Source organism: Malaclemys terrapin, chromosome 4, assembly GCF_027887155.1.
Source record: "Malaclemys terrapin pileata isolate rMalTer1 chromosome 4, rMalTer1.hap1, whole genome shotgun sequence".
Lineage (NCBI taxonomy): Eukaryota > Metazoa > Chordata > Testudines > Emydidae > Malaclemys > Malaclemys terrapin.
In genome coordinates, this window is record NC_071508.1 from 59,396,362 (window position 1) to 59,684,719 (window position 288,358).

Consider the following 288,358-nt stretch of genomic DNA (forward strand, 5'->3'; position numbering starts at 1 on the left):
TCTTGCTCTTTAACTAGTCCTATTGAATAAGGGCCACCCCTTACTCATTCTGAATAGCACTTAAGTGAAAACAGCCAGACTTTAAGCTCTTTTGAAAGAGGCATGTCTGGCATTGACATACCCTTGAGAAATATTTCCGAACATGGTCTAGCATCATAACACACAAAATAAAACCTCATTGCAACCACAAGGGATGAGATATAACCAGTAACCCACCCTCAGACAGTGTTTAATTCAAGCCTATTATATATATTCCAAAATAAAATCTCTGTTTCAACACCTAGTCAAGATTGTTTTTGGAATTGCCCAGTACAAAATATCCTGCTGGTACTGTGGTAGTGAATGTGTATGTGGGGAGTCAACACTGTAGCCCCACTCCTAGGGGACCCCTGTTGAGGCCCATACAGCCCTGTCAGTCTATCTGGCTGACAGCTGAAGAGAAACCTTAAGGTAGAAGGGTTGTTAGGCAGCATTACATGGAAGGAGGCCTTGCAGTCATAACATCTAGCTTTTACTTGCAGCAAGCAGGACTGCCAGGTACCTCCAGCTCCAGGGGCAGCCCTCACTGGTTTGGTATGTCTGCACCGGAGCTGGTAGGTATAACTTCCAGTTTGAGGAGACAATACCAAGATGGGAGGGGTTGAGGTTTGGAGGACAGGATTAGAATTCAAAATGATACTGACAACCTGAAGAAATGGTTTGAAATAGGATGAAATGTAATAAGTGCAAAGTACTACTCTTAGGCAGGAATAATCAGTTGCACAAAAACAAAATGGAAAAGGACTTGCTACGAAGGACTACTGCAGAAAAGGATCTGGGGGTTTATAGTGGATCACTAGCTGTGGGTCAACAATATAATACTGTTTCAAAAAAAGCAAACAATTCTGGGATGTATTAGCTGGAGTCTCATAAGCAAGACAGGAGAAGTAATTCCTTCTTATCTACTTAGCACTGGAGTATTGTGTCCAGTTCTGGGTACAGGGTACTGCACTCCAGGAAAGATTGGAGAAAGTCCAGAGGAGAGCAACAAAAGCAATTAAAGGTCTAGGAAACATGACCTAAGAGGAAAGATTGAAAAAAAACAGGAGAAGACTGAGGAACATAAGTCTTCAAATACATAAAAAGTTGTTAAATTGTTCTCCTTAACCACTAAGGACACGTCGAGAAGCAATGGGCTTAACTGAAACAAAGGAGATTTAGGTTAGACATGAGAAACTTCCTAACTGTAAGGTTGTGTAAGAATAGGAACAAAGTATCTGGGGAAGTTGTGGAATCTGTCTAAGCTGTTCTTAAAAACCTCCAATGACAAACACCTGTGAGGGATGGTATTTAGTCCTGCCCCAGTACAGTGGACTGGACTAGATGACCTCTCAAGTTTCTTTCCAGTCCTATATTTTTGTGATTCTATACCTAGATGATAATCAGGTCTCCAGAAAAGAACTGCACCACTACGTTTATGTCCTATTGGAGATGATAAAACATTCATCATTTGCCCTTCCTTAGATGCATATGCAAGGGAGAGTCAATCTCGCGTTATATTTCATCATTTAATTTCCTTTGGAGCAGAACATTTCTGGATTCATTGCAACACATCCTGAGATATGTAGCTCAAGTTTCTCTCTCAGCTATGCTAGCACGATGCCACTAAAATCTGTGGAGCTGCAGAGCTGATGTGGCCAATCTATACTCAGCAATAAGCTATACTAACACCAGTTAATGGCAGCAGCACTACCTAGCATTTCCTAACGAGCGACCCTTTGAATGTCACACTGGCTAGAGTTGTTTGCTACAGTTACATTAGGATAGTGCTCTACATAAGCACATATAGGAGGCTGGAATGAAGAGCGAACAGTTAAGGGAAAAGTGTAACTGCAGTAACTGTCTTTTTAAAAAAAAAAAAAAGAAAATTTTCACATGCAAATATTACAACTTGTTTCTAACCACATCTCAGTCATGCCAGTATGTGGAATCTATATATATTTACATTGCTTATAGTATGCTGAATGCAATTCAGGAAGCAAAGAGTCTTAGAGCAAAGGAGTTGGAGTTTATTACTTCCTCATGGTTTTCTAACCATCTGTGCTAAGTTTCACACTACATGTTAAACTGTGCTTTGTAGCTCTAGTCATTTTGACTCAAAATTCAGCGGCGCTTACTGAAATGTTCCAGTTGTACAAGGAACTTTCATCAGTCATAAGGCAAACCATGTACTGGGCTAAAAGTTCTATTGCACTCACCTTGAAGTATCTGTAGCGAGGGTGGTATGCACCATTTTGGTATTTTAAATGTGCATTTTAAGTTAAATGAATTTTCTGCCTGTTCCACAACCACTAACACACAAAGTGCTTGTTTGAAGTCATGTGTTAGTCATTTTCTAAGAAAAGTCAACTTTTAGGTCTCTGTTTCCTTTGCAGTCTCAAACTGAAGATGGGATTGTGGGATTTCCTGCTGTGAGCAAATTTCTCATTGCAGAGAGAGCAGAGTAAGGATCCGCATGCTCTCTGCTGGCCTGACTAAGAACACACCCACCTGCTAGGGCTTCAAGAAGGGGGAAAGGTGATCTGTCCTTTCTCTTCCTCCCAATGATATAATCAGGATAGAGAAAGCAGAGACAAGGAGAGGTGCAGAGGAAGGAAGAAAGAATGAGGGATGAAGTCTCTTCCTCTTTTTAGGGAGTTTCAAAATCCTAAAGCTAATTCTATCTCTAAATCAGACCAGCTTTTTCAGCAATGGTTCACTGAACAACTGTCTGCACCAGTGTCTGTCAGATCCCAAGATAGCATCTGCTGCACCATGAATCATATGGCATGATAGAAAGTGACTGGAATTGTCAAAGTATCATCCTCGCCACTATCATTTAATATGAAGAGGACCCTTATTCTGTGACAGAGGCCTATTCTACTTATGTTATCGCTACATTGCAAGTTAATTATAAAAGTACAAAATTATAAAACAGACAATTTAGCAGGTAACAGTGCACAAATCCACTGTACAAAGTCATCCTAAATCTGTAAAGAAATCTTTTACTAGTCTTAATCATTTTCCAATTTTACCCTCTCTGGATGATGAGGAATAATTTTGCATAGCTTTTCTTAATGCCCATGTAAAAATACCTAACACAGAGCACAGGGGTATTTTTACGTGTAAGGTGTTGCTGCATAAACCTCATATATATTTTACACTTCTCAGTGGCAGAAAACGCCTAAGCTATTTTCTGCATATAGCACCCAGCTTTCATCAGCCAGCTCTCTGGATACATGTGAGGTATAACAATGTTCTTGGTCATGTTCATCATCTCCAGTCTTCAAAGGTAGGTGTTAAAAATCTGCTGTCATTCAGCATTTCATCTTGGCTTAGCATATCCTGAAAGTAAACCGTATGAAGACAAGTCAGAAGTATGTTCAGTTAGATGTGTATAGCAATGGCAAAGCAATCCAACTGTAATTAGATCTGATTCATTACAGCAGGAATTTACCATCTTGATGTAGCTGATTTGATGATATAAATATTTAAGGAATTACAGGTCACCTGATTATATGTAACACAGTGGGATGATCAGCATCAATGAATCTCACAGATGGGTGACATAGTGAATAAATACTTTCACATTACATGACCATAAATCAGCTGCACCAATGCAGCCATTAATTGTACACATTATGTGATCTATGTATTGGATACAGAATCAAATCCATACTGCTTCAGTCAAGTGAACTCTAAGGGAGCAGGGACAGCAATTACTTGCAAAATGTTGGAGTTACTTACTTTCAATTGGTTTTTATCAGATATAGACACTAATTTACTGTGGGCAAAGGTCACCCCTTTTCAGAGGGTGAGCAGAATCAGTGGAGACTATGCACCACTTAAGTTCAATTTAGGCCATCCACTATGAATAGAGGATTGACAACTTATTTCAAAATAAAGATTTTTGAAGTATGGAAATAAGAAGGCTGTAAATAAGGAGTCTATAACGTGAACACTTACTCTAGAGCATTGCAGGTCCTTTAACTTTCACTGCATTCTAGCAGGATAAGTTTGACTTTACAGCAAGTATAAATTGGTACATACCGTGAGGTTGCTTATGCCTTGAGAGAGCACCCCTATTTGCATTACTGTTCCTTCTGAATGTTCCATCTGTAAAATCAGTCAGTAACTATATCAAATCAGACAGCAACTACAATTTTATTCAGAGCATGCATGTATGTAGTGCATGCATCTTTTGGAGGTGATTCTGTCTTGAGAAAAACAAAATCTCAACATAATGAATTACTAATCTTGGAAATGTGCTAACAATTCGTTCTCAAAGTTATATGGAAATAAATATACATATTGTACATAACACCACAGAAAACAAGAGGAAAAATACTCATATGCCAGCATAATGCAGCGAAAATGAGGTTATGATAGGAAGATCAATTTCTGATGAGAAAAGGCATTCCTTAATCCTTTAGTAAAAATATTACACGCACTAGCAAATTTAAGAATTTATCAGTTTGCTCTCATGAATTTTAGTGCTGTGTGTTACAGTAATATTTTTCAGAAGTCAAAAGCATTCAAGATGCATTCAATAACGCATGTGATACATTCCTACTAGACAGGCAATACAAGTACTCTTCATGCTCTTACTGATTTTAAAAAGAGAGATAATTTGTTTCAGCACATCCGGTGGCCTAAAATGTAAAGGGGGTTCTGTAGTAGTTCATTAAGAGTATTAATTTTTCACTGTACAAAGATGTGAATGTACTGTGTTCACTTCCAGGTCATTTTTTCAGCTGGAATGTCATCAATTTTTTTAATATACAAAATATTTTGTATAACAGTTGCACAGTTATATTTAGTAATTTAAAATGGGGTCAGGAATGGTGGAATATTAACGTTAAATCAAATCCATACTGCTTCAGTAAAGTGAACTCTACGGGAGCAGGGGCAGCAGTTGCTTACAAAATATTGGAGTTACTTATTTTCAATTTTTCAATTGGTTCTTATCAGATATAGACACTAATTTACTGTGGGTGAAAGTCACCCCTGTTCAGAGCAGAATCAGTGGAGACTATGCACTACTTAGATGCTGCTTTTACCTTGTAACTGGACACTTCCTTTCAGTAAACATGTCAAAGCATCAAACTACAGTACATTCACTACAGGTACTGACAGCGTTCAACTCTATTAGGATTTGGTCCTCTCTTATTTCCTTAACATAAATAAGATTAACAATACTATTTTACTTTGTAAACACTAACACAGGAGCCACTATATATGAAATATATCACCCTTTTATCGCTAAAACACATGCTAAAACATTTTTGTTAACGGGGTCCTCTAAATAACACAGTGCAAACTTGCACAAGAAAAGACAGTGGTTAGGTAATGAGTTACTTTACAGATGAGCACAAATGATGCGTTAGGTGTAGTAAACCATGCAAATGAAAAATGAATTGTCATCAATTTTGTGATCATTCTCTTATCTGGTTTCTCACTTAAAATTATTTAATCTGGCTTCTCTCTGGAACAGTCTGAGCTAGTGTAAATTGTCATAGTTCTACGGAAGTCACTGGAGCTATGATAATTTACACCAGCAGAGGATATGCCCATGTCTGGCTCTTGTACACTACAGAAGCTCACACAAGCTCCAACAGCTCCCTTTTTCAGGGTTTGCAGTACTTTACAGACTTTGGCAGGAAGGAGGCTGGATAGAGGTTTTTATGGAAACCTCCTGTTTTTGTGTGTGTAAACTAAATTCCATTACAGAGAGAAAGTGATCACTACATATGTAAAAACAATGGAATTATTCAAAGTATTCTTTTATTGTCTAATTGATAATGTTCATGTGTTTATATGCTTAAGCATAATTATTTCATAGAGTATGTAATACATTTACGTGGTGCAAACGATGCACTCTTCAGTTAACGTCTTAAAATATACAATCCAGTTGTACTTTTATGAGAATAAAATATAAATTGATACCTCTGTACAAATTGATCTGAATAAGATTTTATTACATTACAAACCACTTATAAAGATAAAATTTCTCTGTGCAGTACTCATGGATTATGTAATTAAAAGTACAAAAAATATTTTTCTACTATAATCCCAAATTTAACAGTCCAATATGTTAACTTTCATAGTGTAAAGGTTTGATGTACCTGAAAAAGGGCTTGAAGATGGATGGGTTTACGCTTACAAAGATAAAAATATTATTCATCTGACATTCTCAGTATAAAAGTGTCCACAGCCCAAATGTACGTTTTCAATGAGTTCATGCTGATGTAGCAGAGATTTTGTTATATGGTAACAAAAGGTTATTGGCAAGCTTTGGAATGCATGTAGAGGATGAGAGATGAGAATGACATCAATCTATTTGTCCCACCTGATCCAGTTTGTCCAATTCCCTATCAGTGAGTTGATTAAGTCCTTTGTATCCACCATAGCTCTTCTGAGTACCATTAGTTGCACCTGGACTTGTGTCCATAGGACAAATGTAATCTGTAGATTCATCAAATTTCTTTTTTCGTAGGTTTCCAAAATGTGAAAATCCAAGTTTCTTTGGCTAAAATAATGAAATATAAAGTTTTACACAAGAGAACCAATTTGTCTAACATGTACAAAATTGTAACTTCAAACTAGATTTTACATGCCAACAATGCGCTAATCTTGACTGAAGTCTACAAACTAGAAAAATACAGTTTTAATCATCTGTTGTATATTTCTTACTAAAGGATATAATACAGAATACTGCTGAGATTAACAACACTTAATTATCTTTGCTAGCTATACTACAGTACATTTACTAGGATAATTATGGATTCTCACAGTTAAACTTGTCAAAATAAATCAACAAGTGTGTGTGTTGTGATAGTGTTTTTTTTTTTTTTAAATCATGGTTTTCTGTATATTTGCTAATTCACAAAAGGTCTCCCCCGTCATTGGTGTGATTAAGTAGGGTTTGACCATAGCTCAGATTAACATGATATTTTCAATTGGCACCTGGGTGACTAGTTAAGTCAATTGTACTAGTTATGTAATTTTAAGCAATAGTTCAACTATTTCATTTGGACAATTCATGTGTCTAAAGTTATGCAGGTGCTTAAGTACTTCGCTGAGTCAAGGCCACAGGTGTGGGCTTCAGTAATCTGAACAAGGATGGTCTTAAGCGCTTTCTTAAACTGAGGTCACAGGTAGCAAGCATAGCACTTACCTGTCTGAGAGAGACCCCATTGAAATCAATAGACTGTTTACAAAAATGAAGTCACTTGTGCATAGGTATCCACAAGATCAGGTCTACAAACAGCCCTTGCTCTATTTTTGGCTACAGTTAGAGCTGATGTATATGTTCTGCAAATCCTAACACTGTATTAGGCCATTGGGAAAAGCGCAGATTTAACAGACGTATACTTGGCATCAAACATACTGTAGGAACTCAAAAGAAGAGGATTTTTAATTTTCAACGCTATTCAATTCAGAATAATTTTTATGAAACTTGGTTAAATATTTGTTAAAACTGGGAACAGTTAATGATAAAAATGAACAATATTTTGTTTTGGATTGTGTTTCCTTTGAATAAAAGGTTATAATATTGCATGTTTATTTCTTTAGTAAATCATGATGAATTTGTGCTGAATGCTATGTATTAAGAATAACTAAAATGTAACCATAGTGGGAACTGGCCTCCCCCACTTCCCAGAGTTGGCCCCTTAGTCTGTAAGAAAAGCAAACTGAATTCACACAGTGGCATACCCGAACTTTAGCAGTGGTGGTCAGAGGTGTGTAAGCTGTAGATTCCATTATTTCTCTTTTTTCTTGTTGTGCTTCTGGCCCAATTAACACATTAAAGTTAGTGGTCAGGTGGCGTCTCAGGAGGGTCTTTTGAGGTGGAATGTTAAGAAGCATTGCCAGTGTGTCACCATTAAAGCGAGGTTCAAGAATCTATTACGAACAACACAAAAATTATGCTTTATGTAGACAAACCTCTACAACATACATATATACAAACATATTTAAAAAAGTAGGTCATCCTATAATGCTGATTAAAATAATCTCTATGTTCTTAATTACGTTTCTGTCAGACACTATCAGACAAATAAATAAAAGCCTCACTCATTCTCGAGTAACTACTGTAAGTGACAGGAGTCAACTGAAAAAACTTTCCAAATGCCTTTAACTAAACAATATTATGTCAGTATTTGCAGTGGTCCTTACATATAGAGAAGATAGGAAGTACTTGCACAGAAAGCAAAACAAAAACTAAAACATTTGTAAAGGCAACCCACTGCACTCAAAGTGCCCTTAGTGTAGATGTACCCTTAAGTAAAATGTATTTTAGAAACCCACAGCCGTGGTGTGGACATTCAGGATCAGCCTAGAGCGCAGGCTGGGTTGGGTTTACGAGCCTGAGGTACGCTGCTGGTTCTAACACCGTAGCACAAGCCCAAGCCCAAGCCCAAGCCTGGAGACCCAGGCTCTGAGATTTGCTGCTGTGAGTTTTAAAACAGTGTAGATGTACCCTAGCTGCTTGTCATCTTAACTCCCAAGTCTAAACAATTCCTGGTTATTGGCAAAGGTGCCACAGCTCAGTGACCCAGGGCACTTCTTTTTCTGTGACCAGCCTCTGGCTCACAAGTTAATTTTATTTCTTTGAACAGTTCTGGTGATGTTTTATCAATAAAGTAATTTCCACTGTATAATTTCTTTTCTGTAGCCAGCACCTTCCACAGTTCTGGACATCTGGGCTGCTCCCTCCTCTGAAACTCAGAGATGCATAAAAGACTTGGCACTACCCCTTCTGGCTACACCCCCTTTGCGGCAACATGTGAATGCTGGTTCTGGTGCTGCCACCTATTTTCCTCTTTTCAAGATTTTTCCCTCCCTAGCCTCTCATATCCCTGGGTTGGTTTACAGTCAGGTGACTTAACTCACCCTGAGCTCCGCTACCATGCCTCTCTGCTGGCTCCTCTGCACTGCTCCGATGTGGCAGAGCAGCCCAAAAAGCAGAGGGCAAAATCTAACTGACGCCCCATCTGTGAGAGAGCCTTCCTGGGCTTGGAAGACAGTGAACTGTACCCAGCCTTCTGCCCTGAACTCTGTTAGGTCCTGGGGCTATGAGTCGAAGAGGGATGTGCGAGTGACTTCAACATGGAAAAAACAGACCAGGAGTCTCTGAACAGAGCAGGGAGAGGCTCTAATGATGACGACAATGCCAGTCAGTCAACTCAGGATGCAAGTCCCAATGGGCGACTTGTGGGGGCCACAAATCTCTTCTCCTTCTTCCTTCTCTTCTCTCCCTCCCCCGCCCCCGCAAGTCTTAAAGTGGGTCCTGAGTGCCCTGGGAAAAGAAATCAGGCTCAAACTATACCCTCCTTCCTAATTTGACCAGGAGGCCTCTAGTGTTATAGTCCCCTCCCCCTGCCCTGGAGGAATGGACTCAGCCAGGGAGGGCTCTAGGGGTACATCTATGCAGTGAAACTCCCCCCAAAGCAGCAAATCTCAGAGTCTGGTTCAACTAACTTGGGCTTGAGGAGCTCACACTGGGCTAAAAATAGCTGTATACTTGCTCTGGCACCCAGTGTAGGGGGGAGGGTGTTAGAGCCTGGACTCCAGCCCAAGCCCGAACACCTAGATGGTTGTTGTGAACCCCAATCAGTTGACATGGTCTCTGAGACTCACTGCCACAGGGTTTTGAACTCAGAGTTCTCTAGGTCCTAGGGACAGCTGACTGCCAAAGGTCTCACCCAATAGAGCATCTGTGCTCTCAACGCATACAAATACATAAAGGGGAAAAAAGCACACAAGATTCATCAGGTCCTCTGACCTTTTCTCTCTCCTGTGCCTCCAACAACCCTGTAACAAAATCTGCTCCAGAACGAGATCTCTCATCTTTTAGATATGGGAGGAAGAGAACACTTCTTCAGAAGAAAGATTCTTAGGGTTCTACTCCATCTTCTTCAAAAATGCAAGGGGGAATCCAAACCATATTGACCTCAAAAGGCTCAAGTGGATGGAGAGCCTGGCCTCTACTGTGTTATCCCTGTCCCAGGGGATATTCTGACTTCAGGGGATCTGGCAGGTGCATACCTCCGAAGTTCCTATCAGACCTTGTCCCCACAGATGTCTAAGGTTCTCTTACAGCAGGAAGCATTATCAGTACTGGATGCTTCCATTTGGCCTGTCCTCTGACACCAGGGTCTTTACAAAGCTGTTCGTGGTAATGCTAGCCAGGCTCAGGTTAAAGGGTATACACCTGTGTCCCCTTCCTGGACAGCTTGATCGGAGCTCCATCCCAGGTGCATAGGTTTGTTATCAAGATCAAGAAAAGCTCCTTGACCTAGTCTACCAAAGCAGCTCATCTAGAAGTAGCTACAGAGCCCTCAATAACAAAGATTTACCCACCTCTAAAAAAATTCCAAATATTCAGGACCTTCTCACATTGTTCCAGAGCTGCAAGAGGCCTACCATAGCACTGGACCTTCAACAACTAGGCCTCCTAGGGCTGTGCACAGGGAATCACTCCATGGGCATAATCACACATCAGGCATCTTCAAGGCTTCATCTTAAAGGTGTGGGCCACTCCCCAGAACACATGAAGGATTGCTGCTGGTGCTCAGCTCCTTAAAGTAGTGGTTAGCCCAGGGCAATATCTGCAATGCTATGGCCATGTGTCTTCCAGATCCTATGGTTCTCATAACTGAGGAGCACACTTAAAGCAGCTGGAGCTCGGAGGAAAGGGCTCACAGCATAAACCACCTAAGGCTAAGAGCAGTCAAGCTGTAGCTCAGATGGTTCCAATCCAGTGTAGAGGAGAAACATGTTCTGATTCAGTCAGACAACACAACTATAGTCGTGTATGTGAACAACCAAAGTGAAACAAGGAGCCCTGACAAGTCATCTCTTCAAACCACTGATGTCAATACCAGCATTCTATTTCTCAATCAAAACTTGCTTTCTGCTAGCCATCACATCTGCCAGATGAGCATCTGAGCTGGCAGCCTTATCTATGTAGGAGCTTTACTGTGTGTTACACAAGGATAAGTCAGTGTGACTCCTGACTCTTTTATTCCTAAACTGAACCCTTCCTTTCACACTTCCCAAGAGCTGGTCCATCCTTCACTGTCCACAGAGAAGAGGTGTGACACCTTAGATGTCAGAAAAGCTCTGAAAATCTACCCCAAACATAAAGAATCCATGAGAAGATGGGCCAGCCTATTTTTTAAGTGGAAAAGGGGCCTGGAGCTTTCAAGTCCTCCATTGCATTGTGGAGGCACACAAGGCATTCAAAATTCTGTTCCTGAAAGGGGTCAGGGCACACTCCATGAGATCCTTGGCAACCTCAGGAGCAAAAAGAAATGCAGCCATCCTGGAACTTTGCAAGGAAGCCACCTGGCTCAACAGCTACTACCTTTATTATCAAGCACTGTAATGTGTCCTTCCTGTCATCTGCAGAGGCTTCCTTTGGCAGAAAGGTGCTGCAGGAAGTGGCCCAGAAATAATATTGCCCTTTGAGCAAATCTTGTAAATGGAGAGGGATTCCTTTCTCCTCCCCACCCACTCTTCTTTTTGACCTTTTCTATAATTCTCCCTGTTCACTGCTCACTACTTTCCAAATGTCCAGAACTGTGGAGGATGCTGGGCTGCAGAATGGGAAAAACATTTCTTATTGGTGATTTCCCTTTTGCTAGTAGCATCTCCCATAATTCTACCCACCTTGAATGGCTTATGAGCGAAAAGGTCAGATGTTGAGCGGAACCTTTACTATGTGACTGTTTTTTGGTCCACTGTACATAGCTGGTCTGCTTACTCTGGAGTTACTCATATTGTTATACAAGTATTTCTAGTGTTGGAATAACTCCTTTGGTGGCAAGCAGCAGCAGAGGGTGGCAAGCAGCAGCAGAGGGTGGCATGGCCAGAGCATGCAGCACCATCAAGATTAATTCCCCTGTGAGAGCTGCAGAGAGGAGGGGAGCAGCCCAGACATTCAGAATTGTGGGAGATGCTGCTAGTAGAAAGGAAATTATTAAGAAATTTTCTGTTTCATGCACTCCCCATTAGTTCGGAAGACAACGTGACATCATTTTGCTTTTTAGATTTCTAATATTTCTTTTTTCTTTACATTTCTTATGCTGTAAAAATTAATTTACATAAAACAGACTCAGTAGTTTTAAGAAGGTTGATCAGTGAGCATACAACAACAGATTACTAGAATTAAGATATAGCCTCTTTCTGTTTTATACTTGGAAATTAAACAGAAAATGCATTTCCAAATTACCTTACCTACTTAACTACTGTAGCTAAGTTAATATACAAAAAAAAAAAAAAAGGAATAAAACTATGAACCCGTTCTCACAATGAGGCCACCATGAACTCCACTTCCTCGAAGGTTTGGTGCATATTCTGCCAGATCTACTGATCTAAGCCATTCCATCACTCTGTGATTGGACCACTGCACTACTTCAGAAGGTGAAATATTATTCTGTAAATAACCACAAAAAGACAATATACTACTCTTTACACAGATAAGTTTAGTTTATATACATATATGCACACACAATTCAGATAAGAAAATACAGTTCAATACTTGAAAAAGGCTGAGCCTCAGCTAATGAGTTTACCTTTCATGCCTGCCTAGTTATCAGTTACTATTAAGGCATTCCTCCTCCCTAACAATCAGTATTTCCTAAATTCTGAGGTAATCTGTTTTGCTCTGAGCATCTTGTGCAGCTCTCAGAAGACTTGGAGAATCTGGACCGGCTGGTGAAATGGAAAGTACATTCTATTACAGATGGAACCCTAAGAACTACTGCTTCATATAAAAGACAATATGCAGAGAATATTTATGCTGCAAAAAATATTGAAATAATAATAATAATTATTAAGGTTTCCATCACTGTATTATCTAGGTACTTAATACAGAGACTAAGAGAAGAACTGACGCTTGCTGGAGAAAGGCTAATTTAGCTTATGTGCTGTTGGGAGTACTGCTTGAGAAATCAGAGTTGAGTAAATAATAAAAAAAATTCCAGTGACTTCACTCAAAAATGTTATTAAATTCTAACATAGTTGTGAATGATTTGCCAAACTTTACAGACTGGGAGAACAATGGGAAAAAAGTGGTTGAATAATTAAAAATAAATGTAAGATTCACTGAATATTTTATTTAACCAGCTCTGGGACTTACAGATGGCATATACTTATTGCCATCGTAGTCCATTTCACTTTCAGTGCAGAGTTGGTCCCAATGTGTGACCAAACAATGGGACTTCCACCTTATCCCACGGGAAACTGTTCTACAGCCAGTGTTGAGAGATCTCACACTTCAGAACTTCTTCTGGATATTTAGCCAAAATTGTCCCTTTCTCAATACATCCATTTCTTCCAGTTACACCACCTGTGCCAACCTACTTAATGCCACCTGGCTCCCTTCCACATGGGAACACAGAGGGGAACCTGCTTCCTTGGGTTTGGGCTGGTGACATGGGAGAGGATAAGCAGTAACTTTCACCATTTTCTTCCTCTGGGATGTGGAACTTCCCTGAGGAGACTCCAGAGGCAGGTATATTATACTGTTAATTTTCTTTCACGTTCACCTTTGACTAGCGTGGGATAAACAAGCACTAGTTCAGTGACACTAGACTCATAACACACAAATTTCTTCTTTACCTCATCAACTGGCCTCCTACGTAGACAATGGGGGTTGAATTGGTTGACACGCAGCACGTGAATGGCACATTTAATACTGAGATGATGCAGCTGGCTGGTGACTTTCAGAAAGAGAAGGTCATTCTGAAAGAGGAAAAGCCTGGGTAAAAGTAGAGTAGAATACCACAGCACAATGAGATTCCCCTCCCCCCCCCCCCAACAATAAATGTTGTGACATTTTATGTATCAAAGAAATCCAGGTTAGATTAATAGTATGCATTCCTGTTAGAAAAAACAATTGAATCTTAATAAAATTAATGTAGAATCTAGAAGACTATTGGTCTATTAAGTAGAAACATGAGATGGAATGGTTTCAGAGTAGCAGCCGTGTTAGTCTGTATCCGCAAAAAGAACAGGAGTACTTGTGGCACCTTAGAGACTAACAAATTTATTTGAGCATAAGCTTTCGTGGGCTACAGACCACTTCTTCGGATGCATAGAATGGAACATACAGCAAGAAGATATTTCTACATCCAGAGAACATGAAAAGGTGGAAGTAGCCATACCAACTGTAAGAGGCCAATCAATTGAGGTGAGCTATCATCAGGAGGAAAAAAAAGCTTTTGAAGTGATAATCGAGATGACCCATAGTAGGTGTGAGGTCATCTCGATTATCACTTCAAAAGTTTTTTTTTCTCCTGCTGATGATAGCTCATCTCAATTGAATCCTTTAGATTCTTTTGAATGTGAGCAAAGTCTCAAGACTAAAAGGAATATTGCTGGAAAGTTACCAGTAAAATAGTAGCTAATTCCCCCCTCTTTCCTGAATACAGTAGACTCTGCTTATTAGCAACCCTTGGGTTGATAGCAGAAAGTTGCTATTATGTGGCAGTTGCTAATAAGTGGAAGGCAGGTTTATCAGGCAACAGCTGGGAAAGAAAGCACTGGGCAGGCCTTCCCTGTTTGAAACCCTGCAAACATGCCAGCAGGGAGGGAAGCTGCAGCCCAGATGCAGGGCCCATGGAGCTACTCGGTACCTCTCCCTGCACTCTCCTGGTATCAGGGTTCAACATGTCGAGTGCTTCCTTCCCTGCATGCAGTCCCCTGGCAAGGTGCAGCATGGAGAATGCAGGGAGAGGTACTGTGCAGCTCCAACATCTGGGCTATAGCCCTCTCCCTGCTACTGCTCTGCCCAAGGCCCCTTGCTTCCTGTTTGGGCCCTGTCCACAGGAACGTTTGCTGGGCTGCAGCCCCAGAAGGAAGTACTGGGATGTGCTAAGCATGGCCACAGGCAGGTTTGTGAGGCTGCAACCAGAGACGATATATCCCAGCGCTTCCTTCCCTAGCTGCAGACTCACAAACCTGTGTGCAGGGGGCTCTTTTCTTCCAAAAAAAAGTTGCTAATAAGGAGCATGCTGTTGCTAATATCTGAATCCCATTATCACTGTTGGGATGGGACTGGTTCCTGGCAGTATGTTGCCATTAATCAGAAGTTGCTAATATCAGAATTGTTTTTAAGCAGAATCTACTGTATCTACAAGATGGAGGGTTCAGTAGGGTTACCATACATCCTCTTTTTCCCGGACATGTCCGGCTTTTCGGCACTCAAACCCCTGTCCGGGGGGAATTGCCAAAAAGCTGAACATGTCCGGGAAAATGGCGGCTCTGCTCCTCCCCTGACTCTTCGGCTCTGTTTAAGAGCCGAGCTGCCCGAGCGCTATGGGCTTCAGGCAGCCCACTTGCCTCCGGACCTCAGCCGCTGGCCGGGCACTTTCCCTCCCAGGCTCCGGCGGCGCAGGGTCCGGAGGCATGGGGGCTGCCTCGGCAGCTCTGCTCCTCCCCTGACTTTTCGGCTCTGTTTAAGAGCTGGGCTGCCCGAGCGCTATTGGTTTCGGGCAGCCCCCATGCCTCCGGACCCTGCACCGCCGGAGCCCGGGAGGGGAAGTGCCCGGCTGGGGGCGCAGGGTCTAGAGGCAAGGGGGCTGCCCGAAGCCCAAGCGCTACCGGCTTCACGGTTTGCCGGGCAGCCTCCAGACCCTGCACCCCCGGCTGGGCACTTCCCCTCCCGGGCTCCAGCTGTGCTGGGGAAGCGCCGACCGGGGGCGCAGGGTCTGGGGGCTGCCCGGCAAACCGTGAAGCCGGTAGCGCTCGGGCAGCCCTTTCCGCATGGCTGGGAGTGGGAGGGGCCAGAGTTAGGGCGGGGAAGGGGTGGAGTTGGGGCGGGGGGGGGTGGGGAAATGGGCAGGGCCAGGGCCCGTGGAGGGTCCTCTTTTTTTATTTGCTAGATATGGTAACCCTAGGTTCAGAGTCAGTCTGAATGGAGGGAAAGTGGTTTTATGGTAAGCCATCTTACCACAGTTAAGTACTGCAACATTCTCCCATCAACTCTGGATTCATGAAACTGATCTTTGTACTGAGGTAAGCCAATATCATCAAGCCATCCTGAAAATATAAAAATAGTGGAGAAAACAAATCCAGATTTAGGAAGTCTTTTCAGATCAAGAAACAATCCCTGAAGATGAAATTCCACATCCTCTGCACCTTCATTCATACTCAGGGTCCTCTGACCCTCTTTAGAAACTCATGTGCCACCTATTCTCTTTTTCACTGCCCTTTCAAGGCCTTCTACCCAAAATGGCCCTCCCTTTGTCTGAGAACGGCAGGCAACTCCCACCCAAAACCCACAAATGACATTCCCGAAATGCTTTAGAGGACAGAATATATGACTGAGCATGTGACTTCTACAGGAGCGTTTAGCGACTCCCATACTAGGAATAAAAAATCTAGTTACTCCCACTCAGTCCCCCTCAAGGCGGTTACATTGGAGGGGTTGCTTGATTCCTGGCCTGAGGTATTTTAAGCTGAATTCCAGTTGCCTTTTTCTGAGTCCTAAATTCAGTTATGATTTCCACAGAAATCAAAAAGCAAGCAAGCTGTTAAAAAATAAGGCATATTCATTAGAACTGGCATTCAAGAAAGCCAAAATTTTAAAATATAAATCTCTAAAATATTCTTCCAATGAAATCTTCCAACTGCCATTATGGTACAGTACAATTAGACAATCAATCAATCTTATAATCAGCTGACTTTAACATACATTTCTATGAGAAACTCTCATGCACTGTGTACAAGAAATACTTGAAACATTTTAATTACTTCTCAGTTGAGGTTAAAAAAAACCCAGCCTCTGGTCCCGCAGTTCAACAAGCACTTACGTGTCACCCAGATATGATCTAGTTGTGCAGACTTATCATCCTGTTTTGTATTTATTGATTTAACGGCCAAGACTAATTTCTTCCTGTGCAGAGGATGTTTTATTCCTAGTTCCTGTAATAAAAAAAATAATTATAATAAATAGCTTGTCCTTATGTGGTGTGGTGCCTGTTATCTCAGAACTCATTCATGTGAGAGAGACTGATTTTAGTTTTTGCTACATGCACCTTTTTGAATTAGCTGCTATATTTTGATGCTTGGATCTAAAGGTGACTAATGGACTGATACAATGAAGGACCAGCCATTTACACCTACCTAATAGACAGCAATAATTCCAGATTTCTTACCTTTTCCATGTCCTGAGGTGTTGCTGTTAATAACGTGTGGCCAGAAGTCACCCACTGCCGTGCAAAAATGACGTACTGACCAAGACCAAAGTCCTCAAGCCAGTTACAAACTCTTTCAGTGCTCCACTGAGCAAAGGGGGCATTGTAGTCACTGAAAAGCACAAGTACTGTATGAGGATCACACTAAAGAGAATTAACTGACACTTTAGAAAAGCCTTCTAACCTGGTATGGAGAGGTTAGTGATGCTTTAACAATAGTTTTACTTTAACTAAAGTCACTTTTAAATATATTTTTCCAACTTCTGTTCAAAAAAACAACCCCATACCAGGTAGTAACTTAGGGCCTGATCCTGCAAGGTTCATTAACTTCAGCTGACAACACTGAGAAATGTTAAAAAGATTATAAACAAATTAACTCAATTCATGGACCAACTGCTTATACATGGTTTTAATCTTGTTCATAGAACAGCTAAAAGGTGCATTTCTATCAGGGTCTCTGCCCTGTGGGTAATTACTAATACCTACTGATGTACTACTCTGTTCTCTGGATTGCAGTAAAAAGAATTGACATCTAGTCTTGCAGAACATAAAAAGGTAAATAAATAGACATTGCAATATATAGTATGTTAATTTGAATGTTCTTACATAGATTCAGCTCAACCTACTCTTCAAAAACTCAGAGGAGAGTGGAGAAAGGAGAGAAGTTTCCATCATCCATGTGGACAGAGTTAAGGTGAAATCCTTCACTCCCAGTCAGCCTACAGCTATTCCCAAAGCAGGGAATGAAGAGGAGGACGTCTTGCTACACTTGCTCTTTGTTACAAGAGCAATTATGGCTTCTCAGACTTTCCAACCAGCAGCTGTCATTACCGCCTGTAACTGCAACAGTGCAGACAGGCTCAGCCAGAAAAACCCTTTCTAGTTACAGTGAGATTCATCTGTAGTGAAGTATGATGGGCAATACTTCACCACAGGAGATATGCTCTGTTCACAATACTACCTTTCATGCACTGAAAGTAAGAGAGAGTGATTACCTCTTCTGCCCCTTAGTTTCCTTTGATCTAGATAATCGAGGTCCAGCTGTTGCACGGAGACCACCTCTTCGAAATTCAGCTAAACCTAGATCATCTGCATGGAAATTACCTGACTGAGTTCTTCTTATTCTTTACAGAGAGCAGAACACCAAGTATTAGAGCATGACATACAGCATTTCAATTTCATTCATAAAATGTAAATTAGCCCTCCAGTAATCCCAAAACATTTATACTAAAGCTAGAGAGAAGATATGGAACTCACTGATAATTTCAGCTTTTGTAAGTTCCAAGGAAACTTTAAGATCTGGCTATTACGTTTTTTTTCTGGGACCATTTAATAATCTTTTCTTGAGCAAACTATGAAAGTTACATAGATGGTTAGATAAGGCAGCAAGACCAAATCTTGTGGAAAGCAATGTGCTCTGCAAGTAACACTGCACTCCAGTCCAAACACTGGGACTCAGACTGTCAAATGACTGGTGACCTGAAATAGGCAAGTGTCTGACGGGACAGGGTAAGACTAAACCTGCATTTGCAACTTATGCCTTCAGAAATGGAAGGCTAGTGAAAAAAAATGGTAATTAAAGTTTTTGGCTTCCAACTAATGTATTACATTAAGAAATCAGAGGACTTCTCCTTTGTATTGAATTTCTTCCTATAGCATGTCTGCTCCTTTATAAGTACTGGAATCCATTTTCTCTCAATCTGATGTGTACACATATACCTGCCCATATGGACACTGCAGAGTTGCTGGTTTTCCTTATTGCATTTGACATTTTGTTTTATTACACGTACAGATCTTCTAGGTCTTCTAGAACATGCTGTAAACTGAAAATGTTCTCATCTGAAACATTTTGACAGGACATGGATAAAGAATGAGAAGGTCTTACTTTCCCCAGATTTTCCTGATGCCTTTTGGGCTCTTTTTATTTTCTGGAGACTGTGGACCCGATTCTGTTCCAGAAGAAAGGGGTGAAAGTTCATCTGAAGTTATTGTACCATCCATATTCTCGGTCTCTCCTGAGATTAGAAACAGTAGACAGGTTATTTTTTAAGCTACTTGTTCACAACGTACAAGATATTAATTCAGAAACTATCTGGAAGGCAATGTTTCACAGAAATTAAGCCATAACGGCTTTAAAAATTAATTCATTCACTAACAAATTCCACTATGCAGAAAGTCACAATACACATCAGTCAGACAATTTAGAACAAGTGTGAAGTCTGTGAATCACTGAGCAAAAACATGTATCCCCACTCAGCTTCATCTCTGAAAATCATTTGGATTGATACCATTTATTACAACTCGTTCAAGGAATCCTACTTTGAAAAAGGTCAAATTCTGCTCTCAAGTACACCAGTGCGTTCCCATTAACTTCAGCGGAGCAGAATTTAGCCCTTGTCTGTGGGAAGAACTGAACTTGTGTCACAGTGTTACCACTGATTTAGAAAGTTCCTTAAATAGTAATGACATCAGTCATACAGTAAATAGCATTTAGAATAATGCATGGCTGTCACCATGTGGGGGTCAGCTGTTTAGAGACTTAGGGAAGGGAGTGAGGGGCCCAACAGACCTGTCACAGTGGCTCTGTGTTGCTTTAGCACAGTCAGTCTCATTAATGAACAGCAGCAGCTGGTCTGGTCAATGCCTTTTATATCCCGTCTGTAGCTAACAAAATAGTTTGTCCGCATTGGTAGCACTGCCCTCTGGTGGATGGATTATCAGAGCTGGCCAAGTGTGTGTTATAACAACTTCTAATTCCCTCTTCTTACAATCATGAAGTCTGAGGTGATCCCAGTTTATGGATACAGGGCCAAATAATGGAGTTATGCTTGCCAAAAATTTGGGCCAGTATGACAACTGTGAAGTCCTGATTGGTCAAGAAGTGCCATAAGAAACTAAAGAAAAGTACTCTGCAGCTTCTCTCTAGTGGGATAGAATCTTCACAGATTTGTGAAATCATGAGGAACAGTATTGTACGGAAACTCACCTTCTACTACACTTGTCTAATTCTAGAGTTATTTTAATTTTCCTGGCCCTCCATCTTAGAAATACCATAAGAAAGAAATAGAAACCGGGCTCAGGTTTGTTACAATTGTTCCTTTGGGTAGGTCTCCACTTACCTCCGGGTCCGGCGGTAAGCAATCTATCTTCTGGGATCGATCCCGGAAGTGCTCGCCGTCGACGCCGGTACTCCAGCTCAGCGAGAGAAGTACGCGGCATCGACGGGGGAGCCTGCCTGCCGCGTCTGGACCTGCGGTAAGTTCGAACTAAGGTACTTCGAATTCAACTACGTTAATAACGTAGCTGAATTTGCGTACCTTAGTTCGAAGTGGGGGGTTAGTGTGGACCAGGCCTTTTATTCTTCCCTACATCCTTCCTAGATATTGGGGTGACTGAGCAACTTGGTTAAATATTGGTTCCAATCCCTACTGTAGGGGGTGCTTCCATGGAAAAAGGTCCCACATAGACCCAGGGATGTCTCAAATCACTTGGGTAAGACATTCAACTTGCACTACACAGTCTTTCTGAACTAAGGTCACAATTCTCTCAGATTTACATAGTAGATCTTGAGTACTAGATTCCAGTCTCCCTATAGTATGCAAGGAGAAACCACATTGGCTTCAATGGGAGTTTCGGCCCAGGAAAACAATCAGACTGTAAGTTCCTTGGAGCAGGGACTGTCCTTTTTTACTGTGTTGTACAGCACCTAGCACAATGGGGTCCTGCTCAAAGAATAGTTATCAGTGGTTTGCTGTCAAAAGGGAGAGTGTATCTAGTGGTGTCTTGCAGAGGTCAGTCCTGGGTCCTGTACTATTTAATATTTTCATTAATGACTAGAATGGATAATAGTGCGTATGCTGATCAAATTTACAGATGATACCACATTGGGAGGGATTACAAACACTTGGAAAGACACTCAGAATTCAAAACAGGTTTACATAAAAGCAATTGTATTGGTGATGTTTATCAGTTTATAATTAATATTTAGTATCTTAACACTAATTTCTTAAGAGAACAGTGACAAATTGGACAATTGGTCTGAATTCAACAAGATGGAATTCAATAAAGACAAGTGCAAAGTACTTCACTTAAGAAGGAAAAATCAAATGCAAGGGGAATAATTAGGTTGGTGATAATATTGGAGGGATTTATAGTTGATCACAAATTGAATATGAGCCAACAATGTGATGAAGCTGCAGAAAAATGATAATATTCTGGAGTATAGTCACAGGAGTGTCATATGTAAGACATAGGAGGCAACTGTTCCACTCTACTTGGTACTGGTAAGGCCTTAGCTGGAGTACTGTGTCCAATTCTGGGCATCACATTTTAAGAAAGATGTAGACAAATTTGAGAGAGTCCAGAAGAAACAACAAACATGATAAAAGATTTAGAAAACTTAAGGAAAGGTTAAAAACTGGGCATGTTTAGTCTTGAGAAAAGAGGACTGAGGAGGGACCTGATAGTCTTCAAATATGTTAAGGGCTGTTATAAAGAGGATGGTGATCAATTGTTCTCCATGTCCACTGAAGATAGGACAAGAAATAAGGGTTTAATTTGCAGCAAGGGAGGTTTAAATGAGATATTAGGAAAAACTTTCTGATTATAAGGGTGGCTAAGGTCTGGAACAAGCTTCCAAGGGAGATTGTGGAATCCCCATCATTGGAGGTTTTTAAAAACAGGTCAGAGAAACACTTATCACGGATGGTTTAGGGATACTTGGTCCTGCCACAGCACAGGGGGCTTGACTTGATGACCTCTCAAGGGCCCTTCCAGTCCTACATTTCTATGATTCTATAAGATTGGGGCTTGTAGGCACAATCTCAACACAAATAATAAATAATAATAGAAGGTGATTAAGTTTTTTGCGTAAAGGGCAAGTTTACATAAAATCAATTGTATTGGTGATGTTTATCAGTTTATAATTAATATTTAGTATCTTAATACTAATTTCTTGAGAGACTTTGATTTAATAAGAATAGAATTTTTCTAAAGCTCTTATCATTGGCCTCTCTCCTCCCCTCCAAGTTAATGGGAGTTTTACCAGATTTCAGTGGAAGCAGAGTAAGTCCATTGTTGTGTGCTTCTGAAAATCCCACACTAAAGGTATGTCTATACTTAAAACGCTACAGTGCACAGCTGCAGCACTAGAACACTTCGCTGCTAACACTGCCTACATCGATGGGAGGGGTTCTCCTGTCGCTGTAGTTAACCCACCTCCCCAAGAGACAGTCAAAGGAAGAATTCTGCCAATGACCTAGTGCTGTCTATACCGGGGGTTAGGTTGGCATAGCTATGTCTCAGGAGTGAATTTGTCACACCCCTGAATGATGTTGCTCTGCCGAAATAAGTTCCCAGTGCAGGCCAGACCTAATACTTCCTTTTGTTTCAGGATTATACTCGCCTAATTTAATTAGGACTCCCAACACGCACCTGCAAGGAGCATTTTTAAATGAGAAAAACAGAAAAGAAAGCAAGTAGGAAAATTCACAGTAGGTTACAATTGCATCTTGATTGGATACAGTACCTAATATTGGTGCACTAATACTCCTGATGCGATCTTCAGTCATTCCAAGAAGCAGAAAGCCAGATGAAGAAGCAAAGATGATGGAAAATCCAGCAAAATGAAGTTACAGAAAGCAAAGAAATAAATAACCAAGCATCCAAGGCAGGGGGGAAAAAATGACAGAAAGCAAAATTACACTGTAAATGAAGGTGGATTTGCAATGGCATGTATGAAACTTAAAAAGTTTTGCACAAATTGTCAGTTAAAACAGATGGGGATGACTTTTTTGTTTATTACTAATACTTTTTTTTTTTTACCTCTTTCCAGTCAATTGTAATGTGTTGCAAACCTACTGTACAGCTCAAAAAAAAAAAAAAAAAAATCTCAAAAGGAGCATTGCTAAAGCTACATGGAATTCATTAGAAATGGGGAAACTGAGTTCAATAGGAAGAGAGGGGTACTCAGCACATTTGATAATCAGACCTGTTCTAGTTAAGCACTTAAGTATGTATGTAGCTTAAGCACATGCTTAAGTGATTTGATGAAACGAAGTCTTAGTTGCTTAAATATGGATTTAACAGTGAGATTTTCATAGGCACAAAGGGCATTTAGGCACCTAACCCCCTTAGAAAATCCCATGTTATATATCTAACTTTAGGCCTTAATAAACAAAATACATGCTTAAGACAGGGAGCAGTTTGAAAAGAAGCTAAATGTCTTCCTCCAAGTTCTAAATCTGATGGGTCTCTTCTCTCTCTACTAAATGCATCTTTCTCTCTTTAGTGTCAATGAGTTATATGCAGTATATACTGATAACAAAATAGACCACCAGGACTTTCTCCTGAAGCAAGTGTTTACATTCATGCTAGACAGACTGTAAACAAAGAATAAAATACAGATTTTTTTTTTTAGTTAGATGGCAAATAACTTGGGGCAAAGTCATCCGTTAAAATAACTTTGTTAACCAGCTGCTTTATAACTTGTCTTTATCTTGGCCTGGCTAGATGTTTTGTTTAGCAAAAGAGGTGAGAGAGCTCAGCAGTTCCCAGGAAGGTTTTGCATTGAACAATGATCACTAGAGTCACGTGTGCGAGGGGCTTGATTAAAGTCCTGATTTTAAACAGCAGAGGTTTGTCACCCACTATAATAATCGCCCTCCTCGCCCCAATTTCTAGCCTTTTTCATTGCTTAACAAAATGATTTAGCTAACATCCAAGAAGCAAGTGACATGTGATGCCAGCACAGTTTTATCATTCAATGTAACAGAAATCAGTACACTGACCTTAGAGACATCCTTTACTTTGAATCTCGCAACTTAATGCATCATTTTGATTTTAAGTACCCTCTTAAAAAGGAACAGAAATTTCTTTCCTGAATCCTTTGAATGAAACAGCCCACTATTCTAGCTTAAAGGATTATAAAACATTTGCTATGTCAGCTGGATCTCACAAAGGAATTTGTTTATATTTATGCACAATTATTAAAACACTTGCAGGGAAGTAGAAATACATACTCAGGCTCAGTACACTGTTGTCCTCATTGTCATTCATTCCAAATACATTTAGGGAAGTGGGAGTATTGTATGTTCCGTGATCTCCGTTGTGTGTGGGTCGAAGAAGCTTCCCTGGCAAGGTCTGATATTTGTTACTCTTCACATATGGTTTATTCTGTATTTTTTTTTAAAAATACAAATTATTTGTATGATATTTATAAAAAAAAAGGCACTGTATTCATTCAAGTGACAAGCAAAGCTATGTGAAGGTTGCAAATATTTTTTAAAACCATGGTTTTCTCCTAAGGGTGATTTAATTTAAACACAACAACAACAACATGTTTTTCTAGCTAAAAGGAAATTTGTGATTTTTATAAAGGATATAACACCCCCCCACCCACCCTCCAAAGCTATGGTAACACAGTGGGTACCTATCTACTATGTTAAAGTGTATTGTTAAATACATTGTATTTATTCTGTCATTAGAATTTCTTTCTTTGCCCTTCTTTTCCTCCTTTCCCACTCCACAGTTTCAGTGCATACTTTCTGGTCCATATTTCACTATGTTTTTCCAGTGTTATTTCCCCCCTCTTTTTTTCTATATGCTCCCTCCGACCTGCACCCTTACTACCACACAGAGTTGTACCTTAGTGAATGTGAACCCAGAAGCATTTGAGGTTCAATCAAACTTAGGCCAAATGTAATCACCCATCTCTAGTTGCAAGGTATAAATACTGATGCAAAACAAGAAGAATATTAAATAGAAGACACATTTTTACGAAAACCAAAGTTAGGCTAAAAAATGTTACTAAATAACTAAATATAGTTAAGATAATTTTCATATATTTAATGTAGTTTGCACTAACATTTTTTTTAAATTACTAATAGTTTTAACATAACTTTTAGAGGGAAAAGCATGGACTAACTTATATTTTAAGAGTCATTTCTGTTTAGAGTGGTCACATGAACTCCACTAACTATTCCATACAGTTTTTGCCTGTCTCATACTATAGCAGGTCCCAGTCTACACTCACACCCAGCCACAGTGCTTAGCACTCTACATAATGTCATTGAAGTCAATAGTACTATTCACTGTGGTAGTGTCTGTGCCTGGTAGTAAGTGTTCACAGCATGAAGCCCTCAAAACATCAACATTCAATATATTGTACTGAAAGTGAGCGGTACAAAGCAACCATTCACCTTTCTGTTGTATAGGCTAAGCTAAGTATAGGAAAACACTGAATTTTGTTACAGTAAACCTTGGTAAGGTCACCTATTCTGGTGGGCCAAGTTCTCTAAATAGGCATGATGGATGCATTAAAAAAACTGCATATGTGCCTGCAAAAACCGGTATTTGCGCATACATATCTCACTGTTAAGAGTCTAGTGAGACTATTTTTAAGCTGAAGTGTGGGTTTCACAGGTGTACTTGCTGTTCCCAGCTTTGAAAAGTTGTCCAGATAAAAGTGTTATTTCTCAGTAGAATATTGGTATCCCTATTTGTTCAGGGTTTCTTCCAAATGAAAGAATGAGAGGCCATCATTTAGGACTTGGTGCACATTCCAGAAGTGGGAGAAATTTAGAAATACCAAGTCCTCACTGGAGAAGTGCTGAGCACCCTTTGACTTTTACTGAAGACAATGGGAGCTGTGGGTGTTCTTTGGATCAGGGCCTTATTGCTAAATGTTTATTTTGGCATTATCTGAGAGTACATGAAAGGAATGGAATGCATGAGGATAAAGAATGCAAAACATATTTAGCCCACAGAAATATATCATGTAACCTCATGTACTAGCCCTACGTTTACTATGCATGCTCCAGGAGAAATACAATAGAAACCATGGCTTCTAAAATATACATGGGAAATGCACAATTGTTACCCAAGAGTAATGTGTAATTTACTTTACACAGCTATTATATTTCTTATGCAATAATTTTATGTAACTTTGTACATAAGTATTATTTTCATGTTTTGCTGCTAAGTTTTTTTTTTTAAATCCTTCCCCATCCCTCAAACTAGTGAGGATAAAAGGATAAAAGTGAGGATCCCAACTATTGCTGTGTGTCATATTTTTTACTCAGAGGGTCTTATTCAAGTCACATTGAAATCAATGCAATTTTTACCATAGATTTCAACAAGAGTTGGATCTGGTTTGTCTAGAATAGAACATTAGATGATGACAATCTGACCTCCATCATAACACAGGACAAATAACCTCATCAACAATTTCTGGATCAAAATGAAAACTCCTGTTCAAGCTGGCTATAGCAGCTCTTTTAGACAGACATCCAGTCTTGACTTAAAGACAGCAAGCAATGGAGAATCCATCACATGTCTAGGTAAATTGTTCCAATGATAAATTACCCTAGGTGTTATAAAACTGCACTGTAATTCTTTTCTGAATTTGTCTAGCTTCAGCTTTAAACCACTAGATCTCGTTATGCCTTTTCTGATGGACTAAAGAGTGATTAAAGAACTGATTTTATTTTCCTTATTAGACTGTAGAGTTTTTCCTCCCAAGTCCTACCCACACATTTTTAAAATGTCGGTACTTTAACAATACAAAAACAATTTAAGAGACACTGAATGAGAAGTGAAAAAGTAGCCACTCCATCAATGCACAATCACAGAAGGCAAATGTTAAAGGAGTTAAGATACAGTCAATATACCTCTTGTTCTACAACAGGTTCTACTGGTTTCCCGTCTACATGCTACGGAGTTGCAGGGAGGGTAATTTCAAAATTTGTTGGAAAAAAGTAACAGACAAATGTTAGTATAAACATACATACAACACAAAAGAACAGTTTTAGTTTGATTTCTAGACAGCGATTCTATTTGAAGATATTAAGAGGTCTATTCTCTCCTCATTCAATAATGAATAGCTCATCTGTCTTTCCCCAACCACTTTACCAAAATGACCTCCATCTAGAGTCTGTTGCCATCAATGGGATTTTTTGCTTTCAACTTCCACAGGAGCAGGATTCGACCTAAAGATTAAGAATTACTTCATCCAACACTTATTTATTGCTTCCTCTGGTGTTAGATATGTCAGCTGTTTAACAGACCACAACAATATAATATTATATAATGATCTAGGATAGGAAATGAAGAATATCTTATTTAATTGAAGCTGTTTGAAGAATTTAGGTAGGAACGTAATTATGCAAACAGTACTTTGGCAGGGTCAACAAGGCTAACTTCTACTTTAAAAAAGAAATGTTTTGGGATCTTTAATTGTTGCAAGTAAAAAGGACCTAAGTCTTAGACCCCATGTAAAATATTATACCTTCAGCAATACAATACCTCTACATTGGTCTATTACAGCCTCAATGGTAGAGTACCAACTATTAAAGCCTTGATTCAGCAAAGCAAGTAACATGTACTTAATTTTAAACACATGAAGAATCCCATCTATATTCAGCATAGCACTTAAACACATAGGTCCCACTGATTTCCTCTGAACTAGTCATATGCTTAAATTTAAGCATATGTTTCCATGCTTTGTTGATCTCGGGCCTAAACTCACTAATGCTATTTTCTGTGTCATCTTGTTGGTTTCTCCTCCAAATACTGACCAAGCCCTACAGTGCTTAGGTTGTCAGATCTGAGTAGCTCAGAGCCCAAATTAGAATACCTGCACACCTACCTTTGCATAGGCATCCTGTATAGCCTTTTAAAATTAATAGCATATTCATGAGCACATCAAGGAGAAAACAGACCTTTAAATTCTACAAGGAACTAAAAACATTAGTCCTTGATTCATTTACCATATGTATTACTACAATAAAATGAGTGCAAAATAAGTTTAAAACAAGTTTTGTTAGGTTACAGTTATATTAACAAATCAAAAGATCACAGAAAAGGTTTTAGGAAAATCTAGAAGAAATTAACCATATTTTTACTGGATATGGTTACATTAATTCCATTTTAAAATGATGTATCAATGTGCATGGATAAGTACTATTACACAAACCTAGTAAGTGTGTCATACAAAAAAAAGCAACAAAACTCAGGCAAAATTAAAGTGGCAGTGGGAGAAAACCTAAATTTAGCGAGTAAAAATATGATCCATTTGATCGTGTTGAAATAGTGAAAAATAAGACAACCTGAAATGCATTTAGCCTTGACATTAACAACACTGCTCCCCCTGTTTAAATAATGTAACAGCAACACCAGCTTCAATAATGCCACTTGTATCAGAAGTCTAGCTTGGGAAGAAACAAATATATTTACAAGCAAAGAATCAAACCACAATCCTGGGCAGAAATAATACCACAGCCGCAATATTTAGCAATTTGTTTTTAAATTGTGATCTAATTAATAGTTTAAAAGGTTTGTTACCATTAAAGTCCTTGCAACTCATAGGACTTAAAGTTATTTTAAAATACATAAAACAAGTGTATGTTAATTGTGTTCATGATTAAATCCATTTTAGCCTGAGCAAAAGCATTACAATTTGCTGATAAGGTGAAATTACACAGTGAATAATACTGTATAATATCATAAAACAGAATTGGCTAATGGTTGTCAATCAGGACCTGCTAAAAGCTTCCTGCTGTACATTTAATAGGAAAGAAGAATCAATATGCTCACGGTGTCAGATGCTGAATCTGAAGAATATACTACAAAAATCGAGCTATTTTATGAATTCAGTTAATGGTGAGGCCTGAAAAGGTCCGACTCTGAATAAAAACATCTACCTTTAAAAAGAAAAATATGAAAAAAAAAGTATATTGTTTATTTGTAGAGTAGCCCACTGCACAACTCTTGTGATCATGTGTCCTGAAACTTAAAGGCATATTGAGATGTGCAATTCAAAAGGATATTAATTCCCATTACCATTTATACACTGGAGATACTTCACGTCAATGCATTTTCCCTTGTTTAGCTGAAAAGCTGAATATTAGGATGTGTTTGTGTGGACAAGGCAAATACTTGGTTCATACTAAGCTCAGACATGGGGGTGGGAGAGAGAGGGTTTGAACTACAGTATCATAAGCCTTTTTTACATACAGTATTGTTGTTGATTATGTTTAGCATATGTAAACAGACAGGATATATATTATATAAATTGGCATTAATGTCTTCAGATTTCAAATTAAATGCTAAAAGTTGTAAATACTTAGGAACCAACCTTTTCCAGGGATTCACTCTGCAAGTCCTCTAGACTACTTGACATTTTTTTCTGTGGAACCCTAGAAAGTATAAAATAATGATATTGGAAAATTAAAACAACAACAACAATTAAAGCAAAATAATGTCTGTGGAATCATATACATTCTCAAGATGATACAGAAATGGTGTGATACCACTCTGGGAATAATCTGCAATTGATAGAAATCTTTAAAACCACCAAAACTGCAAAAACTGGCAAAGTCACCTGTAGATTACTGATGAACTAAGTGTTCTGTAGATTTCAGTTAATCTTGGTGATAAGTGTCGCAAGTAATATTGTTCTTACCTACTTTTAGTTTCCAAAGATTCCTCATGTGGAGAAATAAAGTTATTTGAAGGAACTGGACTGCTTCCACTGTTAATCAGAATAATATAGCTTGTTATAAGTGTTATGTGCTAAGTACACATTTTAATCAATTACATTGCTAAGTCAGCACTATAAGCATATACAACAAGCAGTGCATCCTCATCTGACCACATATTGTTAGCTTTGTACGAATAGGCAAGATTAAATGTAAATATCTGAATACGTTATTTAGACCTGGGAAAATTTACAAAACTAGGGTCTTACCTGATTTCCAGAGTTTTTTGTGGCAGTAAAGACTCCATAATTGGTGACAATTCTCCTGGAAGTACCTGTGTAAAATATGAGTCCCAGTTTGTGATTTTAGTCCATGTGTGTTTGAATCTCAAAACTAACCCACCAAACACACACACACATGTACAAATAAATTCACCTAGAGCCAAATTCTGCCCTGAGTTATTCTCTTGGAACCATAGTGAGATCAATCGTGTAGACCATCTCTGATATGGTGGAGCTAAAAGAAGAATTTACTCCTAAACAATATATTTGTTAAATACCTCGGGTTTGAGTAATTCTGCTTGGGGCTTATTCATGAGATTCCACTTCTTCAAACTTGCCTCAAATTCCTCTTCACTGCTACCAGACAGAATTCTCTCTGAAGAGCCTGGAAGAGTTAAAGAATAGAAGTACTTTAATAGACTAACTGGCTAAATGAACATTTGATGGTTCCTATATATTCTTTCTGCTTAAAAAAGCAACTGTCCTATACAGTATTTTTAAGTGAGATTTTAAAATGGAGCACTATATCTATATGTAAATAAAACAAACTGAATATTATTTTTTTTGTCACTGCACATGCTACATTTCTCTTACTAAAAGGCACATGCGTTAGAATAAGCATTCTCTATCACAATCCAGTTTCTCATGCTTCATTCCAAAGTGAAGTTATAAGCTGGCATTTATTCATAGAGTCATAGATTCTAGGGTTGGAAGAGACCTCGAGGGGTCATCGAGTCCAGTCCCCTGCCCTCATGGCAGGACCAAATACTGTCCACACCATCCCCGATAGACATTTATCTAACCTACTCTTAAATATCTCCAGAGATGGAGATTCCACAACCTCCCTACGCAGTTTATTCCAGTGTTTAACCACCCTGACACTTAGGAACTTTTTCCTAATGTCCAACCTAAACCTCCCTTGCTGCAGTTTAAGCCCATTGCTCCTTGTTCTATCCTTACAGGCTAAGATGAACAAGTTTTCTTACTCCTCCTTATGACACTCTTTTAGATACCTGAAAACTGCTATCATGTCCCCTCTCAGTCTTCTCTTTTCCAAGCAAAACAAACCCAATTCTTTCAGCCTTCCTTCATAGGTCATGTTCTCTAGACCTTTAATCATTCTTGTTGCTCTTCTCTGTACCCTCTCCAATTTCTCCACATCTTTCTTGAAATGTGGTACCCAGAACTGGACACAATATTCCAGTTGAAGCCTAACCAGCACAGAGTAGAGCGGAAGAATGACTTCTTGTGTCTTGCTCACAACACACCTGTTAATACATCCCAGAATCACCTTTGCTTTTTTTGCAACAGCATCACACTGTTGACTCATATTTAGCTTCTGGTCCACTACCACCCCTAGATCCCTTTCTGCCGTACTCCTTCCTAGACAGTCTCTTCCCATTCTGTATGTGTGAAACTGATTGTTCCTTCCTAAGGCCTAGTCTTCACTTACCGGCTGGTCCGGAGGCACGCCATCGATGTTCTGGGATCGATTTATCGCGTCTGGTTAAGACGCGATAAATCGATCCCGGATCGATCCCGGAAGTGCTCACAATCGACGCCGGTACTCCAGCTCGCCGAGAGGAGTACGCGGCGTCGACGGGGGGAGACTTCCGGCCGCGTCTGGACCGCGGTAAGTCCGGAGTAAGGTACTTCGAATTCAGCTACGTTATTAACGTAGCTGAATTTGCGTACCTTAGTCCGAAGTCCGGACTAAGTGTAGACCAGCCCTAAGTGGAGCACTGTGCATTTGTCTTTATTAAACTTCATCCTGTTTACCTCAGACTATTTCTCCAATTTGTCCAGATCATTTTGAATTATGACCCTATCCTCCAAAGCAGTTGCAATCCCTCCCAGTATGGTATCAACTGCAAACTTAATAAGCATACTTTCTATACCAATATCTAAGTCGTTGATGAAGATATTGATCAGAGTCGGTCCCAAAACAGACCCCTGCGGAACTCCACTTGTTATACCTTTCCAGCAGGATTGGGAACCATTAATGACTACTCTCTGAGTACAGTTATCTAGCCAGTCATAACACCCACCTTACAGTAGCCCCATCTAAGTTGTATTTGCCTAGTTTATTGATAAGAATATCATGCGAGACCGTATCAAATGCCTTTCTAAAGTCTAAGTATACCACATCCACCGCTTCTCCCTTATCCACAAGATTCGTTGTCCTACCAAAGAAAGCTATCAGATTGGTTTGACATGATTTGTTCTTTACAAATCCATGCTGGCTATTCCCCATCACCTTACCACCTTCCAAGTGTTTGCAGATGATTTCCTTAATTACTTGCTCCATTATCTTCCCTGGCACAGAAGTTAAACTAACTGGTCTGTAGTTTCCTGGGTTGTTTTTATTTCCCTTTTTATAGATGGGCACTATATTTGCCCTTTTCCAGTCTTCTGGAATCTCTCCCGTCTCCCATGATTTTTCAAAGAGAATAGTTATTTTTTTTAATTTAAATTAATTTATTTAAATACAGAAATGTACCCTGAAATTCTGGTACTCACAATCCAGTGTCATTTTATCCTGACGCAGAATATCAGTAATGACGATCAATAATGATTCACATCAACAGAACACCTCTCATTAAATTCTCTGTTTTTCAGCTCATCAATCTACAGAGTATTTTTTTTTTTTTTTTTTAACCACAGCAGTTGCCGGATCACTGATCCCCCAGGGACAGTTCCTCCACCCTAATCTGAAGATGCTGCACAGAACTAACATTTCCAGCTTTCATTTGACTTTAGTGACAGAGTACTTAAGCTAATTCACAATGAAATAAATCCATGTCACATGTCAAAGCAGCCTTTAACTCTGACACAGAAGCCTGCAGGGTAGATGTATGCAATTGGAAGGTAAATGTGAAACAGAGACTGAAGTGGAAAAAGAGACACTTTTCTTTCTGAATTATGTTCTCTTCTAGGCCTTTGAGTAGAGCAAGGTTTCCTTTGAGATTTAACCTGTTATAACAGCTAATTTCAATAAATTTTCAATAAAATTGCTGCAGAAATATAGAAAGGATCAAATTACAGCCAACTCTTAACTTGGAACTTGTTCAAAGACTGTCTGAACAGATCTTGTGCATGTGTGTGCCTTTACAAAGACTGATAAATGGAATAATATTGAAACAGAATGTGCAGTACTTTAAAATTTCCCACCATGAAAGCGGTTCTCTCAAGGCCATTCTAGGAAAAAAGTGAAGTACTCAAAAGGCATTGTTATTGTTGATAACAGTATAATCTCAGATGTACAATCAGTAATTTACAGCAAGACAAGTAGTACATTTTTAGGTTTCTCTGCCATAAACATGCGAGTCTGTGGATAATGTTAAGTGATGTGAATTGTACCCAGCTGATATGAACTGTATCTTCATTTCACTATCTTTTACTATACAACCTATGATCACTAACAGATATAAAAGAAACTGTCTTCAACTATGCTGTTCAAAGAAAAGGATTTATACTTATTAGTGGATGTGAGGCATACTTGGAGGATAAAATAGAAGTTACACAGCTATGTGTAACTGTTTGTAATGTTTTTTCTTTTGCCTTAACATGAGCTACTAATGTATTTTGCAAGAAGATCTGTCTCTGAATATGCTTTGAAGCTCTTCCCCATATAAACAGCCCAGATTTTTCTCAGAAAAAACTCAGCCACCACCAAATGCCCCCCAACACAACTAAAACCAACTCTAAACACCAACACAAACCCCTAGGACAGCTCCAATCTTAGGATCTTCCTCTGAAATATCTTTTCAGTTCTTTGGTGGTACTTCTTCAGATAATAAAGGTTTCTCTGGAGCAAACAACCAAATGCAGTACATTATAATGTACCAGCCTTTTTTGAAAATAAATAGGAGCTATGAAAACTTGTGTTCACTTAAGACACAATTCTGAATTCTGGAGAAAACAAGGATATCTGGTCAATTTATTATTCACATTATTCTATACTTAACGATTTTAAAGACTTTCTCCAAATGTTTTGCATTTAATTATAGAAAATTGGATCACTGCAAAAGGACTCATAAGAGTTTCATTATGTCTCTGGAAAGTGTTGTAATTACGTAAAACAAAATACTGCCTAACAACAGCAGACCCTATTCAGCTAATGAAAATGCATGACAGGTCAGAAAGCTTTTCTTTTGTCTTTCACGTCTGCTGAAAAAGAAGACTACTCTGGCTGCTATGCTTACTGACCTGCTCTTCAGATGTCACAATGTGGTGTTAACAAGAAGTAAAGGAATAACAGTATAGGCAAACTCATTGGCGACCATATTTCGGATCATATGAGACCTTCCAAACCCAACCTAACACCATAGATGCTGGAACTAGGGGTGCTGCCACATCCCCTTGCTTGAAATGGTTTCCATCATATACAGGGTTTACAGTTTGGTACAATGGCTGTCAGCACCTGCACTATAAAAACTGTTCCAGCGCCCCTGCCTAATGCAGTGAAAACGCCAAGTTTGGTGTTTAGTAAAATTTCAAATGGTGGTAATGGTACTAACTTAGGGTCTGACCCACAGCTTATGGAGTCAACTGAAGATTCCCATTAATTTCAATGGGCTTTGGATCAGGTCCTTAAAATGTGCATTTTGTGATGCATTTTTTTAAAAAGAGAAATTGCTTTGCTTATGCTTGGTCTTACCTTCATGGCTCTGCTATTCTAAATGCAGACAGGATGGATGATATTTCCTAGGCTTGTCTAATCAGATGGGCTAGTATTTCATGGTGGATAAATCTGTTTACTAAAATTTCAATTATCCCTCATTTACCGGACTGAGGTGGTTTGATCATAATCACCTATGGAAAACTATTGCCAGCTATATTAAGCCTTGCTGCTGCCACAAGGATAGACTATTTCCTGGTTTATTTGGACTAGTGTGCATTATTACCTTGTTAGGTTCAGAAGACAGCCAACAAACCTGCTGTTGTTGACTGAGCCCTTGTGATGTGAAGTGGAAGGTTATTTGGTGTAGCCACAAAGTATGGCTTCCTATGGGCACATCCTTAACTGTTGTAAATTATCATAGCTTTATTGACGTCAGTGGAACTATGATAATAGAGGTAATCTAAAAGTGAGACTACCCTAAAACACCTATCCCATTCTCAACGTAAGTGATGCAATGGACAAGGATGATCCCCAAGTACATCCTAATTAATTAAGTAGTGTTTTGTAATACATTGATAAGGCTGTAGTTTTTTCTCATATCAGCATTTGCCCAAATAGTCAGCTGTGAATATTTGTTTTGGAAGAATTTACTATACTCATTTAACAAATTATCATATGCAAAGAAAAAAAAAAGGTTCTCTTAACACTGATCAGCTGCATCCAAAAATAAAGTTATTTGTAATGAACCTACTGTAAAAACACTTCTTACATCAAGGAAAACAATGACCTGTACAGAAACATTGCACCCATAATTCTAGCTTGCTGTTTGACAGATGATCATTGTTGCTGCACTTGGAGTTAAATTGATATGAAAGAAGTCTGAATAGTATTAAAAGTATAGTGTGACTTATCATCATCCGATTAAGGTCTCCTGGAGCCATATTACACTACTGAAATTTGTGTCTTATTATTAATTAAAGAAGAGTATAATAAAAGAATTAAAGCATCTAGTCATGCACATTGCAAACCTATGTTAACACAAGCGCTTACTGCTTTTGAGCCCTCTTCTTCTCACTTTTGTTATAACCAATGCTGGTCTTGTCTTTAGATTCTGAGCTTTACTCGGGCAGAGGTTTTTTTGTACTCTGTACAAAATGGGGTCCTAATTCTTACTGGGATTCCTAAGTGCTAGTATAAAAACAAACAATAAATCTGATTGACTGAGAAGCTCTCTCGTATAAAGGAATCTTAATGACACCATTTAGAGCAACACAGAATTTCAGAATTACATTCCAACCTGCTATTGAATGATGTAAAACAAACTTTTAGGTTAAGACTTTTAAAACTGACTAAGGGATTCAGCCATACAAGTCTATATGAATGGGAGTGGTGTGGCTAAATCTCCTAATCAGTTTTGACCCTAGTTTTATGATGTGTAGTATAGCATGTTAACCAAAATTAAATGTCTAGAATGTGACAGATGAAAATTGTAATTTGCCTTAAACAGATTATTTTTTATGCCTTATTGTGTGGCCTTCTTTTTATGCCTTATTAAGGAATATTCATTACAGAACATACAATATTCAGGAAGACCACACATCAGACATTATCCACAACACTTATTTTACCATGAGCTGCTAACATTATCTCCTTCACCCTTCTGTACTGGCTTAGCAGCACTGTTAACTCCTCTATTCGACGGTCCTGCAAAAAAACATTAAAGGGAACTCATATTCAAAGTACCAAATTTAATACCATTACATTTGTAGATATAAGAAGTTATACATATTATTAATAGCTATACATTCACTGTGACGCCTGGGGATTTGTGCCTATTCTCAATAGGAATCATGTCCAGAATCCCATGTGCCTTGGATAGAACATTAATTCCTCAACTTTTAGCTGGCATTGTACATACTATCTGGTGAAATGTATGAATTTACTATTATATTTAATACCCCCAGATTAATTTGATACCAAATCAGTTATTTACAGAGGCACAGCAATAAAGAAATTTGGTTTGATTGAACTGAATCCTCAGCTGTTCAGGAGCAGACCTTGACTTACCTTGTTTACCAGCTCATCTCCCCCCGTCCCGAAGGTCATAACTTAGAGCAGCCCTACGGCGGTGTTAAGTTGCACTGGCTTGATTGATGTGGATCACTAAAGTACAGTGTGACCTGGCCACATACTCTTCCTACATTCAACATGCTCCCACACGGTGGGCCAGGAGGGGATGGTATAGAGTCAGATATGAAACTATATTTTGTCTGAGGATTTCCCCTTACTGAGAATCCCCAGTTCGCCCACTTAAGGCCAGATTTTCAAAAATGGCTCAGCCCGCAACAGCTCTCCCTAAAAATCTTTTGAAAACCTGGCCACATCAATGAGATGTCTGAGTGGGAGCACTGAGCTCAATTGGACAATCTGGCTTCAACTGTGGGTGCCAACTTCTTTTGAAATAAACTATCCTTAGTTATTAGTCCCATTTGTGCTGCTAGAATAGCACAAAGCCAATTGAGTGGGGCTGAGTATCTGGCTCAACATCCCCTTTTCTTCCTCCTGAAGTTGCAGCCATTAGAGTGGAAGAGCAGAGGAGAGGAAAAAACAGCATAGCAGAACGAAGAGCTGACCACTTGGCCTATCCCTTTAGGTGTCCCCTCAAGGTGTCAGATGTATTTGGGGCTTGGACAGTGAATGATGAAAGACACCACTGACTTTAAAGACACCAAGAATTTAAACTGACAAATAGTGTAAAGATTCTCAGCTGTCTAGGTACGTAGACTCCACAGCTTCTGCCTAAGCCACCCCTTCCTTGCCTTCCCTCCGAAACTTAGGATAAAAGTCATGAATTTCCACCATGAAATGCACAGGCCTCTGTCATTAGAGTTAAAGGAAAATCTCCACAAACGCTAGTAGTAGGGCTTAATTCCTCTTCATAGACCGGTGACAAGAGAGCAAGGCAACTGAGGAAGTCTGATTCAATGCAGCAGAGAACAAAAATGTACATGCCACCAACTAGTACATTCCCTAATGTGAGACCAAGGTTTATTGACAAGCAAAACAATTTCAAAAAATTTGGAGGAAATGCCCTCTAGTCTCTATGTTAGGATGGACTTCATTGCTCTCTGTTGGAATTTGCACAGGGTTCTCATAGCAGTCCAGACTGGCAACAACATTCATTTCTCTCTCCCACCCACAACACAAGGCAAAACAGTAAATTTGTAGACATGGAAAGTAGGAGTTTGCCAGGTAAGAGAAGAGAAGGTGCTGATGTTACATGCCCTAGGAAGTCTACAAAAAAAGAATTGGGCTTATAATAGACATCCAGCTTTTACCATAACTATGGAGACAGTAGGGTCTCTCTGTAATGAAAAGCAGACACTGGAATATTCACTCCAAAAAAGTATGCATGCATCTTAAACCTAAACAGAGCAACTTCCAAAAACCTTAAGCATCTGACTACTTTACTTGCTGTCCTAAATGGCACATGCAGCCACATTATTTAAGATGGCTGCTTTACAGACAGCAGCCATGTACCCCTATACTGGCCACTACTTAGCTACTTAAACACTCCATATGTGCTAATGGAATGGGTCTCCTGTCCCTATGAATACAGTCCCTGAGACTAGAAAGTGAGCAAAGATATTCCTCTTAGAATGCAAAATGTTATACAGCCTTGTAACAGCTCTGCTAAAAGATAACGCCACGGCTTTTATTGTCCGGATGTAAATTTTGGCTTTTTGACCATTTAAGCAGCTCAGCCTGTTATGAGTCACGTTCATTTATGAGGTGCTTAATTCCCTTTCAGTGTACCCTGCTTCCATATGAGGGTGTGTATTAAGAGGCTACTTGCCCACACCTCGCATCTATTGACATGGACTAACAACTTACTAATGCACACTCTGGCCTGCCTTTTTGCTATTACAGTGCCCTAATCGTAATTTTCTTAAAAACCTCCATTTAAAACCACCAAACTTTAATTTTTATTTCTTTATTTTTTGCAAGAGTGAGAAACAACTTAGACAATAAGTAAATGGGATTTGAAGCTGCTCAGCATCTTGCAGGATTGTGCCTTAAAACCTCCCACTCAAAGATAGTTCAGAAGAACTAGCATATAGTGGCGGAATCAAAAGGTAGAAACATTGTTCTATTTAAAGATGTCAAATTATTTCTTCTAACTTTTCTCTTGGCTTTTTCTGGACTCTTCTGGCTCTCTCCACCCATGAGTTCAGTTTCAGACTCAAAGTTCACTCTCAGCCCACTCTCTGGTGCAGAATCTAAACGGACAGTGTCAAGGCACTCCTGATTCTGATTCTGTAATGGAAAGCCAGGTAAGAGTGGCTGGAGGGCCACAAAGTGTTGCTGTAAGGTCAGTGAACCTTATAAGGCGGAGAAGGCGGGATGCCCGTAACCCTGGATCTCTGTTCCCCAGGCAAAAGAGCTCCCGGATGAGAATCCCATTGTAAAGATGCTGCAGTTGGGCTGGTGGGGAAAGGCAGCATCACACTTTCAAGGTTAGCCACATAAGTCCCATAACCCCATGCGACACCAGGCAACTCACAGTGATGTTGGCTTTATGAAAGCAGCATTTTAGATCATTGCAGAGATGCAATAAATTAGACCTTCTTGACACACCTCCATTATTACTGCAAAAGGGCAAGTTAATCCTAACCATTTCCTCACCTTTTCTTCATTTGCAGCTAACAATGATTCCATTCCTATCTTCAGTCGTTGAACTTCTTGATCTAAAATAGTTTTAAAATGTTAAGAGAAAAATGTTTATTATATTTAATCTCATTTCCATTCTATTCTACTTAGGTTCTCATACAGGGCCTATCATGGGCCATCTGAGTGCCCAGTACCTAGTATAAGTAAAGTTAAACTGGGACAATCACACTTTTTGGAAGTCTATAGCTCAGGCTTGCCAATTGCTGTCATATTAAAGGTGCTACGTATAATGAATACTATATAATGGCTTTTGTTTTAAACATTTTATTTTCCTAAAAATTTGAGTGGAAAAGATTTGACACCTGTTTCTCCTCTGTGTCATATTTATGGAAATAATTGTAAAAGAAATTATCTTCCAGCTGGGGAGAATGATCTATAGTTTACATGAACAGTGGTTAAAGAATATTTGTGAAGCCTGAAGATCAACAACAACAAACAATAAAAAAAGAAAGCCTGACATCCTGCTGTAATTCTGAATGTCTTCTTGTAGTCTTCACTGCACAAGAAAAAGGTTTCCGTGGACTCCAGAATCTATTAAAAACTTTCTAAATTTGAATAATTGAATAAAATCTGTGGCAAAAATGCCAACAGCAAATACAGAGCTGTACCACGCATATCACAATCTTTACAATGCAAGATTTGTAGGTTCTTTATGAAAGTGCATAGGCAAAAACTGTGTGTCTTCACAAACCTGTATTTCTGTAAATTTACAAAACTTTTACAACGGGATTTCTTAACTAATCATAGGCACAACTCTGCCATCAGTTCTCCATGTACTACTTCCACAAACTATCCCACATCCCCATTTGTACGAACCAAATGTAGATGACCAAGCAGAGCCTAAAAATATTTTATCTATCGTAGCTTCCATGCAAGGAACACACTCCTGGACATTTTTAAATTGACGTATTTGGTTCACAAAGAACTGTGCTACCAGTTCTCAAAGACAGTAATACAGTGGATAAGGAAATGGGAAAAAATTAGTGTTGCAAAAGGCGTTGTTAGCAAACCTTTTTACAACGAATAGTTTAAGGTTGAAAATTCAAGCTTCACATTCAAATTGTTTGTAAATACTTTAATTATTAATTTTAGTTATTACAAGTTCCATACATTTTGCAATAGTTGGCTATGATTAATATATTAACAAACATTCAAATGAAGGTACTGAAAACATCTTTCTCATGCAGAAAACAGCATTTAGTCAACATGTGAGATGCACTAACACAATCAAATCAAAACAAATACAAAAACCAGCAAGCAGTGAGCAAGCAATCAGACAGGTTTAAAAAGAAAGCTGCTTTTTTAGAAAAAGCTTTAAAAAAAAAAATCAACCTGGAACTAATTGTCATTCATCGCTATTAGACTTTCAAAAGAACCGTGTCAAGGTATTTTAATCACTTTTAAAATAAACTTCATTCTCACTGTTTGTAATAATCCCAAACAAATCTGATTGAAAATCTATTTCCTTACCAAAATGTTTTCCCTTATTTACCTCAATGGTGAAAAGAAGAAGCAGGCTTTCAAACAAAACTATTTCCCACAAATCACAGAGAAAAATGAAAAAGAAACATGCACAAAACAACTATCACATTGGCTTTACATGCAAATAAAAAAAAAATTAAGGTCAAAACAAGGGCCTATTAACCTTGACAGTGTCCTTTTAAAGTCCAGCTATTTGATTTAGCAACCTATGAGATTTCATTCATATTTGTTTGAAGTGATAAATCAGACTGAGGCTTTAAGCAGGGCCAATAGCGGTCTGCTTGCTGCAAACAATGAAATATCTGTCTCATGTACATTATGATAAAGCATCTGAATGTAAACAGATATTAAATTATTGCTGCAGAAGTGCATTTTAGCTATAATTTGTGTGAAAACGAACATTAAGAAAATGCCAAAAGTGAATCTCAAGGCTTACGTTTTTCTTTTAGCCTTCTCCTATATAGTTCCTCTACGATGGTAAATGGTGAAAGTCAAATAAAGTTTGTAGAAAAAGCACAATTAGATACTGTATGGCAACTTAGTCAGAATATGCATTCAAGCATAATACGTACATCTTGACATTATTGTCCTTGTGTGTCTCAGAAGAAAACCAAAAAGTTTGACCAGAAAATTTGGCAATTTCTTTTGGAGGAGATGTTGCTATTACTACATATAATTCCTTTCAAATATATACCAATTCAGTAGCTTCATTAGGGCACTCACAAATTTAGGCCCTACTACTGGCTCCGAGCTCTTGGAATCAGAGAGTTTAAGCACTGATATCAGTGGGAGGAGGAATGGACCCACAGTTGGAAAACTGAAAGATGTGGAGCTATTGACTTATTGGTAATACATACTCATTTTTAAAAAATTCTTTGAACATTCTGTAGAAAATCTCAAATTATTCACCTAATGGAAAAATTCCTTTTAAATTAATTGTTAAAGTTTCAAAACAGTGTTAGGGAAACTGTATTTTCTAGTGTCATATGCAAACCTTGTAACACTCAACATGCACAAGCTCTACAGATGACTAGCACCAAACACTGCTAATATGGTGTTAGAGCACTGCCTGAATAGGCAGTCACCCCTTATGGAAGATACAACAGTAAAGGGCTAGATTGTCTCCTTCGCTTCGGAAGAGGACACTCAACAATTCTCTTTGGGAGGGGGAGCAGTGGTGAGGGAGGGAGTCATGGGCCTATAGCATCATCTCCTTCTGCACCCTGGTATCCAATGGAAGTTGGGTGAGGTCAACACTCCAGGGAACGTTGGCGAGGTTGGCTGAAAATGGAAGGGGAGTGAGGGAACGGGACCAGTTCTTCTGCACATTGTTGATAGTGCAGATGTACACAAAGCAATCTGATGGAGATTCAGTCCAACTAGGGGATGATGCGGTCCTAACAAGTTACGATTTTGAATGTTTGAATACATAGGGGCTGCACATGGCTATTACTGGGAAGTGATTGTGACGCTGTATGATTGGACTATGACCATTTATATCATGAATATTGCCACTGTTAGACAATTGCAACAAATCTTGTACAAAGTATGTCATGTAAGGTATCAATGGAAAAGTCACAATCTATCAGCTATGATTACCCTGGAAGCATCTCCATTTTGCCTCTTTCCTGCACTGATCTCTGGACCATGGTCTTACATGAAAAGGAGCATTCTAATCAGTGGATTGAGGACCTTCCAATCTTTTGGAAGTTAGCAGAGACTTTACAAGCCAGCATTCTGTAACATCACTGCTTCAAACCTGATACAAGAACTCTGCAATGATTGCACTTATTTGATTTCCTTAACCATTTTAACTAGGAGTCTGGTGGTACCTTAAAGACTAACAGATTTATTTGGGCATAAGCTTTCGTGGGTAAAAAACCTCACTTCTTCAGATGCATGGAGTGAAAATTACAGATGCAGGCATTATATAATGACACATGAAGAGAAGGGAGTTACCTCACAAGTGGAGAACCAGTGTTGACAGGGCCAATTCATTCAGGGTGGATGTAGTCCATCCCCAATAATAGATGAGGAGGTGTCAATTCCAGGAGAGGCAAAGCTGCTTTTTGTAATGAGCCAGCCACTCCCAGTCCCTATTCAAGCCCAAATTAATGGTGTTAAATTTGCAAATGAATTTTAGTTCTGCTGTTTCTCTTTGAAGTCTGTTTCTGAAGTTTTTTTGTTCAAGAATAGTTACTTTTAAATCTGTTACAGAGTGTCCAGGGAGACTGAAGCGTTCACCTACTGGCTTTTGTACGTTACCATTCCTGATGTCCGATTTGTGTCCATTTATTCTTTTACGTAGGGACTATCCGGTTTGGCCAATGTACATGGCAGAGGGGCATTGCTGGCACATGATGGCATATATAACAGTAGTAGACGTGCAGGTGAATGAGCCCTTGATGGTATGGCTCATGTGGTTGGGTCCTCTGATGGTGTTGCCAGAGTAGATATGGGGACAGAGTAGGCAACGAGGTTTGCTTCAGGGATTGGTTCCTGGATTGGTGTTTCTGTGGTGTGATGTGTAATTGCTGGAGAGTATTTGCTTCAGGTTGGGGGGCTGTCTATAAGTGAAGACTGGTCTGCCTCCCAAGGTCTGTGAGAGTGAGGAATCGTTTTCCAAGATAGGTTGTAGATCATTGATAATGTGCTGGAGAGGTTTTAGTTGGGGGCTGTACGTGATGGCCAGTGGTGATCTATCATACTTAACCATTTTAACTCTCTCCTTTTTCTTTAATCTTCTAAATAAACCTTTAGATTATAGGTACTAAAGGATTGGCAACAGCGTGATTATTGGGTAAAATGTGAGTTATATATTGACCTGAGTATATGGCTGATCTCTTGGGATTAGAAGAACCCTTTGTTTGATTAAATTGGTTTTAAATAACCACTCGTTATACAGTTTAGTGTATGAGTGGAGAAACAAGGGCTGGGATGCCTAAGGAGAATGCATTTTTGACTTCATGTTAACCAGTGTGGTGAGACAGAAGTTTAACTTTTGTTTCTGTCTTGGTAATTCTAATAATAGAATAACCACCAGTTTGGGGGTGAGTCTGCTCTATTTCTCAGCAGTTTGTCCTGAATCTGGTATTCTCAGCTGTGATCCACTGAGGCACGGTGACAGTGATAAACAACAGTTTGGTAATTTAAAAAAAGGTAACTAGAAACACCCTTTCATTTAACTTTGAGATCAATATTTTACAAATATATGGCTACAAAGAACATTAAATGGTCTAGACAGTATTTGGTCCTGCCATGCGGGCAGGGGACTGGACTCAATGACCTCTCAAGGTCCCTTCCAGTCCTAGAATCTATGAATCTATGAATATTTCAATTTAGAACAAAGTTCTCTGCATTAGAAGTTTTAGTGCTCTGTGGATACCAAATTCTCTCTTACTTGGCCTACCAGTAGAGCAATCTCCTCCCACATCCCGTCTCCTTACATTGCTTTAAATACTGATCAGTTGCTGCTTCACAGAACTGAAGACAAATGTTTTCATTTCAGCTTTGATTTCTTCCCCATCCATTCTTACCTCTTTCTGCAATTTCATTATGTACCAAGGTCCTGGAGAGCTGACTCTGTAAACGTTCAATTTCTGCATCTTTGAGAGCTAACTGCTCCTGGAGCTGGGCTATTTCAGCCTGAAAGAACAGAACAGAAATTCAGAATGTCACCATCACTGGATACCCACTCATTCTCAACTCCCAAACAAAAAGTCACTTCACTTGACTCCAGGCCCTGATTTATAATTTCTTTTAGTATTACAAAACTCTTAGATCCTTAAAAATGCCACCTATCCTGCAGGAAGGATATACCTTTTACAGGTGCGCACTGTTTTTCAATGGTATTAGCCCTGCAGAGCAGGAAATGCCTTGCAAGGATGGTGTGATTTTAAGGATTCAGGACTGTACAGCCTGATCAAATACAATCAGGCTGTTTCCTTAGTAAGTAATCTGGGAATAGACAGAAAGTATTAAGGGCAGTTGTTTTCCCAACAGTTTGTACAAGGCTTTACTTGGGCCAGCAATATAGTGCTAAAAGGGAACTCAGAGTCATTTGCAAGAGAGCAGAATATTTTCCCAAATTTTACCCACGTTTTGGAAGAGAGCCCTGCAGTCTTCACCATAGTCATGGGTCATTTTAGTATGTAAACTGTAGTTCAGATTAGCTGTAGCTTCTACTATTGTGATATAATATTTCTGTTTCCATCATATTAAAAAAGATAAATAATCAAACACAAGAAAAGTGTCCTGGGTTGAATTCTACTAAGTTTGACCACCGCTGTCAGACATTTGGTAAAACTTGCTCTCACCTGCATCAGATATTTTAGATGGCAATTATGGCAGAAGCAACGCATGGGCTGAAAACCAACCATGCATATGGATCAAAACACAATCGTTAATTTACACACATCAGAATTCAGGCTGCCTTATGACTAGGTAAAATCTCACACACTAAAATTTCTCAAAAATCCAGCAGGGATAGAAATACAGACGTGTCCAACCGGCAACATAATGATACTATTATCTCATGTTAGTCCGTCTGAGAGCAGCTGGCTGTAACACACTGGGCTATTTTAGAAAACAGCATCATTTTTCAGATTTTTGTGCATCTTTAGAAGCACTTAAAGCATTTGCCTCAGTAAAAATTTACTGTGATATACCCATGACATTTCTAATAGACATATCACTTTAGTATCTAGCATCTTGGATGTAAGGTGTTACCAGCTCCTCAAGACATTATAATTAAGAAAAACCCATGATCTGACAGGGAAGAAGGGAAGAGATTTAGTTTAGTAGGTGAAAACACATTTTGACTAGAAGGAGCAGGCAGCTGGGTGGCAGCAAAGGCTCACCATTTCTGCCATCAAATCCTCATGGAATATAGGAATTCATATTACTAAACCTCTGAATGATTACCATGCGTTCTTAGTGACTAATATGCTTTATATATCCCAGCCAGGGAGACATTTCAAATTTTTATTTCAGTAGCTGGAGCAATAGGAAGACAGAAGTGCAGACTTCCTAATAGCAGATTTGGACTTGTCTCCTCCACCCATGCTTCAATCTTGGTTTCTCCCTTTCCTCTTTTAATTCAATTGCATGTCATCGCCACAGTTAATTTTCCTCTTCCTTTCCCTGCACTTATATTCCTTTCCAGTTCCATATCTTCTCCCACTCATTTCTCTCAAGAAGTCTATTTCTCTCTCTCTCTTCCCCACCTTTTCTCCTCTTTCCTCTGCCTCCACGCTCCTCCACTTTTCCCTTTCCCTATGATAATAGATCGCACATCGTTTTGACAAAACATTTACCAAAGACCTAGAAAATTCATTGTCACTGTTTCAGAAGATGGATTTATTACTGTGATGGAATACACCCCTGTATATACACTACTGTAATAATCTTTGTAGAAAGTATACCTTGTAAGATACCATTTAAAAACTCATAATTTGCTGATCAGTATTGTCCTGCTAAAATATGTGTGGCAACATTGTTAAGATTCCCCTGTATGATGTTATTAACGCACGTTCCAAACCCCACTGACCTGGCCAGGCAGAAGTCAGGTCTGTCCTAAACAAAGAGAGGAATGTGTGCTTGTTTTAATTTGCATTTATGCAGGAAGCAGAGTCATCAACCAGGGAGGGAAAACAAACCAAGTTTACACATATTCTTCCACATATACTCTACTCTTGTCTCCTGACTTTCAGATCAGGGTCCCTCCCCCAGAGTCCAATGGCTGTTTATTTTTGTCTTCTCACATGCAGAAAATGAGATGGGCAGGGAGAGAGTAAAAGGGGAGCTTTGGGGTGTTTGTCCCTCTGCTTTTTAGTTTCAGTCCCCCTCTTGAGTTCACACCCCTCTTCCTGCCAAAGAATGGCCACTTACCCAGGTGACTGTCCCAACTGATTTTGTTGATACCTGGCTGAGGCATCCATTTGCCTTTTGTCTCTGAGGAACTGATTTGGGCTATTTCCCCAGATAAATATGCATCGGTAACATCATACAGTAGAATCTTATAACGTTCAATTTTGCCACACATTTTCTCAGGACATTTTCTCAGGATGATTTTTCAAATGATACCTCGCAAGATATACTTTGTACAAGATTTATCATAGTTTTGTAAAAGTGGTGAATATAAGGGTATAGTCTGTCACAGAATTATATTAGCCTTTTTTGTAACTGCACCACATTGTTTGCTCACATTCAATTTGCAATCCATTATAACTCCCAGATCCTTTTACCAGTATTACTGCCTAGACAGTTATTCCCCATTTTGTAATTGTGTATTTGATTTTTCCTTCTTAAGTGTACTACTTTGCACTTATCTTTACTGAATTTCATCTTGTTGATTTCAGACAAATTCTCTAATTTGTCAAGGTCATTTTGAATTCTAATCCTGTCCTCCAAACTGCTTGCAACCCCTCCTAGATTTTATAAGCAAACTCTTCACTCCATTATTCAAATCAATAATGAAAATGTTGAACAATATTGGATCCAGAACAGACCCCTGCAGGACCCCCATAGATACCTCCTCCCAGTTTGACAGCAAACCAGTGATAACTACACTTTGAGCACGGTCTTTCAACCAGTTTTGCACCCACCTTATAGTAATTTCATCTAGACCACAACTTCCTAGCTTGCTTATGAGAATGTCATGTGTGGCTGTGTCAAAAGCTTTACTAACAATCAAAATATATCACATCTACTGTTCCCAAACACCATCCATCGGGCCAGGAACCCTGACAAAGAAGGAAATTAGGCTGGTCTGGCATGATTGGATCTTGACAAATCCAAGTTGGCTACTACTTATTAAACTATTATCCTCTAGGTGTTTACAAACTGATTGTTTAATAATTTGTTCCAGTATCTTTCCAGGTATCAAAGTTAGGCTGACTAGTCTATAACTGCCTGGATCCTCTTTTTTCCCATTCTTAAAGACAGGTACTATGTTTGCCCTTCTTCAGACCTCTGGGAACTTACCCATCCTCCATGAGTTCTTGAAGATAATCACTAACAATTTCAAGATTGCTTCAGCTAGTTCATTAAGTACTCTTAGGGGAATTTCATCAGGCCCTGCCAACTTGAATACATCTAACTTATCTAAATATTCTTTTACTTGTTCTTTCTCTATTTTGGTTTGCATTCCTCCCCCCTTGTTATTAATATTAATTGCATTAAGCATCTGGTCACCTGAAATATTACAAACACCACTAGTTTCTTAACTAATTTGAAATAATCTGAATTTACTCATGTGAGTAGTCCTTTAGAGCTGACTGGGAACTATTCACATAAGAGGTAACTTGATTATGGACTATAAGTACCTCAACAGGGAGAAAATACTGTATACTAAAAGGCTTTTTAATCTAGTGGAGAAAGTCATAACAAGAACCAATGGCTGGAAGCTGAAGCCTGACAAATTCAAACTAGAAATAAGGCACAAATGTTTAGCAATGAGGGTAATTAACCATTGGAACAAACTTCAAAGGGAAGTCGTGAATTCTCCATCTCTTGATGTCTTCAAATCAAGACTGGATGCCTTTCAGGAGTTCATGCGTTAGTCAAACACAAGTTATTGGGCTCAATACTTGAATAACTGGGTAAAATCCAAGATGATCCATTCTGGCCTTACATGCTACGAAAGTTATTCATGTGGTACACCAGCGGTAGGCAACCTTTCAGAAGTGGTGTGCCGAGTCTTCATTTATTCACTTTAATTTAAGGTTTCGCGTGCCGGTAATACATGTTAACGTTTTTTAGAAGGTCTCTCTCTATAAGTCTATATTATATAACTAAACTATTGTTGTATGTAAAGTAAACAAGGTTTTCAAAATGTTTAAGAAGAGTCATTTAAAATTAAATTAAAATGTTGATCTTACGCCGCCAGCCTGCTCAGCCCACTTCCAGCCTAGGGTTCTGTTCACCTAGGCCTGCAGCGGGCTGAGCGGGGCGACTTGAGGTCAGGCCAGAGGGCTGGGGGTGTGTGTGGAGGTGCAGGGCAGAGGGCTGAGTGTTGGGGGGAGGTCAGGGCAGAGGACTGGAGGGTGTGTGCGGGTGCAGGGCAGAAGGCTGGCTGTTGGGGGCCACTCGAGGTCAGGGCAGAGGGCTGGGGTGTGTGTGGGGGTGCAGGGCAGAAGGCTGGCTGTTGCGGGAGGTCAGGGCAGAGGGCTGGGGAGTGTGTGGGGGTGCAGGGCAGAAGGCTGGCTGTTGCGGGAGGTCAGGGCAGAGGGCTGGGGAGTGTGTGGGGGTGCAGGGCAGATGGCTGGGTGTTGGGGGCGACTCGAGGTCAGGGCAGAGGGCTGGGGTGTGTGTGGAGGTGCAGGGCAGAAGGCTGGCTGTTGCGGGAGGTCAGGGCAGAGGGCTGGGGAGTGTGTGGGGGTGCAGGGCAGATGGCTGGGTGTTGGGGGCGACTCGAGGTCAGGGCAGAGGGCTGGGGTGTGTGTGGAGGTGCAGGGCAGAAGGCTGGCTGTTGGGGGGAGGTCAGGGCAGAGGGCTGGGGAGTGTGTGAGGGTGCAGGGCAGAGGGCTGAGTGTTGGGGCGACTTGAGGTCAGGGCAGAGGGCTGGAGGGTGTGTGGAGGTGCAGGGCAGAGGGCTGGAGGGTGTGCAGAGGTGCAGGGCACAAGGCTGGTTGTGGGGGTTTGTGTGGAGGTGCAGGGCAGAGGACTGGTGTGTGTGTGGAGGTGCAGGGCAGAGAGCTGGGGTGTGTGTGGAGGTGCAGGGCAGAGAGCTGAGTGTTGGGGGGAGGTCAGGGCAGAGGGCTGGAGGGTGTGTGGGGGTGCAGGGCAGCGGGCTGGGTGTTGGGGCGACTCGAGGTCAGGGCAGAGGGCTGGAGGGTGTGCGGAGGTGCAGGGCAGAGGGCTGGAGGGTGTGCAGAGGTGCAGGGCACAAGGCTGGTTGTGGGGGTTTGTGTGGAGGTGCAGGGCAGAGGACTGGGGTGTGTGTGGAGGTGCAGGGCAGAGAGCTGGGGTGTGTGTGGAGGTGCAGGGCAGAGAGCTGAGTGTTGGGGGGAGGTCAGGGCAGAGGGCTGGAGGGTGTGTGGGGGTGCAGGCCAGAAGGCTGGCTGTTGGGGGCGACTCGAGGTCAGGGCAGAGGGCTGGAGGGTGTGTGGAGGTGCAGGGCAGAGGGCTGGAGGGTGTGTGGGGGTGCAGGGCACAAGGCTGGTTGTGGGGGTGTGTGTGGAGGTGCAGGGCAGAGGGCTGGGGGGGGTGTGGAGGTGCAAGGCAGAGGGCTGAGTGTTGGGGGGAGGTCAGGGCAGAGGGTTGGAGGGTGTGTGGGGGTGCAGGGCAGAGGGCTGGGTGTTGGGGCGACTCAAGGTCAGGGCAGAGGGCTGGAGGGTGTGTGGGGGTGCAGGGCACAAGGCTGGTTGTGGGGGGTGAGTGGAGGTGCAGGGCAGAGGGCTGAGTGTTGGGGGGAGGTCAGGGCAGAGGGCTGGAGGGTGTGTGGGGTGCAGGGCAGAGGGCTGGGTGTTGGGGCGACTCAAGGTCAGGGCAGAGGGCTGGAGGGTGTGTGGGGGTGCAGGGCACAAGGCTGGTTGTGGGGGGGGTGTGGAGGTGCAGGGCAGAGGGCTGGGGTGTGTGTGGAGATGCAGGGCAGATGGCTGGGTGTTGGGGGCGACTTGAGGTCAGGGCAGAGGGCTGGGGTGTGTGTGGAGGTGCAGGGCACAAGGCTGGTTGTGGGGGTGTGTGTGGAGGTGCAGGGCACAAGGCTGGTTGTGGGGGTGTGTGTGGAGGTGCAGGGCAGAGGGATGGGGGTGTGTTGGGGTTGGGAGGTGCAGGGCTGGGGTGCTCGGCTCGTGGGGGTGCTCCCAGCCCCCTGTCCTGAGCGGCTCATGGCAGGGGGCTGGGAGGGGTCTGCCATGTTCCACCCCCTTCCCGAAGGCCCGTCCCTACCTCTCTCTGCCTCCTCTACGGAGCAGGGAGCACGCTGCCACTTGGCTCGGCTCCCCCTCGCAAGGGCAGTCGCTGGCAGTGAGAGGGAGGGGCCAGAATGCACCACGTTGTGGGAAGAAATGGGGGATGGGGGGAGCTTGGCTGCCGCAGGACCAAGCTTCTGCCTCCTGCCCCCGCAGGGGAGAGCGGTGGGCGGGGGGGGCTGAGTGGGGCAGGGGGCCAGGACCCCCCCACACCGCTCTCCCCTGCGGGGGCAGGAAGCAGAAGCTTGGTCCTGCAGCAGCCAAGCTCTCCCCTCCCCCTTGTTCCCCCAGCGTGGTGCTTTCCTGCCCCTCCTCCTCCTCTCACCGGGCAGGCAGCGTGCCACTCAAAATCGGCTCGCGTGCCGTAGGTTGCCGACCCCTGTGGTTCACCAAAACAGCTCTGCATTTTTCCTCCCACTGCTGTCTTTGTCTACATCTGTGAAACTGAATTTCAAGCTAGAGAACTTACTCCAGAAGCTAGTAACTGATATGGAAAGAGTGAAATAGAAAGCTTGAAAGGAAGGCTTGCTCATGGAACAATTCCTTTGTTAGCCAATATATTCGTTTTTTGGAAAAAGAGAGGAGAACGGTGTGGCAGGAAGAGTAAAAATCCTAAATAAAAGGATAGAACAACTTTAAAGGCAAAATCTGCATTCAACAGATTGTTCAAACAAAAACTTATTTTATAGTCATCAGTGAAATGTATTAAATGTTAAAAAAAAGTAAATATTGAGGGAAATAGGGAGTATCCACATCTAGGTTGGAATAAATCTGTCTTGCATAAGTGCTACATTTACTGCTTACTTTGGTTGCTTTTAATTTCCATTCATATTGGGTTCTTTCATTTTCCAGCTCTTCCACTTTAATTTTGAGATGTTTGAGTTCCTGAAGCAAACCCTGCAAAAGAAAAAGAGAAAGAACAGCTAAAGAAAGGCTCAGCCGAGTGTTTGTTTTCCAAGGACACGAATCAAGGCTCATCCATGACACAGTCCAGTGAATGTGGAACCATCCATGCAAAATAAACTTTTCCTTGTTATTTGTGCACCCTAAATTAAGCAAGTGAAAGCTACTTCGATTTGCTATATTATTAAGTGGAATCCTTTCTGAAACTCTCTAGCCAAAATTATGACCAACTTTGCTTGGTTGTGTAGGAAAGATGGCTGACTCTGATGTGTTCAGGCGCTCGGGTCCACTTATATCCATGTTATATTGTACCAAGGGTTGCGTTCAGAGGTTTTAAAAAAAAATCTAGAAGTCTGAAATGCTGCCCAAGAGTCTCCTAATGTTCACAGAAAAAGCCCCCTGCTGGCAGGTATTTAAGATACCTAAAAACACCAACAAATACCACAGATGAGGCAATATTCCGCAGACAGGCACCACACACAAACACTTTACAGACAAATAAGACTATGTCCCTACCTGAGGAGCTGATGATAGCAAGACCCGTCAGTACATAAAAGGTTCCATGTTAATCGATGCAGCCAAGAGATGCATTTACAACATCAACAAAAAGATTCTCAGCAGCTTTATTAGGATATATCTACATGGGGAGTCTTAATGCAAAGCTTTTTGCTGCATGGCTGATAATGCGCCGTACACAAGCTGCACCAATAGTGTTCACACGGTTTGAAACTCCTCCAGGAACTGGTCCTCTAGAACTAGCTGCTCGGTGTCCTCCTCTTCTTCCTCACCCTTGTCCTGCTTCCACTGTTGCTGAACTTCCTCCTGCTGCTGGAGGAGCTGTCGCTGCTGCCACATCCTACACTCAGCGGTGCGACATGTGGTCTCCAGAACCAAATTTGTTTGGCTTTGAGCCCTGAAATACACACCAAGCAGTCTGCCACCATGCTGAGCAGAGCATTTCTGGCCTCGGAAAACCAGCATGGTTTGGTAGGAATGAATCGTTCTGCAGAACTGGGATAACCAGCAGCAGCAAGAAAATTTCAGGGTGGGAAGGGCTAATTTTTTTTTAGACAAGTGCTGAAGCTTGGAGCTTCATCAACAGCATATCAACATGCTGTACGCCATGCCCCTAGAGAAGCAGGTCACTATTACCATCAGGAAGCTGGCCACTCCAGAATGCTGCTGGTTGGTGGCAGACCAATTCAACTTGGGGAGATCAACTGCTTGGGACATTCTCATGCAGGAGTGTCATGCCATGGAAAAGGTACTGTTGCATCCAGTTATAATGCTGGGTAATGCTCAGGAGACTATTGGGAACCACATACATGCAAAGCCATCAAACTGTCTGGGACAACTTATAAACTATCTCCTATCATTTGCCACCTCCCAGACCCTCATTCCCCCACTAAGGCACAGAACTTATGAATAGGAAGTGATAGTTCTCCATGGTGTTCCAAGGGCTGGTTGACCACCATGGTAGGTTTACAGACATAAATGTAGGGTAGACTGGAAGTGTACCTGATCAGAACTCATGTCTTTTCAAACTAATGGAAGGAGGACTGTGTGGTCCCAGGAACAGCACTCGGCTTTTTTTTTTTGCTCCGCCGGCAGACCACCCCGCCCCCATGTGTCCCAATATTTTCTGGAGATCTGTCTTAAGCCCTGCTTCCTTAGTTAATGAAGCCATTCACAGACCACGTGGACAGAATGACAGGGCTTTTTAACTACCCACTCAGCAGCTGCAGAATGGTAATCAAGTGTGCATGTGGCCGTCTGAAAGGGAGATGGCACTGTTTGTGGAATAGGTTGGAAGCGGCAGAAAAAAATGTGCTGAGCATTATATCAGCATGATGTAGTCTATCCAATATTTGTGCAGATAAGGGGGAAAGCCTTAACAGTGGGTGCGAGGATGAGGTCCAGATCTTGCTCAGCGGTTTGAGCAGCCAGCCAGGTATACCACAGAAAATGGAAAGACCTAGAGATGTATTGTTTGGGATGCCCACTGTTCTTATTTTGAGTCTCATCCCTGAAAATGTGTGGCTATACAACCAGCTGTTAGCCCCTGGAAGTGGGATGCAGGTTCACTGGGTGCTGTAAGTGTGGCCTTGTCCAAGTACTTTTGTGAAAATCCATAAATTATTTTACCATTGTTTAAAGGGATTTCTAACTTTCATGCAGTGATGAGGCATAATATATGAATTTTAAATGGTTTTGATTATGAAACAAGAAAGAGTCATGTAACAAACCAAAAATTAAGTTTTTACTGATGCAATACTACAGCAGCTTTTAATCGAAAATATATTAAACAAAATAACAGTACAGCCAACACTGAAAGTGCATTGCAGTGCAGAACAGTTGGCGGGGCGGAGGGGCTTAAAGTTACAGGCAAGTATACGCCTTGCTTCCATCTCTTCTTGTTCGTGGGATTTCTGGGATTGAGTGCCGTGGCTCAAAGTTATCAGGGGCACTGAAGGACTCAAAAGAGCTGGGCTCTCAGATGCATTTTTTCTCTGTGCTCAGAGGTTGACCTCTGCAAGGGGCATGGCTTCTGGGAACACTGCTCCAGGGGGCTGGAGCAGGGTGGAGTTGCAGGTGGCCCCAATAACTTGTATTGTCCAGGGGCTGAAGAACGTGCAGCACCTACTGTCCTAGCACCACCATACGATGAAGCAGCATTTTTTGGCTTAATATAGTCTCTCTGAACTGCCTCTGCATTTCCCTGTCCTTTTCCAAGCTCTCCTTGGTTATGGCAATGCTTTCCCTGGTGACTGTGATGTTGTCCATGGCCACTGACAATGTCTTGTTTGACAGCTCCATTTTTTTCTCCCTTTGGCTCCTCAGATACTACCTCCACCTTTCACAAATCTTGAATTTTTCTTCGGGACTCTGCTATAAGCTGTGCAAACATCTTGTCCCAAGTCTTCCTTTTATGCCCCCTGAGGTTGGCCAGGCACTCTGCCATTGACAGAGGCCCTCTCCTTGGCGGTCTGACCATTGCAGGTGCCATGGCTGCAGGAGAATGGAAAAAAAAAAAAAACCAAAGAGTGGACTATTGTTTGTTTTCCAGTCAGGCCATGATAGCATTTTTTTAAATATGAATTACTGACTTTACCTCCTTGAGATTCTTCCCAGTCTTGGGGGAACCTCAGAGATAAATGGTCTGCGTGTGGGAAAGGTGCTGGTTGCACTGCAATTTTAGTGTGTACAATGTATGCTGTCTTGCCTTGCCACTGTGTCTCGAATTGCTGGGGCAGGGGAATTATGTTCCCAGTCATGCTTTGCACTTTTGTTTTTGCGTGGGAAGTGGCTCTGTGCTGTCATAGGGGTGAGGTGGGCATCAGGGCATGAGCTGCATAGTAATCCCCTCTACTGCTGTCCTAAGTCTCGATGACGTTACACTGAAGAGACTAGGAGGCAGAGAATAGCCTTATTCAAAAGGCAAAGGGCAGACCAAAGAGATACGCTGTGCAGATATTCACCAAGATGGTCCCCCATCAGTGCTGTAGGAATAGAAAGGAGTTGCGAGCTATACTGGGAGGAATGAGTACGTGGGGCAATCCCTATAATGTGAGAACCAAAATCAAGCCATTTCTCAGTCTTAAATTCTGCTTTATCTCACCTGCAGACATGGAGAAAATCCACAGAAAAATAGACAGGGTCCTGCAATAACTGTCAGCTACAATGTACAGGACACGTATACCTCAGTGAGTAGCATTACTTTTTGTATCTGCACTGAGCTTTCAATAAGCATTTATATCTCATGTAAACTATGAACACTAACCAAATTCCTTTTCCTGTAACCAGTGTTTCAGTAACTCTTGTATTTTTAGCACAATGAACGTATTAATTATTTGAATCTGTCACAGGAGGGAGTGAGGTAGAGGCTGTGGCTGTGCCATGCTGTAAGCTGCCATTCTGAGAGGGCAAATGAGTGATGGTGGAAGGAGGTTCGCCAGGCAGGACAGATGAGGGAAGGTGAAAGGAAAATGGGCATATAGGCACGTACCCTCCATGGAGTGGGCCTGAAGACTGTTGATGGTCCAGGATTTAGGATGGAAAAGAGGCAGAGTGCTCAAGTGGAACAGCTGCCATCTTGGGAATGTGGATTTAGGGGGAGGGAGGGGATCTGAGTGAGAAAGGGAAGGGGGAAGGAAGGGGGCTTGGGAAACTCAGAAAGACTCCTAGTTTATATCTGCCTAAAATGAGCCGTGGGCCACCCAGACAGAAATCAGCACAGCAGCATACCACAATTAATAAAATAATAATAATAATGAAAAACTTTAAACAGGTACTTACATGCCGAAGTTCCCTCCAGAGGATGTGTCTCTGGTCCCGGCCTGGGTTACTGGCGGGGACTTGGGCTCGGCTGATAGAGGGCAGGAATTGGGCTCTACAGCTGCAGGGCAGGAACTGGGTTGATTTTCACCTGGCTCTCAGGGGACAGCTCTTTGCCCTCATCCCACTCATCTTCCTGGTTGCCCTTTGGCAGTTGGAAAAGGGCTGGCAGCAAGATCCAAAAGTGTTTGCTGGTCTGTCCAGTTCTTTGTAAAATGGAGAGGTTACATGTCTCCTGGTGGATGTCTTCCTTGCATCCCTCATCTTAAGGTAGGCCCTCCTGAGCTGCATGCTCTTTCTCCAGCACAGCTTGGTGTCCCGATCATGACTCTTTGTGGACATCTGCTTCACGACACCCACAAACTGTTCTTCATCCTGATGTGACCAAAAGAGCTTCCTGCACTGACTCTTCTCCCAGATGGCAATGAGATGCAGGGTCTCAACGTGGCTCCAAGCAGTAGCACAAGGCAAGTTGTGGGGACCGTGGAGTGGAATTGTTATAGTACTGCAAGAATACTGATACACTCGAGCCCAGGAGCAAATGGGCAAAAGCTGGTCTCATACCTACAGGGCGGGTCTGTCCTGGGATCTTGACACCAGGGCAGGGGATGCACACAGGTACATAGACAGGCCAGTAATGGTTGACTTCAAAGCACTGAGGGATAGCTGTTGGAGCAGTGCATACACACAAACAACAGATCTAACTAAATCAATTTGTAGCAAACTTAGTCCACTTTGCTAGAGGACTCCAGAGTTTTGCTGTAAGCGTGGAGTTAATGCACGGGGATGCGTTGCGTCACGTGTATGCTAGCATTATAGAACCAGATTAACTCAACTTGAACTGGTTTAAAACCCCCAGGTAGACGAGTTGTGTCTGTTTAATCCATCAGCAGATGGACAGTTCAATCTGCTGCTGCTCAGTTTTCCTGTTCTTCCCTGCCTCACAGGGGCATTGTGAGGATAAATACATTACATTTGTTAAAGATTGTAAGGGGCTCAGATACTACATTATGAGGCCCTTATAAAGTTGCTCAAATATCTAGATAAGACATATAGAGGGAACACAGCGAATACTCCTTCTCCCTTCTAACAGCCAGGATGATTTGGTTGGCGATGGGAGGCACTGCTTCAAATTTATTGGACAAGTACTAGCTGAAGACTGATATAAAAGATGACACTTTGAGGAGGGTACCAGAAGAGCATCAGGATAGGAATCTCAGCACCTTCCCATTTCCCAACACCTTAAGAGAGATGGAGGGTTAGGAAGGAAGGACATCTCACCTGGGCACTGCCCCTGTCTGGTATGTTTAGCCACTTGGCTGTTAGGAGTCTGGTAAAATTCCCAAGTCCTTTGTTTCAGAGTAGCAGCCGTGTTCGTCTGTATCCACAAAAAGAACAGGAGTACTTGTGGCACCTTAGAGACTAACAAATTTATTTGAGCATAAGCTTTCGTGGGCTACAACCCACTTCATTGGATGCATATAGTGGAAAATACAGTAGGAAGATATATATATAGATACACACACACACACACACACACACAGAGAACAATGGGTGTTACCATACACACTATAAGGAGAGTGATCAGTTAAGGTGAGCTTTTATCAGCAGGAGAGAAAAAGAACTGTTTGTTGTGGTAATGAAAATGGCCCATTTCCAGCAAGTCCTTTGTGTGAGTGGTGAGATTCTGAAAGATTAAGGGGGAAGAGGAGCATGGTATTTTGGGATGAGAGATCTGGGAGGCAGAAGTGCACGAGGAGACAGAAATTACAGAAGAGAAGGTAGAGAAAGACATAGGGAAAGAGTTATAAGTGAGTGGAAGGAGAAAGAGGAAACAGATACGGAAGACAATGAAGGAAATGTACACTATGATCTACAATAGAAAAGAAAAGAAAGATGAGGAAAGTTTAAAGCCAAGAGAGAGAATAAATCTCATTTAAAAAAAAAAACCAGAAAATTGACTATATTTTACAACAGCACACAACAAACAATACATAACCATCTTATTACTTTAAAATTACAGAAGGTGTGGTTCTGGAATATGTATGAACAAAATCACCAGTATATTTTACTAATGGGCTTAGTCCACAGCAGGTAAATTTTTCAAGCTCTGATTTTAATGAATAGTAATGTTTTATAATTTAGCATATTGAAATGCAACTTTTGTTACCTTTGATGTTGGTGCCCAATTTACCTTCACCAGGCATCCAAGCACAGGGGTTATCCTTGTCAGTGGGCCTACCCAAAGCTGTCCAGACAGGATCCTAATGACCTCCATCTATCTGACCATATCTTGACTCTTGAATCCCTCCCCTCCTTTAAGATAATTATAACCTCAGTGTTCATTCTCTGAGACCAACATTACTGATGAATCTTGGCACTGGCATCGAGGGGGCACTATTTCCCTGAACTAACATTTGTAATGTGACAAACCCTAAGTCTAATCCAAACACATGGATCTTGCATATTCTTGTACATTAAGGAACCCTACCTATGTCTCAGGGAAAACAAGAACAACAGTTCTTCAAATGTGTATTTTAAACATGGAACCCCATTTGCGATGCTGTTCATACCTTAATATAAATTTCAACCTTTTTCTCCAATGTGTATTTCATATGTACTCTAATGACTCAGTAGTCAGTGCCAGACAGAGGTGAATTATTAAGCAAAAACAGCAGCCGTACGTTTAATAGGTACCAAATCAACAGAGGATATTTATAAAAAAAATACTATGAAAAAAAGGACAGAAAAATTATTTGAAAACCAACCAACCAACCAACAAAAAATCAAAACACCAAAACCCTCTGTCAACATGAGCAGATTATAATTCGGCTTTCCAGAAATGATCCCACAAATAATTAAGGAAACACTGCAAATGCAGCAACCTGGAACTAAAAAGTAATCTTAAAATAGGCTTTCAAGCATGCCAATGTCACTCTACCTCCATTCAATTTAAGCAGCTTAAGCAAAGTACCTTCTACCCTGACACGTGAAGTGGTTTTGATCAAATAAAGTGAAGGTTTATACTGTAAACATAAAAAATGTTTTATCATAAGTGCTTGCTTCAGAGAATAATAAAAAATTTGCTTCAAGATTTTAAATTTTTTAAAAGTACAAACTGAAGTCTTTTACTAAGGTTCTTTTAATCAATTTCAATCTGTCAGAACACACACAATGAGCAGAATGAAAGGAAAAGCAAATTATTTCTGCAAGTGTGCTAAGCACTTCTTAAGTGGCTCACTGTATTCAGTGCATAGTTATGCTGACATATATGGTGGCAGATCACTTCAGAAACTATGCTGCTATACAAACAAACATAGTTCTATTGTTGGCATTCTAAAATAGAACAGCTATGACAAAATGCTTTTGAGAGTTAAAAGCAAAATGCAAACTTTATAAAAAAATTAGGGCCATATTTTGCTCTCATTGACATCTGTGCATTGGGGTAAAGCAGGCATCAATAAGAGCAGAATTTGGCACTCGGTTTATTATTAACACAGCACGCTTTCTAAAAAAAAGTCACACAGATTAATGCCTATTGTTCACAACATAATTCTGGTTAGTGGAATTCAGTTTTTGTGAGAAAGGGGGCAATGCACAAAATTATGCTAAAGTGTACTTCTCATACATCACACCGAGAGCAATTCTTCTGGGTGAGGCTCTCTACCACTGATCTTGTGCTGGCCTGAGGACCATTAGCTGTCAGTTCAGGTTTCCTATCTTGAGACTTTCTTTCCTGGATTTTACTATTAATTTCCAGCTGTAGTCTACACATCTGCTCCTGTAGCTCACTGATCAGGTTCACTACTGACTGCAAGAAGGAAAGAGAGACAAGTGAGAAAGAAAATGAGGGGGGTTAAGGAAGAAATAAGGGCAGGAAGCATAGAAGATTATTTCACAGTCACAGGACTACGGAATACATGAAGCTGGGAAGAGACTACAAAGAAACAAGCCTGATTTTCCCTACATGAGATAGGTGTAAATTGGTGTAAATCTGGATCAACTCCATTTAAGTAAGTGCTCATATACCAAGGGGATGGATGTTTTAGAAATACCTGAGACAGAGAAGTTTAGTGGAGTTACTTGTGATTTACACCAGCGTGAAGGAGATCAGAATTTGGCGCCAGGTCTTTACCAATCTGCCCAGCAGGATACAGAGATATAATGACAACTGGAACCCATACTGTGACGTTGGCCAGTTCTGATAGCTGTTCTGGAGCAATTTGTGACCACAGCCAGAATTTTTTTTTTTTTTTGCTGCGCTAAAATGGGATCAGTTAGATATATTAATATATGCACCCATCATCATTTACTGGTAAAAAGTTGCCATGTGATCATTCTGGACCATAATCTCCTCTGTCATATAATTTATAATTACAGACATCCATGCCAAAAGAAATCCTACTCCAGAAAATAAATTAGTCGACCTCCATTCGACTAGCACAGGGGTGGGCAAACTATGGCCTACAGGCCGAATGCAGCCCACCAGCCATTTTAATCTGGTTCTAGAGCTCCCGCTGGGGAGTGAGGTCTGGGGCTTGCCCCACTCCGGTGCTCCAGCCAGGGAGCAGGGTCAGGGGCCACTCCACACAGCTCCTGGAAGCAGCGGCATGCCCCCCTCCGGCTCCTACGCATCCCAACCCCAATTTTGTGAGCATTCATGGCCCGCCATACAATTTCTATTCCCAGATGTGGCTCTCAGGCCAAAAGGTTTGCCCACCCCTGTACTAGCAGGTCCCTTTATCCCCAGGACTAGCAAGGATAAGAACAATAGGTCCCTAAACCATCCATTCTGCCATTTAGCCCCACCAACCTGGGCAGGTTCCTGACACACATGATTAAGCAACACATATTGGAGAAGCCAAAATGATGCTCTAAAAGGGAAGGCAGCAGAATGACAACACAATTTTAAAATAACCCTATGTAAATACATTCAGATGGGGAACAGCTTCCTTGAAACAGTCAATAAAACAGGACACTTCTAGTTACGGGAAGGAAACCAAGTGTAAGTCTGTAGTAAAAGCTATGTGACATCCTATTCCCCCTCCTTAATTAGATGGCTCATAGTCTTCAATGCTTCCTCAGAGATTACACAAATTTGGAATTGCTCTCTTAATATTCATGTATATTGATATCACGTATTTTACAGCCTTTCACTTTTCCTAGGTAAAGTAAATCTTATGACATTAATCAATCAATCACCTGAGTGGGAAAGTTAATGGGCAGCAGAACACCCAGAGGGATTGGGGACCTGCAAAGGGGGCAGAGAGGAGATTTCCAATTTTTCTATTACAAAACATGAAAATCCTCTTAAAAGTTTACACTTACCTGAAACTCTCCTGCAGTGCAGTAAATGCAAAGCTAGCTAAAATTGTAGAAGGGATCACTGAGAACTTCTTTGTGCAGGGGAGCAGCTTACTGGGTCTCGGCATACACTGTTCCAAACAAGCAAATACTCTACAGAACCAACCGAGGCGCACTAACGGCACAGAACTCTGAAAGCAGGATCAAAGGCTTTAAATATACCCTCCCTTTTAATTTCCAAAGGTATGCACATCAGCAAGCTAGAGAAGTTATACGGCAGACAGGTATTTCATGCTAAGGCCCTGATTCAGCAAAGCACAGGCTAACTTTTAAGCACATACTGAAGTGGTTTGCTGAACCAAGGCCTAGATATGTGCTGTTTTCAGATCCCTTCCTCCACTTAGCAGTGGTTTTATACTGTAGATAAAATTATGAACAGCCCCTTTAACATTTAGGAAAAGTTGTGTGACCTGCAAAGTCTGGGTATTAGTTCCTTTACAGATTTTGCTACACTGTGCCAGGTCTGTAGGTAACAAAGCCAACCTGCTGCAGCACCAGCTAATGCAGGTGGAATGTATCCCTCATACGCTGAGAAGACCGAGTGACCACATCCATGAGTCACTTTGCACTAACACAGCAGGGCAGTGGGGAGGGAAGTGTTTCTGCAGCCAAGCCCATCATCCTATCACAGTATTGCCAGGGGAACTCCTGGAAAGCACAGACTTTGTGTAAAATCAGGGTACTATCCAGAGACCTTGATTTTCCATGTCTGGATTTTGTTCCATTCTCAGTCATTGCCACAACAAGGCAGCAGTTTTTTAAAAAAAATAACACTGTGCTGGTAAATTCCTATTGAGTACTACTACTGCTACAGGCTGAGATTTTAAAAGGAGACTAAGGGAGCTAGGTACCCATCTTCCACTGAATTTCAATGGGAGTTGGGTGCTTGCCTAACTCCCTTAGTCTCCTTTGAAAATCCCATCTTTTATTCTGCATTTGTCGTTGGCAGGGAACACTATTAACCTTTATGAGGCAGAGCCAAGCTATACTTTGCAGAATCCTTGGTGAAATCAAATGTGTGGGGCCCAAGCAGACTTCTGTAGGTATGGATTGGCATAGGTAAGGGACTGGCAGCTACTCTAGTTGTAGATTCCTGACATGGCAATGCAGGAGTTTGGCGGCTGGGGAAAGGTCTCTTCTGCTTTCCAACTCTTTTCCACTGTGCTCCAGCAACTGGTTCCTGGAATGTGGGGCCCTGTGAGTCTACGCACTCTGGACTTGCCTTGAGCCACCCCTGACAAGTTGGAGATGGAAAAACTCCCTGTCCTCCCCACAGACAATAAGATGGGTCCATAGAGGGAAAATGAAATGCTCCAGCTGCAGTCTCTGCCTTTCCAGCTGCGTGTTCTCCTTTTATAGGGAAAAGACTGAGAGTACATTATTTTTATCTTTCCCTTTTTGCTTCTCCTCTTCTGGGAATCTCTTTCTGTATGTTTTCCTATACCAGGCTTTTTCTCTCTCAGCATTAAAGGCTGTTAGAGCTATAGCTGGAGTTTGATTTGTGTCAAAAGAGCGGATCTAAACTCCCCTAGACTTTGGGGAAGTTTAGAACCAGATCTAGGATCAAACTTTGTGGCTCTGGGCTTTCTCTGAATATAAGCATAAGAACGTTCAGAAACAGTGAATGCACCGTCTCTCTTTTGCCAATCTCTCCCCCACAGCTCTTGGACTGGGCTCAGAAGATCATGCAAATAAAATCTGGATTGAGGCCAAGTGATGCAAAAAGCTGTATGTCTACTCCGCCTGTTAGCAGCTCCAGGACTGCAAGTGATAGGCTCCTTAGAGATACAGACATATCTAAGATAAATGTGTTTCTTTTGGTTTTAATTTCTAGATACAAACAAAAAGTGCCTCTCTAAATAACCCTAGCCACAACAGATGAAGAATCATTGTATATGGGACGTAACTCTTCTTACTCAGCACTAAAATGGTGGCAAAGCAGAGATTAGTGGCTACTGTTTGAGTCTTTCTTCTTATCCCAGTAAACTCTGTACAAAAAACAATTACTGAAAAAACAAGACGCATTCCAAGTACTCATTCGTTTTCCCATGGCTAAAAACTATGGGTCCAATTCTGCCGCCTGTCGTCATCTGAGTAAGAGCTCCAGGATATGGCACAAAGCTCTTTGTCTTTGCATACACATACTCCCATTGAAGTAGTTTTGCCTAGTATTATAACTTCAGGAAATTACATTGTTGCTTTATTGCACCAGCAAATGAAACTATAAAACATACAAATCTGAAGAAAATGTACAGGGCAAGTTTATGTAGATGTGCTGGGGGCAGAAATGTGGAAGCAGAGTACCAGGAGCCAATTCCCCACTCCCACTGCCAGGAGGGACCAAGGCACAACCCCTCCAAACAGGACACTCATGATAGTGACAGGGCTGTGTCCCTCTCCTGCACGCTGTCTACCCAAGACAAAAAAGATTGCATCATCCAGTGGGCCAGAAGGGCCAGTGCAGCACATGTACACCCCCTGTGCACCAGGGACCTCAAGGAGTGTGGCAGTGCATTGCCTTCAATGCAGATCAGTGCGTAAGATACACTGTCTAGCCCACACCATACAAAAGGTCCATTAATACAGCCAGACAGCGGCGTATTATCGCCTAGGCTGACAAGGCCTAGGCCTAGGGCAGCAAATTTGCAGGAGTGGCAAATTTGAGCACCCACAGAGAAGCTCCCCTGCTCCAGCTCGCCTCCTCATAGACTTATAGACTCATAGACTTTAAGGTCAGAAGGGACCATTATGATCATCGGGTCTGACCCCCTGCATACTGCAGGCCACAAAACCGTCCCTACCCTTCCCTTGACTCTGCTGATGAAGTCTCCAAATCCTGTGTCTTAGTGACTTCAACTGGCAGAGAACCCGCCTGCTAGCGATCCCTGCCCCATGCTGCGGAGGAAGGCGAAAAACCTCCAGGGCCTCAGCCAATCTACCCTGGAGGAAAATTCCTTCCCGACCCCAAATATGGCGATCAGTAAGACCCCGAGCATGTAGGCAAGAGTCTCCAGCCTGACCCTTGTTAGCCATTATACTATTTACCTGCCTTTGCTCGGTATTCCTCAGCTAATATGCTTTACCATTAAACCATTCCCTCCATAAACTTATCTAACTTAATCTTAAAACCAGACAGGTCCCTCGCCCCCACCGTTTCCCTCGGAAGGCCGTTCCAATATTTCACCCCTCTGACGGTCAGAAATCTTCGTCTAATTTCAAGCCTAAACTTCCCCACGGCCAGTTTATATCCATTCGTTCTCGTGTCCACATCAGTACTAAGCTTGAATAATTCCTCCTCTGCGAGTGCGCTGCCAAGTCCTGTTTCTCTCCCCTCCCTCCCAGCACTTGCGCCGTGAAACAGCTGTTTCGCAGGGCAGGGAGGAGGGTGAATGCGGCACTCTGGGGGAAGAGGTGGGGCCGGGGCGGGGATTTGGGGAAGGGATCCAATAGGGGCAGGGAGGGGGCGGAGTTGGGGGCGGGACTTTGGAGAAGGGTTGGAATGGTGTCGGGAAAAGGGTGGAGTCTGGGCCGGGCCAGGGGCAGGCGGGGTGGAAATTATTTCAGGGCCTAGGAGTGGCAAAATCATTAATCCGCCATGGCAGCCAGGGCGTACAATGCCAGGTGTGGAAAGGGAGGGGTTGGGGAGCATGACAGTTGTTCCTGCCACCACCTAATAGAAGACCTGGTTATGCCTCTGTACACAACGCCGGTGTCTCCAATGCAGCAGGTCACTTGATACTGCAGCGCTTTCCATAACCTCATTATTTAAAATAATTTCTTAGGGGTCCAGAGCTTCTAAAGAAAGGAAAAAGCTACAGAGAACTCTTCAGGTGGGACTCAAGAAACCAGCTCATAAACCTTTACAGTGCTGCACTGTGACAGAAGAGAGTTATTCTGCGAAGTGGACATTAATGTTGCAGAGCTCAGGAATGGAGCTTGTCCGTTTACAAACATCTATCCTCTTGGCCTTCCTGTTACATGGATAAAAATAGCACTTTCAATTTAGCACGTGCTTTTGAAGAGCCAGTGACAAGTGGCATTCAATGTGAAATTAATACCTTTGAGGGGAGCTTAGTGAGACTCAACAGACTCTTTGTTACTAACTAAAATCAAAACCAAACCACAGCTTCATGTTGTGCAGGACAAAGTAAAATGGATTTGAGAGATAAAACTCAGACTCACTCCCAGAAGTATATCTTAATTTGCCTTATCTTCCCCTAATATTAGAGATAGAATTTAATAACTTCCATCTAGCTGATAGGAAACAGCTGGTTTAAAATATAAAAGCACAGAATTAAAAATTACATATATGTTTTAGTTGAATTATCCTGTGTTTTTGATACTCATTTAAAAATAAATTTAAAAAATCCAATTGCAAGAGGCAAGTTTGAATATGCAATATAATTTGCAGGCAATTTAAAACGGCTTAGCTAGAGAATGCCTCTGGAGTAAAATAGCATTGGTGCTGGGGTGGGGCCTCAGCACTATCCCCTCTGGGGTAGTGTCAACACAGCGTCCCATCAGTCAAGGTCGTACCCACCTGGGTCAATCCCAGCCCCAGTCTAGAGCACAGTGATTGGCTGGCAGATGGTATGGTGCTCCCCAGAAAAGGCAGTGGCTGGTGAAGGCAGCCTCTTTCCGCTCTCCCTCCTGCATCTTCACCCACACTCCCATGCACCTAGCCTGTTCCAAATGTTTATTGCAGCTTCAATTTCATTTAACAGATTCAGTTACTAGTGGGTGCTATGTACATAATGGTTATTTTGCTTAGTCAGTGTTGGTTTGCACAGGTTTGGCTCTCTGAAGCAACCAGGTGGGCTCCAGCGTGACTCTTCAAACATAAGCACAGGTCACAGTCTCAGTTTTTCTTACTTTGGATATACTTTGGGTGGTGGTCTCTTAGCAGCCAGGATCAAACTGACCCTCACATTGGGGTTATGGTGGGGGTCAGGTCTACCAACCCTAGAGCAGTTGACAGTTTGGCATATACTTTAACCCAACGTTTCTCAACCGTTCCCTCCAAACTAGAACCTTTCCTATCACTTAGGATAGGGCAAGGTAGTCATGACCCCCATGTTGAAAACTCCTGACACAATCCAAAGGAGATGGGATTATCCCATTCTGATGGGGTGTTTGGATTCTTGGGAGCACCTACCCCTTAGTTAGAGATTTGGCGATTTCCTTGTGAAGTAGATTACACAGACCTGATTAGACCTTAGGGTTACATGGGATTCTACACTTAAAACACTGATAGTTCTGAGTGAAAAATCATGGGGAGGCCATAGATGATAAAGGGGCTACTGTTACATACTTGGCCACTGCCAGAATTTATCCCCCCTAACACTTTCAAAGTTTCAGAAGCCTTGGGAAGCTCAAAAAACCCAAATTCCAAACCTAGAAGTGGGCAATAAATTACAGCTCCCATAGCTAACCTACGTACAGTCAGTATGTGTCCAACAGTTTGTTGGAAGCATTACAGAGGACAGATATTTTACACAACCTGAATTTCAAATTTCTTCTAAGTAAAATTAGAACAAAACATTTTTCTGCTGCAGTAGAGTGCAAACCTACTAGTCCCAGAATATAGTCCTTGTAATCCTCACCCGGCAGGCTACTGCAGAGCTCCATTCTGTTAGGGGCACAGCTCCCGCCCCTGGCTGAGGTGCAGGGAAGTTCTGAGGAGCTGTGCTCTGTGATGTGCCTGGAGAGTGGATTTCCTGCAGGGTCTCAGTATCCGATTCACCTCCTCACCCCATGTGCTAGAAACAAAGGTTCTGCTGTGCCCACTGCCTCCCACATCTGCAGTAGGGTCTAGTATTTGTCCCAACATAGACATTTCTTTTCACCAAGATTTCTCTTCATTTGACATTTACAGTGTAACAGCGAGAAACACACCCCTCCTCCACATAAGGGAAAATCCTGCCCTCCCACCCCCAGGTCTGGTGTTCGTGACTGCTTCGGAACCAGTACAGATCTGCTATATGGGACCAGGCCATGATTGCGCTGAGCCACCGGCCATTCCCTCCACACAAATGGGGGGCACATCAGCTGTGGTAGACCTGAAACTGCAGCAGCAGCTGCAGAACTGCATTGTTGCCTTTGGAAGGATTCCTACACCTCCCTCCCACAGCTCCGTGGAAGAGGAAGGGTTACGTGATGAACAACTTTAATGCATGCTTTTGGAATGGACTCTGGGTCTGACTAAAGTGGCACAGTAACCTTTGACATTAGTAAGTATAAAAAGGAAAACACACAGACACAAATACAGTAGCATCTAGGGCACATTACCAAAAGTACAGACAGTGCTCTGTAAGCGGGAGGCGGCTGTTGCACACGCATTTCAGCTCAAGTGCTTCTCAAAACTAGAGGATAATGCATGAGACTGAGCATCAGAAAATAAACAAGGAACTAAGTGAGACTCACCTCAGCTTTGTTCTTCTTCTCTTCATATTCACTCTGTTCCTTTTCCATGCCAACCAACTTAATCTTCAGGTCGGAAACTTCTGCCATTAGATCTAGTTTCTGAGTCTCTAGTGACGTTCGACTTAGCAGCTCCTGAAAGAACAGCAGAGTTTTCCCCCTAATTATTATTATTTGAATACAACACTAGCAGTGAACTAATGTATTACTAACATTTATGTGGACAAAAGTCCCTGCCCAAGGAATTTACACTTTCAATACAGATTCAAGATGACTCTATATCTTATCTAAGAGCCACATTCACTCAAAAGTATAATTAAAATTTTTTGTAACTTACTGTAAACCATAAGAAGATTTTACTTTTAAGGATTTAAAAAAAAATAAACAGGAATTAAACAGTAATAACTCACCAGGACCCAAGAGTTCTGAAGAAATTCAAGTATGAAATTGCAGAATTAACAACTGAGGTATGCACTTAAATCAGCCTCTATACCAGATGATTAGAGAGTAGCTAAAAAAAAGGCTCCAGAGGCGATCCTGGCAATTGCAGGCCGGTAAGCTAACTTCAGTACCAGACAAATAGCTTGAACTATCATAAATCACAGAACTATCAGACATAAATAAATACTATATGTTGGGCAAGTCTCAACACGGCTTTTGTAAAGGGAAATCATGCATCAAACTATTAAAATTCTTTGAGACTGTCAAAAAGCATGAGGACAACGGTGATCTAGTTGATATAATGTACTTAAATAAATCTTTGATAAGTTCTCTCATCAAAGGTTCTTAAACAAAGTAAGAAGTCCTGGGATAAGAGGGAAGATCCTCTCATGGATCAGCAACTTGTTAAAAGATGGGATACAAAGGGTAGGAATAAATGGTCATTTTTCACAGTTGGAGAGAGGTAAATAGCAGGGTCCCCAGAGGAGCTGTACTAGGTCCAGTCCCGTACAACATATTCATAAATGATCTGGAACAGTGAGGTGGCAAAGTTTGCAGATGATACTAAATTACTGAAGATAGCTAAGTCCAAAGTGGGAGACAGAGAGTTACACGGGGATCTCATAAAACTGAGTGACTGGGCAACAAAATGGCAAATGAAATTCAATGTTGATAAGTGCAAGTAATGCACATTGAAAAACATAATCCTAATTATACATACAAAATGAAGGATTCTAAATTAGCTGTTACTACTGGGAGTCATCGTGGCAAGTTCTCTGAAAATATCCACTCAATGTGCAGCGCCAGTCAAAAAAGGTAACAGAATGTTAGGAACCATTAGGAAAGGGATAGATAATAAGACAGAAAAAAATGCCTCTCTATAAATCTGTGGTGTGCCCACACTTGGATACTGCATACCGTTCTGGTCGCCCGATCTCAAAAAAGATATATTACAATTGGAAAAAGTGCAGAGATGGGTAACAAAAATTATTAGGGGTATGGAACGTCTTCTATACGAGGTGAGATTAAAAAGACTAGGACTACTCAATTTAGAAAAGAGATGACCAAGGTAAAGCAGGGGAGTCTACAAAAAAAGAGAAAGGTCTACAAAATCATGAATGGTATGGAGAAAGTGAATAGGGAAACGTTATTAACCCCTTCACATAACACAAGACCTAAGGGTCACCTGATGAAATTAATAGGCAGCAAGTTTAAAACAAACATAAGGATGCACTTCTTCCCACAATGCACAGTGAAGCTGATGAACTTGTTGCCATGGCACGTGATGAAGGCCAAAAGAATTAGATAAATCCACAGAGAATAGGTCCATCAATGGCAATTAGCCAAGATGGTCAGGAATGCGACCCCATGGTGTCCCTAAATCTCCAACTGCCACGAGATGGGACTGGACGACAGGGGATGGATCTCTTGATAATTGCCCTGAACTGTTTATTTCATTGTCTGAAGCACCTGGCATTGGCCACTGTAAGAAGACAGGATACTGGGCTAGATGGACAACTGGTCTGACTCAGTATGGCTGTTCTTATGCACTCGCTGTCTATAATTTAAAAAACATGTGGCATTGCAGACAAGTTTGAAATAAGCATTTATTACTTTTGGAAAAAATAACTATTATATATGTTATTACTGGAATTGTGACAGATTTATTAAAATATTAGAGTGAAAACATTTTCAAGTTCACCAGAATGCTCTATGCAGAAGAAAATAGCTGAAAAGAGATTGTTTTGCTATTGCAGAAAAATCAAGCAACTTGACTGTAAACGTAAGAGGAAAGCAGCCTTTTTTATCCCCTCCACTGTGTGTATCCCTCCAAGGATGTCAATGAATTTTGCAGCTATTTTTCCTAAATGTTCTTCCATGTAAGATACTAGAGAATATTTTTTTCAGGAGAATGTTTGTGTCTGAGCTATTTCATGGCCAAGACATCAAGCTGGAGGAGTATGTGGAGGCTGAATAAGCACAAGCACATAATCCTACACAAATCTTCAGCTGACACAATAGAAAAAACAGTGTATCAGATAAAATCTTTTCATAGAGTTTTCTGCAGTCCTGTGGCTGAGTGCCTGAATTCCAGAACACTTACCCAGACAGAGATTGATTTTAATATTACAATGCAATGATTTAGATTGACAAAGCTTTTTACAATGCATTATTCAGCAAAATATATGTTCCACAACATGGAATCCTACAAAAGGCCCAAGAAATCCACTTCTGATGCTGCATTAACAGAGACAGGCAACTTCTTTCCTATCACATGAAATGTACCCTGAAAGTTTTCTTTGCACAGTGTAGCAACTGTTAATTTTGGAAGAGTATGCATGTTGCAAAGTGAACAATGTTGAATGGAAAGTGATGTGATCTAACTGGAATCCAGCACAGAAGACAATGTCTAAACTGAGCCACATACTAAACTAGAAACATTTGGCCAAGGCTTTTGCTTAAGCAAGCGAGCTGAGTTCATTTTTTGAAGTATTAGAAATCTATGGCAGAGCATGGCATGCTTTGGATAGAAATAGCAAAAGTGATTCTCATATCAGTCTCGTGTCATGTTTGGAAAACATCCATTTCTTAAGATTTATCTCCTCACGCCTTTCAATTTCCATGGCAGTCAAAGCCAAGAAAATAAGATGACAAAGGATATAATTTTCAAAAGCACCTAAGGTACTTAAGTATACCTCTGTCCCATTTTCCAGAGTGATGTATACTTTTAGGAGCCTAAACCTGCTTTAAAGTCAATGGGTCTCAAGTACCTAAGTAACCTTTAAAAATAGAATGTCAGCTAGAATGCCACATAGGCATATTTTGAAAATTTTACCCAAAATCTGAAATGGGGTACTAAAGAAAGGAGGCTAGACTCTGATCTCACTTGCATGGGATAAATCCAGAGGAATTTCACTGAAGTCAGCATAGCTACTCTGGATCTACACTGATGTTATTGAGATCAGAATCTGGTTCAAAATTATTATGTATGTATAATATGGTTTAGAACCAAGGAAGGATTTTGAAAAAGCAAAGCAAGCAAAAATTTTAAAGTTATACAGTCACTATTTACATAGAACCCAAATTTAATCCACTTCAACACTGTTTTAATCTGGTGGAGAATATTGTCTGGATTAAAAATAGTAATCGACTGTCATCTGAGCTGCAGCAGCAAGTATCTAAACCACTCACTTTCCCCACAGTTGTGCCCATTCCTGCTGACATTGCCAAGGGTATCTGGGCACAGACAGGAAAATAAACAGAACAGGAACAGCGTGTTTTATGCTTGTGCCTATGCAACCCTCAAGGGGTTGCATCTGTCTGCTACTGAATTATTTCACTGAGTTACATCTGATTATTTCCTCTTTTGTTTGTTTCAGTATTTATCATTTAATATTTTATTGATGTAATGTTGTTCAGAAACTTTGTTCCAAGAATTCCTCAATATATCATTTCAGTAGTGACTGATTTTTACACCACAAATTCTGTTTTCAAAACTGTGAGCCAAAACCTTTATAATATATAAAACATAAAAGTTATCCTTACACTTTTCAGTCTTCCTGGAAAGCAAGGATAAAGCACCACAACTACAGCATCGTGTAAAGGATCACTGTCCAAAAGTATTTATCACCCCAAACTGGCGCAGTTACTATTGTAACTTTAAATTAGAATTTTAACTTCAAAAAGGGGAACTACACAAAAATGAGGAAGCATGTTAAATGGAAATTAAAAGGAACAGTCACAAAAGTGAAATGCCTGCAAGCTGCATGGAAACCATTTAAAAACAACATACTAGATGCTCAAACAAAATGTATACTGCAAATCAAAACAAGAGTACCAAAAACGTGCCACCATGGCTAAACAGCAGAATAAAAGACGTGGTTAGAGACAAAAAGTCATCCTTTAAAAACTAGAAGTCAAATCCTATTGTGAAAAATAGAAAGGAGTATAAACTCTATGAAGTCAAGTGTAAAAGCATAATTAGGCAGGCTAAAAAAAGATCTGAAGAGCAACTAGCAAAAGACATACAAAAAAATTTGCTGTTACCTTTTAAGTACACCAGAAGCAGGAAGCCTGCCAAACATTCAGTGGGGCCACGGGACAATTGAGGTGCTAACTGAGCACTCAAGGAAGATAAACCCATTGCAGAGAAGCTAAATTAACTCTTTGCATCGGTCTTCACTGCACAGGATATGAGGGAGATTCCTACCCCTGAGCCATTCTTTTTAGGTGACAAATCTAAGGACTGGCTTAGACTGAAATGTCAATAAAGGAGTTTTTGGACAAAGAGATAAATTAAACTGTAATAAGTCACCAAGACCAGATGGTATTCCCCAAGAATTCTGAAGGAACTCAAGTATGAAACTGCAAAACTATTAACTATAGTCTGAAATCTATCACTTAAATCAGGCTCTGTACCAGAAGACTTGAGGACATCTGATATAATGGAGATTTTTTTTTAAAGGCAGTAATTAGAGGAATTAGAGGCAGTAATAAATAACTTCAGTACCAGTAAACTGGTTGAAACTATAGTAAAGAACAGAATTATCAGAAACATAAATGAACATGATATGTTGGGGAAGAGTCAATACATCTTTTGTAAAGAGAAATCATGCCTCACCAATCTATTGTAATTCTTTGAGGATGTCAGCAAGCATGTGGACAAGGGAGGTCCAATTCATATTGTGTAGTTGGACTTTCAGAAAGCCTTTAATAAGGACACACACCAAAGGCTCTTAAGCAAACTAAGCAGTCATGGGATAAGAGTGAGGGTCCCCTCATGGATTAGTAAATTATGGATTAAAAGGTTAGAAACAAAGCGTAGAAATCAAAGTTCAGTTTAAACAATGGAATGAAGGAAATAGCAGGGTCCACAAAGATCTGTATTGGTACCTGTGCTGTTCAACATATTTATAAATGGTCAGGAAAAGTGGGTAAACAGTGAGGTGGCAAAGTTTGCAGATCTCACAAAATTACTCAAGATAGTTAAGTCCCAAAGCTGATTGGAAGAGTTACAAAGGGATCTCTCAAGGCTAGGTGACAAAATGGCCGTTAAACGTCAATGCTGATAAGTGCAAAATAATGCATACTGGAAAACATAATCCCAACTATACATACAAAATGATGGGATCTAAATTAGCTGTGAACATTCAAGAAAGATCTTCAAATCATCATGGTTAATTCTCTAAAAACATTTGCTCAATGTGCAGCAGCAGTCAAAAAAAGCTAACAGAATGTGAGGAATCATTGGAAAGGGAAAGATAGTAAGACAGAAAATACCACAGTGCCACTATATAAATCCATGATACGCCCACATCTTGAATACTGCATGCAGTACTGCCCCATCTCAAAAAAGACAGAATTAGAAAAAGTACAGAGAGATGCAATAAAAATGATTAGGGATATGGAACAGCTTCTATACAAGGAGAGATTAAAAAGTCTGGGGCTTGGTCTCCACTACATGGTTCAGGAGTGTGGAAAATCCACACCCCTGAGCAATGCAGTTATACCAACTTATCCCCCGACATAGTTTCTCCCATCGACATACTTACCGCCTCTCGGGGAGATGGAATACCTATGCCAATGGGAGAAGCTTAGTTTCTTCACTGAATGCTACAGTGGTGCAGCTGCGCTGCTATGCTGTATATGTACACAAGCCCTGGGACTGTTCAGTTTAGAAAAGAGTACAACTAACGGTGGATACAGAAAGAAAATCATAGATATGGTGTGGAGAAACTGTAGAGGGAGGTGTTATTTATCCTTTTGCATAAACCAAGAACTAGGGGTTACCTAATGAAATTAATAGGCAGCAGTTTTAAAACAAACATAAGGAAGTACTTTTTGTGCACAGTCAACCTGTGGAACTTGTTGCCATGTGGTGAAGGCCAAACATATAACTGGGTTTAAAAAAGAATTAGATAAGCTCACAGAGGATAGATCCATCAATGGCTAGTAGCCAAGATGGTCAGGGATGCAACTCCATGCTCTGGGTATCCTTAAACTTCTGACTGCCAGAAGCTGAGACTAGACAATGGGATGGATCACTTGATAATTGCCTTGTTTCATTCATTCCCTCTGAAGCATCTGGCACCAGTCACTGTCAGAAGACAGGATATTGGGCTAGATGGACCATTGGTCTGACCTGTATGGTCGTTCTTATGTAGCTTTGTATCTTATTGTGAACTTGGTATGAAGTAATCAACATTTTAAAAAGGCTAGAGCACCAGGTCTGCTGCAACTGTTGCACTTTGGCTCCCACATATAAACTTTAGTTTGACTGCTTAACTGAAATGTTTAAAGTACTTTTTGAGTTTGACATCAGTTTGAAGTTTCTTTATTATTGTTAAGGACCATTATACAGCAAGACCACCACTTTTAAAAAAATTCTGTATCAAAAACCTGTGCATTGATGCAACACAAGATCTTTCTTTAGACTACACTGTATAATATTTCCTTATGAAAGATTTTGCTACAGTTACTCGTGTAGAACAGTTTATCTTATCCATTCAGTAGTCCCATGTTGATTTTAATGGTTCTGTTTGAGCAATAAGGTGCTATTCAATGTAATAAGTGACTATTTTACACCAGCTGAGGTTCTGTCCTGGATCTAGAAAGTCTATAACTTTTGGTTTGATAGAAAGCGCAGTTTAAAGTTCTTGAAATGGATAACATCTGGAAGCAATTACTTTCATCTTCTAGCAGATGCTTCTAGTGAACAGTTAAGCAGCAGAATATAACTCATTTTGTTACAGAGAAATTATAGAGTACTTCAGTGGTATAAATGCAATTTGAAACCAGCTTGAATAAATATGCAGTTGTAAGAAAAGAAAATACAAATTTGTGGTGTTGGTTTTCAAGTTAAAAAGATATACATGAGATGCAGAAGGGTAATTTGGGCTACAGAGGTTTTAGGAGGATCTTTAAAGAGCCAAAGTCCAGTGTAAAAATAGAACACATTCTACAAAGATGTCTTGTTTCTAAAATTTAATTAGTATTTCTTTTAACTGGTCAACAAAGTAACTTGTTTAAAAAGTGACTTTTACCTCTTAAAACTAAGAAAAATATTATTCCAGAGCAGAATTATTATAAAGAAAAACCATGCACAAGCTGTTACATTATGTACACCACGCAGATCAATGCACAGCAAACCTAAAACATGCATCCTATTTCTAAATGCAGATTTATTTCTGAAATGCTCAGAGTACATTGTATAAATTAGCATTTTTGATTTTTACATTAAAACATGCCTTTTAATAATTCCAATTAAATCTGGGCATGTGCTATTGCTCACTTTCAAATTCACACAGCAGATTTAGCTGGCTTGGAAAAGCACAGATCTTGTAAAGTTGTTATAAGGAGGTTTTAAATGAAATAGGATAATTTAGAAAAAAGGCCTCTGCAGAGTGTCTATATAGCCCAAAATAAAGTAAGTACAGTAAGTTCCACGATATTCAGTAGCCCACAGGAATAGGAGGAAAGTCATGATATACATTAATAGAGAAATCATAGAGAAGATTCTCAGTTAGGTAAGAAAAACTATTCTGCACAAATACACTGTGTGAAATACTCTGCTGAAGAGTCAGTTTGTATTTTTAATCTTTACTTAAAGCAGTTTTGAAAACAAAATGGTTAGAGACCTACCTGGTTAGCAAAATTCAGCAAGAACCACCACTAATGAGGACTGCACTTTTCAAGTGCTGTGTGTCAGCTGTGGTAGAAATAAGATATTCGCTTAACTCAAAACACAGCTGAGAGCAACGTACATGTGTAATCTCCATGAAATGGTGCAAAACAGTAGCAGACAGAGAATTACAGCTCTCTGATTCACCATTTGCACATTATATAGCTAAGCAAATGGAAAGCACTGAACTTACCAATACTCGGACTATTTGAATAGTCTTTGCATATATGTGTGAAGAACAGAGAAGTATCTATATTAAATGCAAACTAACAAAACGTGTGCAATGCTCACCTATGCAAATAGCCACATGATTAGCCAGTTTGCTACTATAAACTTACTAACAACCAAAAAAGCACAGAATATATCCCCATTTAAAACTCTTGCACCAAGCCAGCTACTGCAAGTACTTGCTGCAAATTGTAAAGAAGTGTTGAAACTTGTCTACATTCTGATATCTTGGCTAACTGAAAGTTGACAGCATGACCCTTTCTGGGCAGCAAAACCCCCATGAGGTGAATAGTTATTTCAGATTTACACCACTGTAACTGAGATAGGAATCTGGCCCACTTGTATATAGGAAAGATAGCGAGAATGAATTAATTACAGGCTACAGTGGATCACACACAAAAGTTGCTGCCCTTGCACCATTTCTCTCTGCATTTTTTAAGCCCCTTAGTGCTTGTGGGGGGAACCATGCTCTCCAATTGTATCCTGGCCAGCCCTTTCAAAAACACAAGCGAGGACAGAGTTTCATACACCCTCCCGCTGCTTCTTAAACCTATGAAATGGTTTGGCCAGAATTTCACCCCAAGAGGAGAAAGGACATAAATTCAGACCCATTTGTGTTCAGATCTTTATTTTCTAGTTATATTCTTAAGCGACAGTGTCCTGAAGACAGTCTGACTGATCCAAGACTCTCTGGCAGTAGACCTCGTGGGAAACACCTCTTGTCATAATGTTATGGGGACTATCTGAACAAACTACATGGAGTCCTCTGAATTGACTATTGCTGATCATATGCCAAATGCAGGATTGCTATGGATGACAGATGGAATCAAATGGTCAAAGCATGGCTAGGCGTTGGGACTGATATGAGGGAGGAGCACAACATGCTGAAAACCAAGACTAGCCCTGAGGAATCAAGTCCTTCTTGCTCTTAGAAGATTAAGTTTACCACAGCCTTGTTTGTACTCATTTACTTGGTGAATCTTGGATAGTCACTTCCAAGGCTAATTAGACAATAGACAATCTTCAATAGTGAGTCAGAGCAGAGACTCTGCACCTTGCCTCACCCTTTATAATTTACCTACAGATAGACAATATAATTACCAAATGTTTATCTATGTATCTATGGACTAAAGCTTGTCTAAAGACCTGCACTGGAACTGCCAAAACTCTCTTCTCTTCTATTTATTTATTTTTGACAAAGAGGATAGACTCAGGAATCTCTGGTATTGAACTCACACTTCAAAACAAACTTTAAGCAACTCTCAACACTTCAGGATGAATTTCCTCTGAGTCAGAATGAGACATATATTTAGGGCCTATCCAAAGTGCTAAAGTCAAGAGAAGTTTTTCCACTGATTTCAATGGATTTTTGAAAAGTCCTATATGTTAAGTGGTTTAAAAAGAAAAGAAGAAGAAGAAGAAGAAAAAAAAAAAAAGAAAAAATACCCCAATCACACCCATGATCCTCTTCTTCATTCCTCACAAGACAGAATACATGTTTTCTAAATTTAAGGCTTGATCCAAAACCAACTGAAATCAATTCAAAGACTCCTATTGTCTTCAATGGACTTTGAAACAGATCCCTGGTACAGCTCTTAGGCTATGAATCAAGCCCTAGTAAAAGCAGAACCATCATTACAAGTTTCTTCAAGAAAACATGAGAAGTTGATCTTGACACAGTCGCATGTCAGTCTACTCTCCAGCACTTGAGCTGTTCCACTACACTCTGCTTTGTCATCCTCTACAAGAAACGGAAGGAAATTTTGCATAATACTAATACACGAAGAGTAGCTTATTTTTAAACCACTGTTTGTAAAGTGTTTGCACTATAGCTATAAAGCAGAGTTCAAAATAACCACCCGTAAATCATAAGCCAAAAGGATTCTAGCCAATGGCCCCACCCTTACATCGTGGGCAAGTCTCTGCTAGTCTGGGTTCAGCTGGTATGTATTTTTAGGGTAGCATTACATACTGATGCTACAGTGATATAATCAGATCCCTTACTAAAGGAACTTCATTAAACCAGACTTAAGCAAGCTCAATAAAAAAAAATAGGCAACATCTAAGTGTAGCACTTTTGGAGCACAAGTAACTTTGGGAGAAACTCAAATTGTATTATCTGTTAGAAAATAAAATTAAAAAGCCAGAGCACATTCTGGAACAACATACATTATTGTTATTTTCAGAACAGTGAACATGCTGATCCACATTGCATTTTGGCTTAGATTGGTTCTATTAATACACGTTAAGTTTTTCCAAGCATGGGGAATAATCTTTTCCTTTTCATTTACTATTTAACACAAGAAAGACAGAGAAAGTGAACTGACATTCACTAAGACAGAGTCAATGCAGTTCAACATACAGTAGCTGAGCAATCCAACTATAAATTAAGGCTGGTATTTTCAAATACACCTAAGGGAAATAACAGCACAAGTATCGCTGAATGGCAAGGGGAGTTGTACCTCATGGCAAGGGGAGTTGTACCTCCCTTAGTTACTTTTGAAAATCTAAAACTTGCATAGTAAAAATTTAGCACATATATAAATCTTTGCACAGTTGGGACCTAAATTAACAAGTCAGTGTCTGGAAAATTAAACTGAAGATAAAATTTTGTAATGTTTAATTCATAAAGAGACTCCTGTCCTACATGCTGTTTGAAAAAATAATAAATAAATCACCAGTTTATGCCTATCCTTACTGTACGCTCCCACCCAGAAACAATGGAAGTAGTAACAAAAATGCAGACCATGTATAGAATGTGTAGGTTTAATTTAAACGAAGCAAATACTACATGCAATAGTTTAATAATAGACTTGGAGTCAGGTCTCCTGCAATCTGTTCCTGTCTCTCTCACTGCTTTGTGGTATGATCCTGGCTAAACCCCTTGGGGCCTGATCCTGCAGTGAGCTCGGTGAAGATGTTAGGGTCCACTGATATGTAACTCATTGCAGAATCAGGGTCTAAAAGTCTCTGTGCTTCAGTTTACGCAAGAGTTAAATAGCTATAATGTTTACTCTTGGGGGAATTCTGCACCACTGTGCAAGGGCAGAATTAATGTCCCCGGCAGATTTTACTCTTTCCCTGTGGAATAACTGAATCACGTGCCCCTCCTGGGCAGTGGTCCTGAGCAGGCGTGCCTAGTTTGGGAATCAGGAGCAGTCAAGAAGCTACCGCACCCCTTGGTTTGAAGTGATTTCCATCATATACAGGGTTTACAGTTTGGTTCAATGGCTCTCAGCACCCCTGTTCCAGCACCCAGTCATAAATTACCACCTCCGGGGGTGCGACTAGGCGTGCGTGCAAGATTCTGTCTCTCTCACTCACAGTTGAAGTGATCCTGGAGCCAGGGATGAGCAGGACTGGGAACACCCCGGCTGGTGGAGCCTGCTGTGCTCCAGGCACCAGCTGCAGAGAGACTTCCTCTTCCCCTGCACAGGCCACTCCTGGGGCAGGGACTGGGTGAGAGCCACCCACAGGAATCTTCCCTGGCTGCCCCTATTGCTCCCCAGCCATGGGTGGAGGGATCACTGTATGGGGAGCTGCCCACACCTGCCCAACTTCCATGCATCCAGACCCCCACTCCTGAGCACCCTGCACTTGAACCTCCACCCCACTGAGCCCCACCCCTCCTGTGCCACCCCGCCAAGCCCCCACACCTGGACCCCCACCACACTGAGCCCCAACCAGCTGCATTCAGACCACCGGTCCCACCAAGCCCCACTCCCCCAGCACCTGGACTCCACCCCCACTGATCTAGAAAAAAAATCCTCTCAGATTGGACTAGGAATGCTTGTATTCTATTTCTGATGTTTCACATTCTAAATAGCTGCCATTCTTTTCCAGAGATTCACCTTCTGAATAGAAAATCATAGGTGTTAAAATTGGCATTTTTCAAACTCTAGCATAGTTTATATGGGTGAATCCAACTTCCGGCAGCTTAAAAAGTTTGGGACTACGAATATTACAAAGAAATCATGTTGGCTAAGATGTGCATATGAAAATTGTGCTTTTAGAGAGAGATATGATCCAACTTTACTATATGTAGACTGCCACTGTTTACCTAATATTTGTGTACCAGAAACACTATCACCATAAACATGGAGAATGTCTATATAAATGAAGACAATGCAGTAATAATTTAAAGTCATACATATTTTGTATTATCTAAAACTAAATGTATATAACACTTGGATAAGATCAAAACAAATAAGCTCACCAATAATTAATTTTGCCCTAGAAATCTACAGCCTTGATTTTAAGATCTATTTAAATTCTCTACTCTTTTCCTAAAAAGCAACAGAGGGTCCTGTGGCACCTTTAAGACTAACAGAAGTATTGCAGCATAAGCTTTCTTGCGTCTGATGAAGTGGGCATTCACCCACGAAAGCTTATGCTCCCAATACATCTGTTAGTCTTGAAGGTGCCACAGGACCCTCTGTTGCTTTTTACAGATTCAGACTAACATGGCTACCCCTCTGATACTCTTTTCCTAAACATCTATAATCTAAATTACCTGTAGATACTCAGCATTTTCAGTAGGCATGGAAAATTGCAGAGAGCAACTTCTTCATAATCTTTGTCACTCCAAAACTGTCACTGCTGTCTGAAATGCTTAACTGTATTTACTTTATGGTGCATTCTACTCCCTCATCCCCTGCTGTGAAATGGCATGGATGGGTTAAGTTGAACAGCAAACTCAAAGTGAACTGTGGTTTTGTAAGCACATGGCTGGAAGTAAGGAAAAAACAGCTTTATATAGTAGCTCTCTTTGAGAAGAGAAAAAGAAAGCTCATAAAAATGAATAAAGAAAATTTTAGCCTAATTCATTTCAACCTCAAATGAGTTTAAAATTCAACTTCAAACCCAACCACATGAATGCAGGACACAGTTTAAAGCGGTACACATTATAGAATTAACCCCTACAGAAACTGGTATTTTGTTATTATATTTAACTTGTCTAACAAGTTATTCAACCATCTCTGCAGCACTCCTCCAGCTTAATTTGAGTATTCTGAATACTATACAATGGCTTCATTTTACATGCCTACTGCTTACAGTGTTATACAACAGACAGGTAAAATCCAGGTACACCAGGAAAGAAAACAAACATGTATTATGAAAATATCGTTCAAGGCAACAGACACAATAAAAGGAGACAAAACTGTTCTATGTCCATTTACTCAGGGCATAACAGATTCAGAAGCATGCATACATGTTCCTCCATCTTGAAAGAGATTGCATAAGAATCCTCGCACACTAGACTTTACCTGTTGAAGCATTTCTTCAGTAGCATTAAGTTTCAGCTGATGCCCCTCAAGACAGACTTCTAGGTCCCGGATTTTCTCTCCTTGGGCCTCCACCTGATCCGTGAGGACACTCACCTGTAATTTGAGAACAAGGCAAGGAGAACACTTTTGAACTTACTGTAAATAAATGTCAGCTAACCTTATTAATCAAACAGTTCAGCACACAATGTATTTTTATATCCAGTCTGTCACTGAAAGTCCTTAAAAGTTTCACATTCCTGAGTATCATATCATCTTCGCCTAGCAAAACAAACACAAATTTTGAATCTTACCTCAAAGCCTGTCTCCCAATATCTTTGCTTTAAAAACATCAGTCATCTTTCTTGTACTTGTTTTAAAATTAAAAAAAATAAAGACAACACATCTCTGGAATACTATGTATAAGCAGACTGAGTAAATCATATACCAATGTGTACAGTAAACACTCTCTTTTAAAAAAAATAGCATAGAATACTCTTAATGTTTTAAGTGGCATCAGAACATGCATTGTTATTTCAGCTTCTGTTAGAACTTCACTCCTTAAAGTGGATAAACAATAAAACTGTTCTTCAGAAAACTAACCAATTAAAGTACTTCTTACAAGAACCTGAGAACAACTTACCTATCAATAAAGCTTTCTGAAGCTATAAAAGAATGTAATACGTAAAAGGCATGTTTTAGCCTTGACAAAGCTCTACTCCACAAAAATTTCCAAGCCTTACAAGCCAAAACATGAATGCAAAAGAACTGAAATACAAGGGATGAATTGCTGTGAAGGAAACAATTAGTAATACTCTTAAGGAACTGTAAGAATAGTGGTACAAACTGGTTTACAAAAGAGTAAACTGTAATAAGAAAAGCCCAATAGCTTGACTCAAACTTATTAAAACTCAAAAAATGTATTCAGCATAATGTTACAGAGATTTGAAAATCCACCCTGTAGTCCTAGGTAATGCAGTCCATGCTGCATAATTTTATATATTAGTTCATTATTATTATTATTTATTAGCATTCGGGTAACCCTAAGAGACCCAGTTATGGACCAGGATCCCATTGTGCCAGGTGCTGTACAAACAGAGAACAAAAATGACAATCCCTAAAGAGCTTATAATTTATGCACAACAATCCCCCCAAAAACAAATAATAAGGATGAAATTGCAGATTTAACTTCTAATTTCTTGGCAGTAATATAATTAAAATCAAATTGAAATTTGTGTGATGAGTTCATTTTTGTTTAAGTTTTCTTTCTTTCTTTCTTTCTAAAAGTGGCTAAAAAGGAATGAATGAGATTTCATAGAATGCATTGTAAAAGACACGCACTGCATCTTTGGAAGTTAAATTTCAGGCCTTCTCACATCCATAACAATGCTGATATTTAAACACTTTAGAAATGAAGTGCAGAGTGGCCAAGTTTTGTGCAGTTTGAAGCATGGTGTTTAAAACAAATAATTTAATAAGTAAATTTCCACATTTTCAATTAATTTTCATGTAACCACTTATGGTAAACATACCCACTTATGGTAAACACAGCAGGGACAGGACAGGCAGCTGCACAAAACTCAGTGTAGTTGGGGGCATGTGGGGACCAGTACTGGGCCCCCCCAACCTTCTATCCCCACACTGCCACCACAGCCAGATGCTCCTTTCCCATTCAGATCCAGCATGGGGAGTGGCTGCCTGGCTGCTGTAGAGCAGGCACCATGGTGGCCCCTGGCAGACAAGAGGAGCATCTGCAGCCAAGCTTGCTGAATTACGTCTTTGCTGAGCTGCGGGAATGTGTTGCAGAGCTACCAAATGCTTGGGTGTCATGCCAGAAACATGGTTAAAAATCTTCTGAAATAATTTTATGCTAAAACATAGTCTCACATCAGGATTTCTGAATTTGTATCCCTAATTACATAGCCTTGCCTCGCCCTATAGAGAGTCAAGTGGTTCAATATGTATCAGCTATCATAAGCAAGAGTGTGACTCTCTTTCCCTACCCTGGGCTAATAAATCCTTCAGCCCTGGAGCTTTAGTTTGCTACAAACACCTCAGCCTTCATTCTCGGAATTTATTCAGCCCTGGCTATTACTTTAGACAGGATGTAATTTCAGGCTTCTAAACTCTTGTTAAACACATCCTTACCTTTGCTGTCATGCTCAGCTCCAGCATAACAACAACTAGATAAGCCGCTGTCCTTGAGGAGGATCTCCAAAACCTTCAAATGGGCCAGCAGGACCCACCTACTTTAAAAAAGGTCTGCTTGTCAGAGAGCCCTTTAAGCACTAAAGAAGTGGCACTGCTTAGATATTTGCAGGCTTTTGATCCCATCTGCTAACCCAAAGGAAAGGATGATCAATTGAATTCGCTGCAGAGGGAGGGGTTTGATAGTCGACCTTTCCTTACCTATAAAGAGATTTGGCGGGAGGACGGGGAGACAAAAGTGTAAGGGAGAGAAAGGAAAAGGGGTGTTTTCTGTTACTTCCTTTATAGTCTTTGGCTCCAGGAGAGAGTCCAGATGAACATAGATAAATAGGTAGGCAGGATTTTAAGGAAAGATTTGGTGACCCAAGGAGCAACAAACACAGACACATCTGAGCAGCATGAAAAGCACTCCCAGCAAGAGACATGGGTTCTATAGGGAAAGCTGCTGCTGCTTAAATACTTAATTAGGTTGTCCATTTTTTCCATGAAATGAAGATGGCATGGAAAGGGACAGATGAGAAAAGAGGTGGCGAGTGGAGATAAGGGGACAGGGAGAAAAAGGGCCAATGTATAGAATCCTCCTTTTTAGTTTGCTCCCTGCAGCTGTCACTATAAGAGAGAACGCAAGTTCTGTTTAAAAGGTTACGGTGTAACTGGGTAAACACTGTAATCCCCAAGGAAAAGGTGACCTGCATAGGCATTTAATAAAATCCTAGCCGCTTCAGAAGTACATGCTGAATGTTCCAATAGCTAAGCTAAGAGGCACATTAGTAGGTTAAAACGACATTGTTTCTCCTCTGTTAGGTCTCACATCTGCCAGTCCCTCTGGGAATCACTGAGTGTACATAGAGCAATGTTCCCGCATACACCACACGCCTAAGTCGTCAAAAACCCACTAAAGCCTACAGAGAAAGTCCTTTTCTTTTAACTCACTTGCTTGGTTTTGCACATGTTTATTGTTTGAGATCCCAAAGGTAGAACTTTGAAAAACTAGGCAATACAGGAGAAAAGAGGCACTTGCACGAACTCCCATAAACTGTCTCGGGGCTACAGCAGGATGTCATGGGTGATGTGGCATCTCTAACCTATATAGCACATTTGGCAAAACTGAGAAACACTGGTCAGTGGTGAGGCTTAATGGAAGAGAATTTAACTCAGAAAGATTTAAAGCGGAGGTGTTTGAATCAGCCCACTCACTACAGGGTAGAGGTAGGGGGCACTGCCTTTCCCACTGCTTCATCTCCAGCTGCTCTGTGTGGACCAGAAATGCTCTAAGCAGCCTAGAGGCTGCTTAACCTTGTGCCAATAGACTATGGTCCCTAAGAAAACATACACCATCTGGGGATAGCAGGAGAGCAGTGTGCACTAGTCACTCCCTCATCTCACCTTGCCCTCTTGCTGGAGCACCCACGGGGAAAAAAGTCCCAATGATCAGCTCCTCCTCCTCCCCCCAGCGCTTCCCATCTGCCAGCAGCCCCGCCAATCAGCACCTTCCCCTCACTCCCAGCGCCTCTCACCCATCCTGATCAGCTGTTCCACGTGTGCAGGAGGCGCTGGGTGGGAGGGGGAGGAGCAAGGGTGGGGCGCGCTCAAGCAGGGCCGATGAGAGGGGGGAAGACGGTACAAATTACCGGGGCCCGGCGGTCTGGAAGGGGGCCGCCCTCGTCGGTCCTGTTTAGCCGGTCTGCCCTTGCTGGGGGGCCCGAAAAAATTCCGGGCCCACTCCCTCCCCCCACCTCGTTGGCCCTGTTTAGCCGGTCCGCCCTTACTGGGGGGCCCGAAAAAAAATTTTCACTGGGGCCCGAATCCGCTCTCGGCGGCCCTGCGCTCAGGGGAGGGGGTGGAATGGGGTGGAAGAGGTGGGACAGGGGTTGGGCAGGGGTGGGAAGAGGCAGGGCAGGAAGAGGCAGGGTGGGGGTGGGGCCTTAGGGAAAGGGGTGGAGTGGGGGCGGGTGACTCTGTGGCTCAGGCTAAGAAGTTTGGACACCACTGATTTAGACTGTGAGCGCTTTAGGGCAGCAATGGTCTTTTACAATGGGGCACTAGTCTTGGTTGGGGTCTTGTGAGTGCTACAGTAACACAAACAGGTAATAATGTGAGGTGGGGTAGGGAAGTGAATGAGATTAATATGTTGAATAATCAACTTTGACCTGGCTTTCGGGAGCATTCAGAACAAATTTTTGAAGCAATTTTATTAAATTCCTTTGTAGACAAACCCAAGTAGGTGTCTCAGCAATGCTTAGAACTAAACATGTATGGTTTTAACCAAAGTTTCAAACAGAAGTTTTACTCCTAAAGTTTTTGCCAATGGCAGTTCTAATTAGACAGGAATTAAGAATTCAAGCCAAACCAAAAGAGTATGTCTCATGAGAGGTTTACTGCTTATTTTATATTGGTAATGAGAACATCACTCAGTTAATTAAAGCAAGTGTGAACAGAAACACATGCAACAGAAAACTCATTCACAGAAGCTCATTACTGAGATAACAGAGAATATAAACCCACATCTATTATGGATACGTGGACTAGGAGTCACTTGCAGAGGGAAAAGGATAGATAAAGATTGTGTATCTAGAGAGACTTCTGCTTTGGGCTTTAAGAACAGACACTGTGCAGCCTAGTAAAGGAAAGGGGAAAAATATTCAGAAAGACTCAAGGAGCTTGATTTTACCTTGTGCATAGTTTTATTTTCCCAAGAATAAAACTTATTCACGTGGTACAGAGGACCTGCTTTTGAAAAAGCTTATAAACTGGGAAGCAGGAAACCTGAAAGAAACTGAACTGGTTTCAGACTTATTTTCCCCTGGATTTATTGCCAAATTGTTCCACCCCCTCAGATTTTAAGGAAGTAAAACAGCTCAGATACAATCGAAAGGCAAGGAATGATCTCACAGAACCTACTGCTCTCTCTGCTTCTTGACAGAGAAAAAAGATTTGGGAAAGCCAGATGTTAAACACATTTCTGAAGAGGGATTGGGCAATGGGAATACAGTGATATTGATGTCTGGCTGTGGTTCGAGTCATGGGGTAGAGAAGAATTTGACAGCTGGAGAGTCTCATGTCACCTGGAGAGTGGAAGGAGCATGTGTAAAGGAACCATGCCACTACGGAGGGTGTCTCTTCCTGCCCTCTGTAACTTTCCCTTGATCCCAACTTTCCAGTTCCCTCATTTCTCCTGTTTCAAGTTCCTCACATTCTCCCACAACCACAGGACCACTGGATCTATCACCTCACCTTTGAATTCAAAGTATGCTGCTGAGCAACAAACTATGGGACTTCTCAGATCACATCATATATTCTCATGCATGGAAGAACAACTATAATAGAAAAAGAGAGCGGGGCAACTGGATCCTCATACTCAGTCATGAATCCTGAGGGTCAGATCCTCAGCTGCTATGTGTCAGAATAACTCCACTGACTTCCGTGGATTTACACCAGCGGGGGGTCTGGCACCGAAGAAGAAAGAGAGTGAGTGTTTGTGGCAGGTGGGATCACGACAGAGGAAGTGGAAGCTCAGGAAGATGGGAGAGAATTGGGTACAAGAGCCAGACATCCAGTTACCAGCCAATTATAGAAATTTGCACAGAACCATACTCTCCATAGAACCAACTGGGACACACTCACAAACTCAGCAATCTCTTTGACCGGCCACATCTGGTCACTCTACATTGTACTTTTTGTGGATTTTACAGAATGCTGTGAATAAAGTCAACTGACCTGTCCACTATTTATGATCTGATTTTTCTTCTTGCTTAGTCATTCTCTTCTCTCCTATCTTTGTGTTACACACTAATATCAACCATGTTGGTGGGCAGCCTGGTTAGCTGCAAGCCTTCCTCACATTCCACTGACAATTTTATATTCAATGGCCAGTAAATGTTTCTGCACATAACATATTCTTATTGATCTAATAGAACCAAGGTGTTTGGCTTCAAGTCTCTTTCAGGACTCCCTCTAACTTTTATCCATTGAATACCAAATACGTTGATAGTACGCTACTATACATACCTGCAAGACGAGGGACTCTTTATCACCCTCTAATCGTGCCAGTCGTTCTTGATAGGTTTCATTGTTCGCAGAAGAAAGATGATTCACCTGAGACTGAAGATAATGATATACTAAGAATTTAAACAAATAATTGAAACGAAAATGTCAAGCAATAGCAAACATAATGAAAAGTAATATAGAACCAGGGGAGTTGCAATAATGCAAAATAAATACACACATTATACTAAATATGATCCTGTCAAGAGCAATCTGGTACGCCATAAGCAGTTTAAGTGCAGCAGAATTTTAGATAACTTCTTAGTTCTAGGGATCAATACTTCTGAATTGACCCAAACATCAAGAATGGCATCCAGTAGAACTTCATGTCACTCCTGGCCTTTGTGCCTTCTAACACTTTTCTAAATTCAATGGAATACCGATTGTGGCCTGAACTGGAATCAGTGTACCATCAGCCATTAGTGAGCCTAAGGTAAGGTATTACATGGCAGGCATTTCTTTCTGCCGTCCATTTGGTTTCATTTGTGCTAACACGCAAATTTGTGCATATTTTGACAGAACATCCTGGTAGTGAACCCCTGAAAATAAATGTTTATTATTAGACCAAAAATATGAAAGGATCCAGCCTCCACAGGGATCAGCAGCAACTTTCTGAAGAAAAGCAGCAAATCCTATAGAAAATGAACAGAGGTGAGTCTAACTGAACCTCTGGCTTTGGACACCTGCAAACTTTGGAATGTTAAATATTCACTTGAAGAACCAAACTTTGTATCTTGGACCCATCGGTGGAAATGATAAAAACTAAGAACCATAAAGACTATGCACAGAAGCATACTGAATTGTGCTACTTTGACATCCTTAGTCAATAAGACTTCGTATTAACCATAGCTCATGCAGGAAAGCCATTTAAGGATCCACTTTACATTTTTAAAGTAATTCCAGGGTATAGCTTACTTTGCAGCTAAGTTCCCACGAAAAGGCTACAGGAAAATATGACATTTTCTCTTTTATTATTATTATGGATTTATTAAAAATATCTTATAATGCTTATAATAGAGAAAATTAAAGTTTAACAATATAAATGTAAGTTCAGGCTTTAAAAACTCTGCCGAGAAATAAATCCTTATATAGTATTCTTCCAACATGTAAGACTCTACAGAACCTACTTCAAATCCTTTGCTTTGTTTTTTCTGTCGAAGTAGACCACAAAAAGCTACCTTGTATTTTATAGGCTACAGCTCAGTAGATGCATTTTTAAGTAATATAATTACTATAAAAACAATGCAAGGGGAAAAATGAATTCCTTGTTAATGGGTTATTATTACCTTGTTCAGCTAGCAACTTATCAGGGACTACTGCAGCTGTTTAATTAGATTTCTAAAGTAAACTCACTGTGCAGAGCAGATAGGAAAAAAGCAAACGTCAAATTAGAACATAGTATTAAATGTCATTGTCAGTGACCATGCAATTATGGGCCTTAATAACAATCAATAGTTTGCAGTGATATTGAAAGGAAGACAGTGGAAAGCTGTGAAATGTATGCAAATGAACAATCTGTATACAACAGTACAATCTACTGAAATACTGCCTGATTCTGCTTCCACTGAAAGTCAACTGCAAAACTCTCTTTGCCTTCGATGGTGCAGGAGCATATTAGTAATTTTTGAAGAACATGCGGCAAATTGCTATGATAGAAGATACCACACTATGCAACAGCAGGAAAGGATGGTACTTTGGACAAGACACTAAGGCCAGATCTCCAATGTGTGCAAATAAGTGTATCTCCATTGATTTCAACATAGCTCTGCCAATTTGCACAGTCAGAAGATCTGTCCCTTCTGCCTCCCCTCCGATATGTAAAACGGTGATTATAATATTTCTTATCTTCCACCCTTTGTTTTTTCTATTTCAGTTGTAAGCTCTTGTGGGCTGAGGTGTCTCTTACTATGATTTGGAAAAATGGGTAAACAGTGAGATGGCAAAATCTGCAGATGATACAAAACTACTCAAGATAGTTACGTCCAAAGCAGACCACGGGGAGTTACAAAGGGATCTCACAAAACTGGGTGACTGGACAACAAAATGGCAGGTGAAATTCAATGTTGATAATGCAAAGTAATGCACATTGGAAAACATAATCCCAACTATACTTTATATTTTATTAAAATATAAATCTGATGGGATCTAAATTAGCTCTTACCACGCAAGAAAGAGATCTTGGCATCACTGTGAATAGTTCTCTGAAAACATCCACTCAATGTGCAGCAGCAGTCAAAAAAGCTAACAATGTTGGGAATCATTAGGAGAGGGATAGATAATAAGACAGAATAGAATCATAGAATATTAGGGTTGGAAGAGACCTCAGGAGGTCATCTAGTCCAACCCCCTGCTCAAAGCAGGACCAACACCAACTAAATCATCCCAGCCAGGGCTTTGTCAAACCGGGCCTTAAAAACCTCTGAGAAAGGAGATTCCACCACCTCCATAGGTAACCCATTCCAGTGCTTCACCATCCTCCTAGTGAAATAGTGTTTCCTAATATCCAACCTAGACCTCCCCCACTGCAACTTGAGGCCATTGTCTTCTTTTGCTGTCATCTGCCACCACTGAGAACAGCCTAGCTCCATCCTCTTTGGAACCCCACTTCAGATAGTTGAAGGCTGCAATCAAATCCCCCTTTACTCTTCTCTTCTGCAGACTAAATAACCCCAGTTCCCTTCACCTCTCCTCATAAGTCATATATTAGAATTGGAAAAGATACAGAAAAGGGCAACAAAAATGATTAGGGTATGGAACAGCTTCCATATGAGGATATTAATAAGACTGGGATGTTTCAGCTTGGAAAAGAGATGACTACGGGGAGATATGATAGAGGTCCATAATGATTATCATGATTGGTGTGGAGAAAAAAAAAAAGGAAGTGTTATTTATTTTTTCTCATAATGCAAGAACTAGGGGTCACCAAATGAAATTAGTAGGCAGCATGTTTAAAACAAACAAAAGGAAGTATTTCTTCACACAACGCACAGTCAACCTATGGAACTCTTTGCCAGAGGGTGTTATGAAGGCCACGGCTATAACAGGGTTCAAAAAAGAACTAGATTAGTTCATGGAGGATATTAGGAGGGAGTTAAGGGGCGGAGGGATAGCTCAGTGGTTTGAGCATTGGCCTGCTAAACCCAGGGTTGTGAGCTCAATCCTTGAGGGGGCCACTTAGGGATCTGGGGCAAAAATCAGTACTTGGTCCTCCTAGTGAAGGCGGGGGCTGGACTCAATGACCTTTCAAGGTCCCTTCCAGTTCTATGAGATAGGTATCTCTCATATATTATTTTATTATTTATTTATTTAGGATGGGCAGGGATGCAAAACCATGCTCTGAAGTATCCCTAGCCTCTGTTTGCCAGAAGCTGAGAATGGCAACAGGGGATGGATCACTTGATGATTACCTGTTCTGAAGCACCTGGCACTGGCCACTGTTGGGACAGGATATTGGGTTAGATGGACAACTGGTCTGAGCCAATATGGCCATTCTTATGTTTTTATATGTATGTATGGCCCCTTGTTCAATATGGCCCTGATCTCAGTTGGGGTTTCTAGGCACTACTGTACTACAGATAATGTAGGTAAACCTGGCAGTGATTAACTAGATCCAAGTCATAATGGGCTTCATTTTCAAACATGGCTACTCAGGGGAAGAGTTGCACAGTGCTGTACATCCTTGACTTCCATGGTTTCAAAGGGAACGGAGGGTGCTCCAGATCTCTCAGAACTGTTAATATATAAGGTTTTCTAGATGGTCTCAGGGGGGAGGGGATTTAACATCTGCTCCCCCCTTTTCTTATTTTTTCAATTTATCTTTGAAAACATCTCTGTGAACATTACCTTCCCTGCACATCCCCATCAATGGTCTATTTTCAACCCTTCTTTAAAAACAAAACAAAACAAAAAACAAACCCCACAACAGTTGTCAAAAGTGCATAGGTCCAGGTAAAATTAATCCTTTTGATGAGGTTGATGGGTCTGTCCAGGTGTTTTTAGAGAAAATATTTTATTTATGATTTTTTACAGTTATAATGGAAATAAAGAATTCCAAAAAGTACCCAAGAGATGTCCTTATATGTCCAGCAGGGATATCCACTTGGCCAGCAAGGTTACATGACTTCCGACATACTGCTAGCTACTCTGCTTTTGATATTACAGAATCCCCTAGAACCTGGGACCTTTGACCTAACTGCCCCTAACTTTAGAAATACTTCCTTCCCCCCATCATTATGGGATACAGGGTTCTGATGGACAACCTTCCCCAGCGGGTCCCCATGACCCATACCCATACCAACATGATGAGGGAAATCCCCTGCTATCAATATACAGCACGTGGAGTACTCTGGGAGCATCACCACAGGCCCACTGCTCTACCTGGAGCCGGATTTGCCATAGCCAGGTGAGGAGGGAGGTGAGGAAGGAGGAATTTAGCATTCTTCCAGCTTATTGTACATCCTGTACAGTTCATATCCGGAAACAATTCATTTTTTGTTCAGGTCCAACTGACTCAAACACTTAATTTGTATAAATTCACTCTGTTTTCAATATGTGCATCATTCTAAGCCTGAAATTATAATCCTCACTGCAAATTCACTTAGGGCAGGTCTTCACTACGGGGGGGGGGGGGGGGGGGGATCGGGGGCGGGAGGGGGGGGTCAATTTAAGATATGCAAATAGCGTAGCTGAATTCGACCTATCGGAGCCAACTTACCCCGCTGGGAGGCCGGTGGCAAAATCAACCTCCGCGGCTCCCCATCGACGGCGCTTACTCCCACCTCCGCTGGTGGAGTAAGAACGTCGATTCAGGGATCGATTGTCGCGTCCCGACGAGACACGATAATTCGATCCCTGAGAGATGATTTCTACCCGCCGATTCAGGCGGGTAGTGTAGACTTAGCCTGAGGGTCACAGGGAGCCAGCACAAGGCATATGCCTAAACCCTGTTGTGAGGAACCAAAAGCATTGCAGAGTCTTTTTGCTGGCCACTTCTGCATGGGGGTGAATTTCTCCCTTGGAATTTACAGTTTAATTTTAGATTAGCTTTTAGAGTGGTGAATAATATTCTGTTTAGGTTTCAGAAGATTTCACATTTGATCATGTTATACATTTTTGCTAGAAGTATTGTGGCTCACTCAGCTTCCCAGAATATAGAATTCCTCTCTAGAATGTCTGACTCTTAGTTTTGCAAGAAGACAAGCCACATCAATGCTTTCAATATTACAAGCATCCCCGGGAAGTAATCTTCTTTGGCTGTGTAGTTGGGCTCAAGCCTGGGAAAATAAAATATGATGCAATTTTGTTGTTGTTAGAAAATGTACTTAGCTTGCTTAGTTGCTGATAATGTTCTGTCTTTGACCATAAGGTCAGAGATGATAAAGATAATGGTTCTTTCGAGAGTTTGTACAGGAATCTTGAGAAGTAGGTAGGTTCTCTTGCAATTTTTCAAACCTCTATTTAGTTTAATCTCAACAGGACAGGCAAGATTTAAGGGAGAAAGCAGGGCTACTGAGGGGGAGAGAAACAGAAAGGTGGTTCTAGATTTCAAGACCTGTGCAGGAGAAACTTCTACCAAAAAAGTGAGATTGTGTTTGTGATGAAAAAGAAGTTGAATTTTGTATGCTGGCTTTCCCCTTTTGCTACATTGTTTTTCGGAAACAGGTCTGTGGCCGCTTATGTTTAGGTGAAAGATTGTACAGACACAATGTATTAAACAAATATCACATTTTTTGCCATAACTAACTTCTCATGAAACAAACAGGGTTCAAAGTTGTACCTGAAGAGTCAGCTGTCTAAAAGAATTAGATCAGCATCAAATCACAGATAACTGAGGTACTTTGCTGCACCCACGTTGTCTGCCTTGTTGTATGCTTGTGAAATACCCCCCATTGTAAGTGTATTATTCAATATCCATATAAAAGCTAGTGAATCATTTTCATGTGAGCAGGAAAATATCACTTTGCTAACAGGTCAGCATGAGTGAGCTATTATCTGTACTTGTCAGATAAGTGCAGACAAGATGATCTGTTAAATAAAAGTAGTAGCAGTTGTTTAAGACTTGGGCAATATTTGTGGTGAACAAAGACAAGATTAAAACAATGTAATATAGCCCAAGGCCATCTATGAATGGTTGGAGTACTTTCTGCAGTTGTAAAGGTAGATTACTTAGTTTCCGCTAAGCCAATGCAGATAGACACCAGCAGGGACTGAATGTAGGACCTTTGACACTAAAATCACAAGACCTTAAAGTACTTGATTAAAAGACATAGCTCCATTAGCGATCAGTAAATAGCAGGCTCTTATAATTACATGCCTAAAAGCCCAGACCAGCAAGACTTATTACAGTGACAACAAAAATATTAAGTCTGAGGACCAAACCTGAAAGACCAAAAGTAAACATGTGTGATGAGTAAATCTTTGATAAATTAAGTCTGCAGTTTATAAACTAAACGTGTTAATTATAGAGCTGGTCAGAAATTTTCTGTAAAAATTATTTTCTGATGGCAAATGCATTTTCCGCAAAATCAAAATTTTCTTTGGGAAAATTTCAGTTTTGACCAAAATGTTCCATTTTCCACTGTGAAAATAGAAATGATGCCTTTTCCCACTGCCTTCCCCCTGCCAGAGCCTTTCTCTGCTGTTGATGCCCTTCCCTGTGGTACGGACAAGCTCCAGCAGTTCCTTGTGGTGGGGAAAGTCTCTGACAGCAAGGAGAGGATCTTTCCCCGCTGCCTCCCCCATCAGAGCCTTTTCTGATGGGAACTTCTGGAGCCTCTCTCTGGTGTCTCTCCGCTGCCACAGTCCATCGGGAAAGGCTCTGGCAGTGGGACACTAAACTGTTAAAAATAGCAGTATAGACAGAGAAGGCACTGCTTGGGTGTGTAAAGAGCTGTTTAGGGTACAAATCGTAAGGTTCTGCCCACCTAAGCAGTGCCTCACCATCTATACTGCTGTTTATGCCGGTGCTAGGGGGTTGTGCAGCATATGTACTCTACACACAGCTGTAAGTATAGACATAGTCTGAAACCAATTTTCAGAATTGTGGCAGCACTTCAGTGCCTGTCTGTTTTAAGAATGCATTATGTATAAATGTAAACATTTCCCTTAACCCAGCATGCTGTGTGATATCTACAATTGTTTTCCCAGTTAAAGTAAAAGTTTTCACATAGAGGTTTATCCTAGCATCTGCTTCAATGTCTTAAACATCTTCAGTGTCTTAGATTTTCTCTGTCATATTATGCTTTCTTCTAGTTTGGATAAAATGCTGTTATGTATTTGAAGCACTTGCTGTGCTCTCAGTATCATTTATGTAATCTAGTCATTAGCCATTCCTCTTCCAAGAAGCTTAAGTGTTATATGGCAAGAGTGTCACAAAAATTTCAGGACATGCTCTAGAAGTATTTATTTTATAAGAATATCAGAATTAATCACTAAGAAGTACAGAGACTGAGCTGTACAAGGAAAAAGGAGAAATAAATCAGACCACCACCCATTAGCTACTTTAATTTTATGAATTTCTCAGATTGGGGGTGGGAGAAGCTCTTGGTCTGGGTATGCATGGATTTTTCAAGCTTTGTGCCAAATCACATTTTATTTTTATAGGAGACTGGATTCAGAACACTGCTTATTGTCCCACACAGAAGGAAAGCCAGAGTTCAGGTTTCCTGTATTAACTCTCATAGCTGAATGCTCCACAGCTTGCAAAAGTAAGGCCCTTTAAGCAAGGACATATGGAAAATAATAAAATTCAATATGGGCCAATCTATGGTTTCCTTGTGCACGCTAAATTTCAGCTTCAGGAATCTTTGTCAAGCTTATTCTAAGAAGCTTGATAAGTTGGTCAGTACATTGAAGCACAGTAATTCAGCACTAATTCTAAGTAAGCCATATTGAAAGAATAATAAAGCTCACAGGCATTCAGATCAGCGATTTTCAAACTTTTTTGGCAAGGCGCCCATACCTTAATAGGGAGTCTGTGTCACAGTTCTCCTCCCCTCCCATTCACAATCACATGAACATGAAATCCACAGGGAATTGAATATGTTCCCTGTGGCAACTACGGCAATTGCACGCATGGAAAAAGTAATATTAAGGACATGTGTAGTGTCTTCTGTTGCAATTTGGCAGCGAAGAACAAAGAAGCGGAGCCAGCAGTGTGTGACCAACCAGTTTTCCACTGACTACTAGCTGTCCATGGACCACAATCTGAGAACCTGTGATTTGTCATTTGCATCCAGATTGAAGAAAGAGAACACCTCATTCCCCTACCCACTTTTTTCAGAATCAGTCTAGTGTGGGGTTAATGCTAATGAAAAAAACATGTAATTCCCACCTCTATCACTTTTCTGGGTCTCATCGGGGTCACTATTTCCATTCCACAACAATTGTGTACCAATGGGCACATAGCATATTATTTGTGAGATGTTTGTATTTGGGGATATTATTTGAATCTCAAATAGGATTGTAATCCAAATCCAAACTACTGATATTTTAGAGCTACCTGACTGTATAGGGGTTTTGAGGAGTTGCTGGATACATGGCTCTTCTCTCTGTTCACCTGGATGCAATGAAACAAGCAGCAACAGATTTCTCCCTTAGCCCATCTCTCACGTTTGGTTAGGATGAGGGAGAACAGTAGCCAGCTAGACAGACCTAAAAGCACATGATCTGAAACTAAGCAAGGCAGAGCTAGAGGAACTTATACACTCCTAGGCAGCATGAACATTTGCTGAAATTCTTTGCTCTGAACTGGATGGCTAGATATGGCAGATGTGCTAGTATTTGGAAAATCTAATATTTTATTTCCCCCCTCCCTAGCCTTTCCGACCAACAGATGGGAGAGGGTTGTCCATTCTGCTCCCTCTCACATCCTTCACTAAATTAAATAGACCAGTGAAGGTCTAACAGTTTCAGACAACTCTCACCCCACAGTTAGTGGAAAACATCAACATTTATTTTTTATATCATTAGCTGACCACTTATCGGCCACACACTCCCATGTGCAACAATGGGGATCACACTTTTATTGGAGAAATATGGGTTCTACTTAGGTCAGAGGAAGGGATACTAGAAAGCAAAAGGGAAATGGGGAAGAGTGATGATTTTGGAAGCAATCGTAAAATTCTGTGGGAGAACTTCCTCCCTCGCCTCATGGGTACTGAACAGAGTTCATACTAGAGATAAGTATCTTTTGACCTTATCCTAGATGGGATCCTCTTTTCCTCTTCACTCCCAGCTTCCTCAGTTTGTCATGGAAGGTTTAATTGGGGAGACCGTGATGTCTTTCCTAACTGATGTTGGGTTGAGTCACAGGGCTAGCCTTCTGTAAAATGGCTTGAAAGAGGTGGCAGTCTCCAACAAATTAGTGCTGTGTGAGAAACATGCACAAGGGCCTTGATCCCAACTTGCTGCTTCTTGAGCTGTGATGCTAGAAAAGTACCGCTATTTATAAAGACTATTCTACACCCTCTGAGAATGGAGAGGCACTTTTGCATAAATATATGCTTACATGGCCTCCACAGTTGTATATCTTGATGGGCTCTCTTTTGTCTGTAGGTAGCAAGGTCTCTTAGAATGTCTCCATAATTACAAATGGCAGACTGAAATACCGCGTACCACCACCCCCACCACCACTGTAGTGTTACGTATATCTGACAGATCTTATTCAACTTCTTAGACAGTATAGGTTGAATGTCTGCTGGTTGTGAAATTGTTTCCTACCATATCAACAATTTCCTGAGTGTGCAATGGGCACAGTTAAATTACTTTTTTGCCTTTCCACCGGTAGGTAAGATTCTACAGGTTTGGGGAGTTATTCTCTGTGCTTATTATAGGGAATATTGCTACAACTGATAATATCTTTACTATCAGTAAAAGGCAAAAATAAAACATTTTAACTGTGACTACTGTACAATTGAGAACAGGCCGGGGAAGTTTTTTGGCTCCATTGATTTGCTCCTTCATTTTGCTGCCACCCAGCCAATGCCCAGGGCCTGTCTTGGCACTGCTGTCTTAACAAGTCTTTTCACTGTTAGGAAAGTACAGATGGCTGGATTGTGGTAACATTTGTTTCAATTTGATCTAAGTGGTTTTTCTCCTTCTAGCTATCACCTGACACTCGCAGCTGTACAAGTTAAATGTTACAGGAGATCGCTGTTAAGGGACTGATTCTGATTTTCTGAGAATCTGAAAATATCAGCTGCATCATCTGCCTGGAGTTTGCAATTTTACATTTGTCCCTCCACTCCCATAATCCAGTTCAAGACCACAGACTTTATACTGTAATGAAAATCCAGCTATGCCACCTAACCTCTTGTAAAATTAAAACTGATCCTTTCTCTTGTAAGTGTTTTATATGCATGGTGAAACTGTTCTTTATCGTAGGAGAAGTGCTTTTATTATCAGCCAAAGAGCATCAGTTTACGATTACAGGATCTGAAATCTTTATATGCCATCACAGTTGGTGCCAGAACATATGACACAACACTGGGATTCTGGGGCATGAAGATTCAATAAATCATTTAGATTGTTGCAACATTTTATCACTTATCATAGGAATTTGGGAGCACGACAGCTCAGCTTCTTCTGGGAGCACTGCAAGATTGTTTGCAGTTCTCCACTTCCGTTCACTTCCACACTTTTTTCTTTAAGAACCATTTCTAGAAAAGGGAGCAGTATTGACACTGCCTTAAAGTCATCAACATAAAAGGAATTGCACACAACTACTGTATGTCCTTATACTTTCATTTCTGTAAAGTAAGATTATCGAGTTTGCACTATATTAATAGTACATACATTTCTGGTATATTGTTTTTGGAAATAATCTCAATATATCCACTTTTTCAAGGATTAATTCTTCCATGAAAGCATTATACAGTGTTAAGCACTCCTTACCATTGGGAACAAAAGATTAATGGTGTTTCCAAGCTAACCCTTAAGGAATTTAAAATTCATCACTGTGGAGTCCAGCTTACAGAAAGCTACTTCTTGAGCATTCCCATTTTATTAGAGAGAACTGATATGTGTTATTGGCCTCAGTTTAAAGTGTATGCTACACATCTTATTTACTGCACACAAGCCTTTACTTGGCATACGTAAGATTTGAGAGATGAAATTTTATCAGGAAGGAGGAAATGTATTGGTTGAGAACTTATTTTAGTAGAAAGATTTAACTTCTGGTCTAGGTAAACAGTAATAAAAAGTTATTTATCTTTGCTTTAATTGTGCAAAACACAGGCTAACCTCTGATAGTATAATATTACCAACTGCCATTTCCTGCTGCATACTCCTACTGAAAAGATACAAGGGCCTCAGGGACTGAAGCAAATATTTTCCACATAATTTTTTTTAAACTGACTGAACTTCAAGCTTCTCAAGCTTCAGCCTTTATCAGAGATTGAGATAATATTGTGAAGCTTTCCATTAATTCAAGAAGTCAATGAAAATTGCAGATCCTGTTCATATTTCACATACAGAATAGACTTCTACCTACATATTTATTTATTGTTATTTATATAAAATATACGGGTAGTTAAAATCAGTAGCCAGACATTTCAAAAATTGAGATACTAAAAGACAATGTGAAAACTGTACTGGCATGAATACTTATTTGATTCTTTAAGAGAATGCATAGTATTTGCAAGAAAATATTTACAAGAAGTACATAAAATTAGACTTTAAATGCTATACTATTTCTGGAAAGTTAAAAAAGTTTTTTTATACAAAAAAAATATTTATTGCTATCTTTAAAAACTGAAGAATAGTGTCAAGAAAGGATACAAGAAAATTATAAAAAACCACTAGAAACACACTTAATTCTTAGGTGAAAATGAAAATTCTATTTTCTGCACTTTTACTTTTAGACAAGACAACTTTAAAAAATCCCACTTAGAAGTAACTTTGTTAAGTTCAGACTGTTCACCATAAAATTAAGATTTCAATTGTATTTAATCTATTTTTAAAATACATAAACTACACTGGACGGCAAGTGTGTAACCCTCCCCCCCAAAAAAGTTCCGTGCAATTACACCTATGCAGAAAGAGCTAATTAAATGAACTACTGACACAAATACCCTCTATCACAAAATTATCAACAACATATTCTCATTGCTTACCATAAACTCTTATAAAGGAAGCATGCTGTATGTTTACCTCAATAACAGCCAAATTAAAATATTATTTTCCATTTGGTCAAAGCTTGATTTCAGACTTTCATTTTAAGCACAAAGAGAGCTGATTTTTCCCTCCTCATGAAGATATGCCTATAATTAGATTCTCATGAAGAACTTGGCAATTGTGTAAGTTTGAGGCACTAAATAAGTTTTTCCTTACAAACCTGAAAAGTCAAAGTCTGTTACTAACAAGTCTTTACAAAGAGACAACAGAGCACAACAAATCACTTACCCTCTTTAGCCACGTGAAGTGCTTGTAAATATCAATCTCACCATCCATGCTTTGGGCCCATCTCAGCAATAATATTTCCTGGGTTAAGAGGAACTTTTTGGACAGAGGATAGAGCTTCGCCTTGCAGAATGCAATCGCTACGTCTCCCCTTTCCCCCCCCCCACCTCTAAGAGCATGAATCCGTGTTCATATTTTTCTTAAATCTCCTGCCTCTGTCCCTCGGGCTTATCCCAAACTCTGCTGACGGATGTATATACAACACACAACTGCATAAACTTCAGACTCTCCCCTCAGAGCATCTATTTTTTTCAGTGCAGATCACAATTAGTGACAAGCAGCAACATCATTCTAAAAGCTTCAAAAGATGTATCATGCCAGATGGTCTCTTGGAAAAAAGGAGCCTTCCACAGTAGTCTAAACCTGCAGTAACTGTTCCCTATTAATGGCAAAATAACAAGCTAAAAATTACTAAGCTCTCATACAGAAACTATTTTCAAGTAATGCCTTCCCTGGCTTTCTGTTTCAAGAGTGGCTGGAACTCATTACCCAAAGACCCCCTATTTCCTGTCTCTGTTTTACTCTGTGTTTATCATAACACTCCTCAGCGTCTCAGTTTATTTCAAGCTGGGGTTAAGCCTAAAAATAAGCCCTGCTCTTTGAATTACTTCCGTTTTCACAGAGCACACCGTAAAAATAGAAGGGGTTCAAGAAGGACCTTTATGGATAAGTTAAATATTCTATGAACAAGACTTTTGCCAGAAGGGACAAAGTTTCATCTTTACAAAGAACAAGGATATGCCCCCAGCTTTTTACAGTCTTTTTCTACTGCAGCTGAAACCACATAGCATGGCAACGTTTCAAACTTGCAATGCCAAGATGAATGTATAGTCAAAGCAATGGTTCTGTTGAGAGGGGACATCTCAGGCGATTTTGCCTGTTATAGTGGTGTCCTCTAGTGCCTACACTCAGTATTATGGCTGCGACTTAATTTTTCTTTATGAATTCCAGTTTCAGCTTTTTAGATTTCACTGGTGAAAATGCCCTAACTTGAAACGGGACAATAAAGAACTCCACATGAAGAGAGAATTATTTTGGACAAAAATATTTTAAAAATTATAAGAAGTTAAATGACAGGATCCAGGTCATGTCAACCTCTGAAAAAAACAGGATGCCTTATGAGTACTGAGGTTATGTTGCATCAAGTGGCTTGGGGAGTGGGGTTTTCCCCCTTGCGGAGTCAACAATGACATCCTCACACCTATGCAGATCTCAGGTCACTCACACAGATGTCCATTGCCTCCAGGTTCCCCAGCCAAACTCTTTCTGCCTTTAGAGGGAATTCAACAGCAGAAAGAGGGAACCCATGACCAATAACATTGCCAACAATGGCACCACTATGTGCAAGGACAACCAGGAGTTTAAAGCAGTATGTTTCCTTGAAAGACAACTCTTGTCTGGCTCTGCCTCATTTAGCTACACCTCGAAGTACAGAGGCCTCAAGTAAAAATCTCCATCACTGGAGATTTTTAAGAGCAGGTTAGACAAAACACCTGTCCGGGGTCTAGATAATACTTAGTCCTGCCATAAGTGCAGGGGACTGGACTAGATGACCGCTCAAGGCCCCTTCCAGTCCTCTGATTCTATATGGAGGAGTTTCTGCAGTTGGAGAGGTGAAAGGAGTGGTGCCATGTTATCTCAACTCCTCCTCAGACAGACTTTGGCCAAAGTATCAGCGGGTAGCTGTGTTAGTCTGTATCCACAAAAACAACAAAGAGTCCGGTGGCACCTTAAAGACTAACGGATGTGTTAAGTCTTTAAGGTGCCACCAGACTCCTTGTTACTTTGGCCAAAGAATCTCTGTTCTATATCCTCCAAGGCAAAAAGCAGAGGGGATAACCCAGGTTGCCAGCTCTGCTTAAAAGTTCCTTTTTCTCATTTAAAGCCACATGCTGGGGGAAATATGTAAGACTTCTGAAGAGTGAGTGATGTTAAAAAGTGCTAGTATGATTAAAGGCACAAGCAAACCTCTGACAATGTAACAGAATGGTAAGCCATTTGTGATAGCACTTTGAAAGAATTAGGATATTTTATGTATTCATTCCATTTGCCTCATAAGACTTTACTGATAGCTGGCCTTTGTTGATGGGAAAGGCTTCTCTTAGTAGTTCTGCTGTTCTTCTAGACATCTAGAACAGCTAGGGTTGCCAAGCCTCCAGGATTGGCCTGGAGTCTCCCGGAATCGGCATTGATCTCCCAGTGACTACTGAAAGCAATCCGGGAGATTTTAATAGGAGATTTTAAGAAAATGACATTACGTCATGCTAGGGAAAAAAAACTCCCAGAATAGCTTCAGTCAGAGTTGGCAACTCTAAGCACAGCCTTCTCATCAACTCTCCGTATCATTTAAAATCTCATAAAAACTCATTTCTCATGTGTCTATATTATGTATCTTACATAAATTAAATATGCTCATATGTGACAGCCACCATCTTGGCTGACATACTGGGGATCTCTGGAACTAAAAACACGAACTATTACAGCTTGAGATAAAGAGATCTGAAAGTTCTGAAACATATTTTCATGCAGGACAACAGTAGTTAGTTACAATTTTATCTTGAGCTTCAGGTGTACATTACATGGTTCTACTTGTGTGGAACCAGACTTTCCAAACTTTATCCATTTCAGATCATTTTCCAAACCTCATTTCAGATAACTTTCCAAACCTCCCTCATTTCAGATCATTTTTAAAAATAACTTGCCTCTGTTAAAAAGCTCCCCCCCACACATTATGCTTTTAATTAGTCAATTAAATCCAATAATAATTTCTTTAAAACTTCTCACATTCAAAATGTCACTGCTTGACAGCAGTGGAATCAATTAATTATGCTCAAAGAAAGCTGCATTACCCTGCTTATTACTGTCTAAATACAATAGTCACAGACAGGTGAACAATATCTCTCTTGCTATAAAGAATATTTTAAATTACTAACATACCTTATTCCTGTCCAATGATTTGTTTCAGATTTCAGGTAACTGCGCCTTGAGTTTGTCACAATCATTCTTCCTGACTAAAAGGTAATACTGTGACTGAATTTCTAGATATCTTACACTCAGTCAGCCCCTTATCAGCTAGGAATGTTGACAAAGTACATTCCAAACAGTCACATGTTTGCTGTTAGCCTGTCACCTGCATGCTGGATTTTCTCTCCTGTTTGAGCTTTGGCCCTAAAGAGTTTCAAGTACCAAATGAATAAAGCAGGATACAAACCAAATGTGTTAAGATTAATCAGCATATTTTTTCATTTAACTAGGAAGGTGGGCTGGTTTCTCTCGGGTGTATAAAGATGAGCTGGTGGGAAATGTTACAGTTTGGAAATATTTTCATGAGGCTACTATTATATTGCTCCATTATATCTGCTGTTAAGAAACCAATGTCAACTTCTAATTATTCCTTTAAAAAAAAAATTGAACAGGCAATCCTACATTCAATCCAGACCGTTCTTTTTTTCCCTTGGTATTTGATTTAGTATTTCACTTGAGCAATTTTAGTTCTCAAGAAACTTTATTGCTTATATCACCCGCAAAACAAAGAAGACATAGCAGATATGGGAATATAATCTGAAACATTAATCTTAAAAATAGCAAAGTTCCTGTAGTCCATTGTCTGTAGCCATAGACCACTGAACAAAATGCCTTCCCTTCCCAGTGAATTCTCAGAAGAGACCCACTGATCACAGCTGCTGCTCTTACAATGTCAACTCCTCCACTTTCAAAACAGATCAAGGAAGAGATCCACATGAATGCCTTACCTAATATATAATGAATGGAAACCACATTGCTATTACCCTGTGCAATTCTGGCTATGTACTAATCTATATTCAGAAACATTAAATTTGCTTTTACAAGCTCAAATACTCTTTTAATCCCATATCAAACATTAAACAGACTTGCCACAATACATTTCTAAATCTACTAGGATCAGTGTGCTCCAGGCTCTTATTTATACCTCCGGCAGTTAAGAGACCAATGTTGTCATCTAATTCCAGAAGTGGAAGAGAAACAAAAAGCCACAGATCCTGCTGGGGTTGGGGAGAGAAGGGAGTGCTTGCTTTATGTCATGTTTGTCTTCTCTAGGGCTGAGAAGATGGTCATTCTTGGCAGCATTGTTCTATTACATGTTCTGAAGCAAACCTGTTGTGATGTTTTGGGATGGCACCCAGCTAAAATGTCTGTGAACTGCAGGGCCAGCGCTTCCAGTAGGCGACCCTAGGCCATCGCCTAGGGTGGCAGGATTTGGGGGGAGGCATTTTGCCATCCCTGGCAGCAATTCAGCGGTGGGGGTCCTTCCGCTCCGCGTCTTTGGGGCGCTTCGGCGGCGGGCCCTTCACTCACTCCGGGACCCGCCGCTGAAGCACCCTGAAGACGCAGCATGGAAGGACCCCCCACCGTCGAATGCTCAGAGGAGGAGCACTGCCGCTTAGGAAGGCGAAAACCCTGGCGCCGCTCTTGGTGAACTGTGCTCCTATTGGAGCCATGTTGCCATATGAGATCGGAGAAAGGGGGGAAAAAAGCAGTACAGAGATTCAGGAACTCTATATGCATGACTCTAGCCTCCAGCAAATCTGCAGGGGGGAGAAGGGGGCATCAGTTCTGAGGACAAATCCCTCTGAAATGGAGCACATCAAAATTAAATTTAAAGTGGGAAGTTTTAATAAAAACTGGGAATTGTTTAAGGATATCCTACTGGATGTCCAAAAAGCCACAAGTCCACAGACAGTGTAAAAAATTACATTGAGCAAGAAAGAGGCTTGGTTAAGAGGATTATATATCTAAATAAATAAAAAGAGAAAACAGTGGAAGTAAATGGCAATGAATACAAGTTACAAGTTAAAAAAACTATGCTATTGATAAGGGAAACCAAAGAAATCAATGAAATATAAATGGTCAATAGGGGTAAAGATAATAAGGTGGCATTTTAAAACATATTAGCAACAAGAAAAATGCTACGTCAGGTATAGGTCCATTGTTAGATGCAGATGGTAAAACTATGCATAGTGATATAAAAAAGGAGAAATATTCAATAAATGCATCTATTCTGCATTTAGAACAAAGCAGGAGGATGTATCCATCCTGTATGATGTTGTGGATGGAACAGAAAGTTTACTATCTGTGACAAAGAAAGATGTGAGGCAGAATCTGCTAAAATTAAACATTTTGAAATCAATAGGCCCAGATAATTTACACCCAGGAGTCTTAAAGGAACTAACTCAGGAGTTCTCCAAACCACTGATGATAAAAAATAACAAACCTTGGAAAACTAGGGAAATTCCCAAAGGGTAGGAGGACTGCTACTGCAGTTCCAATATTTAAAAAAAAGAGTAAAAGAGATAGGATGACCAGATGTCCTGATTTTATAGGGACAGTCCTAATATTCGGGGTTTGTCTTATGTAGGCCACTATTACCCCCACCCCATTCTGATTTTTCACACTTGCTATCTGGTCACTCTAAAATGGGATGACCCAGGGGACTAAAGACCAGTTAGCATGATATTAATCCCAGGTAAAATAATGGAATGGTTAATTTGTGATTCTATCAGCAAAGAATTAGAGGCTAAAAAAAATAACAAATGCCAGTCAGCTTCGTTTCATGGAAGGAAGGTCTTGTTGAACAAACTTTTTTTTTTTTTTTTTTTGGACAGGCTTACAGATCTGGTTGATAAAGGCAACTGTGTTAATGCAGTATAGCTGGATTCTTCCAATGCATTTGACTTAATACCACATGGCATTTTGATTTAAAAACTTACATTATATGGAGTTAACAGTGCACACATTAAAGGGATTAAAAACTTGCTCTACCAAACAGATCTCAAAATGTAGTTGTTAATGGGGAGATATCAATGAGTAGGACTGTTTCTAACAGAGTCCCCAAGGGATCAGTTCTTGGTCCAACACTATTTAATATTTTCATCTGCACTCTAGACAATGATGTAAAATCTTTGCTGGTGAAGTTTGCAGAAGATAAAAAAACGGTGGGATAATAAATAGCAAGGACAGGCTACTGTTACATAGCGATCTGAATCACCTGGTTAAATTATCATAATCCAGCAAAATGCATTTTAAATACAGCCAGAGGCAAAAGATAATACATTCAGAAACTAAGAGTACAGATTATGTGAGGTTTAATGAGCTCAGTTTATTCAGTTTATCAAAAAAGAGGTTGAGAGGTGACTTGATTACTGTGTATCCAATAGATCCCTGTAAGAGGAGGTATTTCAACCTTGCTGATAAAGGCATAACAAGATCCAATGGCTGGAAGTTGAAGTTAAACAAATTCAACCTTGAAATAAGACATTTCCTACCAATGAACATTGGAACAGCTTACCAGGGGAGATGGTGGACTCACCATTGCTTGGAGGCTTTAGGAGCAGATTAAATATCTTTCTAAAGGATTTGCTTTAACCAAGTTTCTGAGAGAAATTCTACAACCTGTGTGTGCAGGAGATCAAACTAGATGATCATGATGGTCTCTTATGGCCTTTGACTCTGCAAATCTATGAGTCCCCATATTCATTCCTTTCCTTCATGGGCTATGGGTAGAATGGGATTGCCTGTATAGTCCCTTAAGATGCTCATAACACATGAAGCTCTGCATTAAGATAATGGTTATAATCAGATCTCATGCTTCAGGGCTCCAGTCAGTTGCCTACAGGAGTCTGGAAGGAATTCTGCCCCCAATCCACACTTGGTAGGTGAATGCTGGATATTTTGTTCCCACAACTGGACCAGTGCTCTGAGGCCTCTATATAGATGCCTAGCTAGTGGGTCTTGCTTACATTCTCAGGTCAGATTGACTACCAGATTTGGGTTTGGGAAGGAAGTTCCCCCTCAAAGTGGCTGGACCTTGGGGCTGTAAGAACCCATGGACCTAGAACTGGGGTCTGCAGGCAGATGCTGCTTTCTCATTGCCACCAGGGCCTAGGCTAAATTACCCCCGAGAGGTACTGAGAAGCTAAACCCTGCAGCATGTCCCATTCTGAGGGGCCTGAGCAACAGTGATCTGTGATTCCCTGATTGGCTGGCACTCCCCATATAAACCAGGAAGCCATTTCTGGGCATTGTCTGAGCAATGCAGCCTCTGGTGTGCTTCTGCCTTAGACCCCGCCTCATCACTCCTTGCTGCGACTTGCTTCCCAGCTCTCAACCTAGGCTTGGCTCCAGACTCCGATCTCTGGTTTGCTATCTTTGGCTTACAACCATTGGCGGCCCTGGTGAAATACCCTGACCCAGCCCAACCCCACTTTTCACCTAATGCTTTCAACCTGAAACAGACTTGGACCTGCGGTTTTGAACTGGCCAGGCCCTAGATTGGTCTTTGACCTTCAGCCCTGATACTGAGCAGCTCACTCTCTGCCATAGGCCACCTACCACGAGCCCTGACAAGGTTTCTTCACCTTCCTTTCTGTAGCACAGTTTGCCTGCTGAGATCACCAATTTCCTGCCATTACAGGGGCCCGGAGATTGGTGCCACCTTGGTCTCTCCCTATGGCACACCTTTTAGTTTTTGAGCTAACTGAAGTCTTTTATCTTAATAGAGGGGTATCTTGGTGAAAATTAAAGACCTGTGATATAAAGGGGGTCAGACTAGATATTCTCAAGGTCTCTCCTGGTCTTAAACTCTAGTGGCTTCTGCAGGTATGGAAGAAAAGAAAGGGGCATACTGTCCAGTAACTGACCCTTTCCCTGATCAGTTTTTAACATTAGTTAAAGACAGCACTCACTGATCTGGTTTTGATAGTGCCTGTTTATAATGCACTTTATAAAACAAAGGCAATTTAGCCCTTAAGATGAAAATCAACCCAAACCCAACAGCCTCTGAAGATATTATTAAAACAGGCCTATTCAGCACAGACACTCAGCCTTTCAGACATCTCAAGAATTCAGATGCTGGGCTCCGCTAGACATTTGCCCAGTCTATTCAAAGAAAATTAGCCAAACAGGCCAGCTCCATGGATGGGAGTTGTGGGTCAGGGAGCCCATGTAAACTCTCTCTCTTCACCACCTCACGCATTACAATTAGCCTGTCCTCCACCCCCTACTTCCAATGCTTAACCCTCCTACTGCTTGGGTTGGGCAGGCCTTAGAAGTTACATATATCCTTGGAGACTGGGGGGAAGCGGGCCAGGACCAAGATACTGGCAGGTTTTGAACGTGAAAATGCCCTAGGCATCCAAAACCCCATGTCTGCAGATAGGGAGTGATAAGGGGGTGTGATAGGGTGACTAGATAGCAAGTATGAAAAATCGGGACGGGGATGGGGGGATAATAGGTGCCTATATAAGAAAGAGCCCCCAAAATTGGAACTGTCCCTATAAAATCAGGACATCTGGTCACCCTAGGGTGTGGTGCGTCTCATCAGTAGAGTGGGAATGTGCTGAAAAGGAAAATCGGCCCATTTGAGCAAAAGGCAGCAGCCCTTTTACATGTGGTGGGAAATGACTGTAGAAACATGAACAGGCATCTCCAACCGTTGGTTCTCAGCCATTTGGTCAAGACCAAGTGACACTCCCTGGATGACAAGCCCAACACAAATGATGTACATTATAGCATATTTGGACCAAGCAGCAATAGAAACAAGCAGCTTGTCTCTTTGGCAGAAGGAGAAACAATTTTGATTTTGGAACTAAAACTCTTAAGTGCTTATTTGGAATTCTCCATGTGGAAGCATCAGTGCGTAGCCAGGACACAAGACTTTTAACTTGCAAAGGACATCAAACAGTTTTTTTAATCCTTTCCTCTTTTCTAAGCCAGCATGATTAAGCCAGGCTCCTATTACATATGCTGGATGAAAACATAACTCCTTGAGCAGGTGCAGGAGACTTTGGAGCCTTTCCCAATTGCAGGTCATACTATACCATAGCTCTATAGCACATTCGGCCTTCCTGGTATACCGTTCAAGCAATAACTGGCTCTCTTCTCTTAGTTTACATAAAGAAAGTATCACCAGTGCTTGGACAGAAGTTACTATTTACTTGTTCATTCATAGACATTTGCACATCCTTGGCAATTTCAAACATTCTTTGACACATACTGAAATACACTTTCAGACACAGTCACAAAGGAGCTACAATTTACATTTGAGGTTTCATTAAATTTACTTAAAATAAAAATGCAGAATATAGGAAATTTAAATACTTAGCCTTGGTGTAAAATTAACTAAAGCAAAACTCCTGTTATGGACATCCAAAACCAGCAGGTCTGCTCCAGCTAGGGAAAGGTATGTCAATATGGAAAATGTGAACTTGGAAAATGTTTGATGAGACTAATGCAAAAATTTCTGCTAGTACTCTGACTTACCAGCTCAGGCTTGCAGTATTTCGCCTGACAGGTTTCCATGTACTACTGAAATTATGAAATATATAATAAGTGACATGATAAAATGGACTGGCTTCACACACTCTAGTGTTTTACAGTTTATTTTTTTATTTTAAAAAACTGGGCAAAGGCTTACCTACAGTATTTTATTATAACCTGGCAGGGAATGACACCTTGTTTCTAGATCTGTTTTGATTCTAGATTCACTATGCGCTAACTGAGAAATAAGAAGTCAGTCTTTTGGAATTAGAAACACTTAATACAATAACATTTATATAAATCCTGTACCTAGTGCCATGATTATTAATTATACTGTATCATTATTATAGTATATCAGGCAGCAGTGTGACCCTTCCTCCAACTAAGGGCACATCTTCACTACCCGCTGGATCGGCGGGTAGCAATCGATCTGTTGGGGATCGACTTACCGCGTCTAGTGAAGATGCGATAAAATTGATCCCTGATGGCTCTGCCGTTGACTCTGGAAATCCACCGCGGCAAGAGGTGGAAGCGGAGTTGACGGCGGCGCGGCAGCGCTCGACTCGCCGCCGTCTTCACAGCCAGGTAAGTCAACCTAAAATACGCAACTTCAGCTACGCTATTCACTTAGCAGAAGTTGCGTATCTTAGATCGACCCCCTGCCCCCCTCCCCCGTAGTGTAGACCTAGCCTAAGTGAGAGAGTGCAGGCTGGGTTATTTTCCTCTTAAAACATTCACTCCAGTGTTGAATAGGAAATAAAACAACTTCAGCATTTACTCAGATTGTAAACAAAACCTATCAGCATATGTATCCTGTTTTATTTATGTGTATATGAGCTACAATATTTAGGTTTTTTAAGCTATTCAGTACTAGAAAGATGATAAAATCTGAAAATATATTTAGCTGGAACCAAAGTCGAAGTGCACCTCCATAGGCAATGTTATGCTTTTGACCTCAATTATAAGATACTGTTATCTTTATTGGGGGAGATATTGTGTTGTCTTACAGATATGACAGGCCAGATTAACCAAATACATTTTGTACAGATTGAATATCTGAACGACAGCTGTAAGCAAGAATACTTTAGGTCTATACTGTTTCTATACAATTCCAGTAAGATCTCCAAATCCAGTATTGGATATCCAGAAACAGAGATTTTTATCATGGCTATCTCTATCTCACACTTGTGGCACCACTAGTTTTTATCTAGTTTTCATGATCTAATAAAATAAATCCCTCCTTATTCAGCCCTTGATAGATAACAATTCCTTCAACAAAAGCCTCCTCTCACACACAGCAAATTACTTTTAAACCTCAATATCTGTAAAATTAGAGCAGTGCATCATACTATATCAATAGGAAGAGCTGGAAATTGCAGTGGCAAAATCAGATGATATATAAAATGAAGAATTGTCAGCAAGCGGAGCTTTAGGCACAAGGGGAAAAGAACTTTTACACATTTGTCAGCTGCTTATTGCAAGGGGAAAAGACACTAGACGACAGCTGAGGCTTTGATACATAGGATTTGTCCTGTTCCATTATTCAAAATCCTTCTAAAGGCAAATGTGCAATTGCTATTCCCCAATGGGTTCTTGAAAACACACAGAACAGTCCCCGCTACAAGTCCTATGAACTAATGAAGAGGAGGTATTCCAAATGGGGAGGGGGAGAACTCTGTATTTTTATTATAGACACCCCAATCCTAGCTCTGACCACTGTGAATCCCCCTGCCCAATTCCTGGCAGGAATTCTGAGAGGTGGTCATGTTGAGACTGTGGGACAGCACTGCTGACTAGAACATGGGTGCAAATAACTGTGGAAAAGCAGAATCAATGTTTCCTTTTTGGGCAAACATCTGAAGAGAGCCAGTTTGGCCCCATTGATTGTAAGATTACTTCTAACTTGTGGCTTTTGTTTGCACTGTGTTAATTTTTCCCTATCTTTGCTGAATAGCTAGTACAGTAAATAATTGTAATGTTAGTTTCTGAAGATTTATCATTTCCATGCAGGACAAACCTAGAATAAATCATATCTGTATTGGGTACTAGAGTATCCACATCAAGCCCTGGCTATTTATATGGGGGAGCCAATGCTGTCTGACATTCAGCAATAGCTGAAATGTAAAGATACTCCTACCACTCCTCTCCCCTGACCACACTTCTTAAGGGCTGTTAGAAGAGTTGATATAGCAGCTCTATACCTACACAGGGGGAATTCCCAGCTGGACAAATCTGCCGGCTTTTGAGCCACTTTGTGCTCGGAGATCAATGAAAAGGAGTCATAGTGCATCTCAGAACTGGGTCCTATGTTTCTAAGTACAAAAGTGCTATTCAGAAAAGGTATTCCAGCATTGTGTTTTAAGTCAAAATAGATGAATGAAAATGAATGCAAAACAAAGGGTTTCTTTTACTCTCCAAAGTCTCTCTGCAGGTCAGTTTTCAATGTTATGTGTGCTAATTCCACTTGGTGCTAGGGAGATCAAACTATATTTAGATCCATGATGACTCTCAACAGTTAAGTTCTACAGTCAAGTTGTTTCCGGATAAACGTATCAGTCTCAATTGGCACTACACAGAAGAGTGTCTATCCTCATCCCAATGTGGGAGAGTCAGCTGCAGATGAAAATTTATAGAAATGTATAGAAGTTTGTTTTTTTCCTTAAATCAGCCAAATTCTTCAAACCAAGTATAGATATTGTATGCAACTCACTTAAAAGGGCACTGATTAAGCTAAAATAAATTATTTTTGCAAAAATAGAATTCCTTTACCTATGTTACTGCTAACACCTTAGATCACTAAAATAAAACAAGAATTTTGAACCTTTAATTTACTTTACACTATTTATGCACTTCACTTATTTGCATTTCTCTCAGCTTGACCAATGAAAACTGACTGGTCATTTTATAACTTTAGTTTATAGTTTACAGATTATTAGGCCAAAAGAGACCACTGTGATCATCTAGTCTGGCCTCCTGTATAACACAGGCTTTAGAACTTTCCTGCATTAATTCCTGTTTGAACAAAAGCATATCTTTCAGAAAAACAGTTAATTTCACTTTCAGATCCTCATGCACTAATACAACTCAGTGTCTGAGTTGTGAACAGGGTAGTGTTTACTTGATAAAAAATATTTCTGTAAAAATTTTATAAATAAGTTTGAGGAAAACATTATTGGCATCAAGTTTGGTAAAAGCTGTTTTACAAAATCCATATTTTGGGCCAGATTGACCACACCGTGTCCCTTACATTTCTGTACAAATAAGAATGAGCTATTACCAGTGGCCAATATTATAATTATATAAATCCTTTCCACCTATACAATGACACTTACCCAAATATCTCTGTGACATTGCGCCCCATATTCTTCACAGTGATACTATCATGATAGGATTATGGCATCATTATGATGCATTTTGTACAAGATAAGTCATGTGAGGTCTCATTGGAAAAGTTATGATTTGCTGAATATGACTGTCCTATTTGTATGCATGTATCATTTTTGTACCTGAAGTAATGAATATTGACTATGTATCTGTATTTCAAATGTAATTACACCTGGGTAATGCCCACTAGACAAGATGCTTTCAGTCTAGCTAGCTGGCTGGGAAGGGCCTATTCAGGGCAATGAGCCATTAGGGAGAACAATAGGCCTTAGGAGAGAAGCTTATCTCCCATTTGCTGAGCTTTCCTGAGAATGCTACAGAAAGCTTGTGAGTGATGGCTGCTATGACTCTGCAAGGACATGTGTCCAAGCCACATTATGCTGGACTCCATCTTGGGATGTCAGTATTTTTCCACAGACTGGTCTGGGAATCAAGCTTTGGAACAAAGGGTTCCCGCCATATGCAAAAGCTATATAAGGCAGGGAGTGACATCATCTGGGGTTCTTCACTCCCCACACAAGAAGATTCCTCAAAACACCTGAGGAACAAAGACTGAACTGGGGGAAGTGCTGGACCCAGGCTAAAGGGATTTCTAACCTATGTATGAAATGCCTGGGGGTTCCAAGCTGTAAAGTAAGTGCAGCTTGCCCCTTAAGAATCTGCAGCTTGCTTGTATCATCTCTTAGAATGAGAATCTGCTAATTCATACCCAGTCTAGTGTATTAAGCTTAGTTTGCATTTTTTGTTTATTTACTAGGTAATCTGCTTTGATCTGTTTGCTACCCCTTATAATAGTTTAAAATTTACCTTTTCTAGTTAATAAACTTGTTTTTGTTTTAATCTAAACCAGTGAGCTTTGACTGGAGTGCTTGGGGGGAAATCTCTGCTTAGTTACCACAAGTGTACCTTATTTTCTTCACATTGAGGGAGAGGCGGACCGGGTATTAAACTCATATATTGGCAAGATTTGACCAGGGCAGAACCATATTGCTCTGGGGTCCCAGGCTAGGAAGCTGGTGGTTAGAGAGCCTGCATGTAACTGCAGCTGGGTGTGTCCCTACCTGTATGAATGCTGGTGAAAGTGCAGGCTGGAGGGCTTTGCAGCTTGTCACAGCAGTACAGTGTGAGAGGGAGCCCAGGCTGGTGGGTCAGAGGGGTCAGTGGTACCCCAGTTCCAGGTGGCAACCCAGGGGGAACCCATCACAATCTCCAGGTGCTTTGCAAAGCAGTAATATCCCCATGTTATGGGCTGAGAATTCTGAAAAGTTCATCTCAGTTGCATTTAGAGAAGTGGGGAGCAGAGGAATTTGGCACCAAAAAACAAAAACCAAAAATTGGCACCAATTCATCAAAGTTAAGCACATGCAAATTTTAAATTTTGAAGTCAATGGGTCATAAACACATTTGTAAACTTAAGCTTGTTTTTTTTCTTTTGCTGTACTGGGGCCTAGTGGTTTGATGCAAAACCCAACTTAGTCAATGGAAAGACTCCCTTTGACTTTAATAGGCATGAATGGACCCTCATTAAAGAGCTCTTATTGGTAGATAAGTACTAGCTAAGAATTTATGGGCAGGCTATTCTATCTAATCTGTTGAATGGGATGTTTTTAATTAGTGTGGAAGCACCCAGAGTAATAAATAGGCACTTGTTACAAATCAAGAGTAGATGAAATAAAATAAATCAAATAATTTAAAAAATATATATAGTATTTCAGATTTTTCTACTCTTTTTTTTCCCTTACCATCTGGCAAATAGAGTTATCAAGTTTGCCAGAGTTGCATTTCTCAAAGTGAATAGGGTCAGGAAAATATTTCCACGTTTTCAAGAGTCAGCAGCTTTCTAATGGCCGATGTACAATGCTCCATGGTGAAGTGGTTTAAACTAACTACAGACATTTTACAATCTATGAAACTAGATTGTCACTCATGTTAAAAATCATGTTAGAATTATTCTCAGGTCAAGTGGATCCAAACATTCTTAGGGGAGAAATGCATCTTTGCAGAGCCTAACACACAAAAAAGCATTAGCAGTGCAGAATTTCATTTGGAGTTAGCAAAATGAAATGGTAACTAAATATGTATCATTTAGTTGACCAAGTCAAGCACAGTCAGCGGTTAATTTTTAATGTTGAAATTACTATCCGCTTTGTGATACGTCATTTGGTCCTTACACTACTGAAATATTTAGCAATAACTGTGGCACTATATCCAAAGTCATTTTACATCCATTCACCCATAATAATCTTAGATTTCATTTTGCAGTGTGTCAGATACAAATACAAAGCATTTCTAAATGACACAGACCTGTTCACCCACAGGCACAGAATCTCAATGCAGTTCTTACTGTATGAGTAAGTAATTACAAAAACAACAAGGAGTCCGGTGGCACCTTAAAGACTAACAGATTTATTTGGGCATAAGCTTTCGTGGGTAAAAAACCTCACTTCTTCAGATGCACCCAATTAACACAGCTTTATTCCGTCTTAACCTTGTCAAAACAATAGTCCTGTTCTAAGTTACAGAGAATGTTAAGCCCTACTTAATGAGCTACCTACATCTAATACACCCAATATATTTCCTGTGAAACTCAGTTCTGACTTACCCTCATGTCAGAGAAGGGTAGATTTGTCCCGCAGTGTTTGGAATCAGGGTCCTAGCAAGTCTAGAATTTGAAGTCTAATAAAAAAAGCCATGCAGGAATAGCTACACCTCTCTTCCTCTAGATTTGAAAATTGCACTGACACAGCTTTTGAGGCTGTTACTTCAAGAACTTTTTGTGCACCTGGGTTCTCAGTAGCATTTCTGTCTGTTATGCATTCAGCTAGTTCATTCTAAGGAACCACAACTAGTTACACCACATCCACTTATGTCAGACCGTTTGGGATATGTTTTAAAGTTACATAAGGTTACCATATGTCCGGATTTTCCCGGATGTGTCCGGCTTTTTGGGCTCCAAATCCCCATCCGGGGGGAAATCCCAAAAAGCCGGACATGTCCGGGAAAATCGGGACATGTGGGGCCGGCGGTGCGGGTGCTCGGGGGCTGGGCCGGCGGAGCGGTGCCAGGCCGGGGGCTCGGGAGCTGGGCGCTCGGGGGCCGGGCCAGGCCGGCGGTGCGGTGCCAGGCCGGGCGCTCCAGGGCCGGGCCGGGGGCTCGGGGGCTGGGCGCTCGGAGGACGGGCCGGCGGTGCGGTGCCGGGGGCTCAGGGGCCGGGCCGGCGGTGCGGTGCCGGATTGGGGGTTCGGGGGACGGGCTGGTGGTGCGGTGCCGGGGACCGGCGGTGCTGGGCGGGCCGGGGGCCTTGGGGTGCTCGGCTGGGGACCCGGGGGGGGGGGCGGGGACCGGCAGTGCTGGGCGGGCCGGGGGTGCTCGGCCGGGCCCGGGGCCGGCACCCCAGGGCCCGAGCCGACCCAGGCTGGAGATGCCGGGGGGGGCCAGACTGGGCCGCGCCTCCTCCCCCCACAGCCCCCTTACCTGCTTCAGGCCTCCCGGGAATCAAATGTTTGCGGGAAGCAGGGGAGGGGGCGGAGACTTTGGGGAAGGGGCGGAGTTGGGGCGTGGGCGGGGCTGGGGGCGGGGCCAGGGCCCCGTGGAGTGTCCTCCTTTTGGAGGCACAAAATATGGTAACCCTAAGTTACAGAAACATCAGCAGCTTCAGAAGCATCACTCCACACAGTCCTCCTTTAGTCTCAGGAACCTTGGGGTTCCCTGATCACAGGTTGAGAGAGAATAGAAGCCTTATGGTATGAGCTTGTGGCCTCACTAACTTTACTACTGCAAATGGTCTGTTTTTAGAGCCTTTCCATTCATTCTGATGGGTTCTGGGTCAGGCCCTTATTTTCATAAGTACAAACTTCATCTCTACAGGAATCATGGAATCACAACCAATCCTTTCCATAGTAAAGGATTAAAATAGACACTTACAAAAATGCAGGTGAGCAATGATGGGCATAAAACTTTCTGGTTATGTTATTATTTTGGATTTACACTCTGTGAACATAACTAAATTCCATGGCACCCTACATACTTACATCTATAGCAGATACTCCCGAAAAGGCTACAGCTATAATCGGTTTACATTTAAAAATAAATGAGTGGATTTAGTACTTTGTGACAGGTAGTCTCTATTTATTGATAGAGCTGAAATAGCATGGGCAACAGTCATAAAGCTTCTCCCTCATCACCTTGCCAATGTGCTTCAATCCTGGCCTGGAGGGACCAAATTGCATAGCCTTGTCTACTTTAGCAAACTTGGTAGTTGTAATTCATCACTGGGAGTATCCATGACAGAATTGGTATTGTTCCAGAAGTTGCAAGCTCTTCCGGGCAGGGATTTTTGTTTTGTTACATGTTTGAATAACGATGCTGTAGAGAGGACTTTTCTGGTCACTTTCCATTGTCCATCCCTACTCTACATTACTCCGGAAGATCTGAAACAGTCACAGTAGGGTTAGGCGACCCAGAAGTGAGAACATCCACAGCATCTAGGGGGAATTCTGGTTATGAATTTTGCCAATGAGAAAACAGTTGAGTCTCTGTTCCTATTCAGTTGCTGACCTTTGCTGAACAAAAATGCCAATTGTGAGGTTTGTTGCTTTAGTTTTATATGATGATACACTCGCGAGCCCTCTCATCGGCTTCACTACTCCTGCCCTTGTGAGCGGCAGTAGCTATGTCAGTGGGAGACACTCTCCCACCAACATAGCGCTGTCCACACCGGCGCTATTGGCAGTGTAACTTGTGCTTTATTCACCCCTCTTGAGCAACATAATTTAGGGGGGAGGGATAGCTCAGTGGTTTGAGCATTAGCCTGTTAAACCCAGGGTTGTGAGTTCAATCCTTGAGGGGGCCACTTAGAGATCTGGGGCAAAATCAGTACTTGGTCTTGCTAGTGAAGGCAGGGGGCTGGACTCGATGACCTTTCAAGGTCCCTTCCAGTTCTAGGAGATAGGATATCTCCATTAATTTTTTTTATACAGACATAAGCTGTAGTGCAGACATAGCCTTAGTGGAGAATGGCAGACACTCTCTTGGGTAGCGTTTGCTACATGAAGCATACTGTACCTGTGCTTCTTAGACTGTACTGGGTATTGCTTTGCTTTGGTATTCAAATCCAGCCCATAATACTCTGGTGCCTGGCAATCTTGGGAGACTACCCTTCCTCACATATCATGGGAGATGGAAAGTTCACTTGGGTCCTTTTTACTACCAATCTTTTGATTTCAGTGCTCAGGACTGAAAGTGAAGTGTTCTCAGAGTATGACTCTTAACTCTGGAATTCACATCCAAGTTCACTGAGCAGACCATGAGTTTGATGACTTTCAATGGATGATGTACACATTTATTTGTTCAGGCTTTTTCTTAATGCCTCACCAGAGCTGCCACCACTGAGCAAGAGAATGTTTTGGAAATTACTTTTGCAATTTGTCATTTTGAATAGGCTGCCGTGAGTCAAGTATATGCCCCTAGACACAGGGTTAGGTATATTCTTAGAAGTAAGTAAAAACAAAACAGAATATAATGAAGTGAAAAACATTAAAAAAGCAGAAATATTGTTCCACAAGAGACCCAAAGATAGATAGTACAAGTCACCACTAATTTGTTGTTTTTGAGCATATATAGCCCAGAAACTTCACCCAAATCAACACAGTTCATGACGTACTAGACAGGGCTGTGAGATTTGCAACTACAAATAATGATGTTTTGGGAAGGGAACTGTGGTTTCTGTTTTGGATAATTTCCCATATGGAGGAAAGTACTATATGAGAAAACGTGCATTTTTTACAAGATTAGTATAAAACAGAGGAGTCTAAATTCAAAGGGGATAATACTCAAAGTATTACCTGCCTCACAGAGATGTGAAGCTTAATTCATATTTGCACAAGAGAGGAACCAAAAGCAAAATCCCAGATCTAAACTTCCCTGAGCTCTGTGGTTCAAGGCCAATGCATTTAGATGGTGTTATGAAAATGTAAAACCAGTATATGGAGTACTAAATATTTATATTTTAATTAATACTTTCCTTTACCTACCATCAGGCCAGGACCTGAGAGCCTGCCTGAGTTCTTACCCAGGAAACTCAGCAGGAGTATGCCTGAGGGAGGACTGAACAAGAACTGATCTCAGGATTTGGCCGACAGATTCCAATACTGAGAAATTAAATTTAACATTTTTAAAAACCACTAAATCTGCACCAACTTCCCATTCCTTCCTTTCATAAGGTTCCAGATGAAGATTTTCCAACCACAGCATTGCACCTCTAGAGTATGCAGTTCAAAGACAGGCTAGGCTAACAAAGACAAACAAAAGGCAGAAAGTATTCCAGAAGCCTTAGCACATATTAAGAGCAGGACAGCTATGGTAGGTGATGCACATTGGATCGGAAGCTAGAGTCACAATTAGGAAAGAGCAAAATGGTTTGGTGGAGCCAACCAAAACTGCCACCACCCACCCATACAAACCTACCTTTTGGAAGCTCTGAAAACACTTGGTTAACTCTCATCCCCCTCACCTAATCACCACATATCTGCAGAAGCAGGTCTTCTTGGGGAGGTGCATTTTGGCAGTCTACACCCATTTCTCCTCCCACACTTATACTGAGTCTCTTCTTCAAGAGGTTGCCTGATGGCCTGCTCACCACTCCAGTGAGCCTCAGTCTCCTTAACTAGATGACCAGGTGGCTCATTTCCCTACCTGCCTCCTAACCCAGCCTTGCACTCTCTGGTGCAACAGGAGCAAACAGTGACTCTCTCTGCTATGCTCACTGCTCTCCTCTCTTAATAAACCCAAGAGGTACTTTGGAGAGTCAGGATACCCCTGAGAGAGGACACCACAATGTAGAAGGCTAGGAGCATACGAGATCCCTTTTATCTCTTTCCATCTTAGCTGCCTCAGAAGCACATGCCACTCCACACAGTCACATTCTGAACCAGGGACTAGAGGTGAAAGGTTCTGTATCCAGTTACAAATCCCCTGATTCAATTGTTTTTCTCCAGGTGAGGGCAACAGAAAGGGCACGGAAGGAGGGGCAGCACTTTTAAACTTTCCTTTCCACCTCCTTCTCTCCATCCTCCCCCTCCCCCCACCATAGAATGAGAGCTCTTCCTAGACCTTCAACCCCCAGCTATGCTAGCCTAGTACAGACAGCTGAAGTACACTACGCGTTTTAAGGGCTAAAACTTGAGTAGATTGCTGCAGCTTGAATTCCATTACTAAAAGAATTGAACCATGAGATACGGCAGTCAACATTATTCCCCAACCAGATGGAAAAGTTGTCCGTGACGACTCACCAGGTTTTCCTCCAGCCACTCCCGTATACATCTTGCTGTATCCCCGGGGATCTGATTCCGTAATGCTTCTCTCTCTTGAGGATCCTCTAGCATTTCTAGTGCCATCTTCAGGTCTTCTAGCAGATGCAAAATTTGGAATGTGCCCAAATATACTGATGGAGCAGGTGACACAATGTCATATATACCATTTGCATACTCTGTGGCTGCCTTAGTACCTAAAAAAGTAGTAAAGAGAGGGAGAAAAGAGATTTTTATAAAAATGTTAAAGGTCTCCAATAAATATATGGATATAATTCGATGATACCACAATAACTACACTCCAGATGCTACTCTGTGGGCATTATTAACAATTAATGAAAAGGTAAATATGACATCTTTCTGATAGCACTTACACATTTTTGAGTTAGTTATTATTTAAACAGATAAATAAATGTCCCCTTTCAGAATGAGGCAGAGGTGTACATTTTAAATCACTACATTTTAAAAAAAGGATACTGGGTCCAGGATAGATTTGCTAAAGCCCCATAAACACAAACCAAACCACCTGCAATTATCCTTACCAACCATTAGATGTCACAATGTAGTTGAAAGACCCCACACTAGCCCCATTTCTCCTGTATTACAAAAAGGACTTTTGTTGTATTTTAGTAAGAAATCCAGGTGAGAACAGGTTTCATTACAATCATGACAGAAAAACTAAGCTTTGGCAGAAAAAAAAAATCATAGTTAGCTATATAGACTGCTAGCAAATCCCTTCTCACCCTCTTAAAACAGAATCCAGCCATACTGAGAGAGAAAAAGGCACAGCACATATGCAACTCCACTAAAGTCTTAGCAGAGGGCAGAAGTTAGTCCTTAGATAAAATTTTTAGTTCCAAAGTATCAGCTTGGTATTGATTAAAATTACCAAAAGATGGACAGGAAATTGGAACTGGAAAGAACCTATTGCTGATGTAATGCTTTCCTATTACTTAAAAAAAAAAAAAACAACAACAAGGTGGGGTTAGGAGACATTTCCCCATGACATGATGTAAATTTAGCTCATTCAGCTTCATATGGTAATCATGCATTGATTGGTTTGAAAGAGTGCCAACTAAATGCAAGCCTCAGAAATTTGGATTGTGGCTTGAACATGGAGGAGTTTGTTTTCCTTACACAGGAAAACTGGATAGCATCCTTGGCTTAGTAAAACACTTGATAGCACAGAAGATAGTCATCAGTAGTTTAAGCTCTTCCCCTTCTCTCCCCCCCCACACTCAACAAAGTGGGAAGGGAGGGTCAGAAACAAAAGGGGCAGCAAATAAGGGCCAACACAGGGTGGGGAAAAACTTGTGTTTATAAGTGTTAAACTCCAATTAGAACATAGGAATTGCCATACTGGATCTTGTTCCATCTAGTCCAGTATCCAGCATGCATACTATAGAAGAAACTGAAAGAAACTCTGTGGTGAGCCATATGTGAGATAATTTGTTCCTCATGAAACCTTCTCTTAACCCCTAACAGTTAAGAGACTGGCATAAACCCACAATCAAAGTTTTTTTCTTTCTTCAAAAACATTTTTGTTAATATTTTGTTGTAATTCTGGATATTATCGATATAAATGTTCAAGCCCTTGCTGAATCTTGCTAAATTCTTGGCCTCAACAACTTCCTGCATCAATGAGTTCCACCTTTTAATTATGGCTTGTGTGAAAAAGAGGAGACTCTTATGAGAAGGGTCCCTGAAGAGGGACGGGGATGGGGTAGAAATAAACTGTAGGGTATAACCCTCCACCACAGTATCGAGGACCCAGCGGTCTGAAGTTATAGCGGTCCATGTGGGGAGGAAAAAAGAAAAGCGGTTGGAGAACAACAGGACAGACGGATACAGAATACTCTGCGCTCAGGTATGATTGGTAAGAAAAATAAATCCAAGCCTTTTCTTTTGGTAAATAAAGTGTCTTCAATGCAATCAAATTTCTTCATCAATGACTCAGGGCCTATTCATCATTCACCACCAGGGGGCTATCAGGCTGGATCTTGCATTCTAGCTTCGATGCAACAAAGCCCCATTGACTTGGGCCTAGTCTTCACTTACCGGCTGGTCTGGCGGCACGCCATCGATGTTCTGGGATCGATTTATCGCGTCTGGTTAAGACGCGATAAATCGATCCCGGAAGTGCTCACAGTCGGCGCCGGTACTCCAGCTCGCCGAGAGGAGTACGCGGCGTCGACGGGGGGAGACTTCCTGCCGCGTCTGGACCGCGGTAAGTTCGGACTAAGGTACTTCGAATTCAGCTACGTTATTAACGTAGCTGAATTTGCGTACCTTAGTCCGAAGTCCGGACTAAGTGGGGACCAGGCCTTTAAGTCTATGGGACTACTCACATTTTTAAAATTAAGCACATGCTTAAGTGCTTTGCTAGATTGGGGCCATAGTGCTCAGCACCCTGGAGGATCAAGACCCTATATGGGTAACTTTCATTTTCTGGAATGGGAGCTAGACACACAGATCTCAGTGCATCATTGAGAGAACATAATCCTTCCTCTCCCCTTTCCAAACACATGCACACACTCTCCTCTTTTGTGCTGTTATTTTTAATCCAATTTGCTGTGGGTTGCCATTGCAGCCCTTTTGCTCTTTGACTGAAGGGGGAGTAAGGGGAGCAGACAAATCCCCCTGGAGGCAATGCCAAGGCACAGTTCACCAGGGAGAGAAGCGATGTAGAAATGTAGACACTCATTCAACATTTTAATGCATACAGCTTCCTATTTTGCTGGCTGAACATTGGCAGGACTCAAACAGATCATTGAGTTACTTCCTCTTGTTCAGTTCCTAAATATCTTTGTATTAAATAGAACATGCATTGTTTATCTGAAAAGGAGAATAGAAGAAAGAAACTGAAAAAACAGAACTAAAAACCCACAGGAACTAGTTTAATTAAATACTGTACATGTTCAATTTAACCATGTCCACACTAAAACTGCAAAGAGCACAAGCGAGTTACAATACCAGATAACAGACAGGTATGTGAATGCAAGAATGAGGATCGCCTTGCAGCCCGAAACCTGATGAGATGCTAGGATCAAAAGAAAGACTGCACGTGTTTTCCTACCATCCCCTTCTTGTTTAAAAACTCAACAGGGGAAAGATGGTTAAAGCAAAGGCACCTATCTGGAACTCAGGAAAAATGGGCTCAATTCCCAGCTCTGCCACACACACTCACTGTGTGATCTTAGGCAAATCATTTAATCTCTCTCTGGCCCAGTTTCCCATCTGTAAAGAAGGGAGAAGTAATATTTCCTTTCTCCCACCTTTTGTCCATATTTAGATTGTAAGCTCTGTGGGGTATGAATCTTCTGATACCATGTGTCTATACACTGTCTAGCACAATGGGTTCCTGATCTTGGCTGGGCCCTCTGGGCACTAAGGTAATACAAATATGTTTTCCATGTGGCTCTTTGTAAAGTGTTTTTGGGACCAATTCAAGTAATCTTTTTAGGGTTAACCAACTCCTTTTTTGGCCTGCATATCCAGATAGTGGGTGACTGAGGTTACAAAGCTTCTGCACAACGTATTCAAAAGTGTGGGGACAACTGTACATTATTTTCAGTTACAGGTTTCCTATTCTCTGAACATAAAAGCGTATTTGCAGTTCAAAGTTCTTTGAAGCCATTCAGCTAATTCCAGGGAAAGGTTGCTTTGGGGCAAATACATAAACAGTTTGGAAAGCAATGCATTTGCAGCCTTGTGAAATAAGTTACCAAAGGGAGCTATAAAATTATAGTGGACAGGAATTGGGGTGGCGGAGGGCATGGTAAATTGTTTCACAAGCCTAGAAATGCTAATGTCAGCTTTGTACATATTCTACATAGTGTTTTGTGTAGCTCCAAAGATTTGAAAAATATTTTGTTTGCAGCTACACAGGGACTTCAAACACTAAAGGCAAACTGCAGCAATTGGTTATAATGTTATAATCCTAGGCAGCTACATAACTGCTACATTCCCTCAGAGGTGCTGGGAAATTGAGTTCAGGCTTGCAGTTTCCTTTCAATTCTTCTATTGGGAAGACAGGGTCCACTTCCCCATGGAAAGGACAGAAAATTCATCTAAATCCATGACTATTGGGCAGTCTATTGAAGGCAAGGGCCACCAGTTTGAGAACCCTGTGTTTAGCCCTGCTCTTTGCCCCAATCCCTTTACCTCAAGTTGTATTGCATTCAGAGGGATTCCAATGGTAGCTTTTATTATCTTTTGTACTATTGTAGGCCCTACAGGCACCAAGCCAAAGATTCGGGTCTGACTGTGCTAAGCACTGTACATGCACATAGAGGGAGAGAGATATCCCCTACCCACCAAAAAACTTACAATCCCAAGGGGAGAAATGGGGGATAGGCCAGCGGCCTCAAAGCTAGTGTGAAGAAATGCCTGCACTACAGGTGGATTACCATTGATCCCAGCAGAGAGTTTAGGGGCAGAACCACAGACCATTTTATCAGGAAGAGGAAAGCAAAAACCACCCTTCTCCCCACCCAAGTAACTTAGGGAAATTGTGTAAAGAGAGCCTCAGACAGATTTCCTTTGCTAGACCATGTCCTGCAGGTTTTCTAGCCCAATGAGATTTGTGATAAAAACAATTTGGTGGGGGCAAGACAGAGAAGATATCTTTTCAGCACAAAATCCAAAATGAACTTGTCTGCCCCAGAAAGTAGGCTGTAGAGAACAAGAACGCTGTATCAAAAAAGCTGAATCTCTGAACGTATACAAATAATACATTCTTTGGTCTGTGGGGGAAGGCATTTAGCCTCAAATAGTCACAAGGCTGCTTACATTTTTGTGTGATTTTCTTTTTGCTAATCTTACCTCTGTTCATAATGGAACAAAACAGCATTCAGACATACTTACAGAAACTCCGTCAGTTTTTAACAAGTTTTATCATCCACAGTCTTCAAAAGCTATTTACTAGCTTAACTGACAACTGAATAACTAACATGAACAGACTTCCGAACCACAAAAGACCTTTGTGCTTCAGATTCTCCATCCTATGGGATAATAGCTAGAATGTTTTTAATGCCTCTTTTTGCCTACATTATTGTATCTTCTGCTCTTTGCACTTCTATTTCTTTTGAAACATATAGCTTCCACAATGGGGAGCCTGGAATTATATATGGCTTCTAGTTTTCTTGGGCATTCCATAGTTAAGTTTGAAGTTAGTTTCTAGAAGGTGGAATATGAAGCTCCCTCACCCAACTTCTGTACTCTACAGAGAGAAACCAAACTCCTTGAAACTTCACATGGCATACTATAGCTCCTGGGAAATCTGGGAAACTAGAGATGTAAATATCAGTTTAAAACATTAACCAGTTAAACGATTAAAATTATATTGTTTAGCCAGTTAACTGTTAACCGAGGTCCCTCCAGCCAGCCGGTGCAGTGCGATCGGAGCTGCTCCATCTGGCCAGCATGGTGCGACCGGTGCTGGGGCTGTTTCAGCACGGCCAAGGTCCCGTTGGGCCATCGGTGGCCCCTCCGGTTGGCCCAGCGCAACCAGGGCAGGGCCGGCCAGGGGTGGGACCACTCTGGCCGGCGCAGGGCCTCCAGGGTTAACGGTTAAGGTCGGTTAACGGTAAGCCTAATGCTTACCGGTTATCCATTTAACCTTTTACATCCCTATGGGAAGCAAGTGTTTTGAAGTTCGTGACCCAGATCCTTCAACACGTGTAGGCAGCTTTGTGTCACTCTAACAGTGGTGTAAGTGCTCCGACATTCTTCCTGCAAGAACTACCTCCAAAAAGCAACTTGTAAAAATGTTGGTTGAGCCAATCAGAATTCTCTGTCAAGGAGCCAACTCCTAGAAAGGTCATTTCTGGCCACAGTACTGGATGCCACCAAGTGGTGGCACCTTCTAGTTTGGAGGTACACAAGGCTAAGGTATTCACATTTTCCCATCTCAGGACCCTAATATAGCCCTATAGGTTCAGATGAACTGAAAATTTGTCTAATCAGCTCAATCCATCTCTACTGAATACCTTAAATAATAAAAGACATGGTATATAAGTGGTACATATACTTAATTTAAATGTTGTAGTCTTACAAGAGCCACAGGAACAAAATGGTGTGATATGTTTTACTGTGTGTTAATTTAGACATGCAGTGCATGGTTATGTTTTGATGATCTAACACTTGCAGGCTTGAAGTATCTGGAGTTATAGTTGTAGAATTTAAATGGCATTTACTTACCATCCAAGGTTCTTGATTTAGAACCCGTTTTGACTGTAACATGGTTTTGAGACCTTTGCCTTTATTGTTTTGTAAAAATAGAGAGACTTAACTGCTGATGTTCTAATTTCGTACTGATCTGTGGACTCTTCCTCATGTAGGTCTCAACCATTTCCTTTACTGACATTTAAATAGCAGACATTCCCAGCTGTACACCTTGCTGTCTCTGCAATTACTCTCCAACCAACAAGTAAGACATTTTCTTAGCTGAAACATGGCTCTTAGTTTTTGCAGATGTAAGGCGACTGTTGTCCCCTTACTAAAACTCAGTGGGGGTGCTTTGGTTGGCTAGCTCCCATTACCAAAAGAAAGGGGAAGGGTCAATGGGAAATCAGCACACCAAGACTGACAGTCCCCAGGAACAATGGGGAGAGGCCAATGCTCCAGGTCAGCCTGATTGACAGGGCGGGCAGGCTAATCAGGGAGTCAGGAGGTCAGGGGGGGTCCTGTCATTTATGTGAGCTGGAATTGCCTGGGTCAGAATTGGGCCAAGCTGAGCGGGGGAGCAGAGCCGTGCCAGCCAGAGGGGCCAGAAAAGCAGCAGGTCAGTGCTGGGAGCAGCGGCCCTGGCTGAGGCAGAGTGGAGCTAGAGCTGGGGCTGGAGCTTTGGCAGAAAAAAAAAATCATAGTTAGCTATATAGACTGCTAGCAGTGAGCAGCTGTGGTGAGCGAGGGGGACCCTAGGCAGCGGGCCCAGCATAGGGAAGCGTCCCCAGCTAAGATGCCTTGTAGGCCAGACTTGGAGGGTGATCGTAACCCCGACAGGGTGGGGGCGATGCTGAGAAGAAGGGTCCGGCCACCTAAAGCCTGCGGGCGTGTGGCCACCACCAGAGCAAGTGTCCGACCCGCAGCATCCCTGCAGCACAGCCAGGGCCTGAGAAGGTGGTCTGGGACTTGTGAGGAACAGACTGAACTTCCCTTACATTCCAGAGACGCTGGTTGCAATGTCCCTGTACCACAGAGCGGGGCTGTGTGTTTTCCTTTAAACTTTGCCATTTTTTCTTTACTTTTTAAAAATTGATTGCTGTTTAATAAATTGTATTTGCTTTGAACTGTACGTAATGATCAGTGGGTCAGGGAAGCATCCAGTGCAGAGAGAGCACCCTGGAGTGGGAACACCCTAGCCCCTGCCCTAAGTGACCACAACAAGGTTTGGGATCGAGCCCCGCAGGAATCCTGGGGTTACGAAGACTCTGCCACACAGGAGAGTGGAAGGGGAGCCCTCGAGGTCAGGCAAGCCTCTGGGTAAAGGAAGTGGAAGCTAGCCCATTTCCTCAGGGTAGTGTATAAGCCAGGAAAGTTCCCCACAATTGCAGGACCATTCCCACGCTTACACAAATACTAACTATGCCAGATCTACTATTACTATAGTGTCAGTATCTGGAATAGTACAGTTCCGAATAGATCCCTGTATCATTCCGGGATATACAATAAGCTGCAAGAAATAATTTTTTTCTGAAATGTGGCGTAAGGCTGGCTCCTGGGAGCTTTTTTAAAATACTACAAAACAAATTACAAAACAAAAACTGAACTTTTAAGGACAGTGCGCTGGTAAATTTATCTGCAATGAGCAGCACCTTACTTCATAAACTAATCAAAGAGTCCCACTGATTTCAAAAGGAACTACTTGTGGAGAAAGGCATTCGTCAATATAAGGGTATCAGAATTGGGCCCTCAGTTTACAACAGTTAAAGTTACCCCAAAGTGATTAATGAATTTAGATAATTATTTGTGCTCCGTTGACTCAAAAAGAGAAACTGATTTTAAAAAGATAAATGTGGCAAGTTACATGTTTATTAAATGAATCAATTCCTTTCTGTATTTCACATACTGCACAATTTATGTGAGCATAACATTTCCCTCTTAACGCCACATTAGCAAGATATTATGAGTACTTGAAATGTACAGAGAAAAATGACTAATGATCTCAGCACTAACTGCCGTGTTATGAAAATCCTTGTCCATAAAGTAATAATACATGGACCAGGCATCAGAGGCCCTGATTCTAGTCCCAGCTTGATGAATGACTCACTGGGTCAGATACCAGGGGTCTCGGACCAATGTCTGCAGGGTCGACGAGTGAGAGGGGGCTCCGGCCTGGGGGTTGGAGCTGAGGGGTTCGGAGTATGGGAGGGAGCTCCGGGCTGAGGCAAGGGGGTTGGTGTGTCGGCTCTGGGCTGGGGGTGCAGGTTCCGGGGTAGGGCCAGAAATAAGGGGTTCAGGGTACGGGAGGGGGGCTCAGGGCAGGGGGGTTGGGTGTGGGGGTGTGTGAGGGCTCTGACTGGGAGTGCAGACTCTGGGGTGGGGCTGGAGATAAGGGGTTAGCGGTGTAGAAGGGTGCTCTGGGCTGGGACCAAGGGGTTCGGAAGGTGGAAGGGGGATCGAGGCTGGGGCAGGGGGTTGGGGCGCAGGAGGAGGTCAGGGGTGCAGGCTCTTGGCAGCACTTACCTCAAGCAGCCCCCAGAAGCAGCGTCTTGTTCCCCCTCTGGCTCCTATGCAGAGGCCTGGCCAGGAGGGCCAGCATGCTGCCCAGTCCGCAGGCGCCACCCCCACAGCTCCCATTAGCCATTGTTCCCGGCCAACAGGAGCTGCAGAGCTGGCGCTTGGGGCAGGGGCAGCGTGCAGAGCCTCCTGGCTGCCCCTGTGTGTAGGAGCCGGAGGGGGAACATGCCGCTGCTTCCAAGAGTGGCACGGAGCCTGGGCAGGCAGGGAGCCTGCCTTGTCCCGCTGAGCTGCTGACCAGACTTTTAATGGCCCGGTCAGTGGTGCTGATCGGAGCCACCAGGGTCCCTTTTCAACTTGGCGTTCTGATCAAAAACCGGACACCTGGCAACCCTAACCACTGACTCATCAGGATCTGTTGACTAGCAGAAGACTCCTGACTTTTCACCTCTCCATAAAGCTTCCTGTTCCTGCCACACCCCTTGTCTGACAAACTAGTGTCTAGGCCTGCTGCTGACCAGACCTCTGAGACCAAGTTCCTGCCTCCTCATTGGCTTTTCTCTCCTTGCTCCCATTACCTCATGTCGTTCCTACTCCCTCGCCCTAACTCCAGTTATTGTCGCTTGGCGTAACTCTGACACTGGCTTTGACCCCTGGTGTGACTTCTGGCTCTGACTCCGGTTTAACCCTTGACGTGGCTTCTAACTCTGACTCCAGCCTGACCTCTGGAGTGATTCTTGACTATGACCCCACCTCTACTGTTGGCTTCAACCATTAGGAGACCTTGATAAAATTGTTTGATTTCAGCCAAGTCAATTAGATTCTCAGTACAACAGTTGTGTCATTTACAGAATGGAATTAATAATACATACCCTTGTAAAACGCCATGAGATCTCTGGATGAAGATATTAAAGGGCCTATGCACTAATTAATGCTCACCTGCTTCACAAGATTTATTTTTTAGGGCTGTCAAGCGATTTAAAAAATTAACCGTGATTAATCGCATTGTTAAACAATAATAGAATACCATTTATTTAAATATTTGTGGATGTTTTCTACATTATCAATTTATTGATTTAAATTATAACAGAATACAAAGTGTACAGTCCTCACTTTATATTTATTTTTGATTACAAGTATTTGCACTCTAAAAAAAAAAATAGAAATAGTATTTTTCAATTCACCTAATACAAATACTGCAATGCAATCTCTTTATCATGAAAGTTGAACTTACAAATGTAGAATTATATACAAAAATAACTGCATTCAAAAATAAAAATATAACATTTTAGAGCCTGCAAGTCCACTCAGTCCTATTACTTGTTCAGCCAATCGCTCAGACTGTTTTTCAGTACAGTTAGGTAACAAAAAAAAAAATCTACATTTGTAAATTGCACTTTCACAACAAAGATTGCACTACAGTACTTTTATGAGGTGAATTGAAAAATACTATTTCTTTTGCTTATTATTTTTACAGTGCAAATATTTGCAATAAAAATAATACACAATTTGATTTCAATTACAACACAGAATACAATATATGTGAAAATGTAAAAAATATCCAAAATAGTTAATAAATTTCAATTGATATTCTATTGTTTAACAGTGCGATTAAAACTGCAATTAATCATGATTCATCTTTTTAATCATGATTAATTTTTTGAGTTAATTGTGTGAATTAACTGCAATTAATTGACAGCCCTAGTTTTTTATTATTAATTATTATTTCTATTTCACAGAGAGAATCAGCGTCACAAAGGGAAATAGAATTTAGGTGGTCTTGGCTCCCAGTGTTGTTCTCAGATGATATCACTTGCTTAGTATATTAAAAGACAGAAGGCAGGTTTTGGGGACAATAACCCAAATAGCTGAAATAACCTTTTGCAGGATCAAACACACTAAAAAAAAAAAAAAAAAAAAATCAGGAAATTCCAAAGTTCAAGTTGCTCTGGCAATGCTGGGTACGGAATGAGAGAGAGAGAGACAATACCACATTTGTAAAATCACAAGACAAGACACTTGACTTTTTTTAAAAAAATCAAAACTGCACCCAGTCATTTAAATAAGTCCTTCACATTCACCAAGAGAAATAAATCATGATGCACCAAATTATTTGCAGTACACAGAATCTTTGATGATGCACTTAATTCCTGTCAAGACAGTTACATGCAGTTCAGTACAAAACACCAGAGACCTGGCTGGCAACAGAAACAAAATCAAAACAGAATGTAGTTAGTTAATATGTACATCATCTGGAATAGCTAAGCAGCGGGACAACTAGAAAATATAGCAAGATGGTTTAAAATTCAAACACATACTCTTATGGGAAACAACGAGAATGAATCTGACTGAGCACCATGGATATCAGGTCTTACTCCCCACTTGAAGGGGTGTTAGAAAAAGATGTGACTTGGGAGTGCTGGTAAGAGACCCCAGGTTATTTCTTGTCCCCCGTCACATTGAGTTAGGGTTACAAAGTTTATAACCTTGTCACTTCTACATTTTTTCACGTGACAACAGAACAGATGAGAATTAGCTAATTCAACATTAACTAAATATCAGCATTTAACATCCTCTATCAAAAAAAAAAAAAAAAAGAAAAGAAAAGAAAAGAAAAGAAAAGAAAAAGCCAGTATTTGCTGTCGCCTCCTGTTTAGTTCCAAGATGAACTCAGGACTGTATCTTTATGACAAGATCTTGATAAATATGTTTCCGGTGGTGGTCGGATAGGAAATTATATATTTCTCTGTCAGGGATCTTGTCTCAAAGGAATCATTTATTGATGCATTTTCCCTTTCATATTCCTATTGTTTATATAAGTGTTCTAGTTTGCAATTTCAGAAGAACATTATTGTAATTCAGATAATCTGAGTATACTTTGTAAAATTTGCAATATACAAATTTAATTAAGGTCTGAAACCGTAGGGAGCAGAACATCCACAGTATGAGCTATTTATTTCTTTTGTTCATCTGAAAATATTCCAGTGTTTTTATTAATATATAAAAAGGGAAAGACAATAGAATTCTAATTGAAATCCAAACTATTAAGGTAATTACACTGTATTTGGAAGATACAAAGAATACAACAAAATACAAAGATTATCAGCTTTAGCCACTGTTACTGTTGGATGTCCAATTACTTTGATCCAAGAGGAAACTAACAGCTCATTATTTTAATTATGCCATTTCAATCACCATTATTTCAATTATAATCCTTATCAATGCATGGCTTGAGTAAAATTCTGTATTTTCTGTTTATTACTAGTTGTAAAGTATTACATAACTTTATCAAAAAAAGATGCAATACAAGCAACTTTTTCTCTCTTTAAAATACTATGAGTCACAATTAGGATGGAAGGGAACAAAACGCTGAATGACACAGTGCTGGGAACAAGAACATGGAAAAAATGACTACAGTGGGTTCTCCCACCCATTCCATACAACTATAAGAGTTCTATACTGCCCATCAGTTACACATCATTTACTGTACATTTAAAAGCAAAGTACCAACTGATTACACAAAACAGTATGAAGAGTTACCTTTTAGGTCTAAGCCATTTCAATCCCTTGTGAAGCAAAGCCATGAATTCTATTTTATTTACAAAAGACTATGAGGTTAGCTCTCACATAGTATGAAAAGATATTGGACTACAAATGAACCCAATGATGACGTGTGGTCATTCAAGAGGAAAGCATGTAGCCACGGGGAAATATTCTGATTTCATAACGTTGATGTGGGATACTGATATGAAATTCATTCCAGCATGCACATAACTCAGAAACTAAAGTGACAAAGAAAGTTACTGCCATTTTACATCCACTGGTATTTTTGAAATCTTAGTTCAGAAAATTAAGCTTGGGCTGGCTTGGTGGGATAACAACAGGCACAATTCCCTGATAAACAGGAGAGAACATAAGAATGACCCTACTGGGTCGGACCAAAGGTCCATCTAGCCCGGTATGCTGTCTTCCAACAGTGGCCAGCACCAGGTGCCCCAGAGCAAATGAACAGAACAGGTAATCATCAAGTGATCCATCCCCTGTCACTCATTCCCAGCTTCCAGCAAACAGAGGGTAGGGACACTATTCATAAGAAGACTAATGGGAGCAGAGTGGGGATAGATGGGAAGAAATGAAAATCTACATCACCACCTACACAGTCTCTATGGATAGAAATTCCATGATTGAAAAATAAGGGTATAGCAGTAGGAATATACTACTGACCACCTGACCAGGATAGTGACAGTGACTGAAATGCTCAGGAAGATTAGAGAGGGTTCAAAAACAGAAAACCCAATAGCAATGAGGGATTTCAACTATTTCCATATTGAATGGATACATGTCACCTCAGGACAGGATGCAGATATAAAATTTCTAGAGACCATTAATTACTACTTCTTAGAGCACCTAGAACTGGAACCCACAAGGGCAGAGGCAATTCCTGATTTAGTCCTAAGTGCAGCACAGGCTCTGCTGCAAGAGGTGCATACAGCTGAATCGCTGAGTAACAGCAACCATAATGTAATTAAATTTAACAGCCGGGGGGGGGGGGGGGGAGGGGGGAAGAAGGGGAAGGAATACCAAAGAAACCCATCACAGTAGCACTTAACTTCAAAAACGGGAACTACACAAAAATAGTGATGCTAGTTAAATGGAAATTAAAAGGGATATGAGTGAAAAGCCTGCAAGCTACATGGAAACTATTTAAAATCTCCATAATAGAGGCTCAAACTAAATATACCCCCCCATCCCCCACTAAAAAAGAAAAGTAAGGGGACCAGAAACATGTCACTGTAGTTAAACAGCAGGGTAAAAGAGGCAGCTAGAGACGAAAAGCCACCCTTTCCAAAGTGGAAGTCAAATTCTACCAAGGAAAATAAGAGAAATATATATGGAGATGTACCTATCTCATAGAACTGGAAGGGACCCCAAAAGGTCATTGAGTCCAGCCCCCTGCCTTCACTAGCAGGACCAAGTACTGATTTTGCCCCAGATCCCCAAGTGGCCCCCTCAAGGATTGAACTCACAACCCTGGGTTTAGCAGGCCAATGCTCAAACCACTGAGCTATCCCTCCCCCCATACATACTCTGAGTTAATTACTAAGTAGAAAGTGATTTCATTAAATACAGAAAGTAGGATTTAAGTGGTTCCAAGTAGTGACAGACAGAACAAAGTAAGTCACCAAGCAAAATAAAATAAAATGTGCAAATCTATGTCTAATCAAACTGAATACAGATAATCTCAACCTCAGAGATGCTTCAGTAAGTTTTTTCTCAGATTGGACGCCTTCCAGGCCTGGGCACAATTCTTTCCCCTGGTACAGCTCTTGTTCCAACTCAGGTGATAGCTAGAGATTCTTCATGATGGCTCCTCTCTCCCTCTGTGCTCTTCCACCCCTTTATGTATGTTTTGCATAAGGCGGGAACCCTTTGTCCCTCTGGGTTTCCACCCCCCCTCACTGGAAAAGCACCAGGTTAAAGATGGATTCCAGTTCAGGTGACATGATCACATGTCACTGCAAGACTTCATTACCCACTTGCCAGCACACACATATACAGGAAAAAGAACAGGAGTACTTGTGGCACCTTAGAGACTAACAAATCTATTTGAGCATCAGCTTTCGTGGGCTACATCTGGATGCAGCCGAAGAAGTGGTCTGTAGCCCACCAAAGCTTATGCTCAAATAAATTTGTTAGTCTCTAAGGTGCCACAAGTACTCCTGTTCTTTTTGCAGATACAGACTAACACAGCTGCTACTCTGAAACCTGTCATTATGCAAGGCACTACATATACAGGAAGACTCACAGGTAAACACAGCAATCTGCAGACAATGGAGTCATCAAGATTCCAAACCACCATTAATGGCCCACACTTTGCATAACTACAATAGGCCCTCAGAGTTATATTTCATATTTCTAGTTTCAGATACAAGAATGGTACATTTCTACAAATAGGATGATCACACTCAGTAGATTATAAGCTTTGTAATGATACCTTACAAGAGACCTTTTGCATGAAGCATTAGGTCCAGTTACATTATATTCACTTATTATCATGTTTTTATAAAACTATTCCAGTTACATTATATTCTCTTATTATCATGTTTTTATAAAACCATATAGACTGCACAACGTCACAGTAACCTATCACTTAACTCAGCCTCTGATGTAATGGCGATTTTTTAAAAAGGCTTGAGAGGTGATCCTGGGAATTAGAGGCAGGTAAGCCTAACTTCAGTACCAGGAAAACTGGTTGAAAATATAATAAAGAACAGAATTATCAGAGACATAGATGAACATGATATGTTGTGTAAGAGTCAATACGGCTTTTGTAAAGAGAAACCGTGCCTCACCAATCTTTTAGAATTCTTGGGGGGGGGGGGTGTCAATAAGCACATGGACAAGGGTGATCCAATCGATATAGTGTACTTGGACTTTCAGAGGGCCATTGATGAGCACCTACACCAAAGGCTTGTAAGCAACCTAAGCAGTCATGGAATAAGAAGGAAGGTCCTCTCATGGATCAGTAACTGATTAAAAGATAAGAAACAAATAATAGGAAAAACCATCAGTTTTCACAATGGAATGAGGTAAATAGCAGAGGGTCCCCAAGGATCTGTACTGGGACCAGTGCTGTTCAACGTATTTATAAATGATCAGGAAAAGTGGCTAAACAGTGAGGTGGCAAAGTTTGCAGATGATACAAAATTACTCAAGTCCAAAGCTGACTATGAAGAGTTACAAGGGGAGCTCCCAAAACTGGGCGATGGGGCAAAAAAAACAGCAGATGAAATTCCATGTTGATAAGTGCAAAGTAATGTACATTAGAAAAAATAATCCCACCTACAGATACAAAATGATGGGTTATCATCACTCAGGAAAGAGATTTCAGAGTCATTGTGGCTTGTTCACTGAAAACATCTGCTCATTGTGCAGTGGCAGTCAAAAAAGCTAACAGAATGTTAGGAACCATTAAGAAAGGGATAGATAATAAGACAGAAAATATGTCAATGTCACTATATAATTCCATGGTACCCATTGTTTCCTCTAATTATTTCCATCCATGTGCGGAATAAATTTTGTTATGTGCACTGAGATATGTGCGGATGTGCGCGCCACCTGTAGAAACGAAAAACCTAGATAATATGTATTTTTTAAAAGTTATCATAGGGCTAATTACTCCAGCCAGAACAGGTTAGGCATTTTAGAATTCACTACTCAAATAATTAAATTTAAGTGTAAGAGAAATAATAATTATTAAATGCATAGACCAGTCAAAACACTAAAATAACACCCTTTGAAAGAATAAAATTACAGAGACTGTATATGCATTGCAGGAAGTACCAAGAAGTAACAACAACAACAACAATAATAATAATACAAGTATGTGTTGGGAGGACAGTATGAAAAAGAGAGAGAGAGACAGATAGACTCTGAGTGAGCTGGCTGCTGGGGAAATGGCAGAAACAGTGCACTGTCTCTAAGAAAGGCACTCACTGTTCATGGCAGCAGCTCTGAGTCCTGAGCCAGGCGGTGTCCCCTGCCTCTTCCCTGCTCTGCGGAGATGGGGGTTCAGTGGCAGGGGGGAGGGAGACACCCTGACATCAGCACCCTCATCTCTCCTCCCCCAGCACAGCCAGCAAGAGGGTCCTGGGAGCAGCTGCAGGACGGAGCAACGTCAGGGAAGGGACACCTGAACATAGGCTAATCAGCTAGGTGGTATTTGAATTTCTCCTGTGTGGCTGCACAAGCGCACAGCTTACAGGGAACACAGGTGGTACCCTCACATTGCAGTTCTATTTGCCACATGTTAAAAAAAGATATATTAGAATTGGAAAAGGTACAGAGAAGGGGAAAAAATGATTAGGGGTATGGTACAGTTTTCATATGAGGAGAGATTAAAAAGACTGGTACTGGTTAGCTTGGAAACTAAATGACTAAGGGGGGATACGTCAGAGGTCTATAAAATCATGACTGGTATGGAGAAAGTAAATAAGGAAGTGTTCTCTACTCTTTCCCATCAGGGCCGGCTCCAGGGTTTTTGCCGCCCCAAGCGGCGCAAAAAAAAAAAAAAGAGGCCGCGATTGCGATCTGCGGCAGCAATTCGGCGGGAGGTCCTTTGCTCCGAGCGGGCGCAAGGGACCATCCTCCGAATTGCCGCCGAATACCTGACCATGCCGCCCCCCTCTGGAGTGGCCACCCCAAGCACCTGCTTGGCAAGCTGGTGCCTGCAGCTGGCCCTGTTTCCCATAACACAAGAAACAGAGGTCACCCAGTGAAATTAACAGACAGCAGGTTTAAAACAAACATAAGGAAGTACTTCACACAACACACTGTGAACTTGTGGAACTCATTGCCAGGGGATGTGGTGAAGGACAAAACTATACCTGGTTCAAAAAAAGAATTAGATAAATTCATGGAGGATAGGCCCATCAGTGGGTATTAGCCAAGACAGTGATGGATACAACCCCATGCTGTGAGTGTCCCTAAACTTCTGACTGAAGTGGGGACTGGATGATATGGGATGGATAGAGGTGAAAGTGGGCTGGTACGGTATACCGGTAAGAAGTGGCTGCTGGTACAGGCCCGGAGCCCCAGCCCAGCCCCTTCTGCCCAAGACCACACCCCTTCTGGGCACCCAGAGTCAGGCCCCCATACCAGTAAGACTTTTAAGTTACTTTCACCCCATAGATGGATCATTCGATAAATTGCCCTGTTCTGTTCATTCCCTCTGAAGCACCTGGCACTGGTCATTGTTGGAAGACTGAATACAGGGCTAGATGGACCACTGCTCTGATCTACTATGGCCATATGTACTTATTCTCTAGCAACTAGACTCCTTGAGGAAAATATACTAAACTGAACTAACAAGTCTGTGTCTCTTTTAGGGATAACTTCCAATAAAGACCATTTTAATCTCTTCAGTACATGACCAGGACAATCAGATGAACATGAACCATTTACTCCTCAAGAGAAAAGAGTTTGTTTAAATTTTAGAATTCTTAGTGCCATCTCTGCTCAAAACCAAAATATTGCTACGGGGGCCTTTAGATCTGAACTTGTGGTCATTATCCAAAAAAGGAATAATGGATTCCCAGGCCAAAGGCATAAAGAAACAGTCTGTGATATAAACAATACAAAAATATTTAATGGGATCAAAGCATTTTGAAAACATCAATCTCCACAGCCTCCTTGTGAGCATACACAAATTTTATTACCTCATATTTTACAGAGGGGGAAGCTAACGAAGGGAGAAATTAAATTACTTGCTCAAAGCGACAGAGTCAGTGTCAAAGTTATGTCCGCCATTCTGTGCAAGCTTTACCTAGATCTGACATATGGGAAACATTCTTTAAATTGAGCCTTTTGCTTACAAGGTAAGCAAGTCTTGTTGGCTAATGGATCAGTCCTGTTAATTGGCAATCACATTACTCCCTTTTGCATTTCAAGGGAGATTTTAAATGAGGCAGCTAACTTTAGACTAATCATTCAGCATCCCTAATTCATACAGCTACGAGGGCGGGTTATCAGTATAGATGTACTGAAGCAGAAAAGGCTTGGGAACGTTGACCTATCTGTCAAATTTGATCAAGCCCAATACAATTCAATTTGGTAATCAGTTTGACAATCTTACCCTCATACGCTCTAACACAAGTATATTTCATATTGCACTGAGCTGCATGGTCTAGAGTAAGTCTGTGTTAGGTCTGTTCAGATTTTTTTTTTTGTGGGGGGGGGGGAAGGGGAGATGCACACTGTTTTCAAATTTAAAAGCCAAAAATTAGGGATATAAATCTATGTTTAGGCACTTTAAAAAAAATCAGGTCACCTATTTGGATACCTAACTGTGAAATTATAGGTTTGTCTTTAGGCACGTTTGAAAATTGTGGCCATAATCTATTATTTTAATGTTAAACTATGGTTAATATGTGGAATTAAGATTATAAATTTTTTTGTATAAAAAGCCAAAATTAAAGGCAAATTCCAGTGCTGTACAACAAAAGCCATATAGATAAGTGTGTGAATATAATTAAAATTCAAAACTACTCAATGGGAATTAAATACCCGTAGAAGCCTCTGACTGCAAGAAGTTCAGATTTTGTGTCTTGGAAATGGACATCTTGCAAGGCAGAGAGCAGCAGCGTTGGATATCTCTTTCCCATGGCACACTCATGGTCATATATCATCACCACTCCACTCCATATATCCACCCAAGCTTTACCCAGAAAGGAAACTTCTTTCTAGCAGCTACTTAGATTCCAGCAAGTAGCAAGGTTGACCTCACCTTTGAATCCTAGTAAGTCATCAGTCCTGGTACCCTCCTTGCAAAGTATCCAGTCCTCCCTTCTGAGCAACCTTCCCCACTTCATTTCCCTCTGATGATTTTGGAAAGTATCCAGGTTGGCCAGCAAAGCATTCCTGTCCTCCAACCCATAGGAAGTTCAAAACAGAAGCCTAGATATTTGGAACATGGAGCTGAGAGAGGAGGAGAACCAAGCCAGGATTGTTACCAGGTTCGTAACAATATGGGCTATTAACCAGAATCCAGGTTCAGGCTTCAGAAGAGATGTTTGCTCTCTGGGTCAGGATGGACAATACAAAATTTTCAACCAGCCTGACAACCCTACAAAAGGAGGATGGCCCAATGGTTAGGTCTCTAGCCGAGCAGTAGGAAAACCTCAGTACAATTCCCTGCTCCACCACAGGCTACCTGTGTAACCTTGGGCAAGTCACTGAACCTTTATGTGCCTCAGTTCCCCGTCTGTAACATGGGGATAATAGCATAGTCACAAAGGTCTTGTGAAGTTGAATAATATGAATGTATATTTTAGTTAGTTATATAGCCCCCATTACTGTAGTAATTCCCAAACTATAATGTATTCATCCTCACAATACCCCTATGACAGGGGCAGGCAAACTTTTTGGCCTGAGGGCCACATCGGGTTTCTGAAATTGTATGGAGGGCTGGTTAGGGGAGGCTGTGCCTCCCCAAACAGCCAGGTATGGCCCGGCCCCCGCCCCCTATTGACCCCCCCACACTTCTTGCCACCTGAGGGCCCCTCTAGGACTCCTGCCTATGGCTGCCCCCCGCCACCACATCCAACCCCCCCCATTCCTGACTGCCCCCCCAGAACCCTGCCCCATCTACCCCTCCGTGTCCCCTGACCACCCCTGGACCCCACCACCCCTGACTGCCCCCCGGCACCACATCCTGTCCCCCGCGACCACTGCCCCCATTCAAACCCCGTCCCCCGCCCTCTGACCATCCCAAGCCCTATCCACACCCCCGCCCCCTGACCACCACCCCAAACTCCCCTGCCCTCTATCCACCCCTGCTCCCTGCCCCCATACCGCGCTGCCTCTGGGCCAGCTCCAGGCACCAGCTGAACAAGCTGGTGCTTGGGGCGGCAGATTGTTGGAGGCGGCATTCTGCCCAATCCTAGGGCGGCACGGCCGCGGCGGCGCGGAGAACCAGAGTGCCCTGCAAGGCAGTCCTCTTCCTTCCCTCCCCACCGACTGGAGCAGAGCCCTCGTGGCAGCCGGCAGCACAGTGGGAGGGGCCGCGTGGCAGTGCCCCTGCTGTAGCCCTGCCCGCCCCCTTCCCGCCTGCTCCCTCTCCCTCTCCCCCCCCCCCAACGCCGCAGGTTTTTTTTTTTTTTTTTTGCGCTTGGGGTGGCCAAAAAGCCAGAGCCGGCCCTGGCTGCCTGGAGCACCGGTGGCTGGCGGCGCTACAGCCGCGCCACCCAGAGCACCAGAACAGGCTGCGCCCCAGGAGCTCACAGTCCCGCCGCTCAGAGCATTGCGCCAGCGGCACAGTGAGCTGACGCTGCGGGGGAGGGGGAACAGCAGGGGAGGGGCCAGGGACTAGCCTCCCAGACCAGGAGGGTCCCGCGGCATAGTTTGTCCACTTCTGCCCTATGAGGTATCAAAATGATATATATATTATATATCCCCCCTGCCCCCCGAAATAAACCAAACAAATCCCATTAAGATAGTTAAGGATGAGAATACATTTCTTAAAATAGTGTTTCCGAAATGGTGGGATGCAGCAAGCATCTAAATGGGTCCCAGGCTTTGGGAAGAGGCCAGAGAGCAAGACCACCCTGGAACTCCTGTCCCATGGAGCTGGGCCTGGCTCCCCGATCTGGGTGTTGCAACCTGGTGCACAGAGTCACAGTACCACTCAGGTTTGGCCTGGCTGCCTGTCCTACGAGTGGTGTGATCTGGTGGATGGGGTGGTAGTGCCACTCAAATTTGACCTGGTCATATGGAGTGGTGGCTGGGCCAAATCTGAGTGGTGCTGCAGCCCTGTGCACCAGGTTGCCATACTTGTAATGGGGAGCTGGGCCCACCCCATGGTACAGAAGCCACTGCCACAGGGTGAGCGAGGAGCAGGCTTGCTCTACAACCCCGAGGCTTCCCCTGCACGCTGGACTGGGATTAGGGTTCCAGTACCGGGGTTGCCGCAGGTGACTGGTGCCCCTCAGTGGGGCAAGGAGGAGGAAACGGCAGAAGCAGTGGAGGAGGAGAATTGCACTAGCCTATGATTTTGCCCTGCCCCACTCTGAATTTGGATCCAGAAAAAAAAAAATATTCACAAAATGCAGTTGGTGGGTTGCCTTAGTAAAAATTTTGGGAACCTCTGTCTTAAAAACTCCTCACTATTTTATTATAATCTCCACTCAACCTTTTCCAAGTGGCAGGATATCTATACTGGCTGCTACTCAAAATAAACTTGTATCTGCTTGGTTATGTATGTGGACATGGAGTATGGAGTTTCCTAGTATGCTATGACCTACATCCTGCTTCGGGTATAGGGATAATCACAGGCTCTTACGGTAAATATTATAGGGGCTCACATTTGCAGACTGGACAGGATCCACGTTGATCTTTGGCCTATATTCAGAGAATAAAGTTTCCATTTCACAGTGGGAAAGGAAAAGGGGTACTAGTCCACAGCAGGTTGGTGTCTCCAGCCCATGGAGTGAAGGGTAAGATGTGGGATGTTGTGCTCTCTGGCCTGTAGCGTGCTGCAGGATGGGAAAGGGTGTTCTCCAGCATGCTGGTGTTAGATGGATATGCAGTTCATGGGTCAGCCTGCTGAGTTTTCCCAGGAACTCTGGGCATGGTCACCCATGTTGGAAAAACATGAAATAAAGTGATGCAGGGGTTAGGACTAGAACTTTACTGAGGATTTCCTGTCTTTTGAGCTTTTATAACAAGTAACTTTGTAAAAGTAATAAATAACATTATAAATAAATAAATAAATAATGGATGTGTTCAAGTAACATTACTCAATTGGGAATTATGATATCTTAAAATAAACCAATTTCCCCTCTGATTCTGAATTACAGAAGAAAATATTAATGGACACTAGAATAAAAATTTGAGCAGTGATCTGTTCTTATACAAATCAGCTCCCTCAAAGAAATTTCTGTCTTGCTCATGACCTGCACGTACACTGTGGAAAAGAAGTCTGTGCACCCACGGGCATGCCCAAACCCTTCAGTTTGTTTCCAGAGCTTGGGCACCAACACCACCATGAACTAGCTGTGAGCAGGATGTGCAGTCAACTGATTACCATGCGAGTGAATATGCTAAGCTTCCATACACTAGTTGCTTTGCTTCCCTGTAATCCCATGTCCAGTGCTATGACAACCAAGTGAAGAAAAAATACTGTTTGCAGCCTGGGACAATCAAAACCCCCGTACGAATGAGTGAAATTTCTTTGCTTACTGACAAGAGTACATTCCTAAGTGCATAGGCATATGCAAAACTCAGAATTGACCTCCTATCTTAGTTAACTGTGCAAATACTAATCCATTACAGAAGAAATACATAATATGCCCAACTAGCTCATGTAATGCTTTACTAAACTGCACCCTGCAACTGTGCCAAACTTTACACTACAGTTTCCCTCCTAAACAGCATCTATCATTAAATACTTATTGTCATCTAATGAATAAGAGCACAACTCCCATCTGCAAAAGCTCCTAGAATATCAGTGCAATGAAGCAAAGGTGGCACACTCTGCATCTGAACGTTCCTTGTCCAGATTCACAGGATCTCCATTTCCTCCATGGAAAGGCTGATATGGCCTGTAGCTTGACTGACTTTTTTCAGGAAGAAGATTATAGGAATTAGTATTGAAAGTGGATATTCTCTCTGTGTACCACTGGAATCTTCACACAACAAAGCATAGCACTTCTTGTAGGTCATCTGAGTGATATATGTTTGCCTATAGCTCACATGGACTATACCTCACAGCAGGGAGACTTCAGAGACATATTAGGAAGCATCTACAACTAATTCTAGAATATGGATTGCTGCAGGTGACCGGGTTCTAAGGAATGACTACGTTTAAAACCCATGTTAGAATCATGTACAACTTCTCTTCCATCCCCCACAAAAACTTCAAAAATCAAAACAAAAAAGCTGTAACAGAAACCATTCCAAATGTGAAAGATTTTATTTAAATGGAACAAATGTATGTTTCTGATTGAGTTTTTAAAACAACTCAAGATGTGATATTATGTTATCATCAACCTGTGCTGACCTCTGAAAGTGTTCCCTTGGTAAAAAATAATGTTTTTTTTATTACATAAGGTAAAAAAAATTAAGTGCCTAAGTGATTTTAAGCGCCTAAGTGATTTGTGAGCCTATGACCCATTTTCAAAAGCAACTCAAGAACCCAAGTCTCACAAAGTCAATGGCACATCAGCACTTTTGAATATGTTATCCACGATAATTACATCACCCTACATTTGCTACAGTTGAGAAAACACATCTATTCTAACTCCCCTGGTTTCTAAAAACATGATCCTTTGGGTTTGGAACAAATGCCATTTTGGGGTGGCGAATTGTAATATTCTGTTTGCATGTTTCATAAGTTGGTAAAAGGTGGAAAAACAATACATAAAATTCTAGTAATCTTCTACTGGTCAAAAATATTTTTCAAGTGATTTTGTGTTTGGTGAAAAACTGAAAAAAGAAAAATAATGCATACTCCTGAACAGTCAAGTTTGCCTGGACCTTGTCCTGATTGGTGTGAAGAGTTGTTTAGGGGTATGTTGAACCCTATACAGCATATATGTTTCAAGTCAGACCAGATATCACAGCGGTACCTTCTGGACTTGGAAACTATGGAAGTATTTTCTATATGTTCTCTGCCTTTACAGATTAGGTTGCCCATTTGCTAAAGTTATCTATGACCTGCTACAGCTTGTGTGCCCAGAACACGGAGGACGTTTGTGGTTGGATCAGATCCTTTAAAATAAAAATCCTGGACAGGAACCTATAACTTGAAGTTATGGGGTACTTTCACACCAATATTTTGAGGTCCCATTATGAGCCTCCTGAGGCTGACCTTTACTGGGAAGTCGTAAAGAAATGCACAACTGAAGTGCCAAAGGCTGGATTCATCTACCTGGGTAGCAGGAAAGAATGAGGTTTAGGACATTACTACACACTTAAAAAGCTGTGACAAGTGCTCTCCCATTGTGCAGAGGGCGAGGTCATAGCTCTGCCCAGATATCTACCCTGGGAGTGTGCTCAGTTTATGATGGTGCCTATGCCAACCCAAAGGCCAATGGAATCCTAACCACAGAGGTCTTGCCCCCTTCTTGTATACTGGACTGCTGGGAGACAGATATACTTGCTTCTGTGTGGGTATATCAGAGGACTGAAAATTGCTCCTTGCACCATCTCCATCACTGTGCAGGCAAGATGCATAATTTAGCACTGGGAGTGGTAGTGCTGGTGTCACACTCCAATAGCCCCCCTCCCTCAGGGGGTTCCCTGGGGAGGCAAATCAGCATTATATGTTGCTAATTCTGTTGCCTGAATTCCAACCCTGACCAACCATGAGAAAGGAGGATTCAGCTGAACAAAACTGCAGGGGCTGCAAAAACTAATGAGACAACGAAGGTCAGCGAGGGGGAAAACAACAGTTTTGCGTCCCTGAAGCCGGTGTGTTTTGGGAAAGCTGAGGGAGCCACGGAAGGCTGGTTTGGACTGGTACAAAGAGCACGGGGGACAGAGGTCCCTGAATGAAATGCCCCCAAAAGACCCCAGGACTCAAAACCCTCCTGAGAGCTGAAGCAAATCGGAGATCAACAGTGGACCCTGGATGGCCTGTGCATAGGACAGAACTCTCGTCCACCCTTCCCCCTCTTCTTCTGTTACACCCAGGCTTGGCCAGCCTTGGATTGTGCATGTGTAAGTATAAAAGTGGGCTAGGGTACAGGCACTAATGCTTTCTTCCTTCCCCCAAGCGACATGGGAAGCACCCCACCGCTGTTATTTTATTAATAAAGCTATAAAACTTAGACACTTGGTGTGCTCCTTCATCCCCTCCCCTAACGATTCTGTGGCCTCAGCCTAATCACCTGACGCCTCAAGCAGATTGGTAACATAAATCTGTCACACTGGCATAGAGCAAATAAATTATATAATCTCACTCCCTAGAACACTGAAACAAAACTAACAGCACATCACTTACAAAAAACAACACAAAACACTGGCTGGTTCAGCCTTGGCAAGATCTCTGAAGTAGTTTTGCAAACACAAATTTAATTTTTGAAATTCAACATTTAATACCCAAACTGTGAGCTGTTTCCCAGTAACCAGGCCCATGCTGTAAGGCAAATTTGGGAATTAGTACCTATTATAATGTTCATGAGACTTCAACAGAACAAGCTCCAGCTAGCAGGCACTCTACCACACATGCTAGTGTGTGTTTAATTCCTCCTATAACTTTACGGAGAGGTAAATTTGTCCTACGGCAATACTATGAGGTGGGGTTTTTAGCTGATTTATCTAAAATAATCTTGCAGATGTGAAGTTTTCCAATGCCCAAACTGTTATTGTTTGTCTTTGAAATGTGTTTGGGGGGAAGTGCTTGCAGCGGGGAGGCAGTGGAGAGAGAGAGATTGACTCAAAGACAAAGTTTGGAAACAAAAACAAAGGTCCTGAGTAGCCCCAACTCTCACTGGTTGTCAAAGGGAGTTGCAGCTACTCAGCATTTTTCAGGGTCAGGTTCCAATCCAATCAGTTGATCTCAAATAAAGCAGTACCATACCTGCAATGATATCATCCATCTGCTCTAGGGCTGCTTCAAGCATATGACTAGCATCAGAAGCCATGATTTCTGACTTGCCCAAACCTTTATTCCTCGTACTGGAAAAAATAAAAAAATAGGGAGATGAAGTCATACATATTACACTAAAACACAGACATTTTAGAGAATGTATTTCAATATGGCTCTGCTGTAAACTGAACCATGTGAACTAAATTCACCCACTGGCAAAATAAGGCACAATGCCATAAAAGCCGATTTTAGCTCAGCATTTCCAGCTGTTCATTTACATTTACCTTAGTTTTTTCTTCTATGTAATTTCACCAAAATCAGCAATATCAGATTTTAAAATGTGAATGGAAGGCTTGAGATTCAGACCTGAGCTCTTTCTTAAAAACAGAGGCGAAGTCTTCTTCCAGATACTAGGCTTGCTTCTCTCCCACCCTCCCCATTTGAGGGGGAAGGAGGATTCACGCTCTTAACAGGGGTCAGACAATTGTGGGCTACCATCGTTCCCGGGGTTTCCAGTGGGGTACGACATTTTTATACACATTATTATACCACTGGTGTGGCTCCCGAGGACTCTGACAGAGGCTGCCTGGGGAGAGGGGAATGGAACTAAGACCAAAACACCAAACCTCCCTGGTAAGCATCTTGCACTTCCTTACCCTCTGAATCCCTGTCTCTAGGTGTCCTGTGCTCTTCCAGTGATACAACTCAGCATAAATCAATGCTCACAGTCTAGTGTCTTCTCTGACTCCTCTCTCCACACAATCAGGCTATTACCAAGCTTTCGGCTGCTTCTTCCACAACATATTGAAAATAGAGCTCTCTTTTTCTGTACAAGTGGCCAAAATGCTCCCTCAATCATTTCACTCGGTGAAGTAGCTATATAGTTATCTGTGGGGGTGAGAGGGAGGGAGCTCCCTGCGAGTGGGGGGTGAAGGGGCAGGAGGAAGATTGAGGGGAGGTATTAAGACTCAGCAGCAGGGTGGGGGAACAACTAGTTCCAGGCTGGGCAGAAGGGTCCTGAGGTTTCCTACCTGATCCCAGGCCTGTTCCAACCCCTTTGGGTCCTGCTGCCTGGTCCATTCACATGTCCTGCTGCTCCAGCATCTTTGGGTCCTGCTCTTGCTCCCCCTGGGTATGCACAAGTTTAATATTTCCTTTGCAGGGAGGCTCTAGCCTCCCACTGTTATCTTCTTCCTAACTTAACATCCCATTTTCTAAAGCAGAGTTAAGTTTCTGTTGAAAGTTTAGTTCCCACCTGATATCAGAGATATTACTGTAAAATCCCAGGCAATATTTTCCAAAAATATCTCAATTCCCAAAAGGGTCAAAGATCATGTAACTCCCCGACAGATTCCTTTCCAAGTAACAGTTCCTGTCATCAACAGATAACATTTCAAAAGAAAACAGAACATGCACCACCTTTTGGCAGCTTGTGCTAGGGACGGGGGTGGAGGGGGGGACATTGCCTGGGGGAGGGGGGACATTGCCTCCCAATTTTTCAAAGGCAGGGCCATGCTCCTCACTTCTGAGAACCAGAATTCAGCCGGGCGCAATGAAGAGGTGTCCCAGGCTCCCTGCTTGGCCCCTGACCGAACCTGGGTGGTGTAACGGCAGGCCCCCTGCCCTTGGCTCAGATACCCCTCTGTCATGAAGAAGCGGTGGCCAGGCCCAGCTGCTCCCCTCCCCCACTTCTGCAGTCCTTCCAGCCCCACTGGTGCTAAGAATACCTTTGAAGTAAAACTTCTCATATGTCCATTTTATGGCTGAGGTATGGAACCAATGTCCAGGCTATCACTGAATTATTCAGTGCCGGTGCTAGCCCATTATGGGCCCTAGGTGGCACTAAAAATGTTCCTCCCACCCCTGCCACAACACATACTCATAATTAATAACCCCCTTCACCCTCCCCCGCACCCCCAGCTGCTCGGGGCCTAAGCAACTTCTTAGTCTGCTTATGCCCAGCACTGGCTCTGGCTGAATAGGCCTTTCACTTCTACATTCTTATCTACTTTTCACATCACTATAACATGCAAATCAAGTGTTGCAGGTCTCGGTAAGGAATTTTAATCAGCATTTTGTGTTCTGTCTGTTCTTCCATTGGGGGGCTTGATTCATCCCTTGGTGGCTCTGGGAACTACAAACTATATTCTCCTGCAAGTTTCTGAACCCCAGGTGCATTCACCCAATAAGAGGACAGACAATGTTCCTCTGGGTCGCGTCCACTGGCTCCCTGGATGCCTTCGAGGAGCAGTGGGCACCATCCAGGGTTCTCTGTGTCTCCCTCTAGCTCCCTGCTTTTGATCCTGTGACCCTCACTTCCATCCCTGTTTTCTCATTTGTTGTCTCCTGGCTTTACTTGAGCGCTGGGTTCAGTGGCTTCTCACCTTAGGCTGTACCTCCTTTTCAAGTAAACTTTCCACCAGCAGGCGCCCCAAGTACTCAAGATGTGTATAGAAAGACAATTGAGTCTATTTTGATTAACTAATGATAAATAGCTATGAGAACACTAAATTAGCTTTTTCTGAATGAATGAACCAGATTGCTCTCACACCAAGCATTGCTTCTCAGAAGTGAAATTTCTGAATAGTAGTCTAAGATTAACCTAATTCAGAGCCATGCAAGAGTCTTTGTTGAATGTGTTTGTACTGGGACATTTCTATTTGACTGTAAAATCCAACAAACAAATGTGGCTAAACAAGTTCTTTCACAGAAGGATTTAGAGGGAGAGTTATTCCTTTTTAAGAGTGGAAAAACATGCTCACCTAAAATGAACTTTAGGTTATGCTGTTTTAAAGTGACAAACTTTAGCAAGTGATTCTGCAAAGAAGTTCTGGCCATAATTCACTTAAAAAGGGATGATTAAGGAGGAAATGTGAGCTGTTCCTTTTCATGTCATATGATTACTAATATGAATACCAGCATCAGTTCTAAGGGTTGGAGAGTAGGGCAGTTGCCCTGGGTGCCAATTTTCAGGTAGAACTGTACTGCATTTTTTTTCTTGATTAATACAGTGGTGGAGTATGGAAAAAACACATGAATAATACCAGATTTGACAGTGCAATACTTTGCTTTAAAATAGCCAGTCATTAAACTATCTTTTTTAGGTGGGGGAATGCCACAACCAGCCTTCCTTATCTTTCTATTTACTTAAATAGACAGGGGAGGGATAGCTCAGTGGTTTGAGTATTGGGCTGCTAAACCCAGGGTTATGAGTTCAGTCTTTGAAGGGGCCACTTAGGGATCTGGGGCAAAATCAGTACTTGGTCCTGCTAGTGAAAGCAGGGGGCTGGACTCGATGACCTTTCAGGGTCCCTTCCAGCTCAATGAGATAGGTATATCTCCATATATATGTATATATGTATATATATTATGTTTTTTGATCCTTTAGATTCCAAAGAATAAAGACAGCTATTAGTCCTTGATCTGAAATAGCCCAAATTTGCTGACTTCCAAGGCATGCTACAAAAGCCATTTTTGACAGAATCTCTGTAGAAGGCTGAGGATATGCTTCCTATATGATGAAGTGGTGGGTGGTTGGCCGAGCTCCTGTGGAACTCATGATGAGATGAGATTTAATTCAATTGTATTTATTGTAGGAGTAGTTATATTAGGGTACCTAGAGTCCTGGATAATTTTATTATTTTAAAAATAATTAATAAATTAAAAGTTAATAAATAAATATCTCAAATGACAAGCTATATGTATATGAAGATATTTTTGTCTGGTATTCACCCAATGGTAGTTCCAGTGTCCACTTTCAATGACGTCGCTGGTAATTAAACACCCACGTTTATTCTCATAATAGCAAGCTTCCTGGAGATAAACACTAGGATGAGAATCAATCAGGCATAAAATAGAATTGTGCATTAAAATATAATTATCCATTTTTTGTTTACCAGGGAAACAGTCACGCAATACTGAAAGAGTACCTAAGGCTAAGACTCCAAATCTTTGTACCATAAGAAACATCGTAGCTCAGTAGCAAACCTGCCACAGTGGAAAATACAGATATGAACATAAATGTAGATCTGAAAGGGACCTCAAGGTCAACTAGTCCTTAGGGCTGGGCAAACGGGGCCCACACCCAGGGTGCAGTAGCCAGGGGGGTGCCACAAGGGGCTCGGGCTTCCCGTGGCTGGCTGTCGCTGGACTCCTCTCTTCTCCAGCCCCTCCCCCACACTGGGCCAGTGGGCTTCTCCCAGCCCCCGCCCCCTGGCTCCTCAGCAGGCCAGCTGAGGGCTCTGGCTCTGCCCCAGCCCCAGGGAGCCCGGGCCGGTGTGGCCAGTTACTGGCGGCGCGACCCCCCATTCCCTGCCTGGAGTGGAGCCGAGTCCCTCCCTGACTGTGGCCCTGTGCCGCTGGGTCTCTGGTGGGGGCCAGGAGGCGCGAAACTTCCACGTGGTGGGGGAGGACGGACTTAAAGTGACAGTGCGCTCAGTGTCTCTCAAACTTCCCTAAACACACACAGACACACGGCTCTCATACCCATATACACTGTCTCTCACAGTCCTCCAACACAGATTGTCACACACACACAGGCTCGCTCTCTCTCTCTCTCACACCACACGCGCGCGCAAACACACACACACACACGTTTTATTATTGTTATTACTGCTTGGTACTTCCTGTCAAAATACTCGTGGTGAGCCAGGAGTGGCTGGGGGCTGCAGGAGGACTGTGGGCTCTGGCAAGATGCAGCCCCCATGACACAACGCGAAGCCTGCCTTGAGCCGCAGGCCAAGTGCCAGGCACCACAAGCCACTGCAGCAGCACAGAAGCAAGTGTGGCAATACACCATATACCATTCCATCCTTGCTTCTGCTGACAGTGGCCTAGGAATTTGCTAGTTACTCATTGTGATGTTATCTGATTAAAACATGACCATGTAGATCATTGTTGCAACCACTGTTATATATTTGCAATAATCTTGTACAAAATGTGGCATGTAAGATGTCTATGAAAAGGTTATGACTTGCTTAATATGTTTATGCTATTTTTATGCATGTATCATTTTTGTATTTGAAGTTTTGAGTATTGGCTCTATACCTGTGTTTCAAATGTTTGCTCCTGGGGTAATGCCCACAAGGTAGTTAGTCAGCACATCCTGAAGGGACTAGTCAAAGAAAGTGGCTCATCAAGGGACACTTAACTCACAATGGACCATGGGAGCCACCCATCTACATTGAATGGACTTTCCTGTGGACATTCCATATGAAGTACAGGTAATGGCCCGGAGGTGATGGGGGGAGGGGAGCTCAGGGCCCCTAGGAGCCAGGGGTGATGATGGGAGGAGGAGATGGGGTGCCAAAATACAAGTTTGCCCAGGACAACATTTTAAGGCCGGTCCCGAGTCCAACCCACTGGGCTGAGACAGACCAAATATACCTAGACCATCACTGACAGTTATCTCTCCTTGCCCCTCTCCTTCCCCCCCCTTCCCCGATTACGTGGATTCCACAATCTCCCTTCGAATCTTATTTCAGTGCTTAACTATCATAGGGAGACAGTTTTTCCTAATATCTAACCTAAATCTCCCTTGCTGCAGATTAAATTGATTACTTCTTGTCCTAACAAGAGCAGACATGGAAAACAATGATCACCATCTTCTTTATAATAGCCCTTAGTCTTCAAGTATGTTGTTATCAGGTCCCTATGTTTGCTATCAAGTAAAGATAACTTACTCCAGTTACAAATCAATAATTCTGTGATGCACGCTCCACAGGGGTTGGTGAAATATTCACAAAGTTAATGATAAATGACCTTTCTGTTTAATCATTGCACTACTAATTTTTTGTATTCTTATGTCTATTTATACACGGCTCATCTGTCCATTCTATAACAGTAGTGCTGTCTAGAGGAACAGAGACATGAGTGGGATCGAGAACGACTGTGTTCAAATTCCAGCTCCGCCACAAACAGCTTCTAGCGTTGGATAAATTGATGTCTTCACATCAGATAGAGAAGCAGAAGGGAATCATTCTCCAATCCATCCAAGGGGAATAACACTACATTTTTACTTTGGGTCTTTTTCTATTAAGTTGTTATGTTAATAAAAATGCTATTTCATAATCTTAGGAAGATTAATAGACTAACTCGACCTATTCCTAACCCCTGCACTCATTTAATCAATACAGAAGAGGAATGGAAACAACCATTTTGGCAGGTTTAAAAAAAACAGGCATGATCTCAGTTTATGCCCGCCCCCCCAAAAGATGATTATCTAAGCAAAAAAAATCAAACCCGTTTAAAATTAAGCAGGATAGTATCTTCCATATAAGGATAGAGTCCACCTTCTATAGAGCTGATTATAAGCACCCCGTGCAGAAAGAACTGTTTTGTAACCTTGACAAGCTACAGCAGGCATACAAATTTATTCTCTATATGTGGCAACTTCACACTGCTGCAAGAAACACTGAAAACAATTTCTGCTAGAAATATGATGATTAAGGCAACTAAGCATTCTGAAATGTGGTGCAGAATGCACTAATCTTGAACAAGTCCAAAGGCCATGTGTCCCTCACACTGTATACACAGAGAACAAGAATTTTCTCAACTTTCCCTCGATTTCCAGAGTCAGTCCCTCAGAGGAAAGCCAGCACTCCTCTTCAAAATAAACACTGACATCTAAATATTCATCTATGATCTCCAACAGAAGTAGTTAGTTTTCGACTGCATGGCCCCAAGGTTGGCCCTAACAAGTTTGCACTGCAGTATGTTGAGTAAACATTGCTAGAACAGGTTACTTCCCGTTGGATCTGATGCTATGCACCAAAAACTAGACAATAACAGTGGGCCAAATCCTGTTCTGTTATACCTATGTGATCCCACTGCAATTCTACATTGCCATTTGTGCTTCACGTCTGAATTATCTAACGGGAGAAACCTCATCCAAAGTTGTGATTATATCCATTACCATAGAGATAATATACAGATTTTTAATATGATCTCAGCTATTGGGAGAATAAGGATAATGTCTTCACTAGCAACATAAAACCACCTCCACGAGGGCAGTAACTACCAGCACTGGTGCACTGTCTACTCTACACTACCACTTTACAGCACTGAAACTTGCAGCATTTTGGGTGGGTGGGTGCTTATGTGTGTTTTTTCATACCCCTAAGCAAGAAAGTTGCAGCGCTGTAAAGTGGCAGTGTAGACAAGGCTTAAGTTTAGTGCCTTAATAAATTATAAAAGGCCCTTGGACCATTAATACTGGTTTACTTGCTTTCAATTTCCTTCTCAGTTCTTGTTTTCAAACAAAGGGTCTGACTTCCTACTTATGGAAGAGACCATGATCTGCATTGTGTTGGATTTGTTATTCAGTTTGAGACTGGCTACAAAAAGAATTATTTGATAATTAAATATCCAGGGTAAAACTGAACTGACTGGTCAGATTTCCTGCTGGCAACAGACCTAAGAAGAGACAAGACGTTCAATCTTTGGAGAGTTCTTTCTTCCTCACTTTTTTGTATTAGAAAGATGATTGAGTTTCTAGGTCTAGAAATTAGCATTAATCAGAAACTTTTATTGAAAAATAATTTTGATGAAAAAGCCACAGAATTTTTCATTTTGGGTTTTTCACCAACCCTACTAGGAATAAGCTTGACAAGTGAATTTGGGGATGGGGGAGAGGGGAGTGGGAGGTGGAGAACACAAAAAAGCAACCTCCCCAAAAGTATTCCAAGCTTCAGATAATCATGGAATTTGGAGATGAACACAACCTATAATTAGGTCGTCTTGTCCTTTTCCTGCCAATGAAGGACAATTCCCTCTTTTAAGTGACTTATACAATGAGGCTTCCCCTCTTTCTTGGGAAACTATTCCATAGTCTAAAGTGTCTTCCACAGATCTAACCTTACCCAGTTTAAAGTTATTGTTTTCTCAGCTGCGCCCCATTTATCCTGTTTATACTGCTAGATCCTCTGGGCATCACTTATCTATTCCCTCCTCCATGAGCAAGCCCAAAGGGAATACCAGCTTTCTATTCCTCATCAGCCACTCCTACTGACTGATCCACATTTAAGATGTGATTGTCTTGGGCTCTAAGATCTCTATGTAGCAGTGCATTTCTATTCAGCAAAGCACTTAATCTCATGAATGAGATGAGCAATGTTTAAACCATTTGCTGAATTAGAACCTGAGAAAAGTCCCATCACATTCTCCTGGACTCAATGGTAGAAATAAATCAATGATCCAGAGAGAAATGAACTGGAAAGATAAATGCATTAAGATTCCCCAAGGATGGAGAATGACTCTTATGTTCATTTGCCTACTTGATCCATGCTATGTTAATTTTGGCAGCATTTTCTTTTCTTTCTTTTTAAAAGAAGAGGTTGATGCAGTTAAAGCTGGTCAAAAGTTTTCCAATGAAACATTTTTACATCTGAAAATGCCATTTCATTAAAATTAAAACTTTCTACAGGAATCATAGAGGACAGAATCATTGACTGGGAGGAACCTCAATAGGTCTTCTAGTTCAGTCCCCTGCACTCAAGGCAGGAGTAAGTATTATTTATTTTAGACCATCCATGACAGGTGTCTCTAAACTGCTCTTAACAACCTCCAATGATGGAGATTCCACAACCTCCCTAGGCAATTTATTCCAGTGCTTAACTACCCTTACAATTAGGAAGTTTTTCCTAATGCCCAACCTAAACCTCCCTTGCTGCAATTTAAGCCCATTGCTTCTTGTCCTATCCTGTATCAATTTTGGTGAAATTTCATTTAGAAAAAAATTGAAACAAGGGGTTTTGATAAGGTCAACATTATCTGAATGGCACACTTAAATTTTTCATTTTGAAACAATTTTTTGTTTCAAAAGTTTATTTTATATTAGAATATAAACTAAAATAGTGAAAATTAGAACAAAAAATTTCAAATTTATGAAAACTGAACATTTTGATGGACCTAAACCAACTTTTTTTTCCAGAAATTTCATTTCATTGGAAATTTTCAATTTTTTCTGTGTTATGTGTGTTCATTCCAACTCAGAACAAAAACAAAATTTCAAAATAATGGAATTTCCCAAGGAACAAATTCTGTCTCTTGCGCAGCTCTACAATTAATATAAATGTTGATTATCTGAATCATACAAAGGTAAAATATATTTAAGGTTAATTTATATCTACATATTTTATTCATATTGCATGCAAAATAAACAAAAAATGGAACATGGAATCAGAGAACCTGCATGTTTTATGTTATATGAGGTAAGGGAGGTAAAGAACATCTGTGTTACAATATGGCACTCAAAATACCTGAAAGTATGGTTTTCTCTCTCTCTCTCTCTTTTTTAGAAAAATATTTAGATTTTTTTAAATTACTATGTTGAATGTAAGTCAGCTTCCCCTCAGACCTATTTAATCTTCATTATAAATTGATTGAGTTAAACATAACTTGGGTATTTCCAAACAGATTTATCATTTATACAAATATTCTGGAACCTGTTATGTGCCCCATCATTTATAGAAACTTGCTTCAATGCTGCTGATCCAGTGTTTTGATTTTAGTAGTTTAAGGTAGATTCCGGTCTCCTGTTGCCACATCTTTTAATGTGGCATTTGCTGGTATAATTATTAGATTCAGGAAATTTTTTTTTGCCCACCAGAGATATTGGCCCTGATTCACAGCTACAACTGGGCTGCTCTGCATCACTCTGCCACTGCAGTGACCCTCATGCTGGCATACTGGGTCACAGAAGAATCTCACCAGTGTAGGAGGATCCTCCTGTGGCAGAGAGATGCCTTAGTGGCTCCTATGCTACCTTGCCCCTTTGGCTGAAGAATAGGGCATGTATACATTCCTTAGCAATCCAATGGCCTCTTGGGGCCATTGACAGCTTGTGTAAATTGGAGCAGTTCAGATCCTGGACTGGTGCACAGCTGGCCCATGATTGGGGGGAGAGAGGTAATAAAAAATGTTTGCTTAAAGCCTCCAGCCTCTGAGCTGCACTATGTGCCCCTCATTTGCAGTGTAAGATTGTGGCCATGGCATCCTATATGCTTAAACCAGCCAGATGGATTCACATTTATTATTAGCATGAGATGCCAGAAAATGAGCTCTTCCTAAATATAAAATATATGTTTGGGTACATGCATGTATTTACGCAGTCACTAGGGGGGAAACAGTCACTAAGAAAATGACAGAACTTCAACCTTTCACTGTGAATGTGATATTGGTTCAGCTTATTACAGTTTTGACATTAACACAAGACTGTTAGGTCAAGTAAAAATTTATTGTACTGAAAAAAAAAAAAAAAACCTAAATTTCTGAGTTGCAAAAAAAGAGTTAATTTTGAGTGGTAAACTGCATGAAAATTTTGCCATTATTTTACATGGTCTTGCTACACCTTGTATTTTTCCTCACCACCACTTCATTGTACACACCTGCCACAATATATTTATTATTCAACTGAAAGTCAAGATAAGTAAAAAAACCCTCCAAAAGCCATATCATAAATAATATATTAAAAAAGTAGAGCACAGTGTAATTTGTTCCAGAATGACAATGTAATACTACTTGCTTGACATCTTTTTCTAGCCAGACCTGTTGCTTGAGCTTCAGGCAAGTTTCATTTTCCCCAGACACGCCTCTCATGCTTGTTTGTCTACTCTAAGCAAGAGTTTTCAAGCAGCTCACTAGATCCTGTACGATGTCAGTTAAAGTCTTTGGCCCTAATTTTGTATAAGTATCTGCTAATGTGGACTCTTGTCAATGGGACCCTTGTATAGATCCCACAGTAGGGTCAGGGCCTTGAAACCCTTGTATAGATCCCACAGTAGGGTCAGGGCCTTGAAACGTAACACGTATTTGCTGGTATCTCTTTGCAATTTTTACTTGTTTGACAGTTTCTCTACTCAGATGACACCAACAGATGTGCAATTCATAAGATGCATTACAATATAGTACATGTAAAACTTCAAGAACAAAACAAAAATGAAAGGACTTATATCTCTATATAAGAAGAAAAACTATTTTTGGAGGAATAACTTTGTTTTAATATCTAACAAGTTTGAAAAAAGATATTTTAACCTCTAAGTTAAAGCAAATCTAAATAAATATATATAAATCAGGTAGTCAGGGAAATACAAAAGCAACTCACTCACCTTTACAGGTCCCTAATGTGAGGTTTTCCTTTTGCTCTGATCTGTGAAGTCTTTCATTGCTAATAGTTGTAGCCTCACTACCAAACAAATGACAATCCCCAAATATAACCACCACCCCTAAGACACATGCCTACAATAATCTGGAGCCCAACCCACATATAAAAACGCTGTGATCTTATTTATCGTAATTACTCAAGTTTAACCACATACAAGTAATAAGATCTGTCAGGAAGTTAAGAACAAACTGGTCTTAATACATCCTGCTTCCTTTTCTCAGTCAGTTATACTGTTCAAATCCTAATATATGATTTGCATTTCAAACCAGTTTTGAAGAGGATTTTTACCTGGGACAGTGCCTCTAATTTCAAGTAGGTGAAAATAGACTCCAACAAAACTATTGGACTTAGGGGACAACTTCCCCTTTCAAATTGCTTTATTGCTTACCCTGGCTCCCCTACAGAAACCCACCAATGTAGAAAGTCCCCAGACTTTCCTGTTCTCCACAAAATATAATCCTGAATGTTTTATTTATTTTTTTAATCTATTTTTTTTCATGACTGTGAAAAGCCTGAATCAAATTTTTAACTATGTGGCTGCCTTGAATCTGCAGCCAGTCAGAGATGGGAACTGCCTCAATTCTCCTTTTCGTGAACCAGATGTTAACTCTCAAGCCTACTCATGATAATCAAGTTGCTAATGCTGTTAGCTATTAACAGAGATGTGGTTTAAGCTTAGGAAATCTTGAGTTCTAGCCCTAGCTCTTACACTGATTTCCTGGCTGGCCTTGGACAAGACACTTAACCCCCTTCCCCATTTATAAAATGCATATAATAATAATAATAATAATAATAATACCTATACCTTGCAGGGATTTTGTAAAAACATATTTTAAGTGCTTTAAAGATTCGAAATACTGGGCATTGTACTTCTATTATTATCTTATTACTCCATGATACAAACAAACATCAAAGGGCTTGGTTAAATCCTGAAAAGTTTATATGCTTTGTTCAATTGCATGCAGACTTCTGAAACCTTAAGGGCTTTTCAGCTTTCCCTCCCTTCCTTTACTGTTCTCCATTTTCCTATGGCAACTTCCACCTTTTCATGTTCTCTGTATGTATATATATCTTCTTACTCTATGTTCCATTCTATGCATCTGATGAAGTGGGCTTTAGCCCATGAAAGCTTATGCTCAAATAAATGTGTTAGTCTCTAAGGTGCCACAAGTACTCCTGTTCCTTTTCATTCATGCGTCCTCCCTATACATACACTTCACCTATATCTATGCACCCTACAGACTCTCTGGCTGTAATTGCTGCTTCCCCCCTATAATGTGGTCCAGCAGTTCTGGTGTAATGCCTTCTGACAAAGCTCTCACGTTCATTTCGATCCTGTCCTTTTAAACTTAACATACTTGCCTAATTAAGTTACATAGGTTCTAGCCCTAAATAACTATCCACAGCTGCTGGGAATAGATGCATTTCTGATGATAGCTGGAGCTGCTGCCAGCATAAGTAATATTACTTATGTAGCACCCTCTAACCCCACTATCTCCAGAACATTGTGTTGCCATGCAATAGAACAAAATAAATGCGGTTTAACAACACTAAAATACCATCCTCTTCAAATACAACACATTAAAAGCAACTTTTTTAAAAAACTAGACATGTTCAGTTATACAGAAGGACTGAAGGGAAAGATAATAAATACAGGGACAACATTAGTTACTTACGCCACTTTTTTAAAATGTGGGGTGGGGATGAAATGACAAGTTATTTCTGAAATTCCATGTTGCAGGGCCAATACAGGCAAAAGTGTAATCACTTTCTGGTGCACTCGTGGGAAGTCAGGAGATCTCAAATGAACCTGGGGCCAACACTGTTAATGGCTTCAAAAACTGGTACCACCTCTTTAAAGTCAATCTACCACTTTGAGTGCCTTTGTAAAGAACACATAGGGTCAGAACCTCAGCCTGAGTGCAATACATTGTGTTGCAAAGGGACTATAAAACTAGTCTACTTGGGCTATTTCCCCTAGTATAGAAGATCCTGGAGAGGCACAAAAGGGGCTCTTACTGCTGGCACAAGTTAGAGCTGACCTGAGTTACAAGCAATTAGAATAATGGCATTTTCAACTAACGGTTTAACAACATACAGAGTGGTGATATGCACAATGAATTACATGAATTGCAATGATCACATATTCAAAACAGACAATTGACTTTATGCTCTTACAAATAAACACACTCAACTTGTTAATTTGAATCTGAGATTGCACATTCCAATAAACAATCTCTTTAAAATACTTTAAATATAAAATTATGTCAACGCAATGCTCTGGCTGATATTCACAAAATGTAGATGGCATTCCCATGCAGTAACTCCACCACAGGGCACATGAATATTAAGACTCAGTGGCTATTGGGACCTTAACTGAATTTCCTGACTCATGTTTGTACTAAATCTCATCCTTAAATATAAAATCCTACGTGAATGTAATGGCATGCAGCAAAATGAAATTTCTTCAGCTCCGCTCTCAAAAATGCTTTATCAACTATGGACAACTCTTTGGTCCTTTCAGCATAGTTTTAAATTCCACAGGGCTTTGTTTTTGTGAAAACTTAAATATTTACTTTGCTGCTTATTTTTGGTCTTCACTAACAGCTATACAAATTGGTTTTGTTTAGCCCCTGTAGCATTCAAGAATTGGATAAATAAGTACTTATCCGATATGTTGTCAAAATTACATGGATAAGAGAGCTAATACTGTCCACCATTAATAAAAGAAAACTTGAAACTTCTGACTGATCTTGCAAATCCTCCCATCAAAAATGCATTAATTATGCATTACTGCATTGTGTGGAGTAACAATACTCTGAGAACTTTATAGCTAAGTATCACTTACACTGTCAAAAAACATTTTCATTTCAAAAATGTTTCTAATTAGAAAACTACCACTGTCTTGGCATTTCAAGCAATACAAACAATAATATAAGACACTGCTTTGGATTTAAGCAGGACAAAACACTAGAAATCTGCTTATTATTTTAGCAGAAAAGAGCCTAAGGGAACAGTTCACACACATCCACAGGGACATAGTTCAAGCTGGATGATCTCTAATATCTCTTTTCCAGCTCTAACCTTTAGGATTCTATGAATAAGTTAACCTAGCTGTAACAGTTAAATGCAATTATAAATTATGCTTCCCATCCCTTATTTTATTTTTGTTATCCTCCATATGGAAAAAGTTGCTTAGTGTCTTTTTTTTTTTTTTTTTAGAAGAGCAAGTATCTAACGAGCCAAAAAACACAAACACAAATACAAAGACATATAAGATAATCAGTGTTATATGGAAGGCAGGTCCAGGATTATGGTTCATCTTGCAGTATTGCCAACTCCAAACATGCAAAACTCCATGGGTCAGGCCACAAAAAAATCATGAGTTTTAAAAACCTATAAACGTTGGGTTCTTTTTCATTGCCCTCTGGTGTTTTAGGCTTTAGGATATACTGAGCTCACATTTTCAAGCTTTTTTCCAAAACTACAACGGGCTAGAAACGTTCTTAAAAATAAACAACTAACTAACTAACTAAATAAAGCTGAAATTCTCAGGTATACACTTGACTTCCAGGAAAATACCAAATATTGTGCGAGTAGATAAAATCATGAGAGTTGGCAACACTATGTCATGATACAAAGGGGACATTCAAACAAATTGAAAGGTGGCAAATTTAAAACTGATACTAAGAAACACTTGTTCTACACATTCCACCTGTGGAACTCATTTCCACAAGATATCACTAAGAGCAAAAGTTTAGTAGGATTTGAGAGAAATTGGACATTTATACAGTTAATAAGAAGATCCAGGGTTACAACAGTACATATTTAAAACAAACCAACAATTTTGCTTCAGGGCATAAACCAACCTTTAACTATTGGGGGTCAGGAAAAAGCTCTCTCTTGGGGCCATAACTGCCTGCTATGGGGTTTCTTGCATCTTCCTCTGAAGCAGTTGGCTCTGGCTACTGTGGGAGACAGGCTATTGGACTATATGGAATCTTGGTCTGATCCAGTATGATAATTCCTATGTTCCTATTTTTGTTTTCTTTATTTTAGTAGATCTTAGAATTAGAATATATTCTTAAAACTTATTACCATGTTATGGACTGAATTCAGCAAAGTACGTAAGCACCTGCATTAAAGTCAAAGAAAGCAAAGCAAGTCCTTAAGTGCACTGGTGAATCAGGTACTTTTGCCTTAAAGATAAGATACCCAAATTGAGTCTTCAAAAGCTAACTGTCTGAAAACGTGGATGATTTTTTGCATTATATCTGATGGTACATTGGCAGGGGCCACTGTAGGAATTCTGATGTGTCAGGCAAACCTGCAGATGCCTGACCCTTACCATCTCACAGTGATCCACAAACACTGAAAATGCTGCATTTGGCTGCCGACAATTCCTCAATGTTAAGCTGCAGTATTCTCAGGGCTAGCTCAATGGCTCCAATGCTGGGGGGTGGAACTGCATTAGGAACATAGGCTAGCAAGTGACTAAGGCTAGGTCTACACTACCCACCTGAATCGGCGGGTAGAAATCGACCTCTCGGGGATCGATTTATCGCGTCCCATCGGGACGCGACAATCGATCCCCTAATCGACGCTCTTACTCCACCAGCGGAGGTGGGAGTAAGCGCCGTCAACAGGAAGCCGCGGAGGTCGATTTTGCCGCGGTCCTCACAGCGGGGTAAGTCGGCTGCGATATGTCGAATTCAGCTACGCTATTCACGTAGCTGAATTTGCGTATCTTAAATCGACTCCCCCCTGTAGTGTAGATGTAGCCTGAGATTCAGCCCTAGAAAGGGCTTTGAATGCAGTCCATTAGTTGGATCACCAGTATGAATCCAATACTTCACGGGATGCTCTAGGGTCTGCAACTGATTTCCAAAACTAGTCTCTTATAACTGACCCCATCGGACCATGCATGTACCTGGCTTTGATTTGCGACACCCTACTCATGGGTCATTCTGAACCAATTTTGAAAAGGCCAGGGTCAATGTGCAGCTTTCACACCTGGGGCCAAAGAGAGGCTCCCACATGGGGCTGTGGCCAAAAACAATGTCTCACATCATTATCAACTGATCAGATTTGATGGTGGTTTGAGGGCTCTGCACTTAGCTGATGAGGCTGCCACAAAGTGGCTTGTCAAGCTCTGCATCTGATAAGATGACAACTCACAAACACTTACTGAACAGTCTGCTAACCCCAATACCATCTTTATTACACTAATTAACCACCTGTTTTACCAGTATGCATGAGCTGAGCTGACTCTGCCTCCCCAGCAGCCCTTGTCAGTAGAACCTCTAATCCAGGTCTTGTGTGTCCATCAAGCCACATGAGTAGAGCGTGGATTTCAATCTCACTGCAAACATAAGGTCTCCCTTGAGTTATAAAGCCCTGCTTTCTCTGTGAGAGGACCTCGTACCTCCAGTTTGATTTACCATGGTTTGAATCATGTACTCTAGATTGGGATGCACCAACCCCTATAGCAGTGAAACTCACTTAGCCCTTTAATGTGTCTCCTGAGGTTCTTTGCAGCACATATTAAAACACTGTGTGATTTAATTATTAACCAATCTAAGTTATTAACCTATATATCTATATAAAAAACTAAATATTTCCTTTGTCATATTGTTTAAATACGAATATACACTACTATAGCAAATGAAACAATGAGTTCACACTACTGTGGCTCTTTTGGGTAATGCTGATTGTGAATTCGGCTCCTAAACCACTGAAGTCTGAGTATCGCTGCTATAGGCTACCTGAGACTGTTATAATTCATACTATACTTGTTAAGATCTAACAAAGGTACAGAGAGTGTAGAGAAGAGATGGGTTTTCACAGCAAGTCACAGGTACCTTAGAGAGAGATCAGAGACCAGAAAACTGGCAGAGGGAGCCAATTAATTTAAAGTCCTATATTGATCTAAAATGTATGCATTCAAAAACAAGGATTAGGTTCAAAACAGTTTTTTCATTTTATAAAACATGATTCTCCCCATTTGACAAAGATATTTGCACAGCCCTGAAAATTATGATGGTTAGAGGGAGCACAAAATAACGGCACTGCTTATTCACTTTCTTTCAAAGTAACGGTTTAGATGCAGAAGATATTCCCTACCAAATTATAACAATGTTAAGGAAAGATAAATGTTGGGCTTCAAATTCTTGAGTGTCCCTAATTGCTTTTAAAAAATGCTCCTTTGTGTCATGGACATTTTTTTACCCATTCAAGGTGTACTTCAGAGCTCATTTTTACCACTAATTGTGGAACTTGAAGCCTCAATCCTTATTGGAGTTGCTATATTAAGGTCCAGGAAATCTGCATTACTCCAAAATAAAAAATGCATCTCACTTTGTTACTATTTCCCAATTTTATTTGACAGTGGATCTTTTAATGTCATGACGACACCAATGCACCATATGAAGTAACGTTTTTTTTTTTCTTATACAATGAAACAGGGTGAGTTGCTCAGATTTTCCAGGTTATTTGCTACCGCAAGAAACTACGTGGCTAGAAATTATACAATGCCCTGGCCCCTGCCAGATTACAGGGTGCAGTGAATTGATTTGTGACTCATCTCCCTGTTCTACAACATGAAAAGAAAATATAGCAGGATTAGAGTTTAGTAACTAGTGAGATATGACTTCACCTGGAACACAAATAGAGAACAGCTTTAGGAATGCGGTCACCGACTTAGCAAATGTTTTGTCATTTTATCCCACCGAAGGGTTCACGATTCAAACAAAACCACAGTTCCTACATTGAAACACAGCCATCTATTCTCTCTTGATGCATGCACATTCTTTCCACAAATTACTCTATGTGCACACGTTTATGGAAGAAGGTGCACTCTGTTATCAATACTACACATACAGCATGCACAAAATTGTATAACCTTAATAGCAAATGTGCTAATGAAATGCATTCTATGAATTATTGATAGGAAACTCTCCAGGTATAACTGTAATGGGGCAGCTGCCCCTCACTGGCAGAAATGGGATTAAAAGCAACCCTAGGGAGGCTGTGACAGAGGCAGACAATTAGAAAGGGGCTGAGAGGAGCAGCCAATCATGGCCCAGCAGGCTCATATAAGAAGGCTAAAGGGCAGAGCAGTAGCTGACTGGTGCACAAGGGGAGAAGAACAGCACCTGGGACAATTCAGTGCTGCAAGCAGGGACTGGGGGAGCTAGAGAAAGCTCTTGGCAGGCTGTTAGGGTCTGGAGGCTGAGGCCATGAGGTAAGGGCAGAAAAGGGTGCTGGAGCCACATGGGAAGGGGCCCCGGGACAAAGGCCTGTAATTGCCACTGAGGTAATGGCTGGACAGAGATTGCAGGTTCCCCAGAAGGGGGGGAACACAGAGTGTGGCACAGCCGGAGGGCAGTGTCGCTGAAGAGGACCCCGCAGTCCTGGAAATGGCATGGAACGAAAGGGACGGCAGCGAGGCCCACCAGAAGAGGGCGTGCTGGCAAGAAGAGCTAATTCCTATGACAGCCGGCAGGAGGCACCATTGTGGTGTGTCCCACCCCATCACAATAACATTAACACAGAGAGAACCTAAATCAAAGAACCCTATAAAATAAATGCACCTGTGAGGTCACTAGGTTATGAATAAGGCTCAGTGTTTGTCACGGAGGTCACGCAAGTCACTGATTCCGTGACCTACGTGACTTCTGCAGTGGCTAGTGTGCCTGGCCCGGGGGCCGCCTGAACAGCTCAGGCAGGCCCTGGGCCAGTCGCACCAGCTGCTGCTGGGGCAGTCTCCTGTCCCCCCTCCCCGGCCTCCCAGCTGCAGAAGTTTGGGAGGCTCAGGGCCGGAGATTGGGGTGCGGAGTGGTGTTTACCTAGGGCAGATTCCCTGGAAAAGCTACAGGAACTCCCCTCCTACAGCTCCTAGCTCCACCTGCTGCCTCTGCCTGCAGGCGCCATCCCTGCAGCTCCCATTGGCCGCCGTTCCCAGCCAATGGCAACTGCAGAACCGGGGCTTGGGGCGGAGCAGAGGCAGCACGTGACGCTCAGGAGCCAGGTAGGGAGCCTGTCCCAGCATGCTTCCCTCCACCCCACCCCAAGCCTTCTCCCCAAGCTTTAGTCAGGGCTATATAAGTAAAAGTCATGGCCAGGTCAAGGGCCGTGAATTTTTGTTTACTGCCCGTGACCTATCCATGACTTTTACTAAAAATACCCATGACTAAAACGTAGCCTTAGTTATGAACTCTTTATCTGGCTGGGGACTACCACAGAAACTAGCTCCAGTGGACAGTGAAGTATAATGGCAATTGTCAGATTCCTCTATGTTTCAGAGAAGCTGCTCAAAAAAAGGTTAATACCCAGGCCCAAAAAAGCTAGTTGATGTCATGCTGGCAGGGATTTTCAACCAGTAAAAAGCAGAGGGGGCTCAGGCCACAGAGAAGAACAAAGTCCTAAAACAGACACAATGACTCAGGCCTGATCTACAATGAAAACTTAGGTCAACATAGCGACCGTACTCAGGGAGGTGAAAAATCCACCCCCTTGAGTGCTGGAGCTATGCCGACCTAACCCCAGTACAGAGGCAGCTAGGTTGTCCCAGCACTGCAGGAAGCGACTACGCTGGGGGGTTCCAGTGGCATAGCTACAGGGTCGGAGCTATGCCTCTGTAGTGCCTGTAGTGTAGACATGGCCTAAGCTTCTTGGGACTGTCTTTGAAACAAAAACAAAAAAAATTTTAAAAAAAGGTGTGTTCTTAACTTGAGTTAAAGTCCTAGTAAAGTTAAGGCAATTGTAGTTTTCACATGAGTTAACGGGTTGAGTTGAAGCCGGCTTTAAATAAATATTACATTTTTAAAGTGAATACTAAGATATCTTTTTGACTTTGTAAAGGTTTAATGATTTAATTAACATTTTTCTCCTTGAAGTGCTTTGTGAAGCCATTTGTAAGTAACTGGATACATCATCAGGCTTATTTAAAGATGATGCCCCCTGCTCCTGGGAACACACACAGAATTCATGTTGATTGGAGCTGACAATATGGAGGGTTTTGTGTTAAGATTTGTAACTTTAAGCCTCAGTAGTTAGCTATTATGAAAGTTTCCAGAAGATACATCTGTGAACACGGAAGAGAGGAATTTCAGATATACAGCAAGCATCTTTCCAGAAACACCAAGATCCTACAGGCGAATCCTTACTTGGACTAAAACCAGATTCAATCAGGAGGGCATTATTAAAATCACTGGACCTGATATTACATTGGATTCCTGAATGAGGTCTTCTCTAGATGGAGCATTTTGTTTCATTATTGATAAACTGAGGTTTGCAGTATTGATCATCTACAGATTCAAGTTCAGTTATTGTCAGTCTGCTCCAGTGCACAGTAGCAAAGTCCCAGACAAGTCCAGCACAATTTGGACATATTGCGCTTACAGAAAAATCAAAGCTGGGAGTCTTTGCTTACATAACTGTATCTATTTCACTGAAAACAATTAGACATACTGGTCACTTCTTGTGAATGATCTTAAAAGGAGAATTTCAAGGAGTTTAAACTGTTTCAGATTTGAAGGTCAGGTTTAAGCCTTGTTTACAAATGAAAGCTCACTGATTTGCTCAATCGGAATAGATTTAAGCTTAATTGATACCAGGCACTCAACAGATCTAAGAGTGTCCATGCAATGGGGGTGCATTTGTTTAAATAAAATCAGTTTCTAAATTAATTAAATTAAGTTGATACAAGTTTTGTTTTTAGACAAAGCCTGTCTACACTACAAAGTTAAGTCGACGTAAGGCAGCTTATGTCAACTTAACTATGGAGGTGTAGATGCTACAATGCCCCATTTGCCACTGTAACTTGTCTGCTACATCGACCTAATAAAAATCATCTCCATGAGAGGCATAGTGCTTAGAGCAGGGGTTCTCAACTGGGTGTCGGGACCCCTCAGGGGGTTGCGAGGTTATTACATGGGGGGGTCGCAAGCTGTCAGCCTCCACCCCAAACCCAGCTTTACAGTTTGCTCTGTGTGGACAGTTCACATCAAATCTTCCCAGCTGACCATGCTGGCTTCCTAGCAAACGCGCTCCTTCGTGGAGTACACTGGAGGTGATGGATCTCCTGGTCTGTGGGGACAGGAGGCTGTACAGGAACAGCTTTGTTCCAGCCGTGGGAACTTTGATATCCATGGCCAAATCACTCGAGGCATGGTGGAGAAGAGCTATGATAGAGACATGCAGTGGTGCCATGCAAAAAATCAAGAGGCAGAGGCAAGTGTACCAGAAAGCAAGGGAGGAAAATAGTTGCTCTGGTGCAGAGCTGCAGACATGCCGCTTCTACAAAGAGCTGTACGCCATCCTTGGCGGCAACCTCACCTCCACCGTCAAGAGCCCCGTGGACATTTTGGGGAGGCTGGAGTCAGTGACCACCACAGTGAACCTCAAGGACAATGTGCTGGACAAGGAAGTGGAGGCCAAGGAGGATGGAGGATAGTTGACAGGGAGATCTGGTGACTTGGCAAACCAGAACCTCTTTTTGACTTCGGAGCAGTCTAGCCAGTCCTAGCAGTCCAGCTCCGGCAAGCTGAATGCAGGGAAGGGAACATCTGGTAAGTACTCATTCTGCTTCAATAGTGCAGGGACACATCTGGTCATGTGCTGCTTTGTTAATCATGCTAGAACAGGTACTGAAATAACCAACACAGGTACAGTTTGGATCTGCTTCTCATTCCCCTGGACAGCTATGCAGATGGGGCCCTGCAGAAAAGCTTGTTTATGCACATTAGGATATTCCGTGAATCCTCCATAGAGATCTCTAGGAAACTTTCCTGGAGGTAATCTGCAATTCTCTGCCAAAAAGCTTCTTGGGAGGACTGCCTTGTTTCTTCCCTTGTGGTAGGAAACTTTGCCGCACCACTCAGCAATTACTTCAGCAGGCACTACAGCAGCACACATGCTAGAAGCATACGGACCTGGTCTCCAGCCACAAGCATTCAGGAGCTGACCCTTGCAGCCTCAGTTAACCTCAAGAGTGAGATATCAGCTGCAATCACCCCCACCTGTGGAAAACGGTGTCAGTATTCAGAACAGTAGCCCTATGCTCTTGAACTGATACTCCAGTGCTCTCCCCATCTTGTCCCAACTTGCCCCTTCCCCCCTAGGCCAAACTCACTATGGCTGGGGTTACCATCATGATGTATGGCTGCCAAGGGAAAGTGAGAAAGTTGCGCTTGTAACTTGTTTGGATCACTGACAATAGGACCTCTGTCTATCCATCAGATAAGAAGAAACAAGAGGAGACAGGAAGACATGTTGCGGGAGGTGCTGCAATCCCTCTGGTGCCTCGGACTGTGAGCAGAAAGCATGGAGAGAGGCAACCAATCCAAATTGCGGATGGCTAGTCAGGATAGGAAACGGGCAAAAATAGATGGTAACACTGCTCAGGGAGCAAACAGACATGCTGCGGTCCCTGACTGAACTTCAGGCTGAAAACATCTGTACTCGCCTACCCCTGCAGCCTATACCAAACTGCCTTCCAGGACCTCCCCACATTCTCCCCCCACACATTCCTCGTATCTTCTAGACCACAGCAGTAGCCCCAGGTACTCCACTCCAAGGGAGATTTTTCACAATCAGAGCAGGACATACACCCAAATGTGCCTGGGATTTTACTATTCCTTCCCCTTTGAAGATACTTTCCCCGGTAGATATGAAGCTTACGTTACTATGACATAGATATGTTTGCACGGGAGTGGAATAAACATGTACTTATGGAAAGTGAATGAATCTTTTAGTCTCCAACATATGGGGATTGCTGCTAAAATTCAGGGACAGTACAAATAGGTGCATTTGCACGGGTTATATTAGCGCACACATAATAATCACTACAAAGTTCATACCATGGTGTAAAAAAACAATGCCTGGCTCAACACATTACAGCAACTGTGGCTCAATGCTAAAATGCTCCCTCAAAGCCTCCTTGATCTGAATAGTTCCCCGTTGAACCCCTCTTACGGCACTAGTATCTGGCTGCTCAAAAGCAGCCGATCTACATCAACGCTTCCAACTACCCTCCCCGGGGGAAACTTCTCCCCCTTGGCTTCACACATTATGAAGTGCACAGCAAGCACAGATGACCATGAGGATATTTTTCTTGTGGAGGTCTAAGCTGCCAAGGAAACAGCACCAGCACCCCTTTAAGCAGACAAAGGCACATTTAACAGTCATTCTGCACCTACTGAGCCTGTTCAACTGCTCCTTGCTGCTGTGGTGTAAGGCTTCACGAGCCATGGGATCAAGGGGTAGGCTGGGTCTCCCATTGGCATTTCCACATCCCCAATGGCTGTTCCCTGCTTGCAGCTTTTTGTATAAGCCAGTGTTCCTAAAGATGCGTGCATCATGCACCTTTCCTGACCAGCCTGCATTGATGTCGGTGAAACGACCCCGGTGATCCACCAGCACATGCAATACCATAGAAAAGTAGCCCTTTCAGTTGATGTACTTTGTCGCCAAAATGGGGACATGCATGCCATCTATTGCCCCACTGCAGTTAGGGAATCCCATTGCTGCCAAACTATCCATTATTTTATGCACATTGCCCAGAAACACAATCATTCGTAGCAGGAGGCGATTAATGGCCCTGCACACTTGCATCACTGCAATCCCCTCGGTGGATTTCCTCACTCCAAACTGATTTGCGACTTATTGGTAGCAGTCTGGCGTTGCCAGCTTCAAAAACAGCGGTTGCCAGCTTCAAAAACAGCGATCGCCACTCGCTTCTCCACCATTACAGCAGCTCTCATTTTGGTGTCCCTGCGCCGGAGGGCTCTGAGAAGCTCTGCACACAATCTCAGGAAGGTGGCTCTGCGCATCTGAAAGTTTTGCAGCTACTGCTCAACATCTCATATCTGCAAAAATGATGCGATCCCACCACTTAGTGTTTGTTTCTCATGCCCAGGACTAAATATCCCCATGAGCGACTGCTCCGTGAATGTCCACAGCAATCTTGAGTTTTTTCTGTCCATAGGACACAGCAGGGCAGACACCATGACATCATCATCATCATCATCAGAATCACAGCTCATGAAATATTGCAGGATCAGGTGCATTGTGTTCAGAACGCTCATCACAATACTGGAGAGCAGTGCGAGATCCAAGATTTCAGAGAGAGATGGCAAGTGTGCAGTTTACAGGGGCTGTTGAAAAGGGGCGCAAAATGTATTATGAAGCCCATGGAATGATAGAATGGAGAAAACTGCCTCATGGGATGCTGAGCTGTCATGAGGCATTGCAAACCTTTCCTAGAACAAGCTGTGGAAGATGGTGGCAAACTGCCCAGTAGAATAGCTACCCACAGTGGACAGCTCTCTGTGTCGATGTAAGAGCTGCTACTGTGGACGCGCTCAGCCAACATAAGGAGCATAGTGTGGACATGCAACAGCAATGTAATTACAGCAGTGGCTGTATGTTGACAGAACTTAAACCGACTTAACTTTATAGTGTAGACATCACCTAAGCATACTGTGTCCTGTGGGGAAATAGAACAGGGGGGCCTTCTTTTCAATAGCCAGAGCTGTGAATCTGAAGGCCCCGAAATAAACCCTCCAACAGAGTTCTGTTATGCTGACTGCCCTTACACAGAGCAGTACAGGCCTAAGCCTGAGCAAGACTGAACAACATGGTTGGGGGGGGGGGGGGAGAGACACGGAACAATGCTAAAGGCTACAACAAGAAACTGCTTTAGCAACATAATAATCACAAGTTTATGAAACCGCTCAAAAAATAGAATATCCACTTACATTAAGAAATTGCTTTGCAAAGAGCTGATCATTCTTGCAGTTGCAGCTATCAGCTGGAATTGGAAAATTTTGCAATCTGCAAATTAACCAATCATAGATCTTCTTTTGGCGTCCCATGATAACCACCCCCCCAACCCTTAACTGAAAAACCATGGGAAATAACATGTGCCTTGCCGAGAAATGTACCCAAACTGGTGCCAAGTACCACCCCTGGGGAAAACCGCCAAGCGCCCCTCTACCCAAATAAACACCCATTTCTCGGAAAATAATGAGGAAGGTACCGGTGGCGGGGGTGGGGGGCGGAGGGACTGACTCCAACCCCAGTTTCTTTACTTAGGACGTATTGTTTGTACTTTGCTTGCAGTTTAATGAAATAAAAACCCGCCTGCGAGCGGCCCTCAGGGTGTCAGTTTTCGAACTGCACCCCAAGCGCGTTTGGTACGAATTGCAATAAAGGCCTCAGGCTCTGAGTCTGGGAACTAAAATCAGTGCGTGGTTGATTCTTTCCACGTCAGTCCTATATATTGTTGTGTGTCCCTATTCAGTGGACCACAAGGAAACAGCCAACCTACCAAGTCAAATCAGAATGGAAAAAAATTATGAAAATTTATCTGCATATTCTTGTTTCCTTTCTCTCTTTTGTCTGCAAGACATCTTAATTCAGTCGGCAACTACATCACTTCCATTGGCAGTGATCCGTACCTAAAAATTTAGTGCCAGATTCTGCTCCCCTTACTCACATTGAGTGAGTAGTACCTTCCTCCTTTCATAATCCTATTGGCAGAATCTGGACCATAGATAAAACTGTACCTCTAATATTCATTTTACCACAGCTAATTTCTAAACCAAACACTTAGAACTCACATCAAACTGAGTTTCTTTAGCTGGATGAGGAACAAAGTTTAGCAATTACAGGAAGAAAGCTTTCCATAAGGAGAGCAGAACTACAAGTGAAGCACAGATAGGTAATCTGACATTCAAAAGCAGCACTGTGCCTTTTTAAAATTTGCATAGGGAGAAACTGGTAACCTTTTCCAGCTCAAGGAGTGGTGAGAAAGTTTGGCATTCCCCTCATTATTTTCCAGTAAACTCAGATAGAAGTCTGAATACTGAAATAGCTAGAGACTGATTAATAGCTCAATTACTCACCTATTGAAGTCAGTAGCAGATTTTCAACTGACTTCAGTGGTAACAGGAGGCAGCTCTTAATGGGTATGTGATGAGATGCCTGGGATCCCTAATGGTGTCTCTCATGAAGAAGCTGTATTTGTACATGGGGAAACATGTTGTTTATCTAGAAAAGAGATCTTAACATCATCAGTCATACAGAGAACTTACTGAAGTGCTCAGCTTGGCTATTTAATACCTGACTAAAAGATTATTTGTTCCTCTCCCCCGACAGCTGAAGTAAAACTAGATGCATAGCTACTTGAAGTTTGCTTGAGTACTTAGTGCAATCTTTTTATGGGTCTACAAAAGAATTTAAGTGCCCAGCATGCTGCAAACAGTCAGTCTGATATATTTGGTGTCATGTGATGCGAGAGAGAAATTAGAAAGCTTTTGTTATATATAGCACCTTTTATCATAAGAATGCCTTCCATGCCTGAAGTTCTTACTAACCACAAAGCAGACCATGCTATGTCCATCATCCATTGGGGGAGACCTTTTACACATTTCTACGCAAGTGTAAACTATTACCAAATTAACATATATACTTACAAGGAACAAAATTCTCTAAGCAGTTTAGCAGATAATAGTTATACACCTAAAGATTTGTTTCACTACATAACTTTACAAGGTTTAAAATACTTAAAAAAAAAAAAAACATAACTAAGATGATACCTTCATTTTAAAATATAAATTTTCAAAACTTTCTGGCAAAACCATTCAAATGTGAACTGTATTGATCAGTCACCTGAAACATGAATGAATTTCCATTTCTTTATGCCACACTAGATAGAAACTTTGCCACGTTAGATAAGACAAAAGCAAGATACCACAAAGCTACTGACCTATACAGCATGCCATTTTCCGTCACGTTAATGGAAGTTTCTGGGCACACTAATGGCACTAGCGAAAGACTGAAGCCTTGTCTACACTACAAATGCTTTGCTGATGTAGCTATACTGGCAGAGCCCCCAAGTGTAGACACAGCTTCGGCTGACAGAAGGACTTTTTCTCTTGGTGTAGTAACACCGCCTCCCCAAATAATAAATTACTTATGCCACAAGCAGTAATTTTCTGTCAGCCTAGCTGCACCTACATTGGCAGTTATGGAGATATACCTATCTCATAGAACTGGAAGGGACCCCAAAAGGTCATCAAGTCCAGCCCCCTGCCTTCACTAGCAGGACCAAGTACTGATTTTGCCCCAGATCCCTAAATGGCCCCCTCAAGGATTGAACTCACAACCCTGGGTTTAACAGGCCAATGCTCAAACCACGGAGCTATCCCTCCCCAGCTATGTTGGCAAGGGGGATGTGGGTTTTCTCACACTGGTCACTGACAGCGCTATGCTGACAAAACTTCGTAGTGTAGCCCAAACCTTACTTATTTTAGATTATTGTGGTACGTACTTTGGGGCTCTTGAAAAACAGTGAATAATAGAACATTAGTAAAAATTACTTACAAGTGTTCAACCAAGCTGTTCAATTAACTAATGAATTTAGCTTAATATCAGGGCCACATGCCAGTCCCAAAACAGAATGTGATGATGACACACTAAATCTAACTAATACTCTGGTACCTTTGTATGAGAAAAAATTAAATTTGACCATGCACCGTAGAATTTCCACAAAGTGGGACATGGTCCTGTGTAGCTGATTATTTACAGAATTCTGCTAATGCCATTTACAAACTTATATTATTCAAATTACAGTTGGACTTAAAATATGCTAGGGGCTGTACAGACATAAAAGGAAGACAGTCTCTTCCCCCAAAAGCTTAAAAGGATAACACATACAAGCCATATGTTCAGGTGGATAATCAGTATGTCTTGAAGTTGTTTTGGAAGGGGTCGGGATGAGCGGGGCGTTGGTTATATAAATTAATCCCCAATTATCCCTTCTACCCAGCCATTTTTGGATAGCTAATTTCCTGTAGGTGTCAGTAGAAATTGGTCTCGGGGAGGGATATGAATGTGAAGAGAGTGACATTGCACATCAGCTCAGGAGGGGTGTTCCATGCATAAAGGGTGGCGTGGAACACAGCATAGCAATGGTTGTGTAAGAGGTGAACAGGGGGACCCCACATCATTACTGACAGAGCAGAGGAGGTGACATGATAACAGACTGTACCTATTATCATCTAGAGGTCTAATATTGGGTCTGAGAGCTAGAAGTGTAATATTACCAAATACTTAGCTCTTATGTAGCACCTTTCATCAGGTCTCAAGCCACTTTACAAAAGTCGATGACTATCATTATACCCATTTTATGTATGGAGAAAACTGAGGTATAGAAGTGAATTGCCCAAGGTCACACAACTTGTCAGTGACAGAATTAGGAATACAGGCCAGATCTCCTGACTCCTACTTCACTAAACTGTCCTGCTCACTAAACTACACTGCCTCAAATACAGCTGTTTTACAAAATATAAACATAATGAACCGGGTTCACCCCATATGAAATCTGCTACCGGAGCAGAATAAGAAGGGTTCATGGCCATGGCTCTGTGTGTGTGTGACTGCCTGTCCATACATTAATGAAAAATTATAAAAACTAACTAGATTCTATATGATGATGGGGACTAAATACTCAAACTAGTTCGCTGTTCTGTGGACAGCTCAGTCATTTTGTCTTAGACTCGTGAGCAAATCTAATGTAAAATGCCCAAAAAAGCTTTTTGAAGGGCTGTGTACATCAGAGTGTTTGATATTATGAATAAAAGCCATCTTAACAGTTTTCAGATTGTGAAAGCTGGATCTAGAGACAGTCACATTTCTGTACTCTTTTCGCCCTTTTTATTTTTATCTCCACATCCTGAGTCTAGATAGTAATAACCCAATATGCTGGCAACTATGAGTAAAAAATATTCTTTATTCCCATTTGATTTAAAAACTCCCATTAGTGAGAATGTGCACTGAGGGGAGTATATATTATTTGAATTCATATTTTATGATGCATGTATAGTTTGTGAAAATCTTATGTTCATGCTCAAGTTGTCAGACTTGTTTCTAAATAAATATTTTAATTGACTACGGCAATTCTTTCCGCTGCACAAACAGGAATCCATTCTCTCCAATAATACAACAGATTATGAGGAAGTACCTGATGTCTATGATTAATATTTTGTTTAATTCTCATTTAACCTCTAGTTAAACTATTTCTTGAAAACTTAATTAAAAAGAGAGGAAACTCCCCTCTCATATTTACAGACCAAAAAAACAAAACTAAAACTAACTCTCTAGATCTCTCTAGAAGAATTACCTTAAAGAAAGATTTACTTGTCATAAGTGTTTATAAAACATGGGGCCAAATCATGAGCCCAGGTGATCCAGTGGCAAAGAACCTTTGTAATGCTGACAGACCCCGGTTGTCAGCGGACGGAAGCGAACCTGGGACCTCTGAAACTTAGCGTACGAGCCTCAGTCTTCTGCAGGGGTAATCAATTATTTTTTGTCAAGGTCCAAATTTCTTGGTCAAGATATTGTCAAGGTTCATACTCCAGAGAAAATACAAAACCAATAATAATGATAAGTAAATATAAAGATATTGCAGTCCATTTTAAAGCGTCTGGTGGTCTGGATTTGGCCCACGGTCCGCCTATTGATTACCACTGATCTACTGCATGAGCTAAAAGCCACGTGGCTCTTAGCCAAGGCTGTAGCAGACTCGTTAATCTCTAAATGGTCTAGATACCACTAAAAAGGAACAGACCACCACATCAAGCAGGCATGGTTTACACTTTCAAGACCTGTCTGAGTTCTATAGCTGTGAAAACGTGCACAATTCCTGAGAGGGAGAACCTCAATTTTTCAATTCTTATACTGCTGCTCTCCATCGTCACAGCCTCAGTGGAGGGAGTGAGTTGGGAAAGGTCAGGATACTCAGAAGGGAAGTAGTTCATATGCATGGAGTTTTTCCCTCATTCTCCCAATGATTCCCTTATGACGTCATCCTGTCTGTGGTTCAGAGAGACGTAGTCTGCTTTTCCCTGTGCCAGCAGGTGTGACTCTAGCTTGCACTCTCGTCAGGGCTGGAATCATATCTTCTTTTCTATCTGCAAAACACCACACACGTGCATACCTTCTCCCACCACTGTTTTAATACTAGTGCAGCTCCAGGGGTGAACGTGACACTATACACCAGGTGCCAGCATTTTTAGCTCCAAGATAACTAGAGCTGTTCTGACTAGTGTCAGGCAACATTAGTAAAAACCTCAGCAGTCATTCTACACTAGTGCTCCCAGGGTTGCTAGCACTGGGAAAACAGCAATGGGAGCTTTATGTCTCTGTATAGTAATGACCCGAGAATTCTTGTCCAAAGAGATGTCAGAATGGTCAAAAACTCATAGGTGCGTCGTAATAGTGAGAAATGTGGAAAAAGTATTTGATGTCAAATACTATTTTACCTCTAACGTGAAAAGGCCAAACTAATGTCAAATATTTTTTGTTAAAAGTAAATAAACTTCAGGCCTGAATACCTGTGCTATATTCTACTTCCAGCCCCACCCAAAGTTCTGCAACCAAGTTTAAAAAAACCCCCTGAAAAATTAGTTAATAATGTACATGCTAGCAGAATATAATGTACACAGCCACTGTTACAAAATTAGTAGAACTTTATCAGCTCTGCAGCAAATGGATTAAAAAAAACAAAACCTGCATTAACAGACAAGATAAATAAAGCAGAGCTTTCATATTACTTTAAGTTGGCTGAATAATGTCATTACAGGATGGTTAGAAGCCCTGCAGCACAGAGTTATGGCACAGAACAACACCAGAGGGGGTACTCAGAGCTAGTAAAACAGGATTTATTATACCCTGTGGAGCATTTGGAGTTTTGATCCAGTAGAGATTTTCAGCAACATATGAAAATTTCCTAGTGGTGCTTGGTCCTACTGCAAATAAAGTCATGTTGTTTCACAGGGAAACAACATTATCTCAATATCAACAATAAAAATACACTCACTAATTATCCTCTGTACCTATAGAATATAGTTAGCAAGAGAAGGCAAAAATAAAACATGATTCTTTGTTAGTGAGCACACAAAACCAATTAATCCTCAACAGTTACCAGTTGGCTTCTCTTTCTAACATGATGCTCAGCTTTCTCACAACGTTCTTGTTCCTGTGGCAAACTTACAAATCCTAAAAATTTAAGTAATTTTGAAATAGGAGGACTGAACAGTTTTTCAGAACACAGACTTGTTTGATGAAGAGTAAAAAGAAAACGCCTTTGGAGTGAACACAGGGAAAACTTTAAAGAACTGCTCTCATTTCTTCCTACTCTCCCATCTCATGGAGCAAGAGGGAGAGTAGTGAGACATGAGATCAGTGATGATTTGGGTGCACTGGGGAGGAGGAATTTGAATTTGAAGCGGTAAGAGACTGAAACCAATGAAGAATTTGAGGAGGGAGTGATATGGTTGGAGCAGCAGTATTTTGGGTAGGCTGCTGGGGACCAAGGTATGGGGAGGTCAAGGTGGAAAGAGTTAGAGTAACCAAAGTGAAAGATGAACAAGATGTAGGTAATAGCAGAGATTATGAAGAAAAGGTGGATACTGGAAGAAGAGGAAGAAGCCAGATGATTTAACAGCAAAACCAAACCAAACCCAAACTAGATAAGAATGAAGAACAGGAGTACTTGTGGCACCTTAGAGACTAACAAATTTATTAGAGCATAAGCTTTCGTGGACTACAGCCCACTTCTTCAGTAGTCCACGAAAGCTTATGCTCTAATAAATTTGTTAGTCTCTAAGGTGCCACAAGTACTCCTGTTCTTCTTTTTGCGGATACAGACTAACACGGCTGTTACTCTGAAACTTGTAGATAAGAATGAGAAAGGAGAGAGAAGATGCTACTGCTGCTGAGGTTGTGAGACTGGGAAACAGAAAGGGAGAGTGAAGTTGTCAGTGAGGATGGAGAGAGTTAAGTGGAAAAAAAGTTATGTTTTGAAGAAACTGGGCCAAAGTCTACTCTCATATTGGTGTCAATCCAGAATGACTTAGTTTTCAGCTGAGTTATAAAAGGTATGAATTTACTCCTTGTTCACAGTAGTAGTGTAGAAGAGACATTTTGCTCAATGAGTGTGAAATGACATCAGGAACACCAAGTAGAGATATTCAAAAGACAGTTTTATTAATCCTGAAAAAAATGAAACAACAAAAAATCTGTTAGGTGTGTGACAGAAAAAACAAACTTCCCACCTGCCATTTTTCTGTGGAATTACGCTATTTCCAGAGACCTCTGCTGACAAAGAGGAAGGTCTTGACTTGCCCAAAAGGGGAAAAAAAAGTACCGTATATTTTATTGGGTTAATTTAAATGCCCCAATATTTGCCTTATAAGAAATGGTTATGTCTTCAGTGTACATGCCTACATTTGCATCAGTATCCACTAAATTTTGGTGCTTCAATTTTTAGACACAAGGTTTGATTTTCAGAGGTGCTGAGCACCTGCATGTCCTAGTGACCTAAGCTGGCATTTGGGTGCTCAGCACCTCTGAAAAAAAAATCAGGCCATAAGTATTGCAAGTTGGGCCTCATTAATAAGGGTTCCAGTTTCTGAGAGAGTTTCAAGTTTATATTCAATTAATCAATTGCTATTACTGTTAGAATGTTTTGTGCATATACCATTCTTTGCAAAAGAGTTAAGACTTTATTCACAGAAAATAAAATTGATCTCTCTGCCAAATACATATTTGAAATCTTTGGAGCACAATGGAGGAGTTAATAAATATGTTCTCATATGGGAATGACGTGTCTCATTTCCACTGCAATTCTTATGAACAGAACATGCCTCAGGTCCAGTCAAGTTTGTTTTCCTTCCACTCCAACCACAAATCCATGTTCACATGAATTTTATATTTTTTCCCTAGGAATATGTATTAATGCTACATTTACACAGTAGTTCTTGTTATTACAGGAAAGTGGAAGCGAACTGGTGTACAGTGAGAGAAAGGATTATATGGAACTACATGGAACTCTCCATGACATGATCTTCAGATATTTTAAAATTTGAGCTACATAAAAAGATTTAGATTCTTTTTTAAAGAAGGTGTAATACTTTTTGGTGTTAGCTAGACTCTTTCACTCAGACATTTTTTAAAAACATACCCAAAGTTGTTTTTTTTACTTTACTGTTTTTAGTGAATTTAAGACACTGTAACAACCAGGGGCTTGTTAAAAATCATAACAGAAACCCAAATTGTAAACGTTGTAAAACACTACTTGCTGGACGAGAGCCACATGGGAAAATTTACTAGAATTTTGTTTAAAATTTCTCAAATCTCTTTCAATTACACTAGATTTTCCTATAAAAAAAAGAAAAGGAAACATTATCATAATTTGTTTGTAATTTTGTCACCACCAGCAGGATAGCAGATTCACACATTAATTAAAGTAGCCTTTTTTTCTTTTTTTCTCATTCAGGTACAAAATTTCACCAGGTCAGTTTTCAAGCAAAGGTGAATTTTCATTCTCTTCCCCTCCCCGCCCCCCCTCAAGTTTGGAAGTGGAAAATGTCCATTCTCCCAAAGCTTCACAAAAATACCACACACTTCCCCCCCCCCAAATTTCTGGGGTGCAAAATTAACTGTTGACAAAATATTTTTCACCAATTTTATCCAGCTCCCATTATAACACAGATAGGTGGAACAGTATGACAATAAACAAAATAATAATAGCTGAGAATAAACTCTCAATCTAGCCTCATAGCAAGGGCAGTACATAGTTGCACTGTCCCAGCAATAGTATTGTGATTCCAAAAATCACAGTTCTCCCGCACGGCCCTATTGCTCTAGAGCAGACCTTCCCCTCCATCCCAATCACTCCAGCTCAGCTGTGCTAAGCAGTGCACTGGGGGGGACAGAGTGAAAGCTCTGCCCATTCCACACACACATCCTGCCCACCTTCATGACATGGGATGTAGAAGCTTCACAGAGGCTACCGTCCCTGCCCACGCCCTGTATGGTTAATCCACATTGTGGACGAATAGGACAGGCCATGATCTTGCTCAGTAATAATTATTTGCATGTGCATGTTATACATAACACACATGCCTTTCCTGTATGGAATGGCAAGCCCACCTCTCAGATTTTTGGTTACCAAAGTCATGACTAAAAACTGGAAATGCCATTTAAATAGAAAATGAGATTCAGTCAACTTTTGTACTCCACATCAGATAAGCTTCTCTTCACTGTATGAAAATAGTAAATAATAAAACTGTTCTTTATATCCCTTACACCGGACTGTCCCTCCTTTGAATAAATAAGGATCTCTCTATTATATTGAGCCCAATTCTCCTCTAACATATGCCTGTATCCAGATTCTCTCACTCCTGTTAGATATAATCTTACTTCACAAGTAGCTCCTTTGACTTCAATGTAAGGTACTACTTAACTATTAAAAAGCAATCTGCACACTATATATGCATCAGTTCTTACCCCTGTAGCCCTAAGAATGCCCCAAATACCAAATGGCAGACTGTTGTCATGATATTTACCCAAAAGGTGGCATGCAATATATCACTGGAAAACTAATAACTCACTGATCATTAATATTCTTACCTGATGTATGTATGGTTATCTCACAAAGAACTTTACAGATGTACTATGGAAATATGTGACTAAAATGTGTTTAAACCAGGCAAGTCAGGGGGAACTAATACACAGGTTTTCTCCAGACAAAGGAAAGAGGCCAACACCTCATACCAGATGTGGCTACTCATTGGTATCAGAGATCTCAGGAAGATATCATTTGCATTGTAAAATCACCAGTGGAGGAGGAACCAGCATGGAGTCTACACCGGAGGGTGTGGCATCTACACCCAGCAAGGGAAAGGAACTTTCAAAATTTACTGGACTATAAAGGGGGGGTGGGGGAGGGAGCAAACCCATTTGTTTCCTCAAGAAGTGGATCACTGAGGCCTGGTCTACACTAACCCCCCAATTTGAACTAAGGTACGCAACTTCAGCTACGTAAATAACGTAGCTGAAGTCGACGTACCTTAGTTCGAACTTACCGCGGTCCAGACGCGGCAGGCAGGCTCCCCCGTCGACTCCGCGTACTCCTCGTGCCGAGCAGGATTACCGGAGTCGACGGGGAGCACTTCTGGGTTTGATTTATCGCGTCCAGACAAGACGCGATAAATCGAACCCAGAAGTTTGATTGCCTGCCGCTGAACCAGTGCGTAAGTATAGACAAGCCCTAAGACACGAACACTTCGATTCTGTAAGGCTGGAACAGCCAGTCACATCGCAGAAGTTGCTGTAAGTAGGGAAACCATCCTGAAAAAGAACTATAGCTGATGAAGTTAAATTTTAGAATTAGGGCTTTTCTACACTTGAAATGTTGCAGTTGCACCACGGTAGTGTTTTCCGTGTAGACACTACCTATGCTGACAGGAGGGATTCTCCTGTTGGTGTAGGTAATCCATCTCCCAGACAGGTGTTAGCTAAGTCGACAGAAGAATTCTTTCACTGACCTAGCACAGTCTGGGGGTTAGGTTAGCTTACCTATGTTGCTAAGAGGTGTGGATTTTTCACACCCCTGAGTGATGTAGCTGGGTCAACCTAACTTTTCAGAAGCCTTAGGCCTTAGAAGCATGTTTTACTTTTGTTTGTTTGTAACCATTTTAATCTTTATTCTTTCCACTTGGTATCACTTAAACCAGTGGGTCTCAAACTTTTTTACTGGTGACACCTTTCACACAGCAAGCCTCTGAGTGCGACCCTCCCCTAATAAATTAAACACACTTTTAAATATATTTAACACTATTATAAATGCTGGAGGCAAGCAGGGTCTCGGGTGGAGGTTGACAGCTCACGACCCCCCATGGAATAACCTCATGACCTCCTCAGAGGTCCCGACCCCCAGTTTGAGGACCCCTGACTTAAACCTATACTGTTTTGTTAATACACAGTTTACTTTTACCATAAACCAACTTCAGTGATTTGTTTGGGGGTTTGTCATCACCAGTTAATAAACTGCTGTGTATTGTCTCTTTAAAGGAGCAGCTAACTTAATAACCTCTGTGAGTGTTGAGTAAGAGGGCTGGACATCTGTGGGGAACTTGGGAGTTGGGGTTCACTGATTGTTACCTGCTAGGCAAGGTTTGGACTGGCAAAGTCCTAAAGAGTTTGCTGGCAGGGCAGACAAGCAGGAGCTAATCCGCATCTTAGCAGAAGCAGAGCTTTCATTTGCTGAGGCTGAAAAGAGTAACAGTGGCTCCCAATTATGGGAACCCTAGCAGGTTGTCCCAACCCCTTACTTACACATATAAAAAGATTAATTAGGAAATTCCCACCCATAAAACTTTGTAAACTTTGAATTGAAGTTGCTCAAGTGTATTTCTTCAATGGAAGGGCTAAAAGGAAATACATTTTCAGTAAACGGTCACACCCAGCAAAATATTTGTCTCCAAGCTGCATCCCACTACAATCATGACACTCTTTGACCCTGACACAAATGTTCTCTTTATATATTCAATTTCAATTCACTATGCCAGGGGTGGCCAACCTGAGCCTGAGAAGGAGCCAGAATTTACTAATGAACATTGTCAAAAAGCCACAGTAATATATCAGCAGTCCCCCATCCACTACCCCCCTCCAACTCCCAGTTGCACCCCCAGTGCCTCCTGCCCACTGGCAGCGCCGCCAATCAGTGCCTCCCCCTCCCTCCCCATGTCTCCCGCCTGCCGTAATCAGCTGTTTTGCAGTGCACAGGAGGCTCTGGTGGGAAGGGGGGAGGAGTGAGGACATGGCAGGCTCCGGGGAAGGGGCAGCGGCCTTGGGGGAAGGGGTGGAGTGGTGACAGAACCTGGGGCACAGCAGAGGGTTGAGCAGTGAGCACCCCACAGCATATTGGAAAGTTAGCATCTGTAGCTCCAGCCTCTGAGTATGCCTAATATGCCTATACAAGGAGCCGCATATTAACCACTGAAGAGCTGCATGCGGCTCCGGAGCCACAGTTTGGACACCCCTGCACTATGCTGTCATCCTCATTGTACACCTCAAAGAACTGAAAAATTACATTGCAACGCACAACTTTAACTCCAACCTATTTATCTTTTATTTCATTATACATTATAAATGTACATAGGAATATAATTGGTTATGGGCTTTTTAGTAGTGTGTACTATATTATCCGATTGTTTTAGAGTTATAATGTAAATACACAGAAATCTGCATGGAGGATTGTTGATGAAACTGGGCTAACACTCAGATTGGTATTATGTTTTATGGACTCCTTCCTAATGGTTTCCTTCCTTTTTAGTTAATGTTTGCACACTGAAAAAATACACTCAAGCAAACTTAACTCTAAGTTTGTGAAATTTCTTGTGTTAGAAAAAAGAATGCTGTTTATTACAGCATAAAACCAGCATAAGTGAGAGGAAAATCACACCCATTACATTATGTCTTATTGAAAGATTTTGGATTAAATCAAATCATGAACTGAAAATTACTCTCCGTTTCCCTCACCCCCCCAAACTCAATGAGCTATTTTCCACAACAGAACAATTTAACAATTGTAAGATTCGTTATAATCTTAAAGGCTGGCGAACCTCCCAGACACTTGCACAAACAGAAGAAAATATAGTTACTGTTTAGAGTAGCTTAGAATGTTATTTCGAAGGGAGGAGGTTAACAGTGGAAATGCTTGTCAAACTTTGGTTTACATCCTTTCTAAGGGCTGGTCCACACCAGGGCCGGCTCCAGGCACCAGCCCTCCAAGCATGTGCTTGGGGCAGCGCCTGGAGGGGGGCGGCGCTCACCCGGGGAGAGCGGGGCCGCGGCCGGGCTCTCCGCCCTCCCCCAACGCTCCGGCCAGTTGCGGATAGCGGGGCCGCGGCCGGGCTCGCCGCCCTCCCCCGGCGCTCCGGCCATTTGCGGAGAGTGGAGCCGCGGCGGGCTCTCCGCCCTCCTGCCGGCGCTCCGGCCAGTCGGGGATAGCGGGGCCCCGGCCGGGGTCGCCACCTTCCCCCCGGCGCTCTGGCCGACCAGGGAGAGCGGGGCCGCGGCTGGGCTCGCCGCCCACCCCCCAGCGCTCCGACCCGCCGGGAAGAATGGGGCCACCCTCCCCCGGCTCTCTGGCCGACTGGGGAGAGCGGGCCCACGGCCGGGCTTGCTGTCCTCCTCCCGGTGCTCTGGCCGGCCGGGGAGAGCGGGGCCCCGGCCGGGCTCGCCACCCTCCCCTTCCATGCTCCCTGCCGGGGGGCGGCAAAAAGCTTTTTTGCCTGGGGCGGCAAAAAAGCCAGAGCTGGCCATGGTCCACACTAACCCCCTACTTCAAACTAAGATACGCAACTTCAGCTACGTCGAAGTATCTTAGTTCGAACTTACCGCGGGTCCACACGCTGCAAGCAGGCTCCCACGTCAACTCCCCATACTCCTCTCGCGGAGCAAGAGTACCGGCGTCGATGGCGAGCACTTCCAAGATCGATTTATCGTGTCTAAACAAGATACGATAAATCGATCCCCAGAAGATCGATTGCTTACCGCCGGACCCAGAGGTAAGTATAGACGTACCCTAATAGGCAGTAACTCTTCCAATTCAGAGTCAGAGTGCTGAAACTAAGGACAAATGACACCATCTGTTACTTCCATCCTGCACAAAAAAGTTCTGTTTTAATACCAACACAAATTCTGTGCTGAAATTCTGCAATCAAATGTCTCTATTTCATGCAGATTATACTACATTAATATTTAAAAAGTGCACTGAGTAACAACCTGGAACTAATTTTGTACATTCTTATGTCTTCAAAAAAAGCTTAAGATAAACATGATACTTAGAGAAGATAAAAATAGACAGAAAAATCTAGTTGTGTGTCTCTTCACAGATTTCTCTCTACAAGTCCCATATACTGTTGTTATAAGTTCAATTGATCCGTGCCTTCCTATAATACACAGTGGGGATGATTTTACAAAGGATGCCTTGTGCCTCTACAGATGTGGGACAAGAGTTTTTTTTATTAATAGTACCAATTAACCAATTAATAAGGCCATCAAATTACACAAGAGGGAATGCTATAATACAGATGCTAGCTAGAAATTCTGCATTAGGTGATAATAGCAATTCAAATATGAACAGATTTTCTTTACAGAATAACATAGTTCTGAATATGCACCACACACACTGCTATTGTATTGTACAATGACTATCTCAGCAAAACGCAGAACCTTTGTTTCCATGAGGTTCTTAACGATGGTCTCTTATCTCTTTACTAAATTGGATTTACTCCAAGGTCTTCTCTAAACAAAGCATTATCTCCAGATATCACCAGAATACTTTGGTTTGGCAACCTACTATATCACACTAATACATGATCATCACAATAAGTTATATTCATAAATCTTAGTGAAATGACAAAGTAAGATGCTCTGATTATGGACCATTAAAGCAGATGCTACCATCTGGACTACTTCAATCTCACTTTACATACCAAATTCAGGTTAAACATGCAAACAATAATTGGGTTAACAAGATCCATATTGGAACAAACACATAATTCACAGTGTTTATTAGAGTCACCTCAAATTTGATAAAGATTTTTCTGTCATAATTAAGAATTTTCTGCTGTATTTTTGCGTAGAAATTTGTGCAAATGGAGTAACAAAGTGATGTTCTTGTATGAAAGTATAAGTGAGTAATTAGAGATGGGCCCAAGCAGGAATCCCTGATTAAAAAAAAAAAAAAAATCTCTGCATTTCAGGACTGTCTAGCTTTGATCTTTGCAGATTGCCTATGACTTAAATTTTGGATGAATCAAAATCCCAGTTCCAATGTTGAGAGTGTTTGAAATCCGGATCCAGGTACTGCAGATTGAACCTATCTGTTGTACTTACTTCTCTTGCACATCGGGTGACCAGATGTCCCAATTTTATAGGGACGGTCCCAATTTTTGTGGCATTTTGTTATATAGGCTCCTATTACCCTGTACCCCCTGTCCTGATTTTTCACATTTGCTATCTGGTCACCCTACTTGCACACAGGGCCAGCTCCAGGCACCAGCCGAGCAAGCTGGTGCTTGGGGCGGCAGCTTGTAGGAGGCGGCATTCCGCCCAATCCTAGGGCGGCACGGCCGCTGTTGTTGTTGTTGTTGTTCCGCTCCGGCCGCCCTGTAGGGGGCAGCGGCGTGGAGGACGGGAGCGCCCTGGAGCAAGCCCGGCAGGGCAGCCCGCATCATTCCCTCCCAGCCGACCGGAGTGGTGCAGAGCCCTCCCGGCAGGAGGCACAGCGGGAGGGGCCGCGTGGCAGCGCCCCGCTGAAGCCCTGGCTGCCCCCCTTCTCTCTCTCCCCCCGCTTCCTCCCCCTCCCCCCACTAGCCGGGGCACATCTGCAGGGCAGGGAGTCCCCCTGCACCCTGGCTCCGGCCGCGCCGCAGGTTTTTTGTTTTTTGTTTTGCTTGGGGCAGCCAGGAAGCCACACAATCTGGTGAACTCTTAGATGTAGCCATAGTATGTGTGTGATTCATTTACTATGAATATTCATGAACCTTCTATTACTATTCCAAATTAACACAAGAATCGCATATGAGGTTGTGGATAAGCACTTGCTGCTGTCTACACCACAGAACCAGTCTTTAGGCCTGCTGCTCTCTCCACACACCACCACTTGCCTCTTCAGTACCTAGGGCGGCTCCCTGACCCCTGGAAGCAGCTCCACCTTCAATGAGTGTGAGCCTATCCTGAGATTCTAGGGGAGAAAACCAAGTCTGCCATCTGTACCTCCTTCCCCTAATGCAGACTCCAGTTGCTTCACACTGTCTAGCTTAGCAGCATGTCCTTGGGTAGTTTGTAAAATGCCTCTAGCCTCCAATAAGGAGTTCAGGCACCATCGCTGCCAGCACACTGCAATTTTTCCATAGTCTAGTCTGTCATTCCCCATTTCCAAACACATGCTTTAACCACTCTCTGTGGCTACCATAAGCCTTTTTAATTTCTGGGCCAGCATACTAAAGATCCCTTCCGCCTCCTCCTGATAGACAGCTGCTTTCTTTCCTTAATCCTCCACCTTAATCTTGGACTACTTCACATTTCACATGGATGATGCAATTTAGCACAGACACAGTGTATATTATTACAGTTGAGAAAACATGTCCCCTTAACCATCAAGCTTTCCACTTCTAATATTCTATTTAAAGAAAAATGGTTATTAACAATTATACGCAGCAGTTTGCATAGTACATCTTCAAACTCACATGGAAAGAAAAATAATAGAAATGATTGTTCCAAGTTTTTAAGGAAGCCCTGGCTTTCCCCATTATTTAATTGATTGTCAGGCAGATAGCCAATTGTCTTCTTTACGTTCCAACAATGATTGATTTTATTGTCCCAAGAAAATCATGACAAGATTAATTCCAGGCAATATTTTCATTTTTATTATTGTGATAATTGCAATTTCTGCATTATGACCTTCAAAAATTAAACAAACATGCCTCTCTCTCTCGCTACACGTGCATGGAAATAGCTTATGTACCCCATGTGTTGTTTTTATGTATTAGTATCCATGTGTAATGACTATGCTCTGCACTGTACTACCTTTAATTTTATTTAAAAAAATACCAGAGAAAGTACAGAAAGTGTATAAAACTGCACTAATCGAGTTAGGCTTCAATCTAGCAATTATTTATGCACCTGCTTAAAAAAAAAAAGTGATGTCAAATACCCAATGCCAAAATTTGACAGACATCCCTTCTAAATGTTGTTATTCTATAAACATTGTTATTGAAACCAAAAAATTACTTCAGTTCCTCAATATAATCATACAGAAAGAAAATACAGCCACTATTTTTACAGGACATAGAAATTATATTTTCTATTCCTTCTGTAGGCTCTGCAAAAACAGTTATTTAATTCTCAGGTAATAGCTATTCTGGCACCAATGAGGATATGGGTGCACAGATAGCTAGCCAAGATCGAGAAAGTTAAAGTTGCTGTTAAACTAAAAGCAGCCATATTCACTGTTATGCCAAATAAAATAAACAAACGTTTGCCCCATGGTGGGGGGAAAAAGGGACTGGTTCTGCAAGGTGCTGAGAAGGGGTGAAGTGTGGTCACTCACCCATGCTCAGATAGCATGGTGGTGATGATTGATATATTTATATCTACACAGAGATGAGACAGGATTAGATTAAGAGAGAGCAAACACTGGAACACTTCGTTAGAAATCATCTGTCTTCACCTAATGGCTCCGTGGTCAGCACATCATACTGCCATAAGAGGGACTCGGATTAAAAAAATCAATTCCAGAGTCACAGCGTCAGGACTCCTCCTCTGCAGAGATCCCAAACCCCTCTTCCAAGTTCACTTACGATACGTCCACACTACCCGCCGGATTGGCGGGTAGTGATCAATCTATCGGGGATCAATCTATCTTGTCTAGACGCGATAAATCGATCCACGAACGTGCTCCCTGTCGACTCCGGAACTCCACCAGGGCGAGAGGCGGAAGCAGAGTCGACGGGGGAGTCGCGGCCGTCAATCCCGCGCCGTGAGGTAAGTCAATCTAAGATATGTTGACTTCAGCTACGTTATTCTCATAGCTGAAGTTGCGGATCTTAGATCGATATCCCCCCCCAGTGTAGACCAGGCCTTAGAATTCCATGATAGGTTTGGCATAGTGTTAAGTTGCTCTATGTCGCAGAGTTATACTGCCATGCAATTTTTGTCGCTTCTGATACACAGGGAGAATTGAATGGAAATTTACTACAGTCACAGCTCCCTGTGCAGAAATCATTCAGTTGTTACAAACTAAACATATGGCTAAGCACATCCACAGCACCTCATTCCAGGTTGGACTAGTGAAATGGAATTTACATGGGGGTATCCTTGAAAATCTCTCAGACGTTCCGGTTATTGCAGAATATGATGACCTACCTGCTTAGTGGAAAGAGATGGATGAGAGTCCATTGCAGCCTGTGCTCCATGGGCTACTTTGGCTTACCTTATGAATTATATACAGCCCTATATGCCAGCACGATGGCTGAGATCAGAATAAGTGATTTTGTTGACAATCTTCAGACACACACTCTTGCAGACTGGAAAGAAGGTGTTCTTAGTGAAGGACCCCAATTGTGGAATTTGTCCTCACTGGTGGACTGTCAGCACTAGAGTTTATTAGCACCCAGAGCATGACACAAAGCTCATCTTTTAAATCAAATCTTGCAAAATGGGTTTAAAATTTAAGGTATTGTCTTTTCATATTTTTGATTTATAAATGCTGACTGATTTACTTGTGTTCATACCTGGAAGCTACTGTGATGTACAACAATGGACAACTTTCCCAAAGATTATTAACGAGAGATCCTGGATGCTGAACATGGGCAGCTTGTGAACTGCTGGTTGGGGGAGGCCCGCGCCACTTCCCGCAGCCCCCATTGGCCTGGAGCAGCAAACCGTGGCCAGTGGGAGCCGCGATCGGCCAAACCTGTGGACGCGACAGGTAAACAAACCGGCCTGGCCTGCCAGGGTGCTTACCCTGGCGAGCTGTGTGCCAAAGGTTGCCGATCCCTGCCTTACACGAATGGAGGAAGTAGAGAGATTTTCTACTCTGGAGATTCTAGCCATAAGGCATACACAAATATTTAAAAAAATTACATCAACCCACCACCACCTCTGAGTAATATTATCTGTTTTACAAATGGCAAACATGAGACAAAGAACACAGATCTCCATACTGCCAGTTCTGTGGATTCCTAATTAGTAACTTTGCAAATCATCAATATAAAACAAGCAATGGACAAGTTGATCTAGAAGTTACATAGGCTTTGCTGATTTTGTTATTTTTAAACAAAACTTATCTTTGAAATTAAAGCTTCTTGTGCTCATTGGCTTCTACATATCAATGAATTGCCAAATAGATTTGTAGTGCTACTGGGAAATGCAAAAAGTGCACAACATCCACACAAACAAAGAAGAAAGAATTGCACCAAGTGTAACAAGAACACAAGAGAATGTAAATAAAAACATTGAACTAAAAATCTATGGGAATAGTCATTTAGCTACAAGAAGTGCCTTCATAAAAGCTGGAGGACGAGACAGGGACTACTATATTGTAAAGAGGGGAAATTATGCAGCCAGAGTCCATCAAGGGCATCTTATCTCCTTAGTTGTGGGGGATCAAATAAAGTCAGAGAGCTAATCATCCAGGGAAAAATATGGTCTCAATTATTGCTTCAGGCAATGCCTCAAAATAAACTGGCAAGCTGACGTAGCATAGAAAATTTAATATACCATGGAAAGATATTGACAAGCTGGAGGGAATTTAGAGAAGAGCAATAAAAAGTATTGCAGGCTGGAATTCTTGGATTTTGAGAGATTACAAAAACTAAATATGTATAACTTGGCTATTCAACTATTTTGGGAAGTCAAGGATGGCAAGGGGGAGGACATGATAATATCTACAAGTATCTGAATGGTGTAATCCCCTTTTGTGTGATGTCTCTGGAAGTCATTTTTGAAGCCTTTTATCTTTCCCCCAAATTGTGAGCATCGCAGGTGGTTTTGTATCCTAGTGCATTTACTTTCCAAGTTACCATTTTGTAACTTTAGAAAATACAGAGAGGCCTTGTGTGATAAACTGCATTTAATGAAAATGTGCCTATGTTTATACTGTTGTGAGCCTTCATACAGCTTGTCACACATGTGGTGGACCTCATCCAATGCACTAAATGCCCCAATAACAACTGCGTGGGTGAAAGAAGACAATCACTACCCTCTCAAAAGAACTCACACAGAAAAATAATAAAAGACAAGAACACTGTATCACCCGTGGGTGAGCACTTTTCACAAAATGATTACTCCATACCCCACCTCGCAGTCCTCGTGCTCAAAGGAATCCTGCACAACACCTTGAAAACAGGAGCCTGAGATCTTGCTAGACATTAGATACTCATGTTTTAATAAAGGCATTGATTTATGGCTTATTACAACAATCTGTATCCCACTAACCCCCTTCTTTTGTCTTATGACTGAAGAGGTGTTAATGGGCCACTTCACCTTGAATGGTCCCTTAGAATATGTGTTAATGATTTATGCAAAACAATATATGCCACCTTGTATTTAGCTGTGACACTCCCTGTAACTTTCCCAGACATGAAGAAGAGCTGTGTCTAGCTACAAAGTTAGTCTCCTTCACCAACAGAAATTCTTAATAAAGATATTACCTCACCCACCTGGCATGAGGGAATGTATTTTTACAATAAAGAAAACCTTTAAAATATAGGAAAATACTATCATCTCTATTTGGATAAATACTGAATGTTCTGAATTATATTAAAAATCTTAAAATAGACATTTAAAAGGAGGTGATAGTTGTAGACCCTGAATCTTGTAAACTGATTAATACCCAAGCCTAGGAGAGCCCCACTGCAATGGGGCTTCATGTAAGAACAGGGCTATGCCTGCACAGATCAGCAGGATCAGGGACTTCATTTGTTGGAAACAAACAGATGGATGGCTTGGAAACATTTTCCCATTTTGTTCTACGGTCAGCTGGTATATACACAACACACACAATTATTTACCGGGGCTTCTTAATACCAAAAGAAAAATGAGAAGAGAAGAAAGTTCCCCTAAAAAGACCACAATCAGGAACTGAATGCATTGCAAGAACCTTATCAAGTTATTATAGTGTGTTTTCTAATGCAAATCTCACACCACAGACAAATTAATTCTTTTTATTAAAGCTAATATTAAAATGATCTAATACACGGGTTAAGGAAAGAGTGTCTTATGATCTTAATCCATTAGCTACCCAGACACCCATATCCACTAGTTTGCCTAATGTATTTTCTCTTACCATTTTAAAAATCCTATGACCGTGAAATTGACCAAAATGGGCTGTGAATTTGATAGATCCCTAAGCAAAGTCAACACTCATGAAATAAGAGATCATTTGACATCACCCTATACTCTTGCCTCCCATATCTTCCCGGGTTGCAAATATACGTAGATGTACCCTAACGCACAAGTTCTACAGAGCTGCAGCTACAGCGCTATAGTATAGACACTTGCTACAGCGACAGAATGTTTTTTTCCACCACTATAGTAAATCCCCCTTGAGAGACATCACCTAGGTCATTAGAAGAATTCTTAAGTTGACCTAGCAGTGTCGATACCGGGGCTTAGGCTACGTGACCTCCGTGATTTATGCAGGGGCCAGCGTGACTGACCCCAAGGCCGCCCCAGCAGCCGGCTCCAGGGCAGCTACTCACGTGGCCCCGGGACAGCCACACCAGACGGCTGCTCTGGTGGCACCCAACCGGAGCAGCCACGGTCCGCAGCCCTTGGCAGCTGTTGCCACTGGGCCCGGGTGTCCCCCCATGCCCAGCCCCCTAGAGCACTCCCCTCTCCAGGTCCCCGCAAGATTTAATTACAGGTGTTTTTAGTATAAGTCCTGGACAAGTCATGGACTGTGAATTTTTGTTTATTGCCCATGACCTGTCCATGACTTTTACTAAAAATACCAGTGAATAAATCATAACCTTATCTATGAGTGATGTAGCTAGATCAACCTAATTTTTAGGTGTAGATGAGGTCTTAGAAACAACAAAAGTCAAGCTCCTGAGAGCTTAGAATTGATTGTGTGTTGTGTGGTGAAAAAATAATCCATAATAATAATAATAATGTTATCCCCCATTGTTCCATACATGGTGTCTGTCCTCTTAGCTATTTTATTCCCTTTGGTAACTTATTTTCTGAATTAGTCATTGGATAAACACTTTCACGCCACATTACATAAAATATACTTGAATCCAGGTTTCTTTCACTCTTGCAGCAATGAGAACGAAGAAACAAACAAAGCAGGACTGAATGCTGAAAGCACAGCAGTGCTATGAATTGCAGCTCATGCAACAATATGTACATTCCTCTCTTCCACTTAACTAAGTTTGGCTGCAACAGGATGTACTCAATGACAGCACATACTCTGAATCAACAGCCTTATGTCAATAAACTAGTTTATTAACCCACCAGCATAAATTCCGTTTTAAAGCCTTCTTAACCCAACAAGAATAAACATGCATAAGGGAGTCTCTTCATGAGTCATTTTCATTTAAAATTAATGTCTCAATATTACTGGCGAAAGAATAAAAGTTCCTATAATGCAAGGAAACAAAACCAAAAAAAGGAAGCAGGAAACCCAGCTTTACACTTAGTTTACAGACACTCACAGCACACGTCTAACAAAACACTTACAGCACCTTAAAATAATTAACAAAAACATCCAAGAACAGCCTGTGAGATGGGTGTTTACACAGAGGGGAAACTGAGCCACGGAAGGCTGGATTACTGCGGGCTCTTACACTGAAGTGAGTCACCCGACTCTGGCACCAGTATTTAAACCGAGAGCAGCTCTGAGCTCATGGCGAAGTGAAGTGAGGTGCCCGAGGACACAGAGCCAGTCAGTGGCAGAGGCTGGGGTAGCGCAGAGTTCTGGGCTCCCAGTTGCCCCTCAGCCTTGTCACACGCAGCCCCCGGCTTGCTCAGGACACAGCGGGCAAGAGAACCGCTAGGGGTGTCTTGGAGGAGCCCCAAACCCAGCCCGTCCCCAGCCGCCCCGCGAGGTGAGCCAGCACTGGCCGAGTTACCGTTTGTTGGCGGGGCACAGCACAGACTTAGTCCCTCCCGCCGAGGCAGGCGCGGGGCTGCCCGGCGGCACTGACCTGAGCGGCCCGGTTCCCCTCGGCGTGGCACCCCGGGGCGCGCGCTGTGCCCCGGCCGGCGCAGCTGCGCGGGCGCTGTGCTTGTTCTTCGGGCTGGAGGAGACGCGCGCGCGCAGCGGCCGCCCCTGGCCGCGCACTGGCCCCTGCGCCCCGCTGCCTAGGGCGAGTGGAGTCCGGCTGCCCGAGTCCGAGCTCCAGCGCCATTGGTTCTGGGGACGGGATCGGCAGGCAGCTATTGTTCCCACGTGATTTGGAGTGGAAGCGGGGGGAGAGAGGGGAGGGCAGTGCGGGGTACTGGCTCGGCGTGGTTGCCTCGGGGCAGGTGTTTCCCGGGGCGCTGGCACACGGGAGAAGGGGCTCAGAACAGCCCCGGGGTCACTGGCTGCACACGGGGGCAGTTGTAGCAACACTTGCAGGACCCAAGGGGAGACCCGGGCGGTTGGCGTTTCTTTGCCGGTTAGATCTTTCCCGCTCAGTAACTACATTCGGGTGCAAACTTTCCACGCTTCTCACTACAAAGTATTTGGTTTAACAGGCTTTCATGGGTGCAGTAAAATGCCAACACGTAGGTCTCGTCTACACCCAGAGTTGTATCTCTCTAGTGGTATAGTTAACGCGGTGCAAGCCCCTTAGCGTGGCTGCAGTTGTACTGGTCTAAAAGTAACAGAGGGTCCTGTGGCACCTTTGAGACTAACAGAAGTACTGGGAGCATAAGCTTTTGTGGGTAAGAACCTCACTTCTTCAGATGCAAGTAATGGAAATCTCCAGAGGCAGGTATATATCAGTGTGGAGATAACGAGGTTAGTTCAATCAGGGAGGGTGAGGTGCTCTGCTAGCAGTTGAGGTGTGAACACCAAGGGAGGAGAAACTGTTTCTGTAGTTGGATAGCCATTCACAGTCTTTGTTTAATCCTGATCTGATGGTGTCAAATTTGCAAATGAACTGGAGCTCAGCAGTTTCTCTTTGGAGTCTGGTCCTGAAGTTTTTTTGCTGTAAGATGGCTACCTTTACACCTGCTATTGTGTGGCCAGGGAGGCTGAAGTGTTCTCCTACAGGTTTTTGTATATTGCCATTCCTGATATCTGACTTGTGTCCATTTATCCTCTTGCGTAGTGACTGTCCAGTTTGGCCAATGTACATAGCAGAGGGGCATTGCTGGCATATGATGGCATATATAACATTGGTGGACGTGCAGGTGAATGAGCCGGTGATGTTGTAGCTGATCTGGTTAGGTCCAGTGATGGTGTGGCTGGTGTAGATATGTGGGCAGAGTTGGCATCAAGGTTTGTTGCATGGGTTGGTTCCTGAGTTAGAGTTGTTATGGTGCGGTGCGTGGTTGCTGGTGAGAATATGCTTAAGGTTGGCAGATTGTCTGTGGGCAAGGACTGGCCTGCCTCCCAAGGTCTGTGAAAGTGAGGGATCATTGTCCAGGATGGGTTGTAGATCACTGATGATGCGTTGGAGAGGTTTAAGCTGAGGACTGTAGGTGATGGCCAGTGGAGTTCTGTTGGTTTCTCTTCTGGGCCTGTCTTGTAGCAGGAGGCTTCTGGGTACACGTCTGGCTCTGTTGATTTGTTTCTTTATTTCCTTGTGTGGGTATCGTAGTTTTGAGGTCTAAAAGTGAAAACAGTGGTGTAGCTTACCTCCAGACAGGAAGGGTAATAAACTACATCAACGTAAGCACTTTTGGACTGGTTATAATTGCATCCATGCTGGAGGTTGTACCAGTATAAATATAAAATATCACCTCCAACCAAAATAGTTATACCAGGGTTTGGTTACAAAGGGATGGCAGGAATCAGGACATACTCTGAGCTCTGCTATTGACTCCGTGTGTGACAATGGACAAGTTGTGATCATTGCTACTCTGTGCCTCAGTTTCCTTGTCTCTAAAATGGAATCATTAAGACTTGCTCTACCTCTCAGCAGTGTGTTGAGCCTTAACTCATTAAAATTGGTAAAGTCTATCTCGGTATCTAAATGGGCTTTCTTACTAGTGCCTTGGGTCCTGATTCTGTAATAAGCTCTGTAGCCCTCTTTTTGCAGGATCAGAGCCTCAGTGATTTGAGCCTTTGAGTGGAAGGTGATGCAGAAATGCACTGTATGGAAAAGATTTTCAAAAGCACAAATGGCTATTTAGCACCCAATTCTCCACTGCTATTTGTGCCTTTGCAAATATCCCGATTACATTATTGCTGAAATGGAATAATAAATTTAAAAATTTGGCAGAACAGTGTTATCAAACAAATATTTGTTGAGACAGATATTTCTTGTTGCAATACTACTATTCTGTACCAAGAATTTTCCAGGAGTAACTAAAACTATGGATATAAACTTTTGATCCAGAAAAAAAGCCTCTCCAGAGATATAGAAACAAAGTAAGGCCTGGTCAGCACTTAAAAGTTTTACTTGTATAACTTATCAGTTAGGGGGGTGATTTTTTTACCAACATATTTATGCTAGTACAAACCCCAGGTTAGACTCCGGTTATACTGGTATAAAGGTGACATATTAGTATTGCTTATTTTGGTTTCTAATACAGTAATTTTACCACTTAGCATCAAAGCTGTCTAGTATAGACAAACCCTAGGGAATAAAGCTTACTTAACTTTAAATGACAACCTGCAGGTTAAAGATGTACTTTTTCACTTCTTTTTAATCAGATTGCAGGATTGTTTCTGAGCCTCATATAAAGTATGATAAGATCAGGCCTTTAGTATTTACTGACCATGTCCCTTTCATGCAGGTTGCTGATCCAGAGACTGATGACAATATCTATTGTTTTGTTTTTTGTCACCCAAATAGGTCACTGAGCATGCATGACACTGACACAGCTCCTTCAAAAAGATGAAAAATCACAGCTTCCATGTGGTGTGTGTGTCTGATTATGTTATTTTTCTAAGGAGATGATTAAATGACAGTGGGCAATTAGCAGAAAATACAACAAGAAGTTTTAAGTAGTTGTAATGTGCATGATGTAATTAAAAACAAATTTCAGTTAGTCTGTACTGCAAAATCATATTTGAACTATTGAAGGATGTTGAGTGCCATCAGATTATATCTTGCACCCATTTGAATGGTCTCAAATATTTAATGTTATGTTTCCACATAATTCTAATTACACCTCTACCTCGATATAACGCTGTCCTCGGGAGCCAAAAAATCGTACCGTGTTATAGGTGAAACCACGTTATATCAAACTTGCTTTGATCCATCGGAGTGCGCCCCCCCCCCAAGCACTGCTTTACCGCGTTATATCCAAATTTGTGTTATATCGGGGTAGAGGTGCACTTCTTATTATCTGTCATTTTAAGAATTCCTTCCAGTCAGCGTAAAACACTGCTGTGCTTGGAAAACCAAAAGGTTTAATGGTTTTGTTAGGTGTTTTGTTCCTTGTTAATCATCTAACATAGCCCAATTCTGCAAACATTTATGCATGAGCTTAAAATTAAGTTAAGTTCATGCATTAATGTTTGCAAGCTAGGAGCCATAAAGCACATACCAGGGCAAAGAACTGGACTTGACTGGTAGAAGAAAACTGTCCAGTATGGGAGAGGGAGTAAAGGGGGATTGAAATTGAATATCTCTAACATGCTAGCAACTAAGTAAAATTGGCCAGAACCCACAGATCTTGCACTGATTTTGACTTGTTTTTGAACCTGATTCTCATCTTTCCTACTGCTGGCTTCTCTAGATTCCTCTCAGCTCAGCCGCCCTGTTAACTTTGAGGTTTCCTTTCAAGCAGGGATTTAAGTTGACTAAATCACATGGGGCTGCAGAGTTGGCCAAATAAAATAAAATACAGTTCTGATATGGGTCTGAGGCAGATAGGTTGTTGGTGAGCACTAAATGGCCTAAGGAGCATTTCAAATATAATTAAGTTAGGTGTTTACCCTAAAATATAGTTATGAACTAACAAAATACCACAACTGTGCAATGCTGGAACCAGTCCCTTTCTCAGACCTCTTTAAGCCCTGCTTTCAAATCCTGGCCCCTCAGGTCATGTCTACAGTAGGAAAATGTGTCATGTTAGAAAACATGTTTATTAAAATATTTTAACTAACATGATTTAAATATGATTTTGCCCAAAATGTGTAGAAGGACAGTCATATTGAAAAAGGTTGGGTAATTGTGATCAATCCATTTGTTGCAGACAGTTAACACACTTTTAAACACTACTTGTCCCTGACTACATTAGTGTAAAGTCATGTTTTATGTCATGTTCATTAAAACATGTTAGTTAATTTTTTTCTAGCATGACTCTCCCCCAGTGTAGGCATAGAGAAACAGTTTCTCTCTCTCTCAGCTGTCCTGAACCCCTGTACTCTTTCTGTTTGGCTAATTACCATTCCAGTAATCCCTCCATAATTCACTAAGAATAGCTTGTTTCTTTTCTACAGCAGTGGAGATACAGCGCTGTCTTTGTGACACTAGTGTATTAGGACTCTGCTTCTCTCTGATAACAATGAACTTTATTCAGAGACAGCAGAACCTTGCTTCTCAAAGTGAGCCTATGCAAAAACAAGGCAGGAAACCCAAAAGACAGTGATTCTGTCACACTGTTTTTTGTCTGAGTTTTAGTGACAGTTTTCCCCCCTGCCCTTTCTCGATGCTGTAGGACTAAAGGACCAGATTAGACCTGAGCAAACTATGGTTTTAAATTGAGTTTGGATGTAAACAAGAATAATCGGTTCAAAGCATGTCACCAAAAAGAATGAATTCACGGAAAGAGGGATTGCTTGTGCCTTTGGAATACGGGTGTTATCTTATTTAAGGCTTGGGAAATAAAGAAAAAATGGTTAATTGGGCACCAGGTGCAGTAAATAATTGGTTAGAAATGCTTAGTCCAAAAAATATGTGAAAGTCTTATAAAGGAAAAAATGTTGAAGAGAGCAGAATACAGCCCTAAACTCCTTCAGCTAACTGCAGCTAAGGTTCAGTAACCAGCAATGACATCACTTGTTTGTTATAGTGTATAAAAAAAGCAAGTTTTTTTAAGGGGTTCTTTGTCAGAGCTTTACCTTACACCTCCAGATTCATGCAATGTAATTCCCTGGCCTGAGCCTATTTTAAGTATTTTTGCCAATGCTTATAACTGTATGGTTTCTAGGGTATATAATGTAGGGGGTGTGTGGGGGTGGGGGTGTGTATGTTTATACTGTGTTTGCATTTTGGATGTAACCAACACTAAGTGGTCTTTGGACTAATAAAGAAATGCTTGTGTGGAAACTGAGTCATGGGAAACCTTATTAATGTTATCAGGAAATTATTTCCAGCAGAAGCAGTGAAATATTGTTTGTGACCTCCCAAGTGTTCAGTATCAAGAATTCACTGGTTATCTCAATAAATATTCCACTTTCCATCTCCAGCTATATATACTGGGATACATTATTCTGCTGGTAAAAAGTTAGTTGAGCAGTTTTTTTTTCTTTTCCAATATCACAATCTTGGATTATGGGTCAAGATGGCAATGCTGTAAAGGCCTGCATTTTTGCAAGCTCCTGATCCTACAACTGTACTGACACGTATACATGTGAGTAGTCTCTTTAGAAGGCCCAATGGGGCTACTCACATGTGTAAAGAAAGTTAAATCAGTATGTCAGTCTTGCAGGAACAGGGCCTAAAAACAGATGACAGTGGACAAGCCCTGCAATGTGCTTTTCATAGCTAGTCCTCTGACATGGAGGCTCAATGGCCTCAGCAGGGCATTGTATCAGCATAGGGGTCTAGCCGCCTGAAGCTCAGTTCAGTAATGGAGCCTAAGGCATGTCATGTGCATGTTGTATATAAATTGAAAATCTTTTCAAATTGTTTTCCAGTTATACATACCAGATTGCAGTTTGCCTTTGGTAAAGAGTTAATAAACTGGTTTTATTGTACAATTTCCAGAAGAGAATTGAAATTTAAGTGAAGTGGCTGCCAGTAACCCATTTGTCATACAGCCTCACTGAATCTAGTTTTTCTTAATAACGAATCCAAGCATTTTCACAAGACAGGCTAGTGGTCTCAGCCCATCACTTAACCAAGCTCTAATAGTAAAGAGCTGTAATGAGATCTTGTAATAATAAATACACTACAGTATATTTACAAAACAAGCACTTACATTTAGAAAACACAAACTATAAACTAAAGTAAATGAACAAAGGATCTGAAGAAGTGGGATTTTACCCATGAAAGCTTATGCCCAAATAAATCTGTTAGTTTTTAAGGTGCCACTGGACTCCTCGTTTTTGTGGATACAGACTAACATGGCTACCCCTCTGATACTTGACTTTCTGGTGTAGTAGCTTTAGTGTTTTTGAATTGTCTGTTCACTCGCAGACTTGCTAATTCATAAAATTTCGTAGTCCATAATGGGTCTGTCAGTCATGAATGTGAGTTAGAAAGGTTCTACTGTTTTAGCACTGACCTGTTCCTCCCTTCTTTCCCATAAAATTCTCTAGAAAACTTCAAGTACTATATATCCTCTTGTATGAGAATGTGACGTAATTAAGACAACCTAAGCCCTGGTGTAGACACCACTAGGTCAATGGAAGAATTCTGTCAGTCTAGCTACCGTCTCTCAGAGGTAGATTTACTACAGTGACGGAAGAATCCCTTCTGTTGCTGCAGTGTCTGTGCTACAGCAGTGCAGCTGTGTTGCTGTAGCATTTCTGGTGTAGACATAACCTGTGACTGGCCTTGCAGGGAGAGGGCAGCAGGGAGAAGGAGGCTCCTGACGCAGGCTCTGGAGAAGGTCAGACCCCAGGCAGATTGCCTGGTAGTAAACTGGGCCTAAAGATCCAGCTTGTAAGGAAACTAGCTTGGATTGAAGAGTAGCCCCAGAGAGGTGGAAGACACTTTTGTTTTATTTCCTTTGATACTGTTGTTTAACAGTGCCCTGCCTGGGGGTGCTGAAAGAAACAGTTGCCTGTCAAGAGTCTCTCTGAAGAGAAGGTAGGCCTCAGGCTGAGATTGCTGACACAAAGGTTGTTAAAGAGAGAGATTTCAAAAGTCCTGACAGAGGGGGATTAAAGAGGAAACGAGTGGGGTGAGTTGTGCCATGGGAGTCCACTAGGAAGTGCTTTGGAGGCAGACCTTGCCACAAGGAACAAAACATACATTTAAATTCTTATCCTTTATGCAAAGCTAGTTAACAACCTTTACAGAGGAATGGATGCAAGAGAAGACAGATCAAATCCTTCCTTTGTCTAACATTCACCAATACAGCTGGCCTATGACAGCCTTACAAGGTATGTCTACAACACACCTGGGAGCGAGCCTCCGAACCCAGGTCCACCAACTTCTGCTAGCGCACTAAAAATAGCTGTGTAGATGTTGTAGCTCCGGATCTCAAGTTCCATCCCAAGCTGCAATGTTGAAGCAATGTCTACACAGCTATTTAATACAGTAGTGCAAGCCATGCTTACACAAGTCTGTGGATCCAGATGAGGAGGCTCACTTTCAGATTCAGTGTAGACATACCCATAGTGTCTGATTAGAAGAGGTAGCCTGGTACCCTGTTCCTCTTTGAACAGGCTTTTTTATGGCCAAAGCATGTCCAGTTTGAAGATCTACTGACAACAGCCCCTTCAATTCTGTGGATGCCCTGCATACAGTCTTAGCAAACCTCCCTGAGGCCTGCTGGGAGTGGTTCCACTACATTTTAGGCCATCTGTAAAACCCTTCCTTGACAAGTCCTTGGGAAGACTTTTTTCCCTCTACAGAAGAATGACCACAATACATACAAACCCCCACAAATCTGGTGGAGTTAATGTGAAATATTCTGGATGAAAACTCTAATGGGTATATTTTGTTCCTACACAAAGGATATCTGCAATTTACTTCTGAATTTTATGAGAAAGAGGAGAGGAACAGGAACAGGTCCTTGATATTAAAACTCAAAATAATTCTTGTAAAATTTATTCTTCAATGTATACTGAACATTCTGCAGCAGCAGGTGTTTTTAATGTCTGCCATAGCATTCATCTTTAATAAATCTCCCCTCGTTTGAAAACAACTGTGTCCTGTGACTGAAATGATCCTTGTAGGTCTTCTCTAGTACAATAATGCCACGAATTCACAGGAACAGCAATAACTTTTAAATATTTTTAAAAGGCATTCAATAATGCATCTGTAAGCTTTGTGCAGCATTATAAAATGTAATGTCTAAACCAGTACAGCCATTGAGCAGGCTGTCTAAATCCAACTAATTTTTGAGACCGCTATAGATCTAACATCAGGGAAGAAGAATAATGGCAAGCAAATACCTCCACCTAGTGTTCAGTATCTTTCTTAATCCTCCTTTTTATCAATTTCCCAGTAGAGGGCTCCTGTTATCTCATATCTTAACAACTCATGATTGCACACCTGAAAAGTGTTAATTAACTTTCCATAAGCAATAAATAACTTTCTATAAGCAATTACAGTTACTTTGTAAGAGTCAAGAAGGTAGTGTATAAAGGTGAATATTTGAATTTATCACAGATATGATATAATTTAAAAAGACCTACTGGGAAATAATAAATAATATCAGCTACTTAATATCTCTCTGTCCTTTCCCATGGCCAAAAGAAAATGTGAATCCTCCCCTCCCCCTTCACTTAAATGTTAAAAAAAACAATCCCTATATCCTCCAAAAAATTCACACACAGTGTATTGAACGGCTTCGGCAGTCTTCCTTCCTGGAGATGGGACTGGACACCTTAGTTGAAATTGCCCTGTTCTGTTCATTCCCTCTGAACCACCTGGCACTGGCCACTGTCAGAGAGAGGATACTGAACTAGGTGGACCATTGGTCTGACACAGCATGGCCATTCTTAGGTAATTGCAGTTAAGTAAGACCCTTTCCCACTTAAAACAAAAAGAGAAAACCTTCCACATTTGGCTATAATTTACATTAGTCCACATAAAAACCGGACTTGATAATGTTCACAAACTCTGTAATATTTTTTCCAGGTGTCTTCACATTCACACCTAGACATTAAGCAAAGTTTTTACAGGTGGCAAATAAACCTTTCGATTACCTTTTAATTCTAACATCCACACTGATACTTCAGTCCAGATGTTTATATTACTGGCAATGTGTCCTGGTAAATACCATTTATGTTTCTAGGTAGCTTCTCAAGGAGGTCATTTGCTTTGGCTTGTTGCATCCCCAGATGGTTTAATACTGCATAACTTTCACTGCTTCTCTCTTCCATACTGCACTTCTGTAACACTGCTTTACAGCCAAAATGCTTCTGAAATAAATGTAGTCAAACTTTACTAATTCTGGGTCACTGAGAACGAAAATGATGCTTAAAATTGTTGATTGGCTCTAGTTTTCAAGATATGCTATTGGGTCAGTATATACGACCCTTGACTTGGGAATGGCGGAGGATAAGTGAGTTATAAAGGGAAGGGATCTCAATGTAAATCAGAAATGACTAAAATACATCTTTGACTGGGTCTATGAAGAAATCTATGACTGGGTTTGGACAGTACTTGCTTTTTAGGCAAAACAATGAATGATGCAATCTGAAGCTGGTATTGCATCATACAGGATATGAATTGCATCATGTTATTCCTAGAAGTCATGGATGATGCAATCATAACAAAGCTTACATCACTCTGCTGAACAAATTGCCCTATATCAGCTCTAGAAATCATACAGTGTCGTGCTCTCTTATTTGTCAATGTTTGATTTTGCAAAGGGACACATTTCTATTTAGCCAAAGTGAGCAGAGATGCCTCGTACTTGTGTGAACAGTGCAGATAACTTCTGCTGTATTTGTGGTAAAGTGACTTTTGCATCACAAAAGCGCAGTATAACCACTATGGTTAAGAAAGCCTATCACCTTTATTTTGGCTGCAAAATTGGAGATCAGGACAAGAGGTGGGCCCCACACATATGCTGCAACACTTGTGCAACAAATCTTCGCCAGTGGTTGAACAGGAAAAGGAAATCTATGCCTTTTGCAGTGCCAATGATTTGGAGAGAGCCAACAGATCATACCAGCAATTGTTACTTCTGCATAGTGCCTCCAGTTGGGAAAGGTGTGTCAAAGAAGAAAAAGTGGACTGTGCATTATCCAAACAGTCCATCAGCTATACTCCCAGTACCCCATGGAGAAGGACTGCCGGTTCCTGATGCACCAGAATCATTCTCACTTGAGTCAGACGAGGAAGAGGATGAAACTTCTGGTCCTGAACCATCAATGTCACAGGACCCACATTTTCTCCCATCCTCCTCCTCTGAACCAGACCTCATACACAAGGTGAACTGAATGACCTTGTCAGGGATTTGGAACTACCCAAGAGTAAGGCAGAGCTGTTGGGCTCCAGACTACAGCAGTGGAATCTCCTGGCAGGTGATGTTAGGGTTTCCATGTTCCGTGACCGTCAAAAGGATCTTGTCCCATTCTTCTTCATGGAAGGTGAGCTTGTAGCCTGAACAACATCGATGGTGTGATGGCAGCCCTCAACATCGTTCACGATCCAGATGAGTGGAGACTGTTCATTGATTCATCAAAGACGAGTCTTAAAGCTGTTTTACTGCATAATGGCAATGTTTTGCCATCAATTCCAGTTGGTCATGCAGTCCATATGAAGGAAACCTATGACAACATGAAACAACTTTTGAGGTGCATAAACTATGACCAGCATCAGTGGCAGCTTTGTGGCGATTTGAAGGTTGTTGCTCTCTTGCTTTGTCTGCAGACTGGATACACAAAGTACTGCTGTTTTCTCTGTGAATGGGATCCTCGTGCAAGAGATTCCCACTACATCAAGAAAGATTGGCCGCTCCGACAGTCATTGGAGCCTGGGAGGAAAAGTGTTCAGCATCCACCTCTTGTTGAATCAAGCAAGATTTTGTTACCACCCTTACACATCAAGCTGGGTCTGATGAAGAACTTTGTCAAGGCCATTGACTAAACACAAGCAGCTTTCAAGTACCTCCGTGGAAAATTTCCAAGGTTAAGTGAAGCTAAGATAAAGGAAGGTATCTTTGTTGGTCCTCAGATTCGTGAACTTCTTTGAGATGATGCATTTGACCATGCACTGCGTGGCAAAGAAAAGACGGCATGGAAAGCCTTCCAGTTAGTGGCAATAAATTTTCTCGGAAACAACAAGGCAGACAACTACAGGTTGTTGGTGGAAAACCTCCTCAAAACATACAAAAACCTTGGTTGCAACATGTCACTAAAGATACATTTTTTGCACTCTCATCTAGATATTTTTCCACCGAACTGCGGAGCAATGAGCGACGAGCACGGCGAGCGATTTCAGCAGGACATTGCAACAATGGAGAAACGCTATCAGGGCAAATGGAGCCCATCAATGCTTGCAGACTATTGCTGGACAGTGACAAGAAATGCTCCATTTAATAAATACAAGAGACAAGCCAAGAAGCACCGAGTAGACACTGAATAGGACTAAACTATGTACATAATAGTTTTTTGCCTTTTGTTTCATAATCAATTTTATTTATATAACCCTTTTGCTGATCTTAGAAACAGTAGCCAATCAGTTGTTTTAATTGTCATATTTGAATTCAGCATATCAAAATACATAATAAATAGCACATTTTATCTCTGAAGCAGACGACTTCTCAAAAATTGTAGACCAGTGTAATTATGACACATTTGAAGTCAATTTTCTTGATAGCATGTCCTGGCTCTGAGTTTTGTCTTCACAGAGTACATATCTGAGTATGTCTACGCTGAAAAGAAAAACCCATGGTACTAAATCTCAGAATCTGGGTCATTTGACTCAGGCTTGCGGGGTTCGGTCTGTAGGACTAAAAATAGCAGAGTAGACATTCAGGCTTGGAGCAGCGTCTGGGCTCCTAGGCCCTTCCCCTTCACTGGGTTTCAGAGCACAGGTTCCAGCCCATGTTGTAATATCTACACTGCTATTTTTAGTCCTGCAATCCAAGCCTTGCAGCCCCGAGTCAATTGACCCAGACCCTGAGACTCAGGCCTGGTCTATGCTGGGGGGAGGAGGGGGGAAGAATCGATCTAAGTTACGTAACTTCAGCTACGTGAATAATGTAGCTGAAGTCAACGTACTTAGATCTATTCACCACGGTGTCTTCACTGTGGTGAGTCAACGGCTGCTGCTCCCCTGTCGACTCTGCCTGTGCCTCACACGGCGGTGGAGTACAGGAGTCAATGGGAGAGCACTCAGGGGGTCGATTTATCGCGTCTGGACTAGACACGATAAATCGACGCCCACTGGATCAATCGCTGCCCACCGATTTGGTGGGTAGTATAGGCATACTATCAGTGCTGCAGGTTTTTTCTTTGCAGTGTAGATGTACCCATTTAGACCCACTGTGCTCTCCTATTTAGTTATTCCATCTGTTTTCTATCTAGTCTAACAAATTGTCCAAGAATATATGCTCTACTCTTGTTATGATGTTTTTACAAGGTTGATTTCTTTTCACATTTCTAATGAGTATGAACCTTAATTATCTGCTGAGATGTAAACTCATGCCTAGTTCTGAGATGCTCATCAATATCATTCTGCAAATCTATGGGATCACCCTTTCTTTGGTTTTATTGTTCATAAATTGTTTTTTCTCAGTCCAGACCTGAATTTCGATTCAAAGACAAGAGATAAGAAATGTCTCTCCTCTTCTTACAAAGGGGCCCTCAGCTGTTTGGTATTCAATGTCATGTTACTGTTACCTGTGTTTTGGCCAGGATTTTCAAAAGAGTGTAAAGAAGCCTGCCAGAGTAATTCCTTTAGGTTTCTTTAAAAATCCAAGCAATGATGCCCATATAGGGCCTGATTCCCAGTGCTCTTAAAATGCTCATTGAATTCAGTGGGAGTTTTAGATATGCAAGAAACATATTCTTCCTCACTGTTGCATGGGGATGAATGAGTAAGAAACAGACTTCGTGAATAAGTCAAAGCAAGTAACTTATTCAGTGAATTTAGCCTCTCATTTTTCCTGCTTGCATAATGTCATCTGGCAGGACTATCTTTCTTCAAACACGAGGGATTCATTTTTTAAAAATTCTTTACTCTCTATTGATCATGTGTATTTGAAATTCATGCACTGTTGCTTGAATGTGCTTAGTCAGATAAGACTGTGTTCAAAGAATACAGTAGAACCTCAGAGTTATGAACACCTCGGGAATAGAGGTTGTTCGTAACTCTGAAATGTTCCTAACTCTGCACAAAACGTTATGGATGTTCTTTCAGAAGTTTACAACTGAACATTGACTTATTACAGCTGAAAGCCCAAAAAGAGATTGATTGAACAGGACACTAGGAGTGAGGAGAGTCTGCTAAGCCAGTGACCATGCCTCAAGCGCAGGAGCTCCAGACTGGTAAGAAGGGACCCAGGGGAAAACATATTTTGGGGTAGCTTAATAACTGGTCTTGATGCTCTGATAAACTCCTAGGCCCTGGGTTGGGACCTAGTGGACAGAATGGGCCTGAGGCCCTCTACCCCCTCTTCCTTCCCACCACCCCATAATGAGAGAACCTCTGGGGGAGAAATTGGAGCATGCGGGAGTGATTGAGACCACTGCCAGGGACCCCTCTGGGATGAATAGGCCAGCAGAAACCACAAGGCCAGGATCTGACCACTAAGCCAGCTGGTCATCAGACCTTCTCACTAAACAAGTGCAGAGTACTATGCTTTAGATTAGAAGGAAAAATCAAATGCACAGCTACAAAATGGGGAATAACTGGCTAGGCAGAAGAGGACAGTGGTGTGCACTCACTCACGCATGTTTATTTAAATACTTGGAATGAAATAAGTGTACATCCTTATGTTGATTTCTTAGTACAAAACTCACTGTTAAACAAAAGGTTAATAAGAAAAAAGGTTCATAATATATTATTAATCAGTTGCAGTTTGGTTATTGGTTAATGAGCTATAGTAAATTATTTTTAAAAGTGTTTAACAAATTATTTGTTGAAATTACAAGACTGACAAGGCATGTAATATGCTCAACTGTGCTAAATGTCACAAGAGCTCATATAAATGGAAACATATCACACATGTTTCTCATCATGCTTTTAACATGAAAAGAAAAGAACAAGCCATTCTGGAGATGGTAGTAGTAGGGTGGGCCCCAATCCCGTCAACAGCTATGCATGTGTGTAATTTACTACCGTGAGCCGTCCTTCAGATGCATGTTTGCAGGGTTGGGGCCTTCGTGCCAAACAGGAGATCTACGTTTTCCTGGACCCAGTCTATTGCTTCCTGAATTGGCAGAAGGAATGGGCATTTCATAGCACATGGCAGCATTCCTTTACCTAAAAGGATTATTGAAACAGAGGACACTTTGTTCTCCAACAGGAGCCAACTTACAAACACACCAATTCTGAACACATTTCAATTCCTGGTTGCCGTACGAGATTGGGGAAATTGGGTGTTTCAGGCTAAAATGGCATGGGACTTGGAGGCAGTGGGGCTGGAGAGGAAAAGGTCGAGCCTTGGAGCCAAGTAGCTCAACTAAATGGCTTTGCGGGGGGAACCTAGATGTGCTTGAGCTGGTACTGACGCTAGGGTGACCAGACAGCAAGTGTGAAAAATCGGGACGGGGTGGGGGGTAATAGGAGCCTATACCAGAAAAAGCCCCAAATATCGGGACTGTCCCTATAAAATCGGGACATCTGGTCACCCTAACTGATGCTAACAAGAGGTGTCTTTCAATGCAGCATACCTTTTATTAAAGCTGCCTTTCCGTTCCCAGGGAACTCATACTCTTATTTTTTAAAAATCCTTTCAGTAAATGTGGTGCTTATGAATAGAACTAGTGCAGTCACTGTACAAGTTTCCCTGATGTACCTCTGTGAGTGTAGTTCTTGTCATGATTGGGCCTACAAATTTACCTGATTGTGAGCTTAACTGTGAAAAGTGAGTGAACGTTCATAAAATGTCATAACAACAAATGTTGATGGGAAAAGGTTTAAAAAAAAGAGACAGACTGGATTAGTCCAAACAGAAAGGCCTATTGATATAATTCAAGGACTGTGTTAAGATCGTGCCTGGTAAACAAGAATGGTGTGAGACTGGAAATCAACAAACCAAAATAGGTGTGTTGGAAACTGAGCCTAATTGGTACACCAAATAACAAGGTGATGAGCTATTCCACCCATTATTCCCTTTTGGGGTCCTTTTAAAAAAGAGAGTGGGAGGGTGACCTACTGACTGAAAAATGAGAGAAGGGGAAGGAGTGAGCTTCACCATCATTGCCGCCACCCCAACCATCTACTGGGACCCTGGACCCTTTTCATCCTAATCCTGAGAGGTGCCCTGACCAGACTGGTCTGGAGAGAAGGACTCAGATGATATAGCCACCTCCACCGGCTTGGGCTAAATCCCAAACACAACCTGGGATGTGAGACTTCGTCTACCCGTCCTCCTCCTCCTCCCCCCCCCCCCCCAGTGTCCTTTTCCTTCTCTTCTTCGTTTCTTTTCCTTTCTGTCTGTCTCCTTTTCTCTTCTGTCTAATAAGAGTGTAGCTTAGCCAGCCAAGACTGCATATTTTGCAGTGATGCTATCAATCTGTGATCGGAAAGACAGCTAAATGTCATGCCCTAAACAGCTGGACCCTGGCACAACATGCCAGGTCTCTGGGTGGCTGTTACGAACATGTGCTGTAACCTGTGTTTTTCTAGCAGCGAAGTTGCTAGTAAAAGTCAGCACCAGAGAATCTGCATTTCCTATCTGTGCTGTGTTCTTTTCTCTTCCTTTTTGTGTGTGTTTGTCTTCTAGGAAATGGGATCAGATTTTAACAATAGTGCCAGCCCATTTCAGCTAATTTCTTCTCTTTTCCTTGCAAAAAACAATTATTACCATCTTTGATACCATCTAAGAGACAGCCAAACAAGTGGGTTTTTCCTTTAAAGTTTCTCTCCAGCTGAAGGGAAAGGGAACAAGGGATGTTGTTAAAATGAAAGCCGTACTTAATACTTCCTTTTAAAATGCTCTGATTTTCCTTCTTTTCTGTATCTTTAATAAAAGGATTTTAATAGCATGTTTGCCATAGTACTAAGCAGTATCTGTATGCCAGACCTTATTTAACACTGTTTAATGTTGAACAGTGACTGGGCAGTCTGGGTCATGTTAACACCTTTGACTCTTTGGGCCCATTTATTCTATCTGAATTAATACAATACAACTCAGACCAAACATGATAGGCTGGGATAACCATACTTTTCTAGTTGTTGGCTTCTTTTGCCAGAACTTGTGGTGGGGGGAGGGGAAGTGTTCATGCGTGGTGGGTGGAGCCCTCTCCTCCCCCCCCTCCCCCCCCAGCTCGGAGGAGCCACTGGCCAGCCACAACTCAGAGCGTTCCCCCCCTGGCTGGAGGAGCCAGCTTGGGCCAGCTGCAGCCTGGAGTATCCCCCACCCCTGCCTGGAGGAGCCCGGGGCTGGCCGAAGCCATGCTGTACCTCCCCCTCCCCAGACCCAACCGGCCTAGGGGAAAAGCATCTGTTAGAAGACACTTTTGATATGTCCCATGTGCCTCCTCCGCCACCCTGGAACCTGCGTGGGGCATAATAAAGCAAAAACTTCACCGCCAAACCCCAGATCCGTGGATCCGGTGGCCGCGGCAGCCTATTATACCCGCCAGCCATGGAAGTGCTGTCTTGGACAAAATCTGCAAACTCACATTCCCTTTTTGTGACCTATGCAGTGGTTTGCATGCAGGTCTGTGAGGGCGACAATTTCATGCTTTAAGTAAAATACCCAACCTGTCCTCAAGTCATTTTCTTTTATTTGCACCAACTGCAGATGTGTTGGCAAACAGGCCAGTGTGACATCAATATACATCTTGCGGATATGATAAAATAGGTTTTTTGGGAAGATGCAGTGTGCCAAGGCCAAGGTAAATCTTTACAACTTTCACAAAATAGCCAGTCATCTGAGTGATGCAATATAATTTTCAAATCTTATATCTACACAAGAAAATAAAATGGGTATTCTGTCCTGTAGCCCTCACTTGAAATTATGGAGTGTGGCAGAGCCAGCAGTGTAGGGACCACTAGTGGATTATCCAGTATATGATATGAACACAATCCTTGATATATTCTTAGAATTGGCAAGTGTAAATTATCTCTGAGTGTTTTATTAGACAAAAAATGTGCTTTAAGGTTTGTTCTTATATATTGTAAGATATAGAGCCATAAATCTCTTTAAAATCCAACTTTAATCCATTGCCATCTGGTTGAATGAATCTAACTCTGCTATGCAAATTTAATTTCCCCCAAGTTCATTTATAGGTAGGATTCAATCTATGTTTTAGTACTACCTTTATTAAAGCAAAAACCCAGTGTAAGAATAACATCTATTGAGAACATCTATGCTATGTAGACAGTTTCTCATGGAAATATTCTTGTTAAATAATATGATTTGTGTTCCCAGTTAAGAAACTTAAATGCAGCATTCTTTCAGAGCCTTTGATTGATGCCTTATGCTTGCGGAGGGGGTTTAACTTTTTGCAATACCAATTAAAGCCTTTATGTGTGTGCCAAGACCTAGTGATCAGATCTGTTGAATTAATTAATGTAATATTATCTGCAGAAGGATACCAGATACTCTCTAGATGCTAAGACTTGTGTCTGTAGCTTGTCCAGTATTTTTCCCCTCATGAAGTTTTTATGACTGATAGTTTTCTGTTTTGTAGTATTTTCTAGGTAATTTTTTTTGTTTAAAATGTAACACCTGTCAAAGAAATAGTCAATTTTTATATATTTATTTAACATACTGGAAAATGGCATTTCTTATAAATGCTGAAATATTTAATTGCAAAATGATGTAGACTTGATCTGGAAGTATTTCTGGCCCAGAATGTATTTAGGAGTCTGGTCTATAAAATGTGCAACATATAGTTTTACTACCATACCATAACAGCTTTTTACTCTTAAAGAACAAAATGTGATTATTCTGTAGATTCATTGAAGTATGGCTTTCCCCCACATCATTTAGTTGCTGATATTCTATATATATATATCATAGTTTTAATAATGTATTTACTTTTCTGCCTTTCAGTTCCTTGATATGCAAGTATTTTTCTCACTTAATTAATATTTTAGCATTGCACAACATCTACTGGTCTTGTGTCCTTTCTAGGGAAGGTGCGAACAAAGAATTATGTATCTACTGACAAAACATTTTGACTAAAATTACTTTTTTTTTCTGACAGACTAATCCAATTATTTCTAAGTAGCAGACTACCACCTTCTGAGGCTGTATGTTATAATGTTTTGTATTTAAAACAAAAAAGATATTAACAGACAATATAATCAACACAGGATTTAGTTTGCTGCCAACAAATTGCTACTACTGTAAGTCAAATGGAAAATGTGAAGTGGTTCTTCCTAATTTGCATAGTTCTAAATTACATTATAACTGGGGTAGAAATAGTTGTTTCCATTGGGTGCGTTAAATATGTTAACAATTATAATGCTGTGGTTGGACTCTTTACCTAGAGGTTGGTTTTAGATAAACTTGTTAATTTCAGTTATAGTTATAAAAGGACAGTTTTTTCCCCTCCCACATCAAATAAAATGCAAGAAGGAGAACAAATTAATTAGCACGTTCTCCTGCTTTTCAGAAACTGCTGTTGGGCTGCACCTGTAGGTGCAATATTTGAATGTATTTCAAACAGCTGGAAGTCTAGGGGCTGCACCACTCCCTGCCCCTTCCAGCCCTCATGGCTACTTCCCACTGGAGAAAATAATAGTTGTCCAATCACCACAGAGGGGAAAAAAAGCCGGGCAGCACAGCTGTATGGTGGATCACTGGATGTGGGCACTGAGGGCATGTGCCATGCTTGCCCACCGCTCAGACAGGCCCCGTTAATAATAATAAAACTTTATTACCAGCCACCTGCAGTGGCACTCATCAGCAGTCCTACAGTAATAAGTCACTGTGTGCTTGCTTGCGAGAGGAAAAAGAAACTTTGCTAAGGCTGTAAAGAAATAGATTTAATTTTCAAGCTGTGAAAGTAGTGCTGTTAGAAATGGATGAAAATGTCCCCATGGAGTTTTGCTCACAATTGTTACTAATTAGTTTTACAGACATTTTCATGTTCTCAGTTTTGTTTTTGGGGAAATGGCCTCACTTTCTCTGACTGGCTTTCAGAAATCCATAATTTGAGCATTTTTATGGACGTATTTAGACTCTGGGGTGCCTCCCCCAAACATGGTCCACTGGATAAGAACTGGATTCAGCAAGATACTTAAGCATGTGGCTAACTTTAAGCACGTGCTTAGCCCTACTGAATAGTCATAAACACAGGGTGGATAGCCAGAAGGACCAAAACACTATTCCCACTTCTGCCAATGACTGACCGTAATACTTTGTATAGCTTTTAACAAATATTTTATTTAGTTATGAAGCAGTGGCCTGCTCCTGATGTGAACCCCACTGAAGTCAGTGTGAGTTTCCATTGACTTCAGTGAACTTTGGGCTGGGCTGTCAGTCAATAATATCATCCCCATTTTAGAGATGGGAGCAATTGAGGTTCTTAAAAGTTAAGTGGCTTGCCAAAAAATCAATAGCAGAGTCCGGATTAGAACTCAGGAATCCCAGCTCTCTGAATCCAGTAACTCCTTACTTAACATTTTAAGTAGTTCTGTTCCTGAAAAATGCGACTTTAAGTGAAACGATGTTAAGCGAATCCAATTTCCCCATAAGAATTAATGTAAATGGGAGTGGGGGGGTTAGGTTCCAGGGAATTTTGTTTTGGCCAGACAAAAGGCATTATATACATTTTAAACAATTTTAAAGAACCAATTTAATACTACAGTCATCACTGCTGAGTATGAAGCTTGGTTGAGGTGGTGGAGTCAGAGGGTGGAAGAGGATGGATTGTCTGGCTGCTCCTCTTGCTGTTCTTGCAAGCACAGACACTGACTTGGCAGGGGGCTCAACCCTCAGCCCTTCCTCCCAGCCCCCACCCTTGACCCACCTTTTCTCCCCCCCACCTCCTCCCCCTTACTTTGCACGCTGCATCCTCGCTCCTCCCCCTCCCTTCTGCATGCTTCAAGCCAGCTGATTGCCGCGGGCAGGAGGCAGAGGAGGAAGGGGGAGTCTGTGCGCCGAGTCCTCGCTCCTCCCCCCTCCCTCCTGCCTCCTAAACGTCGCAAGCCAGTTGATTACCGCAGGCAGGAGGCGGGAGAAGAAGGGGGAAGGCGCTGATCCCCGGGGTCTGCCGGCGGGCGGGAGGCGCTGTGGGGAGATGGGGGGCATAGGGAGGCTGCCAGCTGTGAAGAAAGCAGGCAGCCAAACAAGGTAAGAGTGGAGCATTGCACAACTTTAAATGAGCATGTTCCCTAATTGATCAGCAATGAAACAACGTTAACTGGGAGGACTTTAAGTGAGGAGTTACTGTGGTCTATTCACAGACTCTTTCTGAGAACATCATACAAGAAACTCTGCCCCAAACATGAACTGAACCTGAACCATTTGTTCATTTTTCTTTTACATTTTCACACCAAGGAGTACTAAATACTGCAGTGAAGTTTGTTCTTGCAGTATTTCCATTCTGGGCCAAACCAGGAAATACTGAGAATGCATAAGCAACAGGGCCAGCTTTAGGATTTTTGCTGCCCCAAGCAAAAACAATTTTGGCCGCCCCCCCTCATTTTTTTTCTTATCCCACCCCCGGCCCCACCTCAACTCCGCCCCTTCCCCAAATTCCCAGCCCTGCCTCCTCCCCCCTTGCTCTCAAGCCTAGGAGGGAGGGAGGGAGGGAGGGGGAGAAGGAGAAGCAGTGCGTGCTGCGGCCGCTCGGGGTCTCTCCCTCCCAGGCTCTCAAACCTGGGAGGGAGGGGGAGCAGCAGCACGCGAATCAGCTGTTTCACGCGCCGCAGCCGCTCGGGATCTCCCCCTCCCTCCCAGGTTTGAGAGCCTGGGAGGGAGGGTGAGCAGCGGCGCGTGAATCAGCTGTTTTGCACGCCGTGGCGCACGAGCGGCAGCAGTGGAGGTGAGCTAGGGCGGCCGGGGCACATTTTTAGGGGCGGCATGGCTGCCGCCAGAATGGCGCCCCTAGAAATGTGCTGCCCCAAGCACCAGCTTGTTTTGCTGGTGCCTAGAGCCGGCCCTGATAAGCAAACCTGGTTTTGATAGACTTCCAGGGCAAAAAGGTTACAATAGATCCTTGTTTGAACCTTCGAGGTTCACCCATCACTAGTTGTTGCAAATACGAAGGTATGAGGGGAGAAAGTACAAAAATATCATTAGTGTTTTCGTAATGTAACATATAACTCCTTATGTTTGTCTGTTCCACATTGTATTTAGCTGTGAGACTCTGAGTACCTTTTCCAGATCTGAAAAAGCCTTGCATAAGCTTGAAAGCTTGTCTCTTTCACCAACAGAAGCTGGTCAAATAAAAGATATTGCCTCACCTACCTTGTCTCGCTAATATCCTGGGACCAACATGGCTACAGCAACACTGCAAACACCTTGTGTCTCTTCTTAATTTAGGAATGATTTGAATAATAACAAAATACATTCTCCTCATGCAAATAACAGTAAGGAAAACATCTTCACTAGAATACTTTCTGTAAAAGAGCAGATTCATCCAGCCTCAAACTCAAGTGGCTTTGTTTGTCTCTTAAAAAGCACTTGGCAAATGTGGATAATATCATTATCTTCATTTTACAGCCAGAGAGACTTAAGGCACAGAGAGGTTAACAAGCAACTTGCCTATGGTCATGTATGCAATGTTGTAGCCCTGTCAATCCCAGGATATTAGAGCGACAAGGTGGGTCAGGTAATATCTTTTATTGGACCAACTTGTGTAATCTTGACTCTCTTACCAATAAAAGATATTATCTCACCCACATTCCCCATTGTCACACAGAAGTCATTAACAGTTTCCTTAGTCCATGCACAATATTTTCTCCTGTTTGTATTTGCCTTAGTATTGGGCTATAAGATTATGGAGTTTCTTTGCTAAAGTATATCAGCTTAGACCTAGTTGTGACTAAGTAGCTTGTATTCTTTTGGTTGTATTTTCTTTTTAACATCATTCCCTGATGTTTGGGTGTTCTGTTGAGATTATTTTTAGAAAGCAACAACAGCCCTTTACTCTTAAAGAACAAAATGTGATTATTCTGTGGATTCAATGAAGTATGGCTTTCCCCACATCAATTAATTTTATTAAACTGTAATGCACACATTCTTAAAATCCAAAAACTGAACCTGCCACTTGTGTGTTACAGAGATAGGTATGGGGAGGGAAGGGTTATTTTGCTTTTTGTTTTAATTCTGAACAAATATACTATTGGAATTTATCGGTAGGTCATAAAGCCAGTCCACATCAATATTATGCCCTCACCTGTGTTGATTCTGGTGACCTGTTTCTTAAAGTATATTGCAGAATTAGAGTGTGTGCAGATATAGGGGCCAAGAATGGTTAGAGGTATGGGAAAACTCTCAAAGACTGAGTAAGAAATGTTGGGATTATTTACTTTAGGAAGGCAACAAATGAGAGGGGACATAATAGTATATAAAATATAAAATAATGAATGGTCTACAGAGGGTAGATCGGGAACTTTTATTCAATCTGTCTGATAACACAAGAATAATGGCACATTCAATAAAACTGAAAGACATCAAACTCAGAGAAGGAAATATTTCTTCACATATAGCACATTTAGACTCTGGAACTCATTGCCACAGGAAGTCATTGAGGCCAGGAGCTTAGCAGGATTAAAAAAGGATTGAACATTTATATGGATAAATCTGGTTTACTCACAGAACAGAGGCAGTATGGTCAGTAGCAAGGCATGTTTCCCCACATCGGTCTCACTGATTAATATACTTCATCCCTAAACTTGAGGCAACTGCCCCAGCTTTCCATTGGTGAAAGGGAAGTTCAGTCACCAAACCTATTCAGTCCCTGATCTCTCTGCTTTGACTGTCAATGTGGGGCAGTAATAGCAGTTTTGGAGTCAGTACTCATAATGGGTAACAATTTTTCATCATTACCAATTAAATCTGGATGTGAAAATACATACAGGTACATTTGAAATTAATCTAGGAACTGCCACATTGGATCAGATGAATGGTCCATCTAATCCAGCAACTCCTCTCTGATAGCAGTCGGTACCAGATCCTTCCAACGAAGGCGTAAGAAGCCTTGAATTGGGCAAATTGAGATAACGTGCCTCCAGATGAAATTTCCATCTAGCCCCAGTAGTAGAGGTTGCTTTATGCCCTGAGGCATAGGATTTGTATCTCTCTCAGAACTCTTTGTTGTTTTTCAATATTTATTTTTACAACTTTGGATATTCTTGTTCAGTGCTGTCTATCTGTACCTGTCACAAATACAAAGGCCCCAGTTCAGCAGTGCACTTAAGCCCAGGCTTAACTTTGAGCATGTGCTTAAAGGTCAATTGAAGTCAGTGAGACTTAAGTGGTGCATAAGTGCATTGATGGGCCTGAGCAGGTGCTTAAAGTTAAAATGTGCTTAGGAGCTATGCTGAATCAAGGCCCTACACTCACTTGAAAAAAAATTAATGGGATGACCTTGGGAGTATTTAGTATGGGGCAAATCCTTTAGGCCTTACTCATTACTTTTAATAAACTGACTGAGGTGAATATAAGGATTTTGCTCAAATATGTGTTTCGTACAGAGCCTGATGTTGCATTGAATGGGATTAAACCATGTATGGGAGTGAAAACCCTTGGGTCAAATTCCCTGATGGTGTAAACTGACACAATTTCACTGACTTCTGAATAGAACCGTGTCAATTTACAGTAGAAGAGAATTTCTCTCTGTGAGTTTGAACTTGTGGAAGTTTCCTTCCAAATTCATCCAACTGGGGGCAATCGGCGTAGTAGAGAGGAGGTGTTTCAGCTCCCAGTTGCTGCCCGGGCCCCCAGCATGGTGCCACCCTATACAACATAGCTGCTGCAGGAGGCATGCTTGCTGGAACTCTGACCTGCAGCTGGCAGGTTGCGAGTGGCTGGAGTGGCTGTGGGGAGACATAATGCCACTCACTTATCATTTAAATACTGTAACACTGATACCTGCTGCATGTATATGAAGCCTGATACCATTCTTTTTCAAATCAATGGGAGTCTTTCCATTGTCTTTAATGGGTGTGAGATTGGGCCCAGGCAGAAGTGAGCATATGAACCTTAATTCGGGGGAAAATGGGTGTATGTATGTATGTATGTATATATATATATAATATATATATAAAGCATCTAACAATGAGCAAATGGAAAAGCCAGGGGAATATTCCATGATGGTAACTGAGAAGAGAACTTCGGTCATTGACCTTAAGCTTATTTTAGTATTCATCTTTCAAAAGTTCCTGAAGATCTTAAACTTTTTGCTTTGTTTGAAGTTTGTAAAGGATCTGGGATCCATTAGCCCAGGCAAATAGCTGCTTTTCTTTGGGGTTATAATGTATCATAGAATGGCTACCCTGACGTTTGGGGAAAGGTAAAACGGGGATTTCATACGTATTTATAGTGTCTAAGACATCGTACACACATTCGATCCGAGATGTGCCTCCACTAGGAGAGTTGTACACAACATAGAGGGTGCCACACATCAGAAAAGCTGCTTCGGCATTCTTGCTATTGCATGATGTATCCCAAGTATGCTCTACAGTCATAGTCATATGGTTGATTTTAGTGATGACAAGGTTTCCACTCGTGTCTGGCTCTGCATGGATTGTCCACAGCCCTTGTTCATCAATAGCAAGATCTATTTTAGTATCAGGAAACAGTTCATAGGCAGAAATCTGTCCAGCACCCGGCAGGAGCATTCTATCAGTTACCTTTCTTCTCTGGATGTTATATTTAACTATCTCATTTAAGGAGCCATATCTGTGATAAAACAGGAAACCATTATACATAACATGGCCAGTTCCCTGCCAGGAAGATGGCAGGTTAACTCTCCGTGGTGTTAGCTTATGATTCCTTTCCGTGAATGCCCGAATATTTGCAAATTCCAAAATAACATTATTCTTGGATCCACTTAAGAAATAAATCTTCATATGGTCTTTGCCTGGATCTGTCATCCAAGAGCCGTGCATATCTCCAGTCTTCTTAACTATCTTTATGGACTTGATACCTGCAAGCATGTTGTCACAGCCTGTAAGAAAACAATCCAAATATAAAGGATTATAAAATTAGAATGACTGTGAATCCTCTGGTTGTTCCCTCTCTTTGGAATTCTTAGTCCCTTCATCCATTGAGTAGAGTATGTCCAAAATGTCTGTAAATGTGGCTACAAAATTGCTATGTTAAGTAGTCACGAAACTCATTTCATATCGTAGAACCGGGGTGAAAGTAACCTAAGAGACTTACTGGTACGTAAGGCGGTCGCGGTCCTGAGCAAGGTGGGGGGGGTGGCTCAACCAGAAGGGGCGGAGCCTCGGGCAGAAAGGGCGGGGTTGAGGCCAGACTCCCCCAGCCAGCCCTTCAGCGCGGCCCGGCGATTTAAAGGGCCTGAAGCTCCCAGCTGCCACCACCTCCCGGGGCTCTGGTGGCAATTTAAAGGGCCTGGGGCTCCAGCTGCTGGCATTGTAGTGGTAGTGGCGGCCAGGATTCCCAGGCCCTTTAAATAACCGCTGGAGCCCCATAGTAGCGGTAGCGGCAGCCGGAGGCCCCAGGACTCTGGTGGCGATTTAAAGGACCCAGGGTAGCGGCGGCTGGGAGCCCTGGGGTAACGGCGGCCAGGAGCCCCGGGGCTGTGGCAGCGATTTAAAGGGCCAGGGGCTCCAGCTGCTGCCGGGAGCCCCGGGCCCTTTTAAATTTCCGGGCCCTGGAAAGCTGCCCCTTTTGCCCCCCCCCCATCAGTGGCCCTGCCGGTACGGTCAGCTGTGTACCGGCCCTTACCTGTATGCTGGACCAGACCTGATTGGCTCACTTTCACCTCTGCGTAGAACCAACATCTGCCATGTAAATTCATTACCTATCTTCAACGACATACATGGGGCCAAATTCTGCTCTGTTACACCAATGCCACCCAAACAGGATTACATTATTGTAACTGAGAGGAGACACAGAGCAGCAGCTTTGATTCTTCTCTCACTCACACCAGTTTTACACAGGTGTCTCTGCATTCACTGTAGTGAGGTTACTCCTGGTTTACAGCAGCACAAGAGAAAAATCAAGATCTTTATTTATAAAAGACCTACAGGTTAAAGTCTGACCTATTGAATTTTAACATACTAACTATCTCAGGGGCTCGCTCCTACCCTCTTTCCCCCTGCCCCTTTAATAATATAACACCCTTAGGAAGAAATACAGCATTCTAATATGAAGCCAGAATATAAAGATCCCAATTCTCGGTTTTGTTCTGGCCCCTTTTCACCACTCCTGCAACATAAAAGAGCCAGAAATCAGCCAGATCCCAAAGTCAGGTATCTTTCTGGCTTTGGGACATGCCATGGAATGTGTAGGACCAGCAAAACAACAGCTCCATGTCACCATAACTCAAGTTAGAGGCATGTGTGACATTGCACTCCATATGTTTATGGAAATATGCTTATGAGTGTAAATATAATGTAACTGGAATATGGTTTATGCAAAAGGTCTCCTGTAAGGTATCATTTCAAAGCTTATAATCTACTGAGTGTGTTCATCCTATTTGTATGAATGTTTCATTCTTGTATCTAAAGCTAGAAATATGAAGTATTACTCTGAAGTCCTATTGTAACTATGCAAACTGTGGGCCATTAATGGTGGCTTGGAATCTTGATGGCTCCCATTAACTAGGACAATTGATTGTAAATGGCTGTGTTTACTTGTAAGTCTTTCTGTGTTCGGGTGAGTCAGGCCGGGAAGAATGGAGGCGTGGGGTCTCACAGGACATGTCACCACGTCACCTGGTACTGGAATCCATCTTAAACCTGGTGCTTTTCCATTTAGAAGAAAGGGGGGGAACCCAGAAAGAGACAAAGGATTCCCGCCTTGTGCCAAAGCTATAAAAGGAGGTGGAACAGAACAAAGGGGGCTGTGAGTCATGAGAAATCCTCTAGTTACCACCTGAGCTGGAACAAATACTGTATCGGGGAAAGGATTGGGCCCAGACTAGGAAGGAGTCTAGTCTGTGAGAGAAGCTTATTGGAACATCTCTGAGGGTGAGATTTACCTGTATTCATTTTCTTAATGTATTAGGCTTAGACTTGTGTGTTTTATTTTATTTTACTTGGTAACTTACTTTGTTCTGTCTGTTATTACTTGAAACCACTTAAATCCTACTTTTTATACTTAATAAAATCACTTTTGTTTATTAATTAACCCATAGTAAGTGATTAATACCTGGGGGAGCAAACAGCTGTGCATATCTATCAGTGTTATAGAGGGCAGACAATTCATGAGTTTACCCTGTATATGCTTTATACAGAGTAAAATGGATTTATTTGAGGTTTGGATCCCATTGGGAACTGGGTATCTGAGTACTGGAGATAGTTAACCTGCTGAGTGGTTTTTAGTTAAAGCTTGCAGCTTTGGGGGCGTGGTTCAGACCTGGGTCTGTGTTGCAGCAGGCTGGCATGTCTGACTCAACAAGGCAGGGTTCTGGAGTCCCAAGCCATCAGGGAAAATGGGCTCAGAGGTAATTTCAGCACATCAGGTGACAGTCCCAAGAGGTCTCTGTAACTGAACCCATCACAGCATGTCATGGGACTAGGGCTGTGGGGCTGCCGGAGTGGTGTAGTCCTATACACCAGTGCAAAGTGAGTGCAAAATGTTACTACCAGAATAAGTAGGTAATTCAGAGTTGGTAGCATTTTACACCCACTTTGCAAAGATATTAACACCTCTACAAGGTGCAAGGCAGTGGAGAATCCTGCCCAGGGAACTCTCAATCTTTATCAACTGCCTAGCCCTTCCAGCAAACGTGTTATTACAATGTATGCTAGAGGAGTAAACCGCTTGCTTGCCAAAGGCAATAACAAATTAGAAGAGACACTACTTGACAGTTAAAGAATGTCTTTTAATAAAGTGCAGCCTTCTTAGCCAAACAGAATAAACAAGCCCCTAAGGCAGCAAGTTCTGGCAGTAGATGAAACGGAGAAGACAAAAGCAAACTCTGTTGCATCATCAGCCTTCTCTCTTTTTACTTGGTCCAAATCCATTGAAGTCAATAGAAATACTCACATTGCCGCCAGAAAGCAACCCTTTTTTGCACTTGTGGATACTGATACCCCCTACATATACACTCTGGTTACTGCAGCCAACATGAAGGACTGGAGACGCCTCTACTGCCCCAGGATACTTCCAAATCTTACCCCCATCAGACCCAGAAGGCAGTTTGATGCCTAATCTGCAGGAATGCCATATCCCACTCGCAACCACGGCAGGGTTGGAAGATCAATCACTTTTCCTGCAGAATCAGTGAGTGTCTGTACATATCCAAACCAAACACAATCACCTTGGACTTATACCATGCCCCTTACGGTGGAGTGGCAGCTCTGCTATTGTTAAGGTTAAGAGTCACTTACTATTTAACAGATGACTTTATCTAAGTGCTCTAAAAGCCACATCCTTACTAGTTTTCCCATTGATTTCAATGGAACCAGAATTTGGTCCTCAATGACTACAATTAAACATATCAATGAACTCATGGCTCTGCTTTTAAATAATGGTGTCAGCTAAGAATTACCTCAAGCAGCAGGAAGTGTATTACACAGACAGCTGGAAACCTAGGCAGCAAGACCTTAAACACTAGCAAGCAATGCTGTAAAATCTGGAAATTGATAATGGACCTGTAAATATGATGTGGTTAATGGACGGCTAGTATATACTAATGTGTTACTATCAATAACAACTTTTCAACATCTGGAAAGATGTAAAAAGGCAGGTAATTTTAGCTTAGTTATTTTTAGAAAGAAACAATTTTCAGTGTCTTTACCCTGAGACGTTTTAAAAACCATCTAATTTATTTTTTTATTGCATGTCAAAGGAAGTGCCTGAATATTCAAACAAGCTTAGATCTAGAAAGGAACAGATTTTGAAATTCAGAGTACTGGAGACTGGTATAGGACAGTGGTTCCCAAACTGGGGTTCGCGAACCCCTGGGGGTTCGCAGAACGTTACAGGGGGTTCGCCAGAAAAATTTCACTAATGGCGGACAGAGGACCCTGGGCATTGGAGACAGCAGTGGGACCTGGTTACAGGGCAGACACCCCGAGCCCCAGGGAGAACGGGGCTGGGCAGTTGGGGCCGGCAGCCCAAGTCCCGGCGGTCAGCAGGGAAGCTGGCAGCCCGAACCCCAGCTCTCCGCGCGGGGCTGACAACCCAAGCCCCAGGGAGAGCGGGGCCAGGCAGTTGGGGCCGGCAGCCCAAGCCCTGCCCCCGTCAGCGGGGGAGCCAGCAGCCCAAACCCCAGTGCTCCCCATGCAGGGTTGGCAGCCCGAGCCCCAGAGGAAGTGGGGCCGGGCAGTTGGGGCTGGCAGCCTGAGCCCTGCCCCCGTCAGCAGGGGAGCCGGCAGCCCGAATCCAGCGCTCCCCATGCAGGGCTGGCAGCCCGAGCCCCAGGGAGAGCGGGGCTGGGCAGTTGGGGCCGGCAGCTTGAGCCCTGCCCCCGTCAGCGGGGGAGCCGGCAGGACGAACCCCAGCGCTCAGCACGGGACTGGCAGCCTGAACCCCAGGAAGAGCGGGGTCGGGCAGTTGGGGCATCCATCACACTGAGGAAAGTTAAACTTAAATCCCTGAAAATATTCATTTTTAGGAGGGGGTTCACGAGATTTCACAGTTTAGTGAAAGGGGTTCGCGGGCTGTTAAAGTTTGGGAACCATTGGTATAGGAGTAGGCTTTGAAAATAGGGTGAGAAGAGTAGTAGTATCACTATTACCACCTGCTTTAACCCTTTGACAGCATGTTGACAAAGATTAAGAGAGCAGATTCTTAGCTCAGTGATTCTCAAACTTTTGTACTGGTGACCCCTTTCACATAGCAAGTCTCTGAGTGCAACCTCCCTTATGAATTAAAAACATTTTAAAATATATTTAATACCATTATAAATGCTGGAGGCAAAGCGGGGTTTGGGGTGGAAGCTGACAGCTCGTGACCCTCCACATAATAACCTCATGACGCCTTGAGGGGTCCTGACCCCCAGTTTGAGAACCCCTGCCTGATGTAATTTGATTTAGCTCCACTGAAATCAGATATATACCACCTTAGGATCTGCCCTGAAGCTTTTTAAAAAGGTTCTGATTCCAATTTTTAAATTTTCTGTTGTGTGTTTCTGATTTCACACTGCTTCTGACTGGAAATAAAATATACCACCTAAAATATACATACTGCATATAATTTGCATCAATTAGTGAATTTCATAGGGGCGAGATACTATTTAGAGATGAAATTTAAGAGGATAAGGGCTTTCAATAAAACATAAAATGTATATGTACTTCATATTATATTACATGTTAGTACATTTACATGCTGAATTTGCAAATTCAAAATTGAATTTTGCTTGCAGCCAAGTCGCTTACTGTGTGATCTTGATAGGGAATTACAGAGAATATTAAAATATATGGAAAATTTACCGGTAGATTAAGTAGTTTCAATGTCTATTGAATTATCCTTAGTATTGAGGCTGTGACCCAAAAAAAACGTAAGCCACTTAATTAGTTGGCACAGCTGCAACCAACTGTGAGACACTAGAGTTTTTCCTGGAATGTTGCTGTGACAGATACTGTGGACATATGGAAAATCTAAAGACTATTGTATCTAGTTTATAAATGTTATGTATTTTATGGACTACGGATGGTATTCTGGGTCCATGTGGGAGCTAAAGAGTTTCGTGCAGGAACTAAAATAATTGGGAAGTAATTAATGCAACTTCCTGGACAGATAACAGGTTCGGAGAAACTTCGGCTGCCTGGGGAATTGTATAGACTGGTTTAACCTGCATCTACAAGCCTGACAAACAAAGAACCCAGAGCTCTATAAAATGACCACCTTAGACACAGGGAGCAGGATCAATCCATGAAGGATGTAATATGTAGAATGTATGTTTTAGGTGTTGGGATATGTGAAAAGATGCCTGCTTGTCTGGCAAGGAAAGAGAACAGCCAGGTGAAAAGCTGACCCAGTAATCTGATCAGGTAAACAACTGGGTTAGCAAACTAATCTTAATGCTAGGCAGAAAAAGTGTTTATACAATATATAATGAACAGCTTTGTAATAATGTATTTAAGGCGCGCACCTGAATGTGGCTGTGAGCTTGCATTCAGCCCTATGCTATGCTCTGTTTTAGTGGACTGATCACTCACTGAAGCAGCAAATAAATGACATACTTCTTCAGCTCAAGAGAAGGTCTGTGAACTTGTGCATTCTGGGTGGCAGGGAAAAAAACGGTCAACACCCTTACCCAACCTCAGAACTGAAATGAGACTGTGAATCAGAGGGACAGGCCCTGTGAAAGGACCTGAAGTACTTTGAAAATTGCCATCGTCTCGATATGCAAGGTGGGTGACACCTGGTAAGCCAGGCTTGGGTATAAGCTGTTTATTATTTTTAAGATGTCTTTTGTTCTGAATAAATAGTGCTTTGAACTAGCCTGGTCACTGATTAACCCTGTCATTGCCCCTTAATGAACAGGGCTGCAGCTCCTACAGTTTAAGGCTAGAAGGGACCCCAGATCATCTAGTCTAACCTCCTGTAAGTCATACGCCACGAACACCACCAACCAACCATCCACACACAAAACCCAACTAAAACTACACCAAAGTATTACAGCCCACTGAAGACTAAACTATTACATGCCAGAGGCAGAGAATAGGAGGGCCCCAGGTACACCCATGTTTGAAGCCCCTGCAATGTCAGGAAGTTGATTAAGTGAGATATATCCAGATAATGATGGCAAATGACCCACATCCAGCGCTGCCAAGAAAGGTGAAAATCCCATCAAGATCATTGCCAATCTGATCTGAGGGGAAATTTCTTCCTGACTAGGGTGACCGATGTCCAGATTTTATAGGGACAGTCCTGATTTTGGGAACTTTTTCTTATATAGGCACTCTCCACCCCCGTCCCTATTTTTTTCACTTGCTATCTGGTCACCCTATTCTTGACTCATCATGTGGTGTTCAGTTAGAACCTGAGCATGTGAGCAAGAACCAGCCAGCTAAGCACGTGAGAGAGAGAATGCTTGGTGCCACTTCAGAGTCTTTTCCCTCCCCATCCAATGTCCCAACTTCACTTGTGGCCATCCCTGATGCTTCAGAAAAAGGAGATTACAAACAAAACCAGAACATGGGGGAGGGGCTCTCCGCACCATTGCCTCTGGGCCCTGCTACCTCTCCCGATGCTTAATTTGTAATAAAAGATGTGCCAGGGCTCAGTCTGGGCAAACCCCAGTGCAAATTAAGCACTGGCTGGGTGGTCAGAGAGCAGCGGCTGTGGCCAGGCACCCAGCTCTGAACACAGCAGCAGCAGCGCAAACTCTAGGGTGGCAATGCCATACCTTGCCACACTTACATCTGAGCTGCTGGCCAGCAGCTGCTGTTCTCCGGCCACCCAGCCCAGGCTGCACTGGGAGGAGTTTCTGAGCCTGGGGCTCCCCTGGCCATACACCCACTGACCACCAGGACCGCAGGAAGGGGGAACCCAGGGGCTGACCCACTGGCTCCACAGGAGTGAGCCCTGCTGCCTGCACCTCCCCATCAGGCTGGCAGCTCCAGGCAGCATCACCCTGCCCAGCTGACCAGGTGGGCTCCAGCCACGGGCTTGCCCGCACTCACCCTTACTCTGGCAGCCCGGCCTGCCAGCTTGTAGTACTCTGATGGCGACCACTGATAATAGGGCCCTGAGCTCTAAGGCTGGCCCTGCTTCTGGCCCCCTACAGATTCCAGCTGTAGCCCTGAAGCATGAGATGCTGAACTTAATTCAGACTTGCTAAGGTGATCGCAGTGAATTGCAGGAGCGTGCAGCCTAAATCCCCAGTCTGGAGGCTGAGTGTCACGTGATGGTGATGATTAGAGGCTTGAGACCTAAGTGGAATACCTTTAAGGAGACCAAAAAGTGGTCAGAGGTGCAGTTGTCTTGGGAACTGTGACAGTTGCCCGAGTATACCTTTAGTAGTTTTTTTTAATGCTTTTAATGCTCCAATTAAAGAGCTATTTCCAAAGAACCAATTTAACATGCAATTCAGTATGTATATAACAAATATTTTAAATTATAGCATTTCCCTTATCATTTTGGTGTATTTGTTTTCTTTGCTGAAAGCTCAATATTATCACACTTAAAGAACACACATTTGTAAATATACTTTATCGACATATCAGCATAAATGTATTGACTAGAGAATTGGCTCTCTTAGATCTAAGTTTTGAAAAGTAAATAGTTCTTACTTGCATTAAGCATGAGCTTGACTTTCCTTTTTTCTTCTGCGTCTTCATTTAGCTGCTTTTCCACCATGTCTTCATCTACTTCTACACAGGCAGTAGATTCTCTTGTTGATTGAAAATAGTCAATGTCCCTTTGTGCTCTTTCAACTCTTGTTAGCAAATGCTCCACTTCATTTTTAAACTCAGCCTTATAAACTTTCAGCCCCTCCAAGCGCGATACCATCCTCCTTGAAAAGTCATGGAATTCTTGTACATAAGCCAGTATATCTTGGTTGCATTTTTCCAGCCTGCTCTTGAATTAGAATACAGAACATATAAATATATATTTGCTTGTGTGAACATGTGTATTTTCTATAGATAGGATCTTAACACATGGTTAGTTTATAAATACCACTGTCCCCCCTTCCCTTTCTCATTTCAAACTAATTATCCCTGGTCACTTATTAATCTGCATGAAAAAGTCACTGAAATTCATACTTGTGGTTAAATATCTATATTCTCCCTTGCTATGAAGTCTGAGGGCCAGATTCTTTGCTCTTCTTCTGTCAGCAGAGGGGAGTCCTGGTAGAACCCATTGGAGGTTTGGGGTGTAGAACAGAGGGATCACGGATGACTCCCCTCCCTGAGTTCCCTCAAAATCCTCTCTTTAGGGTCTCTGCTGAGTCTGTCTCATAAAAATGTGAAAGCAGGGGCTGTTGGATCCAGGAAGCAACCACATTTCACATACTGTTCCTTTGCTGACCCAGCAGATATCTGATCCAGAGTTAATGCTACTTACTCTTTTCTAGCATTTAAAATGGAAAATCGAAATTTTGACCTACAAAATCAATATATGCGAAGAAAGTTTGTATCAAAATGGTGAAAATTATGGGAGTAAAATCATGGAAGATAGAGCAATGGAATTCAGGTTTGAAAGACCAGCACACCCATGCAGCTACCTCAGTATCAGTTCATCTTAAGTCAGGCCCTACCTGCCTGATCACTTCAAATGGACCCTGCCATTGGACACATTTTCAAAAGTGTCTAGTGATTTTGGGTGCCCAGCTGGAGTCATCATAAAAGGGACCTTATTTTCACAAAGTGCTGAACTCCCACTCTCTAAAAATCAGAACTCTTCAAGGTGTTTCAAATTGGCCACCCAAAAATCAAGGTACCCAATATTATTAGCCTCTCTTTAAATTTTAGGCCCCTTTAGTTTGTCAAAACTTCATAATAGGCTAGGTGCTGAAAAAGCCAGTGATTTTTATAGGACTTTTCATCCACAAATCTCAAAACACTTTAGAAAGGGGGAAACTGAGGCACAGAGAGATGTGACTTGCCCAATGGCATGCAGCAGAACAGTGGCCGAGCTGAGAATAGAACCCAGGTGTCCTGGGTCCTAGTCCAGTGCTCCACCCATTAGGCAACACTGCCTATCAGATGAGTTATTGAAAGTGTGTCAGTATCTCAGGCCTGATGCACAAGAATGATAGTCCTAACTAGTTAAAACTGGGTACTCAGTTGTGGTGCTTTACACACAGGTTTCAAGCTTTTCATTGTGGGTGTTAGGTGAGCTTTTCTATGACTGAGGAATAAATATACTTACAAAGGGAACCATGTAGTATGTGCTATGTGTTTCATTCTCTGAAATCTTTGGTGAGGATTTTATAGCTCCCCGGCTCATTTTATGACAATTATCCAAGTGGTAACTTGGATTTTTGCATATGACCATAATCCGAACCAAGAGGCCCACCTACCCATCTCTCCTCCTCACTACACAAAGTGCCTCCATCCATGCTCCCAAATGTCCCAGGACTGCTTCTCCCTCCAATATTTACCGCTCCCCTTTTCTGCCCTTGCTACTGTCCCCTCTTCCTTCACCTCTCCTTTAGCCAGACAAAAGTGTGTGTGGAAGGGAGGAAAGACATTATTTCCCCCCTCAAGTTGAAATGTGTGGGGGTGGGAGATATCCACCCCCTGTCCACATTGCTTGTACAGTTACACATATATCAACTTCTATGGGTGTCCAAACATATGCGAGAACCTTAGGATGTTGGTTGGTCTGAACCAGGGAGGATGGGGGAAACTTTTCTCTCCTGTGAAGCAAAAGGGAGGAAACAGACAGTTGAATGTATATGATTGTCATTCTTGTGTAGGTTCGTAAAATGTTAATCCCAGCCCACCTAATGGGGAGAGAACATTGGTCCAATCCTTCACTGTTTTCTGAGTGAAGCCAGTAGGAGCTTTGCATGAGCAAGGAGTGCAGGAATGACTACTGTTAGAGCTTCTTTACAATTATTTTATTAACACAAATTATTACCAAATAAAGGCACGATAGCAATTCTTAGTAAGTCATCCCATACAAATTCTGTCCTACTGTGTATGTGTCACATTTTTTAAATAAAGTATGCACAATGGTACATTGGTATTTAGGATCTAGGAATGCAAAACTTCTGGAATTGTTTTTAATAATCTCATCTGAATTTAATTAGCAATACTCTGTGATCTTAACTGAAGAAAAAGGACAGGTACTGGAGTAAGTGGGAGCCCTGTTTGAGGGACTGTAATCTTATGAAATTTAGCAGAACCAAAACTTTTTGCAATCTCCCAACCACATGGGGATTTTTTCAGTCTCATGTTAAGATGCAAATACACTTAAAGTTCAGCTGGAGATAGAAAAATGCCTTGTAAGCTTCCAACTATCTTCTGTGCTTACTAATTCATTATTAATCTTTTTCACCAATCCTGTTGATGCCAACAGGAAATGCAAATATTCTGGAGACATACTGTGACAGCAATTTAAACACTTATAGCTAAATGTTATTGATGGGATTACACAGATGCAATTGATAGAAGAATTTGGCTAAGTATAATAAAATAAAATAAAATAAAAATGTTATGATATGATAAATAATGCTATGATAACATGAAATAATTAAAGTTGCAGGTTTTAGTTACCATGACATACTTTTAAAGTTTGTTTATTTTATTTGTTTATATTATTCATTGTTTTACTGATGATGATTAACATATATGCAGTTTATATATGCAAGAACATGCACCACCTTTCAAATATATTTGCAACAAGACAATATTCCTATGACACAATTATACAGATAACACATACCTCTAAAGATAGAAAACGCCGGTTGATGTAATGCATTAGTACTTCATCTTGCATTACATATTGGGCCTCTCCCACGATACTTGTGAAAAATGAAACTAATAAAAATCTGAATTGCAAGATTACCATAGTTTCATGAAATCTTGTGGGGAAAAATAAAGAATTAATAATGGGAAGAAAAATCACGCTAAAACTGCCCCCTCAGAATTAAAATCAATATAATTACTGTATGATACTATGATGTGAAAAAAATGGCTACAAATACTAAAGCTGAAAGAATTAAAAGATTTAAAATGGCTGTTTCAGCTCCTTCAGTCTATCATTAAAACAATAAAGTTGTGGAAAGCATTGAGCTAGATGTGTTTATTTCTAGAAGCCAGATGAATGCTTTCCAGCTTGTGATCTTGTGATCAACCCCAGATGTTCAGTACTGAGTCACATAGAGCCTTTAGTCCAGTTATATTAAATAAGAACAAAAACAACCCCCACCCCCACCCAGAACAATATTTAGTGCCAGATCCTTTGCGGATGTAAATCAGAGCAGCTTCACTGAAGTCAATAGACCTATGCTGATTTGCACCAGCTGAGGATCTAGTCCATAATATCTGTAGTTGTTGTTCTGAACAATCACAGTTGTTAGTGTAAAGCAATTTAAAACAACTCCTTCACTTTCAGTGTTTATCTGGGTACATATGTCTGTCTGTACTAGGTTAGAAAAATGAAAAATATTAAGATGCTCTTCTCTCATTTATCTATCTTAGGGTTTTATACTATCAACATAATATCCAAGCACCTTCCCACATAAAATCAATAGAAGCAGCAAAGTCCCTTGTGGATTTAATGGAGTTTCTGGCACTTTTCCCTTTTGGGAATAAAAACACTACTTGGGGTAAGGTTTTTGGTTTTAATTTGTTAAAAGAAATATTAATTTTAAGGCTTATTTGTTCTAGGTCTTTTTGGTCTTTTCTTTGAGTAAAAGGGGATGCATATGCATATCCAGAATCCTTTGACCAAGGGGATATGGCCACACAAACAGCACGGACAGTAAGAAGTTATAGGCATCAGACATTTCCCCTTCTATTTGAACCCAAACACTACATCTGTACTGCTCTTTCTCAGAATTCGGCACATCTTAATATTTTTTCAGCATCCTTCTCTACAGTTTATTCTCACACCCACACAAGCTCTCCCTTTGTGCTCTCTCTAGCATGAGTGTAAGCATCTGAGCATTGATTCAATGCATGAAAATGTGTCACAGCATGCAGAATTTACCCTTCGACCTCATTTCCCTGACTGCTGTGAGGTACAACTTTGCATTATTTATGACAAGAATTCAGAGTGCACTGGCAAAAAGTGATTTTTTTTTATACTTCTTTATGCTAATGGAAAACAAACCTGTTTGCCAGTTTCCATTTATGTGGAACAGTCACTGATGTGCAGCCAGCCTGACCGGATACCCCCTCGCCAGCTCTCATTTAACCTCAGAGCAAGCAGAACTACTTCTTGGGGAGATGGAAACAAACAACATGGTCTTGTTGGACTATGGAACTGATAGAAGGACACCCTGGATGTGTCCTCCAGGCATATAGAAAAACATGCAACTGCGAAGGAAGCACTAGGTCATCTCCATTGATTGGGAGTGCTAGAGAAGTCCTGCAGGGTGAGTAGTTCTGAGGCGTATACTGTCTTTTTTTTCTAGCCCCCCAAAGCATGGCAAAATCCGAACACTATTGGATGATAAAGTATTACTGCAGGATTGCGGGGGCAGGGTAGAAAAGTGGTGTATGCCACATTCCTCTCCACCAATGGGTACAGAGACCATTGAGCATGGGGCTATAAGCCTGCAGGGTTTCTGAGACTCATAACCATCCTAACAGCTTTAAGGAAGCCATTAGCAAATGAATTATATGTGGCAAAATAGGTCACTTTCACCCACTGGTTCAGGAAAAAATTCAGCTCATCTATAGAAGTGAAGATCCACTACATCATGGACTTCCTGCAAGTTGGAACATCCTTGGATCTCTGTGTTAGCCATAGGAAGGTGCAGATTATGACCATCAGCACTGTCCTAGACCTAAATAACAATAGAAGCTTGACGCTGTACCTCTTGGGTCTTGTTTCACATTTATTCACAAGTTGACATATCCTCCAAATATTGAAAAATGGCACCCTTAGAAGCTTGCGCTAGTACTGAATATCATAGTGGAGCTGCTGATTGAACCTCACCCACATGCATACTTATGTTCTCTCCTCAGAAATGGTATTGTTAATAGCTATAACCTCAGCCATTATCTGAATGAGGTGCTCTGTCAATGGAGAAATAGTTCTGTACTTTCCACAATGATAAGATGCTGCTGCAGACTACTCCAGAGTTTACTCCAAGATGTACACTCTCTTTTGTGGTATTTGGGACACCTTTTATCAGTCTCAAGGCATCGTTCTGTCTTCTTTATGTATGAATGCAAAATACCCAAAGGAGGTAAAATAGCATAAGCTTGATGTCAGGAAAGCATTAGCTCCATACTTAAAACAGAGTTCAGATATCCTCTCTTTGGATAGAGGAGCAAGAGAGTTTCAAAGTACACCATTAGAAACTGGATATGGTCCTGCATAGTTAAAGAATGCTGTAAAAAAAAAAAAAACTGAATGTCCAGTGCCTTCTGGCATTGTTGCTCCAGGTTTACCTAAAAATCATCAGCAGCAGAAAGCGTAGGAACTTGCGCGGGAGAGATTTGCAAGGCAGCCAGTTAGTCATCACTGTGTACTTTTGCTAAATGAGATAAACTCAAACTCATCAAATGTAACATTCAGCAGGAGGATTCTCCAGGCTGTGGTTGAGGACTGAGCTTTGGGATTATTTTCGTCTATTGTTCTACATGATGGGATACTGTACTTCTTAGACACACACATACACTTTCTTTTGCATACTCTATACTCCTGCTGTGTATTTATATTGTAGGGGCCTAGAGGTCCCACTCAGAGCCTGGTGACCTTTTGGGCTAGGACTATACAGACACAGAAAGGACGGTCCTTGCCCCACAGAGCATTTATTATTTTTTGTGACCCTTGGACCCTTGGAAGGGGTTCTGCTATGGTAGCTACACCTGCTTGCAAGGATAGGCAGATGGGCCATTGGAAGAGAAAAAGGAACAGTGACCTACCTGCTTATTCCTATTCTTTGAAAGGATGTGCCCATCTCTCTTCAAGGTGGGGGAAGGAGTAGTGCATTTTTCTTGTTTATGCTTTTTCCTCACAGCACTTATCACATCTTTTCATTCATCATTTGGGGTCATCTTTGTTGTATCAGCTGTTCAAATTTTGTGAGGGATATGTAGATGTTTTCAGCCCTGTATTTGCATTTATATTTTTGGCTCCAGATATTGAAGATATTTTTGTTTTTAAACCTACCATACAAATCAATTGAGTGAGACTACCTGGCTTTGGAGAAATCGGGCCTGATTTTCCATGGTGTCCCTCCAGTTTTACACCAGGTTAGCTACATTCGAGTGTAACTTTAGCGCCCTCGTGGCCAAGATGGAGTCTGCTCTGCAGGCAGCTCTGGCCAAGAGAAGGCGTGCGCAGGAATGCAGCAGGAGAAATTCCTTCCACTCCAGGGACACCTGTTCCAACCCCCGCCCCCCAGAGTGAACACACCCACCCACAGGAAAAGTACAGTGGATATAACAAGGGAAATATTTATTTATAGAGGGATGAGAGGAGAAAAACAACAAGGGGAAATATAGGGGAAACAGTAAGACATGGCTGCATCCAAGCCAAGGCCCCACAGACCCAGTGGTAGCACAGTCTGGAAGGGCAGACACCGAGCAATGTGTCTGCACACAGAGTTCAGAAGTCCTGAGCAAAGTTCCAGTCCAGTGGTGAGTCTTGGGTGCTCCTGGTTGTCTTCGGCGCCAGTGAACTTTCTCCCAACAAACCCCTCCGGTGCCCTCTTCTGCCGCTCTCTGCAAAGCCACACAGAGTGACCACCTCCCCCCTTAACTATCTAGCAACCTCCCTCCTCGTCCCCAATGCAGAGTCACAAGCCCCAGTACTCACAGCCCCATGCAGCTCTGGGCAGCAGTGATACTGGGTCCAGCTCTGGCCTGTCCTTCTTGGGCAAGTCCTCCCTGGCACAGTGCTCCTCCTGGCTCCTGTCCTGGGTAGGGTGACCAGACATCCCGATTTTATCGGGACTGTCCCGATATTTCCTTGTTTGTCCCGCATCCCGACCGATGTGCGGTCGGGACACTGGACAAACAAGGAAATGCTCCAGAGCCCAGAAGTGCTCGTGCCCCCCCCCGCCCCGACTCCGTCCCCTCCTCCCCCGATTGGCCCCCTCCCCGAATCCCTGCCTCTTCCCCAGGCTCACCATTCCTCCTCCCTCCACAAGATCTGGAGGGAGGCCCGGGAGACGCAGGGGAAGCGCGGGGCCAGGGTGAGTGAGAGTCCGGCCTGGCCCCGAGCAGGCAGGACTCAGTTGGGCGGTAGGCAGAGTAGGGGGGCAGCCCGCAGGGCCAGGCGGCGGCTGTTCTCTCCCCCGGGCAGTGGGACTCAGGAGCAGCCGCTGCTGCAGCTCCCACTGCCGCAGGGGGAGGAAGCGGCTGATTGCCAAGCTCGGCGGCTGCGGCTCTGGCACCCGGGCCCAGGCCTGCTGCGGGGACCCAGCAGCACGCACGCTGTGCCCAGCCCCTGGCCAGTCGTGTCTGGGCTGCTGCCCAGCTGGTGCAATCCCGCGGGCGTTCCCGGGGGCATAGGCATCGGCAGCCCCGTTTGTTCCCCTGCGGGACCCGAGCGGGAGGGGGGGGGGGGGCTGGGGCCTGCTGCCCCCACTCCGGGGCCGCTGCGGGATAGCACCAGCTGGGCAGCAGCCCAGACGCGACTGGCCAGGGGCTGGGCTGGGCGCAGCGTGCACGCTGCTGGGTCCCCGCAGCAGGCCTGGGTGCCAGAGCCGCAGCCGCCGAGCTTCGCCATCGGCCGCTTCCTCCCCCTGTGGCAGTGGGAGCTGCAGCAGCGGCTGCTCCTGAGTCCCACTACCCCGGGGAGGGGGGGGGCGGGGAGAGAACAGCCGCCGCCTGGCCCTGCGGGCTGCCCCCCTACTCTCCCTACCGCCCGACTGAGTCCTGCCTGCTCGGGGCCAGGCCGGACTCTCACTCACCCTGGCCCCGCGCTTCCCCTGCGTCTCCCGGGCCTCCCTCCAGCGCTTGTGGAGGAAGGGTGTTTTTTGTTTTGTTTTTTGCCCCGCCACGCCCCCCCCCCCCCCGCGTCACCCTCCCCGCGTCCCGATATGTGACTTGGGTGATCTGGTCACCCTAGTCCTGGGGTGTTCCCGATCGGCCCTGTCCTTCCCAGGCTTCAGGCAGGTTCTCTGCTGCTTCACTTTTCCAGGGCCTGCATGCTGCCTCTCCCTCTCCCTCTCCCTGGAGCTCCAGCGCTGCCCCCTGGAGTTTCCCTCCTTTTTTCTTACTCTCCCCCTCCCCCTTAGGAAAAAGATTTAAAGGGCCATGCTCTCTAAACCCCAAAGGGGTTACATGGAGTTACACTGAAGTAGTGCAGTAGTGAATCAGGCCTACTGGTTCCTCTTTGAGGTTACTCACAGCTGTGCTGCCACAGCTCAGAAGGCCCCACCTCTGATGACTGATGGACACATCGTTTCAAAGAACAGAAATGTGCAGACATGTACAAGCTTATTTCTTACATCATATTAGCCTCTTTGCTTCATTTTATTGTTCCTGATGTTGTGAAATCCAATAGGAAAATGCCATACCAGGCACCCTGATTTTAGTGTCAAACCCCCACATTAGGCACAACTTCAGACACCTGGCCAAGTTGGCCGATACTCCCATTCTCTCTACTTCCAAACAGGGCACGTGCACAGGGTCACATCTTTCCTACCATTTAGTCTGGCCTACGACAGATCTACAGTTTTCTCCAAAAGCCTTTGATAATGCTATATGCACAGGGCAGTTGATTTTTATCTCAGGATTAGTGAATAGAAAACACTAGAGGTTTCATCTGATTTGCAGTTTCCTACATTAGTTCCATGTGTTTTAAAGCATTAAATATGTACAAATTAAAATGACTCTGCTATTAAGCCTGAGGCAAACATGGAATTGTCTTTCTAATGTATCAGTGCTTTAGTTCTTTGTTTTTCCCATTTCATGATGATTAATCAAATGTAGCTATGATAAGCAAGGTAAGGGGCAGAGAGATAACTGGAATTATACACACAGACACACAATTTTGTTTATGGTTGCAGTGCAGATGGATCCTGAGAGCATTGAATATATGCGTGTAGAGTAATCTAATACGGTAATTCTTATTCAGCTCTGATGAGTCATAAGAGCATTCAGTATTAATAATAAATAAAGCATATCATTCTTTACCTATCTACTTGCTAATCTTGTTCAGATTCCTATGTGTACTCTGTTTGTTTTTCTTGCACTTCATAGGAACAATAAGGGACTGCTTCAAATGTTTGGTGGGATTACATGCATGACAATGATCTCTAGTGACAATCAACAAATGGTGTCTAGTCTGTGTCTGACATTTAAGGGTTCTATTGCTATTCGAGAGCAAATTTTAGTGGCATGCACAGCACTACATGTGGTCACTCTTTCATTACATTAGTGATGACATTACATTAGCCACCACCTGATGAGCCACTTTTTTATTGTGAACAAAAAAGAAACCCTTGTAATTCCTATCTTGCCTCAGAAAAACCTGATTTTGGCAGTTCGCACTTTGTCCTTCAGACAAAGCGATTTGCATTACTGCAAAAATGTAAACATCAGAAATCAATTTTAAATCCATACTTGAAGGCAAACACAAGATATTGTATCAGAGTGATATTCACAAGGGACCAGGGCCAGATTTACACCTTATGTGCCTCTGCACAGCATCTTCACCGCCCCTCCTCCCTCCCCATGTGTCCCTGCCTGGAGCCCCCTCTCCATGTGGCCCAACTTAGGGTTTCCAGGCATCCGTTTTTTTACCAGAATGCCCGGTCGAAAAGGGACCCTGACGGCTCCAGTCGGCACCACTGACCTGGCCGTTAAAAGTCCGGTCGGTGGCACAGCCAGGGGCCCGGGGCTAAGGGAGGGTCCCTACCTGTCCTAGCTCCGCGTGACTCCTGGAAAGTGGCCGCAAGGTCCCTGCAGCCCCTAGACTCATGGGCGGCCAGGGAAGCTCTGTGCGCTGCTCCTGCCCTGAGGGCTGGCTCCGCAGCTCCCATTGGCCGGGAACCACGACCAATGGGAGCTGTGGGATCGGTGCCTGCGGGTGCGAGAGCAGCGCACAGATCCTTCCTGGCTGCCCATGCATCTAGGGGTTGCAGGGACCTTGCGACCACTTCCCAGGAGCTGCGATAAGCGCCACCGGGACCCCGAATCCCTCACCCCCTCCCACATCCCAACCCCCTGCCTCAGCCTGGAGTCCTCTTCCACACCCAAACTCCCTCTTGGAGCCCACACCCGCCCACATCCCAAACCCCTCCCACAGCCCCCTCATGCACCCCAAATCCCTCATCCACAGCCCCACCCCAGAGCCTGCACCCCCAGCCGGAGCCCTCATCCCCTCCCGCACTCCAACCCTCTGCCCCAGCCTGAAATCCCACCCACCCACCCAAACTCCCTCCCGGAACCTGCACCTACCCCCAACACCCTACCCCAGCTCCTTCCTACACTCCAAATCCTTCAGCCAGAGCCCTCAGCCCTCCCTCCCCCTGCATCCCAGCCTGGTGAAAGTGAGTGAGGGTCGGGGAGAGCAAGCGACAGAGAGAGGGGGGATGGAGCGAATGGGGGCGGGGCTTGGAGAAGGGGCAGGAGTGTTCGATTTTCTATGATTAGAAAGTTGGCAACCCTCGTCCCCATGTGGCCCTGTGGCCCCCAGCAGCTCTGCGTGGCCCACTCTGCCTCCCAAGAAGGCTGCTAGCTGTTTGCCGCTGCTGACCAGACCAGTCAGCCTCAGCCCGCTCAGGCTGTTCCGGCACCACGGCGGCCTCTGGTGGGAGAAAGGCAGAACCGCAGCACATTTTCTGCAGAAAAAAGATTCTGCCTCCCTTGGACAAGAATTCTGTGCATGCTGCAAACATCACCTAAGGTGAGGGGGCATGACATGTGGGCCATCTCAGCAGGGGGCAGGGCCAGTCAGGAGGCTCCTTCTCTCCCAAGAACTCCCAAGCAGTGCGGCCAGTGGCAGCAGGGCAGCAAAATAGCCCAAAATACCGCAACTCACAACTTCTAAAAAACCCATGCAACTGACACCTAAAAATAGCCTAATTGGGCTAGAAAATCGCATACTTGGCAACAAGAACACTGGCACCCCTAGGCATGTGCCTACAGTACCTAATTGGAAATCCAGCCCTTCAAGGGACATAATATACTTTACAGAAAAAAAGGACAACATGAAATGGGCTGAGTCTCAGGACTCTCAGACTTCCACTGGAGGGCTCTCATGGCTTCAGAATAATAGGAAGCAGTATTAAAGCATAAGCATTTAAAAAGTCTGAGTTAGATAAAACATATAGCAAGGAATGTGATTCAAAAAATGATAAAGGGAAAACATTAATCAGATCCTTTTGTAAAGGAGGAAAATTAAATTTCAGTAATCTATGAAGGCCAGTTGCTAAAAGGCTTTAGAAGTCTCGTACTACAGTAACTCAGGAAGACCCATTCCTCCTTGATGGTGAGTATCCCCAACACGCTTGGAGTCAACATGAATTGGGGGTGTCCAGACCTTTGCAGTAAGTACTAGTGTCTTATAGGATCAGACCTTTAAACAAAAGCACAAGACCAAGATGAATCTGTATTTTGCCAAAACTGGTGAATGATTAATAATGAATAATGTATGCACTGAATTTCACCTGCAAAGAGATTGTGAAGTTCTCACATTCATTCCTTCTTTGCAATCATTCCTGAACAATTCTTGGTGTGTTCATACATTCGTTGTGAACACAGAAATACATGCTGTGCTGGTTGATTACAAAACACAGGATTGGGTCTATTCCTGGCACTTGAAAGATTTACTGACTAACTAACCAAAACCAAACATTTTTGAATTGCATAGTTGAATGTAAAATTCACAGTTCAAAATTTGCCAGTGTTAGTTAGGCCATTTGAAATTCACTGTTTGTGAAGAGTCACACTTACAATTTGCTCTTTTTATTCATGCCAGTAATTTAGCTTATTTACTAGACTATTCACAGAAAGTGAACATAAGAGGGGCATGAACATAGTCAAAATGACTTTGTTTAAAAATTCAGTGGAATATTCCCAGAAAATGCTTTTCAGTGTTCACCCAACTCAATTCATAGCTCTTGAATTAAGGGAATGCCAACTGTTCATGTGTGTCTTGGATTACGTTTTCTTTTAGACAGATTTTTAAAAAATTTGATTCATGATTTCTGCTTTTAAATATAATATTAGAACTTGCTTGGATGAAAACCAGAATAAGAGCTTTTCCCTACAATTATAGGCAGCCCAAATGTTAGATTTCCTGGCATGTTTTTGTGATAGAACACATGCATTTTGTCATTTCAGCATGTTTAAATGTGTTATTTCAGTTTGTGTTACATGAAAGTGATACATTCAGGAACTGAATTTAGGGGTGCCTATATACTATAAATGAGAGAGAGAGAGATATCTCTATTTGCATGGAAAAGCTGTTAAAATTCATAAGTCAGCCTTTCCTATGGAATTACACCATTAACTGGTAGAAATGGCATGTTTACGGTTGATGAACAATTTACATTGTTTGTAGTTCAAGCAAGTGAATTCATGTCTAATTACCAGTAGATGTTATGTAAACCTGTAACAAGTGGCATGTGCTCTAAGACCCCGTATAAGAATGTAGAGCTTTTTTGTTTAATAACCCTTTACTCAAGGGCTACAACCCTGCATTAGAGTATGAGTAATTGCTAATGTCACATCAGATACCATGGTGGATGCAGCATAAGAACCTAAACAGAACAGAATGGAGCTATGCTAGTGGGTCCCTCCCCCCCCCCCCCCAATTAGCTCTACCTAGAATATAAAAGGGGAAAAGAATCACTTTGAACCAAAGAAAAGTAGGACAGAGAAGGCCCTTCAGGGACACCATACGAACAGCAGAAGTCAAAGAGGATGCTTCTGCTGAAGTTTGTTGGGTTATTGGTTTTGCATTACCAGTCAAGTCAAGCCCCAGAAAGGGGGAAACTGTGCAATTTCATTTCTGAGCTTTTTTAAATGGCCACTGCTAACCTGTTTATGATTCCTTATTTATCTGTCTTAAAGGAAATTAGATCCTATGGAGTATCTCTGAAGGATGCCTTACATATCAGAGAAAATAAGCAACATTACTAATTGTAAGTTTGATACTCTTATGCTGTGTAGGGAGCAAAAGCAGGGGGATCTGGAGCAATGAGTACAGAATAGAGAGGGAAACCTTTGTGTTGTGCTTTTACTTGACACAAGTCCAGAGAAATCTTCCCACAGGGTATCTACAGGTCACGGGAGGGCATGTCAGGATGGAACTGGAGAGCATTCAGCTGTACAAATTCTGAAATTGCCACTGCTCAAAACTTCGTGATTTTCAAGATTCTGTCACTCTTGCTTTCAGAGTAGCTCGGGCTTCATCTTAGTCCACACTCCATCTCTGGAAACAATGGAAAAATTTCAGAGATTCATGAAAAAATTCTAGATAAGAAATAATCATTCAAACCACACTAAGTGATTTCATGTGAAAGACAACATGACAAGAATGTTACTGTTGGTCACTGTGTCAAGGGCCAAAATAAATTTGTCCATTAGCTCCCTTTTATTGTGAATTCCTGCCTGTCCTTTATCGTAAGAGAACTCCTGATTCACTGGACTCACTAGTAAGCACATCATTCAGCAGTTTCACATGGATAGAAGTGCCTTAGGCCTTGGCTACACTTGCAGATGTACAGCGCTGTGAGTTAAACCTCACTTCGTACAGCTGAGTAGGGAAAGTGCTGCAGTCTGTCCACACTGACAGCTGCCCAGTGCACTGTCGTGGCCACATTTGCAGCATTTGCTGTGCCATTGGGAGCGGTGCATTATAGGCAGCTATCCCACAGAGCACCTCTTCCCATTCTGGCGCTGTGGTTGTGGGAAGGGGGTGTGGGTGCGGGGTATTCTGGATCCTGTCCCAACGCCCCGTGATGCATCGCTTCGCATTCCAGAAATCCCTTTGTTTCCGTCCACCTTTGGCGCCATCTTTCAATGGTTTCTGTGCAGCACGATCTGTCTGCGGGAAATGGAGCCCGAACTGCTGAGGCGTATGCTAACTTATCTCGCCAGCATGTCATGTTTGGCTGTCGAACTATTCCTTAAGATCCAGAGTGAGGAGTCCGACGATGCTATCGAGCTGCATAACGTGTATGACACGAAATTGCTTGTAGCATTCACGGACATGCTCAGCACCGTGGAACGCCGCTTTTGGGCTCGGGAAACAAGCACCGAGAGGTGGGATCACATTGTCATGGAAGTCTGGGATGACGAGCAGTGGCTGCAGAACTTTCAGATGTGAAAAGCCACTTTCATGGGACTGTGTGAGGAGCTCGCCGCCACCCTGCAGCGCAAGGACACGAGATTGAGAGCTGCCCTGCCAGTGGAGAAGCGGGTGGCTATTGCAATCTGGAAGCTGGCAACTCCAGACAGCTACCGGTCAGTCGCAAACCAGTTTGGAGTGGGGAAAGTCGACCGCTGGAATCGTGTTAATGAAAGTTTGCAGGGCCATTAATCGCATCCTACTCAGAAGAACAGTGACTCTGGGTAACGTGCAGGACATAGTGGATGGCTTTGCACATATGGGGTTCCCTAACTGTGGAGGGGCGATAGATGGGTTGCACATTCCTATTCTGGCATCACCCCACCTAGGATCTAAGTATGTTAATCGGAAGGGGTATTTCTCTATGGTTCTCCAGGCGCTTGTGGATCACCGTGGGCGTTTCATTGACATTAACACAGGCTGGCCCGGAAAGGTGCATGACACACACATCTTTCGGAACACCTGGCTGTTCAGGAAGATGCAGGCTGGGACTTTTTTCCCAGAGCGGAAGATCACAGTAGGGGAAATTGAAATGCCCATTGTGATCCTTGGAGACCCCATTACCCGTTAATGCCGTGGCTTATGAAACCCTACACAGGGAGCCTTGACAGCAGCAAGGAACAGTTCAACTACAGGCTGAGCCAGTGCTGAATGACTGTGGAGTGTGCCTTTGGCCGTTTAAAGGCCCGCTGGCGATCTCTGTATGGGAAGCTGGACTTGGCCGAAAACAGCATCCCCGCGGTTATATCCGCGTGCTGTGCCCTCCATAATATTTGTGAAGGGAAGGGTGAAAGCTTCACTCAGGCATGGACCTCCGAGATTCAACACCTGGAGGCTGAATTTGCACAGCCAGAGAGCAGGGCTATTACAGGGGCCCAGCCCGGGGCTGCAAGGATTAGGGATGCCTTGAGGGAGCAATTTGAGGCTGAAAACCAGCAGTGATATCTGGTGCCCTGCACGGGAGTGAAGTGCAGTAGTTCCAATCTTTAGGAATCAGTATTTGCTAAGCAGACAAGCAGACTTGCAGTGCCTGTTTATTTCCTGGGCTAAGGAGTCTTTTACTTTATGCAATAATAAAGAATGTTTTCAAAGCCAAAAAATCCATTTATTGAAAAGAAAAAAAAATATTTATTGAAAAGAAACAAGGGGGTGGAGTGGGAAAAGGTACAATCATAGATTCGCGTATGTCCTGTCTGGTGTGCTGTGCAGTGAGTGCTGCACTTCAGGATAGCTATACTGCATGGTGATGGGGGTTGAGTGCAGAGGGTAAGAGTCGTGGTTTTCAGGGCTGGGTGGTGAACATTCTGGTGTTGGAGGCAGCTGGTGGCATGAAGAACACGAAAGTTGGGGAAAGTGGGTTGGAGGTGACAGTGGTGCACAATGGAAAGAGTTTTGGGACAAGGGCTGTGGGTGGGTGTGTTTGCGTTTGCGGTACTGCTCCTTCTGCGTGGCTATGAGCTCCTGGATAGTGTCTGCTTGGCACTCCCGGATGCTTATGAGCTGATCCGTGCTTTGCTGCCGGTGCGCTGCGTTTTCCTGGCGGATCCTGCTTTCTCTCTCCCTCCAGTCCTGTGCTTTCTCATTATCTTTAATAGATTGCCGCATGTCTTCTTTGCTTTTTCGTGGTCTCTTCCTGAATCTTTGCAGTCTCTGAGCAGGTGATGAGAGGGACGGCTGAGGTCTCAAGGTTGATGCAGCTGTATAGGCAAAATGCAACATTTAACAGAGACAGCATTGTTTATACCAGACAGAGTAATGATTTCCCCCACACTTAAGGAGTAGAAAACACACAGGATCTACACAATTGCATAATTTTCCCATCCGAAAGAGAGCACACATATCCCACGGGAGCCTCAAAATGGTGAGTAAGGGAGACTGATTGTTTCAGAGCTGCACTATCCTCTGGGTTTCTGTGCCTTGGGGAGAGCCAACAGCTTCAGGGGGCACCTACACTGAACACTTTCCCAACATTTTCCACAGGAGTTCGTCCTGAACGATATCTCGCTGCTGAGGGTGACCTGGGAAGCAAGGGAGGGTCTTCTACTGCAATGCGGCTTCCACCCTGGCCCATATGCAGCTTGCCTGGTCCCCCTGCCCCTCGTGGCACAGTGGCGCAGACACGTTAGTCTGGCTGGGACAAGGACCACGGTGGCTCTCCCGATAAACCTGCGCAAGCGCATTGCACACATTCTGGATGAGACATTCAAGGAGATTACCGAGGCCGATTACCGTGATGTGATAAACCACATCAATGCACTATTCCACATCTAGGCATGCATGCCTAACCCTCCTCTCCCAAAGAGCCCGCACTGAAAAAATTCCTTCCCCCAAAAAAAAAAAAACGCTTACCGGGAACCTGCTCTTCTGTTTGTCCTCCACCGAGTACCGGCTGCTGCGACTGGCTACCTTCCTCCTGGCTCGAGAAGAGCTCCTGGCTGCATGGCTCCAGGGATTCCGGGGTGTCTCCATCCGGCCCACCACCCTCACTCCCGTTTTCCTCCTCCTCCTCCCCCCCCCCCCACCGGCTCTGAAGTGTCCGTGGTGGTGCTCGGAGTGGAGGTGGGGTTAACCCCAAGTATCGCATCCAGCTCTTTGTAGAATCGGCAGGTCACGGGGGGAGCACCCGAGCGGCCATTTGCGTCACTGGCTTTGCGGTAGGTACTCCGCAGCTCCTTCACTTTAATCCTGCACTGCAGGGTGTCCCGGTCATGGCCCCTTTCCATCATGTCCTTTGATACCTTCCCAAAGGTATCGTAATTCCTATGGCTGGAGCGCAGCTGGGACTGTACAGCTTCCTCCCCCCAAACACTGATGAGGTCCAGCAACTCGCCATTGCTCCATGCTCGGGCTTGTTTGGCGCGTGGAGGCATGGTCACCTGGAAAGATTCGCTGATAGCACTCCACGCTGGGCTGAGCAAACAGGAAGGGGATTTTTAAAATTCCCGGGGAATGTAAAGGGTGGGTCACATAATTGGTTACCTGAGGCCAGGGCAGTAGAGTTTGAACTGATGACCAGAGTGGCTAGAACAGGCATTGTGGGATACTGCTGAATACTTCTGGAGGCCAGTCAAAGCGCATTGGGCGGCCACACTGGCGCCGCAGCACTGCAACGGCAGCACAATACACGCTATTTCTCTCGGGGACGTGGAGTACATGCAGCGCTGCAGCCACGGAGATACAGCGCTGCAAATGCCTTGCCAGTGTGGACGGGGAGTGAGTTACAATGCTGGGGGCGGCTTTAGAGCGCTGTAACTCGCAAGTGTAGCCAAGGTCTTAGTGATGTATGAAAAATTCTCTAGTTCAAGCTTTGGAATATTCTCGGCTTACTGTTTTCCTTGGAGAGGCCAGTTTTAGCTTGCTGTTGATGTCTGCCTATTCCACTAGCGCTAGAGCATCACACCCACGACATTTTAGTGCACTTCAAATACGCATTTGCTCTGTGTGTGTGCTCACACACTCATTTGCTCTTGTGGCAACGGGTGCCCTTGAAGGCATCCCCCTCAGTTCCTTCCTGATTCTCCCGGTAACTTCCCACAACCTAAAGTATTTAAAAGAAAATTACCCTTTTGGGATCTAATTTATGGAGTCTTTCACACCGTTTCCAGTGACCCTCCAGGCCCCAAACCCTCCCTCTCAGTTAAGGGAGTACACAGCCTTCCTTCCAGGGCTTGTACTGTGCTTCTCCCTGGTCCTTTTAAATTGTGATCTGGCAGTTTTAGGCAAGCTAGCAAAGTCTTTCAGCAAACAAAATCTTCATGACAATAGCCCTGCCCTACAAGACATCTCTGCAGGGCGAGGTCTTCCAGCCTTCCTCCACAGAGTGAATGTTAGGTTATACCAGCTCAGTCTTTTCTTCACTGGGCTACCTCAGCACTTCTGCAAAAACCTTTCTGCTCTCTACAGGTCCTCTGGCTCAGGCTTCTGCTTTACCCACAGGCTTACCTGGATCACATGGGCATCTTCATTTTCTCTATCTGGGGAGAAGAATTGGTGGTGACACAAGTGGGTCTGAGACCCATTTCCCCTTAAAGGGCCAGACACCCTGTGACAAGGAATTAGTAAACCAGATTGTCTGACATGTGCCAGGTATTGAGAAGTATTGAACTCCTTTGTGCTCCATTCTGAGCGATGCTGTTTCCAACTAGCCCAGTACTATACTTTTTCTTATTATTTGTATTATGGGAGTGTCTACGGGCCTTCATATTAACATTGCTATACCATTTACTTTAAAAAAAAAAAGATCATTAAAGGCAACTGATCACCTGTCCCAGCAGGATGATGATATCCATTAGCCAACAGGTCTGCTATAGTTATATCAGTGCTCACAGGTCAGAATCTCAAATTCTCTTTTCCACTTGTGGTCCTTGAAATGTCAGAGTTCTTTGTTAATTCTCTACCTCCATTCACACCACTTACTTCCATTTTCCCTGTGCACTTTTCCACCCAGGAACAGGAAAAATCTTTTGTAGTCCTGCTTCTCCCACTAACTAGTGCTATTCTAGCTTTATATTGTTGTTTACTTTTTTTGTTCCTTCATATAAAAGTTTGACAAATAGCTCTCTTCTTCTAAAACATTTTAATAACCATGATTTTCTTGTCTGGTATAAAAGCTGATCCTGATTCAGAGACTTGAATTTGCTTTAAACACTTGTTCCAAGTTGATGAGCTTGTGGTTTCTAGTGCTGTCCTTGACACTTCTAGAATCATCTCAGACCATCTTAGTTGTTTCAATACTGAATTATTTAGTTACTGTGACTTCCATTTACGGGGCAGATTAGTACAATATATATAACTTATGTTGGATGCAGGTGTGGTGAGTGGGTATGTCTGAATACATATGATATTTTTGAACCATGTAGTTAGAAGGTAAGAAAACTGAGTAAACAACTTAATTTTCAGGCAAACAATAATAAAGAACAAATGTCGCAGAATTCAGGGTGAGTCAAATGAAAATGATCGAGGAGGATGCGGCAGCTTAGACCATCCATCTGCAGCCTCACCACATAACAGACCCAAAGGCAGCTCTAAAGCTGCTAACACAACTGCCTCTTAAGTAGAAACCAGATGCTGCCAGTGTAAATTATCTCAGCTTGGCATCTGTACCCCGCCAGTCAAACCTGTGTACTGTGTAGTTTATGATGGGTACAGATAATGCTGCCAAATGGAGAAAAAATAGAGGAATAATGGTTTAATCTTTTGACTAATAATAACAACAATATGCTGAAAATAGCTCTGTATTGGGTTAGAATCCATGAGATTTGCTGCTCACCATGTGTTGGTTTTGGGACTGGAGAGAGCAGGTTATTTTAGTGGGTAGATTAAGAAAGGAGACCCTAATGACACCCCAACATTTGAGATAAATCTAGAAGTGGTAGAGATCAGGTTAGTTTGGTCTGATAGTGATTATGGATTCAGGATGAGTAAGCAACAAACAGGAGAAAACAGAGAGGCAGAAAATTGCAGCAGAGTGGGAGATCAGCCAAGTTTTCCAGTGATGCCAGGAGCTAGCAGGTTTAGGGTATCTGGCTTAGAGTGATCTAGCACATTCTTTAGCCTTGATCCCACTGACTCTCTCAGACTAAACAGGGTCAGGGCAGATTAGTTATTAGACTACCACAGAACAGAGAAGTGCTGAAGGAAGTGATGCTGGTGACTGCAGATGAGGACCCCCCTCCCTTACTGAACCAATGACACAGCATGAAATATGCTATCAAGAGATCTGTGTTTGGGATAAAGCCAAGCTACTGGTTCCACCCGTGGTAGTTAAGAAGTTTATAAGGGAAAGGAAGGTTTTTATCTTGATGCTCTGGCCAAATTCCAATCAAGGTAATTTCATTGTTCTTGCAGTTTCAGGTGGCTGTGGTATTTTTCTTCACTCTCTGCTCTAAACTGTTGTGTAGTATTGGTGTGCATGATTAAACAGTGTTGTGTTTCCACCCCACTGGTTGCTTCATTTCAGTGACAGGCAAGAGGCTTAATTAATTAATATTTGTAAGGCGCTTTGTGATCCTCAGATATAAGGATCCACAGAAACACTGAATGACATTATTGGATTTGGTTGAGCTTTTAATCGGATGACTTTTAGCACTGTGCACACAGTCATGGACTTGTTACAAAGGGGTTTGGGCTAATATTGTTTCCCATGTTGCACTGACATTTAGAAGTTCCAGTTGGCTTGTATTACTTGTGAACATACCTGGGTTTAGCTGGTATTTTAACAACTACTTTAAATGAAGTTCTGTGTGGTTTATTCCTCCTCTCCATCTTCCCAAAATAAAGTATCTAAAACTTTATAGATAACGTTATTCTGTGGAGAGAATGGAAAAATACTATTCGAAGCAAAGCATAACAGTGTGACAGTCTGCTGGGGTTCCCAGAACTATGAGCCAATGTGTTACCTCTCTCAGCCTCAACAAGTGAGAGCTCTGCTGCTGCTAACCTGTGCATCAGTTCCCTAAAACACCTGCTTGACTGCCTTGCCAGCAAACTCAACCGGACTCTTCCAGTCAAGCAGGTAACAATCAGTGAATCCCAAGTTCCTCAGAGATGTCTCTCTCTGCAGTTCTGTAGCACCCACAAAACCGTATCAAGTTTGCTGTTCCTTTAAAAGACGGTACACAGTGACTTTTTTGCTTAACTGGGGTTGACAAAGCCTCCACTTCAGTCAAAACACCGAGTTGGTTTATGCTGATAGTAAAACAGGTTCATTAACAAAAGGATACAGGATTATGTGATACCAAGTATGAGGAATAAGGATAGAAATGGTTACCAACAAAAGTAAAAATATGCTTCTGAGGTCTGGTCTGCACTACAGACCTATATTGGTATAACTACATTGCTCATGGGTATGAAAAATCCACACCCCTGAGCAATGTACTTATACTGACCTCACCCTCCATGTAAACGGCACTATGTTGGTGGGAGAGTTCTCTTCTGTCGGCATAGGAATGTCTTCACTAAAGCGCTACAGCAGCGCAACTGCATCGGTGCAGTAGCATCGATGAAGCATTTTAAGTGTAGACTGGCCCTAAGACTAAAACTACAACTAGAGAGTGCTTTGTTCAAAAAGTTTTTCCAGCATGACTGGTGTGTTATTTAGCCACAAGTCTTGGGTTAGTAGCGAAGGCACACGGCCAGGTTTATTGCCAATGAAGCACGGTGCTAATGCCCTGGCTCAATGGTTACAGGTATACTAACACATGTATACCCATGACAATGAACGCAGCTCAGTCAGTGGTGGGACTTTCCACTGCCCCCTAGACTGAGACAAACAATCTGGGATAAACAACTTACATGTCACCTTAGGCATTTCATGACATGTTTTTTTACCTTCACTTGTACTTTCCCCTGATGTTTTAGACAAAACATTCCTATTCACCACTTGTCATTGTACTTTCACTCCTGATGTTTCAGACAAAATATTACTATTCATCACTTTTGTCAAACCATTTTATTGCGTACCAGGTTGGGGTGTTCTTGTGCTGGCCTGCTGGAATGTGTTTACATATTCAGTGTGTTTTAGCAATGCTACCGGTGCCAAGTTTGTGTACCAGACACTGACTTGCAGGCAAGCGTCTGCTTTTGATAGGGCCTGGCTGTTGCTCATAGCATAACTTTTGCTGACTTTGGTTCAGGCCTCAGGCCTTGAACCAAGCCCATGCGTCAGGCTCTCTCTTTCTACTACATCAGGCACATGGGCTTTATTCCAGCATAACTCCAATGGGGTCAGTGGAATTACTTCAGGTTTACAATGGTGTAAACCAGAATTTAGAGCTCAAAATATTTAGGTGAAATTCACCATGTGCAGAGGGTCAGCATAAGCCTGTTTACATCCCAGGCAAACTCTTAAAATAGTTGGTGCATATCCTGATGCCGGCTCTGAATTTCATACTTGGAACATGATTAGTTTATCAGTTATATATGTGGGGCATAGTCTAATCAAGTCTACTTTCATGCCTATGGTATCACTTTGCTCCAGCTCTAGCCAGACCATCAGTAGCTTAAAAGGGCCAAATTAATGAACTTGAATAAATCTACAGAGGTTTTCAGCATTCAGCAATTTGCTGAATTCAGAAAACATGCCCATGAATGATGGATCTAGAAATGGCATGGGAAAGGTCATCTGTGTTGTTATGTAGTTATGCCAGTGCCTTGGTGTCATAATAAAAAACATTTTTACCCAGTGGTTACAGATTTTCCATTTCTGAATAATATCCTGTGAAGAGGGCATTTTAAATGAATTTAAAGAACCCTGTGATGAAATTTCTATCAAACTGCTTTAGAATATGTTGTTACTTTAATGTGCTCTGAATTCTCTCCCTCCCCACCCGCTTTATAGCAGCCTGTAATATTAACTACTTATCCATAAATAAAGTAGCTGTCCTGCCTGAAGGAAGCTTATGTGTTTGTAAGGGCTGGTCCACTCTAACCCCCTACTTCGAACTAAGATACGCAACTTCAGCTACATTATTCACGTAGCTGAAGTCGAACTATCTTAGTTCGAACTTACCGCGGCTCCACACGCGGCAGGCAGGCTCCCCCGTCGACTCCGCGTACTCCTCTCGCCGAGCAGGAGTACCGGCGTCAACGGCGAGCACTTCCGGGATCGATCCCAGAAGATCGATTGCTTACCGCCGGACCCAGAGGTAAGTATAGATGTACCCTAAGAGATCAGTGCAGGAAGCTGAGATCTTTTGTCACAAAGAATTCCAGTGGACCACACACTTGCAAAAACAGAGCTAAATGTTCCAGTTGCAACCATGCTTTAAATCTTCTGTTTATAAGTTAAAGTATGTTTTATAGCGTGAGAAAATAGAGAGCAGAATGTGCTTCTGTGGGAATCTCCTCAATGTCAGGAGTGCCTGCCAGTAGTTTAACATTTTCTAACATGAGTCTTCCGTCCTGTACCGTTTAGTCTTGAAAATAAACAAACAAACAAGCAAAAAATCCTGGTTTATTATAAATGAAAGGCAAAAATGTCTTTTGACAATTTAATTTAAAAGCCAATAAATTGTGTGCAAGGTATAGTAGAAAGAAAAATTAAAGCCACGAAGGTCCATTTAATTACAAGTGGCAAACAGATGGGGATAGATTGCGGCTTTTAATTCTTAGCAAAAGGGAAAAAAAAGAATTAGATAAATTCTTGGAGGATAGGTCCATCAATGGCTATTAGCCAGGATGGGCCGGGATGATGTCCCTAGCCTCTGTTTGCCAGAAGCTAGGAATGAGCGACGGGATGGATCACTTGATGATTACCTGTTCTGTTCATTCCCTCTGGGGCACCTGGCACTGGCCACTGTCGTAAGACAGGATACTGAACTAGATGGACCTTTGGTCTGACCCAGTATGGCCATTCTTATGTTCTTAGCACTGCTTAGGGAGTGCTGTGGAGTCCCACATCTCCTGAAGAAGCACTCAATATACTCCTAATGCAGTATCGCCAACCCCAGAAGTCCCAAAATCATGAATCAGACCATTTTATAATGTCAGAAAATAACGAGCTGAATGTGCTTCTGTGAGAGGTTCTTCCATGTCAGGAGGAAAAGCAAAAAGCCCTGGTTTGTTATAAATAAAAGGCAAAAATGTATTTTGATAAAAAAAAAAGGGGTTTCTGAAAAAGATTAAATCATGTTTTGGGGCTGTGTTCTGAACCCCCCCTGTCCATTCGCAATGTGCGTGTGACAGACTTATTGTTGCCAACTCCTGCAAATTTATAGTGAGTGAGGCAGTTTTGTCGTAGCTCTCACTAGAGGATCCAGCCAAAATTGGAGCCCCATTGGACTAAGCACTGTACAACCAAGTTGTAAAACAGCCTTGGCCTAAAGCTTACAATCTAGTGTAAAGCATACAAGTTTCTGAATGGGAGCTAGAACTGGATCTCAAAGTCATTTCATATAGGGGCTACTGAACATCCATTAGAGCAGGGGTTCTCAAACTAGGGGTCAGGACCCCTCAGGGGGGTTGCGAGATTATTACATGGGGGGGTCACGAGCTGTCAGCCTCCACCTCAAACCCCACTTTGTGTCCAGCATTTATAATTGTGTTAAATATGTAAAAAAGTATTTTTAATTTATAAGGGGGGTCTCACTTAGAGGCTTGCTATGTGAAAGGGGTCACCAGTACAAAGGTTTGAGAACCACTGCATTAAAGGCCACAACTTTTAATCCCTGCTGAGTTGGGTAGGATTCTTACTGGTGATTTACAGATTAAAGGCTCATAGCTCATTAGCAATGCCCTGAGGCATCCAGTCTCACACAAATACTAACATTACACCCTTGAGAATGAAGGTTGCCTCCTGGAAAGTGAAGTTCTATGGCCTGTGTTATGTATGAGGTCAGACTAGGTGATTATAATAGACCCTTCTGGCCTTAAAAATCTATGAAAGTTTACTAATGCAAGTTCTGGGCTTTTTGGAGTTTATACAGGCAGAGTATTACAGTTCTTAGATATACAAGAAAATCTCTCACACATTGCTCTGTCTCAAACACAGCCTCAGTCTGCCATACCCAGTTCATAAAGAGACAGGAACCATTAGCCAAATACAAATAATTAAAATGCAACAGTAAAATATGAACATAGTATCCAAATTTACTTCTAAATACAAGATTTTGCACTATAATTACTCCAGAATACTTACACTTTTATCTCTATCTATATATGCTTTTTTTAACCCACATAGGGGTCATCATCAGTGTTTGAACCCACACTCTTCAGAGCCACAGCACAGACCTTACCCACTTCAGTTATGGGTAGCTGGTATTGGGGGGAAACAAAAGCATCCTCTATGTGGAGCAGCCCATACAGTGAGGCACAATGCACCCATACACTGTCAGTGAGTTATACAAGTATTTGTGAGACAGCACTGGAATGCTGTGCATCAAGATTCTTAGTGTCTGCCCCTGGCTTTGGGAGCAGATTGTTGTCTTGTATTATAGACTGCGTAGCTAAATTAACAACATACCTATTTGGGTCATCTGTGGGGCTTGAACCTGGGAACTCTGAAGCATGAGCCTTTTCCACTTCAACAATACACAGCAAGCAGTTATAGTCTTTATAGTACACAGTGACACAGATCCACACTGTTTGTGTAAATTACCCAATTTGACCCCTTCCTTTTTAGAAATTGTAATGTAGAGCTCATGGGCTCTGTTTTTGTAGTTTAATGCACCTTCCCCAGGGCTACATGTTTGTGTGTGGGTTTTTTTCTCTCTGCCTCTGATGTTGCTACCCCAAAAAATCATGTGTTGGCCAGAAGTTTTCATATAATTAGAGGACTTCCTATATGAGGGGCCAAGCATGTGTTAGTTCTGATAAATTCCAAGAGCTGTCGACACTGCAAAGGGGTAAAGTAGACTTCTCACTCTCAGTCCCTCATGCTCCTGCCACATGAGGGTTGAGCAATGCAATCTCTTCCCAGCCAGTAGGAGTAGATTCCTCACCTTGGTACACTGGCCTTTTTCTGTGGGGCAAAGCCCTGTCTCCTCCTTGTCCACCCCTGTCCCCTTTTTGAAGTTCTGCAGGAGAAAGCAGTCCCTGTGTTCCTAGGGCTTGCAGGAACAGGTAAGACATGCAGTCCTTACACAGCCAGTCAAAGAGGCGGTCAGGGAGGGGATTGAAAAGAAATTCTGTGAGGAGGAGTAAAACGAGTTCATGGAGAACTTTAAAAATAAGGCATTCAGAATTAGGCACCTTCAGTATATATTGTACCATAGTGATCAGGTGCATTTTAATACTTAAATTATTTTTAGACTGGATCCTGAAAAGAATGGGGAGCCAAGAGTACAGGAATAGGAGGGATGGGTGGATGGTAGAAGAGATGGGTAGGTGGTAGGATTTTGTTTATTTCCTTAGCAAATGCATGCAATTTTTGTATTTTCTTTTGCATGAAGAACTGTTCAGTTGGCTTCATCACTTTCAGTGGAAAACAAACCCAGTCAAACTCCAAAGGGCTTCCTACTGTAGCTGCTTCTAACAGCTCTCTGCTTTGACTAGGTCTCAAATAATTAATAGAATAGGAAATGTTACTGGAATAATTGATATGAATAATAAATGAATAGAATAATTTACTGCTCACTCATCTCTAAATATGATCACAACAATTTCATAGAAGCAGGAAGGAACTTTGAGAAATTATTTAGACCAGCCCTCTGTGCTGAGGCAGGACCAAGTAAACTAGACCATCCCTGTCTAACCTGTTCTTAAAACCTCCAGTGATGGGGATTCCACAATCTACCTTGGAAGCCTATTCAATTGCTTAACTACACTTATAGTTAGACAGTTTTTCCTAATATCTAATCCAAATCTCCCTAGCTGCAAATTAATCCCATTACTTCTTGTCCTACCTTCAGTGGACATGGAGAACAATTGATCACAGTCCTCTTTGTAACAGCCCTTTACATATTTGAAGACTGTTATCAGGTCCCCCCTTTAATCTTCCTTTCTAAACCTTTTATCATGTTTGTTGCTGTCTTCTGGACCCTTTTGGAACCACCTGATAATCTTTTTCTCTGGACCGCATTTGCTTAGTTTTGTCAGAAAGTAAGTGCTTGCTACTTGCATAAGTCTGGTTCTCTGGACCCCAAACACTCAGATGCCTATCTGGGTATCACACAAAATCATAATCCTAATTTTCAGCTATCTCCTCAGGTTAATAGACTAAATTCAGATCGTCATCTACTAGGTTTATCAGCCAGCTTCGAAACAGCTGGTCATGAGATGCTACTGATTCAATTACAGCAGATTGGATGGAGTGGTTTTAAGATGAATTTATCTGTACTTTTCAAAGCGATCACAGGGGGCTGTATGACATTGCACTCTATATGATTTTATGAAAATATGCTAATGAGTTTGAATATAATGTAACTGAAATATGTTTCATGCAAAAGGTCTCTGTAAGGTATCATTACAAAGCTTATAATCTACTGAGTGTGGTCTTCCTATTTGTATAAATGTATCACTCTTTTATCTGAAACTAGAAATATGAAATATAACTCTGAGGGCCTATTGTAATTATGCAAAGTGTGGACCATTAATGGTGGTCTGGATTCTTGATGGCGCCCATCAACCAGGGCAATTGACTGCAGATGGCTCTGTTTTACTTATAAGTCTTCCTGTATATGTGTGTGCTGGCAAGTGGGTAATGAAGTCTTACAGTGATGTGATCATGTCACCTGAACTGGAATCCATCTTTAACCCAGTGCTTTTCCATTTAGAAGGAGGGGTGGGAACCCAGAGAGGGACAAAGGATTCCCGCCTTATGCAAAAGATATATAAGTGGGTGGAACAGAACAAAGGGAGGAGCCATCATGAGAAATCCCCTAGCTACCACCTTTTCTGGAACAAGGGCTGTACCAGGGGAAAGGATTGTGCCCAGACAAGAAAGGCGTCCAGTCTGTGAAAGAAACTTATTGAAACATCTTTGAGGGTGAGATTTTATCTGTATTCAGTTTTATTACTGTCTATGTCTCCTTTTCATCAGGTACGCACCTTTTGAGGAGTCCACATTCTGCGTTGGCTGCCAGTTCACTTCCTGGTGAAATGCCTGGTACTGGTTGTTATGTCTCCCAAAAGCCAAAAATGCCTTTTAATTAACAACAGTGACTCTAATGGGATCAGAATTACAATAAGAAGGAAAATAAAGTAACAACAAGAATGGATCAAGTTGGCACAATGAGAGAATCCTTATTTCCAAGTGTCATGCAGCACCACTTCTCTCTTGGGTTCAGTCTCCAGCCTTAGTTTTGCAGTCTACAGCCTAGAAAGTTTTCAAAAATGCTCAACAACTCAGCTCCCAGTGACAGGGCTGCCACCTCTCCCTTTTTGTTTGAGTGGCTGTCCCAGGACTTCTTTAAGTGTAATCAGAACACACCGCCAGTTGTCCAGTTTTATGGGCTCAGGATCATCCCAGATGTCTCTCTTTTGTATCTCAGAGGGGGCCACTGTACTCAATAAAGTCAATAGGAGTTCTGACTTCAGTAGAAGCAGTTAAGTCAATTCTGAACACTTTCGAAAGTCCCACCCCAAAGGTGCAGTAACCACACTTCGCTTATGTCTACACTGCAATTGGGAAGTGTGATTGCAGCACACGTATACATATCCTAGCTCTAGTAACAATAGCAGTGAAGCTATGGCAGCGTGGGCAATCCTGCCTGCTTTGGACCTAGGGTACATACTTGAGCACTATGCAGTTTATACTGCTATAAAGATGAACTCTGTGCTCAATCATGGCATTTGCATTTGGGAGGAAACTTTCAGCTATCTGTCCTAAAAGTGGAGCCTGTGGAGGGTTAGAGCTCTGAGTCCTCCAGTTCCTACAGAGGACTATAATATGTTGGTTAGGATGCTTCAGGGTTACCTTCCTGAGAACTCTTGCACCTGTTGTAAATGCATGAGTCTCTTTATGCTCCTTGTTCCTTCCTCCACCACAATATTACAGGAGCCAGGGGCAGGGTATGGTCAGGACCCTCGAGATTTTGCTGTACCTGGAAGTATACCTGAGCTCAAGCCTGGCTGCTTTTAGATCATTCTTTAAGCACCTTTTTTGTTAGCCTTTCTCCTCACCATAGGTTTCTGGAAAACCTCTGGCATTTAGTCTCTTGGCAGGTATTCCCTTTCAGCTGATCCTTTCTGGATAGCTGGTATATGCTCCCTGTTTTGAGGAATGTATTTTGAATTCCTGATTTAAAGTATGTAAAGTGTACCCAGACGTTGTAATAAGAGTAATAAAACTATAAGGTCACCACGATTTAGCACTTGGATATTGAATTGTTCAGATTGCACTCATGTCATTTTTCTGGGTGTTTTTAAGCTACTATTACAGGTGGCTCTGCTTACTTATAAACCATATTAAAAACGGAGTGGTGATGACTAGCCAGATTGAAATTAGGAAGAATCTGCAATATTTATACTAGTCCTTTGTAATTGTATTTATTTCAGTGTTTCTGTGTATGATTCAAGGTTCCTAAGAGAACCTGGTCTGGACAGAATGCTTGTAAGTAAATAACATTAACTGGATCTATCACGTTCTCATCTCCATATTCTTGCTTTCTAAAGTTCTCTCACAAACGCTGCATCTCCCATCTACCTTGTCTTCTTTCTGATTGTTCAGAGGATATCATGGATTAACTAGAGTAGACTCTCCTGATCTATTACCTCTCAAATACCCTTCAACTAATGCTGACGAAAGTAAATATTTGAACTTTCTGGAAGTGATTGGTACTGGCTCCTCAAATGGTTATTTTGTCATTTGGCTTTTTCATGAGAGGGGCATAAAAAAATGATTACTGTCAGCCTGAAGAATGCTAAATAACTTTATATCCTTCTCCTTAGGTGAAACCTGCTCTTTCCCATTCTGTCCTAATGCCAAATTATGACTTTGTCTTGCTGATCTGTCATAGATTTTTTCAGATTTACCGTCTCTCAAGATGAAGGTGCCTTTTCTTACTCAGAATAGCTCCCAAAAATGAGAATAAAAAATCTGTCTGAATAGGTCTTATGGAAATGCAATACTACGAACGTTTAACATTTGTACAAGTGAGCATACATAAGCAACTGTTCAATGTGTGTTTCTTGTCCCCTCTCTGTGCTGGGCCTACAAAGGATAGGCATGTGCTACCCGTGTCAGGTAAAGGATTAGCTCTTTAGCTCAAGCCATAGAAGCAGCTCTCGAGGTCTGAGGTACAATCCCTGTTGACAACCCAGTTGACAGTTGTTGCACCTAGACATGTGACATTATTAATTCTCATTCTTAGTTTTTAAAAATGCATGAGTGACTTTTCAGAACAAATATAGTGAAAGGGCTCAGAAATTCCGAGAGCTAATTCTATACGTGATGAAACAACTAGAGTAATAAATAATAAAGGAGATGGAGTTAGAAAAGACAAAGGTTACACTAATGAGATCATGCATTTGCTCGGGTATGGAATGTGTATCTTTTGGCGGATGCATCATTTTTATTGGTTAATTAATTCACTCTTTGTAGGCTTTGAGGAGGAAATGGAATAAAGATAAGGTGGTGGCTTGTTGTGCAAGTTTGGGAGGGTATTCCATGCCTTGAGGGCAGCATAGAAGAGAGATGGAGACAGAGAGGGAGATATAAAACATCTATTTGGTAAACTATGGTATAATTTCTTTAATTATTTTCTCTGGGCACATCTACACTGCTATATATATATCTATCTCCCACGGCAGCAAGTCTCAGAGCCCACCAGGTCAACAGACTCGGGCTCACAGGTCTTGCACTGTGGGGCTAAAAATAGCAGTGTAGATGTTTGGGCTCAAGCTGGAGTCCAGGATCTGAAACGTGACCAGGGGGAAGAGGGTCTCAGAGCCCAGGCTCCAGTCCAAGCCCAAACATCTTCACTGCTCTTTTAGCCCAACACTGTGAGCCCAAGTCAGTTGACCCAGCTCTGAGACTCACTACTGCAGCTCAGAGACTCCTGTTCCACAAGGTTAAGGAGGGTTTGTACTTGGCACGGCTAAGCTGTGCCACCACTGCCCATGCTACCATGGCTACGCTACTATTTATACTCACACTAACTGTCATTGAGCTAGCGCAAGTACATGTACATGAGCTGGGAGTCACACCCCTAGCCTGCACTGAAGACACAGCATAAGTGTCCAAGGAGGAGCTAATAAAGCTTAAATTGTGCCTGTAGCGGGGTGGACACCCGCTCCTGCCTGGGAGGGCTGGAAAGCAGCCCTGGAGAGGGCTGCAGCTCTAAAAGCTGGGCTGACTGGGGAAGCGGCCACAGCTGGGCCACACCCCAATCAGGCCACAGCTGGCCTGTATAAGACAGCTGGGAGCCAGGAGCTCAGACAGTCTCTCCCTGCGTTCAGGGAGAGAAGGGCCTGGCTGCAGAGTGCTTAACCAAGTGCCTAGAGTGGAGCAGGGCTGGGGAAAGGCAAGGGAGCCGGGGAGCTCCGGCCTAGGAAAGCCCCAGGCTGCAGGTCTAGGGTAAGGCCAAAGGGGCACTTGGGTTGCAGGAGGCAGTTCATGGGTAGGCAGAGGCAGCAGGTCCAAACCCCTTTGCCTGTAATGAGTGGCTTGTACTGCAGTCTGCCCCAGTGAATGGGGGCTACATGGAGACTGGGCAGTAGCCAAGACTGAGGCGAAGTGGGGTTAGTGGGTGGGGGTTCCCCTGGGTGGGGAGACCCAGAGTGTGGGGGCAGCAACCTGGAGAAAGGGGCACCGGAGTCCTGGGAGGGACATGGGGGCCAGTGGTAAGGTGGATCACCGGCCTGCAGAGGGCACTCCGGAGCTGGGATGAGCTAATTCCCATGGATGACCAGCAGGAGGCACCGCAGGGGTGAGTCCAACTCCCTTACAGTGCCTCACATAAAGTACCTTCCAGAACAATGCCTATCCTTCCATGGTAGTTCCCACCGTTGAACTGCAGCTCTAAGTCATAAAGTTGGAAAGTACAAGGTAACACAAGGGTTCACTTGTTCTGTCAACACTTCACTCAGCTTGAAATCTAAAAATACAGTCTTACAAAAATTCCATGCTGAGTAGCGTGAGTATGTGTACAGCAGGTGAGACTCTAGCTCATCATGTAGACATAGCCTTACAGTACATTTTCTCAGCTTTCTCTTGTCATTTTCTATGGTACATTACAGAGGAATTTGTGTGGTTTTAATGTTATGTCAATACCACCTAAAGCCGAGGAGAAGTGGAGATATAGATAAATCATAACTGTTAAAGCCTGTACAAAGGGCCAGACTAGCAGGTGGACGAGGGAGCAGACACACATGTACAGTAACAGATTGTCAGGTTCTAGAATCCTGCATAGGAAAACAAGTCATCCTAAGCTCAAGCACTAGAACCCTGTCAAAAGATGCAGAGTAATTACTGACTTATTCTGGCAAGTCCCATTATTCACTCCAGTCAGGATATAAGAGGCTTGGAATGGCTGCCTGGGGAAAAAGGAACCAGGGCTGAGGCCAAGGCCAAGAAAGTCCTGCAGAGAAACTGAGCAACATCCAAGGTTGAAGGGTGTTTTTAGATTTTTCTCTTTGGTGGTTGTTAGAATTACCAGTTAACTGAGATTCCAAGAAGGGGGTGAGTTTTGACAATATACAATGTGTGCAGATTCTGTCGGCAGCAGGGTGGGAGGTGTACCATCTTACACGTGGGATCCAGAGTGGGATTGAACATCCTCTGCACCAAGAAGAAAAGTGGAAGAAGTCCTGAAATGGATGCTGAAAGAGCAGAAACAACAGTAGCAGACCGTGCTGTGACTTATTGAGGAGCAGAAACAGCTGCAACTTTTCCAGCAACTGCACTAAGCCCAAGCTGCAACCCAATAGCAACAGAAGTACCCAGAAGCAGCTGCTGCATCCATTGCCAATAAGTCTAAATGGAACCAGAAGAACCCTGAAGCTTATCTGGTCACTTTCAAGAACGTACCTATCACAACTGAGTGGGATGAGAAGTCCTGGCCTATCCATTTGACTTCTTTCAAACTGGAGAGACACAAGCCGCATACAGGACACTGGATAAGGAAGTATTTGCTGTTTAGGGCTGGTTGAGGGTCCCAGAGGCAGAGGTTTGGAGGTGAGCTCTTTTCATTAGGGGTGAAGCCACATGCCTTCTCTTGATGCTTTGACAAACTGCATGACTTGTTGCATTCAGTCAAAAGTCTGGTCTGCCAGGGAACTAGTAGGCAAAACAATGGAGTACTGTTTAAAGAGTCTATCTGGAAGAGCATAAATTTAGGTGTGCTAGCACTCCGGCAGCTTGAGTTAGAGAGCTAAGGCTCTCTAGCTGGGCCAGTAACAGACTCCTGTCCTCTGCTGATTGGGCACAGATGTGGACCTGTAACCACACTCACTAATGTGTTGCACACACCTGTAAAGTCCATCTCTCAAAAGCTGACTTCCTCTCCTAAAGGTAAATGGGTTTTACTTTAGATGCTGGTGCAGTTTGGGAGGGGAAGCAACGTCACTGCTTGTAATAATTCTTCGCCCAGCTCTCCCTGCTGATATGACAATAAGCAACCGAACTAGAAGCCTCATAATCCCCACTGTGTCCCGCAGCACCTGACTTCCATCAAGCTGGTTGACATCATTGACCCTCTGTGCACAGGCTGTATGCCACTGGTATTGCCTTTGAAACTGTGTCATTACTGGAGTGACTGATTGCTTCAGTGAATGGACAGACGTGTTGTTTCAGTGTCATTAACCAAATTTCCCAAGGCAAAGGAAACATTAAGCAATTTATTAAGATGTAATACCACTCTTGTAAGAGAGATCTCACTATTTGAATTCATCAAGGAGTGGAACATTTTGTCTAGTTAGCAGCAGAACATTTCTGAAATCAATGACTGGTGCTCTAAATGTGTCACAGAGAGAGGACAGAGGATGTGGCCTGTGGAGGAAACATCCACTTTGTACTGACAGTGACTTTCACTGAAGAGTTAGGAAGTCTTGGTAAAGTTGTGATATGGACATTACAGTCACAAAGGCCATTCTGATGAACTAGAGAAGGGGTGGGCAAACTATGGCCTGGGGGCCGCATCTGGCCCTTCAGTGTTTTAATCTGGCCCTTGAGCTCCTGCCGGGGCGCGGGATCTGGGGCTTGCCCCACTGCATGTGTGCCGTGGCTCCGCGCGGCTCCCGGAAGCAGCAGCATGTCCCTCCTCTAGCTCCTAGGTGTAGGGGCAACCAGGGGGCGCCGCACACTGCCCCTGCCCCAAGCGCCGCCCCTGCTCCAAGCGCAACCGCAGCCAATGGGAGCTGCAGGGGCAGTGCCTGTGGATGGGACAGTGCGCAGAGCTGCCTGGCCGCGCCTCCGCATAGGAGCCGGAGGGGGGACATGCCACTGCTTCTGGGAGCTGCTTGAGGTATGCGCTGCCCAGAGCCTGCACTTCTGACCCCCTCCAGCGTCCTAACCACCTGATCCTCCTCCCTTCCTCTGAACCCCTCGGTTCCACCCTCCTGCACCCCAGAACATGCACCCCCAGCCGGAGCCCTCACCCATCCCACCTGCACCCCAACCTCCTGCCCCAGCCCATAGTCCCCTCCAGCACCCATTTCTGGCCCCACCCCAGAGCCTGCACCCCCAGCCAGAGCCTGCACCCCCTCCTGCACCCCAACCCCCAATTTTGTGAGCATTCATGGCCCGCCATACAATTTCCATATTCACATCTGGCCCTCGGGCCAAAAAGTTTGCCCATCCCTGAACTAGAGAGAGGAGCCAAGCATGCCCCATCCCTCTTTACCACACATACAGTAATATATAGCATGGAACCTCTGGAAACAGTCTCTCATGAGCCCCACAAACCCTAGCACCAGTCTCACTCGTATGCAAGCCACTGTGTCACTACAGTTTTTATTGTGTGATGCATAGTCTGGAGCACAAGATTGGGAATCAGGAACAACTGGGTTCTAATCCTAGCTCTGCTAGTGACACACTTAACCTCTCTGTATTTCTGTTTCCTCTGTTGATCTACCTCGCAGGGGTGCATGAAGATGAATTACTTAGTGAAGGTTTGTATGGGGCTTTGGACAGGTAAAGTGCTGTATAAGTGATGCGGATTATTTAAATGTATATTACAGTGACACTTAGATTGGGTCCCCATTGTGCTAAGGACTATACACATATAGCAGAGTTGCTGCGTCATTAATGTATTTTTCTAATTCTAGCCTGCTTTGGACTCTGGAGGGAAAAAAGAAGAGAGAGCAAGAGAATAAGAACTAAAAAGTGGTATATTTATGAGAAACAAACCTTTCCCCAAGTATGGGTTTCAGTTTTGTCCTATGGACAGGATGCACTGTGGCTGGCACAATGAGGTTCTACTTGACTCTTGCTGCCCACCAGGGATCAGCTACAGGACAAAGGCAGGGTTTGTGCCCAGTGCTGTCTTCCCTTGGCATTCCTGCCAAGAAAAGCATCATAAATTACTACAAGAGGCTCGGTAAGAATGCATCTGCATAATTTGATAAGTACATGTGAATTTGGTGATCAGTGGTACCTAACTCCTTTAGGCTCCTTTGGAAAAAAAACCATCCTTAATGACCTGGCAAGAAATTACACCCGTTCTCATGAAGGATACAAGAAGGATCTTGGAGGGCCAGAATGATACTAGAGGTTCTGGGGGTCAATAGAAGTATAGCAGCCTTCATTTGGTACTGAAAGTGCCAGCAAGGGCAATTTTGGCAGCTTGCATGTTTAAAAGTTTTGAAACTAGCTCTAATTAGAACTCCCGTCCCTCAATATTTTCTCTGAAGGGACTGGACAGATAGGTTGATCAAAAGTCTGCTTTGGTCACTCATGTAGGAAATAATGTAATTAAAAATAGAAGGTCAAAGGGATTTGAAGACTATGTGAAGAAAAATACCCATTAGACATTAAAATAACAGGAAAAAAGATCTTTACGTGTTATCAAATATAAGAGCCAGACAAATTAAAATAAATAAATTTGCATACATTTTCATACTAACAGTGTACAGATGGGTGTATTGCTTTCATGGACTACTGGAGCACATTTGGGTAGGAAACATTTATTTAATGTCCGGTGACTTCTAGCTAAATTGAAAGGAGCATGAATATTTGAGCAGGCATTCTCCAGAGGACATGCCGGAGTATAGGGGAAGGGAAAATTGCATAAAATACACAGACCAAAAGCAGTTAAAGAATTGAAAACTGAGTCCTCAGTGTATGCACCTAAGTATAGAATGAAGGAACAAAAAGTCTGAATGGGAAGAATTGTCCCAGAAGAGATCTATGACAGCAGAGCTATTAGAAAGGATTGTGATGATGATGGACAGAATCAGATGAGTGGTGGGGTATGGAATTGTGTAGCTTTGACATAACTGGAAAAATGAGAGTTTAATGAACTGCTACTGGTAACCACGGAGAAGTCAACTAACTCAAAGTCAAACAAATGGGTATCAAGAGTAAAGGGCAAATAGTAGCTCTATCTGTAGAGTCTCAAAATAGGAAAGACATGAGAATAAAATATTTTATAATGGGCTAAGGGAAGGATCCACAGATAACAAGACTGTGATTATGACTGACTAACTTGCTTATTAACTGAGAAAGCTGCAAGACATATGTTGCCATAGAAACAGAAATGATGGCGGTGTTTAAATTACTGCTTCTTGTACCTATGTGTTTTGTTTCACATTGGAAGGCTCTCATCAGTAATGGTCTGAACAAATAGGCCCCAGACTGACCACCATTATCACTAGTGACAAATGAACTTCCAGAAGCTGGATTCTTAAAGTTGGGCTGGACATCTTGTAAAAATAGACCTTCCAGTTCTCCCTGCTTCCAGTTATCCTGGAAATCTTGCAAGAATGGCCTTTCATGCAGGATTTTAGCACTTTTGCTTCAGACAAGAACCAGAAAGTGTTAGAGGGATTTAAGAATTAAAAACACTTGTAAGAAAAACAGTTGTACCAATATTTTAGAACATTCTGAAAGGCTTACTTTGAGTTTTGGCCAAAGGTTGGAGACTTGGGAGGCAAGGGGTAGAGGAAAATGGGACATTATTATTTTATCCAAACTGGTGTACGCGTTCCTAGTGCTTACAAGTATCTTCCTACTTAGTGGGGGCACTTTAAATCACGCTTAGTATAATGCCATTGTTTTTATTGCTGGAGTTTCCAGAGTGGAGAGAGACCCCCTGCATCAATGTCTTCACATTATCTAATCAACATCAGCCGGTGAAGTGAAATAATTCCTGAAATTTACAAGCCACATAAATGGATAAATCGTAGGGCCTAGAAGGGTGGTCATCTCTTTTGCACTGGACCGTGATGGGGTGTCAGGGGTCCAGGGGTCTAAGTGGGCCAGTTAACCATGTAGGCTGCACCTGGAGGAGGAGCCAGGACTAATGGGACTCATTAGCCAGAACTAATGAGGACTAATTAATGAGGAAGCTCAGCTGAACAGGAACAGGAGGGGTCTGTATTAAGCCCAGTAGCTGAAAAGAGAAGGAGTTTGCAGAGAGAGAGGCTGTAGTCACTGTTAGGGTGAGAGAAGTCAAGGTAGGAAGTAGCCCAGGGATACAGTAGTAAGGGCTAGGACTTTGCAGACTTTGCTTGTTGTAGTGTCCGTGGGCTGGAACCCAGTGTAGAGAGTGGGCCTGGGTTCCCTTGCTAGCCACTGGGGAAGTGGCACTGCTAAGGGGCAGTGAGAAAGAAGGCTGCCTTGGACAGTAGATCCTGAGAGACTTTGATGTATGCAATACCCCGGACGGGAAAACTACAGTCCCCTGGCCAGAGGACCAATCCATGAACACAGAGCACCCTGAGTTTCAGGGAGAGAGCAGTGGCAGGGTGTGCAGTGAGTAAGTGGGTGTTGGATGTGGAAAGAGCTAATCCCCAGAGCAGCCAGAAGTGGACCCCATGACATGGAACATTGCTATATAGTCAAGCTGGGCTTAGATAATGTCGATAACCTAGAAAACAAATAATTGAGCAGTTACGGCCTGATGATTATAATGACTATTATAGAAATAAATTATTCTGATTGCCAAATTGTTTGAACTCTAAGCAATGAGTACTTGGACCAGTTTACCTTGGTGGGAGATTTTAAAGAAAATCTATAGTTTAATTATTCCATGTTCTTCTCTTGAAGCAAATTGAATCATATTTGTTGAATTTCCTGAGGCAAATAAGGCAGAGGGTTTTTTGGTTTTGTTTAAGACTAGACTAGATAACTGTGTTCATGTATACTATTTTTATATATACAAGCTAACAGTGCTACAAGGGTAAACAAATCTTTTGCTTCAGAGCATAGGCTAGTCCAGGGGTCGGCAACCTCTGGCACGTGGCTCGCCAGGGTAAGCACCCTGGCGGGCCGGGCCAGTTTATTTACCTGCTGACACGGCAGGTTCGGCCGATCGCGGCCTCCACTGGCCGCGGTTCGCCGTCCCAGGCCAATAGGGGCGGCGGGAAGCTGCAGCCAGCACATCCCTCGCCCGCGCCGCTTCCCGATGCCCCTATTGGCCTGGGACGGCGAACCGCAGCCAGTGGGGGGCCGCGATTGGCCGAACCTGCTGCGTCAGCAGGTAAATAAACTGACCTGGCCCGGCCCGCCAGGGTGCTTACCCTGGAAAGCCACGTGCCATAGGTTGCCGACCCCTGGGTTAGTCAGTTGCATGGGTGAGGAAGGACAGTTATCTCCAGGGCTAGCAGTATTGTACATCTGGCCTGGTAAATGATAGAGAGGTATCCCCTCTCTCCTAGGCATCAGGAACTTATACAGCCTGGCCAAAGTCAACGTATTAGTTCATAATTAGAAATGTCTTCTTCATGCACTCTCTACTCCAGTCTAGATTCTCTGCCCTGGTCTATTGTTTAATTTTTCTGACCAAAGCCTCTTGAGTACATCTTCCCCTCACTTCACCTTTATCCTGAGGGAGAGAAAGCCGTATTAAGGTGCTTTCCCAATGTGATGCCTTTGGGAAAGTCTTTCTGATCCAGAAGACTGAGCGATCTGTAGAGCAGTATGACTGATTAATCATTCCAGTGAACAATCATCATAATACCTACACATCCGCGAGATATTCTCCTCTCACTCTCCTTTGTATATCTGCAGCCCTCTACTCCTTGCTGACCTGTTTGCCACACCTCCTCTCTTTCAGCACTGAAATCCCTCCTGAAATCATTCTTCCTCCAAAAGGTCGGTAAACCCTGGTCCTCCCTTAACAGACGTCACGATGATAAGGACCTGATTCTCATTTAAACAAAGGGCTTGTCTATACTAGGAAGTTTTGCTGCTTTAACTATATCGGTATCCTCAAAGCTGCAAACACCCTCGTACTGTGGATACAGTTATGCAACTATAAAAATGTTTATACCAGTATGATTTATTCCAGTTTGGGAAGAGGAATAAGCTGTACTAGTATAAGGCACTTTTATATGGATATAACTGCAGCCACACTAGGGCTTATACCAGTATAACTATATTGATTAAAAATAAAATAACCTCCCTACCTGACATAGTTTTACTGCTACAATTTTTCTAGTGTATACCAGGCCTGTGGTTCCTTTTCAATGCTCTGGCAGTGTAAAGGTGGCCATAAAGGGGAGGAAGGGGGAATTATGCTTGCAGCTACTTTACTTTACTGTCAGAGCAACGTAAAGGGGCCTTAGTGTAAATGAAATGGATCCCTAAGTGTTTAACCAAAATATATATAAAAACTTAGGATGAAAGCCTGCCCTTATTGAAGTCAGTGTCACAACTCCAATTGACTTCAGTGGGGCCAGGACCTCGCCTAAATCTGTACAAGATTCATGGAACCAACAAGACACAATGCTAAACTTCAGTAATGCTCTTTTGTCACTCACCAGCCCCTCTTTCCAGCAATCTTCCAGTTCTGTTGTGAAATATCCGGGGTGGGGTCCTAGTTGGTCCTATTCTGTTATGACTTTTCTGCTAAATAGTTTTACTAATAGTATAATGACCGCTGAGAGATAGACACTGGAAGTTGTTTCACGACATAGTTGTTTCTAACAAGATTTAAAAGATTGCATCCAATAAATTTAAACCAAAAATATGAACTGGGACAAATCTCTGTCAACTTGGTTAGGGCATTGAGTACTCTCTCTATTCATTTTCATAAATTGGTCCAAATCTATGACCGGATTATATAGGGATCCTTAGATCTTATGTAACAGGATTAAAAAGTAAATAGTCCCCTCTCCCCCTGCAAAAAAAGAAGTAAGAAGTGGTGTTCATTTTGCTCCATTAATATTTAATTTATATCAAATAGCTTCATGTTACATCAATTCCCTTTCTCAGGCAATTTTCTCTTTTGACAAATTTTGTTTGAGTTGACAGCTGATAAAGAGGTTCATTTTGTCTTTATTGTTTTGATTAAATAATGGTGGTTATCAACTAGGTCTACAAAGGCTAAACTTAGAAACAGGTTGGCAGGTCTGCTTCAACAGCTGCTTGAAGAACTGGGGAAAGATTAGATCATGCCACCTAATATATGCAAGATGGAAATGAGAAAAGATTGCATCTGGATATTGTTAGCAAGGTAATTTTAACTGTAGCATGACATGCACCTACCTGTCTATGCAGTTTGCTCCAATTAATATTTATAAGTTGATTTGTTGAAAGTCATGTTCAGTATAGTACTGTTATTAAGTTAAACTCTGTATAAAAATATACAGCATAAAAGAAACTGTGTTCACACAATGCCATTGAAGTATTTATTATTGTCATTTTTAATTAAACTGCCTCGCAGTGAAATACATTATCTGTCTGTCTTATGCAAGGGGATTTTTTCATGCCACATATATGCAAGATAGCCATATGTGTAAATGTTTTTCTAAAATCCCAGAAATAGATATTGTTTCTTAAACTCTGGGATGATCCTTAAGTATCAGAGGGGTAGACGTGTTAGTCTGGATCTGTAAAAAGCAACAGAGAGTCCTGTGGCACCTTTAAGACTAACAGATGTATTGGAGCATAAGCTTTCGTGGGTGAATGCCCACTTCGTCGGATGCATGACTTAATAACAGTACTATACTGAACATGACTTTCAACAAATCAACTTATAAATATTAATTGGAGCAAACTGCATAGACAGGTAGGTGCATGTCATGCTACAGTTAAAATTACCTTGCTAACAATATCTTTTCTCATGCTTGTCGGATGGGATGATCCTGTAATTCTTATTCAGGCAAAACGTCCATGGAAAATAGTCATGTTCATTGGCTCTATTTATTCTGCTTGTAGAGTGTTCTTGTACTCCTTGAGTAAAATCCTGGCTCCATTGATGTTAATGGGGCCAGGATTTCACTATAGATCTTTCTGGGGTCAAGGGAAAAAGAGAGAGAGAGAGAGAGAGAGAGGATGATTTATGGATTTTTGAGAACCCTTATTTTACTTTAAATGGAAATGAAGGAAAATTAGCTACATAAAGTTGCTTTAACCTTATTGCAAAGGATAACTCAATTTACCCAATTTATTATTTCTCTCAGAAAGTCATGTCACTTCTTAGCATTGCTAGAATTGAAATAATTATGTGTAGTAACTGACATAAATGTTGGCATGTTGAGGCAGAGTGGCTGGCCCTGTGTTGATGCATAAAGAGGTGTGTGGGCATTAGGGGTCGGCCACTGACTTCAACAGTCTGAGTTCATGTACAGCTCAAAGCTCATATCTGGTATAAGGAATCTTCCTGTTTGACACTATCACATCAGCCAAATCACAACCACCATAATTGACTGATGCAGCAAGCCATGGCTAATTCATCCTTCATACCTGAGGTCAATCTGTCTGCGAAGAGCTCTCACCTGCCTTCTTGGGAAGAAGCAATGGTCCAGTGGGTCATCTGACTGGATGTCAGAAGATCTGAGTTCTACTCCAAGTTCTGCCATTGATATATTTGTGATCTTGGCAAGTCACTTCATTTTGGACTCTGAACTCCTGCAGCATTTATCTTTTCACACAATCCTGAATCCATCAGTCAGATTTTAGACCAGGAAAAGACACAGAGCTTGAACAGGAAAATTCTTGTGCTTTATTCTACTAGATCTTTCTGATCTTCTACATCATTGGCCATGTGGTAGTGACATACGTACAAGTTTGTTGGAATAAACAGGGTAGCACTAGGCTGGGTCCACTTATTCTTACTAGATACCAGATATTCAGGAAAGGCACCTATTCCCCACTACCCAGATCCCAAATCATGTTGACTTCAACTTGACGTTTTCCCTTCAACATTTTATGTGAACCCACTTGAGGAAATTAAGAGTTGCCACGGACTCTGTCTGAGTCAGATGAAATTCCTCCCAGGGTGCTTGCTGATCTGTAGCCCTTCCTAAACCCTCATCCCAAACATAGCATTGTAGTTCTAGGGCACTATCTAGCATTTATAGGAGATTTTCTGAGATGGTAGAATTTGAAGTCATCCTTGGGAGCCTGTCAGTGGACAAAGAAAGAAATATGCCTGGCTCCAAGCAGCCCATCATTTATCACATGGCTGGCAAATAGTTTTTGAATAATAGGCCTCATTAGAAAGTGATTTATCATGGTGGTGATAATATCATCCCAGCCACTCTAGAAAACAGAATGGGTTCATCTTCTGTTTAAAACAGCAATTATGAGAAGTGCCAAATGGAAGCAGAGGTTAAGAAGCAGTCTTCTAACAAGTGATTATTTGTACATAATTTTCTCAGGAAACTCCTCTCCTTTCTAAGGATTCCCAGAGATGGTTGATCAAGAAAATCCATGACTACAAACCACACAATACCCGGGTAATTCCCCACTTACCTAATAGAGATCCTGTGACCAGGACCCTTCACCAACCTCTCTGTGCACCATGATGAGCTATAGGGATTCTTTTCTCTTCACCTGCCACGGTCAATTGCCAACCATAGCCCTCAATCTTCTGTGGCATCCTATCTTCTCTTGTGACAGTGAAAAGGTGAATTGAGAGGGTTCCGAACAGGAAGGAAGGGGTGGGATGTATAATGCATGTAATGAGAGAAGGGCAAAAAGGAGGGGGTCTCTGGTAATTATAGAATGACTGTCTTTACTAGGTGAATGGAAGCAAAGATTTAAAAACATGGGAAAAGCTCCAAAAAGAAAAATTAAAGCTGTGATAATTTGCAACATCCTCACTTGCTGGCAAACTTGTACTTTATTAAATTCTTCACATTTACTGCGCTTCTGAGCTAAAGATGGACTTAATTAAAGCAAGAAGTGACATTTAAACTGAGGGGTGGGCAGCAAGTAAATCATATTGGGTAAAACCTATGGGGTTGTAAATGAAGGGAGAATTTGACCCACTGTTACTTATGCTGTGGACTTTCTAAAAGTTTATCTCCATTTTCCAACCCTCCAAACTTCAAGAGCTGATGCACTCTGCAGATGAATCAGCACCTGGAGTGATAAAGCTCTCTAAATGTGATATACATGTCTATGGTTGTTGAGTTGCTGCTCTGATGACCGGGAAATCACTGAGCAATGTTAGGTCGCCAAGTTCATGGCATTCATCGTGAATTCTCACTTAACAGAGTGGGTCGCATGAAGGCTGCTAGTGTCTATGGTAATAATGATGCAATGATATAATAAGAGTGTTATATCAAACATAGTGCTGTTTGGAACACTGTTCAAGCACACTGGATGTCCTTTAATGCACACGAGCAGGATCTACAGGGACCAATTAATGTGCAACATGTTAGTGCTCTTCAGAAATCACACCACTGTGGAGCATATTATCCCACTGTGTAGACAAGCCCTTATTAACTCATCCCCATTCTAGTCTCACCTTCTTTGTCTGACTCTGGATCACTGTTAGTTAGGGGGTTTTTTTTGACTCATCTTCACAATTAGGCATTCTGGAGGAGCAGCATGTTTTAGCTGAAATGAACAGAGTACTCATTGCCCAAGCTACTGGAGATTTGTTGGCTCTTAAGGCATGACAGTAAACTGCTGCCATGTTGGCAATATGTGTGGCGACAACCAGGCTCCGAGCTAGCCTTATGCTATGTATATTGGTGCTTGATGTGCAAGTAAAGATGGGCGAAATTTTTCAGCTGAGAATTTTTTTCACTGAAAAATGCAGATTGATCAGACCTTTCAGGAATCCATCTCAAATTTGTCAAATTTATCAATTAATTTGGTGGGGTGGGAACATTTTTTCCTTAAAATAGAAACACTTTGACCCAAATTTATTTTTTTCACCATTTTTTCGCTATGTCAACGAACCAAGAAATCATTTGCACAGTTGTATATGCAAGGTACCGACTGCTCTTTCAAGGTGTTGAGCACCCTCCACTCCCATTGAAGTCAGATAGAGTAAATGTGCACAGCACCATCACTGGAGGAACTCTGTTTTGAAATGTGCCACATTAATAAATGCATGAAGAAACCCACTTAGAGGCACTGGCCTGTAGGAAAATGCATGTGCACAACTGTAACTTTTTTCTGCTTATTTCAATAGAAGCCATTTAGATATGTGGCTTTGTGAAAATTTTCAGCATTCTCAACAGCAACAAAAGGCTAAAATTTGCTTCTTTTTTGGGGGGGAGGGAGGTTGGAGGCTTTTTTGCCACACATTTAAATGTCTTTTGTGATTAAACAATTGTCTGAATTTGATACAATAAAGAATTCAGACGTTAGTATTAATTTAAAGAACATTCTCATGTTTTGGATTAGGATTTTCCAAGAACTCATCCATCATTTCTCTTACTAACTAGACTACTTGAGAAACTAAATAAATTAACTTGAATAGGGAGGAGGGTTTAATTTCATGCATTTAGATACAGCTAGGGTTTTTATATATTGATAAAATTCCTTCGTCGAATCAGCCAACAATTGCCTGACTTTCTGAGCACCCACAATTCCCATCTATGGCAATTGGAGCTATAGGTGCTCATCACTGAAAATCAGGCTACTTAATTATAGTGATACACACACACACTAAAATGAAATAGCTATATAAAAGGGAAAACCTGTCCCATTCACTGTTCGTGGTGAAAAGCTGTGAAAAAATTGGGTGATGTATTTTTTTTGAAAAATGGCTATAATAATGGCCAAAGCAATTAGTGGTCAGATCGGCGAGAAGTAAGAGCTTCAGAGCAGAATGAACGGCTTGAGAACATGACAGAAATAGAGTTTCAGTAGCTTTGAATTCAGCCCACACCTCTGAAAAGAATGAGATTGAAATGAGGAGAATCAGTGTCAATACAGTACTGTACATAGTCAAAGCAGGACAAGGATGCATTTCTTCAGGACTGACACATGCTGATAATTGTGATGATGACTAGTGCCTTTAGATACAGATGAAATGCTATGACCAATTAAAATCCGAAGCCCAAACAAAAAATGTGTTTACAGTGCTGGAAATTATTATTTTATTATTTATGTTACTGTAGCCTGTAGGAGCCCCAGCCATGAACCAGGACCCCATTGTGCCAGTCACTGTATGAACACAGAACCAAAAGATGATACCTGTGCCCTAGGGCTCATACATTCTAAGGATAAGACAAGAGATGGATGTGGACAGACTACAAGGAAACAATGAGACAAAGAGAACTCCACTAATTTACATTATTGTAAGAAAGCCAGAACCAAGCCCTGTACTTTTACAACCTTACTATGTGGCAGAATGTCAGTCTTAAGGAGCAAGGGTTATGGTGTTCTGTCATCCAGGGTAGAAAATGTTTTTGGTGCCCTCAAACAAAAACACCCCCCCACACCCTGATTGGGCACCCCCTTCCATATGACACTACCAGAAGTGGGTGCCCAGGGTGACTGCCCACCTTAAGGCTGGTCCTGCCTAACCCAGCTGCAAAGCCAAGCACATATCTGCAGATAGACTGTAGAGAGCTACATCAGGGGATGCGAAAACTGCATAGCTCTTTATCCCTTCTATACATACCCCTCCCTTTGGAATCTGTTCTCTTTGGGCTTGTGTATTCTTCTCCATGTTATGCCTTGCACCAGACTGGAGTATTAGAATATCCCTCCCACTCAACCCCCCCCCCCAACAAACACAAAATATGTATGCAGTGTGAAACTTCTCAGATTCCTTTTCTCTGTATTTTTTATTTCCATGTTTCTTGCGCTTCCCAGAAGCAGCTGAGTCTGGAAGTCTCATGAGAGAGGCTGTTTGTGCAGTATTTCCAGCCTGACCAGAAGTATGACTTACCAGAGATCTGGACAGAAAATCGGTTCTCTTCCAGCACAAAGGCCAATCCTTAATCATACAAAAGTCTCTTTGATGTCAGTGGGTGTTTTGCCTGAATAACAGCTGGAGGATCTGGCTCCAATCTACCCAACAGAATTAGATAGGAGCTGATCCTGCCCTTTTTCAATGTCTGTGGTAATAAATGCCATGCTTTGTAGTATCAGTTTGCAGAATTGGTCCCATAGTTCTGCTAAGCATCCAGAATTCTGCGTTTTTACTTGCACTAAACTGAATTCTCAGTCTTTTCATCTTGTACCTGAACCTTCAATGTGCTGAGCTCCCTTGACTCCCACTGAAATGAATATGAATGGAGGTTGCTCAGTGTTTCACACTGAGTTATTCAACAGCTCACAGGATTGGGCCCTTGGAATGGAAGCTTTGTAAAGGAATAAGGTTGTTGAGGGATTGTTGTCACAGTTCATGGCAACTGCAGCTGTATTCTCCCTCCATGGTTCAGAAAGTACTCCCGGCTCCTCACCTCTCTTGAGCTGACACCTGCATCTGTCTTCCTCCTGACTGGAGTTTTCCCAAACAGCATGGTTCCCTGCCTACATTAGTAGCAAGCCAGATAACCCAGAACACACTGTGTTTTCTCCTACAAGGCTATGAAAAGCTGAAATTGCCAGTAGTTACTAGTTACCAGGCAGCAGCCCTTTGTAAGTTACTGCACAGCCCTTTATAAGCAAGTACATTTATTCTTAAGGTGAAAGCATTAGAAAAAACATATTAAAAACAATTGAAAAAACCCAAACAGGCATGCTGAAAAATTTACCAGAGATCACCTCCCCAACTCCAGTAAGGACTTTGGTTAGTGCTAGTCCTTCCAACCCTTCTACAAGGAGGGCAACGGTTCTTATCCATTTATTGACAGAAAGGTGGCTGAGTCAGATTAAACCCAGACTATTTACCCACAAGTCCTTTCTTTGCCTGTTTGGTCTCTGGAGAATCCAGTTTGAACCAGTATATATGAGCCTCTCCAGGTCTTTGTATCAAATTACAACCTGAGTGAATTTGCCTAATCATCCTGCACTGATCTTAGTTTCTGGAGAGCTGTGGTCACCCTTCCCAATGATACAGAAACTTAATACAGTAAGGCCTCCCAAAGATATTGCAGGAAATTGCCATATCTGTCACAAATGTATTTTCAAAAGGGGGGCATTTTCTACTTTCTATATATGCACTAAACTCCCATCATTGCTAGTTCAACTTATATGTGTAACCCTTCTGCCCATCTAAGTTGGCAGCAACAAGGGCCGGGTTCTGTATCTAGGGGTTCCGTTTCAATAATGCAATGCAAAACCGGCTCGAGCCCCCACCCAGTGACCTGGGACAATTACATACCACCCCCTGGGTGCCTCTAAGAGGCAATACTTCCCCTCTCGCAAGCACGGAGTCTGAGTGTAGCAGAAAATGTTTAATAACAGGAGGTAAATGACATCAGCATTAAATTGGAAAAACACCACAAACAGGATTCATAACACAAACCATGAGCAAAAAAACCCACCCCAGCAAATTGGGCTGTGTCCTTTCCCTTTGGTTCTTGAATCCAGCAACCCAAAAATCACCCAGAGTCCCCAAAGTCCAACACCCCCAAAGTCTCTTGGGTCCAGCAACCACCCAAAGTCCCAAAAGTCCAACAAGCCCCAAAGTCTCTGTCCCTGGTCAGTGCAGCCCCAGAGTATAAGGGCGGGGCATGCAGGGTGTTAAGGGGCACCTTACGTGATCCGAGGCCGGCCGGCTGTCTCTCCGTGGGATTCCGCCGCAGCCTTCACCACGAGCCAGTCCACTTCCTGCCGTCCCACGAACCGCTCCGCTCTACGAGCTGCTCCACTTCGCTCCGCTCACCGACCTGTGAGCATCTCCAGCCGTCCCTGCAAACAGCTCCGCTCGCCGTTCCTTGGGCCGCTCCAACCGTCCCCGCAAGGCTCCGCGCTGCTCGCTGCTCCTCCAGTCGTCCCCACAAATTGCTCCACCGGCTGCTTAGCAATATAGCTTCAGGCTCCCCCACAGCACTCTTTTGTGATTTCAGCTCAGAGTAGGGGAGCCCCAGTGCTGGTGCACCATTGGCCCAAAGTGAATTCAGCTCAGCAGCCTGTAACTAGACTCCTAATGGAATCAAAGTTAGCTCTGACATTCAACAGTGGAGAGAGGGGGTGGTGCAATTGGTGTTGCAAGCCCTCAGAGGGGCCCCATACCATCAGATACAAATACCTGACCCCATCCTCTCTCAATTCACTGGGTTTTGTAACTTATGCCCCTTGTCAAGCAAGTGCTACTTAGGTAATGGTGAAGGACTCACTCAGTCCTTCTGTCATACAACAGTTCCACTGGCCTTGATTCACAGAATCAGGGTAACAAAACTTTATTCTTCCTGCCCCAATAACAGAGAAACTGGGGATCCCACACCAGCCAAAGTAACCACTATCAGTTACTTTGAGTTTCAGACTCATCCTGACTCTGCTTACATATGTTACATCAATGGGACAATGTACTCTTGGATCAAACCAAAATATACAACTAGAGCTGCTGCGGGTGGAAAAATCTTACCATTTTTGTGATCAGTTTTCCTTCCAGTTTTTCCTCAAATATTTCTTGATTAAAGCTTTCTGAGTACCTCCAATAGTAACACAGCTGAACCCTCTTAAAATTATTTTTAAAAGAAAGATCTCACTAGAAATATATATCAGTATTCCGTGCCTGTGAATGTACACCACCAAATCCACCATTAATTTACCACTAAATCCTGGTAAAACCAGCTGGTGGTGTTTAGTAGTTGTAGCATCCTGCATTAGCGTCCAGCAACCTCAGTCGTTGCCCCATTGTGCTAGATGCTGTGGTGCTTGCCTCAAAGAGCTTCCAATCTAAGTATAAAATGAGAGGCAACAATTGGTTACAATAAACAGACTGGGGGAGTGCCATGTAACAGGTGATTATGAACAGTTGCTAAGCAGTGGTCACACCACACATGTTGCCTAACCATGTTTGATTTTTTTTTTAAAAGCATCACAGTAGAGTTTTAAGGAGTATATTGAATGAAAACCATGAGGTGATTTTTGTATCAGGTTATGAAAGTCCACAGCTAGTGGTATTTTTAAAGGACATATTGAGGCACGTAGGTATTCTTTGTCTCCCTCTTTTTCACCCATCCACAAATACCCTGCTGTTGGAGAGACAGCATGTAACAGACAGGATTACACAGATACTGTTGTCTTTTATAGGACACAGTTCTAGGTTATGTGTATGTACCATTGTGTTCTTTAGCCTCATTAATCAGACCTAGGAACAGAGGCAGGAGATTGCTACACAGACAGATGGTCTTCAGACTGATTATTCACTTTGGGAAAGACAGAGGAGAAATGTATTCAACACTCTTGTTTAAAAAGGATTGACATTTTTACAGAAGTGTTATTTAATAACTAAGAAGCTGGAATGTAATTCCAAGCACTGTCCTGCTGCTTCACTATTTCACTAACCACTGTGTTATTTGTGTTTGATGTTGGAACAATTCAGAGAGGCACCAATGATGTGAGAGGAATTATTGAGCAGACAACATTATCCAGGAAGGTTGCACACTTTGTAGGTGCCTTCAATTGATTGCTGCTCTGTAAGAAAGGGAAGAAAGCTGAAAAAATCTCTCCTTCAGTATGGAGCAAGAGGGATACGTGGTTGTTAAACCTGATTTGTGATGGGCTAATGAAGAGATCATAGGTAAGGGACAAATTAACATCAGCCTAAGAAAGAATAACTTTTGTAAGGGGGGAAAAGTGGGGTATTATAAAATTTGCAGAGTCACACATGCTATATCTTCCCATCATTACAGTCTATCACATTACTGTGTGAATGATTTCACTGGATGGCTATTCTCCTTTTTGTTGTGTATCTGAGGCACTAGAGAAGATGTGTTTATTTGTTTACTTATTTATTTAAATTTCTAAGCAAAGACAGAGTGCGCCCATCTCCATAGTGCTAGGACAGCCATGGCTTTAAAAAAATCCCTAAAATATAGTGTAATATCCAGGAGTGGAATTTACTGAATTGGCAAAGTGCCGAGTGTGCTTACACCATCCATTCCAGCTCAGTCAATGGAAGGTAAAGGCAATTAGAACGAGCTGGTTGGGAATTTTCCAGTGGAAAACTTCTGCAAAATCATAATTTTCCACAAGAAAATCTTGATTTTGCTGAAAAATGTCAATTTCCAGGATGGAAATTCAAAATTTCACTCAGTTCTACACCTCACTTTGCAGAATCAGGCCCTAAGGTATAATTTCTTCCAACATCTGAGGTCTTCCATCATATTCAAGATGAGTAGGAGTCTGTATTATTATCATCCTTATTTATGTTACTTAAACTTGATTAATCTTCATGCCAGATAGTGGTCAGTTAATTTTGTATTGTTTTAAAAATGTTATGTAAAAGCCCACAGAGAGCTTCATTTTGAGAACTCCGCAGGGACTGAACTTGTCTTATTTGGTCAAGGGTTTTGTTTTCATTTTCTTTGCTTGCTTTTCCCCACCTTTAAATGTGTTTTTACTATGGAAAGGTTAGGCCAGAGGTGTGGGATTTACTCTGAAGTTCGTGGTCATCTTAATTTCTTCCAGGAGCAAATTCCAGTTTGTTCGACTAGTTGCTGAGAAAAAGCTCTGTCTCCTGAACTTATGAATTTCTTATGAACTAGCCTGTTAGTCCTCACATCAGGAGTGCTGGTTCTATAGCTGTGAGGAGGTATTGTGTGTTAACAAGGCCATTCTCAATCTGCAATGGTTTAACAGCTGCTATATTGGAGAAGAGATGGAATTTCTTTACTTTTTCCCCAGTCAGAAAGCCGACTCACAAGAATTCTTTGTCCTAGAGCCAGTCTACACCTGTTTTCTGTCCTTGGAATTTTCTTCTTTCTTGTTGCTTCTTCTGTCAGAGGCCATCAGAGAACCATGGAGATCTCTGGGGACAGTGGAGAAGGAATGGATGCTTTGGTGCCAGTGGCTGTGATTAATGAATGCATTTCTAGTGTGTATATATATAACCATTACTCACAGATGTATTCCATGTCCTTTTTGTGGAGTTGAGTTATCTACAAGGTTGTCGTGGTATTTGGCTCCATGAGCTTCCAGAAGCAGACAATGATGGTTGCTTCTTCTTGCCTTGAAGCTGAGAAGGTCTTGCACATTGGGTATGTCTACACTTCGAGCTGAGGATGTGATTCCCAGCACAAGGAGACATACCTACACTAGTTTGGTGCTGGCATGCTAAAAAGAGAGAGTAGCCACAGTAGCAGAAGAGGGGCTAGCTGCCCTGAGTACATGCCTAGCATCTCGGGTGGATCTTTACACCCACAACTCGAAGTGTAGACAGACCCTCCGTGTAGTAAGCAGTCCAGGATAGGCCAGTGTTTCTGGTGTAGACCAAGCTGATCTAGTTTGAAAATCACATCCAGAATATGAATAGCTGTGTTTGTGTATATGGCACTTTTATCTGCCAGTCCTTATGGAAAAGTCCTATAGAACTTAATTCAGATTACACCAAGAATGTCCTCTAGAAATTTAATAGGATTCTGTAGAAGTTACATAAAAAGCTACAGAATTTAAGAGAGAATTTTATCCTTACAATAGAATTTTAAAGGCTGGTTTAAAATCTCTGTGGGAAAGTTATTGTTCTCTATTAAATGCTCTAGGACTTTCCCATAAGATTCAAGCAATTATTAAAACGAACCATGTGATATTATGTCATAAGATAAAATTTTACATACTTTCAAGAACACTTTGCATTTCTAGGATGGCAGTCTGGGTCTTTTCAAGGCCTAGTGTTGTTGCATGAGGAATACAGAGAGGCTATTTTGTCATTCTAAACCAAAAGCCCCATAATTTCAGACCAGAGATGGAGAAACAGGACATATGGTATCCAAAGCTTGCTAAGGAATATGAGACCCTATGGGCCAAGTGTAAAGTGGTGTAACTTAGACCAGGTTGAACAGGAAGGTATAAAAAGTTAAATTTTAAGTTGGAATTAAATTTGGGCGGGAGTTTGAATTTCTACCTTTTTATGTCCTCATGCTAGTTGATTTTCCTGCTAAACTGCTCTTTTCCATTTAAACATACATAAGCTCCCCTAGCTTCCCTTAACACTCTCTTATACCTATTTGCCAATATATAATTTGCACCACCTTACACATCATCTATGAATTTGACCTAGTACCTTTGCATCTTTAAATGTTAAAATTAAAACCTCTCAAAAGCATTCTACAAGTGCACGATGTTGCCTATGCTTACTCAGACTTGCTTTAGAAGTAAATCAGAGACATTATCACATTTTATTTTCCTTGTGCAGCGGAAGTTTATCTAGCAGGAACTTGGCTATTGCTTCTCTGCTGGGACACTACTGTTAAGACTTTCTTTACATCTTTGCATTCCAAAGGATTCTGCCTGCCATTTTGTGAAGCAGAGTTCATGCAGCGTGTTAGATAGGAGAGACACTCATGGAGGCTTTTATTCTTGCTTTGTTTTTTCTCTTAATGTAAAGCTCATCCATGCTGAAAGCATATGATTGCTCTTTGAGGAGGGAGAATCATAGCAACTGCATTTAATAATTTCTGTCTTCTTCAGTCACCAGATTCAGCCAGAACATTTTCTTCAAAGATAAAATAGATGAACAATAACAGAACACCAAGAAACATCTTGATAAAAATAGAAAGCCTCTTAACCTCTTCCAAGCTGAAAAGATTAATAGTGCATACATTCTGTTAAATTCTGTTTAGCAATGAGTATGGCTCCTAGTCAATACATTATTGTTGTAATTGTTCTCAACGTTGCCTTACGTGGTCTGTTTTATAAAAAAAGTGTGGTAAGCAAAACAGCAGAGGTTATGCAAATAAAATAACAGAGCTGTTGGCTGCAAAAATGTCTTTATTGTAGCACAGAAACTCTTGAATAGCTTAAAGTGTGTGGAAGAGAGGCCAGGACAACATTGTCTGGACAAGTATTTGAGCTAGAAATCCGAAGAGCTAGAAAGACTAATAAACGGGTTGAAGGCCAAGGGATTAACTATACCAGCTGTATAAAAATTACAGACGAGCAGCTTGATCTCGCAAATCCTGGAAGATTGCATCAGACCCTATAATATTCATGTCCATATGTCTTTTGTGTGTATGTGTGTTCATTTCAAATGTGTAAAATACTTGAAATATTTACATACCCTGTGCAATGAGAAGAGGAGGTTAAATGAGTAAATGTACAGGCTTTTTTTTTTTGTTAAAAAGCGTTATTCAAAGCAATTTAATGTCAAAGGTGATGCTACTAAATAACCAGTGAGCATGCATTGAAACTCAAATTTTCAATAAGTAGTTTTATGTATGTTTTTACTTGAATATTCTTAAATGATTTTAGTATATTTTTCCATACAGGCCAAGGAGCTGCATGGTTTCCCTCTACCTTTTATTTTCTAGTACAAAACAAAAAAGGACAAAAGTATGGTGTCCATGAGAGAGCACTCTGTGTGTGTGTGTGTGTGTGTGTGTGTAGCTAAATCTGAAGCAGGATTGAGGATTGTTTGTTTTCATTTAAAGGTTCAATACTAGAAAACAAGTCATAAGAGACACCACACATGGCTAAAGCTTTTAAAACCCGTACACCAGCACCCTCGTGGCATAGGTGATCTAAACGTGGTTGATGTCAATAGTGATTTGCTCACTTATGACAGGGTTGAATTTGGCTCATTAAGGTCTATTTAAAATGTGTAGCCTACTTCCATTTACCTCATTAGTTGGTCCTAGGTATTCTTTCCCTAGTTTCGGTCTACTTTATAGTGCTTGCCAGTATTGATGAGCAATGGTACCATAAATATTGCTTTCAATATCTAATTCTGCTTAAAAGTTGATGGTGAGGTATGGCACAATAACATTCTGCATTTCTGTCTGAGGTTCTTCTGGCACTTCTACAAACATTAATGAATTAAGCCTTATAGTCCTACCATATTATCTCTGCTTTACAGAGATAAGGGAAAACAGAGGAACAGAGAGGTTAAGGGACTTGCTCCCAGTCAGACAAGAAGTCTGTGGCAGAGCTGAGAAACAACCTTAACCATGGAACCATCCTTTCTCCCCCACCCAGGGTGCAAGAATCTACTTAACTGTGCTGACTTACCCAACACTGATAGATATTAATAGCTACCAAGTTTTGTGAAGCTCCATCTGTGATAGCCTATGCCATTTTTTGCAAATTAACTAATTAAAGAATTTGCATATTTACATAATTTTTATCTGACCATAAATTTCATCATAAGGAGAAGATACCCTATTTCAAGCAATGGCTTGACTGAGACATGGAGCTGCACAAAACATGGCAGCTGTGATAGGTGGATGATGGTGAAGGATTCTCTGGGGAGTAGGTGGGAGCTGTTTGGGAGGGAAAAACTGGAGCAGATAAGTTTGTAGGAGTGTCTGGCAGAAAATGGAGATAGTGGGGGTGGGTATTGGGGTAGCTAGGTGGTGTCTGGGAGAAGCTGGCCAGTTGGGTTTTTGGCACTGTCGGAGTGGCAGATAGGGTAGTTCGGGATTGTTGCAGAGTCTAGGGGCAGTTAAAGGAAGCTGGGTTTGTGGGGTGTCGGAGCGAAGAAGGGAGCAGGGGGCTATTGGAAGAGCTGGGTCAGCGGGGGTTTCTGGGAGTTAGCCAAGGGAAGCTGGATTTATGGGTGTGTCCAAAAGTAGGTGAGGAATAGAGGGGGGGCAGTTCAGTGTCTATGCAGAAGAAGCTGGGGACGGCTGTCTCTGCGGGCTGCTGCTGTTGTTGGTGGCCTGTGGGGGGAAAGCTGAGGAGAGACTAGGAACAAGGGATGGGCTGTCTGGGGAAGATGGCTTGATGGAAGCTAGGCCCTCTTTCTGCTGTTGCCACTTCGCTATCCTTCTCTAGGCTCGCTCTGTTCCTGCTTAGATCAGTTCCCACTCAGAATAGTGAGCCGCACGGCTGCCTGCTCAAAAGGTGTCAGAGCAGCTTTTGGCACCTTAGAGACTAACAAATTTATTTGAGCATAAGCTTTCATGGGCTACATCCGGGATTTTGTCCATGAAAGCTGATGCTCAAATAAATTTGTTAGTCTCTAAGGTGCCACAAGTACTCCTGTTCTTTTTGCGGATACAGACTAACACGGCTGCTACTCTGAGAGCAGCTTTTGGCAGCTGTGATCCATGATTACAGGTCATTCGTTCAGCCTGGCTGAATTCAGCATGGGCTGCAGGAATGCATGAGGTGCAGCCTGTATATGGGTGTCCTGTGAGACACACGGCATTTGGCAGGTCTGGATAGTGTAAGTTTACCATCAAGTAATAGAATTGGTTCAGACAGTATTTATCATTGAATTATACGGCCCAAAGAAATAAAAGCTTGATCCTGTTATGTGCTATACAACTCCTGGAGCTGTAGAGTATCTTCAACACCTGTTGTAGTCTATGGGAATTCAAGGCACTTGGGATTTCAGTAAATTGCTCATTGACTTTGCAGTACCAGCCCCTAATTACACAAATGATTTTGAACCCAAAATTAGAGACCAGGCTGAAGCCCTTTTGAAAACTGGCCTATTGTGTCCTGATTATGCTTAAACCTATAAAAAAATCCCCCTCACTAAGCAAGTACATTTTAGCTGCTGAATACAACAATGGCTATTAGGACTGTCGATTAATCGCAGTTAACTCACATGATTAACTCAAAAAATTAATCACAATTAATCACAGTTTTAATTGCACTGTTAAACAATAGAATAGTAATTGAAATTTATTATTTTGGATGTTTTTCTACATTTTCAAATATATTAATTTCAATTACAACACAGAATACAAAGTGTACAGTGCTCACTTTATATTACTACAGATATTTGCACTCTAAAACTGATAAACAAAAGAAATAGTATTTTTCAGTTCACCTCATACAAGTACCATAGTGCAATCTCTTTATCGTGAAAGCGCAACTTACAAATGTAGGGTTTTTTTGTTACATAACCGCTTTCAAAACAAAACAATGTAAAACTTTAGTGCCTACAAGTCCACTCAGTCCTACTTCTTGTTCAGTCAAATGCTAAGACAAACAAGTTTGTTTACATTTATGGGAGATAATGTTGCCCGCTTCTTATTTACAATGTCACCAGAAAGTGAGAACAGACATTCACATGGGATTTTTGTAGCCGGCATTGTAAGGTATTTATGCACCAGATATGCTAAACATTCGTGTGCCCCTTCATGCTTTGGCCATCATTCAGAGGACATGCTTCCATGCTGATGACTCTCGTTTAAAAAAAAAACGTGTTAATTAAATTTGTGACTGAACTCCTTGGGGGAGAATTGTATGTCTCCTGATCTCTGTTTTATCCGCATTCTGCCATATATTTCATGTTATAGCAGTCTCGGATGATGACCTAGCACATTGTTCATTTTAAGAACACTTTCACTGCAGATTTGACAAAACACAAAGAAGGTACCAATGTGAGATTTCTAAAGATAGCTACAGCACTCAACCCAAGATTGAAGAATCTGAAGTGCCTTCCAAAATCTGATCAGGACGGGGTGTGGAGCATGCTTTCAGAAGTCTTAAAAGAGCAACACTCTGATGCAGAAACTACAGACCCCGAACCATCAAAAAAGAAAATCAACCTTCTGCTGGTGGCTTCTGACTCAGATGATGAAAATGAACACGCGTCCGCCTGCACTGCTTTGGATCATTATTGAGCAAAACCCATCATTAGCATGGATGCATGTCCTTTGGAATGGTGGTTGAAGTATGAAGGGACATATGAATCTTTAGCACACCTGGCACGTAAATATCTTGCAATGCCATCTACAACAGTGCTGTGCGAATGCCTGTTCTCACTTTCAGGTGACATTGTAAACAAGAAGCGGGCAGCATTATCTCCTGCAAATTGTAACCAAACTTGTTTGTCTGAGCGATTGGCTGAACAAGAAGTAGGACTGAGTGGACTTGTAGGCAAACTCTGCAAATTTTCCTCTGCAACTTCCATTTGCATTAGTTAATGGCTTGTCTCTGACTGTATTTAATCTGCTGGAGTGTACAGAAGAAAATTTCATTAAATTTGAATTATTTGGAAATGTATCTGTGGAAGATCTTTTCCATTAATGGGATTAAATACCTTCTTTGGTGACGAAATGCCCCTCATTTTGCAAAGGGAGCAGGAAAGATCTCAACATGATTAAGGGCTATTTCCATGCAAAGCTGTTCCACGTCCCGTGTAAATTGAGGGTTTGCAGTTTGAAAATCTGTACCTAAAATGGAACCTTGAACAAATTTATAAGGCATAAAAGAAGATCTTATAAAAGGGGCCACCATCAGGGAGTGACAACGTGGAGGTTATCCTGGGCCTGGGAAGCAGCAGTAAGCATAGGAACACACAGGCCTGGTCCACACTAACCCCCTCACTTCGGACTAAGGTACGCAAATTCAGCTACGTTAATAACATAGCTGAATTCGAAGTACCTTAGTCCGAACTTACCGTGGGTCCAGACGCAGAAGGGAGGCTCCCCCGTCGATGCCGCGTACTCCTCTCGCTGAGCTGGAGTACTGGCGTCGACGGCAAGCACTTCCGGGATCGATTTATCGCGTCTAGACCAGACACGATAAATCGATCCCAGAACATCGATTGCCTGCTGCCGGACCTGGAGGTAAGTGTAGACGTACCCACAGTAGGAATGTTCAGACTAGTGGTCCATCTAGTTCACTATCCTATCTCCAGACACAGGATTACGGGTAGCAAATACAGATGTGTAATGTACAAGTAGCAAATACAGATTTGTAGAGATGTCGCAAATAGTTTGCTCAGTCCTGCAAGGTGCCTGTCCCTGATCCAGCAAAGTGCTAGCGCATGTGCTTAACTTCTTTGGGACTATTCACATGCTTAAAGTTAAGCATGTGCACAAATGCTTTGCTGAACTGTGGTCAGTTCAGGGCCGGCGCAACCCATTAGGCGACCTAGGCAGTCGCCTAGGGCACTAACATTTGGGGGGCAACGACCGTGGTGGCCGGATCTTCCGCTGCCTCTGTCGGAGGCGGCATTTCGGGGGCAGGTCCTTCCACTGCCTAGGGCGGCAAAAAAGCTGACAGCACTCCTGGGTCAGTGTGGTCAGCACCTTGCAGGATCGAGCCCCGTGTTTGTACTGAGCACTCACTGAATAATTTTAACCAATAGACACATTCGTAAAAATCAAAGCAGTTGATGGATAATTAACAAAAAGAAAAAGGGGCTAAATTTATCAAATAAATTATTATTCATTAATAGATTCATGAATAGCATCCCTATCAGTAGTCTTATCCTAGAAACTGCATATCCTGTCTGTGGTGCTGTCTGATAAAGAGAAAAAAGATGGTCCAGTGGTTAGGGCACTGGCCTGAGACCCCAGTTCAATTCTTTGCTTTGCTGCAGGCTTCCTATATGACTTTGAGCAAATCCACATAGTTTCTCCGTGCCTCAGGTCCCCATCTGCAACATGGGTTAATAGCACTTCCCTATCTCATAGGGATGTTGGGAGGATAAATACATTAAAGACTGTGAGGGGTTCAGATACTACAGTGATGAGGGCCATATAAGCATTTTAGATAAATAACATGCTCTGTTTTTGAATGGTACCCCAGAGAGTATGTAGGATCACTTAATGTTTCAGGCTGTCTGATGAAAACTCATATAGTATACACAACAGTGCCTAAATTGGGATTGAGTTACAACTGTGGCAGGTGGCCACAAAATCTTCAGTAGTTTTGTGCTTTATTTCTAGTTTTGTAAAATGTTCCCATCACCTCTGGGTGCTTCAGTCTTGCTCACATACAAACATAGTTTTTTTTTTCATTTAATACACTCAGCAAAGCTTGTCTTTTCCAACATATGTTAAGGAGAAAGTCCCATCCAATGAAGTGGGCTGTAACCCACGAAAGCTTATGCTCAAATAAATTTGTTAGTCTCTAAGGTGCCACAAGTACTCCTGTTCTTTTTGCGGATACAGACTAACACGGCTGCTACTCTGAAAACTAAAACTAGAAACAATCAGACCTAATAAACTGGGGAAGATTATTTCAAAGATGTGCATGTGCACATAACTTCATGTGTTATTCTATGCTGTTTCTGGTACACAAGCAACCATGCATATCAGACTCTGCAAGTGGCAGTGTTTCTGTTAGTGTTGTATTGTGTGTCTATGTCCCATAGGGATAAGTGAAGCCAGAGAAAGTTTCAGATTTCATGAAATCTTTAAACAATTTCTGAATATTTCAAATATGCTGGGATGGGACAGCTGTTCTACGTGGCTGCTCGAGACTAGGCTTGACTACACTTTTCAAAATGTTCTAACTTCTACGTGACACACATTTTCCATATTTTACCATATTTGGCTACTTGTTTATTCTTTCAATGGATGGTCCATAAAATAGTCTAAAGTAGAATCACTGACTATCTACTAGGCAGGGATCCTAAATTACAGTGTGCTAGACAAATTAGATTTGAGAGTTTATATCTTGCATTTCCATCTGTCTGCAATTCCCTGTATAGTATCAATTGAATAAGGCTTTGGTCTCCATTCTCTGTCCTGCATTTAAATGACAGATGAAGTGATTCCTATAACGCAGGAGTTGCAAAGTTAGTTAAGCACTTTTAGAACCTTCTGGAGTCCGTGAAAGTTGCAATGTAAATGTTAGTTATTATTACCAAATGTAAGTCAACAGGAAGCTCTTGCAAACTTATGTGGTGCGCACTGTTGCTGCAGAGTTTGGCAATCCTTCTTGTTTCTGTCTGCCCAATATATAAGAATCCAGTATTAACCTCTCATGCCCAGCACTTTTTACACCGTCTTTTGAGCCACCAGCTCCTTCCTTATTTCCTTTTTTAAGCATTTTGGGGGAGATACATAATATGGCTATCAGGGCTGGCTCCAGGCACCAGCAAAGAAGCAGGTGCTTGGGGTGGCCAATACAAAGGGGTGGCACGTTCGGGCCTTCAGCAGGAATTCGGCGGCAGGTCCCTCAGTCTCTTTCTCTTTGAGCTGCCGCCGAAGTGCCGCCAAAGAGGAAGAGAGGGAGTGAAGGACCTGCTGCCGAATTGCCGCCGAAGAATGAAGCGGCGTGATAGAGCTGCCGTCCAAGTGCCGCCAATAGCCTTTTTTTTTTTTGCCACTTGGGGCGGCAGAAAAGCTGGAGCCGGCCCTGATGGCTATTGTTCATCAGCAATTGTCCCAACCAAGTTGGGATCGGAGTCCCAGGAGAGCCAACTGAGGTCACTCAATTAGGGTGAACTGCAAAGAATGGGGCAGACAATCCCCCAAAGCTGGTAGATATTCCAATACTTAGACTTACCAAAGCAGCACAAAACAGCTTCCCAGAAGCCAACAACACAGTTCCCTTAAAGCAACCCAGCCTTAGCCCTGCACCCAGACACCCAAGTCAAATATGATGAAAATCTTATTCATCATATAAAAAGTTCTACCAATCCCAAAGGATCAAACACATTACCTCCCAGGTTAATGAATATTCCAGATCTTACCCAAATATACACACACAGCCAATTCTTATTAACTAAACTAAAATTTATTAAAAAAGAAAAGAGAGAGAATTGGTTAAAAGATCAGTGTACATACAGACATGAGTTCAATTCTTGAGGTTCAGATTCATAGCAGAGATGATGAGCTTCGTAGTTGCCAAGAGTTATTTCAGAAATAGTTCATAGGTTATAGTCCAATGTTTGTATTCAGGACAGGCCACTCAGTGCTGGGATCTCAGTCCTTATGGCTTAGGCTTCCCCTGCATGAGGCCTCAAGCAGATCTGAGATTACAGGAATAGGACCCAAGCCATTTTTATACAGTTTCAGGCCCTCTTGTGACAGCTTGGAGTCCCTCGGTGACCAATAGGCACTCATGGGGACTTTGAAGTAGACTGTTTCCAAAGCATCACTGGTAATTATTCACACAGATTAACATAAGGCAATTGCCTGTTTTTCCGCCATTCACAGATGATTTGCTATACACTTTAAAGAGAGATGCATACAGCAATAGTCTATGGGCTCGGCTACACTTACAGCTGTAGAGCACTCTGGGTTAAACCCGCCTTCGGAGAGTGCACTAGGGAAAGTGCTGCAGTCTGTCCGCACTGACAGCGCACTGGCGTGGCCACACTTGCGGCATTTGCAGCGGCATTGGGAGCGGTGGATTATGGGCAGCTATCCCAGCATTCAAGTGGC

At 42.2% G+C, this 288,358-nt stretch overlaps 2 protein-coding genes across 11 annotated transcripts; both read right to left on the minus strand.

The window, feature by feature from the left end:
* Positions 1–4,163: 4,163 nt before the first annotated feature.
* PPFIBP2 (PPFIA binding protein 2) lies at positions 4,164–193,763 on the minus strand. Of its 10 annotated transcripts, none has more exons than XM_054025784.1 (29): positions 193,579–193,763; positions 171,907–172,018; positions 145,828–145,925; positions 120,048–120,262; positions 87,586–87,678; positions 81,373–81,486; positions 67,759–67,890; positions 59,600–59,782; positions 51,538–51,630; positions 44,356–44,464; positions 41,256–41,288; positions 39,293–39,354; positions 36,235–36,310; positions 30,261–30,367; positions 29,971–30,035; positions 29,686–29,754; positions 29,359–29,419; positions 26,894–26,935; positions 24,245–24,398; positions 22,753–22,785; positions 19,111–19,240; positions 18,221–18,349; positions 17,187–17,337; positions 16,842–16,953; positions 15,980–16,068; positions 13,648–13,770; positions 12,335–12,460; positions 7,735–7,923; positions 4,164–6,547 (listed from the first exon to the last, which is right to left on the minus strand). In XM_054025784.1, the coding sequence occupies exons 3-29, from the start codon at positions 145,889–145,891 to the stop codon at positions 6,350–6,352; spliced, it is 2,952 nt and encodes a 983-aa protein (XP_053881759.1). In that variant the 5' UTR covers positions 145,892–145,925; positions 171,907–172,018; positions 193,579–193,763; the 3' UTR covers positions 4,164–6,349. The 10 variants fall into 10 exon arrangements, with proteins under 10 accessions (XP_053881759.1, XP_053881758.1, XP_053881762.1 ...); XM_054025783.1 differs by having other exon boundaries at positions 193,504–193,592; XM_054025787.1 differs by lacking the exon at positions 171,907–172,018.
* Positions 193,764–216,061: 22,298 nt separating this feature from the next.
* Positions 216,062–230,359, minus strand: OLFML1 (olfactomedin like 1). The gene is made up of 3 exons (XM_054026635.1): positions 229,949–230,359; positions 226,846–227,134; positions 216,062–218,633 (listed from the first exon to the last, which is right to left on the minus strand). The coding sequence occupies exons 1-3, from the start codon at positions 230,072–230,074 to the stop codon at positions 217,855–217,857; spliced, it is 1,194 nt and encodes a 397-aa protein (XP_053882610.1). The 5' UTR covers positions 230,075–230,359; the 3' UTR covers positions 216,062–217,854.
* Between the last annotated feature and the right edge of the window lie 57,999 nt (positions 230,360–288,358).

Excerpts from the sequence above, each read along its gene's own strand:
- PPFIBP2 (XM_054025787.1), bottom strand. The coding sequence starts at position 145,891 with ATGGCTTCTGATGCTAGTCATATGCTTGAAGCAGCCCTAGAGCAGATG. Across the intron at positions 30,036-30,260 it reads CAGAATTACTCAAACCCGAG|GTACTTCCAGGAGAATTGTC; the intron begins GTATTTAACAAA and ends TATTTTACACAG. Across the intron at positions 19,241-22,752 it reads TATTAGTGCACCAATATTAG|GAGAGACCGAGAATATGGAT; the intron begins GTACTGTATCCA and ends TTCTAATCTCAG.
- OLFML1 (XM_054026635.1), bottom strand. The coding sequence starts at position 230,074 with ATGGTAATCTTGCAATTCAGATTTTTATTAGTTTCATTTTTCACAAGT. Across the intron at positions 227,135-229,948 it reads GGCGTTTTCTATCTTTAGAG|AGCAGGCTGGAAAAATGCAA; the intron begins GTATGTGTTATC and ends TTCTAATTCAAG. Across the intron at positions 218,634-226,845 it reads CAAGCTCATGCTTAATGCAA|GCTGTGACAACATGCTTGCA; the intron begins GTAAGAACTATT and ends GTTTTCTTACAG.